This window comes from Lacerta agilis, chromosome 9 (assembly GCF_009819535.1).
Source record: "Lacerta agilis isolate rLacAgi1 chromosome 9, rLacAgi1.pri, whole genome shotgun sequence".
NCBI classification, from domain to species: Eukaryota; Metazoa; Chordata; class Lepidosauria; order Squamata; family Lacertidae; genus Lacerta; species Lacerta agilis.
The window spans coordinates 70,161,124-70,417,745 of record NC_046320.1 but is presented as its reverse complement, the minus strand read 5'-3'; the positions used below and the strand labels follow the sequence as shown (position 1 = coordinate 70,417,745).

At 46.4% G+C, this 256,622-nt stretch overlaps 6 protein-coding genes across 7 annotated transcripts; 4 read left to right on the top strand and 2 right to left on the bottom strand.

Annotated features, from left to right (window-relative positions):
* Nucleotides 1-33,078: 33,078 nt before the first annotated feature.
* On the top strand, nt 33,079-48,005 carry LOC117052617 (PC-esterase domain-containing protein 1A-like). The gene is made up of 6 exons (XM_033159588.1): nt 33,079-33,217; nt 33,744-33,823; nt 38,568-38,800; nt 43,757-43,907; nt 46,691-46,940; nt 47,989-48,005. Exons 1-6 carry the CDS (start codon nt 33,145-33,147, stop codon nt 48,003-48,005), a joined length of 804 nt encoding a protein of 267 aa, XP_033015479.1. The 5' UTR covers nt 33,079-33,144.
* An 11,061-nt stretch (nt 48,006-59,066) lies between these two features.
* Nucleotides 59,067-100,374, top strand: VPS16 (VPS16 core subunit of CORVET and HOPS complexes). The gene is made up of 24 exons (XM_033161032.1): nt 59,067-59,227; nt 61,527-61,615; nt 63,535-63,626; nt 65,237-65,365; nt 66,308-66,452; nt 67,101-67,216; nt 68,695-68,817; nt 69,912-69,967; nt 72,536-72,625; nt 74,341-74,435; nt 75,995-76,071; nt 80,169-80,300; nt 81,446-81,573; nt 81,921-81,956; nt 82,698-82,806; nt 84,790-84,924; nt 86,371-86,479; nt 87,685-87,782; nt 89,715-89,822; nt 90,446-90,523; nt 92,055-92,224; nt 94,670-94,766; nt 96,577-96,680; nt 100,197-100,374. Exons 1-24 carry the CDS (start codon nt 59,175-59,177, stop codon nt 100,339-100,341), a joined length of 2,514 nt encoding a protein of 837 aa, XP_033016923.1. The 5' UTR covers nt 59,067-59,174; the 3' UTR covers nt 100,342-100,374.
* A 3,089-nt stretch (nt 100,375-103,463) lies between these two features.
* Nucleotides 103,464-125,323, top strand: SMYD5 (SMYD family member 5). The gene is made up of 13 exons (XM_033161031.1): nt 103,464-103,686; nt 106,092-106,200; nt 108,161-108,297; nt 109,182-109,303; nt 111,184-111,253; nt 112,673-112,777; nt 113,475-113,537; nt 115,548-115,618; nt 116,985-117,091; nt 117,990-118,046; nt 118,467-118,561; nt 121,475-121,545; nt 125,065-125,323. The coding sequence occupies exons 1-13, from the start codon at nt 103,591-103,593 to the stop codon at nt 125,213-125,215; spliced, it is 1,254 nt and encodes a 417-aa protein (XP_033016922.1). The 5' UTR covers nt 103,464-103,590; the 3' UTR covers nt 125,216-125,323.
* A 1,575-nt stretch (nt 125,324-126,898) lies between these two features.
* PRADC1 (protease associated domain containing 1) lies at nt 126,899-139,337 on the bottom strand. Its single transcript, XM_033160251.1, has 5 exons — nt 139,268-139,337; nt 135,580-135,680; nt 133,404-133,513; nt 130,990-131,157; nt 126,899-127,455 (listed from the first exon to the last, which is right to left on the bottom strand). The coding sequence occupies exons 1-5, from the start codon at nt 139,326-139,328 to the stop codon at nt 127,335-127,337; spliced, it is 561 nt and encodes a 186-aa protein (XP_033016142.1). The 5' UTR covers nt 139,329-139,337; the 3' UTR covers nt 126,899-127,334.
* A 2,534-nt stretch (nt 139,338-141,871) lies between these two features.
* Nucleotides 141,872-161,268, top strand: CCT7 (chaperonin containing TCP1 subunit 7). 2 transcript variants are annotated; one of them, XM_033161029.1, is made up of 12 exons: nt 141,872-141,995; nt 144,779-144,932; nt 146,272-146,378; nt 146,770-146,895; nt 147,707-147,759; nt 149,691-149,862; nt 151,067-151,231; nt 152,195-152,383; nt 155,517-155,614; nt 156,640-156,772; nt 159,048-159,254; nt 160,588-161,268. In XM_033161029.1, the coding sequence occupies exons 1-12, from the start codon at nt 141,990-141,992 to the stop codon at nt 160,810-160,812; spliced, it is 1,635 nt and encodes a 544-aa protein (XP_033016920.1). In that variant the 5' UTR covers nt 141,872-141,989; the 3' UTR covers nt 160,813-161,268. The 2 variants fall into 2 exon arrangements, with proteins under 2 accessions (XP_033016920.1, XP_033016921.1); XM_033161030.1 differs by lacking the exons at nt 141,872-141,995; nt 144,779-144,932; nt 146,272-146,378; nt 147,707-147,759 and having other exon boundaries at nt 146,834-146,895.
* A 25,076-nt stretch (nt 161,269-186,344) lies between these two features.
* FBXO41 (F-box protein 41) lies at nt 186,345-254,497 on the bottom strand. The gene is made up of 12 exons (XM_033161028.1): nt 253,494-254,497; nt 218,957-219,167; nt 215,670-215,749; nt 214,716-215,074; nt 212,467-212,702; nt 211,338-211,453; nt 208,274-208,426; nt 197,217-197,312; nt 194,383-194,501; nt 192,765-192,923; nt 189,091-189,206; nt 186,345-186,660 (listed from the first exon to the last, which is right to left on the bottom strand). The coding sequence occupies exons 1-12, from the start codon at nt 254,237-254,239 to the stop codon at nt 186,598-186,600; spliced, it is 2,454 nt and encodes an 817-aa protein (XP_033016919.1). The 5' UTR covers nt 254,240-254,497; the 3' UTR covers nt 186,345-186,597.
* Between the last annotated feature and the right edge of the window lie 2,125 nt (nt 254,498-256,622).

Here is a 256,622-nt window from a genome sequence, read left to right as displayed (position 1 = left end):
CAACAAGTGCAGCCAATATCACCAAGGAAACAATCTTGAGTAATTTGATAAAAAAAGGGGAAACAAACAGACGCCCAAGGATTTCTCAAAACCAGGGGTAGGCAACCTAAGGCCCGTGGTCCGGATGCGGCCCCAATAGCCTTCTCAATCTGGCCCGTGGATGGTCCAGGAATCAGCATGTTTTTACATGAGTAGAATGTGTCCTTTTATTTAAAATGCATCTCTGAGTTATTTGTGGGACCTGCCTGGTGTTTTTGCATGAGCAGAATGTGTGATTTTATTTAAAATGCATCTCTGAGTTATTTGTGGGGCCTGCCTGGTGTTTTTGCATGAGCGGAATGTGTGATTTTATTTAAAATGCATCTCTGGGTTATTTGTGGGGCCTGCCTGGTGTTTTTGCATGAGCAGAATGTGTGATTTTATTTAAAATGCATCTCTGGGTTATTTGTGGGGCCTGCCTGGTGTTTTTGCATGAGCGGAATGTGTCCTTTTATTTAAAATGCATCTCTGGGTTATTTGTGGGGCCTGCCTGGTGTTTTTACATGAGTAGAATGTGTCCTTTTATTTAAAATGCATCTCTGGGTTATTTGTGGGGCCTGCCTGGTGTTTTTGCATGAGCGGAATGTGTCCTTTTATTTAAAATGCATCTCTGGGTTATTTGTGGGGCCTGCCTGGTGTTTTTGCATGAGCGGAATGTGTCCTTTTATTTAAAATGCATCTCTGGGTTATTTGTGGGGCCTGCCTGATGTTTTTACATGAGCAGAATGTGTCCTTTTATTTAAAATGCATCTCTGGGTTATTTGTGGGGCCTGCCTGGTGTTTTTACATGAGTAGAATGTGTCCTTTTATTTAAAATGCATCTCTGGGTTATTTGTGGGGCCTGCCTGGTGTTTTTGCATGAGCAGAATGTGTGATTTTATTTAAAATGCATCTCTGGGTTATTTGTGGGGCCTGCCTGGTGTTTTTGCATGAGCGGAATGTGTCCTTTTATTTAAAATGCATCTCTGAGTTATTTGTGGGGCCTGCCTGATGTTTTTACATGAGCAGAATGTGTCCTTTTATTTAAAATGCATCTCTGGGTTATTTGTGGGGCCTGCCTGGTGTTTTTACATGAGTAGAATGTGTCCTTTTATTTAAAATGCATCTCTGGGTTATTTGTGGGGCCTGCCTGGTGTTTTTGCATGAGCAGAATGTGTGATTTTATTTAAAATGCATCTCTGGGTTATTTGTGGGGCCTGCCTGGTGTTTTTGCATGAGCAGAATGTGTGATTTTATTTAAAATGCATCTCTGGGTTATTTGTGGGGCCTGCCTGGTGTTTTTGCATGAGCGGAATGTGTGATTTTATTTAAAATGCATCTCTGGGTTATTTGTGGGGCCTGCCTGGTGTTTTTGCATGAGCGGAATGTGTGATTTTATTTAAAATGCATCTCTGGGTTATTTGTGGGGCCTGCCTGGTGTTTTTGCATGAGCGGAATGTGTGATTTTATTTAAAATGCATCTCTGGGTTATTTGTGGGGCCTGCCTGGTGTTTTTGCATGAGCGGAATGTGTGATTTTATTTAAAATGCATCTCTGGGTTATTTGTGGGGCCTGCCTGGTGTTTTTGCATGAGCGGAATGTGTGATTTTATTTAAAATGCATCTCTGGGTTATTTGTGGGGCCTGCCTGGTGTTTTTGCATGAGCAGAATGTGTGATTTTATTTAAAATGCATCTCTGGGTTATTTGTGGGGCATAGGAATTCATTCATTTTTTTCTTCAAAATATAGTCCGGCTCCCCACATGGTCTGAGGGACGGTCGGCTGGCCCACGGCTGAAAAAGGTTGCTGACCCCTGCTCTAAACCATGCAGTGGGGGGATTGGCTTTAAACCTGCCAAACATGGCTCACTGTTTAGCAAGCCTAAAGAAAAGAGGTGCAGATTTCTGAAATAAATGGATGACTGAATAAATAGATCCTGACTTCACATGTATACTGATGGCTCCCAGTTGTCAGCAAATCACCAGCAAAAGGAAGTTGGGGATATATTATGGTGGGCAGATGAATGAGACTGTTAGCCCAGTTTATTGCAGCTCTGATGATCATTAGTAAAAGGAACCGAAGAAGAAGAAGAGTTTGGATTTGATATCCCGCTTTATCACTACCCGAAGGAGTCTCAAAGCGGCTAACATTCTCCTTTCCCTTCCTCCCCCACAAGAAACACTCTGTGAGGTGAGTGGGGCTGAGAGACTTCAGAGAAGTGTGACTAGCCCAAGGTCACCCAGCAGCTGCATGTGGAGGAGTGGAGACGCGAACCCGGTTCACCAGATTACAAGTCTACCGCTCTTAACCACTACACCAGTGTTTTTCAACCACTGTTCCGCGGCACACTAGTGTGCCGTGAGATGTTGCCTGGTGTGCCGTGGGAAAAATTGTGTTTATTTGATTCCTATTCAAGAGAATTACTTTATATATAGTCAATATAGGCACAGAGTTAAATTTTTTAACATTTTCTAATGGTGGTGTGCCTCGTGATTTTTTTCATGAAACAAGTGTGCCTTTGCCCAAAAAAGGTTGAAAAACACTGCACTACACCACACTGGCTCTCTCCAGAGCGGTACCTATTTATCTACTTGCACTTTGATGTGCTTTCAAACTGCTAGGTGGGCAGGAGCTATAGTCTGCCATAGTCAAAACAAAATAAAAAATAAAAAAAATTCCTTGCAGTAGCACCTTAGAGACCAACTAAGTTTGTTCTTGGTATGAGCTTTCGTGTGCATGCACACTTCTTCAGATACACTCTGTGAGGTGAGTGGGGCTGAGAGACTTCAGAGAGGTGTGACTAGCCCAAGGTCACCCAGCAGCTGCATGTGGAGGAGAGGAGACGCGAACCCGGTTCCCCAGATTACGAGTCCACCGCGCTTAGCCACTACACCACACTGGCTCTCACCGAAAACAAACGTGCCGATATTGCAATGCAGCATGTATGGAATACTGTTCCATGCTCTTTGACCTTCAAAAGGGGTGTACCAAAGTTGGAAATGGGCAGAAACTTCTGCAAGGAAAAATGGGGGCTTTCTAGTTTACAGAAAAGGCAGGTAAAGATGTACAAGACAGAGGCATATATAATTATGCAGATAGACCCACCTGTGACTTCGGTCTGAAACACATTCCCAGAAAAATTATTTTATTTATTCCATTAAAAAAATTATGCAATGCTTGACTGTAAAAACAAAAACCTCAAAGCAGTTCACAAGAAAAGATTAAAACAAATTTAATTATCCCTAAGAAACAGTAAAATCATCCGAAAAGCTAAAATAACATTAGCCTAAAAACAGACCAACTTTCCAAATATATGTGAACCTCTGGCTTATTCCCCTCAATCCTTTTGTGAAGATGCTGTATCTGCCTAGCTTTCCTCCTCCAACCCTCTCTTTCTTTTAAAACGGGTTATTTATTGTTTTATTATTTTCAGGGTGGATTTGATTTAAATCAACCAATTTAAATCACTAGTCAGCAAGGCTCAGGATGGATTTAAATTTTAAAAAATCAGATTTTTTAAAATTAAAATTGATTTTTTTTTAATTTAAATCGGATTTTTTTAAAAATTAAATCCACCCTGAGCCTTACTGACTAGTGATTTAAATTGTGATTTAAAGTGGTTGATTTAAATCAAATCCACCCTGATTCTTTTCATGAGCTGCTTTGAGGCTTTGTTCCAATCGAGCCTCATATAAATCCTGAGAAATAAATAATATAAACATGTTTTCGATTGCAGGCGCCTTGAGGGCAGGGACTTAGCAGCTTTGCTTCTGTGTCTCTATCTCTCTCTGCAAGGCGCTGCATACCCCTCACCCCAGCGCTGAAATATACCGTAAATACTTCTCTAGCATGCTTAGCAGAGAAGTTGGTTGGCCCTCAACACGCTCCTAACGTCTGCCACTAACTTTTGCTTAAAATCGGAACTACAGAAATAAGGAATTCGGAAGCCTTTTGTTGAACAGTCACGACGAGGTTAAAAGGAAAATGCAGAAAGGTAGAGGCACTCGAGGAAATTGCAACCGAAAGGAGGAAATAAGGAGCCACAAAAAGCTCAAAAACCACAGACCCCCAACAACCAGTACACAACTAAACCAGAAGCTCTCTTGGACAACCTCCACAGCAAGGGGTGTGAGCAGAGAAAGGAGGTTTCAAGCCCTTTTTGCAAAAGCTGTCTTCTAGACCAGGGGTAGGCAACCTAAGGCCCGTGGGCCAGATGCGGCCCAGACGCCTTCTCAATCCAGCCCGCGGACGGTCCAGGAATCAGCGTGTTTTTATATGAGTAGAATGTGTCCTTTTGTTTAAAATGCATCTCTGGGTTATTTGTGGGGCATAGGAATTCGTTGGTTTTTATTTTTTCCAAAATATACAGGTGAAACAGGAAAAATTAGTCAAAACAATATAAAATTAAAAAATTCCTTCCAGTAGCACCTTAGTATCTGAAGAAGTGTGCATGCACACGAAAGCTCATACCAAGAACAAACTTAGTTGGTCTCTAAGGAGCTACTGGAAGGAATTTTTAATTTTGTTTTGTTTTGACTATGGCAGACCAACACGGCTACCTGCCTGTAACTCGAAAAATTAGAATATCGTGGAAAAGTCCATTTATGTAAGCAATTGTTTTCAGTAGCAACTGGAGTTTAATATATGCGATAGACTCATGACATGCAAAGCGAGATATGTCAAACCTTTGCTGGTTATAATTGTGATGATTATGGCGTACAGCTGATGAGAACCCCAAATTAACAATCTCAACTTTGGGGTTCTCATCAGCTGTACGCCATAATCACCACAATTATAACAAATAAAGGCTTGACGTATCTCGCTTTGCATGTCATGAGTCTATCTCATATATTAGTTTCACCTTTTAAAATGAATTGCTGAAAGAAATGAACCTTTCCACGATATTCTAATTTTTCGAGTTTCACCTGTAATCCAGCTACCGACAAGGTCTGAGGGACAGTGGACCGGCCCCCCGCTGAAAAGGTTTGCTGACTCCTGATTTAGTCTGACACTAACTAGCCCCACTGACTACGTGCAGGTTATTCCTTGGCCAGCCCCTCCCAATGCCTCACTTTCTCAAAACAATGTCCAACATCAAAGAAGGTACCCAGAACTATCCCTTCCTCCCAGCTGATTAGGAGACACTAAAAGCTGTTCTTCGTGCCATCAAAGAAATTAACAAGAGGCAGGGAGGGTAACCATGTCAGATGACTAACAATTTTATCTTCCGGATAAATTGCCCATACAGAAGGGGAGTGCCACCACCTCCCGAGGGAGACCATTTCACTCTCAAACAGCTCTTAGCAGGGGCGTTTTTAGCCCCTCGGCTGCCCGGGGTGGGAAGCCAAGAGGCACCCCTGGGGGCGCCGGGCAGCGGCAGCTCCCCTTCGTGCCACTGCACGAAGGGGTGCCAGGAGGTGGATTCGGGAGTCTCTGTGCGGGCTCCCTTGGCGGAGCGCAAGTCGGGGCAGGGAGAGGGACAGGTTTATTGTAGCTGTGAGAGACAGAATAACAACAGGAAAACTCCCAGAAACCCAGAAGACAAAAAGTCAGAGACTGATGTGCATTATAATGAGTGAAACAAGTATGTGATCCCCTATCAACCAGCCAGATGTCAGGCTACCTGGTATCTTCACTGTATGTAGCAAGCTGAGATTAGAAGCACCTGCTGTAAGGGAGCGGTCTTACCTGTAATCCCAGCTCATTACAGTACCTGTACAAAAGACACCTGTCGACAGAAGCAATCAGTCCAGCAGATTCCAAAGTAGCCACCATGACCAAGACCAAAGAGCTGTCCAAGGATGTCAGGGACAAGATTGTAGACCTGCACAAGGCCGGACTGGGCTGCAGGACTATTGCCAAGCAGATTGGTGAGAAGGTGACAACGTTTGGTGCAATAATTCGCAAATGGAAGAAACACAAAATAACGTGTCAACCTCCCTTGGTCTGGGGCTCCATACAAGATCTCATCTTGTGGATTGCAATGATCAGGAGAACGGCGATGAAGCAGCCCAGAACTACACGGGGTGGAACTTGTCAATGATCTCAGGGCAGCTGGGACCATAAAAAGGTAAAGAGACCCCTGACCATCATGTCCCAGTCGTGTCTGACTCTGGGGTTGCGGCGCTCATCTCGCTTTACTGGCCGAGGGAGCCGGCGTTTGTCCGCAGACAGCTTCCGGGTCATGTGGCCAGCATGACTAAGCCGCTTCTGGCAAACCAGAGCAGTGCACGGAAATGGCGTTTACCTTCCTGCTGGAGTGGTACCTATTTATCTACTTCCACTTTGACGTGCTTTCGAACTGCTAGGTGGGCAGGAGCAGGGACCGAGCAACGGGAGCTCACCCCGTCGTGGGGATTCGAACCGCCGACCTTCTGATCAGCAAGCCCTAGGCTCTGTGGTTTAACCCACAGCGCCACCCGGGACCATAGTCACCATGAAAACAGTTGGTAACACACTACGCCGTGAGGGACTGAGATCTTGCAGAGCCCGCAAGGTCCCCCTGCTCAAGACAGTGCATGTACAGGCCCGTCTGCAGTTTGCCAGTGCACAGCTGAATGACCCAGAGGAGAAGTGGGTGAAAGTGTTGTGGTCAGATGAGACCAAAATCGAGCTCTTTGGCATCAACTCAACTCACCGTGGAGGAGGAGGAATGCTACCTACGACCCCAAGAACTCCATCCCCACCGTCAAACATGGAAGGAGACATATTATGCTCTGGGAATGTTTTTCTGCTAAGGGGACAGGACACCTTCACCGCATCGAAGGGACGATGGACGGGACCATGTATTGTCAAATCTTGGGTGAGCACCTCCTTCCCTCAGCCAGGGCATTGAAAATGGGTTGAGGGTGGGTATTCCAGCATGACAATGACCCAAAACACACGGCCAAGGCAACAAAGGAGTGGCGCAGGAAAAAGCACATTAAGGTTATGGAGTGACCTAGCTAGTAGGGTGGGTCATAAAACAAAAATAATTCGAAAATGTTTCCTCCCTTGATCTTATCTCAGGCATATGGTATAAACATAGTTAAATTTCAAATTTGGGACAAATCGGTTCATATTTAGACCCTGCTCCTACAAATTGAAATTTTGCCTCATCACGAGTGATAAAAACATAGGAATTTGACTCATTTAATTCTCAGTATGTTAAATTGTGAACTAATAAACATAAATTTTAGGTTTTATGTAGAGCAATAATAGTTGCATACTATTATTTTCTGCAATATTTATTTAAGATAAAACATGTTGATAATTTACATGAAAAACCAATGGTTTTGAAAAAAATATATGGAACAATTAAGCAAACGGAGTACTAAACATAAACAATAAAACGCCTCTCATATTATGTGTTGCGTCAAAACATCACATTATACTTAATTACTTAGGTATAAATTGTACTAAATGCTTACATTTTGTGTAATTAATAAAATTATGCCTTATGCACAATATACATTGTACAGTGCACCATATAATATCATGCTAAAAATATGCTTTTATGCATTACACTAAACGTCTATTTTGGTGCAAAGTCCTTCTTTGTCTCTTGTTTTGGGAATTTAGAGCGATTGTTCATTGTTGTTTTGATGGTAGTATCGCCATCTGCAAAGAGGAGTGGGGCAAAATACCTCCTGAGATGTGTGCAAACCTGGTGGCCCCCTACAAGAAACGTCGGACCTCTGTAATTGCCAACAAGGGTTTTGCCACCAAGTACTAAGTCATCTTTTGAAAAGGGATCAAATATTTATTTCACTCATTATAATGCACATCAATCTCTGACTTTTGTCTTCTGGGTTTCTGGGGGTTTTCCAGTTGTTATTCTGTCTCTCACAGCTACAATAAACCAGTGTTTTTCAACCACTGTTCCGCGGCACACTAGTGTGCCGCGAGATGTTGCCTGGTGTGCCGTGGGAAAAATTGTGTTTATTTGATTCCTATTCAAGAGAATTACTTTATATATAGTCAATATAGGCACAGAGTTAAATTTTTTAACATTTTCTAATGGTGGTGTGCCTCCTGATTTTTTTCATGAAACAAGTGTGCCTTTGCCCAAAAAAGGTTGAAAAACACTGCAATAAACCATTAAAATTATGGACTGGTCATTTCTTCGTCAGAGGGCAAACGGGCAAATTTAGCAGGAAATCGAATACTTCCCCCCTCCCCCTGTATGTGAAATGAAGGTTTTTGGGTCCTGACAGGCATCAGTTTACACCGAATTGCATTTGCTCTTTTACCACCCATTCACTCCAGTTTGGAGATGTCCTTTCGGAGTTCTTCACAATCTCTTTTTGCTATAAGGACGCAGAACAGTTTAGTATCATCAGCGAACTTGGCCAACTCACGGCTCACTCCTAACTCTGCATCGTTTAAGAGCAAGCTTAAAAGCGCAGCTCCCCAAACCGTGGGAAAACGCTGGCTCCCTCGACCTGAAAAGTGAGAGGGGCCCCATAGTCGCCTTTGACCGTCCGGGGCTCCTTTACCTTTCCATGCACCTCTCCATTTGGAGAGCCGTTCGCTTGTTCCTGCCATTTGCTTCCTGCGACCAACTCCTGGTCCCCAAAAGGACCTCTCCTCTCGCCTTCACAGCGTTTGCCCCCACGCCGTTCCGCCGCTCTTCAATTTCGCAAACCAAGCCCCGCAAAACCACAGCTTTTCCAACCCACAACCTCCTTTTCCCCCATCTCCAAATAAGAGAACTCGCTTGCCGGAATGCTTCGGGGGGTCGCCTGGGCATGTTTCGGACACTGCCTGCCCACGACCTCCTCGAAAGCCAAAACGCGAACCAGGCAAAGCCCCTGCCATGCCCCCTTGGATGCGCAGAAAAGACCCAGGCAGCCATCCCGAGTGGGGGCCGCTCCAGTCTCGGGGAGTTCCAGGGTCGCCATCGGAAAGTGGCCTCAGGGGTTGGACTAGAGGACCCTCGGGGATCCCTTCCAACGCTACCATTCTCTCGTTCTACAAGTCCCGAGGGGGCTTCTGCACACCCGAGGCTGCTCTCCCCCCGGGACGGCAACACCCCCCCCCCTTTCCCTTTGGCCACCCTGCGCATCCACGGCCCGGAGCGCGACATTCGAACCCAGAGCTCTGCAACGCCCAGCACGCCCCGGCCAAGACGACGCCTCCCCGCCAAGCCCTTCTCACCGCTCACAGGCTGCCTGCCCGAGCTGGCAGGAGGCGCTCCAGCAGGGAGAAGAGCGCGCGTACGCAGGCAGGCAGCAGCTCGCACCCCGCCCGGTGCGCCCAAGCCCCGCAGGCGGACGCAGAGAGATGCGCCCGGGAGCCGCAGGAGGAGACCTTTTCCCCGAGGAAGACGAGCGAAGCTGCAAGCCGCCCCTCCATTCGCTCCCCGAGACGCCACTCCCGGCCAGCCCCGGCTGGATTGGACGGCCTGAGGGCCAGGGAGGCGGGGATTTAGGGGGGGGTCGGCCCTCTTTCCATGCAGCTCTGCAAACTTTGCGGAGTTTTCTTGCAAAGAGCGCAGAACGAAAAAGCAACGCGCGGGAAGCAGGGGAGAGCGCGCGCACTTTCCTTTTGGAGATGCTCCTGGAGGAGAGCTCTGGGCCCTTTGGTTTCCAGCAACTGGTGCCAGTTTTCAGCAAAGCCTTTCCCAGCCACTGTTTGTTCCCGCCTTAAAAAAAAAAAAAAGTCAGAAATCCGGGAGGTTTTTGCCTCAGCAAAGGGAAAGGAAACCGAAAGCGGAGAGAGCCCTCTGCTCCGTTTCCATAGTTTTGCCCAATCCGGACTCTGCCAGATCTGAGTCGTCCTATGAAAGCAGAGACGCCACTGGATGCAGCTCTCCCCGGCAGAGAGAAAGAAGCGACCCTCTTAGGATCCTCCCGTGGACCTGTCTCTCCAGAGTGATCTCTTTGCAGGGGTTTCTAAAGGGGACAGGGCTGAAACTAAGTAAAGTAGTAGAATAAATGCGCGTGCACAAAGCTTGTTGAAGTTTTAAGATTAATGCACTGTGCATAAAAGGCTGCGTTTAGCAGCATTGCATTTAGAAACGCTGCATAGCAAGTTCTTTAAACAGAAACCCAGTGCTTTTCCATTGTGAATGAGCAAAACTAATCCCATGAGCCATCACGGGACGTAACCTGAGAACTTGTGTAAGTGAATTTACCCCTAGAAGCGGCTTGCAAACCGCAGAAGCGGTGTATTGCGGTCACACGTGCGAATCCCTGCCCGAGGTGCCCACCCCTTCACCAAGAACGTGAGAGGAGACCAGAGTATGGGTTCAAATCGGCCACAACTTTATTCAAACTTCGGAAGTGGGAGAACTTGGCATAGGCCTTGGCAGGCGACCCTCTCAGCCCGTGAGCTGAGGATATGCGGGATGTAGAGGCGCAGTGGGAGGGGACTGCAAAGCACACACTTACACAGCATGCCCACCCACTGGCATCATCTGGGAGTTTGACCTATGTGCCGCCGCCCTAGGGTCAGGGACTCCCGGATTATTGCCCTCTAACGGGCCCTGCGCGCGCCGCCGCTTGGGAAGGGAGCATGGCCTCTCCCCTTCCCCTGATGTTAGACTAAAGGCAGCCTTGCCAAGGCCTAACTCCGCCAAAGTTGTGATGAAATGCTGCGGGGGAGGCAAAACCTGCCAATGCAAAGGGGAAATTCCTTCCCGGTTCCGAATACGGCAACCATCTAAGACCACAGCAGCGCCCGCTGACCTGTAACGCAAAATGTTAACCTGCAAACAAAAGAATTATTGACTTGATGAACGCAGCCTTCAGCCGAAAATATAAAGAGAAAGTTGAGTTAATTAGAGGGAGGGAGGGCGGGTGAACCTGTGGGAGAGAAAACCAAAAGGGGGCATGGCTGGGCGGCTCCTGGCCCTTGACCCCGCCCCCGGCCACTGTCCTTTGTCCATCCTGGTCAGGGGCAGGCCCAATGGCCCACCTGAGTTTGGGGGGGGGGGAACCCAACCAGGCGATCCTGCCGGGTGCCACGAACCCCGCCCACCTGGGGAAGGGAGGGAGGAAATTATTGGAGATACACAGAGAATCTCCCTTTTAATAAAGAGGCTTAATATCTTACTCTGGTAGTAAAGAGAGGAACTTTATGGAACTGAAGCTTGCTTGTTTTTTGCAATGTGTTACTTCGTTATTTTGGAACTTCGTATTTAAGTCTGTTCTGTATTAAAGCTTGAAACTCATTCTGGTGGTGGAGAGAATGAATTTCTACACAAGGTTCAGAGACAACAGATGCTAGCCGTACAACTTGTAACACAAGTGCCACAAGAGAACACTGGGTTAGAATTAAGAGACACAGAATCATAGAACTGTAGAGTTGGAAGGAACCCAATACAAGTGCAGGAATCTCAACTACCATCGAGCCTCTGCTTAAAAACCAAGGATGGAGAGTCCACCACCTCCCAAGGAGTTCAATCCACTGTCAAAACAACTCTTTATCACCAGAAAGTTGTTGGAATCTCCTTTCTTGTACCTTGAATCCATTGGTTTGGGTCCTACCCCCCCCCCCAGAGCAGCAGAAAACAAGCTTGCTCCTTCTTTCATGTGACAGCCGTCCCCTGAGATGTTTGAAGATGGCTCTCATATCTCCTCTCAGTCTCCTCTTTTCCAGGCTGAACATACCAACTCCCTCAACTGTTCCTCATAAGACTTGGTTTCCAGACCCTTGTGGTCTCCCTTCTCTGCACACCTTCCAGCTTCTTAACGCCCTTCTTAAATCGTGGTGCCCACAGTATTCCAGGTGTGGTCTGGCCAAGGCAGAATAGAGTGGTACTATCACTTCCCTTGATCTGGTTACAGGTATGCCGGGGTTCTGTGCTGGAGCTCCCCGTGCGTGAGCCTAAGCTGCCCACGCACGAGGTACCAGTTGCAGGGGAAAAGCGGCCAGCGTTCCGCGTGCGTATGGGCACGGGCGCCGGCCAAGTCTCACAATCTGAAGGTAGCTGAGTAAGACGGAAAATGACTCCGAAGGTGCGTGAGTGAATGAATGCCTCAAAATAAAATAGACGCCTCGAAAACTAATGGATGCCTCGAATCTGAATTGGAACTACTTGTAACCTCCTGCACTATCATTTAGTAATAAAGAAAACCAAACCAAGGATGTTATCTAAGCATGGGATTTCTCCGACAGAAATTAAAAAATCCCGAAACCTTTACCCTTTTCCCCAATTAACGACAGACACCGAATCTATCTTTAGTGGCAGTTACAGGTGGGTAGCCGTGTTGGTCTGCCATAGTCAAAACAAAATCGAAAATTCTTTCTAGTAGCACCTTAGAGACCAACTGAGTTTGTTCCTGGTATGAGCTTTCGTGTGCATGCACACTTCTTCAGATACACTGAAACAGAAGTCACCAGATCCTTAAATATAGTGAGGGAGTGGGGAGGGGTATTGCTCAGAAGGGTGGTGGGAATGGGTGATCAGCTGATAGGTGTGGAAAACCTGTTGACGACTCTTAACGGCTGTAATTAGTCTTGCAGGGAAAGGTATCTATCTTTAGTGGCTTTGGCAAAACCCGCATAGGCTCGTCTTCTGGCCCTAAGCTAAGTTTCCCTGAGCTCTCAGTCCCTGCGCACCAATTCTTCCGCGATGCTAACTAAATAAAACTAAACCGAAATATCTTCCGCAAATCTAGCCCTAGGCTAAACCTAAAAGCCTAACTAAAACCTCACCGAAAGATCTTCCGCAAACTAAACCTAACTAAAAGAAACCCGTACAGCCCGCTCCCAAAAACCCTTAAACTAAACTTGACTGAACTAAGCTTCAACTAAACAAAACGTAAAAGAACGTTAACTGACTCGCCTAAGCGGGGAGCCTCAGCCTTTTATTTAGGAACAGGTATGACATCACGATAAATAATTCAACCAATAAAACCACTGTTGCTGCCCTCCAAAAAGGCGGGAAGCAGGATAAACGTCCATTGATACTTTTGAAACATTACTGGAACTACAAGTTAAGGGCGGAATAATCCTAATGGCAAAGTGCCTCTTCATTCTTACTTCCACTTTCACTTTTAAGTGGAAGGATACGAAAAGTAGTTCTTAATAACCATTAAAATAAACAAATAACCGCGGATCTTTAACGGATCCACGAAGTGTATTCCGACACAGGTAGGTAGCCGTGTTGGTCTGCCGTAGTCAAAACAAAATAAAAAAATTAAAAAATTCCTTCCAGTAGCACCTTAGAGACCAACTAAGTTTGTTCTTGGTATGAGCTTTCGTGTGCATGCACACTTCTTCAGATACTTCAGATTTCGTGCATGCACACGAAAGCTCATACCAAGAACAAACTTAGTTGGTCTCTAAGGTGCTACTGGAAGGAATTTTTTTTAATTTTTATTTCCCTTGATCTGTACACTATACTTCTGTAGATGCAGCCAGGAATAGCATTAACTTTTTTTGCTGCTGCATCACACTGTGGACTCGTGTTAAGCTTGTGGTCCACCAAGACCCCTAGATCCTTTTCACATGTACAGCTCATAAGCCAGGTCTCCCCCATCCTGTATTTGTGCATCTGGTTCTTCCCACCTAAATGCAGAAACTGACATCTGTCCCTATTGCAATTCATTTTATTAGTTTGGGCCCAGATCTCCAATCTGTTAAGGTCAACTTGAATCCTGATTCTGTCTTCTCTAGCATTAGCTATCCCTCCCAGTTTGGTGTCATCTGCAAATTTGTTGAGCTGCTTCTCAGTTACTTCATTCATTTTAACTCATAAATAAAGAGATTCCTTTGTCATGACTTCTTTTTGAGAAACCCATGCTAGGTCTTTGTGATCACAGCAATCTTTTTTATGTGCTCACAAACTGACATTTAATTATCTGTTCTAGGACCTTTCCTGGTGTTATAGGAATTCTAAGGTCTTTAAATATGTATACTTTAAGGTAAAACTAAAGGGACTCCTGACCATTAGGTCCAGTCGTGTCCAACTCTGGGGTTGCGGCGCTCATCTTGCTTTACTGGCCAAGGGAGCCGGAGTACAGCTTCTGGGTCATGTGGCCGGCATGACTAAGCTGCTTCTGGCAAACCAGAGCAGTGCACGGAACCGCCGTTTACCTTCCCGCTGGAGCGGTACCTATTTATCTATTTATTTAGCTTTGACGTGCTTTCGAACTGCTAGTTTGGCAGGAGCTGGGACCGAGCAACGGGAGCTCACCCCGTCGCGAGGAACCGCCAACCTTCTGATCAGCAAGCCCTAGGCTCTGTGGTTTAACCCACAGCGCCACCCTCGTATATTTTATATAAAATAAATGTTCATAAATGTACAAGGCAAACACATGCATAAGTATTTAAACCACGTGTCTGAAATAGTACAGGGGAACAATCCTGAAGCCATTTTGACTCTTCCAAAGTGACCTCAAATATTTCTCTGCAAGGAGGAAGGAAATGGGAAAAGCTTTCCAATTGTCTGGATTGTAGGGGCTTAGACCTCCCTTTTCTGAATACAGTCTGGCAAGTATCTGTTAAGCTGAGCACACTATCAATATGCGTAAGAGATTCAGGAACTAAGTATTTACCATCTCAAAGGAATGGCCGGGCTACCCAGAAAAGGCAATCCTCAGGCCCTTGCAGAGCCAGGCAGAGGCCGGGGCCAGGTAGATAATGTGGCCCTGTTTTTTGTTTACCCTGGTGATTTCAAGGCTTGAACCGTATCTGCATATAAAGACAAAATGGAAAATATAGATCAGGCACATCCAACAGGTAGATCGTGATCTACTGGTAGATCACTGGACATCTGTGGTAGATCTCTGGTAGATCACTGGCTCACCCAAAGAAGCTCAACAACTTTGGCTCCCCTAAAAAAAAAAGTTCATTTTTTTGTCCTGCACCCCCCAAAAACAGGGCTTTCCTCCTCCCCAAAAAAGCTCAACAAACTTTGACCTGAACCCCCCAAAAGGGGGTAGATCACTGCCAGTTTTCAACTCTGTAAGTAGATCACAGTCTCTTGGGAGTTGGCTACCCCTGATATAGATATACAATAGTGTTTTTTAAAAATACATAGGGGAAAGGATTATTTTAAGTATTTACATTTAAATAATGTTCCAGTTACAGGTAGGTAGCCGTGTTGGTCTGCCACAGTCAAAACAATGGTATCTGAAGAAGTGTGCATGCACACGAAAGCTCATACCAAGAACAAACTTAGTTGGTGTCTAAGGTGCTACTGGAAGGAATTTTTTATTTTATTTTATTTTATTTAAATAATGGTGAGCGATTGGGAATATGCTGACCGAGGCCCCCTTTGGAATCGGAGGCCCAGGCCAACACCCCCCACCCCCTGTTTGGGCCTGGGTATCCTGGCAGATAGGAGAGAAGCAACACACTCAAATTTCTGCTGGGGACCACCTCTTTCTGTGATGTATGTATGGGGGGGGAGGTCTGGAGGCAATTTCAAAAGTCTATGTAAGAGCTTGCACACCTATGTTGTCGGTTCCTCTCCCCCCTCCCTGCGTGGGGTGAGGGGAGGACCCTGTTGCAACAGTTTAATAAAGATCAGGGTTACTAGCGGCTTTGCTTCTCAATATTCTCTGGTTGGCCTCTGTTATTTTCTCCTACCGATAGAAAACCTACATAAGGACTCTATACAGGCTCTATACAGGAGAAAAGGAGTAGTTTTTTCTTATAACACCGGTATAAACATCAAGCTGACCGGTTAATTGTTACCTGGGTCTCCTCTTTCCCCCCTTTTTCAAGATGTGGTCTCTCTGAGCAGACATGTTTTTACACCTTGCACACCAAAGCCAAGCAGATGAGGAAGGGCATGACAGAAATTGCAAGCTTCTTTAGGATGCGCAAGCAGGGGTGTAGCAAGGCAAATTGGTACCCGGGGGCAAAACATTTTTTGTCAACCCCCCCCCCCCAAGCATGGGAAGGTCAGGTGGTCCTGGTGCGGAAAATTTCTTGTCAACCCCCCCCCATTGATTTCCCCCCCCCCCAAAAATGGTTTTACGTTATTCCATATTTTCTTACAAAGGAATAATAACAAGTAATAATAATAAAACTTTTATTCATATCCCGCCCTCCCCGGCCGAAGTCGGGCTCAGGGTGGCTAACATCAGATACATAACATTGGTATAAAATCAAACAATAATTAAATTACCTCCTAAAAACATCTCAAAATCAAATTAAAGTCTAATTAGATGGCTTTCCACAGGGTTAGGGTTGGGAACAGTAAGTCTTCTCTGAACTGAAATTTCAGCCTTCACGACACAGGAAAACAGCAAAGTGAACAGCTATTTTGGTGGTGGAGGGTCAAGATATTAACCGATATGCATGAAATTTCATATATAGCTATATAATCCCTAGCATACTAAGATAAGACCTTCGGAGCAGGCATTAAAAAATAAAATTAAAAAATAATTCAAAAATAATTTCCCCCCCCCCCAAAAAAAATTGTTCCTTGATAATTTGGCACCCCCTCCATTATGGAACCCGGGGCGGCTCGCCCCCCTCACCCCCCCTTGCTATGCCCCTGTGCGCAAGATCTTGTATTAAAAGGATGCATGGTTTCATCTTCAGATTTAAAGTCATTTGCAGAGTGTTCTGAGCAGCTGAAATGTCCCTGGTCCTCGATAGTGGCTTTTCTGGAGTCCTGCAACATCAAAAGGAGACCGTGAATAGAAACCTCTGAATTGCAATGTATCAAGCAGTTCAGTGCTAATACTTGTGGATTAAACTATTTTCAGCACATTATTGTGTTTTAATTGGCTTACCTATGCCAGGAACTATTTAATTATGCCAGCTGAACTATTTACAGTTTAAAAAGATTATGCTGTTAAGGTGCTACACTCAATATGCCAGAGGATTGGAGAACAGATCTGTCTACATCCCAATCCCAAAGAAGGGCAGTGCCAAAGAATGCTCCAACTACCGCACAATTGCACTCATTTCACACGCTAGCAAGGTTATGCTTAAAATTCTAGAAGGCAGACTTAAGCAGTATGTGGACCGAGAACTCCCAGAAGCGCAAGCTGGATTTCGAAGGGGCAGAGGAACCAGAGACCAAATTGCAAACATGCGCTGGATTATGGAGAAAGCTAGAGAGTTCCAGAAAAACATCTACTTCTGCTTCATTGACTACGCAAAAGCATTTGACTGTGTCGACCACAGCAAACTATGGCAAGTTCTTAAAGAAATGGGAGTGCCGGATCACCTCATTTGTCTCCTGAGAAATCTCTATGTGGGACAAGAAGCTACAGTTAGAACTGGATATGGAACAGCTGATTGGTTCAAAATTGGGAAAGGAGTACGACAAGGCTGTATATTGTCTCCCTGCTTATTTAACTTATACGCAGAATTCATCATGCGAAAGGCTGGACTGGATGAATCCCAGGCCGGAATTAAGATTGCCGGAATAAATATCAACAACCTCAGATATGCTGATGACACAACCTTGATGGCAGAAAGTGAGGAGGAATTAAAGAACCTTTTAATGAGGGTGAAAGAGGAGAGTGCAAAATATGGTCTGAAGCTCAACATCAAAAAAACTAAGATCATGGCCACTGGTCCCATCACCTCCTGGCAAATAGAAGGGGAAGAAATGGAGGCAGTGAGAGATTTCACTTTCTTGGGTTCCACGATCACTGCAGATGGTGACAGCAGTCACGAAATTAGAAGACGCCTGCTTCTTGGGAGGAAAGCAATGACAAACCTAGACAGCATGTTAAAAAGCAGAGACATCACCTTGCCGACAAAGGTCCGTATAGTTAAAGCTATGGTTTTCCCAGTAGCGATGTATGGAAGTGAGAGCTGGACCATAAAGAAGACTGATCGCCAAATAATTGATGCTTTTGAATTATGGTGCTGGAAGAGACTCTTGAGAGTCCCATGGACTGCAAGAAGATCAAAATAATCCATTCTTAAGGAAATCAGGCCTGAGTGCTCACTGGAAAGACAGATCCTGAAGCTGAGGCTCTTATACTTTGGCCACCTCATGAGAAGAGAAGACTCCCTAGAAAAGACCCTGATGTTGGGAAAGATGGAGGGCACAAGGAGAAGGGGACGACAGAAAATGAGATGGTTGGACAGTGTTCTCGAAGCTACTAACATGAGTTTGGCCAAACTGCGGGAGGCAGTGGAGGATAGGCGTGCCTGGCGTGCTCTGGTCCATGGGGTCACGAAGAGTCGGACATGACTGAATGACTGAACAACAACAACAACCAATACTATGAGACTTTTAGCAAATCTCTGACCACCAGGGGCAGGGAGAATCTAGCCAAGGTCAAGTGTCGGACTAAACGACTAAACAACATGCCAGGATATCTATGCTTCCAATAACTGTGTTACGAATTGCAGCTGTCAGCTGTGTTTTTTTCAGCGCTTCATTTCCAGCGACCTCACACTTTGCAAAAAAAAAAAGAGGAAAACCATGCGCATATATTCCTCTAACCCAGAAAAACAATTAAAGCAGTCCATAAGAGCTTGCGCCATTATGCATTCCTCAGTCTTCAACGTGCCGCATGGCTATTTATTGGCTAGCTGGGTTTTTTAAAGCATGCTGGTGTTTGTTTGTTTTTTCTTTCTATTTTTAACAAAAATTTATTGGTTTTCCACATCAAAACAAATACAATTGAAAAAAACAACAACAACAACAAGAAAAACAGAAATAAAAGAAAATACATACCTACAACGGAATACCAACACTCCATACATTTAATTAAATCTTATTTCAAATCTTATTAGGGGGGACTTCCCCTGTTCTCTCCTCTGTTTCTAATTCTAATTTACTTTAATAACTTTCCATCTATTTCAACAATTCATTCACCTAAATTCATAATCTTCATCTCTAAAATTTAAGTCAATTAACATCAAAATATCAAAATATAACTTCTTAATACACATCTTAACTTCTTATAACATTATCTATCTCTTATTAAGCATGCTGGTGTTTGAACATACGGTAGTCAAGGAGCTAAGGAAAGAAACCACCCCAGCATTGTCCAGAAGTGAACAATCTCTTTGTAGATCAGAATCCATTGCTTGCATTTAAATTCCGTTGTGAGATTCCTTTGTTTCACTCCAGGGAAACAATTAACTACAAACCCCAAAGACTGAATTATTCCTTTCTGTCATCTGGAACCAGAAAATGTGGTTGGCTCAATTGCTCAATTAAAAATACAAATAAATTAGGGTTGCCATATTTTGAAGAGAGCAAAAAAAAAAGAATACACATTTGTCGACTTCTACTTTTAACTACGGAACGCGGGTGGCGCTGTGGTCTAAACCACTGAGCCTCTTGGGCTTGCCGATCAGAATGTCGGCGGTTCGAATCCCCGCGACGGGGTGAGCTCCCGTTGCTCGGTCCCAGCTCCTGCCAACCTAGCGGTTCGAAAGCACGTCAAAGTGCAAGTAGATAAATAGGTACCGCTACGGCGGGAAGGTAAACGGTGATTCCGTGCGCTGCTCTGGTTTTGCCAGAAGCGGCTTAGTCATGCTGACCACAAGACCCGGAAAAACTGTCTGCAGACAAACGCCGGCTCCCTCGACCAGTAAAGCGAGATGAGCACCACAACCCCAGAGTCGTTTGCGACTGGACTTAACTGTCGGGGTCGTTTACCTTTACCTTTACTTTTAACTATGGATCGCAATGCCAACTCTCATTTTTTCACGTTGGAAGCGGCCTTGATGTATGTATTTATGTAATAATCCAAACTCCAGTGGGTTTGCTGAGTTGGTCACCTGCATCAGAAAGAAGCAGATGGACCCAAGAAAAACTAATAAAATCAATTTGAAAAAAGAAAGAAAAGATTCAGATGGCCGTACAACAGAGATTTCCCTGAGCTGTGACTCCTGTGATGAATTTTAAGGGGTCTGTTGGCAGGGGATCCCCAAAGGCACAAGCACACGCAGGGACAAGTCTCTGAAGGAGCCAGAGGAGCACAGTGGTGTGCTTTTTACCTTTATAAGTGAAGAACATTCTTATGCATGGGTAGGCAAACTAAGGCCTGGGGGCCGGATCTGGCCCAATCACCTTCTAAATGCAGCCCACGGACGGTCCAGGAATAAGCATGTTTTTACATGAGGAGGAGGAGGAGGAGGAGGAGGAGGAGGAGGAGGAGATGAAGATGAAGAAGAAGAAGAAGAAGAAGAAGAAGAAGAAGAAGAAGAAGAAGAGTTTGGATTTGATATCCCGCTTTATCACTACCCGAAGGAGTCTCCAAGCGGCTCATATTCTCCTTTCCCTTCCTCCCCCACAACAAACACTCTGTGAGGTGAGTGGGGCTGAGAGACTTCAGAGAAGTGTGACTAGCCCAAGGTCACCCAGCAGCTGCATGTGGAGGAGCGGGGACGCGAACCCGGTTCACCAGATTATGAGTCTACCGCTCTTAACCACTACACCACAGTGGCTCTCAGAGCTTTCAGAGAACAGTCCTCTGTTCGAAGGTCTCCTCTGGCTCTTTACATGAGTAGAATGTGTCCTTTTATTTAAAATGTATCTGTGGGTTATTTGTGGGGCATAGGAATTCATTCACCCCCCCAAAAAAAATAGTCCGGCCCCCCCACAAGGTCTGAGGGACAGAGGACCAGTCTCCTGCTGAAAAAGTTTGCTGACACCTGTTCTTATGCATTTTTATGGTACACATGTTTCTCCTATCAGCCCATCATATGGTTAGAACAGGGGTCAGCAAACTTTTTCAGCAGGGGGCCGGACCACATCCCTCAGGCCTTGTGGGGGGCTGGATTATATTTTGGGGGGAAAATATGAACGAATTCCTATGCCCCACAAATAACCTAGAGGTGCATTTTAAATAAAAACACACATTCTACTCATGTAAAAACACCAGGCAGGCCCCACAAATAACCCAGAGATGCATTTTAAATAAAAGCACACATTCTGCTCATGTAAAAACACCAGGCAGGCCCCACAAATAACCCAGAGATGCATTTTAAATAAAAGGACACATTCTACTCATGTAAAAACACGCTGATTCCCAGACCGTCCGCAGGCTGGATTGAGAAGGCGATTGGGCCGCATCCGGCCCCCGAGCCTTAGTTTAGGGACCCCTGGGTTAGAACAAGACATTTTATAAGCATTACAACACACAGTGGCAAGGCAAAGCCAATGAAAATTTTTCACAAACCCAAACCCGTCACATCCTTTATTCGTTAACTTTTGATTAAATGCCACTATTCCTCAACATCCTCATTAATTAACTAATGATTAAGTGCAGTGGTTCTCCGTGGCTGACTCCATTCTTCTATATTGACTTATGATTGATTCAGTCCTTCTAACCTGCTGGATTCCTTGCGTTCCACCGGAGCATGGGGAATTTGGTTGCTATAGTCGCTATCTATAAACATCAGTCTACTGAAAAGGGCTAGCTGCAAAACGAATCCAGATAAAACAAGAAAACGGAGCTTTCCAATTTGCCTGCATCGCAGGGGGTTGGACTAGATGACCCACGGGGTCCCTCTTCCGACTCTACAGTTTTATGATCACAGAATATTTTATACAGTCAATTAATACTGGAGAGACCAAGGACCTGACTCGGCATAGGGCAATTTCCTATGTTCCTATTCTTAGGAGGAATACATAAAAAATGCAGCCAGCCAGCTTCAATCCAGAGGAAGCTTAGATGGGATACTTCTGAACCTCATTAACATCTCTCCCCACCACCCACCCACCCACCCATCACCTAAACAGCACCCTTATGGCTGGCACCCTAATTTACATATCCTTGGGGAATTGATTCTCTTCAACTTGGCTTGGGGCTGATTCATAACATTCTACGGCTCTTAAAATGTGTTTGTGGAAGGGTGTGTTTGCTATTGGTTTTTTTTTTAAAAAAATATTATTATGTATTTTATATACTCAGTTTTGTGTTGTTGTTTTTTTGTGAACTGCCCTGGGATCTTCAGATGAAGGGTGGAATAGAAATTTCAGTAATAATAACTTTGTGCTGCAGGTCCCACTTAACAAATGTGGCCCACCGCACGCCTCTGTCAGGCCCCTTGGGGTTTCCCTCAGGCCAGTCCTGCGCTGCTGGAACAGGATCATGCCTTTTGCTTGCATGGATGGAGAGACGTTGTGTGGGAATACACTCCGTGGGTGTCTTTGCACCCGCGATTATTTGTATCTGGTTAATGTCAAAACATGCACTATTTAACGTATTCTTCCGTCTAAAAGGGAAAGTGAAAGCAGGGCTCAGTAGGCGTCTTGCCACTGAGATCCCTCCGCTTAGACTTTTTGGCTCCAAAGGTTTAAACTTGTTAATGGTCAGTTAATCTGCTTCCCGCCCTTTTCAAGGGCAGCAACAGTGTTCTGATTGGTAAAAGTATTGATCATGACGTTGCTTGTTCGTTGTCAATAAAAGGCTGCGGCTCCACGTTTTGGGCAGATAGTCAGGATTGATCAGTCGTTCAGGTAGACGGGGTTTTGGGGAACAGGTTGGTTGGGTTGGTTGGGTTGGAAGCGCGTGCAGGAGGTAGAGAGGTTAGCTTGCGGAAGAATTGGCGGTAAAGGTTTAGCTAGCTTTAGCTTTAGCATAGGTTAGCTTGCGGAAGAATTGGCGGTAAAGATTTAGTTAGCCTAGAGATTGCGGAAGAATTGGCGGTACAGGGTCGGCTAGTTTAGGTAAGCTTAGAACAGTCGAGGCACAGAGAAAAGTAGAAGCCCATGCGGGTTAGCCAAAGCCATCAAAAGAAACAATGGTTGTCTGTCTTTATTTCGTCTTAATTTAATTTTTTCGTAGCTTACTAGCTCTTTTGCTTGGTCGTAGTTTTGGCCACCTTTTATTTGGGTACGTTACTTAAGGGAACAATTTAGGAGGTCGCAAGTGCTTGCAGGTTCATTCTACGAGGCACCTTTTCATCCGAACTACTCACGCACCCTTCAGATTCAGCCTGGCGGACAACGGCGCGGTGTGAGTCAAACTCCGGAATTACCGGCCGTCCCGTTCGCAGGCTTGGCCGGCGCCCGTGCAAGGACGCCCGTGAGGCGCTGGCCGCAGATCCCCAGCAACTGGTATCCCGTGTGCAGTTGACCTTGTCCTGCACACGGGAGGCTCCAGCAAAGAATCCCCGCAACGTTGCAGGACCCCTCTCCGGCTTGTATGTGGCTGGATCGGGGCCTCCCATGCAAAGGCGAGAGCCTTGCCCTTTGCTCCGCCCACTTTCCTACCTGGCCACGCCCACAACCAGCCTGCAGGCGCCATCAGAAGGGTTCCCCACAAACAACTCCAGCATTTTGAGGGGGGCTGTGTGTTATGTTCTCATTCCTCATGGAATGAAGTTGCTCCCAAGAATGTGGCTTTTAATGAACATCTTCCTTTGGCAAGCCTCAGATGTGGTGGGTGGACAGAATGGGAACCCCCCTCCCTGTGTCTCTCTGGGCAAAGGGTACCTCCTTTTTTCCAATCTGCAACCTACCTGCCCAGGTGAGCTACACCTGTGGCCCTTCCACGAGGAAGGACAGTCTCTGGAAACAGGTAGGTAGCCGTGTTGGTCTGCCATAGTCAAAACAAAATAAAATAAAAAATTCCTTCCAGTAGCACCTCAGAGACCAACTAAGTTTGTTCTTGGTATGAGCACATGCACACGAAAGCTCATACCAAGAACAAACTTAGTTGGACTCTAAGGTGCTACTGGAAGGAATTTTTTATTTTATTTTGTTTAGTCTCTAGAAACACCTTGATTCACTGATTCTTACTCTCCATGGGGGAATTAGTGGTCTTCAGACTTCAGAGCATCCTTGTTCAAAGATTTAAATCTCCCAGCGGAGAGATCTTTTGGGTACCGGATTAACTTTTTTTAAAACTAGGTCTCCCCTAAGCCTCTGAAAAAGTTGTCGATTTTTGCCTTCAGAGTAGCAGTTTTAAGGAGAAAATTCTGTGCGGATGATAAGCTAAATTCTCCAGGGGAGCAAACGTATCTGAAAGAACGCCCGGTTTTAATTATTTTAACTGCGTAATGTCTTATATTCTGTTTCGTGAGTTTTCTGTGTATATTGTTTTTATGCATTTTTGTATTTTTGTAGTGGCTTTGGCTACACAAATAAAATGATATCCTTATTTGTACTTTACATGGAAACTGTCTTTTGCACTAGGGCTGGGCTCCCTAACAGGGTGCCTGGGCTCACCGCAGAGCCATCACACAGCCCCTTTCCATTTTTTTTTTAAAATGTGGGGTGTTTTATGGCTGAGGGTTTAAGTGTTTAAAATCTCTGATAGTGGGCTGGTTTCTGTACTTAAGTTGCCAGCTTCCGTTGTGAAATGGGTATTTTGTAGAGCCCAAATCAATTCCTCAGATTTCCAATGGTGTCCCCATTGCCCCCCAAAAGGTTGGAGACCCCTGATGTAAGGTCTCATTAGCCAGGGAAGGCAGGCAAAGGGAGGCAACTGGGCATGATCCCCTGCAAATCCCTCCCACTGAGATAGGAGGCAGTATGGTGTAGTGGTTAGAGGGTTGAACCCGGGTTCGAATCCCCACTCGACCCCGAAGTTCACCAGGTGTGGCCTTGGGCCAGTTGCCACCTCTCAGCTTGACCCACCTCACAGGGTTGTTGTGGGGGTTAAATGAGGAGAGGGAGAATGATTTGAGTTCCCAGGAGAAAAAAAGGTGGAATATAAATGCAATCAATAAATGGAAACACAGCAGAATTCGCACCAGAGACCCTTGAACTGGGTAATGCCTGCTGCCTGAAATGACTGCTAGGCATTGAGAGAAAGTGTTTCGGTCTGAAATAAAGCAGAAACAAATTTATAAAAGCCTTCCGGTGGAGGGGAAAAATGTCCTTATCACATAAGCCAGCTGAGTTCTGTGGAAGGGAGGAAGTTTTGACTTGTTATCCTTGGAGAAATTACTGAGCTCGGGGAGGAGGACGTTTCTCTGTCTGAATGTTAAAGGATAAAGGTGAGAAAGTTTGTTTCTAATCTTTGAGGCCTTTTGTCTGTTTCGTTTTGTGGTGGCTTGCAGAAAAAACAAAACCCCTCTTCCCACTTTACAGGTACAGAAACTGAGGAAGCGGAAATAAGTCTGTGCCAGAGGTGGAGAATCAACGCCAGGCTCCCAAATATCTAAACCCCTTTGGGGGGGGGGTGTTGAGAGCCTTATTTGCAAAAGTGAAAAGTGGGGGGGGGCGCTTCAAGGGCTGCAGACCCCATTTATTCATCTTCCTATCAAGTCTTTCGCTGCATTGTAGAATTGCAGGGTTGGAATCGGGGAACCCCAAAGGTCATCCAGCCCAGCCCTCGCAAGTAAAGAATCCCTGACAGATGACCATCTAACCCAGGCTTCCTCAGACTCGGCCCTCCAGATGTTTTTGGCCTACAACTCCCATGATCCCTAGCTAGCAGGACCATTGGCCAGGGGTGATGGGAGTTGTAGTCTCAAAACATCTGGAGGGCCGAGGTTGAGGAAGCCTGATCTAACGTCTGTTGAAAAACCTCCAGTGAAGGAGAGTCCATCACCTTCTGAGGTCGTTTGTTCCCTTCTCGAACGGCTCTTGCCCTCAGAAGGTTCTTCCTGACGTCAGTTGGAATCTCCTTTCTTGCAATCCGAATCCATTGCTTTGGCAGAAAACTAGCTTGCTCCATCTTGCATTATATATATTTGAAGATGACTCTCCTTATTTCCCCTCAGTCTCCTCTTTCCCAGGCAAAACATACCCAGCTCCTTCAACCGTTCCTCATGAGGCTTGGCTTCCAGACCCTTGATGGGAGTTGTAGTCCAGAAAAAAAATCTGTTGGTTTAAATGGAGCCCCCAGCTTCAGAGGCAGTCTACCTCTCTTCATGTTCCAGAAGCTGGGGCCAGCAGAGCTGGCGAAGGTGGGGTTCTCATGCCTTCTTGCCCTTTTGCAGGATCCTTGGAAGCCCTTTGCCGGGAGGAGCAGGACTCTGGGCTCCATGGACCCATTTCCTTGACCCAGAGCTCCGCTCCTTTAAGACCACGAGCAGCGGGAGATGCCCAAAGCGCGTTCCTTAAGTGCCATAATAAACGCGGCCAGCAGGGGGCGCTGAAGTCCCGGTGGGGAGCGGTTTGGGGGAACGGTTTGCCCTTTGCACGTGCTCAGGCGCTGCAGGCTGCAATTGCAAGGGCTGCTAACGTCGGTAAGTGGCCTCTAACAGCCGGAGGGGATTCTTTGCAAAGCGGGGGGGGGGGGAGAGGACGTTTGGTCGGTGGGGTGATTGATTGATGGAATGAATGAATGAATGAATGAATGAATCCCAAAGCGATTTACAAACAGTAAATAACAACAGCGCAATACGAAATAATTTAACAAATCAGCAATAAAACCACTGCGACCCATAAAACTCTGTTAACAAAGCAGAAACTAAGACAAATCAGCTAAACGTTTACAGCAAAATGAACCTCTGAGCCATTACTCTGGCTGGAAGGAAAACCTTATGAAGATCAGGGCTGTGGTTGAAGGACTGCCGTTACTTCCAGAGTAGCACATATAGGGTTGCTGTGCTCCTCCTGCAGAGTAGAGATGGGGGGAGTCCCTTGGGTTTCTGTGTTGTTTTCAGACATGTGGCCTTATTTGTTTGGTAAATGAATAACATATATATGTTATTACATATATATGTTATATACATATATATATATATATACATATAATAACATATATATGTTATATAATATATAATAACATATATAATAACATATAAGACCTTAAATTCTTACAACAATTAACAGGTTGCAATCCTTGTATGTGTTGGAGGAAATAATCATTTCATAAAACACTTTTTTGGGGGGGGGTGATTCCGTTTTCTTTCGAGTCTGTGGCCTTGCCCAAGCTCCAAGGCCCCGCAACTGCCTTTTACACTACAGAAGAACTAGCTGCTTTTAGTTACTGCTGTAAATAATAAAATTGTTAAGAATCCAGAGAAGCGTCCGGGCGGAAATTGGCTTAAATGCCCCGGGAAATCTGGATGTATGGCAACCGACGTTGGCTGTGTTGTTTTTGCTGATTTCTAGCTCTAAAAGGGCGAACAACTTTGGGCAAAGCTAAAAAAAGAGAAAATTCTTTCTAGTAGCACCTTAGAGACCAACTGAGTTTGTTCCTGGTATGAGCTTTCGTGTGCATGCACACTTCTTCAGATACACAGGTGAAGAAGTGTGCATGCACACGAAAGCTCATACCAGGAACAAACTCAGTTGGTCTCTAAGGTGCTACTAGAAAGAATTTTCGATTTTGTTTTGACTATGGCAGACCAACACGGCTACCCACCTGTAACTAAAAAAAGAGAAAAAAACAACTTGTGGTCCTCTGGTTGGTGGAATGAAAAGACGCATATAATCTGGAAGCGTACAAGAAACATTGCTTTCGATGTGGTTCTTTGCAGCATCCTCGTTTTTTTTGAGGCTGCCCTTTTGCCCATTTGCGTTTCAGCAAAGCCCCATCTGTCCCCATCCTTTCGATACCTCCTGCAGTCTAGGAACCTCTTTTTAAAGTTCTCCAACACACACATTTTTTTTAAAACGATTTAACAAAAAAATATACACCGCTTGATTGTAATAAAACCACTGGGCGGATTCCGAGGACTATTAAAATTAACTGTTAAAAGCAGTTTTAAGGATACTGTAATTAACGGCAAAAGAGATGAAATTGTAGCTCTGTGAGGTCAAAGGAGACCTTAAGCAAACTATAGTTCCCGTATTCTCTAGGGCAGGGATATCCAACAGGTCAATCGTGAAGTGATCTACTGTTAGATCCCCGGGAGGTTTTGGTGGATCGAGGTCGATCGCTGGATCCCTTTCCATTGTTAAATTAGAATCCTGCCCCGCCCCCTTGGCCCACCCTCCACGATGGAAGACAGAGTAGACTGATCTGTTGGTGAGTGGCTGTTCCCCTTCCTCCCTAAAAAAAATAGCTCAACAATTTGGCATTTAACTCACAAAAAACAGGGCTTTCCTCCTGCCTAAAATTTTGACCTGAACCCCCAATAGGCAGTAGATCACTGTCAGTTTTTAATTCTGTAAGCAGTCTCTTGGGAGTTGCAGTTACAGGTAGGTAGCCATGTTGGTCTGCCCTAGTCAAAACAAAATAAAATAAAAAAAATTCCTTCCAGTAGCACCTTAGAGACCAACTAAGTTAGTTCTTGGTATGAGCTTTCATGTGCATGCACACTTCTTCAGAGTGTGAATGCACACTTCTTGGGTGTTGGCACACTTCTTGATCACGGCTAAGATTATTTTAAATGTTTGGTGTGGGTCTGACCTACTCAGAAGTAAGACCCGCTGAGTTTGGTAAGGGGCTTACTCTCCAGTAAACAAACAGAAGATGATTCAGTGATTTTTGGCTTTGGGTAGCCTCAGTCCTCAGTTTGCTCTCCCTGGGAGAAGCCCAACAAGACGAATTGGGTTACTCGTGAACAAGTGCCTTGTGTATTGCAGCCATTTTCTGGGTCTTGGATCCGCCCCTTTTCACTGCAAATGAAGGGCTGGGCACTTAACATCTCACCTGGGATAAAGCTGGGGAGTCATTTCTGCTTGCCCCTCCTTGCTTTTAAATGCTAGCAAGAGCTCCCCAAAGTTTTCCTGCTGTTGGACTCTTAGGATTCCAGTGGATCGGGGCCTCCATTTCATGCACCGGAAGTAAGTACAGAACTTGCAGCAGTCTCCTGAGTGCTTGCTAGGCTCTGGCCGCAGTTGAGAAGGAGTGGACTAGAGAGAGGCCAGAGGCACTTCAAATTGTCGGGTGCATTTCCTAGCTCTGAAATTTGAGCGTGGAATCCCAACAAATGAGCATAAAGGCCTCCCATGGCTGTTAGGGTGGAGTAGACCTTGCACTTATAAAGAAAAGTTACAGGTAGGTAGCCGTGTTGGTCTGCCATAGTCAAAACAAAATAAAAAATTTAAAAAAATTCCTTCCAGTAGCATCTTAGAGACCAACTAAGTTTGTTCTTGGTATGGGCTTTCGTGTGCATGCACACTTCTTCAGACATGAAAGCTCATAACAAGAACAAACTTACGGTAGTTGGTCTCTAAGGTGCTGCTGAAAGGAATTTATTTTATTTTATTTTGTTTTAAAAAGAAAAGACCTTGATGAGTCTCTGTTTCGCAGGTGCTACTGGAAGGGATTTTTATTTCCTTTTTTATTTTGCTTTGACTACTTTACAGGGTTGTTGTGCGTGCAAAATTAGGAAATCCTTACATTTCCCACCCTGAGCTTTCTTGGAGGAGCTGGTGGCAGACGGGGGGGGGGGTTTGACCTCCCCAGGCTTTGTTTGCATTTCTGTAGCTGCATTTCTGTCTGCAAGTGTCGGAATACGCTGCGTGGATCCGTCAAAAGATCCGCGGTTGTTTCATTTGCTTTAATGGGTTTTTGAGAACTACTTTTAGTATCTTTACGCGTGAAAGCAAAAGTGAAAGTAAGAATGAATAGTTGGTTTACCAATAAGATTAATCCGCCTTTTATTTGTAGTTCCGGCAACATTTGAAGTTATCAATGAACGTTAAATCTGCTTCCCGCCTTTTTGGAGGGCAGCAACAGTGGTTTTATTGGTTGAAGTGTCAATCGTGATGTCACATCTGTTCCCTAATAAAAGGCTGAGGCTCCCCGCTTAGGCACGTTCGTTCAGTTTGGGTTAGTCAATCGTTCTTTACGTTTTTATTCTTTTGGGAACTTTTACTTTCAGTTCAGGGTTAGTTTAAGGGATTTTGGGAGCGGGCTGGTTGGGCTGGATGGGTTTTGCTTTTAGTTAGATTTAGTTCGCGGAAGATATTCGGTTTAGCCTTAGTTAGGTTTCTTAGGTTTAGCCTAGGGCTAGAATTGCGGAAGATATTCGGTTTAGATTTAGATTAATTTAGTATCGCGGAAGAATTGGCGCGCAGGGACTTAGAGCTCAGGGAAACTTAGCTTAGGGCCAGAAGACGAGCCTACGCGGGTTTTGCCAAAGCCAAAAAAGAAAGATCCAGTGTCTGTCGTCATTTGGGGAAAAGGGGGTAAAGGTTTTAAGAATTTTAATTTCAACGCAATGTCCTTGGTCTGGTTTACATGGTTCAGATTCAGGGCGTCCTTTGGTTTTCGAGGCATCCATTAGTTTTCGAGGCATTATTTTAGTTAGAAGGCATTCAAGAACTCATATACCTTCGGAGTCATTTTCCGTCTTACTCAGCTTCCTTCAGATTGTGAGACTTGGCCGGCGCCCCTGCTCATAAGCACGTGGAACGCTGGCCGCTTTTCCCCGCTACTGGTACCTCGTGCGTGGGCAGCTTAAGTTTGTGCACGAGGAGCTCCAGCACCCGAACCCCGACATGCAAGTTTTGTGGGTTTCCGTAAAAGTCATTTAGACTGCGGGGCTCCCGCTGTTATCTCTGGTTCGTTCCGTTTCTGCAGCTTTAGCAAATCGGCGCCTGGACTTCCAAACCCTCTTCCCCATGAAACCAGACACTGGCCCCCCGCAATGGTGTATTTTTGCCGCCAGCTGAAAACACTTCCTTTTCTCCAAACATTTTTATCCTGTGTTGGTTCATTCGCTCTGTGTATTGCGATTTATAAACTTGCCTCTTTCCCAGACATGGACTCAAGGATGCGTCCCACAGGCAGACAAAACGCAGATAAACGAAATAAATAAAACAGAAAAACATGTAGAAGTTAATTTAAAAAAAAACACCCACCCCCAGTCTACTAGAATTAAAACAATATAAAATGATTTTGTAGTTTTGTGGTGCGTTCAAATGTACAGCATTTACTTTACCTGCCACGGTGATGCTGTTTTTGTGAGTCGCTGGTTTATTTTTAAAATAAAATAATCAGTCTTCATAGGGAGTAGCTCCTCCCAAGTATACGTAATAAAAACGGGAAAAATGAACCAACCAATAATCCCTCCTCCCGCAACATATTTAAAAAGGCGTCAGATGTCAATCAGCCAAAGGCCTGGTTGAAGAGGAACGTTTTCACCTTGTGCTTGAAGGTGCCAGCAGGCTGGATTTAATTTAAATCAGTTTTCTACATAAAGACTAATTCTTGCTGGTATAACTTTAATATGCAAGTAGAAGAAGATTTTTAGAATAACAACTTTTCATATTAGTTTTTTTTTATCCCCGGTTTAATAGGTTAATCATTCATATTTGGACAACTTTTCTGTTGCACTTAGGAAGGAGAAAAATAATCATTACCTTAATAATAACTATTTAAATAGATATATTAGATCCATTCCACTCCAGACAATCAGAAAAATATTGTTTCTGTTCTGTTCACCGAACTTCTAGAAACTTAGCGCTGAAGGGGTTGATTCTGTATTCATAGGTTTGTAGAACAATAGGATTAAGGTCTTTTTCTCAACTCTGTTCATGTTATAGCATTTTTGCTGTGAAGAAGAGGCATGTGATCTCTGCTGAGTCAAATTCAGTTTTGGGAACTGCAGAAGTAAACCAAGCACCTGTGATAATATCTTGTAGGCAGAGAAACTGCCCAATAATCTTACAAAAACCTCTGGAAGAGCATATAAATGACATTGTGAATGGATTAATGGAATTTATTTACCAAAAAAATTAAACATATACAGCCTTATTCTACATAATTAAAAAACTAATCTTTATTTCCTGACTGAATAACCTTTGGATGGTAATATATTTTCCTCAAAAAGCATTTTATTTAAAAAAGTAACCGATTTTTGTTTTTTTTAAAAAAAAAAATCATTGATTTTTATCCACCCTGGGTGCCAGGTGAGACAGCATTCCCCCAAATGGGGAGCCACTGCAGAGAAGGCCCCGTTCTCGTGTTGCCACCCTCCGAACCTCTCCTGGAGGAGCCACATGAAGAAGGGACTCAGAGGATGATTGCAGAGTCTGGGTCGGTTCATAGGGGGAGAGGCAGTCTTTGAATTATTGCAGTCCTCAACCGACTGAATCTCTTTAATCTGGTCCTCAAATGATGACGGCAATAATTCCACTTGGGGCATGAATTGGACGGATTCCTTTACAGTGCTGCCTTGGTTCTCAAACTTAATCCGTTCCGGAAGTCCGTTCCAAAACCAAAGCGTTCCAAAACCGAGGCGCGCTTTCCCATAGGAGGTCATTCAAAACGGATTAATGGGTTCCAGACTTTTAAAAACAACCCCTAAAACAGCAATTTAAGATGAATTTCACTAGGCGACCATTGATCCATAAAATGAAAGCAAGAATCAATGTACTGTGCTATAAATTAAATAAGAAAGTGTTGTAGATGATAAAAATTAAAATTATTATTTTTTCTTACCTGCACTGATCATCTCCATTGTTTGGATGGGGGGGGGCGCTTTTATCCATTTCCGCAGTCACACTATCAGCCAATCAGTAGCTGAACTGGTTTCCACACCGTCACAAAAACAAATGAACCGAAAAAGCCTCGAAAAGCAAAAGCGCAAAATTGATAGCAAAAACAAAAGTGCCAAACTTAATCCGTTCCGGAAGTCCGTTTGACTTCCGAAATGTTCGAAAACCAAGGCGCAGCTTCTGATTGGCGCAGGCGCCCTGGAAACAAGAGCCGACAGACGCATCGGATGTTCGGCTTCCGAAAAAGGTTCGAAAACCGGAACACTTCCAGGTTTTTGGCGTTTGGGAACCAAGTTACCACTGTATAACATTGCCCTTTGGATACCAGAGACCAGAATGTTGGACATGTGTGAATGTTTGGACACAACCCTTCCTGTGAGCCGGAGAGGAGCTGGAGGCGGCTAGGGAAAACGGCACGGGGTGCAAATGCGATCGGCGATTAAGCTGTGTTAGAAATTCAGATATATAAGCTAGGTGCTTTTCGCCAGGGGGTTGGACTAGATGGGGGGGCCCTCCCAACGCTACGATTCTATGATCTCAACTACATTGCTTGACTGTAACTTGCTCTCACAACAGTTCGCTCGTCCCAGTATGCAAGAAGCAGAAATGTACACGATGGACTGAACGATGGAGTAAGTTAGAGGTTTTTAAACGGTGGTCGCCAACCCGGCGCCCAGAAACCTCCACGTACTCCCTGTTGGACCCACGCCTGAAGGTAAGTTCCCTACTTCTTTCTCGTGATTTTCAGGGTTCGAAACAGCGTGGGCCAAATCGGTGTGCCGGCTGGCCTCAGATCCATGGCCTGGGTTGGGCAGCTTCCGTTCCCCTGATGGTTTTGTTTCTGCGGCCTTCCAGGGACTTTGGGGCGGGGGACTGTACTGGCGCAATCTGGGCGGGAGAGTCTTTCTCCTCTCTTCTCCGGCAGGCGCAAGGCTACTCTCGGCCGGAAGACTCGAACCATGCTGACGTTCAGTTCGAAGGAGGCTCACCAGCTCCTGCACAACAAGTTTGTGGTCATTCTGGGCGACTCAAGTGAGTGGGTCAGTTCTTCTGGAGGAGGTGAGGCAGGAGGGTTGGGCTAGATGACTCTGGGGATCCCGTTCAACTTCTGCGAGGAAGGGTGGAATGGCGAAAGGGGAGAGAGAGAGGAAAGCTTCTCTCCCTCTCTCGTAACACTTGTGGACACCCAGCGAAGCAGATTCGGGACAGATGAAAAAGGCAGTCCATTGCGCAGCGCGTGGTTAAACTCTGGAACTCCCTGCCACAGGGGGGAGGAAGAGGACTGGACAAATTCATGGAGGAGGAGAGAACTATCCGTGGCTATTAGCCGCAGGAGGGGGGAGAGGGATCTTGGGCTCGGATCCTGCTCAGGGCTTTCCCACTGGGGCATCTGCTCGGCCGCTGTGAGAACAGGAAGCTGGACTAGATGGGCCATGGGCCTGATCCGGGAGGTGCAGCTTACGTTTGCATGTCCATCACCTCTCCTGCACTTGGATCGGAGGCGAAGGCGGAGGCTAATTCTCCCTCCTTGTTGCGTTTCTTCCTCCTCCTCTTGCAGTCCAGCGATGTGTGTACAAGGATCTGGTCCGGCTGCTGCAGAGCGACTCCTTGCTCACGGCTTCCCAGCTGAAGTCCAAGGTAGACGACGGAGGCCATTCCACATCAGGGGGTGGGGTTGAAGAAGTGACGCCTGCCATATCCCCCAGGGCTGGTCTGAAATACCTGGCTTGGGTTCAAGCTTCTCTGATAGACCGTATCCCCTCGTACAAATCTGCCCGGGTCTGGAGATCTTCGAAGGAGGCCCTTCTCTCGGTCCTGCCACCTTCACAGGCAGGCTTGGTGGGGGCGCAGGGCAGGGCCTTCTTGATGTTGGCTCCTCCCAGTCTTCCCAAGAGAAGCCAGACTGGCTCCTCCCTCCTCCTCGTCCTTCCGCCATCAGGCAAAGACCTTGTTCCAACAGGGAACTGACAGCTTCTACTCAATGGTGCTGTTCTTACTGTAATTATCTGCATAGCATATCTATATTTGTAATATATAGAGATATATTTTTAGAGTTATATAGCAGGGTTTCCCAAACTTGAGTTTTCAGCTGTTTTTGGACTGCTGTTCCCATCATCCCTGACCACTGGTCCTGCTAGCTAGGGATGATGGGAGTTGTAGTCCAACAGCAGCGGAGAATCGCTGCTATATAGTTTTAATTCTAGTCATTTTTTAAAAAATTGTTTTTTCTATGTTTTAATGGTTCATAGAATCATAGAATCCTAGAGTTGGAAGAGACCACAAGGGCCATCCAGTCCAACCCCCTGCCAAGCAGGAAACACCATCAAAGTATTCCTGACAGATGGCTGTCAAGCCTCTGCTTAAAGACCTCCAAAGAAGGAGACTCCACCACACTCCTTGGCAGCAAATTCCACTGTCCAACAGCTCTTACTGTCAGGAAGTTCTTCCTAATGTTTAGGTGGAATCTTCTTTCTTGTAGTTTGAATCCATTGCTCTGTGTCCGCTTCTCTGGAGCAGCAGAAAACAACCTTTCTCCCTCCTCTATATGACATCCTTTTCTATATTTGAACATGGCTATCATATCACCCCTTAACCTTCTCTTCTCCAGGCTAAACATACCCAGCTCCCTAAGCCGTTCCTCATAAGGCATCGTTTCCAGGCCTTTGACTATTTTGGTTGCCATCCTCTGGACACGTTCCAGCTTGTCAGTATCCTTCTTGAACTGTGATGCCCAGAACTGGACACAGTATTCCAGATGAGGTCTGACCAGAGCAGAATATAGTGGTACTATTACTTCCCTTGATCTAGACGCTATACTCCTATTGATGCAGCCCAGAATTGCATTGGCTTTTTTAGCTGCTGCATCACACTGTTGACTCATGTCAAGTTTGTGGTCTACCAAGACTCCTAGATCCTTTTCACATGTACTGCTCTCAAGCCAGGTGTCACCCATCCTGTATTTGTGCCTTTCCTTTATTTATTTTTGCCCAAGTGTAGTACTTTACATTTATCCCTGTTAAAATTCATCTTGTTTGCTTTGGCCCAGTTCTCTAATCTGTTAAGGTCATTTTGAAGTGTTCTTACTCCTTTCTTTAATCTACCTTGTGCCCCTGTCAGGGAAATAAATAGAAGTAATAGAAGTAATAATGATTGTTATAGCAGAGTTGGGGCTTCTAAGATTGCATCCACGCTATATTTAAAGCACCAAAATATCAATTTTATACAGTCTCTTCTCCTCCTCCCAGAGAAGCCTGGGAAGTGTAGTTTAAGGGTGCCTCTTTCAAGTGCTACAATTCCCCGAGTCATTTCACAACCAGCCCCTCTCCCCATGAAGCTCTGGGAGTTATAGCTCTGAGAGGGGATTAGTGCTGGTCTACCAACGGGACGCGGGTGGCGCTGTGGTCTAAACCACAGAGCCTAGGGCTTGCCGATCAGAAGGTCAGCGGTTCGAATCCCTGCGACGGGGTGAGCTCCCGTTGCTCGGTCCCAGCTCCTGCCAACCTAGCCGTTCGAAAGCACGTCAAAGTGCAAGTAGATAAATAGGTACCACTCCGGCGGGAAGGTAAAGGGCGTTTCCGTGCACTGCTCTGGTTCGCCAGAAGCGGCTTAGTCATGCTGGCCACATGACCCAGAAGCTGTACGCCGGCTCCCTCGGCCAGTAACACGAGATGAGCGCCGCAACCCCAGAGTCGTCCGCGACTGGACCTAACGGTCAGGGGTCCCTTTACCTTTACCTTACCAACTCTCAGCAGCTGTAACAAACTACACTTGTACCCTGAAATTGCAGCTCCATACCTGACATCATCTGCAGCCGCATTGTTGTTGTTGAGTTCGTGAGGTTTGTTGGACAACAAGAAACCAAGCCTTTAGTGTCATTGGCACAGCCCTGTGGAACTCTCTGCCACTAGAGATTCAGCGAGTGCCTTCTGTGCCAACTTTTAAACGACAGCTGAAAACTATTTCACCAGGCCTGTGAATGAATGAATAAATAAATAAAATAAAATAAAATAAAATAAAATAAAATAAATTAAGAGACACCCCTCCTTTTTTTGGACTCGATGGCCCTTGTGGTCTCTTCCAACTCTATGATTCTATGATTATTGCTGTAAAAAAGCATGGCATAGCAGCATACAGGTTGTTGTTTTTTAAACCAAATTAATAAATGCACTTCCGCAGATTCTTTGGGGGACACCATTGCAGTTTAAAATGGGATGACACTTCTAATTTCTAATCTCTGAACCAGTCCGGCTAGTGTTCCCCGAAACCTCAGGGACGGGTTGTTTGCACAGCCCTGTTCCCGGCTTCCCCAACCCGGCTGGTTCTGTGCTCCAGCCCCACGCTAGCCTTTGCTACTTCATGCTCAGTTCAACCGTGGAACTCCCTCCCACAGGATGCAGTGATGGCCTCCAACCTGGGTGGCTTTAGAAAAGGATTAGACAGGTTCCTGGAGGAGGAGGAGAGGGATGTCGATGGCCAGTAACCAAGATGGCTCTGCCCTGCCCGCCTCTGCATTTGGAGGCAGCAGCGCTTCTGAATCCCGCTGGCTGGAAACCGCAGGAAGGGAGAGTGTTGCTCCTGTGTTCGAATCCTGCTTGTGGGTTTCCCATTGGGGCAGGCATAGGCATACCCAGCCCTCCAGATGTTTTGGGACTTGCAACTCCCATCACCCCTGACCACTGCTCCTGTTAGCTAGGGATGATGGGAGTTGTAGTCCCAAAACATCTGGAGGGCCGAGTTTGCCTATGCCTGCATTGGGGCATCTGGTCAGCCACTTCGGGAACACGATGCTGGACTAGGTGGGCCATTGGCCTGATTATTATTATTATTATTATTATTATTATTATTATTTAAATTTCTATATTTTAATGTATTTTTTAATCTTTTGTTAGAAGCTGCCCAGAGTGGCTGGGGAAACCCAACTAGACAATATTAATAATAAATTAATAAATTATTATTTATTATATATAGAGCCCTATAACCGCAGGTCTCAGGGTGGTTCACAGGATAAATTCACAACACAAAAAATGTATTGGCACCAACTTGGTGGAACAGTCTGGCACAAGAGACCAGGGCCCTGCGGGATTTGGCATCTTTCCGCAGGGCCTGCAAGACGGAGCTGTTCCACCTGGCCTTTGGGTTGGTTTCTGTTTGATAGTTATGCTTCATTCTTTTATTGGTGGGCTATTTGAAAATGAGACAGCAGTTTTAATTTCGAATTTTTAAATTTGTATTTTAATCTGTATTTTAAATTGATTGTTTTTATGTTTTGCTGTGATTTTAATTAGTGTTAGCCGCCCTGAGCCCGGTTTTTGGCTGGGAAGGGCGGGGTATAAATAAAAATTTATTCTTATTTTTATTATAAAACACACGGTCAAAATGGAAACAACCCAATGACAGCCTCCCTCCAACACCCTTGGGACGTTGGGTTGATCCTGCACGACTGTCCTTGCATCTTTAGCATCACAGGAGGGATATATTCACATCCCTTGAAAATGCCCTTTGGAAACATATACTCTGCCACTGGGTATCGCTCTGGCATAACCTCTCAAATCTGTATTTGATACAGTGTATGTGGAGGGATGATTTCCAAAGCCCATGGGTTAAGTCACTGCAACTGAGAATTATGGCTATGGGACTCTCCCCGTCAAATCTACTGGAGCAGGATCTAGCTTCAGCCAAAAGAACAGTAATTTATAAACTAGATGAGATAGATTTGCTCCAGAAGATGGCACTGGGTAATGGCACTTGCTCCCCCTTGAATCTTGGCTTACTGCCCTTGCGAAAACTCCCCCAGTACTTGGATTCTCTTTCTGTAGCAGCCCACAGATTTGCCTTTATAAAGGCAAGATTCAACGCCTTCCCTTCCAAGGTAATGGAAAATAGAATCTCTAACGGACAGATATCTCTTTTGTGTGATTGTAACTGTGGATCACCTGAATAGCTGCATTACATTCTCCTTAGCTGTCCTCGTTATTCCTCGCTCAGGAGTAAGTTTCTTGCTCCATTTCTAGTGGGATGCACGGGTGATGCCAAAGAAACCAAACTGAGGTTTCTATTGAACGACGAAGATCCATCTAGATCACAAACTGTTGCCAAATACCTGAACACAGAGTCTTAGCTCTAAAGAAGGAAAACGGCTCTGGTATGGTCAGGAGAACCTCGCTAATCCAGGAGCCAAAATGCGAAAATACTCGGACAGTCTGTGCTTTTATTTAGCAACAACGAGCAGAGGGTTTCAGCCTCTGTCGAAGGTTTTAAATATTATATGTGTTTTGGAATTGTGTTTTTATGTGTTGGGCCAATGGCCGTAAATAAAACTTACTTACTAGGAGGGATATATTTCTGGCTGCTTTCAGTCTCCCCTTCACCCAAATCTCGGCAGGGGGAGCTGCGCTTCGAAGACGACCACTTGGTGGAAGGAGGGGTGCTGGGCTCCCTCCACAACGGCACCCGTTACCGCGAGGTGCGCCAGTATCGGACCAGCCACCACCTTGTCCGCTTCTACTTCCTCACGCGGGTCTACTCGGAGTATCTGGAGAGCGTTCTGGAAGATTTCCAAGCCGGACCGCAACCGGATGTCTTGGTCCTCAACTCTTGCGTCTGGGACGTTTCTAGGTAGGCCTGTGGACTTGCCGGCAGAGTTGCGTTTTTTGTGTGTGTGATGTTTTCATAGGTGGTGCGTGCTGGGATAGCTCAGTCGGTAGAGCGTGAGGACCTTAATCTCCGGGTTGTGGGTTCGAGCCCTACGTTGGGCAGAAGATTCCTGCGTTGCAGGGGGTTGGACTGGATGACCCTCGGGGTGCTTTCCAACTCTGTTGTTGTTGTTCAGTCGTTCAGTCGTGTCCGACTCTTCGTGACCCCATGGACCAGAGCACGCCAGGCACGCCTATCCTTCACTGCCTCCCGCAGTTTGGCCAAATTCATGTTAGTAGCTTCGAGAACACTGTCCAACCATCTCATCCTCTGTCGTCCCCTTCTCCTTGTGCCCCCCATCTTTCCCAACATCAGGGTCTTTTCCAGGGAGTCTTCTCTTCTCATGAGGTGGCCAAAGTACTGGAGCCTCAACTTGAGGATCTGTCCTTCTAGTGAGCACTCAGGGCCGATTTCCTTGAGAATGGATAGGTTTGATCTTCTTGCAGTCCATGGGACTCTAAAGAGTCTCCTCCAGCACCATAATTCAAAAGCATCAATTCTTCAGCGATCAGCCTTCTTGATGGTCCAGCTCTCACTTCCATACTGGGTAAACCATAGCTTTAACTATACGGACCTTTGTCGGCAAGGTGATATCTCTGCTTTTTAAGATGCTGTCTAGGTTTGTCATTGCTTTTCTCCCAAGAAGCAGGCGTCTTCTAATTTCGTGACTGCTGTCACCATCTGCAGTGATCATGGAACCCAAGAAAGTGAAATCTCTCACTGCCTCCATTTCTTCCCCTTCTATTTGCCAGGAGGTGATGGGACCAGTGGCCATGATCTTAGTTTTTTTGATGTTGAGCTTCAGACCATATTTTGTGCTTCCTTCTTTCACCCTCTTTAAAAGGTTCTTTAATTCCTCCTCACTTTCTGCCATCAAGGTAGTATCATCAGCATATCTGAGGTTGTTGATACTTTTTCCGGCAATCTTAATTCTGGTTTGGGATTCATCCAGCCCAGCCTTTCGCATGATGAATTCTGCATATAAGTTAAATAAGCAGGGAGACAATATGCAGCCTTGTCGTACTCCTTTCCCAATTTTGAACCAATCAGTTATTCCATATCCAGTTCTAACTGTAGCTTCTTGTCCCATATAGAGATTTCTCAGGAGACGGATGAGGTGATCAGGCACTCCCATTTCTTTAAGAACTTGCCATAGTTTGCTGTGGTCGACACAGTCAAATGCTTTTGCATAGTCAATGAAGCAGAAGTAGACGTTTTTCTGGAACTCTCTGGCTTTCTCCATAATCCAGCGCATGTTTGCAATTTGGTCTCTGGTTCCTCTGCCCCTTCGAAATCCAGCTTGCACTTCTGGGAGTTCTCGGTCCACATACTGCTTAAGCCTGCCTTGTAGAATTTTAAGCATAACCTTGCTAGCGTGTGAAATGAGTGCAATTGTGCGGTAGTTAGAGCATTCTTTGGCACTGCCCTTCTTTGGGATTGGGATGTAGACTGATCTTCTCCAATCCTCTGGCCACTGCTGAGTTTTCCAAACTTGTTGGCATATTGAGTGTAGCACCTTAACAGCATCCTCTTTTAGGATTCCAGCATCATCTTCCAACTCTAGGATTCCACAATTCTATTCCACCCTTTCCGTGTAAACCACAGGGCATTTTGCAAGAAGGAAGATGGGCGAAGATCCATAAAATAGCGCAGTTCTTTAGAAACGTGGAGAAAATCGCTGAATAGCAATTGCCAGCAGTAGCAGCAGGGACAAACAGATTTCTTCCTCCTCAAAATTCATTCATTCATTTTAATACATTTATATCCTGCCTTTCCTCCAAGGAGCTCAAAGAGGCAATCAAAGAACCATTTAAGCATTTCAATATAGTATAGCATAGTATCAAAATATTCGTATTTGCAGAACAAGGTTTTTTTTTTTTTAAAAAAAAAAAAAGAGACGACGAGCATCAAGTGATATTGAGGACAATCCTATTTGCCGTTTATAATTATATTTTGAGAATGATTTGTGTGCTCATGTGGCTACTTTCTGGATGTCCTGCGATCATAATTATAAAGTGGTTGCGTTCTGTGTTATAAACCAAGAATGGCTAGGAGTTTATTCTTTTTTGTTTCCCAATGTATTTCTTACCCACAAGAAATTCAGTGTGGTACGGGCAAATTTTTATTCTGGAAGTGTGGCCCAGATTAAAAAAATATATTGGAGAACCGCTTCTGCAACCACTGCGCCATACTGGCTCCCACAAATGAAGGGTCTTAGCCCACTGCCCAAAACTTTGAAGCGATGGCGCCTGGCTCACCTTAGTGAACAGGGAGTTCTGCGTACAAGGAGCCACCACTGAGAAGGCCCTTTCTGGTGGGGGGCACACCAAGTACTTCACACTGCAGAGGGAGCCCCGGGGTGTCCTTACTCTGCTGCCTTGCTGGTGGCCCCCAGCATGATCCCTTGTAGCCTCCGAAAATCCTACTTTGACTGTGGATAAGCAATGCAAAATAAAGCAGTCTCTTACCCGCAACAGAAATGTTTGATGAACGCAGCAAAAGAAGAGACGACCGTTCTCGCAGTGCGGGTGCTCCCAGTTAAGTTCCCGCCACTTCCCTCTAGTCACTTCTGTCTTCCTTTCTCCTGTTTACCCGATCTCTCAACCGATAAACCTTCTGCAAAGTTACCTTATCCAATCTCCTAAGACCTGGGACTAAGATACCTTGCAGTGAGGGAGATTCGGTGAACTCTCTCTCCTCCTGTTCTGCCACCTCTTGTTGTTCACCTTCCAGTTTGGCCAAACTCCTATCCTCCAAACTGTGCCCCTCAGCAAACCACCATTCCAAGTCAATACTACTCTCCTGTTCCTGTGGAGCCCCAGGATCCTGGTTCTGAGCAGTATTTATTTATTTGTTGACTATTGCATTTTAATATTCTGTTGGAAGCCGCCCAGAGTGGCTGGGGAAACCCAGCCAGATGGGTGGAGTATAAATAAATAAATAAATAATAATAATAATAATAATAATAATAATAATAATAATAATAATTATTATTAGATTATTTATACCCTGCCCATCTGGCTGGGTTTCCCCAGCCACTCTGGGCGGCTTCCAACAGAATATTGAAATGCAATAATCTATTAAACATTAAAAGCTTCCCAAAACAGGGCTGCTTTCAGATGTCTTCTAAAAGTCTGGTAGTTGTTTTTCTCTTTGACATCTGGTGGGAGGGCGCTCCACAGGTCGGGTGCCACTACCGAGAAGGCCCTCCGCCTGGTTCCCTGTAGCTTTGCTTCTCGCAGTGAGGGAACTGCCAGAAGGCCCTCAGAGCTGGACCTCAGTGTCTGGGCTGAGCGATGGGGGTGGAGATGCTTCCTTAAACAGTTGTACTCCCCAGCCTGTGTTGGAAATGTAACTCTAAAGATGGTGAAAACAACATAAAAAAAATAAAAATAAAAATCCTTCCAGTAGCACCTTAGAGACCAACTACGTTAGTTCTTGGTATGAGCTTTCGTGTGCATGAACACTTCCGTTTCAGTGTATCTGAAGAAGTGTGCATGCACACGAAAGCTCATACCAAGAACAAACTTAGTTGGTCTCTAAGGTGCTACTGGAAGGAATTTTTTTTTTTTTGACTATGGCAGACCAACACGGCTACCTACCTGTAACTGGATCTAAAGATGGTGGATATGCGAGAAAGTCAAAGTATTCTGGGATAGTATTTATAATGAATTTCTAAAAAATGGTGGAGTCTCCTTCTTTGGAGGTCTTTAAGCGGAGGCTTGACAGCCATCTGTCAGGAATGCTTTGATGGTGTTTCCTGCTTGGCAGGGGGTTGGACTGGATGGCCCTTGGGGTCTCTTCCAACTCTAGGATTCTAGGATTCTAAGAATAGACCAAAATTTGTTCATGTATGCTATTACAGCAGCTAGAATTTTGTTGGCATAAAAATGGAAATGGCGGGAGTTAGCAGCTATAGAAGAATGGCAGGAAAAGATGATGGAATATGCAGAACTGGCAAAGCTGACTGGAGAAATCTGGAACCAGGGCGACCAAGCGTTCCGGAGAGAATTGACTAAATTTGTATCATATATAGAAAACCATTGTAAACACATAAAAACACTAGCAGGATGGAGATTTCTGTGAGAAGGGTCGCCTGCTCTTTTGCTGCGTTCATTAAACATTTCTGTTGTGGGTAAGAGATTGCTTTATTCACAACATTTAAATAAAGAACGTTTAAATTTTATCCGTTTGAGATAAAATGGGTTGATATGTTAAAAGTCATAAAGAAGGCTGGTCGCCGAAAAATTGATGCTTTTGAATTCTGGTGCTGGAGGAGACTCTTGAGAGTCCCATGGACTGCAAGAAGATCAAACCTATCCATTCTTAAAGAAATCAGCCCTGAGTGCTCACTGGAAGGACAGATCCTGAAGCTGGGGCTCCAGTACTTTGGCCACCTCATGAGAAGAGAAGACTCCCTAGAAAAGACCCTGATGTTGTGAAAGATGGAGGGCACAAGGAGAAGGGGACGACAGAGGATGAGATGGTTGAACAGTGTTCTCGAAGCTACCAACATGAGTTTGGCCAAACTGCGAGAGGCAGTGAAGGATAGGCGTGCCTGGCGTGCTCTGGTCCATGGGGTCACGAAGAGTCGGACACGACTGAACAACAACATGCTAAAAGTTTGATATAGGATGTTGAAGTAAAAAAGGCATGGAATATAAGTATGATGTAAGAAAACCAGAATTCGGAAGCTCGGCAGAGCAAATGATAGAACGCTGTCATATCAAGATGTTATATAATTGTAAAAATTTGAAAAATTATATATATATATATGAGTAGTAGTACTCCCCAGCCTGATCCCTGAAATCTCCCGGCTCGGCCAAGGGTTCTCTGCTGTGGCCTCACGCTGGCAATGTCCTCTCCTTTTCTGGGCAGGTACGGCCCGTCTTCCATGAAGGAATATCGCAAGAACCTGGAGACGGCCTTCAACCGGCTAGATGCCGTCCTGCCCGCCTCCTGCTTGGTCATCTGGAACATGACCATGCCTCTAGGGCGCAGGGTGACGGGGGGCTTCCTTATTCCAGAGGTAAGGGGAGGTGGGGGTGTCCTTCCAGGTTCTGGGATGGGGTCCACTTTAGTGTGAAAGCAGACTATGATGGCTATGTTCTGCTCAGTGTCAGAAACTCGCATACGGTGGCAGGGGCGTAGCAAGGGACGGAGGGGGCCGCCCTGGGGGTGACACTCAGGGCGGGGCCCCGCCCCTGCAATCAGCACTTCCAGCCAGTGGCGGGGGGAAGCTGCTGAAAGGGAGCGGAGCCAGGGAATGGAGAGGGGCGGGCCAGCGAGGAGGGGTGCCAGCACCCTCCTCGCTGGCCCGCCCCTCTCCTCTCCATGCCCCGGCAGCCAGCGGCCCCTCCTCGCTGGCCCGGGCGGAGGCGTCGCTCCGTGCGCATGCGTCATGATGTCATGCGCACGGAGCGACGCCCCGCCCCCCGGGGGTGCCGCTTGGCTTGCCGCCCCCAGCAGCCAAGCAGCTTGCTACGCCCCTGTACAGTGGCACCTTGGTTCTCAGACTTAATCCGTTCCGGATGTCCGTTCCAAAACCAAAGCGTTCCAAAACCGAGGCGCACTTTCCCATAGAAGGTAACGCGAAACGGATTAATCCGTTCCAGATTTTTAAATGCACCCCCTGAAACAGAAATTTAACACATGGATTTTACTATCTAGCGAGACGGTTGATCCATACGATGAAAGCAATAAGCGATGTACTGCAGCCACACAATCCATCAGTAGCTGAACTGGGTTCCACACAGTCACACACACACACACACACACACACACACACACACACACAAAAAGAGCCGCAGAAGCAAAATTGCAAAATAAAGCAAAAACAGACAGACCTCAGCGTAACACTCAAATCGGAAGTGTAACTTTCAAAACGGAGCACGTTCGGCTTCCGAAAAAGGTTCGCTAACCGGAACACTTGCTTATGGTTTTGCAGTGTTTGGGTTCCAAGTTCTCTAAGTCCCAAGGCACCGCTGTACAGTATATAAGCTGGAGATTTGAATTCATTTAAAGTATCCAGGGCTGGGTGCCAAATGGCTCCTTAAACTAGGGTTGCCGTCACCAAAACAGAATGCCCAGTTGCCATTTTGGCGTAAAGTCTTATTTTTCATTCGGCGGCCCAACTGTGATTGATTTTCAGTTAGACATCCGGCTAGTTCGGATGACGACCTTGAGCTCGGATAATAACTTTGAGAACGTAAAGAAGAAAAGTCACTTTATCCAGGGACAGCTCACACAGATGTCGGCATGTTCCGACCTCTTTTTCTTAATGGTGACACGGACCATTCATAACGTAGGAATATTCTTCACAACTGTGAACAGGGCAGTGGGGTGGGGGGTGGGGGCAATTGAAGGCAAACGACAACAATTAACTATAACGTTGTTCCCTGCTCCTGCTCAGGCTGCGCAGAAAAAGCATTTTGGTTCCTGAAATCCATTCCGACTGTGCAGATAAAAATATAACGGATAGAATTCTACAGGATGGGGTATTGGTGTGCAGAAAGAGCCCAGATCCAAGGATCCCCAGGCATTCACCTCCAGGTGGTGGAGATATCAGGTGCTATCCTGGCATCTTCACTTGGTTGCAAGTAGTGTAAAATGCGCCTGGCTAATTTCGAACGCTGCTCTGCCTCAACAGTCGGAGGCAGCAATGCTTCTAAATCCCAGTTGCTGGGAACCACAGGAGGAGAGAGCATTTCTCTTGTGCTCGGATCCCGCATGCGAGTTTCCTGCAAGCATATGGTTGGCCACTGTGAGAACAGGATGCTGGACTTGATGGGCCAAACATCCAGCAGTCGGGCCGTTGCTTCTGAGCTCAGTTTTGCTCTTTCCTTTCCCTTCTGGGTGGCGCTGTGGTCTAAACCACTGAGCCTCTTGGGCTTGCCGATCGGACGGTCGGCGGTTCGAATCCCCGCGATGGGGGTGAGCTCCCGTTGCTCAGTCCCAGCTCCTGCCAACCTAGCAGTTCGAAAGCACGCCCAAAGTGCAAGTAGATAAATAGGTACTGCTCCGGCGGGAAGGTGAAACGGCGTTTCCATGCGCTGCTCTGGTTTTGCTAGTAGCGGCTTAGTCATGCTGGCCACATGACCCGGAAAAACTGTCTGCGGACCAATGCCAGCTCCTTCGGCCTCTAAAGCGAATAGGGTTTCCGGGTCTACTCACAAAAAATAGCGGACAAGCGGGGGGGGGGGTGTTTAAATTAAATTAAATTACCGTTTATATTTTCTTACAACACATTTTAACACGTATTAAAATACCATTTCATCATAAAGCTTTTGAATAAAAAAATGTCAGCTCTTTTGTGGAAAAAAAGTGAACATAATGTGAAAAAAGTGGACTGTCCACTCAAATAGTGGACACCTGGCAACCCTAAAAGCGAGATTCTTGGGGGGGGGGGGGCTTGGCAGTTGGGGTGAAAAAATGGGTACAAACTGATTCTGTTTTTTGAGCACATGCGTTGTGCTTTACAGAGCCTAGGGCTTGCCGATCAGAAGGTCGGCGGTTTGAATCCCCGTAGCGGTGAGCTCCCGTTGTTCGGTCCCTGCTCCTGCCCACCTAGCAGTTTGAAAGCACGTCAAAGTGCAAGTAGATAAATAGTTACCGCTCCGGCGGGAAGGTAAACGGCGTTTCCATGCGCTGCTCTGGTTCGCCAGAAGCGGCTTTGTCATGCTGGCCACATGACCCAGAAGCTGTACGCCGGCTCCCTCGGCCAGTAAAGCGAGATGAGTGCCGCAACCCCAGAGTCGTCCGTGACTGGACTTAACTGCCAGGGGTCCTTTACCTGTTCCCTTCTGTGCCCAGCTGCAGCACTTAAGCAAGACCCTCCGCAACGACGTGATCGAGGGCAACTTCTACGGCGCCACTCTGGCCGGCTTCCACCTCTTCGACGTCCTGGACCTCCACTTCCACTTCCGCTTCGACCTGCGGAACCGGGTCAAGGATGGCGTCCACTGGAACAACGTGGTGCATCGCAGGATCACCAACCTGCTTCTGATGCACGTGGCGGATGCGTGGTGCGTGGTGGTGCCGAGCAGGAGCCGGAGCCCGGATGGTGAGCGGCCAGGATCCCAGCGCGCTTCTGGCTCTTTCCACTGTAGGGAAGGGAGGTTGGCAAGGTCTCCGGGAGGATGCAATTTGCAGCTTGCATTTCTTAGTGCAGAAAGCATTGATGTGTAGAGATCTTTCCTATTCTACTTAATTCAAGAGGGTTCTGGAAGCTTCTCTGTGTGAAAGCAGCAAGCAGAAGGTTCATGGTGTTTGGGTTATTCCTTCAGAGAAGCCGACTACAGCTGGCTTCAACAGGTTCTGTTGTCTCTTCAAGGTCATGCTGACTATAATAATAAGGCTAGAAGGAGCCTGGGTTTCACTCTCTCTTTCTGTCTCTCTTTCCTTCTGGTGTGGTGTTTTGCATAGAGCCAGTGTGGTGTAGTGGTTAAGAGCCGTAGACTCGTAATCTGGGGAACCGGGTTCGTGTCTCCGCTCCTCCACATGCAGCTGCTGGGTGACCTTGGGCTAGTCACACTTCTCTGAAGTCTCTCAGGCCCACTCACCTCACAGAGTGTTTGTTGTGGGGGAGGAAGGGAAAGGAGACTGTTAGCCGCTTTGAGACTCCTTCGGGTAGTGATAAAGCGGGATATCAAATCCAAACTCTTCTTTTTCTCTTCTTGCATATAGTGGTACCTTGGTTGTCGAACGGCTTGGTTGTTGGAAGCTGTGCCTTGGTTTCCGAATGGTTCCGGGAGTCGAACGGATTAAGTTTGACAAACAAGGTGCCACTGTATAGTCTTTAGGTTTTAGTCTTATTATACGTTGTTGTAAGTTTAAGTTAAGTCTGCTGCAACTGGACTTCTTATGGACAGTGCCAATCCTGAATGTACAGTGGTACCTCGGGTTACAGATGCTTCAGGTTACAGACTCCGCTAACCCAGAAATAGTACCTTGGGTTAAGAACTTTGCTTCAGGATGAGAACAGAAATTGCTCGGCAGCGGCATGGCGGCAGCGGGAGGCCCCTTTAGCTAAAGTGGTACCTCAGCTTAAGAACAGTTTCAGGCTAAGAACGGACCTCCAGAACAAATTACCGTATTTTTTGGTCCATAAGGCACTCCAGACCACTAGACACACCTGTTTTTTAAAGGGGGAAAACCAGGGAAAAATATTTTCCTGGTTTTCCTCCTCTAAAAGGCAGGGAGGGGGGCGCTGGAGGGGGAGCCCTTCACAGCGGCTCATCCCCGCTCTGTTTCTCCCCTCCTCCCCATGTCCCTTTAAAGCATGCATCCCCGCTGTTTTCTCCACCACCCCGCACCTTTGGGGTCGGAGGGCAGCGCGTGGGGTGGTGGAGGAAATCCTCCACCAACCTCCCTGCCGTCCACCGATCCGAAAAGCAGGCATCGCAGCTGCCTCCCCCCACCGAACGTGGCGGGGGATGGGGAGAGGCAGCAGGAAGCGAAGGGGATGTTGCTGGACCGTGCCCAGAAGCTTCTTTTCGGCAAACGGAGGTGCTGACACGATCCAGCAACATCCCCTTCGCTTCCTGCTGCCTTCCCCTATCCCCCGCCGAATGCGAAGCCTTCGCTCCATAAGGCGCACAGGGATTTCCCCTTCCTTTTTAGGAGGGAAAAAGTGCGTCTTGTGGAGCGTAAAATGCGGTAACCCGCTGTATTGGATTTGTGACCATTGAGCTCATTTGCCTTCTGTAGCAGTAAAGCTCTGTTGGATGAAATATTAATTGCCTCTGGTCTATTTTTTGGGAATCCTCCAACGTGTTTTATGTTTTTTACTCCGGTAAACTATGCATTGGAATCTACTCTGGATCAATATCGAGTAGAGTTTCAGTGACAGTTTTGAACGGCTCTCTCCTTTCATTCCGCAGAGCCCGCGTGGAATACGCCAGGGACACCGTTGCCGCCATTGCCGCCCCGCCTTGGCGCTTCCCAGCTGATCCCCGGCCCTCGTGGCGCCCACCTGCCGCCTTACCCCCGCATCCCCCGGTTTTACGACGACTCAGTCCTCGTTCCCAGCGACTGGGGGCCCTCCGTGACCTTCCCTGGATTTAGCAGCTTTGTGAACTCCCACTTCCTGGTGCCCCACCTGGATGGTATGTCCTCAGTCCAGCTCTTTCTCCCACCCTTCCCAGAATCCTTTGGGGTTCTGGCACCCAGGGGCATAGCAAGGTGAATTGGTACCCGGGGCAAAAAAAAAAATTGTCAACCCCCCCCCCCACCACCACCAGAAGCGTAGGAAGGTCAGGTGGTACCCGGTGCGGAAAATTTCTTGTCACTACCCCCCCCATTGATTCCCCCCCCCTTGGAAAAATGGTTTTACGTTATTTCATATTTTCTTACAAAGGAATAACAACAAGTAATGATAATAATAAACTTTTATTTATATCCCGCCCTCCCCGGCCGAAGTCGGGCTCAGGATGGCTAACATCAGATACATAACATTGGTATAAAATCAAACAGTAATTAAATTAGCTCCTAAAAACATCTCAGAATCAAATCAAAGTCTAATTAGATGGCTTTCCACAGGGTTAGGGTTGGGAACAGTAAGTGCTCCACTGAACTGAAATTTCAGCCTTCACGACATAGGAAAACAGCCAAGTGAACAGCTATTTTGGTAGAGGAGGGTCAAGATATTAACTGATATGCATGAAATTTCATATATACCTATATAATCCCTAGTATAGTAGGATAAGACCTTTGGAGCAGGCATTTTAAAAAAGAAGTTTTTTATGAACCGCCCTAGTAGGGCAGTAATTGTTCCTTGATAATTTGTCACCCCCTCCATTATGGAACATGGGGCAGACCGCCCCCTAGGCCCCCCTTGCTACACCCCTGCTGGCACCCTCCCCACCCGGGACGGACATGACTGAATTTGGGCAGGGATGCAGAGCAGCTGGTGCAAATTTTGCCGCAGGCCAGGAAGGCCGGGTTCGGAAAAGGGCTGCCGAAACGGGTCAGGGCGATGGAGGGACTGAGGAAAAGTTGCAGCGCCCGGGACTTTTTTATTTCAGCGAAAAGGCAAGTGAGAGGCATGGACGTTCTTAAAGTTACCCATGGACCGAGGGAAGGTTTTTCCTCTCACTTTCCTGACACTGGAACTGGTGGGCTTGCAACGGAGGAGAGTATTGGAAGATGCAGGGGAGGTTAAATAGAAAGGCCTTCCCTGCAGGATACTGTTAATCTGTGGAACCTCCTCCAGCAGGAGGCAGCGACGGCCACCGGCTTTCGAAGACGGGGCAATTGGGCATTGAAAAGGGTGGAGTATGGGGAATTGGCAAGATTAACAGCAATGGTTAGAGACCAAAAGGACAAAAAAAAATATCCTTGAGGACAGGAAACCTTTCATCGAGCATTTAAAGAACTGCTGTAGCGAGATGAAAATGCGAGCAGGACTTGAAATACGAGCAACAAGGTTCATTATTAAGATGACTAGGTTAAAATGGATGTATTGAGCAGTATATGTGAAATATGCAAGGGTATATACAGACCCAGGTGGTGCTGTGGTCTAAACCACTGAGCCTAGGGCTTGCCGATCAGAAGGTCGGCGGTTCAAATCCCCGCAACGGGGTGAGCTCCCGTTGCTCGGTCCCAGCTCCTGCCCACCTAGCAGTTCGAAAGCACATCAAAGTGCAAGTAGACAAATAGGGACCGCTCCGGCGGGAAGGTAAACGGCCTTTCTGTGCGCTGCTCTGGTTCGCCAGAAGCGGCTTAGTCATGCTGGCCACAGGACCCGGAAGCTGTCTGCGGACAAACGCCGGCTCCCTCGGCCTATAGAGCGAGATGAGCGCCGCAACCCCAGAGTCGGACACGACTGGACCTAACGGTCAGGGGCCCCTTTACCTTTACCTTTATATACGGAAACCATGGAAGGGGAGGCGGGAAGTCGATGGATAAAGTAGTTTTCGGTCCATGTTAAATGCTTCTGAATGCCAGTGAGTGGCTGGAAACAACAGGAAGGGAAAGTGCTCTTGTGCTCGGATCCTGCTTGCCGGCTTCCCATTTAGGCATCTGGTCGTGCCTCCCCCCAAGGATGCTGGGCTCGACAGCCCTGATTCAGCCAGCCTCTTGTGATGTCCTTTGTAGTGAAATTAGGAAACCTTTTTTTTTTTCCATTTCATTTATTAAACTTTGGTTCAGTCGAACACTGTGGCATTGTGGGAAAACAAACCCCTGGGAAAGTGAATGTCTGTTCCTGTGTCATGTCTCCAGAGGTGTAAAGGGAGTCACACCGTGGCTCCAGCCGGGAGGAAGGATTTTTGATTTACAAAGGTGGATTCCAACCCAGCTGCAAAAGGTTATCAGTTAATTTACAGCTTTAGACTGGGGAGGTGTAAAAGGCTCTGGGAAAGGAGCTGTGCGAGTCCGGTATCCGGCCGGGGGTCTGCCTCCTTGGACCTCTGCTCGGGGATCGCTCAGGATAAGGGGTGGGGTGGGGTGGCAGCTCTACCTGTTGAATTACGTCCTGACTCTCCTAGGAGAGTCTAGTGGACCTCCGCTGTACCCCCTGCAATATCACTACATCCTTATTATTACTTCATTCTCCCGCTTTCTTTCGTTCTCAGATGCGGCGCTTCACGACTTCCGCCGCCTGGGCGGTGACTCCGCGCCCGCCCTGGGCCCCTTCTCCGCTTACCCCTCCCACGATGAGAACAACGCCCCGCACTCCTGGCGCAGGAGCCGCGCCGGCGGGCGCCACGGCAGCTACGTCATGCGCCGCCCGTGCTTCTACCCGAGAGTCGAGGCCCCCTACCAGAGGTTCGTCCCTTCCCAGCGCTATTGAAAGACTTCTGGGGTCTGGCAAAGGACTTGCACCGTGTGGATTCTCCCGTCTCGCCAAGACAGAGCTGGTCTTTTGTGTCTGTGGGCTTAGATTCCATCATGTCTGTCTGTATAGCCAAGAGGTTTGGTCCTGGCAGCCGTCGGTCCTTTTCTGTGTTTTGTGGTGCCTTAATTTTTTTATATGTTGACGCAAAGTCTTTCTTTGAGACATGGAGGTTCAGAGGGTATGTGGCCAGCACCTCGGCTGGTTTGTGCGTTTATAGCACCTACAGACTTCTCTCTTTTTGCCCAGGGGAAGGTGAGTTCACATCGCTCAGAGAGCCAGCCAGGTGCCTGGATCTGGGGGCTTCTCCTCTGTTTTCCCCCTCCTCCCCCCTGTATTTAAATTTCCTCCTGGAAGCACAGAAGGAATCCTGCCATGAGAAGCCTCCCCTTCCCCAGTAATCCTGCTTGCAGGAGTCGGCCATGGTGGGAAGGTTGTTGTTGTGTGTGTGCTGTAACAGTTTGAAACCGGGATGGGGTATTTTTGTGTGTGTTTGTTTGTTTTATACAACTCCTAATTAAAAGAACCTACAGAAACCCCTGTTGCATCTGTGGTTTGTGTCGTCGGAGGTTTCTGTAAGGGGTGTGTTCGGTAAACACTCCTGGGGGAGGGGGGACGGCAGACCCCCCAGTGCCTCTGAGCGTCTCCCATTAGACACGCCTCAGGCTGGCATGTCCCTTCAGTCCAGAGTGCCTCTCCGCGACACTTCTCGTATGAAAAATGCACACACGTCTTCTGGCATCACGCAGCAAGAAGAGGGAAACATCCGTAGGTCTAAACTACGTTTTATTCACAATATACACAGAGAATCTATCATCACATCTGTGTTCACCAAGCTCTGGCAGAACAAGCAATGCATACAGCAAAAGTGAAAGTTGTTTAGTTGTGTCCGACTTTTCGTGTCCCCATGGACCAGAGCACGCCAGGCACTCCTGTCTTCCACTGCCTCCCGCAGTTTGGCCAAACTCATGCCAGTCGCTTCGAGAACACTGTCCAACCATCTCATCCTGTGTCGTCCCCTTCTCCTTGTGCCCTCCATCTTTCCCAACATCAGGGTCTTTTCCAGGGAGTCTTCTCTTCTCATGAGGTGGCCAAAGTACTGGAGCCTCAGCTTCAGGATCTGTCCTTCCGGTGAGCACTCAGGGCTGATTTCCTTCAGAATGGATAAGTTTCACTTCCTTAAGAATGGATAGGAATGAAAGTACAGTACAATAACAGTCTCAGACGGAAGAGATAAGACAGTCTTCCGTTCCCACACTTCTCAAGACACTCATGTGATTTATGCTAATCAGACTAACCAAGGCATCGGCTACACAAAAACCCAACAGGGTGGGCGTTGAATATTTGCGGCAAAGTGTCCTTGGATATCACAGTCACTTTCTCTCTCTCTCTTGCTTTTCACTGCCTGTGACACGCAGGTGGCAGTGAGGAGGGAGTCACTGCGGAGCATCACACACTGTTTCAGTACAACTTGTGAGACTCGGCTGGAGAGAGCTGGGGGTTGCTCTCCACGGAAGGAAGATCGCTGCTGGGGTCGTGCGCAACCCCGCCCTGGGTCTGCATCTGTTAAAAAGTTTTTTTGGGTTGCCGCAAAGACCTAGCTGAGCAAAGATAAAATCGGCAACAAAGAGACGTAGAGGTTGGAAAAGACATGTACATTAGAACTGGAGAGGCCCCTCATTTATAGCAGAGGTGTAGTGGTCTGGGGGTGCCCAGTTGGTGATCAAATACTGTTACTGTTTCTGCTGCACGGTCCCTCTGTCCAGTGGCCCAGAATCACCCAACCAGCATGAAAGCGCAGCATTTTAGCCTTCTCACCAGGTCTGGATTAAGACCTTTAGAGGTCCTAAGCACTTAAAAGATTTTGGCACCCCCATATATATCAAATTCGAAATATAAACAATAATAAATGGAACAATAAAATTTTACTTTTTGAAACCAAACCTACAGTAAGAGAAAATAATGTTTATTTTTGTATTGTTGTTGTTGTTCAGTCGTTCAGTCGTGTCCGACTCTTCGTGACCCCATGGACCAGAGCACGCCAGGCACGCCTATCCTTCACTGCCTCTCGCAGTTTGGCCAAACTCATGTTAGTAGCTTCGAGAACACTGTCCAACCATCTCGTCCTCTGTCGTCCCCTTCTCCTTGTGCCCGCCATCTTTCCCACTTTAATTATATATATTTTGGGGGGGGGGGAATCTACTTTTTCTAATTGCGAAGTCTTTGATCCTCAAAAATAATCTTATGTAACATATCTGTTTCTATGCTTAGTAGAGAAAAGGCATCCAGCCTCCCTTGTTGCATAGTTCTTCTGTTGGGATTTTTAATATACTGTACTTCAGAGAATGGGACGCGGGTGGCGCTGTGAGTTAAACCACAGAGCCTAGGGCTTGCTGATCAGAAGGTCAGTGGTTTGAATCCCCGCGATGGGGTGAGCTCCCGTTGCTCGGTCCCAGCTCCTGCCCACCTAGCAGTTTGAAAGCATGTCAAAGTGTAAGAAGATAAATAGGTACCGCTCCGGCGGGAAGGTAAATGACGTTTCCGTGCGCTGCTCTGGTTCACCAGAAGCGGCTCTGTCATGCTGGCCACATGACCCAGAAGCTGTACGACAGCTCCCTCAGCCAGTAAAGTGAGATGAGCGCCGCAACCCCAGAGTCGTCCGCGACTGGACCTAATGGTCGGGGGTCCCTTTACCTTTACCTTTTACTTCAGAGAATATGACTGCTCAGCTGAGCAGTTGGTGACCATTGCTGTTAAAAATCCGCCAATGGGAAATTTCTGTGGCGCTTCCCTCGATGCCCTAAGTAGGTGCCTATTCTGAGAGCCAGTGTGGTATAGTGGTTAGGGACTAACGGCGGCGACGCCATCGCGGGCGGTCGTGGGTTGCCTCGGCAGCAAGGCGACCCAGGCCGTCCCGGGGGTTGGAGCCCTGCTACCGCAAAGCGGGGCTCCGGTAAGGCGCGGGAAGAGTGTCCCACGCCTTGGGCTCCCCGGCGGGCCCACTATAGCTCCGAACCCTTCCCTCGTTCCCCCTGTAAAGGGGGAGTGGGGGTGAAGGGACTACGGAGCTGGGCTATAGGGGAAATGCCCCAACTGGGACGGCGAAGCAGCGGCCGCCGCTCGCGGTGAGCGACATCGTTCTCCCTGCAGAAAGAAAGAAAAAAGGAAGCCTGGGGGTCGTGAGTACTGAACTGGATTTATTTTTGATATTTAACGACCCGGGAGGTATCATGAAAAGGAAGCCTGTTTCCCTCCCTCCGGTGCAAAGAAAATAACCGTATTGATAGACTGCTGTTACAGTGATGGTTACAATGTTATAACTTTTGACAAGTGAGACTGTTTGAATTTCCCTTTGGGGGCTAAGACAGTGGAAAATATCTCTTTTTGGATTTGTAATCCTTGCGCCCTGGCTCCAGGAAAAATGGCTGCGAAGGCTTGAGACTGAGCGGAAAAGTACTGGCATTAAGATGGAAAAATATTGAAATTTGACACCTATGCCCATTTCAGCCATGCTGGGTTTCGTTTTTGAGCTGGCTTTGGACTCTGGACTAACTGACGAACAAAGGATTATTTTTTTGAGGCTTGAACTGGCTAACCAGAAATAGGTGTTGTTGAACCGGGATATGGCAGAGAAGGTATTTCCCACAGAGGAGACTTTTCAGGACATTGCTGCAATGGAAGAGAACCTTGGCAAAGAGCTGAAGGGGATTATGGAAGAACAGAACAAAACGGCTTGGCATCTCCGAGAAGAATTAAGTTTATCAACAAAAGAAGAATGGAATGTCGAAATGGAGAAGCTGGAAGGCGAAGAATTGTGTACCCTGATGCTCTATGCAAGGATTCCTGTGAACTGTGTCTGGATCTGTGGATGTACAAGTAAAGAGGACAATTTGAGAAGTGGCTCTGAAGTAAGAAGGAAAAGGAAAATGGTTAGAAGTGGGATAGGATGAACTGCATTGTTATCTGGAAGCCGGTGTGTCAAGTTATTTCTTTCTAAGCTTTTGAACTAGATAAGGGATATTCTGTTTTATTTTTTATTAGCAGCAGTTTTAGGGAAAGAAGTTGTTTGTTATGATTTGATCCAAGAATAATTTGATAAGATATGAAGAATAAGTTGTTAAGATATGTTAATAATATGTTAAGATATAAAGAATAATATGTTTTGTTATTAACTATATGAAGTTACAATATGATTTGATTTTATACAAGATAAGGAGTGGAATATTATTGTAAACTAAGAAATAAGATCTTTTGAAGAATGTTTAGTTTTGAATTGTTAAGTGAATTTAATTTTAGAGATATGAAGTTATTAAAGTAAATTTGGAATAGGAGCTGAAGGAGAGAAAACAGGGGAAGTCAATAATGTAGATTCGACCAAGAATTTTTTTTTTTAAAACAAGAAGAAGAATTGTTGGTGTGTTTGTAGTTGTTTAGTTATAGTGGTGGGTAAGTGTTGGGGTTTATGTTGGTGAAGGTGATGGAGTGTTTTGTGTTATGGAAAAACCAATAAATTCTTCATAAAAAATAAAAATAAATAAATAAAAAGTGTGGTGTAGTGGTTAAGAGTGGTAGACTCGTAATCTGGGGAACCGGGTTCGCTTCCCCGCTCCTCCACATGCAGCTGCTGGGTGACCTTGGGCTAGTCACACTTCTCTGAAGTCTCTCAGCCCCACTCACCTCACAGAGTGTTTGTTGGGGGGGAGGAAGGGAAAGGAGAAGGTTAGCCGCTTTGAGACTCCTTCGGGTAGCGATAAAGCGGGATATCAAATCCAAACTCCTCCTCTTCTTCTTCTCACCATTTGTGCTGATGGGAGGCGCTGAGGATTGGCTCCTAGGGTCACTGGAGAAGGTGAGCTGCAAGGAGACCAAGGAGCAGTTGTTCAGTTTGCTGCAGAGCGAACTATTTTTTTAAAAAAATGCTTTGAAAACCTTGCAAGGAGGGGGAGCGGTAACATTCAATAGATAATAACACTGAAAACACAAGGTGCTGCAGTTTCAAGAGAACGGTGTGCAAGGTCTGTAACATGCAGTGGAACGGCATGGAAAACACAAGTTAACACCACTCCAAAAGAAGATATCTGAGTCCTCTTCCTCCTGCTCCTCTTTTTATTTGCACGCCACTTTTCGACGGACGTAACCCTCCTTGAACATGGTTCTAACAAGCAAAGATTTTAAAAACAATTTGCAAAAGTAACCAAAAAAAAAAGTCATAACAAATAAAACCAGTGCTTTTTTTCCTAGGAAAAAGGGGAGTGCCAGTACTGCATTCCCTTGAGTACCCTCAGAAAAAAAGCACTGAATAGAATGCATTAAAAAGGGAACAAGCAAATTGTGCAATTACCATATAAATCATAAGGAAAACAATTATTATCTGCAACAAGAACCCCCCCCCCCATGCCATCCTGCTAAACAGCGCCCAGGACAAGAGTCTGTTCAGCAGCCTCGGCTTTTGCAGCTGGAGTCAGTCCAGGCCCTGCCCTCCCAGACCAGGTAGACAAAGGCCAGCAAGACAGGGAGCCGGTCTTCCAGGACCCACAGCATTTGCCCACATAAAAAGGTAAAGGTAAAGGGACCCCTGACCATCAGGTCCAGTCGTGTCCGACTCTGGGGTTGCGGCGCTCATCTCGCTCTATAGGCCGAGGGAGCCGGCGTTTGTCCGCAGACAGCTTCTGGGTCATGTGGCCAGCATGACAAAGCCGCTTCTGGCGAACCAGAGCAGCGCACGGAAACGCCGTTTACCTTCCCGCTGGAGCGGTCCCTATTTATCTGCTTGCACTTTGACGTGCTTTCGAACCAAGCAACGGGAGCTCACTCCGTGTCAGGGATTTGAACCGCCGACCTTCTGATCAGCAAGCCCTAGGCTCTGTGGTTTAACCCACAGCGCCACCTGGGTCCCTTTGCCCACATACATACACCAAAAACAGTAGATATAGTTGAAAAGCAAGACATGGATGGAAACCGAGGGTCTAAAAAAATTGGAGGGCATAAAGGGAGGATGGGGAGCCTCCAGCTCTCTGGATGTTGTCGGACTCCAGCTCCTATCAGCCTTGGACAGTGAGGTGTAGTGGTCAGAGGGCTTGGGCTAAAATGTGGGAGGCTGGCGTTCTAGTCCTATGTCAACCATGAATCTTGGGTCAGCCACTTGGGCCTCTTAGCCTAACCCGCCTTGCAGTGTTGTTGTGACAAGAGAGTGGTCCTGTGGGCCACCTTGAACTCGGAGGAAAAAGTGGGATAGCAATGCAATAAATAAAAAAATAACGGTTGGAGATGATGGGTACCATAATCTAAATTATAACTGTACAACCTGCCCTGGCTGTTGCACTGCAAATGAGGGGTGGAGGCGGCAGGGAGTTATTTATTTGCAGCTCAGTCCTGTTTTGCACGCCTGCTCAGAAGTGATCTCATACGCACAATTTGACATCTCGACAAGGACTAGAACCTCCAGACACTTCTGGCAGCAAATAGGATTTGGCACTCGTTTATTACGCATGCGACAGAGCCATTGTTTTCAAGGCAACAAACCCGGAACTGTACTTGGGCAATCGGATAATGCGGATATTCTTTACCCGGAATGTTGTTATTTGACAACCCCTCTGGCAGCTGCAACTCGTTCAATGTGCCTGCTTTTACAGTTTTTGCACCTTTCTAAAATCTTCACCTAGGGGACGTGAGTGGCGCTGTGGTCTAAACCACTGAGCCTAGGGCTTGCCGATCAGAAGGTCGGCGGTTCAAATCCCCACGACAGGGTGAGCTCCTGTTGTTCGGTCCCAGCTCCTGCCCACCTAGCAGTTCAAAAGCACGTCAAAGCGCAAGTAGATAAATAGGTACTACTCCGGCGGGAAGGTAAACGGCATTTCCATGCACTGTTCTGGTTCGCCAGAAGCGGCTTTGTCATGCTGGCCACATGACCCGGAAGCTGTACGCCGGCTCCCTCGGCCAGTAAAGCGAGATGAGCGCCGCAACCCCAGAGTCATCCGCGACTGGACCTAATGGTCAGGGGTCCCTTTACCTTTACGTTTAAAATCTTCACCTGCTGTTTGCAACCGACCCGTTCTGTTTTTAAAATGAAATAGCAGCAGCAACAACAACAACCTATATTGCCCCCCCAAAAGAAGTAAAAATACAAATAACAAATACTTACTACTGCCACCCAAGTAAATAAAAAAATAGAAACATAAAAATTAGATTAAAATGAATGACTGATCTCAACACGGGCCCTTTAATAAAGGCGTGTCTTGCAGAGTGATTGACAGAAGGGCGGTGCGTGCGGCGGCGGCGGCGGCGGCGGCGACGGCGACGACGACTCTAGGGGGCAGCGGAGAGCCAGGCCCGGAAGCAGCGCCGTGCCCTCGCTCAAGATGGCGGCCTCGGCTTCCCTGCGTCCGCTTGCCTGGGGTGGGCGCTGAGGGCGGAAGCGTCCTGGGGAGAAGAGCATCTCTGCTGCGTCCAGGGGCGCAAGGCATGGACTGCTACACGGCAAACTGGGACCCCCTCGGGGAAGCGGCCTATTACCGGTCAGTGGGCGCCCCCCCGCAGTGCAGGCAACCTGAGACCCTCCCCCCTATTTTGCCACTCCCTGGAATAACCCCCCTCCCCCTCACCCCCCTCAATGCTTTATATTGATGGGGAGGGTCTCAGCCCCTCCGCAGGGGCAGGGGCGCAGCTCCTGCAAAGCATTTTGCACTGGGAGGGCCCCAGCCGGATCGGGGGGGGGGGTGAGGGGGCATACACTATGATTATTATTATTATTATTATTATTATTAATAGCCTCCGTCGGGAGAGCATGAGGCTCTTCATTTCAGAGTCGTGGGTTCGACACCCACCTGGGGCAAAAGATTCCTGCATTGAGAGTGGTTGGACTAGAGCAGTGTTTTTCAGCCTTTTTTGGGCAAAGGCACACTTGTTTCATGAAAAAAATCACGAGGCACACCACCATTAGAAAATGTTAAAAAAATTAACTCTGTGCCTATATTGACTATATATAAAGTAATTTTCCCACGGCACACCAGGCAACATCTCGCGGCACACTAGTTGAAAAACACTGGACTAGAGGACCCGGGGGGGGGGGGGCTTCCTTTTAAATTTTGATACAATTTATTAATTTTATGATAACAACCCCCACCCCACCCTCTAAAAAAAACCACTCACCACAATCAAAAATTTAAACCATAAATCTTGCTTGACTTCCCTCCGTTTCCCCTCCTGGTTCCATTATTTTATACTTATTCATGCACGTCCGTAAAATCTTACATTCTTAACAATCCAATTTTGAAACCTTACTCGTCTTATTACAAGTGACTTTTAGAAGTTCAGCTAATGTCGAAACCCATGCACAAAGCTTGCATGAAACTTTACCCCTTTTTAAAAAGCCAATTTCCTTTCTTTCTTGGGTTTCAAATTATCTAATATGTCCTGCGTTGTTCATTAATTTATTTTGCCAATCTTCTTTGGTGGTGGCTTCTTCCTTCATGAAGGGCCCCCCCCTTCCAAGTTGACTATGCTATGCGATTTCTCTTCTCCCTGTGGTCACACCCACACCATCCTTTTTTTTTTAATAGGAATTTATTAAGTTTTGATAATACAACAAAAACAAAACACTACAAAAATTTTCAAAAAAACAAAACAAAAATAAAATACAATTAATACAAATACAAAAATACAAAAAGGACATGACAATGTATTTGGATGGCATGCTTATCTTTGGTATGATAAAGTGAAGGCCCACAAAGGCTTTAAATCTCACATTATTAGGAATGCATTGTATCAGGTTTGGAATCGGAACAAAGATTTGTTAGAAAGAAAGACCCCCAGATGGTTATCTCCATTAGAGGCAAAAGCGTATAAAAGACCTAATATGCTTGGTAATTGACCGAAATATGTTGATATATTAGAACAAGAAGGTCAGAATTACAAATTGAAAAGTTATGAGCAATTGAAAGGGAAAGTATCTGACTGGTTGCAGTATTATCAGATAAATTGATAGATCCAAATACTAAAAATCTTTCCAGAATGTACAATTTATTGCTAGATTGGCATACGAAAGATGAAATGGTTAAATTGGTAATGATTGATTGGGCGAAAGATGTTGGACATAATATAATGTTGGAAGATTGGGAGAAACTGTGGAAAGATGGTACTAAATTTACAGCATGCAATATGTTAAGGGAAAATATTATGAAAATGATTTACAGATGATTGTAAATGATTAATGATTTATTTTATTTTAGGGACAGCATTTGTCACTTAATATAGCAGATGTCATTGGTGAACTTCAGGGATTTTCCTGGACTCCCATCTCCCAATGGCCTCAGGGTCGATGGGATTTGGAGCCCAGGAACTTAGTACTTTTCTGTGTTCAGAGCACCGCACAAACCCCTGCCTCAGTAACCTTTACGACAGACCTGCGAGGCAGGCAGCTGTTGCTAACCCCACATTGAAAACAGGGAGGGGAGCTGGGGCTGAACTAAGGTCGCCAGGCGGGTTTGTGGCGGAGGCAAAATTCAAACAGAGGACTCCCTGGTTCCCAGCTCTTAGCTGCTCTGCTGACTCCAGAATCTCCTCCTCCATCCCCATCTTCCTTCCCCACATCCCTCCAGGACTCCCCATCTCTTGAGTGTCTATTGCCTGGTGGGGGCAAAGGAACTAGGAAGGCCGGCTGCCTCGATGCCCTGCTTGGAGGCTTCCCAAAACGCAGAGCTGACCACCCTTGGGAACAGAACGCTGGGTTTTGCCAACGCTTCGGGGCTCTGCTTTTATCTAACCTGGCATTCCCCCCCCCCCCCGAGACTTTACGCTCGCGTTTTCTTCCTGCAGGAAACTGGATTTGTACACCATGGGCTGGGACCTGAGAGAAGACCTGCGGGATTGCTTGGTTGCTGCCGCGCCCTACGGAGGCCCCATCGGTATGGCCAGAGCCAGCTCCTCTTCCTGGGCAGAGAGGGAAACCTTTATCGTGCCAGCTGTTCCTTTGCAGCTGGGCGGTTTCCTCTCTCGGCCCAGTCCCATTCACTGGTGCAAGTTAGGGAATTTCCATGGGGTAGGGCCTGCATGATGCAGTCAGTTGTTCTCTCTGCCTCCGCCTAGCCTACCCTACAGGGCTGTTGTGAGAACACCTTGAGGTTCCTGGATAGAGATGTGAAGGCCCAGAAAAAAACCGGAAAAATTCAGGAAAAAAAACCCGTTTCCCCCTGTTTTTTCCCCTGAAGCCGTTTTTGTTTTTTTTTCCGAAAAATTGAAAAATAGATTACGGAATGTTTTATTTTAACATGATGAATAAAATATTTTAAGATAAGGGGTTCAAATATTTTATAAATCATTTCTAAAAAATATGTCTGGTATCAGATTACTCGTAATTTCTGTGAGGGCAAGCAAGTCCTAGGTTAGAAACTGAACTCTCCAATGAATAATTGTTACTTCTGGATTTTTTAAAAAAATGTTTTGTGGGTTTTTTTTTTTTGTTCCGCATAAACTAGTAAACAGTTCAGGAGACTGTTGCTCCATTTGTTACAAATACAAATAAATATTATTTTAAAAGTAATTTATGTTTGTAATAATTGTTTGGGATACACTATATTTTTAATATGCTAGTTGTGATGATTTTATGCCCATTAAAATTGTCCATAGTTATACTTTATGTTTCTAAAAGTAAGAGAATGACTTTCAAACTGGGAAAGAAAAAAGAAGTGCTAATGTAGCATTTAAAAAAAAAACCTGAAAATTTCTGTTTTTTCAAAAAAAAAAACCTGGAAAAAAACCGGGTGTTTTTTTCCAACCTTCAAAATTTCCGGAAATTTTACATCTCTATTCTTGGAGGAAGGGTGGGACCTGAACGGAATAAACCAGGCCCAGGAAAGAGGGCTGACACTGGCGCTAGCTGCCGTTTCTCAGAATAATAATAATAATAATAATAATAATAATAATAATAATAATAAAATTTTATTTATACCCCGCCAAACCGGGCTCAGGGTGGCTAACACCAATAAAATCACAACAAAAACATAAAACAGTTCATTAAAATACAGATTAAAATATAATTTAAAATTAAATCTAAACTGCAGCCTCATTTTTAAGTAGCCCACCAATCACACCTAAAGAACGAAACATCAGGGTTAAACTGAAACCAACCCAAAGGCCAGGTGGAACTGCTCCGTCTTGCAGGCCCTGCGGAAAGATGCCAAATCCCGCAGGGCCCTGGTCTCTTGTGATAGACCGTTCCACCAAGTCGGGGCCAGTACTGAGAAGGCCCTGGCCCTAGTTGAAGCCAACCTAGCATCCTTGTGGCTCAGGACCTCCAACAAATTATTATTTGAGGACCTTAAGGTCCTACCCGGGACATACCAGGAGAGGCGGTCCCTTAGGTATGAGGGAATAGCCACTAGTAAATCCCACAGATCTAAGCGGCTGAGTTGGCACATATGGGCAATAATATTAATAGCTCTATAATTTGCCTGTCTTCTTGCTGGGCATTTCGACCGTAACCATTTTTTTTTTGCCTTCCGGTACCTGAGATCAAGGAGCAGCTTCTCAGCCACGTTTCGAGACAGTTGGATGCCATTTTGAATCAAGATGGCAGACTGAACTTTTTCCGGTTTTGACTACTGGCTCAAAACGACGCTGGGTTTTTGTTGCTGTCGTTTATTTTGTAGAATTTCTAAGCAGCGGCAGCAGCAGTTACAAGGTTGCTAGCAATAACGTAATTAAAGAAATGCTCACAAAGAATTAAAATGGGTGGTGAGAACGGTGATTGTCAGGGGCTTGACTTCTCAGCATTTTTGTGTATTGTGATTTTTTTTATTTTTAAGAAAGCCCTCTATTGTTTTAGCTTTGCTGAAAAACAAGAAGGAGAAATCTCCCAGTTCCCGGCCACCTCTGGAAATCTACACTGCCTCGGGGGTCCTCTTGGCTAGCATTCCGGTAAGCGAATTGTGGTATCAATGGTCACTGTGCATTGCATAGTAACATTAGCAAGAACCAAAAAAAGGAGGGAGGAGGGGAAACAGTTCTCTGCCCCAAAGAGTGGTGTCTCGCCAGAGTGGTGCATGCTCTGGTTATCTCCCGCTTGGACTACTGCAATGCACTCTACGTGGGGCTACCTTTGAAGGTGAACCGGAAACTACAACTAATAGAATGCGGCAGCTAGACTGGTGACTGGGGGCGGCTGCCGAGACCACGTAACACCGGTCCTGAAAGATCTGCATTGGCTCCCAGTACATTCATGAGCACAATTCCAAGTGTTGGTGCTGACCTTGAAAGCCCTAAATGGCCTTAGTCCAGTAATAATAATTTATTACTTGTACCCCGCCCATCTGGCTGGGTCCCCCCAGTCACTCTGGGCGGCCTCCAACAGATATTAAAATACATTTAAAATATCACAGGTTAAAAACTTCCCTAAACAGGGCTGCCTTCAAGTATTTTCTGAATGTCAGATAGTTATTTATCTCTTTGACCTCTGCTGGGAGGGTGTTCCACAGGGCGGGTGCCACTACCGAGAAGGCCCTCTGCCTGGTTCCCTTCAGTATACCTGAAGGAGCGTATCCACCCCCATCATGCTATCCGGACACTGAGGTCCAGCTCCGAGGGCCTTCTGGCGGTTCCCTCACTACGAGAAGCCAAGTTACAGGGAACCAGGCAAAGGGCCTTCTCAGTAGTGGCACCCGCCCTGTGGAATCAGATGTCAAGGAAATAAACAACTACCTGACTTTTAGAAGACATCTGAAGGCAGCCCTGTTTAGGGAAGCTTTTAATGTTTAACAGACTATTGTATTTTAATATTTTGCTGGAAGCCGCCCAGATGGGCGGGGTATAAATATTATTATTATTATTATTATTATTATTATTATTATTATTATTATTATTATATTACTGCTACTACTTGCAGTGGCAAAGGCAGCAGAGGGAAATGAACAGGATGGGGGAAAGCAAGGGCAAACTCTGAAAGAACACTGTCGAATCGCGCTGCATGCCCTGAGCTCTTTTCCCAGCTGCGAACGAGGGCTTTGGGGTTCGGCAACAGGGTGGCTGGGTTCGAGTGGCGACGTGGCCGCCAATCTGGATGACTTTGAAATAGGATTATTCACTTCCGTGGAGGACAGGGCTATCGATTGCTCCTAGCCAGGTTGGCTCGGCTCTGCCTCCACAATTAGAGGCAGCGATGCTTCTGAATACCAGTTGCTGGAAACCCCAGGAGAGGAAGGGGGCTCTTGTGTTCGAATCCTGCTTGCTGCTTTCCCACAGGGCATCTGGTTGGCCCCTGTGAGAACAGGATGCTGGACAAGATGGGCCGCTGGCCGTATCTCTTACTGGAGAGTGGACAGGGTCACTTCCTGAGTACAGTAGGCCTTGGAGCAGCTGAAGGTCTAAGCTTAGCCACAAAGGGGGGGTGGGGAGAATACCCCTGATATTTTAATAGGTCATAGGCGGGGCTACCTTTGGGGACTACCAAGAAATACCAGCTGTCAGGTTGCTAAATAGGAGCACCTGGCGCCTGGCTAATTTCTAACCCTGGGCTTTTGTCTCCCCTCCAGTGGAAGAACAGTCCGGCTGTGCACCTTGGCTGGACGACCAGTGAGGACCTCCTCTGCATCCAGGAAGACGGCTCAGTCCTTGTCTACAGCCTCTTCTGTGAGTTCAAGCGGCGCTTCAGCATGGGCAACGTAAGTGACCTTGGAGAGGAGGGTTTACTGGAACCGGGGACTTTTGGGAGCTGGGGGCACTGTTCTAAACGGCCTCGGTCCTGTATACCTGAAGGAGCGTCTCCACCCCCATCGTTCAGCCCGGACACTGAGGTCCAGCTCCGAGGGCCTTCTGGCGGTTCCCTCCCTGCGAGAAGTGAGGTTACAGGGAACCAGGCAGAGGGCCTTCTTGGTGGTGGCACCCGCCCTGTGGAATGCCCTCCTGTCAAGGAAATAAACAACTATCTGACTGTTAGAAGACATCTGAAGGCAGTCCAGTATTGGGAATTTTTTTTAATGTCTGATGGTTTACAATTTTTTACATGTGCTGTAAGACGCCCAGTTTTTATTGTATAATGAAAACACTTAGAAATGTTTTGTGGCGAGTGATTCATAAATGCAAGCTCACTTCTTGCTTGAAGAAACATTCAAACATTTCAGTGTAGTACAGAATAATATACTATAATATCACTTTATTTTTTTTAATTTATCTTTTCAAAATGAGAGCAAGAGCATTGGTTATTCTGCCACAGTTCTCCATGACATATTGTTGGGAACAGGGATTTTCAATGAAATCTCAGAAAAGAGAAATGCTTCTTTGTGTTGATTGAGGAGTTGAGAATTTGTTTGTCTCAAATTACACTGAATATCAATGGGATTACCTGGGAAATGCCAGCTTACACCTCTCATTGAGTTTGTAGACATACCTATCATTATCATTCATAATGATATTTTGGAAATGATTCATGACCTTCTGTAGCTGCCGTGTTTTATATTTTCTGGGTGCCGCACGATCATGTTATAAAGTATTTGTGTTCTGTGTTACAAATCAAACACTGCTAAGACTTTTTTTTTTTGAGAACCACTGCTCTAACCACTACTCCACCTGACCCGGTGCTTCCTTGCTTTCTCTCTAACCCCCAGGAGGTGCTTCAGAACCACGTGCTGGAGGCCAAGGTGTTCCACACGGAATATGGCACAGGGGTGGCCATCCTCACCGGGGCCCACCGCTTCACCATAGCCACCAACGTCGAGGACTTGAAACTCCGCAGGCTGCCTCAGGTACCAGGTAAATCTGCCTCCTGCCCACCTTCGCCCCTCGACTCGCACTGCCCCAGACGCAGGTCCGCGCTCTTCTGTTTCTGCCTGTGTGCTTGTAAGGGTCCAGTAGTGCTCCTCACGAGTAAAAGGCAATGACGCAGGATCTGTATATTTACATCGGGGTGGCTCTATGAGTTAAACCACAGAGCCTAGGGCTTGCTGATCAGAAGGTCGGCGGTTCGAATCCCCGCGACGGGGTGAGCTCCCGTTGCTCGGTCCCTGCTCCTGCCAACCTAGCAGTTCGAAAGCACGTCAAAGTGCAAGTAGATAAATAGGTACCGCTCCGGCGGGAAGGTAAATGGCGTTTCCGTGTGCTGCTCTGGTTCGCCAGAAGCGGCTTAGTCATGCTGGGCACATGACCCGGAAGCTGTACGCCGGCTCCCTCGGCCAGTAAAGTGAGATGAGCGCCGCAACCCCAGAGTCGGACACAACTGGACCTAATGATCAGGGGTCCCTTTAACTTTACCTATAGGGGCTCCAGCAGGCTTCCTGTTTGTAACACAGTCCCTACCCCAAGCAGACAGATCCGCTGCTGCCTATGAACCTCAGCTTTGTGCAAAGTGTCCTCTGCCCAAAGTTGTTTTTTTTGCCTGCATCCCTCCTGTCTCTCTTGCAGGTGTCCAGAAGCCCCCCTCCTGCTGGGCCGTCCTGTGTCAAGAGAGAGTGACCGTCCTCCTCGTTGCCGTTGGCCAAGAGCTGTACCTACTGGACAACACGACCTGCTCCCCGGTGGTGAGTGAGGGGCATGCAGGGCTGGATGGGACACCCCTTGTGGGAGCCCCCTGGAGATTCGCTCCTGCTGGACCAATTCCTAGGTAAAGGTAAACGACCCCTGACAGTTAAGTCCAGTCGCAAACAACTCTGGGGTTGCGGCGCTCATCTCGCTTTACTGGCCGAAGGAGCCGGTGTTTGTCTGCAGACAGCTTCTGGGTCATGTGGCCAGCATGACTACGTCACTTCTGGAGAAACTAGAGCAGCGCACGGAAACACCATTTACATTCCCACCAGAGTGGTACCTACTTATCTACTTGCAATTTGACATGCTTTTCAACTGCTAGGTTGGCAGGAGCTGGGACCGAGCAACAGGAGTTCACCCCGTCGCGGGGATTCGAACCGCCGACCTTCCAGTCAGCAAGCCCTAGGCTCAGTGGTTTAGACCACAGCACCACCCGTGTCCCGGACCAATTCCTAGCCTGCTGCATTACATAGAGCTATCTGTGGCTACTAGCCACAATGGCTCTGCTCTGCTTCCTTAGTCAATCAATCAATCAAATTATTGTGCATAGCCTTTACATATGCCTGTACAATATGTAAACAGCAGAGGGAAAGAGCAAGACTTTCCTCTGAAATCACACAACAGAACCTCTAAAAGTTTACAGGATAAGTAATTTGCAGCATAAAACGTCTCGTGTTTTGTTAGCCCAAAAATGGAAATCGAGCGAGATCCCAACTAAAGAAGAAAGACAACTTAAACTGATGGAATATGTGGAGCTTGAGGACCTAACATATAGAATAATAGAACAAGGAGAGCATGCATTTAAAGATGATTGGAAAGTGTTTATTGAATATATGGGGGGGGAATTGTGTTTATCTGAAAATGTGGGCAGCGTTAAGATAAATTCAACAATGTAAGCAAGTTTTGATGGACATAATAATGGAATACTGAATGGTTTGGTTTATATAAAATATGCAGGGATTTATGCTTTGCCAAATGAACCATGGAAAGAGAAGAAGGGAGGTCACTGGTACTTTAAGGTTGTTTGAATGAACACAGTCATAACTCTAGTTACGATGGCTGCGGGTTGCGTCTGTCACGGGATACGAAGGCGCCAAACCCGGAAGTACTGCTCATGTTGTGAACGGGGCTCCGGAACGGATCCCGTTCGCAACCAGAGGTACCGCTGTATTCTAAAATGTAAAACAGAAAATTTAAAAAGAATTATAGAAGAAATTTGCAGCATAAAGTTTCAAAACTAGAAAGCGTTAACGGAAAGCTGGAACGGAATTTCTTAGCTCAGCCAGAGCAAATTTGGCTACCAAATGGTAGGTCTTTATCAGCTAAGAGTTTGACTGTCACCTCCTGAGTGGAATTGGCCTGAGAACCACTTATGAACAGGCGATGACATTTTTTCCTTCGGGCATCGCATGTCAGGAGTAAATCAGCAGCTCCTCGTGACCCTGCTGACTGTGTCTCTCTTCCTTCACTGCAGACCCTGCCTGGGCTGAGTCCTCACGCTGGCTCCTTCCTGCGGATGGCGGTGTCCTTCAACTATCGCTACCTGGCTCTCTTCACCGACACAGGATACATCTGGATGGGGAAGTCCAACCTGAAGGTGAGCGCCATGTCCAGATTCGCCTTGGAAGCGGAGAGATCCGTCAGATTGAAAGGCAGTTCTCTGTGGGCCTCACTGCAGGAGTCCACCTTGGTCTACTCCAGAGGGACTAAGCTAGCCTCCCCCACAACCAGGCGTCTTACGGGTGTGTGGAGCATAGCGCCTGTCGCTGATGGGAGTTGTAGTTTGAACACCTGCAGGGGCACCAGGTTGGGGTAGGGCTGGATTCAGATATAGGGCGGTCCAGGACGACATCAGTTCCGTGATTCCTTCTCCCTTTTCTGAAAGAGAGTCTACCTAAAAAGAAAGGGAACGGATTTCCTAAGGGCTAGAAAGTCGCTCTTTCGGTTTTAAACAGGAGCTGAGATTCGGCACCCGAAAGCTGAGATTCTGCGGCACACACAGAGCCCCGCGGGTCTATTGGCGGGTCTGCGTCTACTCCTTGTTTTCCAAAAGGGGCTTCTGCACCACAAGCAGCCCAAATTCTGCATCCTGCATAAAAAATTCCGCAAATCCTTCTAATTTTCATACGGTTCCCATTTGAATTGGCTTGCCACTCCTCCTAACTTTGTCTGGTTTTGCAAGGCGCTGGCCAGCTGCCGCCACTTTCTGGAAAGCTTGATCGCCGTAGGATCGAGGAGGATGAACTTTGCTCTGCTCCGCCATGAAAGCGCGCCTGTAACAAAGGAGGGGCGGCGTTCGCTCTTGGCTCATGTTCTGCTCTGGCCGCGGGAACAAAGTTCTGCAAAAAATGTTCCAAGGCGTGCAACTGCCCGTACAGCAAAATAATTGATTGACAAGTGGATTTTAACTTGCTTTAGTGTCTTGTCGGAATCCTCTTTTGTAATTTTCTGGCGTGTTTGAGGAAGTGACTCGCGTGCAACGCACAGGGCAAAGATGCGTAAAAGGGGGTTCTCCTGAAATCCGAGAAATACAGTGATTCCGCTGGCCTATCTTTCCAGTGGTTATGGTGTGGTTCCATTTCCACAGCAAGCCTCAGCCCTTTCTTGCAACACCGCCCCACAGAGAGGGGCAGCTGACCCCTTTCCTTCCTCCTGTCCCTCATCACCCCTCTGCCTCTCTTCCCTCTGCAGGAAAAACTGGGCGAGTCCATCTGTGAATTTCGAGCTCCGCCAAAGCAGATGGTCTGGTGAGTTCAGTGGGTCTTCCCCTTTTGTGTGAGGCTGGGGGACTCCCCGGGGTCCGTCTTATGGCCTCTGTGCATGATTGCCGTCCAAGAATGCACTGTGGTGGAAATGGGGGGCACTAAGTTAGCACAGTCCTTCCATTCCACTTCCACAAAGGGACGCGGGTGGGGCTGTGGGTTAAACCACAGAGCCTCGGGCTTGCTGATCAGAAGGTCAGCAGTTCGAATCCCCGCGACGGGGTGAGCTCCCGTTGCGTGCTCCTGCCAACCTAGCAGTTTGAAAGCACCTCAAAGTGCAAGTAGATAAATAGGTACCACTCCGGTGGGAAAGTAAATGGCGTTTCCGTGCACTGCTCTGGTTCGCCAGAAGCGGCTTAGTCATGTTGGCCACATGACCCAACATGTGTCTGCGGACAAACAGCAGCTCCCTCAGCCAGTAAAGTGAGATGAGTGCCGCAACCCCAGAGTCGTCCGCGACTGGACCTAATGGTCAGGGGTCCCTTTACCTTTAAGTTAGCACAATCCTTCCATTGCACATCCATAAAGCTATAGCCAGCCAGACCATGGGACTGGATGCAGCCACATGTTGCATTTAAAGAACTATCATGCCATTATTATTATTAATAATAATAATTTTTATGAAGTTTTACTTAACAAATTTAAATTCAAACACGACATTCGCCTCTTCATTTAGGATTCCCTGAATCCTTTGACTTCCCTCCAGCCTTCCATGGTTACCATTATCAATCCTTTCCCCCCAACTGCTTATCTTATTTTCTCTTAATTTGTTAAAATACTAACAATCCATTTTTCCATGGTTTTTTATACATTACAATCATTACTCGAATCCCACCAAAGTTTTCAGTTGTTTACAGTGTTCTCTTAAATACATTATAAATTTTCCCCCATTCTTTCTTGAAATTCTTCTCTTCCTTGTTTCTGATTTTCCAAGTCAATTTTGCCTTTTCGATCTAGTCCAGGGGTCAGCAAACTTTTTTCAGCAGGGGGCCGGTCCACTGTCCCTCAGACCTTGTGGGGGGCCGGACTATATTTTGAAAAAAGAATATGAATGAATTCCTGTGCCCCACAAATAACCCAGAGATGCATTTTAAATAAAAGGACACATTCTACTCATGTAAAAACACGCTGATTCCCGGACCGTCCACGGGCCGCATTTAGAAGGTGATTGGGCCGCATCCGGCCCCCAGGCATTTGTTTGGGGACCCCTGGTCTAGTCCATCACCATCATCAGCCATTTGTCTCTGGTTGGAACTTTGTCTTCTTTCCATTCATGATTCCCCCCAGAGAAACCTGGGAATTGTAGTTAAAAAACTACAATGAGGGCAATGAGGATTCATAGGAGACCCCTATTCTCCTTCCAGAGGTACAGTTCCGAGTCTCCCATGAAGAGGTACTGATTGTTAAATCACTCTGGGAATTTTAGGTCTGGGAGGGGAATAGGGGGTCTCCTAACAGCGTCCTTGAACTGCAGATCCCATAATTTTTCAGGAAGCCGTGCCTGTTTAAAGTAGTGTAATAGTGCTTATTCTGTATTTTGCCTTTAATATTGTTTGAATTCCATTGCGTGTCGAGACCCCGCGGCCACCCCCTCGAGGATGAAATAAAACACAGGGACACAGGATATAAGGTTAATGTTAGTGGGCAAAATTTGGCCACAACTCTATTGGTTACAGAATGTGAGCGGTAATTGGCTTAGGCATTGGATAGACCTGACTATATCTGACTCCTGCCCGCAGAGCAGGGAGTCCAGTAAGGGTAAACCACTGGTAGGGGGAGCTCCGTCAATTCAGACCAACTGGAGCTCCTCCTGGGTTCCCAAGGGGCCGCGGCATGGCCCTAGCCCCGCCCCGGGCTTCGTACAAGATCCGCACCCCCGGATTCCTTTAACGGAATACCCTTAAGCTTGGAGGGGCAGGCGATGGCCAGGCCTCCCCTCCCCCAACATAAGGTCACCCAATGCCTAACCGCAACACCTGACAAAGCTGTGACAGTTGCTAAGCGGTAGGCGAAAACCACATGGCCAAGCCAATCTGGCAAGTGGAAAAATTCCTACCAGGCCCCTGAGAAGGGCAGGCGACCAACCAAAGTCCAGAGCAAGGCCATTGAAGGGAGGGAGGGAGGGAGGGAGATTGAGGAAAGCACGCCGACAGGAAACCCTCCGACCGCGCCTCTCTTTTAAAGGTGGGTCCTGGCCACGCCCCCCAGCCGGCTGATTGGCCGGCTGTTTGCTGACGCGGCCGGGACTCCTCTGGGCGGCAAGGGACAAAGTCCCCCGCCCACCCGGAAGTGAGAGGGCGGCCACGCGATCCACCGCAACTCCTCCCCACGGGTAAGTGGAGTGGATTTAGCGTTTAATGACTTTTCACAACCAGCCAAGGTATTAGGTGAGCAGTGAAGTGTTTAAAGAGGAGAAAAATAAACGTGCCAAGACTCAGGAAGACCTTTTGCTTCTCCTTTTTATATTTTTATATCTTATATTATTGTCATGCCATTTATGTACCACTTGATGGTAAAGGGGGGGGGAACCCTCCTTTGTCTTTTATGTGGTAGGTGCACCCGCTCTCGAAGCAAGCAGCGTGCCGTGGTGATGGCGTGGGAACGGCGCCTCCTTGTGGCTGGGGACGCAGAGCAGTGCATTCAGCATCTTTTGGGGAGAGGCGGGGCTGGGGCTGGTGGGTGGTGGGCTTATTATTCAAGGGAAATATTTCAGATCCTTCTCTAAGGTAACATTTGACTCTCCCCCCCCCATATTTATTTGCCTACTTAATTTATAGGGCTGCCCCGTGGCAGAAGGGCTCTAGGGGAGCCACTGCGGTTTAGCGGTTAGAGTGCCGGGCTAGGACTTGGGAGATCAGGGTTCAAATCCTCTCTCAGCCAGGAAGCTCACTGTGCGACCTTGGATTCAGCCTCAGCCTCTTCACCTACCTTGCAGGGTCGTCGTAGCAGCTAACTGAACCATGTACTACTCCTTGGGGAAACGGGAGGAATATAAATGCGACAAATAAAGAAAGCTGGAGGGGCCAGCCAGATGGAGATTTCCGTCGCTTGCCAGGCGTCCAGAGATCACTCCATGGTCGCAGTTGGACTGCGTGGTGCTGCCTTGCCAAATGCAAGGTGGTTCTTTTAAAATGAGAGCCAGAAGTAATACGAAACACAAGTGAGTGAAAATATGTACATATCAAGCAAGCACCTCAATCTGCCACTTGGAAGCCCTCAAGAAGCGAGGAAGTGACTCCCCCAGGTAGCCGCAGTTTGCACCGCCCTGTGGCCATCAGTCCTAGCATGAACTTCTCCCAATTCTGCCCAAAACCATCTGTCAGTGGTTGCTCATGAATAATCAGCCAGAAGCTGAACTTCTAACAACTAAGTTCTTTATTGTGCAAATATTTACAGTGGAGCTCAAATAAAAACGTCCATCTCATCCCTCAGCAGAGTCCGGGAATGACCGTTTCCGGTTCTTGGTCCAGCACAGAAGGCGCGGGATTCTAAACCCCCGCCTCCCCCTTCCACGTCCTTCCTCCCTTTGCGATCGGAGCGCGGGAAAAGGTCCCTGTTCCCCACTTCCTGCTTGGTGTTGAGGCTCTGTGATCCTGACACAGCCCCTGTCCCGACTCCCTGCTTCCATCTCTCCCTCCCCACTGGAGGAGTGGTCTCCTCCTCCAGAGGAGGAGGATGACAAACTTCAGAGAGGGGGAGGTGGGTCCCTGTACCGGAACGGATCTGGGAAAGCTACCTGTCGGGGTGAGGGGGTGTTTCCTGACACCATCCAATTTATAGATAGCTAGCCTGCGTGGCCAGCCCCACTGACTACGTGCAGATTATTCCCTAGCCACTCCCTCCCAATGCCTCACTTTTTCAAAACAATGTCCAACATCAAAGAAGGTGCTCATCACTGTCACTTCCTCCTAATTGACTCGGACATTATAGGCTGTTTTCATGCCATCAAAGAACTTAAGAGACAAAGCAAAGGGGACGTAACAGAGGCAGGAAGAAGGCAACCATGTCAGATCAGTAACTCCTCAAAATACAGTTTATCTCCCGGATAGAATCCACATACATGTGCTAGTCGCAAAACGCGCCTGGCACCTGGCTAATTTCTAACACAGGTACTGGGCGAGACTTGATCCAACCCAGGTCTTTTTCACACCGTTTGGTTCTGCTGGTTGTTTAGATGAGGGATGGGGCGGGGGGGGGGGAACATGCTGCGGCTCCACTCCCAGCATTCCTGGCCATCCTGGCTGCTGGGGGTTGGAGTCCAGGAACATCTGGGGTCCCCCACGGAGCTCCCCATACCTGATACAGCTCGCCTCAACACCCGCCTGCATCGTCCTTGGATTCCTTAATGCTAACCGCAGGTACCCTCTGGACGAGGATTCGTACCTCGTGCCGGAGCTCGATGGCGTGAGGATCTTCTCCCGTTCCACCCACGAATTCCTCCACGAGATCCCAGGTGAGTCCCCCCTGCAATACTGGGCAAGCAGAGAGGACTAGAAACCTGCCGCCTCCTGTTTGAAAAGGGGAGCCTTGGTTGTTATTTTCAGGGCCAATTCGCCAGGCGTGAGCATCCTGGCCAGGATTCCCACTTCTTGCTTCTGTTACAAGAAAAACTGCTCCCTTTCTCTTATGGGGTATTCCGGAGCCTGTATAGAGTCCTTAAGCGGGTTCCATATTGGTAGGAGAAAACAGAGGCCAACCAGGGTATATTGAGAAGCGATTAGTAAGCCTGATCTTTATTAAGTGTTGCAACAGGGTCCCCACTCCCCACACGCAGGAGGGAGGAGAACCCTGAACAATGGTGCGCAAGCCCTTATACTGTATAGACTTTTGAAACTGCCCACCCTGCAGCCCAAGACCACTCCCCAAAACATCATACACACATCACAGAAGAAACAAAATAGAAAATTATTTCCAGTAGCACCTTAGAGACCAACTGAGTTTGTTCTTGGTATAAGCTTTCGTGTGCATGCACATTTCTTCAGATACACTGAGACGGAAGTCACCAGACCCTTATATATAGTGAGGGAGTGGGGAGGGGTATTACTCAGAAGGGTGGTGGGAATGGGTAACCCTACGCCAAAGGATAAATCTGACATCAGGAATCACAAGACAGAGAAACCAGTAGGAGAACACTTCAATCTCCCAGGACATTCTATAGAAGATCTCAAAGTAGCTGTCTTAATACAAAGGAATTTCAGAAATAGACTGGAAAGAGAAGTGGCTGAATTGCAACTAATCACCAAACTTAAAACCATGGAGAAACCTGGTCTGAACAAAGACATTGGATTCTTATCTCATTATACATGTCAAAGCTATCTTTAGCCATCTCACCCCTTGCCTTTCCCTGCAAGACTAATTGCAGCCGTTAAAAGTCGTCAACAAGTTTTCCACACCTATCAGCCTATCACCCATTCCCACCACCCTTTGGAGTAATACCCCTCCCCACTTCCTCATATATTTAAGGATCTGGTGACTTCTGTTTCAGTGTGTCTGAAGAAGTGTGCATGCACACGAAAGCTCAAACCAAGAACAAACTCAGTTGGTCTCTAAGGTGCTACTGGAAAGAATTTTCTATTTTGTTTTGACTATGGCAGACCAACACAGCTACCCACCTGCAACTGAAACATCACAGAAGGAGGCGGTCTACAGCAGAAATCCTGTCTGCCAGGATACCTGATAATGGTCACTGATTGCATTACCTGAGCAGCCTGGCCATTATTTTTGTGATGGTTAATACTTTAGCTCCTGAGTCCAGGTCACAGGCTCACCCTAGTCATTCACAAATATTCCCTCAAGGCAGGATTTGCAAGCAAACAGACAATGGGGAAGCTTTGCCAATTTGCCTCCCTGACTGCAGAGGAATATTTGAGGTCATTGGGAGATTCGAAACGGCTCCAGGATGCCTCCCCTATACTGTTTCAGACACATGGCTCATGTATTTAGATATGTGTGCCTTTATGAACATTTATTTATATTTGAGACCTGAAAATTCTTATAACACTTCCGTTTCAGAGGCCAGCCAGGAAGTCTTCAAGATTGCATCCATGGCGCCAGGAGCATTGCTGTTGGAAGCTCAGAAAGAGTATGAGGTGAGGCCCACTTGGTAGGCGGGGAGGAAGAAGAGACAGCCCTGCTCCCCCACTTTGGTGTAGGACAGACTGGCTGGAAGAGCAGCCAGGCCAGGTGGCAGCCTCAGGTGTAACTCTGTGCATAACCTGGGGAATTTAATTTTATTTGTTAAATTTTTATTTCACCCGTATCTTCCAAGCGTGTGACTCTAAATCTCAGGGTTGTGGGTTCAAGCCCAAGCAAAAGATTCCTGCATTTCACGGGGTTGGACTAGATGACCGCCAGGGTCCCTTCCAACTCTCCAATTCTGTGATTCTATATAATGGCCATTTGAGCTCTGCCCTTTAGAAAGCCTTTAGTTTATGAGCTACCTTCTCAAGTAGGGCAGTTTGCAAGACTCTTGAAGACCAGCGATCTAAATTATTAAATATTCCAGGATTTGGCAATAGAGGTCCTGGGCTGCTGTTAAAAGATGAGAAGCAGGAACTTTGCAAATTCCGTTCCGTGACTGTTTTTAGATGTGTCTCATTTTAGTCTTCATGTGCCTCTTCCTCGAGAGGTCCGAAGGGTGGCAACACGAGAACGGGGCCTTCTCTGTAGTGGCTCCCTGTCTATGGAATGCTCTCCCTAGGAAAGTTCACCTGGCGCCTTCATTATACATCTTCAGGCGCCAGGCAAAAATATTCCTCTTTAACCAGGTCTTTGGCTGATTGACACCCAATACCCTTTTAAAATGTGTTTGGGAGGGGGGGTAATTGGATTATTTTTATTCCTATTATGTATTTTGTGTTTTTATATTGTGATTTTATGTTGCCACCGTCCAGAGACCTCCAGGTGTAGAGTGGTATACAAATTTAATTATTAATAATAGTAATAATTATGGAAATAATGTGTGTGTGTGTGTGTGTGTGTGTGTGTATAGTTTTCCAAGTTACAGTTTTACACTCACATATCCAACATATGACATAAAAACAAGATTCCAAACAATCTCCTGGATTTCCCTCTTCCAATTTGTGGGTCCTATTGTTAATCATTTCCTCCTAAATCTTAACAATCCAAATCTTTTACATCTCCATTTTATCCAAAATTCACCATTAAACTACAAGTGTTATTCCAATCCTGTTGTTGTTCAGTCGTGTCCGACTCTTTGTGACCCCATGGACCAGAGCACGCCAGGCACGCATATCCTTCACTGCCTCTCGCAGTTTGGCCAAACTCATGCCAGTCACTTCGAGAACACCGTCCAACCCTCTCATCCTCTGTCGTCCCCTTCTCCTTGTGCCCTCCATCTTTCCCAACATCAGGGTCTTTTCCAGGGATTCTTCCCTTCTCACGAGGTGGCCAAAGTACTGGAGCCTCAGCTTCAGCATCTGTCCTTCCAGTGAGCACTCGGGGCTGATTTCTTTAAGGATGGATAAGTTTGATCTTCTTGCAGTCCATGGGACTCTCAAGAGTCTCCTCCAGCACCATACTAACAATTTTAACTGTTTACAATGGTTTTTAAGATAAATTATAATTTCCCCCCATTCTTTATTAAAATTTCGGTCTTCCTGATTTCTGATTCTTCCTTTTTTAAAATATTATTTTTATTGGTTTTCAGATTTTAAGAAACCGATCCAAATTATTTAAATTTAATATATTTTTTCAAAAACAATTAGGTGTCCGACTGCCGTTGCAAGCATACGTCCATTGAATTCCTGATGTTACCGCTTCTTTCTTCTTCTTTGATCTCCTTCTCAGCCGTCTACTAGATTTAATCCATTAGCCAGCTGGTTTTGTTACCTTGCAAACGGCACCATCGCTATTTCCAAAACACACGAACATCAGTTCTTGCGTGCGTAGCCTTTCCAACATTCTGATCTCGGACTTGACGATTCTTTGCTGTTTCCCCTTTGTCTTTCCCCTTTTCTGATTCTTCCGGTCATTTTTGCCATATAATCCGCATAATCTGTCAACTTCATCTGCCATTCTTCTCTGCTCGGGACTTTGTCCTCTTCCCATCTCTGGACCAGTAACATCCGTGCATCTGTGGTCGTATACATACATAGCCTTTTTTTGCTCCATTGGGATTTCGGCACCTAGAATTCCTAAAAGAAAGGCTTTTTTTTTAAAAGAAAAAGTTACTTTAAACTTTTTTTTTTCAATTCATCATATATCATTTCCCAAAATGGTAATAGTTTCTTTAAAAAAAAACTGTTTCTTTATTGTTTAAAATCATACACGTCATACAAAAAAAACACACACACATCACATATATTCACATTTTCACACATAACTACTTACCGTATATACTTGAGTATAAGCCTAGTTTTTCAGCACACTTTTTGTGCTTTAAAAGCTGCCCTCGGCTTATACTCAAGTCAACCATTCCTTAAGAAGTGTACAAGAACGGTGGCTCTTTACTCTCCCCAGGCAGCTTGTTCCATTCCTGAACTGCTCACATAAATGCAAACTTTATACCCCAGAAGGCAGAAAGCCTATCAGTTAAGGAAGTATTAAAACCCCACAGGTGCTCACTTTCCCTGGCTCCTGCTTAAACAGGACAGGATCCCAGCCTTCTCTGTATAACACAAGGGAACATTGCGCTGTGGGTTAAACCACAGAGCCCTATGGCTTGCCGATCAGAAGAATGGCGGTTCGAAACCCTGCGACGGGGTGAGCTCCACAGCAGCAAAGGAGGAAGAGGAAGGAGCAGCCCAAAGGGCTGCTTTGGGCTGCTCGTTCCTCCTCTACCACAGTGGCAAAGGTGAACCGGCTTATACTCGAGTCAATAAGCTTTCCCACATTTTTGTAGGGAAATTAGGTGCCTCGGCTTATATTTGGGTCGACTTATACTCGAGTATATACGGTACATACTTTTACATCAGACATAAATGCTTACATACACAACATCTATCCACACTTATACTAACACCTTCTCAAACCTCCAATTATCCTTTCTGCATTTCATGATATTATATTGACTTAATGTGCAGTTGTAATTTCCTTTTATTATTCATATTTTTCTTCTTTCACTTTCTATTTGCTTGTTCAAAGGTTCAATCTGGGTCTGCTGTTAGGATTCCATTTATACCACTACCTAATAAGTATTCCTTAAATATCCTCCATTCTTTCCATACTTCCCGCATCATCTGTCTTCTTATTTTGCCCATTGTTTTGGCTAATTGCAAACATTAAGTTTTGCCAGTCTGCTATTGTTGGCACAGCCTTATTTTTCCAGTTTCTAGCCACAAGCATTCTTGCTGCTGTTGTGCCGTACAAACATACCGGTAATACTCTTCGTTTTTTTAATTTCTTCTGGCAAGATACTTAATAGGAACATTTCTGGTCTTTTTTTAAATGTACATTTTATCAATTTTTTGAGCTCTTCATATATATCATTCCAATAAGTGCTTATAACGGGACATGTCCACCACATAGGCTTATATGACCCAATTTCACAATTGCACCTCCAGTTTCAATCCTGTTGCTTTATTACTGCTAAGCTGACTGTTCCGGTCCCCATCAACAGGATGAGTAGCATATAAGTTTAATAAACAGTGATCATGTAAATGGGTATATTTGATGGTCATTGCTGCCAGACAGGTTATAGCGAGCAATTGGGAAAATGCAGAAGAGCTAGGGGTGAACCAGTGGAGGGAAAAATGGAATAATATTATAATTTTAGAACACCTAGCTGTGAAGATACGCAGAATGAAAGGGTTTAAGGTCAGTGAGAAAGAGGAGGATTGGTATGAGAAGATACTGAATTATTTGGGTAGGTTTGATGAACAATTAGGGGTAATTAAAATGTTAAAAGTTAAATAATCCTTGTGGAGTGTGAATATATATATATATAGAATTGTGCATATGGGTGATTTGAATATGTTTTCATGGTTCATGTATACCCAATGTATTGGCTGCCTGGGGGGTTTCACTGTTTGTATTTGGGTTGTTGGTGAACTAAATAAAACTTTATAAAATAATAATAATAATAATAATAATAATAATAATAATAATATAATAACAATTGTCATGGGCGAAGGAGGCACTCTTGACGAGATCTGGCACCCCCATACCGCGAGGGCTATAAGGCTTCCTGTTTTCCGCCCCTTCCTCCTCCTCCCCCCCCCCTCAGAAAGAGAGCCAGAAGGCCGACGAGTACCTGCGGGAGATCAAGGACCAGAATCTGCTCCCGGAGGCCGTGGAGCAATGCATCAGGGCGGCCAGCTACGAACACGAGCCCGAGATCCAGAAATCTCTCCTTCGGGTGAGTATTGAAGGGGCAGAACCCTCTGGGGGGTGGGCACGGCCTCCTTGCAAAGAGAGCTCAGGTGTGGCAGATTGGGAGTGACTTGATTCCTGAGCCGTGTACTGTAAGAGGTTAAACACACCCGAGCTACTAAAAAAACACCCCTTGCATTTCTGCCCACAGAGGACTCTGTGTGTGTCTCTGTATGAGTCCATGCTCAGGGTTCGCCTCCTTCCAATCCCCTGGAAGCGTTATTCGGACAGCTTCAAATATTATATCAGCCATTCATCAGCCATATGCTTTTCAGATGACCCCTTGCATTTCTGCCCACAGAGGACTCTCTCTGTGTGTCTCTGCATGAGTCCATGCTCAGGGTTTGTCTCCTTCCAATCCCCTGGAAGCGTTATTCAGACAGCTTCAAATATTATATCAGCCATTCATCGACCATATGCTTTTCAGACGACCCCTTGCATTTCTGCCCACAGACTCTCTCTGTGTGTCTCTGCATGAGTCCACGCTCAGGGTTTGTCTCCTTCCAATCCCCTGGAAGCGTTATTCAGACAGCTTCAAATATTATATCAGCCATTCATCGACCATATGCTTTTCAGACGACCCCTTGCATTTCTGCCCACAGAGGACTCTCTCTGTGTGTCTCTGCATGAGTCCATGCTCAAGATTTGCCTCCTTCAAATCCCCTGCAAGTGTTATTCAGACAGCTTCAAATACTATATCAGCCATTCATTGACCGTATGCTTTTCAGACGACCCCATGCATTTCTGCCCACAGAGGACTCTCTCTGTGTGTCTCTGCATGAGTCCATGCTCAAGATTTGCCTCCTTCAAATCCCCTGCAAGTTTTATTTGGACAGCTTCAAATATTATATCAGCCATTCATTGACCGTATGCTTTTCAGACGATCTTATTTTTATTTGTTTCATTCACTAAATTTCTATGCTGCGCTTCATCCAAAGGCGGCAGGGTGGTTCGCCACATTAAAATGCAAAAGGAGAGCAGGAAAATGCGTAACAGAAAGCAAGAACAAAGGAAGCCAGCCAGTAATCCCCCTCCCACAAACATGCGTATGATTGAACCTTGTCACATTAAGGACTAGAAACTTACATTTATATATATATTTAACCCTTTCTCGCTCTCTCATGCCTCCAGGCGGCCTCCTTTGGGAAATGCTTCATCGACAAGTTCCCTCCCGAGCGTTTTGTGGAGACGTGCAGGGGTCTGCGGGTGCTGAATGCCATCCGGGATTACCAGATCGGGATCCCCCTCAGCTTTGACCAGTATCCTAGAAAGCATTAGTAGCTCAATTTTATTGTTTGTAGCCAATGGCCATTTCAATGCAATGTGGCAGCAAATCGCACAACTGCAAAACTGTGGGGGTGGGGGGTGGGGGGAGCATTGCATACACCGGAACAAGGCAAATCTACAGCGTCAGCTCAATTGGGGGAGCATGAAACAGGGTGGTGGGTTCGAGTCCCACGTTGGGCAAAAGGTTCCCGCATCGCTGGGGGTTGGACTAGATGGCCCCTGGTGGTCCCTTACAATCCTACAATTCTGTTATTCCAAGCTGCAAATTTTGTCGCGGTTGGCACATGCACAAGGGCCTTTTCCTTGACGGCTGCTGCAGATACACACAGGTCACCACGGAAGTTTTGCTGGACAGGTAAAGACCCGACCCCCCCCCCCCCACCGCTTCCTTGTTCGGCTGAGCTGCATCTCTTGGGCTGTTTGGGAGGGGAAGCTAGATGGCAGAAGAGGAAGATTCTAGGATGCTTCTCTTTGACGCAAATAAAACAACACAAGTGTGAAATTGATTTACGATCTCGGTGTCTGGCACACTTCCGATTTACCTGGTCTTCGTCTCAAAGCAGAGATTTAGCAGCGAAGAAACAGCAGCCGTCTGTTTCACAACAAGTTAGGCCAACAGACCAAACACGGAGTTGTGGACACGATTCCGGGTGTGTGGGTCTGAGATGGAGCTGAAGAGCTTTGAGAGCAAGGGAGGCTTCTGCAATCCAGTGGATGGAAAAATCTAGCCGTGGATCTGGGTTCAAGTCCTGCTCTTTACCAAGCTGGTTGTTGCTTATTCAAAAGTGGGTTGTTGTTGTTGTTGTTGTTTTTCTTTCTCTGCTCCTTCAACCAGAAAGTCTCCCAGGGCAGCTTGGGAATAATGGGAAAAGATGGCAAGGTGTTCCCTGCCCAAAATCAGGGCATGGAAGGCAGGAGTTGCCTCCCTTAGCGGTCAAAGATGGAGAATATCTTGTGGCCAGAGGTATACTACTCCTGACGGTGCAGGTTTCATTCTGGCTCATGGACAGAACTCTCCTCCGTAAGGAATACAAGGCTGCCCTTAGTGCCGGCAGCACAGAGGCGCGACTGATTCTCCTGTCTTTCCCACCCTAAGGCTGGTTCTGCGGAGACTTTACCCCATCGCTATCAAGATCTGTGAGTACCTGCGTCTCTCAGAGTTCCAGGGGATCAGCCGCATCTTGGCGCACTGGGCCTGCTACAAGGTAAGTACGTTTCGCCCGTAAATCCAGATCGCTGTGTTCCCTCCGCCGCCACCATCTGCCGAAGCCTGAAATCTTGCAGCAGCGTCTCACATACATACAAAACAAAATTAAAAATTAAAAAATTCCTTCCAGTAGCACCTTAGAGACCAACTAAGTTTATCATCTTCTAACATTGTGTGCATGCCATCAAATGCCAACAGTGCCCTTCAGCTCTCTATATTGGACAAACAGGCCAATCCCTACGCCAAAGGATAAATGGACATAAATCTGATATCAGGAATCACAAGACAGAGAAACCAGTAGGAGAACACTTCAGTCTCCCAGGACATTCTATAAGAAGATCTCAAAGTAGCTGTCTTATTACAAATAATAATAATTCAGAAATAGCCTGGAAAGATAAGTTGCTGAATTGCAACTCATTACCAAACTTAAAACCATGGAGAGACCTGGTCTGAACAGAGACATTGGATTCTTATCTCATTATATGTGACAAAGCTGTCTTTAGCCATCTCACCCCTTGCTTTTTCCTGTAAGACCAATTGCAGTCGTTAACAGTTGTCCACAGGTTTTCCACACCTATCAGCTGATCACCCATTCCCACCACCCTTCTGAATAATACCCCTCCCCATCCTCTCACTATATATAAGGGTCTGGTGACTTCTGTTTCAGTGTATCTGAAGAAGTGTGCATGCACACGAAAGCTCATACCAAGAACAAACTTAGTTGGTCTCTAAGGTGCTACTGGAAGGAATTTTTAAATTTTGTTTTGACTATGGCAGACCAACACGGCTACCTACCTGTAATCAGTTACACTTGCAAAAGACAGCATCCCACCAGCCAGGAGGGGCCCCTAGTGAGAAACCAAGAACAAATTTCGTTGGTCTCTAAGGTGCTACTGGAAGGAATTTTTTTATAACAAAATTAGCCACCAATAGCAAATACAAAACCAAACTGAACAATTTCCACATACCGTCGTATCTTGGTTCTCGAACTGAACGTTTTGGCTCCCGAACGCTGCAAACCTGGAAGTGAGTGTTCCGGTTTGAGAACGTTTTGCATGGAGAGACACAGAAGCCGCAGAAGACTGTACAGTGGCACCTTGGATCTCAAACCTAATCCGTTCCAGAAGTCTGTTCCAAAACCAAAGCGTTCCAAAACCTAGGCGCGCTTTCCCATAGAAAGTAATGCAATATGGATTAATCCATTCCAGACTTTTAAAAACAACTCCTAAAACAGAAATTTAACATGAATTTTACTATCTAACGAGACCATTGATCCATAAAATGAAAGTAATAATCAATGTACTGTACTATAAAATAAATAAGACAGTATTGTAGATGATAAAAAAACATTTTTTAAAAACATTCTTACTTGCAGTGATGCACGGAACGGATTAAGTTTGGTGCTTTTGCATGTAAATGGGAACGGTCACAGGAAAGGATTCTTCACATAGCCACGTGTAGAGGCAGGGGTCATGCGTGAGTAGCGGACACAGACGGACACCTCCTCACCGTCCCTCGGCGAAAGCAGAACAGTAGATCAGAAGACCTGTACTTCGGTGATAAGCAGGTTTCGCAACGGCTTCTTCAGTTCACAATACTAGATACTTAACACGATATATGAAGAATATAAGATCTTCACAGGCACAGCAGGAAAATTTGCGTGTTTGCACTGCGCTATGACATTATTATATAAATTATTGGCAGAGTTGTGCCACTAGTTGACTGTTTGTCTATAAGTATCTCCAAGCACTTTAGTGTGTTTAATCAAGTAAAATTGTTCTTTATATTTGCAAGCTGTGTTGGTGTTTTGGTCTTGGCGTATCATAATCGGTTTAAGACCTGATACTTTCTTTGTATACCTTAAAACTGTTCCTAGCGTTGTTCTAGCCCACCCCGAGGCCTTGGGGTGAAGGGCGGGTGATTATCAATTCACAATGATAATGTTAATGCACCGTGTGTTTTCCGAATCGTTCCTCCCCAGGTACAGCAGAAAGACAAATCTGATGAGGAAGTAGCTCAGGCCATCAACCAGAAACTGGGCGATACCCCCGGCATCTCGTACTCTGAGATCGCTGCCCGGGCATACGAATGCGGCCGGACAGAGCTGGCCATTAAGGTACGAGGGGAGGTGGGCTGGATGAGGTAGGGTGGGTTCCGAGGCTCAGCTACACCTTGGTAAAATGTGGTGCATTGTGGGATAGGAACCGAGTGAGAGTCCAGTGTTGGATTTGTAAGATTTGCTCTGGGTGCTTAGCATTCACAGAATCATACAGTTGGAAGCGACCCCCGGAGGGTAATCTAGTCCCGTCCCACCCCCCGCAATACAGGAATCTCAGCATCATGTATTTCCCCCAACAGGCACACCACTGTGATGTTCAAGGCAGTTTTCCCTGGTCAGAACGACAGAGGCCCCCAAGGAACCCACAAAGGAGGAGTCCATGGGCCTGTTAGGCACCTTGGCTGTGATCTGCCTAATACCAGTTTCTGAAAATGGCAAGAAGCGATATAGAATATTAATAATAATTTATTATTTATACCCCGCCCATCTGGCTGGGTTTTCCCAGCCACTCTGGGTGGGTCCCAACAGAATATTAAAAACACGATAAAAGATCAAACATTAGAAACCTCCCTAAACAGGGCTGCCTGCCTTCAGGTGTCTTCTAAAAGTCAGATAGTTGTTTATTTCCTTGACATCTGGTTGGAGGGCGTTTCACAGGGCGGGCGCCACCACCGAGAAGGCCCTCTGCCTGGTTCTCTGTAATCTTGCTTCTCACATGGAGGTAACTGCCAGAAGGCCCTTAGAGCTGGACCTCACTGTCCGGGCTGGACAATGGGGGTGGAGATGCTCCTTCAGGTATACTGGGCCGAAGCCATTTAGGGCTTTCAAGGTCAGCACCAACACTTTGAATTGTGCTCAGAAATGTACTGGGAGCCAATGTAGGTCTTTCAGGAGCAGTGTTAAATGTTCTTGGTCGCCGTTCCCAGTCACCAGTCTAGTTGCCGCATTTCTTTTGTCAGAGTTGCTTTTGTGCTCGGATCCTGCTTGCTAGTTCCCCCCAGAAAACTGTTCAGCCCCTGTGAGAATAGGATGCTGGACTAGGTGGGCCATTGGCCTGATCCAGCAGTCTCTCCTCATACAGGCTTATTATACAGATACATTCCTTCACCTTAGGTTTACACGTGCGTAGAAAATCGAGTCCTGCTCCCTGCAAGGTCGGTTAGGCTGAGAGGCTCAAGGCCACCCAGTCAACTTCATGGCTGAGTGAGGATTCGAACCCGGCTCTCTCCCGGGTCCCAGTCCGATACCCTAACCTCCACGGCACACTGGCAGGTGGGGCCGGTTGCCTCCGCAGCATTCCTGCATTTTGCAACTGCTAGCAGCCATTCTGGTCCCCCAAATGTTACTTGCCTTTAGTTGAGATTCCTGCATTTCCCGGGGCTGGACTAGATGACCATGGGGGGTCCCTTCCTACGATTCTGTGATTCTACGAAGTCTATGAAATAATAATGCAATGCAGTGCAATGCCCGGTGACCCCGCGATGCCGTTGCGTTTGCTTGCAGCTGCTGGAGTACGAGCCCCGGTCTGGGAAGCAGGTTCCTTTGCTGCTGAAGATGAAGAGGAGCCAGCTGGCACTTAGCAAGGCCATCGAGAGCGGAGACACCGACTTGGGTAAAGCGGAGACGCACATTCCCTGTCTTGCCTGCCTCTCTGCCTCGCCGCGAAGGGCTGTACCTGTGGCAGGGGACACTTCGTGCTCCTTCCAGGCCACATAATAATAATAATAATAATAATAATAATAATAATAATAATAATAATAATAATATATTTCTTATACCCCACCCATCTGGCCGGGCCTCCCCAGCCACTCTGAGCAGCTCCCAACATAATATTAAAGGTAAAGGTAAAGGGACCCCTCACCATTAAGTCCAGTCACGGACGACTCTGGGGTTGCGGCGCTCATCTCGCTTTATTGGCCGAGGGAGCCAGCGTACAGCTTCCGGGTCATGTGCCCAGCATGACTAAGCTGCTTCTGGCAAACCAGAACAGCACACGGAAATCCCGTTTAACTTCCCGCCGGAGCAATACCTATTTATCTACTTGCACGTCAAGCTTTCGAACTGCTAGGTTGGCAGGAGCAGGGACCGAGCAACGGGAGCTCACTCCGTCGCGTGGATTCGAACCGCCGACCTTCTGATCGGCAAGCCCTAGGCTCTGTGGTTTAGACCACAGTGCCACCCGCGTCCCTAACAGAATAATAAAAACACAATAAAACATCAAACATTTAAAACTTCCCCAAACAGGGCTGCCTTCGGTTGTCTTCTAAAAGACAGGTAGTTGTTTATTTCCTTGACATCTGACGGGAGGGCGTTCCACAGGGCGGGTGCCACCACCAAGAAGGCCCTCTGCCTGGTTATCTATAGCTTCACTTCTCGTAGTGAGGGAACCGCCAGAAGGGCCTCGGAGCTGGACCTCAGTGTCCGGGCTGAACGATGAGGGTGGAGACGCTCCTCCAGGTATACTGGGCTTTAATGGGCTTTAAAGGTCAGCACCAACACTTTGAATTGTGCTCAGAAACATACTGAGAGCCATTGTAGGTCTTTAAAGACCAGTGTTATATGGTCTCAGTGGCCACTCACAGTCAACAGTCTGGCTGCCACATTCTGGGTTAATTGTAGTTTCCAGGTTACCTTCTAAGGTTTGTCCATCTTTGGTCCTCATCCTGCATCTGTGGCTCCTAGAAGCTGTTGGCGTGCGCAGAGAGTCCCTTGGTTAGGTTCTGTGAATTGGGTATAATATCGCTCAAGGGTGTGTGTGTGTCTTTCCTTCAGGGCTCATAGCTAGCCATCTAACCAGCCTCTCTCCCTCCTGCCCAGTTTACACGGTCGTCTTGCACCTGAAGAATGAGCTGAACCGCGGCGCCTTCTTCATGACCCTGCAGAACCAGCCAGTGGCTTTGAGCCTCTATCGCCAGGTGAGGTTTGGAGGCACACCTGTTGCAGGGGGCGGTGGCATGGGGATGCATTTTCAGGTGTGCCTGGAGGGCTGAATTCGGCTGCGAAACACACCCCAGGCCCTGCTGCGAGACTAAGGAAAGAGAGAGGTCTGGAAGCAGAGAAGGAGCGGGGCCGCAGGTCAGGGGCAGAGCGCAGAATTTGCAGGAATTGACAGTGCAGGATTCAACCCCCAGGCTCTGCATTTAAAGGTGAGGGCCGGAAGAAGCCTGTGAGGGGCCGGATACGCTGGCCATCCCTGATGGGATATTTAATGGCTCATCTTCCAACATTGTGTATGCAATCAAATGCCAACAGTGCCCTTCAGCTCTCTATATTAGACAAACAGGCCAAACCCTACGCCAAAGGATAAATGGACATAAATCTGAAATCAGGAATCACAAGACAGAGAAACCAGTAGGAGAACACTTCAGTCTCCCAGGACATTCTATACAAGATCTCAAAGTAGTTGTCTTATTACAAAATAATTTCAGAAATAGACTGGAAAGAGAAGTTGCTGAATTGCAACTTATTACCAAACTTAAAACCATGGAGAGACCTGGCCTGAACAAAAACATTGGATTCTTATCTCATTATTTATGATAAAGCTATTTTTAGCCATCTCACCCTTTGCTCTTTCCTGTAAGACCAATTGCAGCCGTTAACAGTTGTCAACAGGTTTACCACACCTATCAGCCAATCACCCATCTCGACCCACCTATACATTTTCATAATGAAAATTGGGGTATAAATTGTTGATGACGATGATAATTTATGAGTGAAAATTGTAACAGTAAGTCATGACGACAATAAGAGATACAGTGTTGGAACAGCTGGGAAGGGAGAAGAGGAGTTCAGGGGTTTAAAAAATAATAATTTTAGAAATTGTGTGTCTTGGTTTCTCAATTTGATCCTTTTACATGGTTTTGTATGTGTTGTGGTACCGTAGTGGCCTGAATATAAGCCACACCAGAATATATGCCACACCTTTAAATTTTTGGGTGTGGGGGGAGGGAAGAAAAAAAAGACAATACCCCAATATAAGCCGCTCCCTTAAAATTCCACAGGCACTCACACCCATCCCATTTTACCGTATGTCTGTTTCAGCAGCGATATCGCAAAAGCCAATTTTTGTACGGTCGTGAACTTCAGCCGCACTTTAACTTTTCACGGTCGGAATTTGGAACAAAAAGTGAGGCTTATATTCAGGCCAATACGGTATTTTGTGCATTGCAACTTGCAGTTCTTTTCATTGATCATACTTTAGTAATTATTTATTGTAATGGTTAAGAGTGAATTTCTGTTTAATTATTTTTTTTGCAGATGTTTTGAGAGTTAATTTTATTGTGTACTATTCTGTTCTAATAGATTATTGAATATTACTATATTTCATACAAGTCGTTCCATTTTAAACTTGTGTTTTATTACGACCTGTTGTATTGGATCAGGTGGTTATAAGGTGCGACTTCTTCGTTGTATATTTTGTTGCTGTAAACCACCTTGTGTAAAGTAGCATAGAATGGCGGGGTGCTAATTAAAAGCCAAATGAATTGGGGTTTTGTTTTTGTTTTTTAAAAGTGAAATCCCTATGGTTGCTTGAAGTGAAGAGGAGCCTAGGAATTGAATTTGGCACGCTTGCACCTGAAAGGACAGTCTCTTCCCCTCAATTGCCGGCTTGCTCTGTGTTACTCAGATTCTTTCTCATTGCATCCTCCCAACAACCCTGCGAGGCGGGTCCTACTTTGAGTTCACATATTCATTGCCTTTTAAACTGTGCGTGTTTTTGCTTTTTCTGTTGTGCGTTCGTGCGTTTTTTATTTTGTAAACCGCCCTGTGACCCTCGGATGAAGGCCGGTATAGGACTTTAATAAATAAATGAATAGAAATTTAACCCTTGGCTTGCTCGTCCCCAGTTCTGCAAATACCAAGAGCTGGATACGCTCAAAGACCTCTACAACCAAGACGACGACCACCAGGAGCTGGGCAACTTCCACGTGCGTGCCAGCTATGCCAGTGATAAGGTAAGGAGCTCCCTGGAGACTGGCGGGGAGAAAAGGGTGTCTAGGGAGGATGGCAAATCTAGATTTAGGAGGTTGCGGCAGGATATATAGTCGGGGCAGCGTCTGTTCCCCGTTTGTGTGGCGCAAGCCTGGTGGACTCAGTAAACTGTGCAGAAATGTGCAACCCGAGAACCTTTCGGCTTTCGTTTTGGAAACCGAAATCGCTGCCCCATGCATTGCAACTTTCTGGTCCGTAATAAGGCTGCTGTGAGCAACGGGCGGCAGCAAAGGGGCGGAGTGGGATTCGGGGAGGGAAGTCGGTGTTGAATTTAAGCCAGCGGTTTCCCATGTGAAAAAAGAATAAAATAGGGAAATGTTTGCAAATTAAGGAAGCTTGCACGCAGTTAACTGGGGTCGCAGGACTCGTTTCTCTGTGCAGAACTGCCCTACACAAATCTTCCAGTCTCCAGAGCTCTGAGATTGCAGGGGGATGGCAGATGATTCATACAGGTCCAATCCCCATCAAGGAAGCAACAGGCTCCATTATTGTTCCTAGCCCAACTGCTGTATATCCCGGAGCAGACATGGGCCATTATTCTTTGCCTGTATTAAAACGCGCAAGGGGTTCCTTCTTCCTTCCGCAGCAGATCGACGGGCGGGTGGCCAGTTTGCAGAACGCAGTGGATGAGTACTACAAAGCCAAGAACGAGTTTGCGGCCAAGGTTAGTGCGCGAAGAGGCATCTCTGGTGTGTCGTGACCACCAGAAGAACCTGCTGGGTCAAGCCAGTGTCCCAGGTCCAGTCCGGCATCCTGTTTCCATAGGGGCTGACCAGATTGCCTGTGGGAAACCAGCAAGCCGGATCTGAGCACAAGAGATCTCTCCCCTCCTGAGGTTTCCAGCAACTGTGAAGTTCGAGCACAACCATCCTGGCTAGTAGCCATCAATAGTCCTCTTCTTTTCCCTGAATTTGTCCAGTCCTTTTTTAAAGCTGCCTGACTCAGTGGCCACCCTGCCTCCTGTGGGAGGGAGTTCCATAGTTTAACTCTGCACTGCACGAATAAATACTTCCTTTTACCCATCCTGAATCTTCCAGCGCTCAGCTTCTTGAGTTCTGGTGTCAAGGCAGAGGCAGAAAAGCTTTTCTCTTTGCGCTCCCTCCGTGCCATGCACGATTCATAAATGCCCTCTTACTCTCTTTTTCTCTAAACCAGGGTTTCCCACACTTGGGTCTCCAACTCTTTTTGGACTACAGTTCCCAGCATCCCTGACCACGGGCTACCAATTAGTTTCCAGGCCCAATCCAAAGTGCTGGTTTTGACCTATAAAGCCTTAAATACCTCAACGACCGCCTCTCCGCATATGAACCTACCCGGACCCTGAGATCACCTCCTGAGGCCCTTCTTTGTGTGCCTCTTCCTTGAGAGGTCCGAAGGGTGGCAACACGAGAATGGGGCTTTCTCTGCAGTGGCTCCCCATTTGCGGGATGCTCTCCCCAGGGAAGTTCGCCTGGCACCTTCATTATACACTTTTAGGCGCCAGGCAAAAACGTTCCTTTTTAATCAGGCCTTTGGTTGACCTGATCGTCATCCTATACCAGTGGTGGCAAACCTTGGCACTCCAGATGTTTTGGGACTACAACTCCCATCATCCCTGACCACTGGTCCTGTTAGCTAGGGATGATGGGAGTTGTAGTTCCAAAACATCTGGAGTACCAAGGTTCGCCACCACTGTGACCTATACCCTTTTAAAATGTGGCTCTTTTGGGGGGGGTGTTATTGAGTTACTGTTTTTATTTTGATTTTATATATTGTGATCTTTTCTGTGAACTGCCCTGAGACCTCCGGGTATAGGGCGGTATATAAATTCAATGGATGAATGAATGAATGAAAAGGGCGGAGGAGAGGTTGACTGCATGCAGGCACAGTCTCATATTGCTTGGAGAAAACCCTGGGGAGGAGGGGACTTAGGCAGCTGTGGGGAACTGGGGACCATCAGTCTCAGCCACTGCTGCATGTGTACAAGACCTACCAGAGATGAGTTGCTGTGCTCCTTAGGCTTGGCACTCCAGTGCAGATCCTGTTTTTCCTAATAGAGTTAATTCCACTTGCTTCGTGTGATTGACTGCTGGCTCGCTCCTGTCACCCCTGAAGGGAATACAGCCCCCAAACTGAAAAAGGCCTGGATGTCTCTTTGTCTATCCGCCTGCAGCTTCCTCTCTGTCTCCCTCTCTCTTCTCGCCTTCCCTTTCCAGGCCACCGAAGACCAGATCAAGCTCCTCCGCAGCCAGCGGCGCCTCCAGGCCGACTTTGACAAGCCCTACCTGGACGAGTCCCTCCACGACACGGTCTACAACCTGATCCTAGAGGGGAACCACAAGCGAGCGGAGCAGTTCTACCGCGACTTCAAGATCCCCGACAAACGGTCAGGGCAGTGTGGGGAGGGAGCGGGGATTCCCTGCCCCAAAGATCAAGAGTCACACGGGGTGGTTGAGTGGGGAAAGCGCCCCAAATACCCCGACTCCTCCACTGTAGAGCCAAGCCCCATGCATAATCTGGGCCAGGGATTTGGGGGACTGCCCATCCCCCAGGGCACTCTCTCCAGGCCATGTCCCTTGCTGGCCCCCCTGGAGTGTTTTAACCTGGCTGGGATGTGCCCTTGAATGCTGGCCACGCCCCCTCCTTGCCTGGGGGGTGGATAGTGCATTAGAGCAGGGGTCAGGGGTAGGCAAGGTTTACCGGCAATGGGCCGGATCAGTCCCACGGAGATCATCCGTGGGCCAGACTGGCGCAACGCGATGCCGGAAATCACGTCTGCACATGTCCGCAGTGCCGAAAATCGCTTCTGCGCAGGCCCAGACGCCGAAAATCACACCTGTGCAGAAGCGATTTTTGGCATCTGGACACACGCAGATGCCATTTCCGGCACCACTCGGCGAGTCCCCGCGCTGTGCATGGGTGGATCGGTTTGCGGGCAGCTTGGTTTGCGGGTGGCTCTTGGGCCGGTAAAATGGTCTTCATGGGCCGCATCCAGCCCATGGGCCGGAGGTTGCCGACCTCTGGATTAGAGGGTGTGCAGGAGAAACCAGCCTGCCTGGCAAAGGCTGAAACTTACCTTCGTTGCTCCACCCACTTTTGCATCAGGCCCCGCCCACCAGCAGCATGTGGCATCCTGGAATTTTTAAGCTATTTATAGATTTTTTGATTTTTTTTTAATGATCATTTTTATTAGTTTTCAATTACAATCCAATAATAGCCTCATTATAACACTACCAATTTACAATACAATTATTAATATCGTATAAATACCGAATTATATAATTTAGATAAAGTGCTCCCCCATGCTAGATTTGATGGTTTGCTTTATTTCTGCATTCCAAAATCTTACTAATTTCTATTACATTCCGGTCATCATCATAATCCCTTATACAACAACAGTATATTATTATTATTATTATTATTATTAATAATAATGATGATGATGATGATGATGTGAGCAATGAATTTTAAAGCAACTCTTTCAAGGCATTCAGTAAATGAAACCAGGGATGAACTAGAAACAGATCAAAGCCGATATGAACACTGTATGTGTCAGGGAACTGCCCTTGGCCCTGCGAGGGGTCTTGCCGATGTATAGAGAGCCCCAACACCTCCTCAGCAGCGATACCTCTCCCAGCGGGCAGAGCGACTCTCCCTCTGGTGAGGAAGGGCAGGAAACCAGCAGTCCGGAGAGGCAGCAGCTTGAGGATGTTGCTGAGAGCCCCAGCGCCTCCCGCAACATTCGATCAGAGGGGAGCACGCCACTTCCGTCACCCCAGTTGTGCGGGGGGGGGGAGGTCAAAAGGAGACAGGGGAAGAGGCGCCTGGGGATGCCGAAATTCCTTTGTTGGGGTCACAGCCGGAAACCGGCACTCCCGGATTCTGCTAGCGACTGATCCAGTCATGTTTTTCAGCTCTCTGCTTTGTAAATAGCTTAGCACAATAAAACTGTTTAAAAGACAGTTCGGACTCATGCCTGCTTACTCGTGAGCAACCCAAGCCACACCTGACAGCATGTGTCTGCGTGAGGATGTCAAAATGAAAATATTTTCAGCAGGTGCCGAAAAGAGGTACAGTAAACCTACCATAAAAATTATGGACTGGTCATTTCTTCATCAGAGGGCAAACGGGCAAATTTAGCAGGGGATCAAATACTTTCCCCCCTCACTGTAACTTGCGCTAGCAAGTTCTATAACTTAGCAGAGTTTTAACATTCCCCTTTTAAACTCACAGCAGATAGCTGGTTGCAGGCTTGTTTAAGCCTCTCAGTATTAGATTCCTCTTAAAGAATAAACACGCCACAATCTTGTGTAAAGTATATAAAAGAAGTTTACTCACATCATCAGTTCACAGTTGGATCCCTGAAGGCAGACTTAGTTACAAAGTATATACATGTGGACCTATCCCATATGGGGATAATCCCAGGGTCCTCTGTTGGCTGAGAGCCAAGAGAGCAATTCTAGCTAAAAGCTGCTCCAACAACGGAGGAAGTCAAAGAGAGAGAGAGTGTGTGTGCTGTGTGATTTGTCCTTTTGTTACCTGGACAGGTAAGGTCACGGCCACCTATAGTCACATGCAAAGGAAGTATGTCCCAGCCAGGAGGAAGCAGGAAGTTTTCGACTTGCTGGACCAAACATTCCCCTGCATGTCCACTCTAGGAAAACAAGGAATGTTGTACTTGACTGCTACTTAGGTATCACATCCCACAGACTGGAGGTCCAACTTTTCTCAGATTCTTGAGGACCGCCCCCCCCTCTCCCAAATACAGACACACTTTCCTTGGTCTGGCCAGCATGGCAGTTGTGACGCTGTCCCCTTCTTGCACTGTTAGGTTCTGGTGGCTGAAGATCAACGCCTTGGCTGAGCAAGGAGACTGGGAAGAGCTGGAGAAGTTCTCCAAGTCCAAGAAGTCCCCCATTGGATACCTGGTAAGAAAGGAAGTTGGAGGGGGGTTGGAACTGTCCAGACACAAGAGCCCGGCCTTGCTCAGAGATTTCCTGAGCATCAGCCTTGGGGGTGCTTTAGATGAGATTCCTGGGTTGCCGGGGGTCCCTTCCAACTGTATGATTCTGTGAACCTGGAATGCATACAGAAAGGACAAAAGGATGTAGCTACACTCATAACCCACCTACTTTCAGCAGCCAGAAACATCATAACCAGACACTGGAGAGACCTGTCAGGAGTAAGCATGGACCAATGGTACCAAGTAGTATGGGAAACAGCCCTACTAGAAAAACTAACCAGTAAGCTGAAACTGACACGGGGACAAACGGAAGAAGACGCCTTCACCCTGGTATGGCTCCCCTTCATCACACACACAGCCCAGCAATCGAAACAAAATAGAAAATTCTTTCCAGTAGCACCTTAGAGACCAACTGAGTTTGTTCTTGGTATGAGCTTTCGTGTGCATGCACACTTCTTCAGCAAGACAAATGACAAAAATCTACCGACAGCATACAAATCAATATGGCTAACCTGACCCAAAACACCCACCCACCCCACTCACGCAGGAAACCAAAGACCACCACAGCCAACCACAACTGAACAACCACACCGACAACCATTTTTGGCGGCAAGATGGCGAACGGCACCTAGTCAGCGTGAGCTCTCTGATTTTATCTTTTAAAGATTGTTTTAATGAGTACAGAAGTTTGATAAAATTTAGGCACTCCATAGCACTTTTTAGCCTTTTTAGTTTACTAATTAGGGGGATTCCTTTCGTTATTTTGATAGAATAGAATCATAGAATCCTAAAGTTGGAAGAGACCACCAGGGCCATCCAGTCCAACCCCCTGCCAAGCAGGAAACACCATCGAAGCATTCCTGACAGATGGCTGTCGAGCCTCCGCTTAAAGACCTCCAAAGAAGGTCTTTTGATTTTGGGAGATATCTACTGACCTTGAAGCTTTGAGGCGATTGTGCGAAGAGAGAGATGACTCAGCAACCGCGCAGCCCTGCTGATAACACCCTACGCCAACCCCAGGCTCTCACCGCCAAAGGAACACAAGTTTGGATTTGATATCCCGCTTTTCACTACCCGAAGGAGTCTCAAAGCGGCTCACATTCTCCTTTCCCTTCCTCCTCCACAACAAACACTCTGTGAGGTGAGTGGGGCTGAGAGACTTCAGAGAAGTGTGACTAGCCCAAGGTCACCCAGCAGCTGCATGTGGAGGAGAGGAGACACGAACCTGGTTCCCCAGATTACAAGTCTACTGCTCTTAACCGCTACACCACACAAGTGAACAACAGAGAACCTGCACAAACAACACTGACACCAAACCCTACATATATTAAGCAAAATAGAAACATCGCCACCCCACCCCACCCATCTCCCCATCCCGCCCACCTCTTTCCCCCTTTTTTCTTCCTAATGTCTCAACAAACGAAATTGATCTGTAAAAACGTTACATGGGGAAAAATATGAGAGAGACATTGAACTACCTTTATAAATCAAGAAAATCTTTAATAAAAAATACCCAAAAAAGAAGAAGGATGCAGCTACATGAGAACAGGTTAAAGGTAAAGGACCCTGACAGTTAAGTCCCGTCGCGGAGTCACTCCCAAAATATGATGATGAACGAGCCTCTTGCATCTGTACCTTAAGTATGGATACAGAGGGCATGCGGCCCTCCAAAGGCTGCCTAGAAAAGGAGTGTGGCCCTCGGGTCCCCCAGGTTTATAGTGCTCGCTTTGGGACACTTGCATTGTGTTGACAGTGTGGGGTTTCTTTTTTGGCAGCCTTTTGTCGAGATGAGCATGAAGCACCACAACCGCCACGAAGCAAAGAAGTACGCCCCCCGCGTTGCCCCAGAACAGAGGGTGAAAGCCTTCCTTCTGGTAGGGTACGTATCCGGTCTGGTGTGGGAACGTCTCTGCCCCATGGCAGTGGGCTTGGCTCACTTGTTCCGGGCACCTTTTGGGCTGGAGGCAGAGAGGAGGGCAACCAAAGACGTTCAAGGGCCTGGAAACCAGGCCTTATGAGGAATGATCGAAGGAGCTGGAGATGTTTCGCCTGGGAAAGAAGAGACTGAGAGGGGACATCTTCAAATATCTGAAGGGCTGTCCCATGGAAGAGGGAACAGGCTTGTTTTCTCCTGCTCTGGAGGGTAGGACTCGAACCCATGGCTTCAAGTGACAAGGAAGGAGATTCCGACTAAACATCAGGAATAACTTTCTGTCAGTAAGAGCTGTTCAGCGGTAGAGGTGGTGGCCTCTCCTTCCTTGGACGCTTTTCAGCAGAGGTTGGGTGGCCATCTGTCATGGATGCTTTAGCTGAGATTCCTGTATTGCAGGGGGTTGGACTGGATGACCCTTGGGACCCTTTCCAACTCTGATTCTATTAAGATTCTGCCTACCGCAATACAGGTGAAACTCGAAAAATTAGAATATCGTGGGAAGCTTCGTTTCTTTCAGTAATTCAACTTAAAAGGTGAAACTAATATATGAGATAGACTCATGACATGCAAAGCGAGATATGCCAAGCCTTTATTTGTTACAATTGTGATGATTATGGCGTACAGCTGATGAGAACCCCAAATTAACAATTTCAACTTTGGGGTTTTCATCAGCTGTACGCCAAAATTATCTCGCTTTGCATGTCATGAGTCTATCTCATATATTAAACTCCAGTAGCTGATGAAAACAATTGCTTATATAAATGGACTTTCCCACGATATTATAATTTTTCAAGTTTCACCTGTACATGCATCCAACAAACGAGGAAAGCATCACTTTTAACAGCATGCAGACTTATTCATATCCATTTGTTTTATCACATTTATATACCACTGTTATCTTCCAAGGATCTCAAGGTGGTGTGCTTGGTCCTCCCCGCCCCCATCTCATCCTCACAACAACTCTGTGAGGTAGGTTAGGCTGAGAGACTGACAGGCCCAAGGTCACCCAGCGAGCTCCTGGGCTGAGTGGGGATTCGAACCCTGCTCTCCCAGGTCTGAGTCCAGCGCTCTTACCATTACGCCACACTGGCTCACTTTGGACTTAACAGGTAGTCTAAAATCCCTGTAGTTGGGGAACTGCCCTCGGAATGAAACCCACCGTGAGATGAGGCCAAGACATCGGAAGGCAGCCCTGTGTAGGGAAGTCTTTAATGTCTGGTGTTTGAGTTTGCTTTTATATTTGTGGGAGGCCGCCCAGAGTGGCTGGGGCAACCGAGTCAGATAGGTAGGGCACAAATTATAAAATTATTATTTTCTAAAGGGGCCTTGAAGAGCCATCTCCTTTAATGGCTGTGCCCCAGTGGCAGACTGTGGGGTTGCGGTTTGGGTCCGGTTTGGTTAGACCAGTTGCTGCTTTAGTAAGACACTGAACCGGAAGCTTTGTTCAATTGTTCAGTCGTGTCCGACTCTTCGTGACCCCATGGACCAGAGCATGCCAGGCACGCCTATCCTTCACTGCCTCCTGCAGTTTGGCCAAACTCATGTTAGTAGCTTCGAGAACACTGTCCAATCATCTCATCCTCTGTCGTCCCCTTCTCCTTGTGCCCTCCATCTTTCCCAACATCAGGGTCTTTTCCAGGGAGTCTTCTCTTCTCATGAGGTGGCCAAAGTACTGGAGCCTCAGCTTCAGGATCTGCCCTTCCAGTGAGCACTCAGGGCTGATTTCTTTGAGAATGGATAGGTTTGATCTCCTTGCAGTCCATGGGACTCTCAAGAGTCACCGGAAGCTTTAAAGGGGTTTAAATCAGTGGGTTCCCGAACATTCTCAGGCCACTCCCCAGCTTTGTAATAATAATAATAATAATAATAATAATAATAATAATAATAATAATAATAATAATAATAATAATATTTATACCCTGCCCATCTGCCACAGCCACCATTAAGCATAAACCATTAAAAGCTTCCCTAAACAGGGCTGCCTTCAGATGTCAGATACAGTAGTTTATTTCCTTGGCACCTGGCGGGAGGGCGTTCCACAGGGAGGGTGCCACCACCGAGAAGGCCCTCTGCCTGGTTCCCTGCAACCTCACTTCTTGCAATGAGGGAACTGCCAGAAGGCCCTCGGAGCTGGACCTCAGTCTCTGGGCTGAACGATGGGGATGCAGACGCTCCTTCAGGTCTACAGGGCCAGAGCCGTTTAGGGTTTTAAAGGTCAGCACCAACACTCAGAATTGTGCTTGGAAACGTACTGGGAGCCAGTGTAGATCCTTTAGGACTGGTGTTATATGATCTCACCCCCGGGGCCCACTACCCTATAAAAATCGTTATTCAGAAGAATCATAGAATCCTAGAGTTGGAAGAGACCCCAAGGACCATCCAGTCCAAACCCCTGCCAAGCAGGAAACACCATCAAAGCATTCCTGACAGATGGCTGTCAAGCCTCTGCTTAAAGACCTCCAAAGAAGGAAACTCCACCACACTCATTGGCAGCAAATTCCACTGTCAAACAGCTCTCACTGTCAGGAAGTTCTTCCTAATGTTTAGGTGGAATCTTCTTTCTTGTAGTTTGAATTCATTGCCCCATGTCCGCTTCTCTGGAGCAGCAGAAAACAACCTTTCACCCTCCTCTATATGACATCCTTTGATATATTTGAATATGGCTATCATATCACCCCTTAACCTTCTTTTCTCCAGGCTAAACATACCCAGCTCCCTAAGCCGTTCCTCATAAGGCATCGTTTCCACGGCCCCCTAAGGAAGATAATAAAATTCTACACAGTAACAATTTGACTACACGTTCATCCGGATCCAATTAAAACTGTTTAGTCAGGTCAACAAAATGGATGGACTTGAGCCAGTGATGACAGCTTTTCAAAGTCTGATAGTCATTTACACCCACAGTGCCCCTTTGCCACCGCACCCTTGCTTCTGAGCGAGCAGCCCAGGCCATCCCCTCCCTGGGTACAGAGTCACCCACTTTGGGAACCTCTGGTTTAAATTAGGATTTTAGTGCCTGCCTTTTTAATTGAAACAAAATAGAAAATCCTTTCCAGTAGCACCTTAGAGACCAGCTGAGTTTGTTCTTGGTATGAGCTTTCGTGTGCATGCACAATTCTTCAGATACACTGAAACAGAAGAAGTGTGCATGCACACGAAAGCTCATACCAAGAACAAACTCAGCTGGTCTCTAAGGTGCTACTGGAGAGAATTTTCTATTTTGTTTCGACTATGGCAGACCAGCACGGCTACCCACCTGTAACTGCCTTTTTAATGTGGGTTTTCTAAGCTGCTTGATGGAGCGTTTTTCTTGGAAAGAGCGGGCTATGAACCCTGCTAAAATAAATAAATAAGCAAATGAGTTTTAAAACGTGCGATTCCGTTCGTTTTAGCAGGCATTTCCGCCCTGCCCCCCTTGTTTGTTTGTTTGTTTACTTATTCTCCACCCATTTTTAATGGCAGGGACTTGAGCCAGGCTTCTGAAGCCGCCATCGAACGGAAGAACGAAGCAGAGATGAATCTCGTCCTCTCGAAGTGCACGGCGGCCGCAGACGCTTCTGTCGTTGCAAAGATCAACCTCGCCAAAGCTCAGCTTGGAAAGAAGTAGGGGGGTCCCCACCTCCCCCCCCCCCCACCTTGCAGCTCCCTCCTGGCTGAAGGAGTGGGGTGGGGTCAGTTTTGGACACCCCCTGTGTGGGGGGCATCAGCCCAGCTCTGGTGCAGAAGCACTATCCAGTGTTAGCCTTTTGCGAAGAGAGCCAGGCTCCTTGCGTTGGCCGTGGGCAAGTTTTCAGACGCACAAGGCAATTTCCTCCTTCCTTCCTTCCTTCCTTCCTTCCTTCCTTCCTTTCTTCCTCTGGATTTGATGCTCCTGGATTCCAGTTGGTTTGGAAGAGAGAAGGAGTTGCATGTGGGAACGAGGAATCCCAAACCCTCTCTTCCCGACCTTCCTTATCGAATGCTCTACAAAACAGTAGGCTGTTGGGCTTGTCTCTTGGGCTGTTGGTTTAAGAGGAGGAATGAATCTGCTTTTGGAGAGGCAGTTAGCTTGCCGAGATCCTGAACTGCCTCTCTCTCTGTGTGTGTGTGTGTGTGGACGTGGTCTTGGGGGTCGCAGTCCACGAGCTCGTCGCTGGTCCTGCCTGCATAACCATAATGCCGTCTTCGTTTTATTAAATTCCCTTGTGAATTTGTAAAGTCGGAAGAATCTCTAGGGAACGAAACAATCGTATAAATAAACAACAGCTGCTCACATCATGATGTCATTTGCGTCTTCCATTCTCGAGCAGTGCTCTGATCCTCCCACGCCGCCCCCCCCCCAGCCTTTATTGTATTTTAGGGAAACTGGGATCATTCTGTGGACTGTTTTATTATTAATATTGATTATCCTCCACAATGGCTCTGCTCTGTCTCCAGGGTCAGAGGCAGCGATGGAAACCACAGGAGGGGAGAGATACAGGTGAAACTCGAAAAATTAGAATATCGTGGAAAGGTTAATTTCTTTCAGTAATTCAACTTAAAAGGTGAAACTAATATATGAGACAGACTCATGACATGCAAAGCGAGATACGTCAAGCCTTTACTGGTTATAATTGTGATGATTATGAAGAGATACTTGGATTGTTTTTTTGTATAAGAATAGTGTAATACTATATAAGGTTAGAATAAAAATATTAGCAGCAGTTTTAGTAAAATAAGGAGTTAAGATTTGTTTTAAGATGTAATAATTTGTATTATGAAGTTACATTTTGTATTAAGAAGCTATATTCAGACATTTTGATGGTAATTGATTTAATTTTCAGAGATGAGAAAGTTATTAAAGTAAATTGGAAATGGAAGCACAGGAGAGAAAAGGGGGAAGTCCCCTAATTAGATTTGAAATAAGATTTTAATTTGTGAAAGGAGAGTTGGTGTTCCAGTGTGGGTTTGTATTTTTTGTTTGTTTGTTCTGTTTGTTGTATTTGTTGTTGCTGTATTTGTCTTATTGTAATTGTATTTGTTATGTTGTGGAAAACCAATAAAATCTTTGTAAATATATATATATAATTGTGATGATTATGGCATACAGCTGATGAGAACCCCAAATTAACAATCTCAACTTTGGGGTTCTCATCATCTGTACGCCATAATCGTCACAATTATAACAAGCAAAGGCTTGGCATATCTCGCTTTGCATGTCATGAGTCTAAACTCCAGTAGCTAATGAAAACAATTGCTTACATAAATGGACTTTTTCACGATGTTCTATTTTTTTGAGTTTTACTTGTATATGGCTTGTGGTTGGATTCTACCTGAGGGCTTCACACAAATATCTGGCTGGCCACTGTGAGAACAGGATGCTGGACTAGAGGGGCCACTGGCCTGGTCCAGCAGGCTCTCCTTATGTTAAGCTAGCAGTCCACCAGCGCCCCCCCCCCCGCCTCTCCCCACAAGGATACTGGATGCACTGCTGAATGTCCTCAGCCACAAGGAGGCGCCAATCCCACACCATCACCCCGGGGCATAATTTGCTTCGGAAATGGGTACACCTGCCGTGTTAAGAGACAAAGGAGGTTTCTCTCTCCCCCCACTCCCCTCGCCATCAAGTGTTGTTCTTGTTTAGTCGTATCCGACTCTTTGTGACCCCATGGACCAGAGCACGCCAGGCACTCCTGTCTTCCACTGCCTCCCGCAGTTTGAACAAAATAAAAAATTCTTTCCAGTAGCACCTTAGAGACCAACTAAGTTTGTTCTTGGTATGAGCTTTCGTGTGCATGCACACGAAAGCTCATACCAAGAACAAACTTAGTTGGTCTCTAAGGTGCTACTGGAAAGAATTTTTTATTTTGTTTTGACTATGGCAGACCAACACGGCTACCCACTTGTTCCCGCAGTTTGGTCAGACTCATTTTAATAGCTTTGAGAACACTGTCCAACCATCTCATCCTCTGTCATCCCCTTCTCCTTGTGCCCTCCATCTTTCCCAACATCAGGGTCCTTTTCTAGGGAGTCTTCTCTTCTCATGAGATGGCCAAAGTACTGGAGCCTCAACGTCAGGATCTGTCCTTCCAGTGAGCACTCAGGGCTGATTTATTTAAGGATGGATAAGTTTGATCTTTTTGCAGTCCGTGGGACACTCAAGAGTCTCCTCCAGCACCAGAATTCAAAAGCATCAATTCTTCAGTGATCAGCCCTCTTCATCGAGTGTTACGAAAATAATAAAAGAAAAGAAAATTGGGGGGCCGGTCCCGCAGGTGGCACACCTGCTTCCAACTCTGGTTGGCATCTGTCTCGGCAGCAGGGGTGTCAACTTGAATAAAATATTGAAGGGGGCAGGAAAGCGCCACCCATTGTAATCAATCACAAGACATGGCACATGCAAACTATTTGAATGGCAATGCCCATCAACTTGGGGAGGGGGACACAAATATTTTTATTTGGGGGGGGGGGGTGGCTGAAGGGACTCCGGCCACTAGGAGTTGGCGGCTATGATCGGGAGGCAATGGAGGACTGCGCATTTGAGGATGAAGCACTGCGGTTGTCTGCAAGGGCTTCCCACGCGGCGAGGTGGATGCTTCCAGCTTTCATGTCACTTTTGCAGGCAGCTTTCTCTGGGCGGAGCCTCGGGCCCGGCAGCAGCAGCCTCTTGGCCTCCCCTACCTCGCAGGGTTGTTGTCGCTGCGGCAGGAGCCAAACCCGGGAGGAGCGCCGCGCGCGCCGCCTGGCGCTCCTTGCGGGGAAAGGCACGGCGAGCAACGCAACGGCAACGCAAATCTGAAATCCCGACGGGCAAACTGAGCTGCGATCCCTCCCTCCCGCGATTGCAATTGCATTTCTTGCTCCTCCTCCTGGCGGGCAGGGTCAGAGTTGGGCCAAGATGGCGGCTCCCATGAGTGACACGTTCTCCTTTTGTATGGACCCCGCCGGCCAAGCCCGCCGAGCCCTGGAGGTGCGATTCATCAGCAACGTCAAGGTGAGCAAGAGGGGAGCCGCTCCCTGCACACCCCCCACCTCCTGCTGCTGCGGATCCAGTGGATCCTCCTCTGCTGCAGGGAAGGCGATCTCCTCCCTCCCTCTCCCCGCTGCCAGATCCTGCAGGGAAACGCAAGGCTGCAGCTGCAGCGGCTGGCTGCTGTGCGCGCTTGCAAAGGAAGCAAATCCTCCAATGCGCCCAGGGCGCAAAGCGACCTCCGTTGCAGCGGGGGGGCGCGGACCGGGGGTGCCAGGATGCCAGCAAAGATGCGCAGGGCTGGGTGCCTGCCTGCAGAGATGCGGGCTCCTGGGGCCGGATCCAGCCGGGTTTCCCCAAGCGCAACCACGCCCGGGCCAGCGCCGCTACATCAGCTGAGACTGCCATCCTGGAGTGGGGCGTCGGATTGCGGTCCGACCTGGCGATGGTGCCAGCTTGCCAAAAGGTGGGAGGGAGCCTCCAGCGAAATCGGCGGGACTTGCTCCCGAGTAACCCCGCCTGAGCGCTGGCAAGCGGGGAGAGCTGATGCTGCGCTGGATCCTGCTTGTGGGGAACATCGTGGGCACCTGGTTGGGGGCAGGATGCTGGGCTGGGGCGGGAAGAGGTTTGGCAAGGCTTTTTTCTTGGGTTCTTCCTGGGCAGGTTGTGGATTTCAGTTCGGACGCGGAAAATTGATCTATGCAGGGCTGCTAGCCAGGATGGAGCGCTTCGGAATCCCGGTTTCTGGAAGCGGCAGGAGGGCAGAGGGCTCTTGCGCCCGAATCCTGCTTGCTGGCTCTCTGCAATGGGCAACTGGTTGGCCACTGTGAGCTCAGGGTGCTGGCCTAGGTGGGCCCCTCCTGGCCAGATCAAGTTGCAGGACTCTGTTGCAGAGACCCCTCGCGGATTACCTCCTAATGCGTTTTTGATTTTGCCAACCGACAATTTTAATAAACCGATTTTATTGCACGAAACAAATCCACATAATTTTGATCCATTCCCGCAGGGCCCCTAAAAGGCATGGGGGCCCATAGGCAGATGCCTGCTCTGCCAACTTGCTGTGAGCAGGGAGAAGAGACCTGCCTCCTTTATGGTGGCGACTGACCTGGATGTCTTTAAAAGGGGACTAGACCAATTCATGGGACCCAGGTGGCGCTGTGGGTTAAACCACAGAGTCTAGGGCTTGCTGATCAGAAGGTCGGCGGTTCGAATCCCTGCCACGGGGTGAGCTCCCGTTGCTCGGTCCCAGCTCCTGCCCACCTAGCAGTTCGAAAGCACGTCAAAGTGCAAGTAGATAAATAGGTACCGCTCCAGCGGGAAGGTAAACGGCGTTTCCGTGCGCTGCTCTGGTTCGCCAGAAGCGGCTTTGTCATGCTGGCCACATGACCCGGAAGCTGTCTGGACAAACGCCGGCTCCCTCGGCCTATAGAGCGAGATGAGCGCCGCAACCCCAGAGTCGGACACGACTGGACCTGATGGTCAGGGGTCCCTTTACCTTTACCTAGACCAATTCATGGAAGATAAGAGGCTAACTGTGGCTAGTAGCCGCCATGGCAATGCTGGGGGCTGTGCGCCTCTGAATGCTGTTTGCAGGGAATCACAAGTGGGCACCCAGCCCATTAGAATAATTGAAAGTTGAGTTGGAAGGGATCCCGAGGGTCATCTAGTCCAACCCCCTCCAATGCGGGAATCTTTGCCCAACCTGGGATTCGAACCCATGACCTTGCGATTCAGAGTCTCATGCTCTACAGACTGAGCTATCCCAGAGGGGAAAATGTGTACAGGTGAAACTCGAAAAATTAACAATATCAACTTTGGGGTTTTCGTCAGCTGTGCGCCATAATCATCACATTTATAACAAGCAAAGGTTTGACATATCTCGCTTTGCATGTCATGAGTCTATCTCACGTATTAAACTCCAGTAGCTAATGAAAACAATTGCTTACATAAATGGACTTTTCCACGATATTCTAATTTTCCGAGTTTCACCTGTATTGTGTTGATTAGCATTAGCTTCTGCTGTTGAGGCACAACTGGCGTTCACTGGGTAAAGACCGCTAATAGCAAGCCCAGATAATCTGGATCAGACCAAATTGGGGCAGGTACCCATTTAGCCTGGTGTGCCCTTTCACCCCCCAGTGTGTGTTACGGATTATTTTTACGACTCGTTGGGGTACGGTAGTGCGGTCATTCGCCTCCACCCAGATGATGCCATAACTGAGGATGCGCTTGAACCTCTTTGAAGAGGAGCTGCCCTCAGCAAGAAATCCAAGCTCCTTGTCTGTGCCTGGTCGCCTGGAGCTGTTTCTTAGCTCGCCCCAGGTGACCAGGCAACCTCTGGTTCCATGTGGTGCTTCTCTCTCCTTTCCGCTGCCCTCCTGTCTCCAAACCAAGCTTCTTATTATCTTTTGTTATGTCAATGTTAAAAGGGCAAAGGACTCTTCGCCACCAGAAACATCAAGAAGGGGGAAACGATTTTCATTGAGAAGCCGGTGGTGTCCGCGCAGTTCCTCTGGAATGCCCTGTATAAATATAGAGGTGAGCACACTGGCACTCTCAATCCATTTGGGCAGAAGACATTGCATTGTTGAATACAACATGTGCATAGGGGTGTGTGCATACCTGTATATCTTGTTGTGTATTATCTAGAAATTGGACTATATCCCACGCTGTGCCAGAAGGGGGTTCCACGGGATTTGCATTTCATCTCCTACCCCTGTGAACCCCCCAAAATCTGCTCCAGAGGCTCCCCCGACCCCACGCTGCTGATTCTGAGGGCGTGCAGCTGAGGGGCTGAAGAGGGCAGGGAACCAAGAGGAAATTCCAGTGTGCACAGAGAAGTCCTTTGGAGTTGCAGCTCTGGATACTCACCTAGTCCAACCCCTGCAATGCAGGGGTAATTTAGGATAACCTAGGATACTGTAGGGATGCGGGTGGTGCTGTGGTCTAAACCACAGAGCCTAGGGCTTGCTGACCCAGAAGCTGTATGCCGGCTCCTTCGGCCAATAAAGCGAGATGAGCACTGCAACCCCACAGTCCTCTGCGACTGGACCTAACGGTCAGGGGTCCCTTTACCTTTACCTTTACCCTTTACTGTAAGGACTTCTGTATCCTGTGTTGTATACCTTGTGTACCTTTGGTATTCTGGTGCCCTGAGCGAGGACAAAATTTGGCACACACACACACACACCATTTTTTCTCTCTTATTGGCCGCGCTTTGGTTTCAAACGTTTTGGAAGTTGAATGGAATTCCAGAACGGATTCTGTTCGACTTCCGAGGTATGACTGTACGTGGAGATCCTGTGTTTCCTTAATGGCTCATTTCTTTTCTTTCTTTTTTGATAACATTTTATTAATTTTCCAAAAATAAAAAAAACATCAACATTACAGTCGTACCCTCCGCTTACGTATCCCTCCTGTTACGTAAACTTCGGGACACGTAAGTGGCAAACCTGGAAGTATATTTCCGGGTTTTTGCTGCATGCGCAGAAGCGCTCTACCGCCGTGCGTGTGTGCACAGAAGCGGTCTCTCCGGTTCCGGTTGCAAAAACCTTGGGATCCGGCCGGAACGGATCCCGTCCGCAGCCGGAGGTACCACTGTACAACATCAAAACAAAAGAAAACAAATGGACTTTGTCCCTTCCTTGGTTCCATAATTAATCAACATACCGCATGTCCATTGTAAAATTTAAAAACCATTTAAATTACTGATCTGTTCATAACAAAATTACAAGTACTTGTAAAACCCTGCTAATGTATTAACCCGTGTACATTGCTTCTGTATATATGCAATAAACACCTTCCATTCTTCCTTAAATTAGTTTTCGTCTTAGTTTCATTGTCAGTTTTGCCATTTCAACATATTCCATTATTCTAACCTTCTGGGACACCTTCTTTCCAGTGTTGTGCTAATAGTATCCGTGCGGCCGTAGTTGCATGCATAAATAAATTCTTTTGTGATCTTGATATGTCCATTCCTGTAATCTATATATATATATAAATGTAAAAGGTGGATGTTTGTGACCGATCACCTTTCTCCGTAACCGCTTGACCGATTCCGTTGAAATTTGGACGCAACGTTCCATGGCCACATGGGAGCGTTTGTGCGTACTTACATTGTACAGATAGCACACCTTTCACCGGTGAAAACGTGATTTTATGCAAAACAATATAGCGCCCTCCAGTGGACGTCTCCAAAACTATGCACCACCCCGCCTTGCCACAATACCCTCTATACCTAACAAACCACTACTTTTATTCTGCAACAGCCACAGCAACGCGTGGCCGGGTACATCTAGTACCTAATAAGAAAGCTTCTTGGTCTTTTTTTTTTTAAACAAAGGTTATTTTAAACATCTTTTTTCATTTCGTTGTAGATCCTTTCCCAATATCTCTTTATAATTTTTTCAATCCCACCACATGTGAAAAAGTGCCCCTTTTACATTTCCAACACTTACTTTCCTTCCTGGCTCTTTCCTTACCCCCATCACCCCTCCAGCCTGCGACCATTGCTTGCGAGCGCTGGAGACGGCGGAAGAAAATGCGCAGAGGCTCCTGGGGAAATTCCAAGCCCTTCCTCACCCGGAGCAGTGTAGCATTCGGAAGGAGCTCCACCAACATTGCCCCGGTTGCCAAGTAAGTGGGAGGCAGGCGGATCGCGTCCCCTCGCATGGCCTGGAAATCTCGGTAGCCTTTCCCCGGCTGCCGAAGGGCTGTGCCAAAGGGGGGGGGGGTGGAGCTGCAGGCATGGGGCTTTTACATGTGTCACATGTCTGCCCCACACCAGCACAGATTGCTGGGGATTTCCGTTTTGTGTATACAGGTGAAACACGAAAAATTAGAATATCGTGGAAAGTTTCGTTTCTTTCAGTAATTCAACTTAAAAGGTGAAACTAATATATGAGATAGACTCGTGGCATGCAAAGCGAGGTACGTCAAGCCTTTGTTTGTTATAACTGTGATGATTATGGCGTACAGCTGATGAGAACCCCAAAGTTGAGATTGTTAATTTGGGGTTCTCATCAGCTGTACGCCATAATCATCACAATTATAACAAGCAAGGGCTTGACGTATCTCGCTTTGCATGTCATGAGTCTATCTCATATATTAAACTCCAGTAGCTAATGAAAACAATTGCTTACCTAAATGGACTTTTCCACCATATTCTGATTTTTTGTGTTTCACCTGTAGCTTTTGCTTTTGAGAGTCTCTCTGGGAAGACGAAAGAGAGAGACGCCGTGTCTTTATCTCTCCTGATTTACGCTTAATAAATCTTGCTTGTAAATATGCTCCTGCACACTTCTCAGTGTCAATTCTGTTGCGCAGTGCGATCTGCTGATAGAGTGTGCTCTGCTCTCAGAGGAGTGTGAGTCACTGTTTTCGTTGCACCAGACTTCAGAGTTCGCCCGGCAGTTCAGCTGATACAGCTGGGGGCTAGCCAGCTGCCCTCCCGTCGCTCCCTGGATGTTGACAGAGTCCCCTTAGGTGACAGCTGTGCTTCATTTCCTATTTCTCCTTAGGTGGCTTATTGCAGCGCAGAGTGCCGCCAGCTTGCCTGGGAACAGTATCACCAGGTTTTGTGCCTGGGGCCTTCCAGCCAGGACCCCCACCACCCGCTCAGCAAACTGCAGGAGGCCTGGAGGTATTTATTTCTCATTTTTTGAGGGTTTTTTTTAAAACATCGCGTTCCGGTGTCGCGAACCACCCTGAGACGTGAGGACGAAGGGCGGTGTCAGGGAACTGTCCCCGGTTCAGCGCAAGGTGGTGGAAGGGCTCTTGGGATGTTACAGAGAGCCCCGACCCCACCTGACCAGCAGCACCTCCTCCAGCGGGAGTAAACAGTGACATCTCCAGTGGGGAAGGTGAGGCAACCAGGAACCCTGAGTGTTGAGGCTCTGGGGATGCTGTGGAGACCCTGCCACTCCCCTCGCTCAGCGGGCGAGGAGGGAGGCACGCCATTTCCGTCGCCCGAACCGCGCAGAGGGGTGAAACGCAAAGAGTGGAGGCGGAGACTGGGGGTGCTGAAAATCTTAAGTTGGGGTCGCAACCGGAAGGGGCCACTCCCGGATTCTGCGAGCGATCGATACAGACATGGAACTTGTAGCTCTGCACTGTAGAGTACGCACAATAAATCTGTTAAAAGACAGGCTGGACTTTTGCCTCGTTACTCGCGAGCAACCACTGCATGGTCCTTACAGGCGGCTATGCAGATTTAATAAATACACGCCTGCTTCTTGGGAGGAAAGCAATGACAAACCTAGACAGCATCTTAAAAAGCAGAGACATCACCTTGCCGACAAAGGTCCGTATAGTTAAAGCTATGGTTTTCCCAGTAGTAATGTACGGAAGTGAGAGCTGGACCATCAAGAAGGCTGATCGCCGAAGAATTGATGCTTTTGAATTGTGGTGCTGGAGGAGACTCTTGAGAGTCCCATGGACTGCAAGAAGATCAAACCTATCCATTCTGAAGGAAATCAGCCCTGAGTGCTCACTAGAAGGACAGATCATGAAGTTGAGGCTCCAGTACTTTGGCCACCTCATGAGAAGAGAAGACTCCCTGGAAAAGACCCTGATGTTGGGAAAGATAGAGGGCACAAGGAGAAGGGGACAAGATGGTTGGACAGTGTTCTCAAAGCTATCAACATGAGTTTGGCCAAACTGCGAGAGGCAGTGAAGGATAGGCGTGCCTGGCGTGCTCTGGTCCATGGGGTCACGAAGAGTCGGACACGACTGAAAGACTGAACAACAACAACAAATAAAGTGATTTTTTGTGTCTGCAGCAGAGAGGGCTTGGGAGTATAAAAGAGGGTTTTGGGGTTTTGTTTCTTTGAAATCAGGCTGCAGGGCTTAGTTGCTCAGATGAGCCACTTTAGAAGCCTTTTGGCTGACTGAAAAGGTGTGCCCCCATTGCCTAGATGAATGGGGCACCAAGGTTTTAAAGAACAATTATTATTCCTGAAAAACCGACAACTGTACATGCAGCCCCTGAAAACAAAATATAGCCTTCGCCTTTTAGAACCCTCCAAAATACCTTGGGGAGGTCATCTGCTTAAATAACTCTTATTATTATTATTATTAAACCCAATTGTTTGTTTTCGGTCGCTTTTTGCCATTGCAACTGAAAGCCGCTTTGGGGTGCGGAGAATGGGGGTTTATTGGTTTATTATGGATTTAGCATTCTTAGCTTGTATTTTTACGGCGTGAACCGCCCTGAGATCTACAGGTGAAGGACAGTATGCAATTTTCTTTAAAAAAACAACACAACTCAACAAAAAATGCACAGATAAAAACCAGAGAAGAGGAAATTCTAAGGTCAGGGACTTCCTTTGCAGATATTTGCAAGATGCTGTGGGAGCCGGTTTTGGCTGAAGAGCGGGAGAAAAAAAAAAGCTAACAACAACAACAACACCAGTTAATTATTATTTGGGGTAGATTCTGCTAGGGCTGGAGCACTCTGCTTTCCCCTCTGTTTTGTCTGTGATTATGTGAAGAAGAAATCCCTTTCCTTCCCTTCTTCTCCAGGAACATCCATTACCCCCCCGAGACTTCGAGCATCATGCTCATGGCCAGAATGGTTGCAACTGTCAAGCAGGTTTGTGTTGCGGTTTGTGGTAACCCAATATCAGTGGCCTTCTGTCAGTGTCTGGAGGATGGATGGTGGCTATCAGATTGAGGTTGAATCCTGACAAGACAGAAGGACTGTTTTGGGGGCGGGGCGGGGGGCGAGCAGGTGTGGAGGACTCCCTGGTCCTGAATGGGGTAACTGTGCCCCTGAAGGACCAGGTGCGCAGCCTGGGGGTCATTTTGGACTCACAGCTGTCCGTGGAGGCGCAGGTCAATTCTGTGTCCAGGGCGGTTGTCTACCAGCTCCATCTGGTACGCAGGCTGAGACCCTCCCTGCCCGCAGACTGGCTCGCCAGAGTGGTGCATGCTCTGATTATCTCCTGCTTGGACTACTGCAATGCGCTCTATGTGGGGCTCCCTTTGAAGGTGACCCGGAAACTACAACTAATCCAGAATGCGGCAGCTAGACTGGTGACTGGGAGCGGCCGCCGAGACCACATAACACCAGTCTTGAAAGACTTACATTGGCTCCCAGTATGTTCCGAGCACAATTCAAAGGGTTGGTGCTGACCTTGAAAGCCCTAAACGGCCTTGGTCCAGTATACCTGAAGGAGCGTCTCCACCTCCATCATTCAGTCCGGACACTGAGGTCCAGCTCCAAGGGCCTTCTGGAGGTTCCCTCCCTGTGGAACGCCCTCCCATCAGAAGTCAAAGAAATAAACCAGTCTCTGACTTTTAGAAGACACCTGAAGGCAGCCCTGTGCCAGGAATTTTTTAAGGTCTGTTGTTTTATTGTGTTTTTAAAATCTTTTGTTGGAAGCTGCCCAGAGTGGTTGGGGCAACCCAGTCATCTGGGCGGCATATAAACAAGAAAATTATTTTGGCTTTAAAGAAAGGCTAGGTTTGGGCTGGAAAAGTTCTTTTGGGGGCTCCCAAGGGCCACATTCCTTCTTGGGCGAGCTTCTGAGGGCTGCCTGGCAATAGTGGGCAGAGCAGGATTTGTGACTTCCGCCTAAGTACAGCCGGCCGCATTCCAGCAAACGCCAGAGAGATGCGCACACACATTGGCCCGCACTCTTCCGCCCAGGCAAGCAGGAGACACGAGCTGTCATTCCTGCGTTGCAGGGGGTTGGACTAGATGACCTTTGGCGGTCTCTTCCAAGTCTACAGTGCTGAGATTCTGTGATTCTTGCAGTTCAGGCATGGCCAAAGCATGCAAGGAGAGCAGAGTGCAGGGTCTGGGAGAGGGGGGAGCAGGGGGGGAGCATGCCGGGGGCCAGGTGAAGAGCCCTGAAGGGCTGCATTTGGCCCACGGGACGGTGGTTCCCCACTCCTTGTCTAGACGGAGGGGGGGTGTCTTTCAACATCTGCTTTCCTCGGTCGTTCCCCAGAAGCTCCCTCCATCGAGAGAAGTAAAAGCCGCTTTTTTTCTTTTGTTTCCTTGCAGGCGAAGGACAAAGATTGGTGGATCAAACTCTTTGCTCAGTTCTGCAGCAAAACAGCCAACGAGGAAGAGGAGATCGTCCACAAACTCCTGGGGGATAAATTTAAGGTTGGGGACCCTGTGATAATGGAAGGGTTGATCTTCTGGGGCTGGTGATCCGTTCATTTAGGGGGGGTAGGACTAGATGACCCTTGGGAGTACCAGCTCTTTGGTTCTGTGACTCTGGGGTTCTTTCTTTCTTCCTGCCTGTCTCTTTTGACCCAAAGGAAGCGTCCTCATCTTACCCTGGACCTGCCTACCCTGTGCATGCGCAGTGGTCGATACGACACCAACCTGCAATTTCCATTATCTTGATTTCCTCCAGCGTGGTTAACCTATGGAACTCCCTGCCACAGGAGGCAATGAAAGAGGATTGGACAAATCCACGGAGGAAGAGAGGGCTATTCATGGCCACTAGCCACAATGACTATATTATGCCCCCCACCGTCGGAGGCAGCGATGCTTCTGAATACCAGTTGCTGGAAACCACAGGAGGGGAGAGGGCTCTTGCGTTCGAATCCCGCCTGCGGGTTTCCTGCAGGCATCTGGTTGGTCCCAGGATGCAGAGCTCTGTGCGCTGCTGGTCTGATCCTGTTGTTATCTCAGATTTTAGTAAAATGTTAGGACTCCAGAGAGAAGTGTGGGCAGGATCTCATGGGCTGGGAGTTGTAGTCCAAAACGTCCTGGTTCGAGAAGGCTGCGGGGACAGAATCAAGCATGGATTCCCTTGGCGTTGAATGACTTGTGATTTCCTCCACCCCTCCAGGGCCAGCTGGAAGTCCTGCGTGTGCTTTTCACCGAAGCCCTTTACGACGACCATCTCAGCAGGGTAAATCCAGCATCCTTGTAGCTGGGAGCAGTTCCAGGCTCCAGGTTTCTCCTTTAGCAGGGGCTGGAATAGATGCCCTTTGGGGCGTTTTCTGGACCCCGTCAAATACTTTGGACTCCCGAATTTCCAGAGAGAAAGATTCAGGGGCCTGTCTTCTCCTGAAAAATTGTACAGTGGTGCCCCGCTAGACGAATGCCTCACTAGACGAAAAACTCACTAGACGAAGGCATTCGTCTAGCGGAAGGCTGCCCCGCAAGACGAAACTGTCTATGGGGCTGCCTCGCAAGACGATTTTTTTTTCTTCTAGCAAAAACTGCGGTTTGCATTGCCGCTTCGCTAGACGAAAAAACCGCTAGACGAAAATTTTCACAGAACAAATTATTTTTGTCTAGCAGGACACCACTGTATATTGATTTACATCCTGCCTTTCCCCCCAGATTGAGACTCTATTATTATTATTATTATTATTATTATTATTATTATTATTATTATTATTATTATTTTTACAGTGGAACCTCGGTTTTCGAGCGTCTCGGAACCCAAACTCTGAAAACCCGGAAGTAATTGCTTCTGTTTTTTAACGAGCCTCGGAATTCGAACGGCTTTCCACTGAGTCCCCCGTCCCCCAATTTTCTCCATTGACTTTGCAAACCGCCCTTTGCGCTTCGGTTGCCAAACGTTTCGGAAATTGGAACGGTCTTCCGGAACGGATTGCGTTTGACAACTGAGGTCCCGCTGTATTATTCTCCCTTTTACAGGGATGCAAATCAGCTTACAGATAAAATAAGAACAGCTTAAAACATAGCGGGGTGTCATTCAAAACAACCAAACATTAATGGAACTAAAACTATATAGCTATATCTAGTTACAAATATATACCTATTTGTAGCAAATAGCTGAAGCAAAATTCCAAGTATGTTGGAAAATGTACTTGGCCAATAAAATATTCCTATTCCTTCCTAACCCATCTATAAATACCGTATTTTTCGCTCCATAGGGCGCGCCTCGTTTTTAGAGGAGGAAATAAGAAAAAAAATATTTTTCTGGTTTTCCTCCTCTAAAAGCCCTGTTTTTCTGAGGATCAGCTAAACGTTTTGCAGGTTTTTTTGCAAAGGGAAAAGCCCTGGTTTTTTTTGAGAATGAGCTAAAAGTTTTGCAGTTTTTCTGCAAAGGGAAAAGCCCTGTTTTTCTGAGGATCAGCTAAAAGTTTTGCAGCTTTTTTGTAAAGGGAGAAAAGCAAAGCTCCTTTTGCAAAGGGGGAAAAGCGAAGAGGAAAAGCCCCATTTTTTATGGGGTTCAACTCACATTTCTGCAGCTTCTGAAGGAAAGGGAGCCATTTCTAAAGTTTCCAGACAGATAATCTAATCAGCCAGTCACATGTCGCTGGGGAAACAAACAACCTCCCTCTGCAGCACATTCAACAATGGAGGGCAGGGCTGAAAGGGAGCCGGGACTCATATCTCTCTCCCGATCTCTTGCTGATCAGCTGCTGAGCGGGGTCCTTTCAACACCCCCTTTTCTCTTTGTAAAATAAAAAGCACTATCTGCTTTTGGCCCCTGGGCAATTCGGCTCCAGGGACCACCATTCGCTCCATAAGACGCACAGATATTTCCCCTTACTTTTTTGGAGGAAAAAAGTGCGTCTTATGGAGCGAAAAATACGGTATATGAAACATAATCACAATGAAAACATCACGGCACCAGCTCTTTTGTTAAAAGCGCTCGGTTCGCAAAGGCCTTTCGGAATGAAACCGTTGTCACCTGCCAGCAGAACGACAGCAAGAAGTTTAGCTTCTTTAGGCAGGGAGTTCCAAAGTTTTCTGAGGGCAGCCACTGAGAAGGCCCTGTCCCTCGTCCCCACCAAGTGTCCCTGTGAGGGTGGTGGGACCGAGAGAAGGTGGGCCCCCCATCCCACTGCTCTAGTGTCCCAGGAGGCACTCAGCATGTGGGGCAGGGATGCCGTTTACCAAAACCATTTATCTCTCTCTCTTTGCTATCTCCTCCTGCCAGTGGTTTTCCCCCGAAGGCTTCCGGTCGCTGTTCGCCCTCGTCGGCACCAACGGACAAGGGATAGGAACCAGGTAAGTTCAGGTGGATTTTAGCCTCTCCCAGGAACTCCCCTGGTCGCTCTGGGGGTTAATTAGGACTTAGCGGAATACACTGTATTCCAGAACTAACTTTGCGGTCTGAGGAACTAGCCGGAAGGGCTGTAGATCAAGGGCAGAGCTTTTCATTCAGAAAGTCCCCGGTTCCTTCCCCTTGCCTGAACCCCGGAGAGTCCTTGCCAGTCCTGGTAGACGGTACTGAGGTAGTCATGAGAATCTCAGGTGAGATCCTTGTGCAGCAGAAGTTTTTCCCGGTACCAGTCGCCACCTGGAAGCAGAGAAAGTTTCAGATAGCTTGCTGCTGCAGAAGATAAAGGTTAAGGGACCCCTGACCATTAGGTCCAGTCGTGTCCGACTCTGGGGTTGCGGCGCTCATCTCGCTTTACTGGCCGACAGAGCCAGCGTACAGCTTCTGGGTCATGTGGCCAGCATGACTAAGCCACTTCTGGCGAACCAGAGCAGCGCAAGGAAACGCCGTTTACCTTCCCGCCGGAGCGGTACCTATTTATCTACTTGCACTTTGACATGCTTTCGAACTGCTAGATTGGCAGGAGCTGGGACCGGGCAACGGGAGCTCACCCTGTCGCGGGGATTCGAACCGCCGACCTTCTGATCAGCAAGCCCTAGGCTCAGTGGTTTAACCCACAGCGCCACCCGCAGAAGATAAGGCTCAGTAAGACAGTTCTGGACATAGATAGATGTAGGCTTCTCCAGATACAGATACATAGAAAGTGTCTCCGTTGCTCTAAATAAGTTCAGCCATTCGAGATGTAACGTTGGGGCAACCCAGTCAGCCGAGTTTCATTGGTATATGAAAAATACTAATTGGCACTACAGTCCTTGGTTGTGGTGAGTGGAATTCAGTGGCTCGGATATTCCCCGGTTGAAATCACGTTTTAGCCTCTGTGAAGTCACCACGAAGACGCCATTGGCCCTCCACCTCAGTCGCTCTTCCCCGCTGCCTGCAAAATGGGTATAACGGTTTTTGGCCTTCCTTTTAAGGCACTGCCAATGCGGTGCTCTCTTAGGACCACAGCTCCCAAAATCCCTGGTCGTTGGCCATGCTGACCCGGACCAATGGGAGTTGTAGAACGTCTGGATAGGGGCACCGTGTTGGCTAGCCCCGTTTTCAGTGGCGGCGGCCTATGGATTGCCTCAAATCCTTTAGACGTCCCAGAGTTGGAGGTGTGATTTGTGGCGTGCCGCTGCCCAGCGAAATGAGGGCGCTTTTCGTGGTGGCACCCCGACGGCAATTCCTTGCCAGCTTCCGCAGAGAGGCAGACTCTATAAATGGAAGGAATTGAAGCCATCTGTCTCTCTCTCTCTCTCTGGCACCACCCAGCTCTTTGAGTCAGTGGGTCCACGCCTGCGATGCCTTGGAGTTACCCCCTCGGGAGCGAGAGCAGTTGGACGCCTTCATAAACCAGCTATACAAGGACATGGAGAGAGGTCAGTGAACGGGAAATGAGGGGGGCCTTTGAACGACGGGGGGCCAGGCGTGCCTTCATGGGTGGGAGGTGCCCAGCGCTCGGCACCCCCTGGTTGTGGCGGTGTTGTCATGTGCCTGGCATCAGTGGCATAGCATGGGTTGTCCCGGCTGCAAAATTTGGGAAGCGTGTGCATAATTTCAGAAGAAGAAAAAAGAAAGAAAATGCTCTGAGGGTTTTCTTTAAAAACAATCAAGCGGTGTAAACATTTCACGAAATAAATAAAAATAATAAAATAAAATAACCCCACCACCATCACTGCCGCTGCCCGGCTCTGATAGTGGTCTTGCCCCGGGACACTGGCATCCCACGCTATGCCACTGCCTGCCATCGCCAAGGAACTGGTAAGGATGCTGAACTGCGTTGAGTTCATGCATGGCTCACCTCCAGGCGCATTCTGCTTTGGAGAGCAGAAGACCAGGCGTTGCAGGATCAGGCCAAAGATCCATCTTGTTCTTTTGCCTGATGGGCTGGGTGCTTGATCTCCTCCGATGCTCTGGTGAAGCAGGATTGAACCTTGACGTCGCCCAGGGACGGGTGGGAGGAAGAGGACCACCTTGAGGCCCTTGGAGGAAAGGTGGGGCATAAATGTAATGATGGAATCGTCGAGTTGCAAGGGACACCCAGGGTCAACTAGTCCAACCCCCTTCAGTGTAGGAATCGCAACTCAAGCATCCCTGACAGGTGTGCATCCATCCTCTGCTTAGAAACCTCCGAGGATGGAGAGTCTGTATACCACCACCCACGTGAGAGTAATACTGTGTCCTGATTCCTGCATTTAGGATTCTCTTTGGGAAAGGGGGGATTATCAAGAGACCGGCACTGCCTCTCATATCTTCTTTCCTCCCTCTTCGATTTAGAGACAGGGGAGTTTCTGAATTGCGAAGGGTCTGGCCTCTACATGCTGCAGAGTTGCTGTAAGTAGCAGAGCAGGAATAGTCTGCCCAAACACTTTTCACAGAATCATCGTGTGGGAACCCGAGGGTCATCTAGTCCAACCCCCTGCTATGCAGGAATCTCAGCTAAAGCATCCATGACAGATGGCCATCCAACCTCTCCAAGGAAGGAGAGCCCGCCACCTCTCAAAGGGAGTCCATTCCCCCTGTTAAAGCAGCGGAAAGTTCATCCTGATGTTGAGCCGGGATCTCATTTCTCGTAACATGAAGCCACAGGTTCGAGTCCAACCCTCCGGAGCAGGAGAAAAGTGCAGTAGCTTGCTCCCTTCTCCACGTGGCAGACCTATAGCTATTTGAAGATGGCTCTCATATTTCAAAACAATATCACACAGGATATGGTTCCTTGAAGCTCATGGCCGCTCTGCTTGCTTCCTTCCTCAGGTAACCACAGCTGCATCCCCAATGCCGAGACCTCGTTCCCGGATAACAATTTCCTCCTGCACCTGACGGCCTTGGAGGATATCGGGCCGGGAGAGGTGAGAGCCCTGGGGGCTGTGGGGTGGCCCTTCGGAAACCGGTAGGGCAGGGGTCCAGGAGACCAACACTAGGTGGCGCTAGAGGTCGTGCATCTTCCTCTTCTTCCCGGATGAGTTCTGCAACGGCAAGCTGAAACCTAAGGAGAAGGAGGAAGCTGATGGGCCTTGGGCTGGTTGTTTAGTAAGAGAGAGAGAAAGAGAGAAAGAGTTCCATAAGGGACCCCGAGGGTCATCTTGTCCAACCCCCTAAAATCGGCCATGGGTTCGAGGCCCGTGTTGGGCAAAGGATTCCTGCGTGGCAGGGGGTTGGACTGGATGACCCTTGGGGGTCCCTTCCAACTCCACAATTCTGTGATTCTAAGCCAGAATGAGGTGGGCGGGTCGGTGTCTCATTCTCCTGAATGGACCAGCCTCCAGGGGGTGAGAGGGGCCTGAGTTTTTTTCAGCCCTGTTGCAAAACATTGGGCATCTCCAGAGCTGGGACGTGTCCCAAAGTTAGGAATGGGTAACTAAAATCTAGGGACGCGGGTGGCGCTGTGGTCTAAACCACAGAGCTTAGGGCTTGCCGATCGGAAGGTCGGCGGTTCGAATCCCCGCGACGGGGTGAGCTCCCGTTGCTCGGTCCCAGCTCCTGCCCACCTAAGCAGTTCGAAAGCATGTGAAAGTGCAAGTAGATAAATAGGTACCGCTCCGGCGGGAAGGTAAATGGCGTTTCCGTGCGCTGCTCGGGTTCGCCAGAAGCGGCTTAGTCATGCTGGCCACATGACCCGGAAGCTGTACGCCGGCTCCCTCGGCCAGTAATGCGAGATGAGCGCCACAACCCCAGAGTCATCCGCAACTGGACCTAATGGTCAGGGGTCCCTTTACCTTCACCAAACTAAAATCTGGGACACTGTATGCATGTTTACGCTTACAGTTAAGTATGTTGAGAACCAGAGAGCAAGAGAATGCCTTTAATCATTTTTTTATTTTTTTAAAAAACTTCTTTATTGAAAATTCAAAACGTACATAATTATATGTGCACTAAACATGGTGAGACGCAAATAAACGAGAGAGAAATAAAAGGAGAGACAGAACCCATGTAGAAGTGAAAATAAAGGGGGGGGGAACCCCAAACTGTATATTTTACAAAGTTGTTATTGTACTTCACCAGATCTTAACCTGTTGCAGTATTTGTAAGAATCCAATCCTTGAGAATGCCTTTATCATGTTTATTATTATTATTATTATTAGTTTTACATACCGCTCTTCATCAAAAGACCTCAGGAAGGTTCACAATATAAAAGCACAGATAAATAGAGAAACCACCAAGCTATAACAATAACAAAACAGAATATTATTATTTATGAAATGTACTTTTATTATTATGTACAGGAGCAATAAGGCACTGGATAACACAAATCCGTTTGTGCTACTTGGAACCGTCCGATACTAAATTATCTTGGTATGGGAATTTGTTCCTATGCGCTCAGTTCTAGATATTCCCTCCTGCTTTTATTTAATTTGGCAGCTGTAACTATGTTTCGTTATGTTTCATTATAAATAAATACCGCATTTTTCCGTGTAGAAGACAACCCCTCTTTTTTGAGCCCCAAATTAAGAAATAAATAATTGCAACGTTCCCTGTATAAGATAACCACCAATTTTAAACTTTAAAAAATTGTGGCGAAATATAGTCTTATACACAGAAAAACACAGCATATGTTTTTTTGTTTTTAATTTAAAGCTGGATAGAACAAAGATGAAATAACCTACAGAGATAAACATCAAGTAGCAAGCTCTTTTTTAACATAGAAATTAAAAAGAAAATAGGTAGATAAATATACACAGAGGTCTAAAATGAAATGTTGGGCATGCCACTCTGTTTGGGTCAATGCCTTCAATGTGTGCAATTCCTTATTCCCGGAAATAAAGTACCATATTTCTTGCTCCATAGGGAGCACCGGACCATAGGGCGCACCTCGTTTTTAGAGGAGGAAACAAGAAAAAAAAATATTTTTCTGGTTTTCCTCTTCTAAAAGCCCTGTTTTTTTGAGGATCAGCTAAATGTTTTGCAGCTTTTTTTGCAAAAGGAAAAGCCCTGGTTTTTTCAGGATCAGCTAAAAGTTGTGCAGCTTTTTTGCAAAGGGAAAAGGCCTGTTTTTTTGAGCATCAGCTAAAAGATTTGCAGCTTTTTTGCAAAGGGGAAAAAGCAAAGAGGAAAAGCTCCATTTTTATGGGGTTCAACTCACATTTCTGCAGCTTCTAAAGGAAAGGGAGCCTTTTCTACAGTTTCCAGACAGATAATCTAATCAGCCAGTCACATGTCGCTGGGGAAACAAACAACCTCCCTCTGCAGCACATTCAACAATGGAGGGCGGGGCTGAAAGGGAGCCGGGGACTCTTATCTCTCCCGATCTCTTGCTGATCAGCTGCTGAGCGGGGTCCTTTCAACACCCCCTTTTCTCTTTTGTAAAATAAAAAAAGCATGATCCTCTTTTGGCCCCTGGGCAATTCAGCTCCAGGGACCACCATTCGCTCCATAAGACGCACAGATATTTCCTCTTACTTTTTAGGAGGAAAAAAGTGTGTCTTATGGAGCGAAAAATGCAGTAGAAAGGTTGCAAGGACTCAGGCCAGGACGGCAATAAACAATGGTTTTCTCTATTTCTGTTGTTGAAAGTATAAAACAAATTCCAGTGACACTTTGACCATAAAACTAAGAAGCGATAGCTGATGAAAAATAAACGAAACAGGGCCTTGTCATGGCGTTAACAATCGTAACTGGAATTTTTTTTATACTTTCAACAACAAAAATAGAGAAAACCATTGTTTATTGCCGTCCTGGCCGGAGTCCTCGCAACCTTTCTACTTTATTTCCTGTATTCTCCAAGGACTCCCCAATTTTCTAATTAATTCCTTATTCCCGAACAGGAGATCTGCATCAGCTACTTAGACTGCTGCCAACGGGAGCGAAGCCGCCACAGCCGGAACAAGACCCTCCGGTAAGCCTGGGCAGCAAAGTTTGATGCCAACGGTTGCCAACGTAATATTAGGAGAGGCGTAGCTCCCCATTGAGGAATCCTTTCGAAGCTGAACGTTGGAAGATTCAGGGCAGATGCAAGGAAAATCCGTCTTTGCACAGCGTGGGGTTAGACAGCGGAACTCCCTGCCACAGGAGGCAGCGATTTTTGCGTGGCTTCCAAAGAGGACGAGGCAGATTGATGGAGGACAGAGGGAGGTTCTGTTCTGCCTTCACAGCTGGTGGCAGCAATGGTTCTGAATACAGTGGCACCTTGGTTCTCAAACTTAACCCGTTCCAGAAGTCCGTTCCGAAACCAAAGCGTTCCAAAACCAAGGCTCGCTTTCCCATGGAAAGTAATGCAAAATGGATTAACGCGTTCCAGACTTTTAAAAACAACCCCTAGAACAGCAATTTAACATGAATTTTACTATCTAGCGAGGCCACTGATCCATAAAATGAAAGCAATAAACTGCAGTCACACAATCAATCAATCAATCAATCAGTAGCTGAACTGGGTTCCACACAGTCACAAAAAAAGAGAGCCACAAAAACAGAAACGCAAAATAAATAGCAAAAAGAGACAGAGCTCAGCGTAACACTCAAAACAGAAGTGTGGCACTCAAATCGGAAGCGTAACACTCAAAACGGAGCGCGTTTGGCTTCTGAAACCAGTTTGCAAACCGGAACGCTTGCTTCCAGGTTTGCATTGTTTGGGTTCCAGGTTTTTTGAGCACCAAGGTACCGCTGTGCCAGTTGCTGGAAACCACAGGAGAGAGACAGTTGCTCTCGTGCTCGGATCCTGCTCGTGGGTTTCCCACAATGGGCATCTGGTTGGCCACTGTGCAGCCACTTAAGCCTTCCTAGGGGGCAGATAAGAGAGACCCCAGCTAGACTAAAGGGTCCGTTTGGTGTTGAAGCTGTCAGTTGTTTCAATTCTGCTGCAGTTTAATTGCGTTTTAGCTATTATCTTTTACAATCGTACCTTGGATCCCAAACGCCTTGGTGCTCAGGCGTTTTGGCTCCTGAACCACACATAACACCGGTCCTGAAATACCTACATTGGCTCCCGGTACGTTTCTGAGCACAATTCAAAGTGTTGGTGCGGACCTTGAAAGCCCTAAACGGCCTCAGTCCTGTATACCTGAAGGAGCGTCTCCACCCCCATCGTTCAGCCCGGACACTGAGATCCAGTGCCGAGGGCCTTCTGGCGGTTCCCTCACTGCAAGCTGCCAAGTTACAGGGAACCAGGCAGAGGGCCTTCTCGGTGGTGGCACCTGCCTTGTGAAATGCCCTCCCACCAGATGTCAAAGAGAACAACAACTACCAGACTTTTAGAAGACATCTGAAGGCAGCCCTGTTTAGGGAAGCTTTTAATGTTTGATGTTTTATTGTATTTTAATATTTTATTGGAAGCCGCCCAGAGTGGCTGGGGAAGCCCAGCCAGATGAGCAGGGTATAAATATTAAATAATAATAATTATAATTATTATTATTATTATTATTTGAACGCCGCAAACCCGGGAGTGTTCCGGTTTGCCAACGTTCTTTGGGACCCGAACGTCCGACAGCCAATCAGAAGCCACGCTTAGGTTTCCGAACGTTTTGGAAGTCAAGAGGACTTCCGGAACGGATCCAAGGTACGACTGTATATGTTTTTGGCTTTTTGCCTGTTTGAATTGTGGAAGGGAACCCTCCAATGGTCATGTATTCCAACCCCCTGCAAGTACACGAATCCTGCGCACAGCTGTCCTTGTGTGGACTCAAAGCACCAAAAAAATTGGGTTCTTTTGATTTGTGTAAGCCTCCTTCGGTCCTGGTCCGAGGCAAAAACAGGATATAAATAAAAATGAATACTTACTGTAATTGTAATAATGGCAGCTGCCTAGCTCTAGGTTGCTGCCTGATCTTCAATATAGAACCAGGCTAAGTTTTGAAAGGTTCAGTCTGCCATTGGGATTCAAAATGACGCCCAACAGCTCCCCAATATAGGCGAGAAACCTGCTCCTCGTTCTCGGGAGCCACCCTGCAAAATTGGGTCATGATTTAGGCAAACAGATAGCAGAGAGGCAGAGAAACCGTTTTCCAAAATTCGTAGTAGATCCTACGGAGTTTATTATTTATTTCACAAAATTCATTGCAAAAGGAAAACCCTCAAAGCAGAAGGTAACGCAATGAAATGATCAGCAGGAACGATTAACTGTAATTTCAGACTTTCGGAAGTGTAAAACAACCACCCACGGAAAAAAAAGCAGCTTAAATCCCGCATTGGCTTTCCGAATGTCTGGGGAGGCTTGGCTAAAACGAACTGTAGCGTTGGAAGGGGTCCCCCAAGCGTCATCTAGTCTGACCCCCCCCCCCCGCAATGCAGGAATCTCAGCTAAAGCATCCATGATGGATGGCCACCTAATCTCTGCTTAAAAACCTCCCGAGGGAGACCGTTCCACTGTCAAACAGCTCTCGCTGCCAGAAAGTCGTCCCCCCCGATGTTGAGTCGGAATCTCCTACCTTCCAGAGCAAAATGGTTTGCTCTGCTAAAAATGGTTTTTAGCAGGCACAGAAAAGTGTCTCAACAGGCAAGGGACCAAGAACAAACTTACCCGTATTTTTCGCTCCATAGGGTGCACCGGGCCATATTTTTCTGGTTTTCCTCCTCTAAAAGCCCTGGTTTTTTGAGGATCAGCTAAAGGTTTTGCAGCTTTTTTTTGCAAAGGGAAAAGCCCTGGTTTTTTTTAGGATCAGCTAAAAGTTTTGCAGCTTTTTTGCAAAGGGAAAAGGCCTGGTTTTTTTTAGGATCAGCTAAAAGTTTTGCAGCTTTTTTTGCAAAGGGGGAAAAGCAGAGAGGAAAAGCCGCGTTTTTATGGAGTTCAACTCACATTTCTGAAAAATCTTAAGGAAAGGGAGCCGTTTCTACTGTTTCCTGACAGATAATCTAGTCAGCCAGTCACATGTTGCTGGGGAAACAAACAACCTCTCTCTGCAGCACATTCAACAAAGGAGGGCGGGGCTGAAAGGGAGCCGGGACTCTTATCTTTCTCCCGATCTCTTGCTGATCAGCTGCTGAGCAGGGTCCTTTCAACACCCCCTTTTCTCTTTGTAAAATAAAAAGCATGATCTTTTGGCCTCTGGGAAATTCAGCTCCAGGGACCACCATTTGCTCCATAAGACGCACAGATATTTCCCCTTTTTAAGGAGGAAAAAAGTGCGTCTTATGGAGCGAAAAATGCGTTAGTTGGTCTCTAAGGTGCTACTGGAAGGAATTTTTTTATTTTGTTTTGACTACGGCAGACCAACACGGCTACCTACCTGTAACAGGCAGGGAGTTCCAAAAGTACAGTACAAATGTTTGGTATAATACATGGTTTCGTTGTTTTTAATTTCCGCCGCGCTTTATGCTTTTGACATTCTGGAGATTCCTTACGTGTCGGGAGGATAATAAACTGAAATCATCGCCATCGTAATCGGCAGCCACCCCCTTCTCCCCCTCCTCTGCCCCCTTGCAGGGAAAACTACCTGTTCGTTTGCTCCTGCCCCAAGTGCCTGTCTCAAGCCAACGACCCGGACGTGACGTCGGAAGAGGAAGACGAGGAGGAGGAGGAAGCCGAAGGGGAGCCGGACGACGCAGAACTGGAGGACGAGATGACGGATGTTTGACCCCGGGGGGCTTCTCTCTGGAGGCGGCGACGGCATTGGCTTGGGAAGCAGATTCCTGGACTCGTGAGCGGCCTGTGCCGGCAGCCGAGCGAAGGGCGGAGATTTCACCAGGACGCAAAGGGGGGGGAATTCTGTCCCTTTGGGGAAAGTGTGGCTGGCACCTCCCCTCTCTGCATTGTATTGGAGCTGTTAACTCCCCCCCCCCCCCAAAGAGGGCCGGATCTTCCCTGCCAATTGCCATGGGACAATTCCCCAACATGCAACACACACACACACCCCTAAGCCCGTGGGGTGGAGGGGGACAGGCAGAAGGAACCCCTTGACCACCTTTTCTCCACTTGCCTGGGTACAGTAAAACGATTTGCAACGCAAAGAGTGGCTTTTGTGTTTAAGCGTTGGGAAAGGGGAATAAGGGAGGGGCTCTTGCAAACTTTTCCAGCAGGGGGCCGGTCCACTCTCCCTCAGACCTTGTCGGGGCCGGACTATATTTTGGAGGGGGGGGGAATGAACAAATTCCTGTGCCCCACAAATAACCCAGAGATGCATTTTAAATAAAAGGACACATTCTACTCATGTAAAAACATGCTGATTCCCGGACCGACTGCGGGCCGGATTTAGAAGGCGATTGGGCCACATCCGGCCCCCGGGCCTTATCGTTTATTTACACATGTTCTTGCCTTTTGTTCTGGGCCAAAACTGAGGAAATGTATTTCCGCAGGGGCAAATGTCACGTTGTGCACTTAGCTGGGAAGAACCAGATGCACAAATGTAAGATGGGGGGCACCTGGCTTGACAGTGGTAAAATATGAAAAGGATCTAGGGGTCTTAGTGGAACACAAGCTGAACATGAGTCAACAGTGTGATGCAGCAGCAGGAAAAGCAAATGCTATTCCAGGCTGCATCAACAGAAGTCTCTGCCTTGGTCAGACCACACCTGGAATACTGTGTCCAGTTATTAATAATAATAATAATTTATTATTTCTACCCTAGCCACTCTGGGAGGCTTCCAACAAAAGATTAAAAATACATTAAAACATCAGTCATTAAAAACTTCCCTAAACGGGGCTGCACAATTTAAGTTCTGGGCACCACAATTTATAAAGGATGTTGACAAGCTGGAAAATGTGCTGAGGAGGGTGACCAAGATGATGAAGGGTCTGGGAGCTGAGCCGTATGAGGAATGGTTGAAGGAGCTGGCTATGTTCAGTCTGGAAAAAGAATCTACCCAGCACTTACCAGCAGGGGGTGCCAAACTTGCTGGCCCTTTGGGCACAGTTTGCAAAGTGGAAAAACTATGCATAAAGTGCACACAAACCCCACAACCTATCTTACTGGGGAAGGGGGGCTGGTGTGGGGCAGCTGTGTGCCCGGGGGCACCGTGCTGGCGGCTCCCGGTCCTCAGGAGCCACACACGATCTGGGTCCCGGAGGTCTCCGCCTCAGCCGCTCCCTTCCCCGGTTAAAACAGAGTTTGCCAAGGGGCACATTCAAAATTCCGAGTGGGTGCCGTGGGAAGCCGTGGCACGGCCAAAAACAGAACGGAACGGGAGTCGGGACCACAAGAAAGCTGTGGGGATGCTCCCCCATCGATGGGGAAAGGTAACCTAAATCACCCACAGCCCCAGTCCTCCAAGAGAGAAGGATTTTGCCTCTCTTTCAAAAACAGAAAGCAGCACAGGTGCCCGATCCTGGCAGCCAATGAAATGGGGGCACGTTCCTGATCCGGTGGGGAGGAGGAACAGCCCAAGAAAGAGCAAACTGCCTCTGTTGAATCACAGGTTTTCGAAGGGATATTGTGCTGGAGCAGTTCATGGGTGGTACCTGGTGCCCACGGGTCCAAGAATGACTTCTGGCCGCGACCCTGGGCAGTTGTGCCGGGCAGGGAAGCCAGTGCCACACTTATTACGTAGCCCATAGGGCTGAATCGCCGTGGGCAGCTCCTTCGACCTACGAAAGAAAGCTACCCGAAAACGGCGGCTCCGATTCTTGGAGGAGGCGAGCTGATGGGGCGTCGAGGAGGTTGCTGGTTCGTAAGGCCCCAGCCCGGCTCCTTTCGGAAGGGCCGGCCGGCCAGTCTGTGGTCCGTCCTCGCCGGCATCCTTTGCCCCGCTCGTTCTCTGCTACCAAAAGGTCCACGGAGGCTGCATCAGTTCGTAGGTCGAGATGCTGGTGACGTTTACGGGGATGGAGATGACTGCCCAGGGGAGGCCGTGCTGCTCCAGGGATCGGCGGATCATGTACCTGGAAAGGGGGTGGCAAAGCCATAGTGACTGGCCGGTGGACACACCTCACCGCATAGTTAAACTGTGGAACTCCCTCCCACAGGAGGCAGCGGTGGCCGGTGGCCGGCTTTAAAAGAGGATGGCACAAACTCACGGAGGAAAGGGCTATCGGTGGGCCCAATGGCTGTGCTCTGTCTCCATCGACGGAGGCAGCGATTCTTCTGAATCCCAGTTGCTGGAAACCACAGGAGGCGAGAGGGCTCTTGTGTTCGAATCCCGCTTGCGGGATTCTCAATCTGGTTGGGCATTGTGAGGACAAGATGCTGGGCCGGATGGGCCATTGCCCTGATCCGGAAGCCTTTCCTTAGGTTCTTATGGACTAGCAGGTTGAACAAAGGTAAGTTTTCACTGAAACTATATCCTGTTCAAAATACAGAATGGGGTAGGAGGAGTGTAATCCTCCAGGCCTCTCTACCTGGACCTTGGGACTCTGCCCAAAATACACTCTTTGCCCCAGCCCTGCTCTTCGGCCTGGCTGGGATGCATTCTGGAACTGCAATCTTGCTTCTTCCTTGCCTGGGGGGGGGAAGATACAGAGATGTGGGAGTAGCATAGAAACCTCACACTTCTGGGTGTCTGGAAAGTTGCCGACAAAGGTGAGTGTCGCACCTGTTCCACCTGCCACTGGGCATTTGGTGGAAACAGAAAAGGGAGCACTTTCCTATTTTTATTACAGTTAAAGGAAAAGGTAAAGGACCCCTGGGCGGTTAAGCCCAGTCGAAACCGACCAAGGAGTTTTATTATGTGATTGTATTATAGCACAATCACATCTTACGTGCCTTTTAACGTGCACAACTTCAGCCAAGGCAGGATGCTGGAAATTATGCAAGTTAAATCCAAGCAAGGCAGAGAGTCTTTTTGTACCCGATTCGCTTGCGGTTTGCCCAGCGCGTAAAGAGCTTTGGAGGCCAGGAGGTCTGCTCTGCGCGACAGCCCTGAGATGCTCTCGCAAAGAAGAGAGCTCAATCGAAGGCAGTACAGAGCTTGGACAATGTTGAAAAAGTCTCAAGGACATATGAGATAAGAAAGGAGCAGAAGCCAGTTTCCCAGGACTGTGGGGTTTTGGAATTTGAAAGGGTGGGCGTGGGTTGAAAAATGAATGTTTTAATGGAAATTCTCTTTATGTTATGGTATTGACATATGGTTTGGTAATGGATAATGGTTAATGAATAAGAAATATAATTGTAGGGAGTATAGGAGGAAAGGGGGGAGAGCTAAAATGAAAATAATTACAAAATGGATTGATGTAAAGAAATTTGGAATTAGGCAATGGAGGTTCAGGAATATAGTGAATGCAGAGGATAGGTTATAAAGATAAATAAGATGTGTAAGATGAATAACTATTTAGTAAAAGATTTAAATAAGAAAAATGTGAGAAGGAGGAAAGGTAATATGGGGATTAATTGGCAATAACTGTGAATTAGGGTTAATCTGGAAATCAACGGGGGGGGGGGAATCGGGGAAGTCGGAAAAGGTAAAGATGATGTGTGCAAAGTAAGTGGTTAAATTGGGAAAGAATTGTTGATTACCCCAGTGAGAGGGGGGTTTGTTTTGTATGCTCCCCTTGGTGAGAGAAAGGGGAGTTTGGGAAAATTTAATCATGTATTGTAATTTGAATTTAATTGGAAAAACTCTTAATAAATATTATTTTTTTTAAAAGAGATGCTCTCTCAATATCTTGCTGGGCTGTCTGGGTTCCTGCAAGGACAACCCTAGTCTCCCAGAGCCCACCTTGCCCAGCAACCGATGAAAGAAGTTGAACGGCTGCCTGCCACAGATGCTTTAGCTTGAGATTCCTGCGCTGCAGGGTGTTGCACCCTTCCGACTGCAATTATACCTGGATTGCAGATCTGGGGCTGAAAATGCCCTTCTTTGCTCCTGATACAGATGGATTAAAGCTAACAATGATCCACATTCTCTCCACATGTTGCCCTGATGTTCCATAGTGCAGTACAACTGATCAATTTCTATTCTGGGTGCCCTTCTCCCTTTGCCCCATCTACATTTTCCCAAACCAACCAACCAACCAGGATCTCTGAGGCCTGTCAAGGTCTGACCAATGTTTGCAGGAGTCCGGCAGAAACTCGAGGGGCCACACTAAACTGGCCAGCCGTCTCCAGGTGGCCTGCAATTTCCCTTTTGTCCCACCCTGTTCCAGGTATCCCCAGTAAACGTTCTTGTTCCAAGTCAGACTCACGAAATAAACAAATGTGTTCTATCTCCACATCACTCAAGAGTTTGGGGCTGATGTTTTCCAGAGCTTTGATCCTGTTCCGGAACCTGCCAACCACTCACTCAGTTTTCCATTTTTATTTTTTTTTAAAAAAGGAACTGGTTTTGCTGCTTCTGTGTGCCAATGCACTTTTAAAACGGGTGAATTTCTGCATTCCTAAAATCTGGCAAGCTCTCCTCCATTCTCCCATTGTTAGATGGTTGTTGTTGCAAGGGTTGTTACTGCTGCCAGCAGATTTGCACACCAGCTCTCTGCTCTCAAATTTATTTATTTATTATAATATAGTTTATTAAAATTTCCACGAATTTCACATAAAATCCCCACGTTTCTTCTGTTTTATTGACTTCTCGTCCCCTTTTCTGTGGCTTTCTTTTTTAAATACTATCTCATTGCTGCACCCAATCTTCACTCTTTTTAGATCATAATAGTTACTGCACTCAAATATAATACTATGCACTTAAGGGGAGCCAAATATCTGGGTCTGGCTATATTTGTCCAGCTTCCTGTTTCTCACAGTAACTGACCAGGTGTCTACAGGAAACCAGTAACAGGACCTGAGCTCAAAAGCGCTCTCTCTCCACTTCTGATTTCCAGCAAACAGGTACTCAAGGGGCTATTCCCTCCAACAGTGGAGGGAGAACTCTGTTATTAGGGCCAGCACTGATAAAAAAAAAACATTTCTTTACCATTTCCAAGATTCTAGTCACAGGTAGGTAGCCGTGTTCGTCTGCCATAGTTGAAACAATTTTTTTTAAAAAATTCCTTCCATTAGCACCTTAGAGACCAACTAAGTTTGTTCTTGGTATGAGCTTTCGTGTGCTTTCGTATCTGAAGAAGTGTGCATGCACACGAAAGGTCATACCAAGAACAAACTTAGTTGGTCTCTAAGGTGCTACTGGAAGGAATTTTTTTTTATTCTGTTTCATTTCCAAGATTGCCTTCTGTTTTTACAAGGGCAGATCTACACTCATGGTTTTAAACGTTAAGAAAAAGTCAAGGGAAGATTCTGTTAACCGTACAGCCGTGTGACGTTATGTTTTAATGTCCATGGTGCGTAATTAAAATGTGACACGAGAGCAACCAGAAACCAGGGAGACGGCGGGGAAAGAAAGCAAAAGGGACTTTTATTGTCTCGACGTTTTAGAACGATATTTCTGATATCGTTCTAATAACGTTTAAAAGGTGAGTGTAGATCCAGCCACGGAGGGGATTTTGCCTGATCTCGGAAGCCTCTGCTTACACCAGCTCCAAGCCACTTACCCGTCTCTCCCGAGCAGGAAGAGAGCAGGGATGTCCGCCGTCCGCCTGGTGCTGTCCTGGATCATCTCCACGTAGGAGCTGTCGTTGTCATAGGCGTTGTCCGCGATGATCACCGCACGGCCGCCGAGTTCCTGGACGATGCGAGTCTTGGACAGGAATGAGCAGCCCCTGCCGGAAGGGCAGCAAGAGAGTTTCAAGTCCGGCGCCCCCGGGGACACTCGGATCCAAACAAGACAGGTATTGTTCCCTGCAGTGCTGTCAAGTATCCCGTTTCCCCCGGGATTCTCCCTTATTTCAAGCAGTTTCCCGCTGCTCTCCCTTATTTTTTTATTTCCCTTAATTTTCCCGTTTTTAATGGAAGCAGCTCCTCCCCTGCTGGCCAGGGACTGGGTGGGAAGACCTCGCCTACTTGGAGAGAAAAGCCTCAGCCCTCAAAGCAAGTGGGAGACGTTTCCCGTGCTTACAGGGGGGTGTATTCCTCCCCCTGCATCAGACCCTATCCGTTGCCGCCGAGCCCCTCAGCCGGCCAATAGGGTTAGCTGGTGGGCGGAGCCTGGCTGCCTTTGAGCAGCTGCTGTTTCCTGTCCTGTTTTGATGGGATCAGACAAGAAGACGATGGGGCTCCATTGCGCGGAGCACATGGCTGCCCTCCTCTTTGCTCCGCTCCGAGCCCGAGCCCGCTTGGAGTTTACATTGCTGCTCCGCCCACTTTTGCTTCTGGCTCCGCCCACCACTGACATGTGACTGTCCCCAGGATAGGTGAGACTGCTGATCCCTTATTTTCAAATCCGAAACTTGACAGCTATGGTTCCCTGTATAGGTAAGTTTGTAACGTATGGTGTTTTATTATTTGTTTTTTAATTGTTGGAAGCCACCCTGAGTGGGGTACATCATCAACACACTACCTGCAAGGGCACCTCCAGGCCCTCAATTTTTTTTTTTTTTTTGCAGGGGCGATTCAACCACATGCCATTAGGACCACACATTTAAAGCTGATTAAAGCGCTCTGTCCCCTGACTACAACATTTTTTTTTCATTTCATAGACTCTATACGCTCACCCATTGTAAAACGGTTTTCTAAAAACAGCAAAGACTATTAGTAAAAAAAGAAGAAGTTTAAAAGGTTTTTAAAAACAGACTAAAAACGCAACGGCATTCTAGGTATCTGCGTAGGCTTGTCTAAACAAAAAGCACCGCCTGCTGTCAACAGGCAAGGAGTTCCAAAGTTTAGATGCCACCTCGTTAGAAGATGGATTTCTTACAGTGCGGAGCGGATATTTCATGGCACCTGGAACAGTGCCAGTTGGGGAGATTAAAGCGGTTGAGTGGGTGAATATGGGGTAAACCAGGAAGCTCAGATGCCAATTCCTAGGGGCCCAGGTCCCTTTGGTGGCTGTCCCCCCAAAGTTTTTTTTTGCAAGTTGTTGCCTTCCTTCCTCCCTTCCTTGGGCAGCCACCTCCCCCCAGCCAGGTGCCCCCCTCTTTTCCCGGCTTGGGGAATAATAGAATCCTAGAGTTGGAAGAGACCCCAAGGGCCATCCAGTCCAACCCCCTGCCAAGCAGGAAACACCATCAAAGCATTCCTGACAGATGGCTGTCAAGCCTCTGCTTAAAGGCCTCCAAAGAAGGAGACTCCACCACACTCCTTGACAGCAAATTCCACTGTCGAACAGCTCTTACTGTCAGGAAGTTCTTCCTAATGTTTAGGTGGAATCTTCTTTCTTGTAGTTTGAATCCATTGCTCCGTGTCCGCTTCTCTGGAGCAGCAGAAAACAACCTTTCACCCTCCTCTATATGACCTCCTTTTCTATATTTGAACATGGCTATCATATCACCCCTTAACTTTCTCTTCTCCAGGCTAAACATACCCAGCTCCCTAAGCCGTTCCTCATAAGGCATCGTTTCCAGGCCTTTGACCATTTTGGTTGCCCTCCTCTGGACACCTTCCAGCTTGTCAGTATCCTTCTTGAACTGTGGTGCCCAGAACTGGACACAGTATTCCAGGTGAGGTCTGACCAGAGCGGAATACAGTGGTACTATTACTTCCCTTGATCTAGATGCTATACTCCCATTGATGCAGCTGCTGCATCACACTGTTGACTCAGGGAAGGGGATGGTTGCGCCAGTTGTGTGCAGCAGAGGAAAGTGAGTTTTGCAAAAGTGTGTGTGGGGGGGTGAAGTCTGGGTGAGGGGGCGCCACCCCAATATTTTGTTCAAGTTGGCGCCTGCGACAGGCAAACTGGGTCCTGACTTATTAAGGGCTCTGTGCGCAGACTTTTGGAAAATGCGTCAAAAAGTGTGCAGGTGAACAGGCGACTCGTGGAAAGATTAAAATGCACATGAAAGCAATCCTGTTAATTAAAAATGTAGTCCTCGAAAACAGCCCGGCCCTCTTCCGATGCAAGGAGACTCACCCCCGCTCCACCAAGGCGATCTGGCCTTCGATGAAGACCCCGTTGTTCAGAGCCCCACAAGCCTCCGGAGGGTCTGCCGGGACCAGGTAGATCTGCTGGTATCTCGTGTTCTTGGGCAGGCGAAAGAGAGGCAGAAAGAAAGCAGAGGAAAATTACAACTTGCTGAATATCTCAGACAGAAGCTCCGGGGCTTCTTCCTGTCTCCTTCTGACACCATGAGAATGTTAGGGTTTTATCTAGCCTCAGCTGCTACAGCTTGCTATTATGATTAGTATAAATCTCATGAGTGTCTGAGGGACTGAGTGTGGGAATGGTAGACTGTCTTATCTCTTCCATGTTATTAAGTGTTGTTATTCTAAGTTTGAGTTTCACTTCTGCTGCGTCGAAGTTTGTTCTTGTTCTGCCAGAGCTTGGAGAACAGAAACGTGGAAAATGGAGTCTCTGCATATACTGTAGACTGTAAACAAATGTAGTTTAGTTCTACGGATGTTTCCTCCTTCTTGCTGCGTGATGCTAGAAGACTTGTGTGCTCTTCTCATAAGAGAAGGGTCACTCTGGGCTGAAGGAACATGCCAGCCAGAGAGGGCCTCCTGGGAGATGCTCAGGGGTCTTGGAGTTTGCTGTCTCCGAGAGAGCGCCATTCCCAACAGAGAACCCAGTGTAGCACGGTGGTGAACTAGCGTACCAATGCCAGGACGCCTGCGCTACTAGCTACTGGTGTGTTGTTTCTGTTTTTGCAAATTATCTCACTTGTTGTTGTTCAGTCGTTCAGTCATGTCCGACTCTTCATGACCACATGGACCAGAGCACGCCAGGCATGCCTATCTTCCACTGCCTCCTGCAGTTTGGCCAAACTCATTCTAGTCGCTTCGAGAACACTGTCCAACCATCTCATCCTGTGTCGTCCCCTTCTCCTTATGCCCTCCATCTTTCCCAACATCAGGGTCTTTTCTAGGGAGTCTTCTCCTCTCATGAGTTGGCCAAAGTACTGGAGTCTCAACTTCAGGATCTGCCCTTCCAGTGAGCACTCAGGGCTGATTTCTTTAAGGATGGATAAGTTTGATCTTTTTCAAACTCACTTATTTAAAGCAATTTTTGCCATCATTAGGTTATGACTCCTCTCACACACATCCAACCATGTGAAAATGTCCCAGTGTCTCAGGATTTAACACTTCAAGTATTGGATGAAGTGAGCTACAGTGGTGCCCCGCTAGACGAAAATAATTCGTTCTACGAATTTTTTCGTCTAGCGGTTTTTTCGTCTTGCGGAGCGGCAATGACAGCCGCGCTCCGCTAAACGAAAAAAAAAAGACGAAAATTTTTCGTCTTGCGAAGCAGCCCCATAGACTTTTTCGTCTTGCAGGACAGCTTCCGCTAGATGAATGCCGTTCGTCTAGCGAGTTTTTCGTCTAGCGAGGCATTCGTCTAGCGGGGCACCACTGTATTGTTAATGGAAGCTTACGTTCTAATAAATTTGTTATCCTCTCTGTTACATTTTAACCCCCCCCTCCAAAAAATGAAGACTGTTTTGCAGTCAGCGTGTCGTAACGGTTAGAGCGCTGGACTCAGACCTGGGAGAGCAGGGTTCGAATCCCCAACCCGGCCATGAAGCTCACTGGGTGACCTTGGAGTCAGTCAACATCTCTCAGCCTAGCCCTACCTCACAAGGTTGTTGTGAGGATGAAATGGGGAGAAAGAGAAGATATACACCACCTTGAGATCCCTAGAACATAAAGGCAGTATAAAGGTAAAGGTAAAGGGTCCCCTGACCATTAGGTCCAGTCGCGGACGACTCTAGGGTTGCGGCGCTCATCTCACTCTATTGGCCGAGGGAGCTGGCGTACAGCTTCTGGGTCATGTGCCCAGCATGACTAAGCCGCTTCTGGCGAACCAGAGCAGCGCACGGAAACGCCGTTTACCTTCCCGCCGGAGAAGTACCTATTTATCTATTTGCACTTTGACATGCTTTCGAACTGCTAGGTTGGCAGGAGCAGGGGCCGAGCAACGGGAGCTCACCCCGTCGCGGGGATTCGAACCGCCAACCTTCTGATCGGCAAGCCCTAGGCTCTGTGGTTTAACCCACAGCGTCACCCGCTGTGATAAGTAATAAAAATAAATAAATAAAATGGCGTTGGGCACCGCTGGGAGGGGACAGGTGCCTGGTTCTCATACTTACAAACACCCCTCCAAAATCCTTGGCCGGGGTGGCAGTGAAGATGTAGCGGATATCGCCAGGGCTCAGCACTTGGAAGTAGAGATATTCCTGGATGTGTAAGCCTGCAGTGCCAAGAGAGAAAGAGAGTGTGGACTCTTGGGGCAGATTGTGCCCAAGGAGGCTCCCAGAAAACAGAGAAGAAGGGAGCACTGGGGCACACCGGCTATTTTCATTACAGCACAGTCGCATCTTGCGTGCATTTAACATGCACAATTTCAACCTCACACGGTTGGAGGCAGGCTGGTTGAAATTGCACAAGTTAGGTCCAAGCAAGGTGGAGAGCTCCACTTTTGTGTGTGTTTGTGTGCCGGGTTCATTTGCAGCTACCCAGCAAGTAAAGAGCTTTGGAGCTTTCTGCCTTGCTTGTGAGGCAAGGCCTGCTTAGCACGCTGGCTCTGAGATGCTCTCGTGAAATCGCACAGGGGCCGTTGTGAGTTCCTGCGAGAGCACAAGCAAGGAACAGCTCTTAAGCTCTCTGCAGAGGCTGGATGTCCACCTGTCTGGGATGCTTTAGTTGAGATTGCTGTATTGCAGAGAGTTCAACTGCATGACCCTCAGGGTCCCTTCCAACTCTGCAATTCTATCGTTCTATGATTCGTTCTTCCTCATCCACTAGGTTTGGCTCCACATGATTTTTGTGGGTACAGTGGAACCTCTGTTTCCGAACGTAATCCGTTCTGGAAGACCGTTCGACTTCCGAAACCTGAAACCAGAAGCCTCAATTCAATAGGGAAACTCAAAATGGAAGCTGTGTCGGACGTTTGGGTTCCAAAAACTGGAGCATTTACTTCCAGGTTTTCGGCGTTCAGGAGCCGAAACGTTTGAAAACGGAACCGTTCAGGAACCAAGGTTTGGCTGTATGTGGAAGCCTTGGAACGGAACCCCCGCGTAAGATGCGGTTGTACTGCATTTACCTATTTAGGAACCTGCTTTTGCATTTATGTCCCACAGTGATTTGCAAACTTACCATCTAAACGGCTAGAAAATAGTTGTTGTTTTTTTGAAATGCAAAAGCAAGAACCGAAGATAGGTTCAAATGAACATCTGAGGCAAAGAGACCTTTCCATCCAGAAAAAACTGCCTCCAGTTGTTGCTGGGCTAAGGGTGTGGCTATACCACAAACTTATATCGTTTTTATACCTGTGGTTTGGTGAGGTGCTGAGAATCCTCAGTCCTCTTCCCCTACCCAAGGTCACCTCGGCAACAGGGAACGCCTTTCAAACCAGTTTAGGTCTGTCGTGCAATAACACCTTTCCTCCTTTGACGTGATGATCAGGGAGGAAACATGGAGTAACACAGCCTCTGCCAGCCTGGTGCCCTTCAGTTGTTTTGGACTACAAATCCCATCAGCTGGCTGTGGCTGATGGGATTTGTAGTCCAACACACCTGCAGGGCACCAGGCTGCCAAAGGCTGAACTAATTAAACTTGGGAGGGTTTTTAAACACACACACACACACACACACACACACATACAGGTGAAACTTGAAAAATTAGAATATCGTGGAAAAGTCCATTTATGTAAGCAATTGTTTTCATTAGCTACTGGAGTTTAATATATGAGATGGACTCGTGACATGCAAAGCGAGATATGTCAAGCCTTTGTTTGTTATAATTGTGATGATTATGGCGCACAGCTGATAAAAACCTCAAAGTTGAAATGGTTAATTTGGGGTTCTCATCAGCTGTACGCCATAATCATCACAATTATAACAAACAAAGGCTTGACGTATCTCGCTCTGCATGTCATGAGTCTATCTCATATATTAGTTTCACCTTTTAAGTTGAATTAGTGAAAGAAATGAACCTTTCCACGATATTCTAATTTTTTGAGTTTCACCTGTAAATGTTATCAGGTGGCAGGCTTATCCACTTTCCTCCAGCCCAATTGCCCTATCCACAATTGCATTCCAGGGTCCAAACTCGACAGAAAATTAGCTGAATGCCACCTCCGGCAGAAACGCCAACGCGAAGCTGCCAACCAAGACCATTCATGACAGCGGCTGGGATTTTGCGGGTCTGTGGGATTGCCCAGAGAATCTCAGAGCAGCTCTGGAAGTCAAGGAAAGGTCCGGGGACAAGAAACAACAGTTCCCTGGCGCTTCCTTTTCTTCACGCTTCTTCAGGAGAAACACTGAATAGGATGATAACTGGAGGGGAAAAGAGAGGAGTCGATATCTGAATATATGACCTCCTCCATTGTCCGCCCCCTGGAATGTTCTATATCAACCCTGGGAGACCCATGTTTTTCAAGCCGGCCCATAACTGCGATAGAAAGAGGAAGAATGGAAATAATTTGCCTGGCCACATTCCATGCAACCGGCTGTTGCCACGCTGCAAATAGGAGACTTGGGGGGGGGAGGGGAAGCAAGGGATTATAAATAGGCTTGAGACTGCAAAGCCCACACACCATATACTCCGGAGCAGTTGCAAGAAGCTCGTGGGCCACTCTGGAAACCTGTGTCTTGCAAACGACAACCTTCCACGCCAAGTAGTTGAATAATCCCTGACTGATAGCCCGCCACCTTTTGAGGAAGTCTGTCCCACTGTCGAACAGCTCTTAGCTGCCAGAAAGTTCTTCCTAATGTTGGAATTTCCCTTTTCCTTTTGCAGTTTGAATCCATTGTTCGGGTCCTCCCAAACCCCACTGTCAAAACCTTGGGAACTATAGTTTGACCCACAGAACTACAGTTCCCGGCACCCTTAATAAAATTACCGTTCCGAGGATCCTTTGGGTGGGTGGGTGGGGAGAGAATGTGCTTTAAATGGACGGGGTCACAGTTGGAGGCAGCAACGCTTCTCAATATCCGTTGCTGAATCCTGCTTGCGGATTCCCCATAATAGGCATCTGTTAGGCACCTGTGAGAACAGTGTGCTGGACTGCATGGGCCAGTGGCCTGATCCAGCATGCTTTTGCTAGGTTTTAGACTGTGTGTATGCAGCTCCCCCCCTCCTCTCGAGAATGCCACTTGCAAAATTCACTTTTGTGAGTGCATTAAAAAGCATTGTCCTACACTGGCTCCCAGTACGTTTCCGAGCACAATTCAAAGTGTTGGTGCTGACCTTTAAAGCCCTAAATGGCTTCGGTCCAGTATACCTGAAGGAGCGTCTCCACCCCCATCGTTCTGCCCGGACACTGAGGTCCAGCGCCGAGGGCCTTCTGGAGGTTCCCTCGCTGCGAGAAGTGAGGTTACAGAGAACCAGGCAGAGGGCCTTCTCGGTAGTGGCGCCCTCCCTGTGGAACGCCCTCCCATCAGATGTCAAGGAAATAAACAACTATCTGACTTTTAGAAGACATCTGAAGGCAGCCCTGTTTAGGGAAGCTTTTAATGTTTGATGGATTATTGCATTTTAATGTTCTGTTGGAAGCCGCCCAGAGTGGATGGGGAAACCCAGCCAGATGGATGTGGTATAAATAAATTATTATTATTATTATTATTACAAGATTACTAAGGCTGGAGAAAGCAAACGCATGAAATTGAAAAGAGGAAGGAAGATAAGGATGATTCGAGCATCTGCAGGGGTAAGTTTAAGTTCTCACCTTCACTCTCTGCATTGGGGGGGGGGGTTCTGCCATGCCAGCTGCCAGCCAGAAGCTTACGGCCCAAATTAATGCACCAGCCCCAGGTTAGGAAGCCGAGGGATACTCACTGTGAGCGAAGGGGCCAAAGCAGAGCAAGATGCACAACCATCTGGGCCAAATGGGGAGCATTGCTGGGGGGGGGGGCTGCGGAGCCACAACAGCTTCCTGCCCAGGGCCACCTCTTGCAAGTGCTCTCTGGGCGCGCATCAGCTGTGGAACACTCTTCACACTGACATTGGGAGGGAAAAGCCCGCCCTCCAGCTTCCTCTCATTGGAGGAGCCCAAGCTCTTGACGATGCCATTGGTGGAGGGTTCGAATCCATCAGCTGCCACCCATAATGGTTTTTGTGTGTGTGGGAGATTCTACCAACAAGCTCCTAATAGAGAGGAAAGGAGAAATGGGGTTGGGGGGGGGAGAGAGAGAGAACAGCGAGAGGTTGGTTTGCTTCCCTTTTATGCAGATTGAGGGTTTGGAGTCATCGGAGCCTGATAAATAGATCGGAAGATTAAAGTGTCGTTCACTTTCCAGGAATACAAGGAATCGCATTATATAATCCTGGCCTTGGAAGGGACCCAAAGGGTCATCTGGCTCAAACTCCAGCAATGCAGGAATCACAGCTGGAGGATCCCTGACAGAAGTCAGTCCCACTGTTTGCATGGCTTTACTCCCAAGTAGTGAGAATATATTAGAGCTGCAGACTAAACCTGTGGGGGGGAGGGGGTTAATCCTGAGTGGTGGGGGAAACATCCTGCTTTACTATCCCTGCAACTGAGACAGCGATTCAGCAGGTGATGCTTACCCAGGTGAAGCGTCTCAGCAAAAGCTTCACCTCTTGAATTTCTGCACATCCCTGGGATGGGGCAGTTTTGACCTCCAGAAATGGCTTTCACTCAAAGTGCACAACCTTCTTACTAAGAAAATGGTTCCTAGCAAGGAGGGAAAAACTACTCCAGTTGTTGTTGTTGTTCAGTCGTTCAGTCGTGTCCGACTCTTCGTGACTCCATGGACCAGAGCACGCCAGGCACGCCTATCCTTCACTGCCTCCCGCAGTTTGGCCAAACTCATGTTAGTAGCTTCGAGAATACTGTCCAACCATCTCATCCTTTGGCGTCCCCTTCTCCTTGTGCCCTCCATCTTTCCCAACATCAGGGTCTTTTCCAGGGAGTCTTCCCTTCTCATGAGGTGGCCAAAGTACTGGAGCCTCAACTTCAGGATCTGTCCTTCTAGTGAGCACTCAGGGCCGATTTCCTTGAGAATGGATAGGTTTGATCTTCTTGCAGTCCATGGGACTCTCAAGAGTCTCCTTCAGCACCATAATTCAAAAGCATCAATTCTTCGGCGATCAGCCTTCTTGATGGTCCAGCTCTCACTTCCGTACATTACTACTGGGAAAACCATAGCTTTAACTATACGGACCTTTGTTGGCAAGGTGATGTCTTTGCTTTTTTTTGCTTTTTTGCTTTGCTTTTTTTTTTTTAGAACTGTAAATTAGAACTGTAAATTGGAAGGGTCGGAAGGGGGTCCCCCAAGGTTCATCTAGACCAACCCGCTGTGATACACCGTCGTCCTACATGGTTCAGAAGGAAGCCCTGGGTTAAACGGGATATGTTCCTATGTAAAGCATGTTTAGCAGGGATGGAGAGAAGCTGTGGTTCCTCCAGGTGTTCCTGAAAGACTACAACTCCCATCATCCTTGACAACGTTGCTGGTTGCAGGGGCTGATGGGAAATGGAGTCCCATCTGCAGGGCACCTGGCCCTCCCATTCCTGCTCATAGGATTGCACACAGGATTGCCTGCAGTCTGGCTAGGGAATGCCTCCCTCTCTCTATGGTAACGCCCCGAGGAAGGGCTCCGGCTCACGGGAGCCGCTCTTTCCATAGAGCTCACACAGGACATGAACCATAAATCTAATAAAAGAGATAATCGATAATAGAACTTCCGGGACGCCCTATATCACTTCCTGGGAGAGGGATGATGACTGTCCATAGAAATCTATAGAGAAATGCAAAAATTTTAGCATAGCTGCGATTGGGTTTCCCTGCCGAAAAGAAAAGCGAGACGCAAAGAGAGGATTTCCCTGCACGCCTTCTTTCTTGCAAACATTTGATTTTAAAACTTTATTTAAACATCGTTAATTAAGCAAACTAGAACATTTAATCACGGGAAGGAGTCTGCACGCCTGTCAACGGTGCACAAGCTTTTTGAATGAGCTCAGGGCTGAAATTTTGACGGGGCAGCAGATTTGATTGTCCTTTGCTGCAAATGAAGGATGCTTTGCAAAGGGGAATTTTTCTTATTTTTGCCTTCCTGCAAACTCAAACTAGCTCCAGACCCACCTCCAACCTGCAATGTTAATAATAGTGGACTACACTGCAGGGCTCTCGTTCCTTCTCTCCCACACCCAGCCTGCAACAGAGGCTTGCACCCACATCTACAAGGCAATTTTAAAAAGCGCTTATTTTTTTAATGATAAAGGCCTGCGTTCCAAAGAGCGGGAATCCCTGCCTTTTATTTCCCACGCACCTAAAAACCCCGTGTTTTCCCATCGGTTCCCACGAGCGGTTTCCACCGAATAAACAAATCCCTCCATATAAACCCGGAAGTCTTCTAACCTGCACGCAAGAGAGCATCTTCATTTTTCTTACCTCTACGAAGCCTTCAACCAACAGCCTTTCCCACCCCATTAAAACCCCGCCCGTTGGCTCCACCGCGCAGGCGCGGGGGGAAGCTTCTGGACGGGCGCGGTGCATTGTGGGGAGGGACCGTTAGCAACAGGGCTGCCGCCAAGATGATGGTGAGTGAATGAATCGACGCTTGTCGGGTGGGGGAGCCGCGCTTATCCGCCGCCATCCGCTGCCAGGACGGGCCTGCTCCCCTCACCGGCGGTCCCCCGGCCCTCAGGAAAGCCTCGCCTGGGAGGACGGGGCGATATTGGCGGGGCCTGGGGCAGCTGAGCGGCCGGAGCTGCCCGGTGGCGAGCCTGCGAGGCCGCGGCCTCCTCTTCGCTTGTGAGGCCAGGCCGGGCTTTCTCCCGCGGCAAGGGTCCGCGGGAAGCCTCTGGGACTACCAGTCCCGTCTGGCCGTTCGGGAGCCGGCTCCTCTGAATCGGAGGCTGTAGTCCGCGCGGGGTGTTCTGGGAGTTGTAGTCCCGCGTATCGCATGGCGCTGTCCCGCTTTGCCTGCCCTTAGGAGTTGCTTTGTATGAGCCAGAGCCGGATTTAGGTTTGAAACAACAAATTGTCGCTGTTTTTTGTGTTGAATATATGCTATATGATAATTTATGGACCTAATGGGTATCTGAAGCCATTTGCACATAACAAAATATGTACAAGTGAAACTCGAAAAATCAGAATATCATGGAAAGGTTCATTTCTTTCAGTAATTCAGCTTAAAAGGTGAAACTAATATATCTGAAGAAGTGTGCATGCACACGAAAGCTCATACCAAGAACAAACTTAGTTGGTCTCTAAGGTGCTACTGGAAGGAATTTTTTATTTTATTTTGTTTTAACTGTGGCAGACCAACACGGCTACCTACCTGTAACTAATATATGAGATAGACTCATGACATGCAAAGAGAGATATGTCAAGCCTTTATTTGTTATAATTGTGATGATTATGGCATACAGCTGATGAGAACTCCAAATTCACAATCTCAACTTTGGGGTTTTCATCAGCTGCATGCCACAATCATCACAATTATAACAAATAAAGGCTGGACGTATCTCGCTTTGCATGTCACGAGTCTATCTCATATATTATATGGTATCTGAAGAAGTGTGCATGCACACGAAAGCTCATACCAAGAACAAACTCAGTTGGTCTCTAAGGTGCTACTGGAAAGAATTTTCTATTTTGTTTCATATATTAAACTCCAGTAGCTAATGAAAACAATTGCTTACATAAATGAACTTTTCCACAATATTCTAATTTTTCGAGTTTCACCTGTATATTATCAAAGTAATGGTTAGAGTGAAATACAATTTTTGTATTTGGAAATGTACATCCAGTCTTTTTCCCCTTTAATTTTTTTGGGGCCCCCCAAGAGAGTGGGGCCCTAAGCTATAGCTTGTTTAGCTTATACGTGAATCCGGCACTGGTATGAGTGGGCGGGTGCCGGCTTGGTGGCCCTCGCTGCCTCCTGTGGGAGGGAGTTCCGTAGCTGAACTCAGCGCTGCATGAATAATAACATTTCAGGGGGTTGGGCTAGATGACCAACGTGGTCCCTTCCAGTGTTAGAAACTGAGATATGAAAGCTAGGAGCTAAATGGCACCTTAGACCTAGGTTACAGGCGCAACAACTGAATGTCTAGGCGCGCTTTTTGAATAACAAGAATGCAAAGCTGAAAATGAATGAACTGCTGCTAAAATATTACGCTCTATTCCCTCCCCTGCCCACCCCTTTGATATTCTTCTGAGGGTCTCTTCTCCAGTCTCAGAGAGTAGCTGCAAGTGAGGGGGCAGAAAAAGGTCCTCTTTTCCTTCCACTCTGCAGTTTTAATCTGAAATCATAGGCTCAGTACTGCATCCAGAGCTCAGAAACTGCTTCCGCTAATGAAATTACCTGTCGCAAAATGCACTGAGAACAATGGGAGTTTTGAACACTGGTCCCTTCCAACTCTGCGATTCTGTGAGTCCACGAATCCTGCCAGTGGGGTTCTCACAGGTATCTGGTCAGCCGCTGTGAGAAGAGAATGCTGGACTAAATGGGCCATTGTCCTGATCCAACACAGCTCTTCTTACATTAGGGGACTGGAGGATCCCCAACACTGTCTTGGTTAGCTTAAGCTGTATGGCAGAGACAATGTCCTCTTCTGTTTCTGTAATGGGCAGAAAGGGCCCTGCTTTCCTTCGTCGCAACTGCTGCCCTATAAATCTTGCATGCGGGGCGGTGCCTTCTCTGCAGTCCTTGTAGTTGCATGTTGCCTTGAGCGTGGCTTGCTCCCAGGTTCATGCATATAGGATTGCAGGTCCAGGTCATCAAAAGAGAATGGTGGTGATTATATTTGTATATTGCCTTTTTCCAAGACCAGAGCTCAAGAACTTAAATCTGTAAGCTGCCTTGTAGGACTTAATCTGTAATATAGAAAACATAATCATTAAAAAGTAATTAAATACTAATAGAATTTTAAAAGTCTATAAAAAGAATCGATTAAAATATAAATAACAGCAACAACAAAGCATTTCATGACGATGTGTCCAACCCAAACTGATCATTTGCTTCTGTCTCTGAGGTGGTCCAGAGTGCACCTGAGCCGTTAAGAGTGCCTATGAATGTTCTGTCGCATCATGCCAGCTTGGCCAGCAACTTGCGGTGGGCTTGTAGGTGATAGTTCTTGGCGCCTTGGGGATCCCAACAAATGCATTTATGAAGCATTTAAGGATGGAATCTGCTCTCCAATTCAGCTGTTTCCTGCTTTAGCGTTTCTGCATCTGTATATAGGAAGTATGGCTAACAATGCTGATTTTTCTAGTGAATATATTGTGTTGTGCTGTTCAGAGCTGCCTTTTGAATGACAAAAAACTTTTGTCACTGTCCTGGAGGGTCTTTTGTCTGACAGCTTTGTTTTACTTGCAGCCCACGCCTGTTATCTTACTGAAGGAAGGCACAGACACTTCCCAGGGGGTCCCTCAGCTTGTGAGTAACATCAATGCCTGCCAAGTCATCGCAGAGGCCGTCAGGACCACTCTCGGCCCTCGGGGCATGGACAAGCTCATTGTTGATGACAGAGGTGAGCCCGCTGGCATCTGTGAACCTGAGTTGCTCTGCCTCTGATGTCTCTGTATGGCAACCTTTCTCTAGTTACTCTCTAACAATCTTAATCAGTCAGTGGCACTTGTCCTACAAAGAAATGGCAGGCGACATTGGGGGGAGAGGGATGAGCAACTGTCCATACATACTGTCCATTTTGAAGACAGAAGACCCCCCCCCCCCAATGCCATTGTTCACCTGAGACTGGAATACTGGACAAGGATAGCTATGTGAAAGAGTAACCCTTCATATCAAGGTGTTTTGGAAATTTCCTATACATCTTTGCTACCTAACTTTTTTGTTAACGTGAAGACCCTAAAGATACTAACTTTCTTGAATCCAGGGTGTGGCATGGTCTTCTTCACGGGTGCAGTGGCACCCTTGAGGTTTTACCTGGCTCCCACAAAGCCTCTGACCCTGTCCTCCTGGTCATGAAAGGGCAAGGCTGCTTTATTTCTGGATCCTCTCAAGTTGCCAGTTACTGCAGAATTTTTAGTAAGTCCAAATGCACTAGAGTGTGTAGTCCCAGGGCATCCTCCATCTATGGGAGGCAAAGACCTGTAACACCCAACCTATGTTAACTACCTGAGTGCCCAGTTAGAACGGAAGGATTTGTGGTGGTTCTCCTTCAGCAGCTGGATCCCGCCCTCCTTCATGGTTTGCTAGGGAATGAGTTGCCACATCGTCCTGGGCAGCTTGTCGTCTGATTTGGTACGGCTCCCTGTCAAGGCATAAGCTGGTAAAGTCTGTTTGAAGCTCAGTGTAAAGTCATGGAGATTTGCCACTTTCTGAGCTACAGAGAAGGGCAAGGGCTTGCACTTACACATTTAGGGGCATCAGTTTGCTAGCAGGCCCAGTGTGGGAATGGAAGCTATGTGGTGTCTTCTCCCCTTCCTCCCACCTTGTCTTGGAATTGCTTGGAGTGCCTCTGAAGCTCACTGTGCTGTCACAGAAAGCCTCTCTGCCCTCTTCGGGGGACTGGATGGGTTGGAGGTTAGCACAAATATTTTGATGGTTTCCATGCCAAAATGTGTGAGTTTGTTGGAGGAGGCTACCGAAGAGGGCAGGCTGTGAAATCTAGGAAACCCACAGGAAGGTTCTGAAGGTATTTGGCAGAGCACGGCTCAAAACAAAGTGCTGGACTAGGTGGGACTCTCCTTGGTCTGATCCTGTAGGGCCCATCTTTCTCCTACTAACTTCAGAGTCCTGATTGATCTGCTCGATTGTTGCAGGTGCATGTAGTTGGGATGCTTAGAACAACCCCCTGCAGTGCAGGAATCAACTTTGTTCATGAACTTTGTCCCTGTTAATCTTTGCAGGCAAAGCAACCATTTCCAATGATGGCGCCACCATCCTGAAGCTTCTTGATGTGATACACCCTGCTGCAAAGACACTTGTGGACATCGCCAAGTCACAGGATGCGGAGGTGGGTGTGGGAGGTTTGAAAGTTTTCAGTGGTAGGTAGGTGTTGGTACTCCTGCTCGTACCTGTGTCATCTGAGCTTTACAATGTCTGTAGCTGGGATCCAACATCTTTTTCTCTTGTCACAGTGGCAAGCTGCCATTGATTTTTCCAGCGTCCCATCTTGTGGTAATCCACAGATCCGCTCCTTTGAAGGGTGATGGGAGAGTTTTGTGCCAGATGTTGGATCTGTAGCACTTGTGATTTTGGACGAGAGATGGCAGGACGAGGTGGATAGAATGAGGTGCAGATTACTCAGTGGGAAGTTGGGGCACTTGCTGCTACTTTGTGAACTTCCCTCCTAAGAGATTTCTGGTTTCCAGGCACACATCATTTCCCCATCTATTTTCCTGCAGGTTGGTGACGGCACCACTTCTGTTACACTTCTAGCTGCTGAATTCCTAAAGCAAATCAAGCCCTATGTGGAAGAAGGGCTGCACCCCCAGATCATCATCCGTGCCTTCCGCACTGCAACCCAGCTGGTAAGGGCAGTGTTTTTCAACCTTTTTTGGGCAAAGGCACACTTGTTTCATGAAAAAAATCACGAGGCACACCACCATTAGAAAATGATAAAAAAAATTAACTCTGTGCCTATATTGACTATATATAAAGTAATTTTTCAATTTTTCCCACGGCACACCAGGCAACATCTTGCGGCACACTAGTGTGCCGCGGAACAGTGGTTGAAAAACACGTGGTAAGGGAATCTGCTGCACCCTGCCTTCCTTTGTGGAAGCGCTTTTATACCTGGGGAATGAAGGATCAAGAAATAATATTTACAAATGGGTTCTAGTCAGGCCTGGCTAGTGCCATTCAGGTGTTGTTTTTTTTACCATTTTAAAAAGTTTAGCCAGTTGCCCCAACCCAAGAGTTGTTCCAGCAATGTCCCTCCATCCTCCCAGTAACCCCCATGCATCTCCAGAGGTGTTGTAAGATGGTCATCTGCTGTGGTGCCTATCAGGCCAACCACTGCTTGGGGCAGAGACTTGCACTAATCCTGTTTACATGGAGCCTGGAATCAAATAACATGCCTTTAAGGCTTCTGGGCTTCCACCTTCTTCTTGCTTTGACAGCAAGTAGTAAACAAGTCAAAATACATAACTCAAGATGGTAATGGGACACTATGCTTGTGTCCATGTTGGTGAGGCTGACACAGAAAGGGGTTGCCGTAAATGGTGAAGACTTCAGGCTTGGTAATTGCACATGGCGGCTGAATCATGGCCTCACTGGTGCAGGAGTTTGGCAGGGGTTGAGAGCAAAGCCTTAATTCTGGTTCTTGCCTTGTTTTGGCAGGCAGTGAATAAGATCAGGAAGATTGCCGTTACGATCAAGAAGACCGACCAAGAGTAAGTTTCCTCCATGCCTCAATTGGAAAGGTTAAATCCACAATCTCCCTTCATTGCTGGCTCAGTTGGGAGCATATTTTTATTGACGTTCTGCACAAATGTGTGCACCTGCATGTGTGCAAGTGGTTCTTAAATGGATTGGTTGCATATAGTCCCTCTCTGTGTTTGGGGTATTGGCAGCATGTTTACTGTTCGCTAAATTTAAGTACCATGGATTCAGCAGTAAGCTCTGGATGAATACCGGTATATTGCAAAAAAAGAGCAGGAATGCAACAAAATGGAAAACAACATCGCAATCCCAACATTGCATTTCTATCGTGTAGCAATAGGTGACTGGAAGCCTGAGTGCAAAATCTGCCCTCCCCCAAGTCTTCCAGTGAAGCTTCTTATCCCAGGGAATCACTCCCCCCATACAGTTTCAGTTTGAGAAAGGGCAGTTTACCCTTCACCCATCTCAGTGCAAACACCAACAGAGGCCCTACCAGAATCCTCCCTTGTCTCAGTGTGAGATGTTCAGTCCAAGGCTCATGCCAAGTCACAGACATGACAGGAGGCAATTGCCATCAGAAAAGGAAACATTGGTGCTTACCTGCGGGATGGAGGCTTAAGCAACCCATTTCCTGTGTTTTGGCTTATATGGGGCTTACCTGATGGGTAGAGCCAGTGTAGACCGATCACCCCCTTGCTTAGTTCAAGATACGATTGGTAGCCAGGCTCTCTGTTGATAATGTTGCCCTTTTCAAAAGTTTTGCTGCCTAATCTTTGGAAATGAATGTTTGGATAGTCCTATTCAGGATCTCTTTTTTTACCCACATTCTTAATCCCAACATGATTGATGTATGCAACTCCTGGGCAGGTGGAGGGCTATGCAGGTTTTTTCTTTTATGTATACAGGGGGAATATGCTACCTTTCCTAGAAAAAAGCAGGCTATGAAAAAATATTTGTGTAAGAAACAGCTGTTTGACAACTTCCCACCTTTTCAAATTGCAACAGCAAAAATGTAATGCCCAGAACTTGAATGCTGCTCTACATCAGCCCTTTTTGACTGTTATCCTCCATGCAATTAGAATCATGCGGAGGGAGAGAGGCGGGCCCTGTCCCTCCTGCGACCCATGTGCAGGTGGGTGTGGGGAAGGTGTGACAAGGGGGACCTCTGTGCATGGAGGGGGCTGTTAGAGATTATGTTTCTATACCGTGCTTCATCTGAGGACCGCAAGGCAGTTTGCAATATAAAAGCGCAAGAATACGTACCGTAGTAGCAAATGAAAATCATACCACCCCCACCACAGTTTAAAAGGTCATAGGTGTTTTAATTAGCCAAAGGCCTGGGACAGAGTTTTAAATCAAAGGGAGGCCTCTGCATAGGGCAAGCCTCCCCTCTTCACTCCTCCCCTCCAGTGCCCAGTCAGCCGGAATTGCGTGGAGGACATTGCCTGAGCTGATAGATACCAGCTAAGAAGATACATGGTGATGCAATTAAATCTTCAGGCAAATGCCAGTTAATCTTTAAATGAAGGAACTGTAATTAACAACACTTCCATATAATTGACTTCTTTTTTAAAAAAGAAGTGTTCTTCTGTTACGGGCATGCTGTCTTTCCCAGGCATTCAGAAACCATGCCTGATGGAAATGTTACTTTCCTTAGGCGTTATATGATGTTCATAGTAGTTCATGAGAAGTAGCAATAAGCAGGAAAGTTGTTTGTGCCCACCGCACTACAGCCAGTGGCTGACCTAATGTGTAAAAACAGAAAGCGATCTATTTTCAATGCAGTCGAGAGAATCACTTAACTAAGTGCAGCGTTTCTTTTCTGTAGCCTAATGAGCTCGTTTTAGGCTTGTGCTGTGTGTGTGTGTTGCTTCTTTAGCCTCGGGGCTGGCTGTTGCTCCAGAGCAGACAAGAAACGGCTCCATCCTTTCCTTCTCTGCAGGGAGCTGCGGAGCCTGCTGGAGAAGTGTGCAAGCACAGCCTTGAGCTCGAAGCTGATTTCCCACCAGAAAGAGTTCTTTGCCAAGATGGTGGTGGATGCCGTCATGATGCTGGACGAGTTGCTGCAGATCAAAATGATTGGGATCAAGAAGGTGCAGGGAGGAGCCCTGGAGGTAAAGTTCCCTTCGGCTCAGAGGAGTCTAGGCTGGAATTCCTTTCCAAGTCTAAAAAGGGTGGAGAACGTAAGATGAGGATGCTGGATCAGGCCAGTGGCCTGTCTTGTTCTTGCCCTGGCCAATCAGGTGTCTGTGGGAAACTGCAATCTGACCCTTCAAGACTGCTGTTCAGGTAGCGAGCTAACTGGGAGCTGTTGGCAAAGTCAGAGCAATTGTCTAGGTTACCCAACTGTAGGGTCGGAGAAAGGGAATGATAGCAGCTCATGGGACTGCGAGGAGGAAAATGAAAGAGGATAAAATCACTTTGGGTGATGTCCAGTGTTAGTCATAGATGATGATGGTGATGATTATACCACCCTTCATCTGTAGATCTCAGGGTGGTTCACAACATAAAAATACAAGATTAAAAACACAAAATACATAATGAAAACAAGAACAACAACCCCACCCCAGATTTCTTCACTGCACATCATGTGACTTTCAAAAATACCATCTTTTCCTCCTTTCAAGGAGCCAGGCTGCTGTACCTAAAAAAGAATAATAATCACAGAATTTATACAGTGGTGCCCCGCTAGACGAAGGCATTCATCTGGCGGAAGGCTGCCACGCAAGACGAAAATTTTTCCGGTTTTTTTTTTCGTCTAGTGAAAACGGCGGTTTACATTGCCGCTTTGCTAGACGAAAAACCCGCTAGACGAAAAAACTTGCAGAACGAATTATTTTCGTCTAGCAGGGCACCACTATACACTGCTTGATTGTAAAAAACCTAAAGGTCATTTTCAAAAGTTAACAACTAAAACCAAGAACAATTCACAGTCATACTTTAAAACATATGAAAGTTAAAATACAGAAATAGATTAAAATGACACCAGCTTTCTAAGCATCTAGGTAGTCTTGTCTAAACAAGAATGTTTTTTTTGCAGGCACCTGAAAGAGGACAGTGAAGGCCTTGCCTGCTTCATAGAGCACACCCTTTGCAATTAATGGAGAAGTCCATTGACTTTGCAGGCTCTATGGTACAATTTAGTTGGATGCACTAAGGCTGCATTCCTGTACGCATGTAATTGAAAGTAAGCCCCATTGAACTCAGCAGGGCTTCCTCTTGTGTAAATAAGAGTAAGACCTAAGTAGGAACCAACGGAAGGTTGCCTGCCATCTGAGAGCGGGCGTGAGGAGTGAAATTACCTTGCCTTTCCTGCAGGATTCCCAACTGGTGGCAGGAGTTGCCTTCAAGAAGACCTTCTCTTATGCCGGCTTTGAGATGCAGCCCAAGAAGTATGAGTCCCCCAGGATCGCTCTGCTCAACATTGAGCTGGAGCTCAAGGCAGAGAAGGACAATGCTGAAGTCAGAGTCCACACTGTGCAGGTAAAGGCTCAGAACCGCTTGGGGAGAGAAGCTGTGTAACATCTTGCCAAAAGAGCCGTGTGCCTTGCGGGGTCCTGGGGCATTTGTAGAGTAATCTTTGACTTCCATGCAGCATTTGGCCAAGTTGACAGTTGGAACCTCATTACCTAACCCAGAGCTTTCCAAACTCTGTGCCACGATGTGTTAATGTTTTGGCTGCAGTTTGTAGGTTTGCTGCACGAATGCTCCCTGCGCTCTTCCGGGGCTGGGAAAGGGGCTGGTTTAATCTACGGTTTGCTAGTAAAACTGTCACGAATGATGCGCGTATAAAAAGTGTGTCACCAAGATGAAAAGTTTGGAAAGCTCTTCTATAAGGAGCACCTCAGTTCAAGGGACTGTGGGCACAGCAGAGGACTGCAGAATGGTTGCAGCCGTCTTGGACAAAGGAATCTGCCTTATGCTGAATCAGACCATTGGCCCAGCTAGTTCAATACTGTCTACACTGACCGGCAGCTGCGCTCCAGGGTTTCAGGCAGGCTTCTCTCCCGGCCCTACCTGCAGATGCCAGGGATTGAACCTGGGGCGTTCTGCATGCAAGGCAGATGCTCTGCCACTGAGTTTTGGCCCTTCCCATCCTTTCTCTTCTGAGGGGCGGGCAAGAGCAATGGAGAAGGGTGCTGATGTGGGCACCTTCCAGCAGGTAACTGGTGCCACCTCTGTGACAAGGAAGATCTGAAACCAGTGGTTGGGGAACGCTTCTAAACATGTGCACCTTGGATTAACATTGGTGCCCCTGGTCCTGTTTCCATGTCTAGATTTACTGTATTGGCAGAGTTGTCATTCTCCTAACGCCCTTTGCAGTAGACAACTATGTTGGCACTGTACCCTACCCTTGTTTTTATTTTATTTTAAGCCAAACATATCCCCCCCCCTTTGGCTAAAGAAACAGCACCGATAGCTTCTTGCCTAAATCTCCCTCTGCAGGATTACCAGGCCATCGTGGACGCCGAGTGGAACATCTTGTACGACAAGCTTGATAAGCTCCACCAGTCAGGGGCCAAAGTCATCCTCTCCAAGCTTCCGATTGGCGACGTGGCTACCCAGTACTTTGCTGACCGGGACATGTTCTGTGCCGGCCGAGTCCCCGAAGAAGATCTCAAGAGGACCATGATGGTGAGGTTTTCCCTGTTCACTTTCCCAGGTTGTTGGCCAGGTGCTTGGGGCTGCCCTGCCTATGCAACCAGCCTGAGCAGTTGCCTTGGGTGGCAGCCCTGTTAGAAGAACTGGTGAATCAGCACAGGAGAGAGAGAGGTGTGCCCGGACCCCTTGCAGGTCACTAGTTGCTGAGCTCAGTTCTTGGACATTTTTTTTTTTAAATAAAGAATTTATTGGCATTTTCATAACACAACACAAACTCACACCCACACCTACAAATACAAAACAAATACAAACATAGCCATGATTCTTCTTCTTGTTTACGTACAAAAAAAAAATTTCTAGTTCCGAATCTTGACGGTTGACTTCCCCTGCCTTTTCACCTTCAGTTTTAAATCCAAAATATACTTTAATAACATCCTCTCTCTAAAAATTAAATTCATTTAAAGAAAATTCAGATCTGAACAATCATCTTAATCCATAATAGTTAATAACAAATCTTTAAATCTTAACAAGTTATTCTTATATCAAATCAATACGAACTTCTTCTATCCCTTATACTGCTGCTAATAACATAAAATTCAAAATATCCCTTTTCTTATTAACAATAAAATAAAACTTAGAGTCTTAACCCTCCGATTTCAGAATACCATAACAGACCATATAAATTTTACACTTAATACTTCACCCTATTCCCCCTCTGTCCATTGTCCTTTTCCATCTATCACCGGAACCAATCTTCCAATTTTCATCTTTTCCCATATGTCCACAGATCCAGGCACAGTTCACAACAAACCTTGCATCGAGCATCAGGGTACACCACTCATCTTCTTTCTGCTCCTCCGCTTCCTTGTAACGTTCTTCCTCTATTTGTAGATATCTTAATTCTTTGACCCTTACTCCCGAGCTCACACCTCGGGGGCTGGATATAACAATTCTTGCCGTCCCGGGGCTGCCACCCCCAAAGAACGGATCTTTTTCCCGGAGTCGCCCTGTCATTTCTCTCCATCCTTCAAACATCCCTTTCAGCTCTTTGCCAAGGTTTTCTCCCATAGTGTCAAAAGCTTGGAAAGCCTCCTCTGTGGGAAGTAGATTTTTTTTCATATCCCCACTCAAGACCTTCACTTTCCGATAAAGCAGTTCCAGTTTCAAGACAATAAGCCTTTGTTCATCCGTTAGTCCAGAGTTCAAAACAAGTTCAAACACAAAGCCCAACATATTGAGAGAGGGGGTGGGTATCAAATTTCAGTTTCTATTTCTATGTTCTTCCTTTTATAACAGTTGTTCTCCACATCATCTCAAACTTTTCGTAGCCATTTTCCCTGAAGTCAGAGCGCGCAGACCAAAACTTTAAACAGAGATATTTTCCACCAATTTACTCCCCAAAGGGAGATTTTGAAAGTCTCACTTATCAAAGTTCGAGTACTTTGTAACCATTTCTGTAACAGCAGTCACTTAAGCTGGTTATTTTCTTTCCCCCGAAGGGAGGGAGGCAGGCTTCCTTTCCACATCCCCCCGGATCGTCCAAAAAGCACAAAATCTAGTCCAATCAAATACTCACGACCACCGGGTTTCTTTAGTTCCAAGAATGACAGGTAGAACTTTGACGCTCGTCGCGGGGGTGACCGCCGCATTTACATCCCGGTTGGGGCATTTCCCCTATAGCCCGGCTCCGTTGTCCCTTCACCCCCACTCCCCCTTTACAGGGGGAGCGAGGGAAGGGTTCGGAGCCAAAGTGGGCACAGCCGGGGAGCCCAGGGTGCGGGACGCTCTTCCCGCACCCCACCGGAGCCCCGCTTTGCGGTAGCGGGGCTCCAACCCCCGGGACGGACTGGGTCGCCTCGCAGCCGAGGCAACCCACGACCGCTCCGCGATGGCGTCGCCGCCGGAAGTCCAGTTCTTGGACATTTAGCACAGCTGCAGAGAGCAGCAAAACGTCTGTATGCAATTCTCTGTTACCGCGGAACGGAATGTCTTTCCGCTGCCCATTTTTTTGTGATGGGTGTGTGTGTGTGTGCCTCCCAACATTTCTACTTTACTTATTGCAGTTTGCAATGGCTGCTCTCTCCATCCCCTACCATTTGTCTAGAGTCTATTGCCTTGATTGCCCCTAGGACATTGAGGGATGCCGTTTTTATATAAATCTTGGGACCAGTTTAATTGCAGGATCACCTTACTGGCTGTATGCTCACTTGACCGCTTCGATCTGCAGAGCTGGCGCTCTCACAGGTGCCTCACAATACTTGCTCTATATTTATAAGAAATAGATCTTTTAGTGTGGCATCACCAACACTTTGGAACTCCCTGTTTAATTCTGATAAAGAATTTTGCAACACTGCCCTGTTAAAGGGGTAAAGATTGCTTCATTATTACCGTATTGGCCCGAATATAAACCACACTCCCCCACCCCCCAAATTCCAACCGTGAAAAGTTAAAAGTGCAGAATTTTAAGGGAGCGGCTTATACAATGGTACCTTGGGTTACAAGCGCTTCGGGTTACAAACACTTTGGCTTATGAACTCCGCTAACCCGGAAGTAGTAACTCGGGTTGAGAACTCTGCCCCAGGATGAGAACAGAAATTGTGTGGTGGCGGCAGGAGGCTCCATTAGCGAAAGCGTGCCTCAGGTTAAGAACGGACCTCTGGAACGAATTAAGTTCGTAACCCGAGGTACCACTGTATTCAGGTATTGTCTTTTTCTTTCTCTCTATCCCCCACCCCTGAACTTTAAAGGTGTAGCTTATTTGTGGGTGTGGCTTATATTCGGGCTGATACGGTATTTATTGAATTTATATCCTGCCCTTACTCCCAAATGTGGAATGAATGAATGAATGAATAAGTACAATAACAATAACAATAATAATAATAATTTTATTACGGTCAAAGACCAGCTCGCATAGCACAATAGTGGCAGCATTCATAAAGATAAAATACACAATTAGAATAGATTGCAGCAATAGCTCATGAGTTAAAATTGAAATGTCAGGGCAATAGGCAGACTATTGTTTTGTAGTGACACGTAAATATGAAAATGACATTTTCGTAATTGGGGGGTGGGGAGCAGCAAACCTAGTCAACAGAGCTCGGTTTTCGCTTGTTTGGTGCTAAATCAGTAGTTCTCTAAAATGGTGCTCTTTCCCCACGCACTGTAGGCCTGCGGTGGATCCATTCAGACCAGTGTAAATTCCCTGACGGATGAGGTCCTTGGGCGTTGCGACCTCTTTGAGGAGACTCAGATTGGAGGCGACAGGTAAAGGCAGCCTGGCCAGGATGGCAGAGGCACGGGACAAACTTTGGAGCTGCCTTGCCTTGGTGCTTCAGAGCGTGCTAATGCGGAGGGCAGAGTTGGCACATCACATTTTCGCCTTGCTCTGCCGCCCCATGGCCTCTGGCAGAGCAGTTGCCCCCTGCATCAGCTGCATTTTCTTGTGAGATTTCACTGGCGTGATTTTGACGAAATCACACGAGAAATGGGTACCGATGCTGGTGCCGCTTCTCAGGCAGTGGGGTGGGAGGCCCTTGGGGGCTTCCGCTGCCTGAGGCAGCTGCTTCACCTTGCCTCCTGGGTAGGCCTAGCCTGGCCGAAGGCTAGTCCTGGGGTGTGTGATAATAGTTCATCTGACCACGCTCAGAGAAGACTTTAGCTCCAGCTCACATCAGAGGAATCTGCAAGAATTTGATGTGCTCATTGCTATCCCTGGATGCATTGTCCAAATCGGTACCGCAACATCAGTTTTGCTGAATTAATCAAACAAAATAGTTTTAACCGGGTTTTGAATAAATGCGCAATTAATGGTTCCTGTTTTGAATTTCATTGTGGTGTTATCTTCCTTAGTGGGGTCGTGTGAACCGCTGTTCTAAGTTACACTTTTTAATAGAGTGGGATATGGATCGCTGGGGGTGAGTTTATAGAACCAAGGGGGAGGTGGCCCCAAAAGTTTTAGGAACCGCTGGTCCAAGCCTTGTAACTTGTGATTCCACTGCGGTGACGCTCATCACTGAAGCCCGAGTCATTTTGCAGCACTGAATCACCCTGTCTCAGTGCTCTTCCATGCTTCCCAGTGCTTTCGTAGCTAGCAGGGAAATAAGACACTGGCTAAGTTCAGAGATGCAATTGTGTGCTTTTAATTCACACACATTTGGGGGGTTTCTTGAGGTGGTTGGACGTAAATATGGGTCTGAATGTGCCCTTTCCTCAGAGGGCATCTCTGCTAAGGCGTGGCACTGCTGTGATCCCCATTGACACTAAGACACGCTTCCCCCTTTCTCTGGCAGGTACAACTTCTTCACAGGCTGCCCAAAGGCCAAGACCTGCACAATAATCCTGCGTGGAGGGGCGGAGCAGTTCATGGAGGAGACGGAGCGTTCTCTTCACGATGCCATCATGATTGTTAGGAGAGCAATCAAGGTGCGGGTTGAACAGCTAGGCTGACTTGGGGGTCCGTAGCTCTCCTGGATTTCTTGATCAACCATAGATCATGGCCCAGCCAGAGGGGCTCCAGTAAATTGGGAGTGTGTCTTCTCTGCCTTCCCAGCTTACACCTGTCGATCATCTGACATAGTGATGCGGGTGGGGGAGGTGGGAGACAGCCAAATCCAGCAGAGAGCAGGATTGAACTTCCCGCATGTCAGCTGATGCACTGGGAGTTGAGTTCTGCTTGGTCACTGTGTGAGCGGCTGATCAAGCCACAGTGCTACCTTTTGGACCTCACCTGGAACACCGTCCAGTTCTTGATGCCACAGTTGTAAGAAGCGTATTGACAAGCTGGAGTGTATGCAGAGGAGAAGATGATAAAGGAGCTGGGTATGTTTAGCCTGGAATAGAAGAGACCAAGGGGAGATATAATAGCCATCTTCAAATCTCTAAAAGGCTGTCCCATGGAAGATGGAGCAAACTTGTTTTCCACTGTTCCAGAGGGTTGGACCTGAGCCAGTGGATTCAAGATGCAAGAAAGGAGATTCTGACTAAACATAAGGAAGACCTTTCTGACTGTAAGAGCTGTCGGTCTCCCTTAGAAGGTGATGGACTCTCCTTCCTTAGAGGGTTTTCAGCAGAGGATCAATGGCCACCCGTCAGGGGCGCTTTAGCTGAGATTCCCGCATTGCAGGGGGTTGGACTAGATGACCCTTGGTTCCCTTCCAGCTCTACAATTCTGTGATTCCTTGGCTGTTCCAGAAAGCCTCTTCCAAAATTTGGCCGCTTGCACTTAACCCATATGTGACATGTGGAATGTTTGAATAGCTTGTCTTCGTGGTAGAAGGTTTTTTTTGGGGGGGGGAACTGGGGGTGGGTAGATTTCTGGGCTTTGTATTGACATGAGGATTGGGGTTGTAAATGGGGCAGGAGAAGGCAGGCAGGCGAGCTGCAGGGAAGCTGTAGTGTGACATGTATAGAAATCCATACACACACATAGCCCCTCTCATCTCTGAGCTTTGGCAAACAGCTCTTCTCACGCATCCCTATCTCAGGGGCTGGAAACACGTATCCTTGGAAACAGGACTCCAAAGGATCCCATGTGGGGGGAGCACAGAGCCTTGTGCTGGGACCCAAAGGACCAGCTGTGGCATCAAAACGAGGCTCTCTGCAGATGAAAGTCGGGAGGCCACCTGGACCTTCTTGAGAGCCATCTGCTCTTCCCAGCAGCACTTGGGTCTGTTGTCTGCGGAAGCAAGCTGAGAATGGTGGAGACGTGCCCAAGCGATCAAAGAGCCCTTCAACGAGAGTGGCTGCCTTCTGGCTACTGGCGTCCCCCAAAGCAGCCTCTCTGTTTGTGCCTGCCACATGCTAGAGGATGCTGGAACTGCAGCCTGTTGCCCCACGTCTCATCTTGAGAGCAGCAAAGCTGTCTGTTGCTGTGTCTTGGGCATGCTTTATGCGTGACTTCAGCACTCACCCAAAAGGTGAAATCCTGCAGGCACAGCGTGGGAGGGAACCCCGATTTCAGCTTTCTCCTGAAGACGCTGAATGCCACGTAATGTGTGAATGGACTCTCCAGTGGTATTGTAAAGGGACTTCCCTTAACTCTGGGTCAGGTGTGCTCTTCCCATGTTCGTTTCGATGCAGCCTAACGCCTGCAGTCCAGGGAGCTCCCAGAGCTCAAGAAGTTCAGCTGGGATCCTGCGTTCTTTGCTGAAATAATATAAAGGGAGTCTTGGCTATACCACATATTTTTAGAACACGCTAGCAATAATCCATCTTTGTGGATTGCTAACCATAAATCTATCTCACTCTTCCTAGTCTCTGCTTAGAGGCCTTCCCATGCTGAATTAGCCTTCTTATTAAGGTTATTTTGTTGTTGTGTTTTATTTGATGTACGTGGCTTAGGGATTTTTATTAAATGTACTAAGCAGTACAGTAAATAGTCGGTGTCCGCTTTTAAAGTATGCAAAACGTGAGCTAGTTTTGCATATCATTCTCTGCATGGATTTCAGATTTCTTTAGCTTTGGATTACATGCCAGCTGTGCCTCCCTCTCACTGCCAGCAGGCTGGTGGATAGCATTGGCTTGTGTGAACTCTACAGACGTGCCGTCGCTCCTTCCAAACGGTGTCAGCCAGATCCATGCCAGGCAAATTGCCAGTGGCGTCTATGAGAACAGCATAAATTAGACCTGTTGCGATAACTGACTTTTTTTTGAGAGAGAAAGAGAGGTGACCTTTCCCCACTCAATTGTGTGCTTCCAGAATGACTCTGTCGTCGCTGGTGGTGGAGCTATAGAGATGGAGATCTCCAAGTACCTTCGAGACTATTCCAGGACCATTCCAGGCAAGCAGCAGCTGCTGATCGGAGCCTACGCCAAAGCCCTGGAGATCATTCCGCGGCAGCTCTGCGACAATGCTGGTTTCGATGCCACCAACATCCTCAACAAACTCCGAGCCAAGCACGCCCAGGTGAGCTACCTTAGCCATGCTCGGAGGGGCCGTTCTCTGGCCTTTGCAGAGCGGCAGATTCCGCTTCTATCTCTTCCCAGCAGTGGGCAGGTTGGATACTGCTGCATCTTCATGGCAGGATTCCTGGTGGTTCTTCTCAGGATAGATAGGAACTACATGCTCCTTTTCTCGTTGCATGCAAACACAAAAGTCAAGGTTCACAACGGTTTCCTTTTATTTACTTAATGAAATTTGCGCGCTGCTTCAACTCATCAGTGGGTTACAAAGAATATGGAATATATATATATATGTATGTCTACACCAGTTTCCCAAACAGAGGTCTCAGTTTGTATTTGTACAGTGGTATCTCCGGTACCACTGTACTAAATGGCGTTTCCATGTGCTGCTCTGGTTCGCCAGAAGCGGCTTAGTCATGCTGGCCACATGACCCTGAAGCTGTACGCTGGTTCTGTCGGTCAGTAAAGCGAGATGAGTGCCGCAACCCCAGAGTCGGACCTGACTGGACCTAATGGTCAGGAGTCCCTTTACCTTTACCCCCGGAGGTCCATTCTTAAGCCGAAACCCCTCGTAACATGAGGCGTGCTTTTGCTAATGGCGCCTGCCGTGCTGCCGGTGCGCGACTTCCGCTCGCATCCTGGGGCAAAGTTCGCAACCGGGAGCATCTACTTCCAGGGTAGCGGAGGTCGTAACCCGAAGCGTTCGCAAGGAGGACAGTACGCAGCACGAGGTTCCACTGTACTACAATTCCCATCATCCCTGCTAGGGATGATGGGAGTTGTAGTCCAAGAGCCAAACTTGGAGAGCCAATTTTGGGAAACCCTGGTGTAGAGCAATTTGAAATAAAGCTTGATATGGACAAAGTAATAGCACAATATATGATGTATAATATACAGGCAACTCCCCATTTAGGCTAGGGTTACTTTCCGAGGCACCACGTGTTTAAGTGAAACTACGTATATTGGGAACACCCTTAAAAAAGCCTGCAAACACCACATTCTCCCTCGAAACCTCCTTGCTCAAATTCCCAGCTCTCCACCAGCCACAAAGGTTGGTGCAAGGGCTCCCGGGGTTGCCCTTACAAGGGCTCGTAGGATTACAAGGTGCTGTTTTTGCACCACTTTTGGCGTTTCCGTGCTCTTAGGGCTGGTTTGTCCCCTTTCCGTGCCTCTCCTATGTACGCGGCGACGCACGAATGCCTTGGGAAGGTGCGTAAATGCCTGTACAGACATGACAATGGTGCCATTGGGCTGGAGGGGGGAGCCAGGTTAGTGGGGGCAGAGTTAAGGGACTGCCGCTTGACCTCCTCACTAGATGTGTTCTGTCTGCCCCTCAGGGCGGCAAGTGGTATGGCGTGGATGTGAACAACGAAGACATCGCTGACAACTTTGTGGCCTGCGTGTGGGAGCCGGCGGTCGTGCGCATCAACGCCCTGACAGCAGCGTCCGAGGCTGCCTGCCTTATTGTGTCTGTGGACGAGACCATCAAGAACCCCCGCTCCACGGTAGATGCCCCTCCTCCGGGCCGCGGCAGAGGGCGAGGCCGACCCCATAACCACTGAGGGGCAGGCGTCACCAGCAGCGCGAGACACGGGGAGCCCCTCCCTTAACAAAACCCGGCCCCAGGACCTCTTAAAAAAATGCTGTCCCCACTGGCAGTCCTCAAACAACCTTCACACTGGGGAGAAGGGGGAGCAAGGAGCTCGCAGCATTGCTGCTCTGCTCCCAGTGGGCCTCCTCCTTCCGTAGTGTGTGAAACGGGAGAAAGCCCTGGGAAATCCCAAACGGTGCGTCCTCCAACATTCAGGTCCAGCCATCCTTCGTGGTTCCAGACCTTTCTCCCCTCCTGGGTTTCTCCATATCCTTCAACTTTTACTCTCAAGGGCCCCCCCGGATCTCTGCATTGCTGGCACGGCGCTTGTCTGCTAAAGGAGCTAGGAATGTGTTGTATTTATTGGTGGTTTTTTTCTACTGGGGGTTCAAACCCAGCCATGAACACAATAAACAATTAAAAAAACCCACAGTCATTGCTCGTCTTCTCTACCGCCCTCCTTTGCCATTACTCGAACCTTACTTGGGGAAAACTCTCGAAACGTGGAGGTTTTGAAATGTAATTTGTGGCCCATGAGAGAAAGACTACACACCTGGGCAGGAGGCTACAAACCTGTGGCCATTTGCCTGGTGTGACAGCTTGTTTAAAATCCTGTAGATGGAACCAGGAATGCTTTTCTGTGGCCCATGAGCACTCCAGGTTCCTGAATCATTATTCACCTAAAAGCAGTTAGAGTTAAAGCTACAACGATTTCCTCCACCCGGTGATCTCACAGTTGCCAGGATGGTATTCTTCAACCACCTGGGTGAACATGAAGGCTTTTAAACACCTCCTGAAAGTTACTAGTGATGGGGGAAGGTGCACCTCTCTAGGCTGGGGCAATTTGGACTGCCAGATATACAGCAGGCTCCTTTGAACTTGGGCAGGTTTAATCTCATGACGATTGACAAGTGGGTGGTTACACATATGGCCTTGCTGGTGGGGGCGGGGTGGGTTCAGAAGAGGAACAGTGTTCCACCTCTTAGGCCAGCCCTGCTTATTCTCCTGTGTGGGGTTCCTTGCTAGTCCTTAAAAATTGTTTGCATCCTCCTGTCTCAAGAGACAATGGAGTGCGCCTCCAGTCAAACAGCTGCATTAATAAATCTGGGAAGGTAGCCCATCTAGGAGAAGGCTTATGGATGAATATCTCAAATATAAGTTGTGTAATTCCTGGTTACGTGTAAGGAGGGGATGTGTGATTAATAATGGTATCAATTGAGCCAGCTCAAAACACTTGAGTATATTCACCTGTACATCTGCTGAAACAAGTATAAATTCCTGCAGCGGTACTCTAAATTCTGCAGCCTGCAAAACACAAATTTAGTAGATTTCCATACTTAGCATCACCTCTGCCATTTTTACTGCTTTGTGCAGTTCTGGGTTTCTGTGAGAAAGAGGGGGTGGGTAGGCACTGACCCCCCCCCCCGCAGAAATCTTCAGACTGCTCTCCCAAACTCCCATTAGCTGCCACGATCTTAGCGTTTCCCAAGCGCATCTTTCCAACTGGAAGCATTTGCATTCAAATAAGTAAAGCAAGCGGAGTTTCTCGGGGAGCCCAGCCCCAAATTCTCGGCACGTTGTGCAGAATCACGACATAACACAGCTGTGTGTACATACGAGCGGTTTGAGTTTGTATGCGCGTTGATTTGGGTTGCATAAAAGGGGGTCATTTTCCAAACTTGCAATTGCTCCTCCGGATGTTTATTTTTGTCTGGCTGTGTAGGTGGAGCTGTCGAAAGAACAACTGGGATGTGAGCGTGTTTGTGAGCGCAGCAGGAATGTGCCCCTAAGGAGCGGGGGGGGGGGGGGAGGGACGAGAGAAGCTATCCATGGCTACTTGCCATCATGGCTATGCTCCTGTCTCCACAGTTGAAGACAGCAATGCTTCTGAATGCAGGTCACTGGAGGGGAGAGTTGCTCTTGTGCTCATATCCTGCTTGCCAGTGTCCCACAGGCATCTGTTTGGCCACTGTGAGGGCAGGCTGCTGGACTAGATGGGACATGGGCCGGATCCTGCAGGTCTCCTCTTACCTTGTGGGTCAAAGAGTACCAACAAATTGTCATTGGAGACACGGCTCTGGGTGTCCTAAAGAGTTGTTTTTACCAATAATTTTATTGTTCCAGTCTCTGAAAGCCTCTACGTTGAGGTTGAGTTTGTTTGGGTTTTTAACAACGAAGCAGTGTATACATTTTATGAAATAAAGTTGTTATTATTTATTCAACTTATACACCGCCCTATACCCGGAGGTCTCAGGGCGGTTCACAACAAGACCACAACATATAAAATCAAACCAAAAGCAGTAACCCAATACCCCCCCCCAAAAGAGCCACATTTTAAAAGAGTGTTGGGTGTCAGTAAGATCAACCACAGACTGGTTAAATTGGAACGTTTTTGCCTGGCGCCTAAAGGTGTATAATGAAGGCACCAGATGAATTTCCCTGGGGAGAGCAGTCCACAGATGGGGAGCCACTGCATAGAAGGCCCTATTCTCATGTTGCCACCCTCTGGACCTCTCGAGGAGGAGGGACATGAAGGAGGGCCTCAGAAGATGATCTCAGAGTCCGGGTAGGTTCATATGGCAGTCCTTGAGGTATTGCGGTCCTGAGCCGTTTTAAGGCTTTATAAGTCAAAACCAGCACTTTGAATTGGGCCCGGAAACTAATTGGTAGCCAGTGCAATCGGACCAGGATCAGTGTAAGATCAGGGGTCGGTGACCTGCAGCCCATAGCTACCGGTAGATAGATAGATAGATAGATAGATAGATAGATAGATAGATACTTTATTGTCATTGTACATAGTACAACAAAATTGAATGGCATCCCACATTTACAACCACACATACACATACATAGCATCCATCACGACTCCCCAAGATCCTATCATTTGGTTACAGCATTTAAAATAGTTACAGCTCTTGGAAAAAAACTTTTTTTAGTCTATTCGTTCTTGATTTAATTGTTCTGTATCTCTTGCCCAAAGGCAACCGTGCAAACAGACTATATCCAGGATGAGATAAATCCTGTAAAATGTTGTTTGCCTTTTTGAGACAACGGGAGCTATATATATATATTTTAAACGGCCCATGAGCCACCCTGAACCGAGCCTCCCGTTCAGCGAGTCCCTGTGCGTTGCGCTAAACCAGCGCAGAGCGGGGACTTGCTTCCACGGTGCCAAAAACCGTGGCTGCGCAGATGCTGAAAATCGCATCTGTGCAGACGCAATCCGGCCCACGGAGCAAACTCTCTGGGAGTGAAGCAGCCCAGGTGAGGCAAACCTTTTCAACCCCTGGATACTCGACCTGTCTTGCCCTGGTGACGCTGAATTCTGCACCAGCTGAAGTTTCCGAACAGTCTTCAGAGGCAGCCCTATGTATAACGCGAAGCACCCCTTTCTGTATTCTGCAGGAATTCACTGTTTCGACAGCCGGACCGAATGCCTCTCCCCTGAAAACCCGCCTTAGGGTCTTGAGCTGGTACGAGGTGTTCTTTTCCCTCTGTTCCTCGTTTTGTTTTGTTTTTTTATTATTATTCAGGAAGCAAATTGCCTGTGCTAATTGTCAATTTGTACCGAATCACTTCCAGCTTCTTTCCCGAGTTCCTTTGAAGGCCTGGCTTATTTAGCAGGTCATTAAAATTGTGCATTCCGGCTAATGAAGCTCCATTTATATTCTGCTCTTGCGGCTTGTCACCCTCGGCTCCTGGGAGTGGGCGTGATTGCTCGTGAAACTCCTGCAGGGGCGCAGGAGATGAACGATTGCGCCGCCGCAAGAAGAGATCCCTCCTGCTAGGAGGCAAAGCGGCAGGTGCTCAGTGCCCCCCTTACCTGTCCTCGATAACAACCCTGCCCAGATTTTGCTCCCTGAAGTGATTACACTTAAAAACAACAACAACACGAAGTTGCTAGTACACAGAATAACTTGAGTTTTGCCTGGGCCCAGTAGACCTGGGCGTCTCCACCGCCATCGTTCAGCCCGGACACTGAGGTCCAGCTCCGAGGGCCTTCTGGCGGTTCCCTCGCTGCGAGAAGCCAAGTTACAGGGAACCAGGCAGAGGGCCTTCTCGGTGGTGGCACCCGCCCTGTGGAACGCCCTCCCATCAGATATCAAGGAAATAAACAACTACCTGACTTTTAGAAGACACCTGAAGGCAGCCCTGTTTAGGGAAGTTTTTAATGTTTGAAGTTTTATTCTGTTTTTAGTCCTCTGTTGGGAGCCGCCCAGAGTGGCTAGGGTGACCCAGCCAGATGGGTGGGATATAAATTGTTGTTGTTGTTGTTCAGTCGTTCAGTCGTGTCCGACTCTTCGTGACCCCATGGACCAGAGCATGCCAGGCACCCCTATCCTCCACTGCCTCCCGCAGTTTGGCCAAACGCATGCTAGTCGCTTTGAGAACACTGTCCAACTGTCTCATCCTCTGTCGTCCCCTTCTCCTTGTGCCCTCCATCTTTCCCAACATCAGGGTCTTTTCCAGGGAGTCTTCTCTTCTCATGAGGTGGCCAAAGTACTGGAGCCTCAACTTCAGGATCTGTCCTTCCAGTGAGCACTCAGGGCTGATTTCCTTCAGAATGGAGAGGTTTGATCTTCTTGCAGTCCATGGGACTCTCAAGAGTCTCCTCCAGCACCATAATGTATAAATAATGATAAATAAATCATCATCTGCATCACCCCCCCCCCCAATCTCAAATCCTGTTCCTGAATTTCTGGAGATTAAATTGTGTGTGTCTTTGTGAGTGTGAAAGCTCTCAGAGACAGAGATTCAGAAGCATTGGTGACTCCCAACTGTAGCAGCAGAGCATAGCTAGAAGCCATGGATAGACTTCTCCACATCCTTCTCTGCTCGCAGGCTTCCCATTGGGGCATCTGCCTGGCCGTGCGGCAAAGAGGATGGTAGACTAAATGGGCCCCTTTTGGCCTGATCCAGCACTGCTCTCCTTGCTTCCCTTTGAAATGTTGCCTGCCACCTGCAGGCTTCTAAAGTATTTTATAGATATTAGCATACCTGTTAGGAATAATCAGAACTGATTTTGTTAAAAGAGTGTTTTTGCCAGATTAATTAGGGATGCCTTTCTGGGAGGCTGGAAATTGCTTCAGGCAATTGCTTCAGGCAAATTTCCTGTACCAAGATCCCTGGGAGGGAGTCCCGCTAAAGTCAATGGCGAAGACTCCCGTGTGGCAAAGGATAGGGCTGTGTTGTAAAGGCTGCAGTCCTTACTGAGAAGCTTTGTGCTTGCGGCAATGGAAGAAGGCACGAAAAGTTCTACCTGTAGCATCAGAGGGCAGGTAAGGGCTCGCATGATGGAGTACTCTTCCATACAAACACAGTTCCCTGCACATAGAAAACTAGCAGGCTGGAAATACTTTAGCCTGGCTTTCTACATGCAGGAATTTGGATGGGGACAGAGGAGACTATTCCATTATAGAATCATAGAATCCTAGAGTTGGAAGAGACCCCAAGGGCCATCCAGTCCAACCCCCTGCCAAGCAGGAAACACCATCAAAGCATTCCTGACAGATGGCTGTCAAGCCTCTGCTTAAAGACCTCCAAAGAAGGAGACTCCACCACACTCCTTGGCAGCAAATTCCACTATCGAACAGCTCTCACTGTCAGGAAGTTCTTCCTAATGTTTAGGTGGAATCTTCTTTCTTGTAGTTTGAATCCATTGCTCCGTGTCCGCTTCTTTGGAGCAGCAGAAAACAACCTTTCTCCCTCCTCTATATGACATCCTTTTATATATTTGAACATGGCTATCATGTCACCCCTTCTTTTCTCTTCTCCAGGCTAAACATACCCAGCACCCTAAGCCATTCCTCATAAGGCATCGTTTCCAGGCCTTTGACCATTTTGGTTGCCCTCCTCTGGACACGTTCCAGCTTGTAATCCCCAACCTGCCAGTCCAGGAACAAGCTTAGTGTCCCACTGAGAACTCAGCCAAAGCATTCTGTGTGAGTGTGAAAGCTTGCATACCTTATCATGAACACCTATAGGTCCTCATAATATTATTTATTTTTTTGCTGATTTTGTGGCTGTTGTTCTAACGGGCCAGTTCAGCTACCTGGTTTTACTCTTCTAGGCAGCAGTTATTTCCTGGTCCTAAACAGGAAGTGATTGTTACCGCTGTGCTACTTTTTAGGATATAAGATGTAGAGTTGTTTTCTGAAGGAACAGTGCAGGTGGTCGCATGCATTTGCAATTTTAACAGCTCCCAAAAGCAGCACACTTAGATCGATTGCCGTTCAGCTCTGGCGCGTCTGGTGCAATGCTCAGCCGAGGGAGAACGTAACCAAGGGAACGGCCCATCAGCTAAGAAAATCCATACTTCTCTTGACATTTCTTTTAAAAAGTAAGCTTAGTTTTTCCTAAGAGGTGCTTGGTTTTGTGACACCCTCTCCATGCCAACAGAGAAGCAGCCTGCGCTTTCTTGATTTAAATCAGCGTTTCCCAAACTTGGATCTCTAGCTTCTTTTTGGACTACAACTCCCATCTTCCCCAGCTAGCCGGACCAGTGGTCAGGGATGATGGGAACTCTAGTCCAAAACAGCTGGAGACCCAAGTTTGTGAATCCTTGTTTTAAATCCTTAGATTCTAGTCGATGGTCCATCAATTTTGCTTTGAATTTAGCTTTCGGAAAAAATTGGGAACGGTTAAAGGCAGCTTGATTTTGTGTGAATACAGACACCTTTCCCTATGGAAAGCAGCCTGGACCCTGATATCCTAATCTGAGGCCAATCTCTACATACCACCTTCGAGAGAGGGCTGGAGGGTGGTGTCAAGAGAAAGGGCCTTTTTAGTGGTGGCTCCCTATCTATGTCAAATGTTCTCCCCCCCCCCCAGGGAGGCCTGCCTGACATCAACCTTGTCACCATTTTGACGCCAGGCAAAGCCATTTCCGTGGACGTTTAGGTTTCCAGAGTTGCTCTTGTGCCCTGCCTGGAGATATGAAGAATCAAACATGGCACCTTCCGCATTCAAAGCAGATGCTCTTTCTCTCCCCCCCCCCCCCGAGCCCAAGCCCTTCTCCGTGTCCACAGGCCTGTCACGAGGCCTCCACTGCCCTATACCAAACCACAAGACGCCTCCCCTGCAGAGTTGTCACTAAGAACATCCGTCACGCTGGACATATTCAGGGAAGCCTCTAAGCCACGAGTGAACTTTGTTTAGGAGATTTAGGGCGCTTATTGGGGAACCCCTCAGGCTTCCTGCCCACCACCCCCCAAAAAAGAAAACCGCCTTCAAAACTGCAATCGGAGTTTCTGAAGGGAAAAGAATGGTAGGAGCAAATCCGGGGGGGGGGGATTTTTCCTTCTGCCTGGGTTCTCTTCCTTGGTTCCAGTTGCTCTTGGAAACAGCTGACCTACATCTGCATGTCAAAATGAGAGGGAGATTTCGCTTGACATGGTGTGGCAAGGCTTGGCGGAGCTTGACTTCTGCCTGCAGGGAGCAACCTGGTGCTTACTCAGGACTTTCTGTGCATTGGGAGATTTTGCATGCTTGCCGTCCCCCGAAGCCCCGAAGCCCCTTTCGATAGTGGGCTGTTTTTTTTTACTGCGAGCTCCATTCCCCCGTTGAATATTTAAACAAGCTTAAAAGCAAACATGCAGCTGGAGTTGTGATCAGAGCTGCCTTGATGGATGCGACTGGGTCAACCCCATCCATTTCTCCGGTGAAAATAGGGACACCCTATTCCATTATAATAATGTTCATGATAACAATTTTATTCATCTGACATGGTTGCCCCAGCCACTCTGGGCAGCTTCCAACAAAAGATTAAAAATACATTAAAATATAGAAATTTAAATAATAATAATAATAATAATAATAATAATAATAATAATAATAATAATCATCATCAGGCCAATGGCCCACCTAGTCCAGCATCCTGTTCCCGAAGTGGCTGACCAGATGCTCCAATGCAGGCATAGGCAAGCTCGTCCTTCCAGATGTTTTGGGACTACAACTCCCATCATCCCTAGCAAACAGGACCAGTGGTCAGGGATGATGGGAGTTGTAGTCCCAAAACATCTGGAGGGACGAGTTTGCCTATGCCTGCTATACAGGGCTGCCTTCAGATGCCTTCTAAATGTTGTATGGTTACTTAGCTCCTTGGCTCGAGGGTTGTAAACTCTCCAACATTTCTCTGATGAAAATAGGGGCGTCCTAAGGAAAAGCGGGGCGGCTTCTGTAAATCTGGGACTGTCCCTGGAAAACAGGGGCGCTCGGAGGGTCTGCAATCCTATGGCTTCGCCCGACAAGCCCAGTGAGGATGGGATTCTCCCATAGAATCACAGAGCCGAAGAGCTGGAAGGGAACCCCCTGCAATGTGGGAATCACAGCTAAAGCACCCCTGGCAGGAGTGGGGACTTGCTCTTGGGTTTGCATCCTGCTCGAGGCTTTCCCGTGCCGGCATGTGGAAGGCTACTGTTGAGAACAGGTTGGTTGAAAGCTCCTTTTACATTCCTGTTGAGAGACCCACTTTGGAACAAGCTGTAACCCAGCAGCTGAGGACAAGTGCCCTTGCCAATCGCCATGAATGAGCCCCTGCCCAAATATTCAGTGCAAAAAAAATTAAAAATTGGGAGGGTCAAGGGGTGGTGGCCCCCATGGGGGCTGCATTCGGGGACCCCAAGCTTAATCCTATGCACGGCACATGGGATGTCGGGGAAATCTCTCAAGTTACTTGATGCTGGTAGAGAGATATTCCACAGTGCCTCTAGAGAATCAGAACTATTATTAGAAATAAAACAGTCTGGTGAATTGCAGGGATTTGGCCCAGATTTTGACATGCGTTGTTTTTCATCCTGTTTGTGGGTCTGTTAATTAAAAATGGAGGCTGCCCCCAAGGCGTTCTCTGGAGTTCCCTAGAAATATTATTTGCATCCTCGAATTCGGAGGGAGGCATACCAGCGCCTTCAACCTCCCGTGACCTACATTTTGTTCCAGCTGCAACAACATCACCCGCAAAACCCTGTTGCATCATTGCTGCATCCATTTATCAGTTATTGGTTCATTTATTTAGCGGCTGGCCTTCGTTCCAAGGGGTGCCACAGGGTTCTGTCTTGGGCCCAGTCTTATTCAACATCTTCATCAATGACTTGGATGATGGGCTTGAGGGCATCCTGATCAAGTTTGCAGATGACACCAAATTGGGAGGGGTGGCTAATACCCCAGAGGACAGGATCACACTTCAAAATGACCTTAACAGATTAGAGAACTGGGCCAGAGCAAACAAGATGAATTTTAACAGGGAGAAATGCAAAGTACTACACTTGGGCAAAAAAAATGAAAGGCACAACTACAGGATAGGCCCCAATTTCCCGAGCAGAAGGGGGCATTCATCGTGTCCGGCGAGACCGGTCATCTTCTGGCGATTCCCCCCACGAGGATGTCCACCGAACCCTAGGCCAACCCAACTGGATCGTTTAGTGGCACAAGGGGTTTTAGAGCCAGTTAATCGGGCTCATGGGAAACCCCAATTGTCACCCCGGTTAAACCTGATGGCTCAGTCCGCATTTGTGGTGATTACAAATGCACCCTGAACCGGGCCCTGCAGGACCATGCATACCCGGTTCCAGTAGTGAGCCATGTATTGGCAAACCTGGCTGGGGCCAAGGTCTTCGGAAAGCTGGACTTGGCACAAGCGTACCAGCAGCTCCCCGTGGATGAGGCCACAGCTGACGCCCAAACAATAGTTACCCATAAGGGCGCCTTCAGGGTTAAACGTCTGCAGTTTGGGATTAGTGTGGCTCCTCGACCAGATCAGACCCCGGTCATCTCCCAACCCAGTACATCCAGCGGAACCACAGGGTAGTGCAACAGACACAGCTGGCGACTTGGCAACTGGAACAAGTGGGGAAACGGAGGTTGCGCCGCCAACCGAGATACCTCAACAGAGCGATCTTTGGCCGGTGTCCACAGCAGCCCCGCAACCGGCAACACCTGCAGAGCCGCCTCCGTTGATCGCACCAATTAGCAAACAGGGACTTGGAAATGTTCCCCAGTCGCAGGTGCAGACCCAGGAACCGCGACGGTCCCAACGAGAACGTAAATCACCAACACACCTTAAAGATTTTATTTGTTCATAATGTCTGGAATTTGGGGGGAGGGGTGTTATATATGGGAACCAATAGGAGCTGTTCAACCACCTTACAGGGTCCGCCTCCTTGTGCGACCTAGCCAATTACAGAAGAGCTAGGAGGGCGAACACTCCTATCAGAAACGGACTCTTCTCTCTGAACACAGTTTTAGGCGGGAGCGAGTCAGTCTGGCTCGGGCAGGCTCACACGCAGCATGGGTTGTTCTTGAGTTCTAGTTCTGTTGTTAAAAATAAAGGACATTTGGAACCAACGCTGACTCTGCCTCTTATCCTAGCTCAGTACATAACACAGACCAACATGGCTACCTACCTGTTTCTAACATATCTCTGAGACATAACTGTAAACAGTTGAAACCATTGGCAGGAATACAATAACACTTGTACTGTAACATGGATTTTGGATACTATGATTACTGGTATATAACAGACAGATTACAGTGAAAGTTGCAGGAATAAAATTTAGAATTGGAACCCATGGAGGGAAGGAAGGAGGTCTCAAGTTTCGAAAGGACCCTTTCCCTTCTTTTTTTAAAAAAATCTGTGAAAATGTTATTTAAGCCATGAATCCTGTTGGGAAAAAGTGAGGGTGTCTCCCCCCCCCCTTTCAGCTGAAATGGCTCTCTCTCGAATGGGGGGGGGGGAGGGTGGAAAAGCACGCCCTGTTCATTTCAAGAACCTTTATTCACCACTGAATCATAAAATAGCTCTTAGAACACAGAGTTGGTTTTTGTTGGTTTTTTAATTTTAAATACGCATTGTTTACATTCGGCAAAGTCTCAAAGCAACAACATCAAAGTGCGTTTTACAGATGACAGTTCTGCCCCCCCCCCAAAATGTCAAAAGAAAGTATGAAGGTCTCTTGATGGGAGGGGGGGGCCTCAAGAGAGTCACCAGGATTAACGTAAAGGCGGCAGGTTTTCAAGTCTCTTCCTCGGCCGGTCTCAGCTCCCGTCTTCTTGCTGCACCTTAAAGCTTCACCGTTCTTGCTTTGCCCTTTGCCAATTCACCCTCTAGTGCAGGCTTGGCCCAGCTAAGGCCCTCCAGACGTTTCAAACTACAAAACCCATCAGCCATAGCACGAGCTCGCGCCGGCCGTGGCTGATGGGATTTGTAGTCCTAGGCGTCCAACGGGCCCCAACCGAGCCAAGGCTGATAAACGAAAGGAAACATACTTCCCGTCTGCAGTGCAAAGGTTTTTCCTCCCAGTCCCACACAGGCAAATCTCCAGGCTCCTGAATTGTGGTGTTTCTTAAACAAGGATCTTTCTTTTTGACAATAACTCTCCATGTGTCCTCTTCACCTCTCGGAGAAGATACAAAAGAAAGTGTGGACTTTCTACTCCCCCCCCTTTTTTTAGGGGGAGGATTTGCTTTCCCCGGACTGCTACGATTTCTACGTGGAATGTGATTGCATCCCTGGATAATGTCCATTATGTATTTTGAGATGAGCATCGGCTCGTGCCCTTGACATCTTGTGAACCTTTTGCTTTATTTTGATTGTGCGACACACACACACACTTCCGAATTGCCAGTGCAGGATTCTTTAGCTGAGATCCCGGCATTGCAGGGGGTTGAACTAGATGAACTCTGGAGCCTCTTCCAAGTCTACCGGTCTGTGATTCTATGGCTGCACACCTAGCCAAATGCGGAAAACAAAATCAGGTTGAGCTGTAGCAAAGCTCTCTCCCCTTTCCTCTGGTACATGCAAATGCCACATCCCATGGCCTGAGCATGTTCTGCATTAGTTAAGCAAAGGGATCAAATGCAGTAGCTTGGCTGTGGTCTAGTGTATCCCAAAATTGGGTCTCCAGCTGTTTTCGGACTACAACTCCCATCATCCCTAGCTAGCAAGGCCAGTGGTCAGGGATGATGGGAGTTGTAGGCCAAAAACAGCTGGAGACCCACGTTTGGGAAATATGGCCCAGAGATGGCTATGAGTACAGGTGTCAAGGCCATGATTGCAGTGGAGCGAAATTTCAGATTCCTGAAATCAAACATAATTGTTCAAATCTGGATTTTTGGAGACGGAATCCGGCATTTTGCGGGATGCCCGAAATTTGAGGTCCACATTTTGTGCTGAAATCTCCCACCACTCAGTCTGGTGGTGGTGGTGATTTTTGGGGCGGGCGGGAAGAGGACCGAATCTGCATGTTTCAAATTTGCTGTGAGGAATGAAATCTCTTTGGGCTCCGAGAAACAAACTACACCCTGCTTCCTCAAATGACACACACTCCTCAGCATCCTATCGCAATCCTGACAGCATCTAGCTGAGCGAGGCTCAAAATGTGATTGCAAGGGAAAGACTCCAGCGTTTGAGAACCACCAGCCATTCAGGGAACTGGCTGAGATTTAGCCTGTTGATTGCCATGTCGTCTCTCCCCCCCCCCAACGCCCTCCTCTCCCCCACCCCTTCACAGCTTTCCCCCTCCCATAAAGCCATTTTCGCGCTTGGTATTTGGGATCTGTCTCGAGACACAGGGGGAACAAACATTTTGGTTCTCAGAACACTGGCACATTTCCTCTAAGGACTAAAATATACATATATTTATATAATTAAAAAAATAGTTTAATTGCTGGACTCTTTCTTTCTTTCTTTCTTTCTTTCTTTCTGGCACACTAACACATTTTCAGTTACATATAATGATTGATGCAGAAAGTCGTAAGTGCTTTGAGAAATGAATCGTCCCCCCCCAACGGTACCCTCGGTTATCTTCGGGTCCCTCACGCCTTGCCCTCGACCCCCATGATGGGTTTGCAGTTAATTCTGGTTGTGAAACCTGTCCCGGAAGGAGAACTGGGATGGAACGAGATGCTAGGCTAGCTTTCGAATCCCCCTTTTTCTTCTTTTGCTGCGCTCTGCACCAAACAACGTAAAAGGGATGCCCAGACAGCATAACCATGACCATCGTGAGTTTAGTTCTGTGGCCCAAAATAATGCAGTAAAGAAAACCCTGCTTCATGCAAAACATCATTGAACTATGGAACTCTCTCCCACAGGAGGCAAGGATGGTCACCAGCTTGGGTGGCTTTTGAAAAGGATTGTATAAATTCACGGAGGAGAGGGCTATCCATGGTTGCTACCACAGCTGGAGGCAGCAATGCTTCTCAAGACCAGTTCCTGAAAACCACAGGATGAAGACTGCTCTTGTGCTCGGATCCTGCTTGCTGGTTTCCAACAAGCATCTGGTGGGCCACTGTGAGAACAGGATGCTGGTCTGATCCAGCAGTCTTTTCTTGATTTTTTGCATGCGGAGGGGAAGACCTCCTTATCTCCTAGCTATTTTGTGAACAAAGATTGCCCAAAAGCTCACGAGGCACAGGGGGTGAGTCAAGCCCGCTTCTCTGCCATTCTGACAACACTTTTGCATCTATATCAGAGATGGGGATATCTGTGGCCCTGAAGAGGTTGTTGGACCCCAGCTCCCAGTGGCACCAGCCAGCATGTCCAATGGTCAAGGATGAGGATGGGGAGTTGGCATTCAACGATGACTGGAGCACCAGGGTCTCCACCCATTATGGACCCCCTGTCTTGGGAATCTGCCAAAGAGATCTCATCTAAGTTAGGTCTCAAGATCCTGTTTCAGCAACAAACTGGATTATTTATCCTTAGCGCTCCAATATTCAACCATTATCAGTCTCCCGCTCCCCAAAAACCCCTTTCCACTTCATCTGAGGCATCCCCTGGTCATATTTTAAAGATAATGTTATCCTTTGGATTTTTGTCACTTCATCTGTCTTGGTTTTCCTCAAGGCATCCTGGGAATTGTACTTCCTTGAAGGGCTGATGGGAGTTTTCTGACCAATATCTCAAGTAAGTCATCTCACTACTGCTTTAGAGGGAAGCCATGACTGTTAAAGTGGTCTAAATCCCTAGGAGGGAGGTGCCCTTTGCCATAATGGATTTATTCCGGATTAAAGAGAGCACAGGTGCCCCCAGAGTGTCATGGATTCATGCCACCAGGAATTTAGCTATGTGCCGCTAAAATGGCTTCAGGCACCCCGTTGCCCCAGCGCACCAAATCCACGTTTTAAAAGAAGCGGACTTTTTGCGGTTGGGAAAGTGATGAAGAAATGCGGTTCAGAAAAGGACGAACAAATGGGGAAGAAATATAAACACCCAGCAAGCAAATCAGGATCAATGCACATTATATAACTGTGTTATAACGGTGTAACATCTCTGCAAACAAATCAGAATGAATGTGCAATAAAGACTGGATGCAAATTAGCTCTGCGTAGGCGTTGTGCAAAGTGGATCAGGATGAATGCTCAATAAATGGGATGTTTGGAGGATCTGGTGTGACTTCAGGTGTGAAGAGATGGGAAGTGGGTTTTCTGGACCTCCTCTAGCTGCCCCTCTTTGTGAGGAAGATGATCGGGGCAGATCAATGGCCCATCTCGTCTTGCAGGCTGTCTACCAACTGTGTCCATTCAGAGTAGCCTTTCTCAACCTTGGGTCCTCAGATGTTGGACTACAAATCCCAACATCCCTAACTACTGGTCCTGCTAGTTAGGGATGGTGGGACTTGTAGTCCAACAACATCTGAGGACCCAAGGTTGAGAAAGGCCGATCCTGAGGCGATTCCTGCAAGTAGGCTCTTTTAACCCATTGTCATGACAACACAAGGCTAAAGGTGGCATCAAGCCAAGCCAAAAAACAGATAAGCTTTAACAAATGTGGCCTTGTAGAAACCCTAATTCATAACTTGACCCCCAAATGCAGAGAAGATGAACAGACTTGGAGCAGGAGCCGCTGGAGAGGCTGGGAAGGTGTGCCAGACAAAGCAAATAGATGTCTATTCAGGGACAGAGTTTATGTGCATACGCTGTGATTTTTTAATTTTTATTTTTTTGCAGGAGCAAAGGAAAGCACGGAAGTGAGCGCAGAATTCAACTTCCTGAAACTTCCAGTTTTTTCAAAAATTTTGAAAGCAAGTTTCTAGCCCCCTGGAAGCATTTGGCGTGAATTCTCAGAAGCTAGAAAATGTCCACGCCTGGGCCCAAACCCCTTACAATACCTCTTTCTGTTCTTTGCACAAGATATTGGAACCAGAATAAATGATGCACGATAGTAAACACTGCAGAATTAAGTCCATGGGATGGGACCGGCTCACAGAACCCGGTTGGCAGGGTTATAGATTGCCTAAGTGCAGAATTTTAACTTTCTAAGCGTCAGTTTCTCACGGCCTGTCACTGCTTTATCTGAGACGTCGGCAAGACCGGTCGCAAAATGCTCATCTGAAGCGGAGGTTCTGAAAAGGGATCTTCTTTACATATCTGGGTTTCTCTTTCTGCACCTTTGCTGCAGATTATCTGATGGTGCTGACAGGCAAATCCATCTCCCACTCCGCCCCTTTTTGTTAAGGAAGAAAGGCCTCTGGAAGCCTGCAGAAGATTTGACAACCCGAACCAATTGATCTTGCTGCTGACGAGATTTCGTATCTTTTAATAAATGTCTCCATGGCAGCAATGGAAGAGATGATGCCACTCTCCAGAGAGTCCTGCATGCGGTTGTGCGGGGAAAACTCTCCTTCCCCTAAAGAGATGCTGCTATGATGTGTCTCTCTGTGTGTGCGGAGAACAGAAACAGCCCCCCACAACTTGTTGGATCAGCACAGTTAAATCACCAGCTCCAGAATCCAACAGCATCACACATGTGCTGCCTGGGTGCCTAACTCAAATCACAGCATCTTTTCAGAACATCCCTTTTGGGTCCCCTGCGGTCCTGTGGTATTAGATCTCTAAGGTGGAATTTCGTAGAGATGGCTGAGGTGGTGAAGATATCTTTGTGAGAGATAATGGGCCAAGTTCAAGGCATTCCTTCTAATATTCAAAGCTCTAAGCCACCTGGGGCCAGTTTGCCCAAGAGACCACCTTTCTCCTGCAATGAAGCCACTCAGCCACTTTGATAATCAGAATTGGAAATATCACAGAGGTCACAAAAGACCCATTTCCACATTCCCAATCTTTTAGCGTAAGGTTACCAGATCTTTTTCAATGAATCCTGGGACACTTTTCAACATTTTGTATGGGGACTGATTTGTAAATCCGGGGACTGTCCCCGGGAAACGGAGACGTCTGGTAACCTTATTTTAGCGTGGCAGCACCTACCCTTTGGAACTCCCTGCTGCTTGATATCAGGCAGGTGCCTCCACTGTACTCTTTTTAAAATTACGTTTATTATGTTGGAAGCTGCCCAGAGTGGATGGGGGAACCCAGTCAGATGGGCGAGGTATAAGTAATAAATTATTACAGTGGAACCTCGGTTGTCGAACATAATCTGTTCTGGAAGGCCGTTTGACTTCTGAAACGTTCGACAACTGAGGCACAATTGCCGGTCAGGAAATTCCTTTAAAAAATGGAGAAGCGTGCGTCAGAAGCTGTTTGACTTTCGAGGCACATCCGAAAATGGAAGCATTCGCTTCCGGGTTGTCGGCGTTTGGATTCCGAATTGTTCGGCTTCCAAAGCATTCGACAGCCGAGGTTCCACTGTGTTATTATTATTAATCTTTTTGGTGCCTGGTCATTCTTGTGTGTGTGTGTTTAGACAAGCCAATCCAGAGGTTTAGAAAGTTGGTGTTTTTAGTCTGCAATTTTGTAACTTTTCTCATGCCTTAAATTTACTTCACATTTTTCTTAGCCTTACCATTTTGGTAAACCACTTTGAGGGTGACAGGTAGGTAGCCGTGTTGGTCTGCCATAGTCAAAACAAAATAAAAAATAAAAAAATCCTTCCAGTAGCACCTTAGAGACCAACTAAGTTTATTCTTGGTATGAGCTTTCGTGTGCATGCACATGAAAGCTCATACCAAGAACAAACTTAGTTGGTTTCTAAGGTGCTACTGGAAGGATTTTTTTATTTTTTATTTCACTTTGAGGCTTTTTGTTTTCGTTTTACAATCAGGCGCTGTATAAAATTTTATAAAATAAATAAATAAAAGAAGGCGGCGGCCCTGTCCAGATCTGTTCAGCTTCTCTTGGTACGACTGCAGAATTGGCCAAGTGTGAGTGTGTTGCCATAAAATGTTTTCCCTAACCCATGTTGGTGGTGATGACTGTCGGTTGTAGAAGAGCAATAGGCCAGGGGTCTGTCATGTTTTGTCCCCTGGCAACTGGGAGACACAGAGACTTGACTTGCTCTTTGTGCAGAAACCAACACTATCGCTCGGGGTTTTTCCCTTAGGAACCCAGTGAAGTAGCAAGATCTCTTGTTAGTTAATGCTTCGAGCCCTTCTAATCTGATGCTCGGTCTGTACAGATATGCGCAAATAAAACTATCTATATCACAAATTATGAAATATGGTGCTGGAGGAAACTCTTGAGAGTCCCATGGACTGCAAGAAGATCAAACCGATCCATTCTGAAGGAAATCACCCCTGATCCTGAAGCTGAGGCTCCAAGACTTTGGCCACCTCATGAGAAGAGAAGACTCCCTGGAAAAGACCCTGATGTTGGGAAAGATGGAGGGCACAAAGAGAAGGGGACGACAGAGGATGAGATGGTTGGACAGTGTTGTCGAAGCTACCAACATGAGTCTGACCAAACTGCGGGAAGCAGTGGAAGACAGGAGTGCCTGGCGTGCTCTGGTCCATGGGGTCACAAATAGTCGGACACGACTAAACAACAACATATCACAAAAACACCACCAAGGTGCGTGCTTACACTCCTAAAATTTCTCACAGCTTGCAATTTGGGGGCCCCTCGCAATCTGCAGGCTGTATAGAAAGGTAACATGGGAATATTGATGGTCATTTATCCTCACTGGATTGGGATGCAGACAAGCACACACCCTCAACTCCAGAAAGAGCAAGGAAACAGAGAAAGCTCTGGAGAATTTTCCAGCCCTGCTCAACAGAACTGCGAAATTCTCTACACTTTGGGAATCTGCAGAAAGACAACTCTGCCCACGGCAGTCAGGGCCCACCTTGGAGGTATAAACTGCGTTGAGCAAAGAAACTGCAGAAAGATGGAAGGAGAGCAGATGGAAGCTTTACAGATGCCTTGAAATTGGCCCAAGGGTGAAGGAAATTTGCAGGTGAAGGAAGAAAAGGAAGCCTGGCCTACTGGCTTTAAAAGAAGCATGGGCAAATACATCGAGGAATAGGTCTAACAACAGAATGGAGCATCTGTGAGCAGAAGCAGTCTACCTCTGAATACCAGTTAATGGGAGAAGCAACAGCAAGAAAAGGCTTCTACCTCATGCCCTGCTTGTGGGCTCCTCTATGACCATGATCCTGATCAGTAGACAGTTTTCTTTTTTCTGGGATAGCAGCTGAAACCCTTAGGCTTATGCCATGGACCCGAGATGTGCACTGACCACATCCCTCTGACCGCATTTCCCATCTCCTGCCCTGGCTGCGTAATCTTCCATCACGGATCTGGTCTGATCCTCTGGCTGTGGCATTCAGGGCACTTTCTTCTACCCACACTCAAAATCCAAGCTAGATGCGTAGGACTCGCCCAACGTTCAATGCAGCTCAATACTGTCTACTCTGACTGGCAGTGACTTTGCAGAGTCTCAGGCAGGGGTCTCTTCCAGATCTACCCAGAGACGTTGTGACTTTCCGCATGCAAGCAAGATGCTCTACCGCCAACCTATGACCCTTGCCCATAAACTGCTCCCTCCTCTTTCTCCTCGTCGTCTGGTGTTGGTGCTTGAGCTAGCCATGGATCTTAGAAGCAGATCCCATGCCACAAATGGCAGAGGCGGACGTTTTACTTCGTTCGGATAGCGCCACGTGCTAAATGAGACGACGCAGAAGGCTTCACGCTCAAAGTTTCCCTCTCCCTGCGCAGGTTGACACCACAAAGCTTCAACATTTGACAGTTTTACAAAAGTGCATCGGAGCAGCAACAGCACCAACAAACTGGGTAGTTGCAGCCGCCCGAAACGGGCTTCGATCTTTGCAAAACGCAAAGAGGCGTTTCCACTTTGCAAACCACGTTAAAACAAAGTCACTCAGCGGCAGAGGCACTTCCTGCACCAGCTGTGCCAGATTCCCCCCCCCCCCCCGGGTTCATTTTTCTCAGCAGAAGGTGACAATGCAAAGGGAGGTGTGAAGTTTGCTCGGAAAGAGCAAAAGATAAATCGCTGCCTTTTGCGGCGACTCCGCCATCTGTCCCCATCTCCCTCCAAAGCACGGTCAGTGCTGGGCAGTCTCCTTCAAAGTCTCCTTCAAAGGGGCAGCAGTTACTTTTAGGGGTGGGGGAATCTGTCAATTTTGATTTCTTCCAGTTTCTCAGTGTTCCAATCTTAATCAGTTCTCCACATCTTGCAGCAACTTGCAATTTTTCTTTTTTTTAAAAAAGTGCTCATGAAAATCCATCACATTTTCATGCAAATTTCTCCTAATAAACACATATTTGTATGCAATTTTGCCAACCGAAGATATTTTTGCACAGCATTTCCCCCGACTGTGTTATTTCCACTGATATATGCATTTATATGCACATTTAACACAATTCTCTTTTTTTGGGGGGGGGCGCACATTACTCGTCTGGAGAAGTGCATTGCAAAATTCGGGGATATGTGGATTTCGAAGCTCCTGTGTTGCCTTGGAAAAGCGTGAATCCGAGAAATTCAAATTTGAATGCAATCTGAACCGAATTTCTCCCCCACTCCTTGCTACTATACAGGTAGCAACTGCCTCTCTGCGCAAAAATAGCCACCCCAGTTTTGCAGAAGGTGAACTGTTGTTGGGAAATGCCACCCCACCCTCCAAAACAGACTGTGGCTCAACTTCCACTAGCATGCAGATTTCTCAGTGAGTGCACCAGGAAGTCATAGCCTGTGTGTATGAACTTGCCATCATAGTGCAATCCCCATAGAAAAGGATATTTGCATGCCCCCTTGCTTTTTTAGGGAAAACTGCTTGCACATTCAAGCCCTTTTCATAAATCTGGGTCCTTCTCCATGTATTTAGCAGATGTGGGTGGGGGAGAGCAGAGCCCTTTGCCCCACCCTCTGTACCCATTCAAGGCATGGAGGGCAACCCAATCCTCTGAGCAGGGCTTCAGCTGTGAGCCGTTGAGGGTGGAGCGACCGATTGATGCACGCTGATGTGTGAAGCAGCTCTTCAGCTGAGCATTCCATTTCCTGCGCTATCCGTTCAAAAGCAATTAATGCTTATATCCCCCAAAGGCCTTTAGAACATCCTCACGGAACCCAGTAATACAAATGATCACATTAAGAAAAATTCATTTGCCTTCGAAGCATTGCAGAGACATCTTCTGCCTCCCACCCAGTTTTTTTTTTTTTTAAGAACACAAAACAAGTTTTTTTGGCTCAAATTTACGTTATGACACCCAGAAGGTTAGGGGGGGCTTGATCTAGCTCCTGTTAGCCTGCAGTTCTCTGCATGCTTCCCACTGAACTCAGTTAGACTTACTTCTGAGTAGATAAGTGCAGAACAAAGCAAAACACTTTTAAGTCTTATTGATGCCCATAGGAGAAAGTTAAGCCTAGGCTCTGTGGTTTCCCATTGGCATCTGTGGGGTTTGCAGCTGCTAACTGGATCGTGGCCCCCAACTATCTGATTTCTGGGTTGTTAATAATAAGAATAAATATATGTTTTAAACAGGGAAGAAAACATATATCAAAAGTGCTCAGGTCCTGTTCAAAGGGTGCAAGGGTTAACACTGCAGAGATTGGGGGTGGGGTGGGAATAATTTCCAGCGAACATCACATCACCACCCACTTACAAACCTCTTTTTTTCCCTGCCCTCGCAGCACAGTGAGCTGAGAGACTGATGGGGTGGGGGACAGGGAAGAAGGGAAGGCCATGAACCAGTCAGGGATTTGTGATAATAATAATAATAATAATAATAATAATAATAATAATAATAATGGAGGGAGACCACACACCCATAGCTCAATTTTGACCAAAGTTCACAGGCAGGAATTCCCACAGAGAATCTCACAGTTATCATCATCATCATCATCATCATTCTTATTTTCTTAAAAAAGGAGAAAACAGTGACGTCATTCCACCCAATAAATAAATAAACAAACACGCAAATAAATAAACAAACAAACAAACAAACAAACAAACAAACATCTTGCTCTCCTCGCCTTCCCCCAACAACCCTCCAAACCTAGAGATGAAATATCTCTTAAAAGACACTTTGGTCTCTGTTCCTCTGAATCACACCTTTTAATCCTGCTCTTCCTCCCTCCCTCCCAGTTATATGTCCTGGTGACATGAAATCGTGGCTTCCCAGGCGAATCGCTGCGCACCATGCACAGTGCTTGACCGCTGTCCTCTGTCCCCACTTCCCTTGGAATGCCAACTTCTTGGGGGCAACAAGAGGAAAAGGGGGGGGGGGAGGAACTCCCCTTCCGGTAGCCACTCCATCCAGTCGAATGCCATTGCTTGAAGGACTTGTCGTAGGTGGATGCTGTCACAGCTGCCCCCCGCTTCCAAGAATGAAAGAATGTCCCAGCTAAATCCACAGCCCTGAGGGCGCATCCCTGGATTAATCAGGGGGACCCGAACCTTAGATTCTTCCACTACCAGAGACTCTGCAGAAGGACGCATGAGAACGAGGGCAAGAAAGATAATATCAGGCCAGAATTGGCTCTCGAGTCCTCCTCACATCCGATGGGCTGGTTTCCTCTCTGGCACTCTCTTTCAAAAAGGAAAAGAAGGCAAGAGGGGCAGAAAGTAATGGAAATTGTAGTCATAGCAGCAGCAAACATCCTCGTGAGCTGACCTCTGCCCTTGATGAACGAGGAGGAAACAAAATAAATAAATCAGTCCCCGAAACGACTCTCAGTTAAAGCAATCCCTCACTAAGAACAGAGCATAGCGACACATGCTGAGTAAATAACTTTGCTTTAAAATCTCTCTTCGTCTTTTATTTTAATTCTTTATAGAAATAAATACTGACTTTTCTTGCATTTAAGGTAACGTTTGTTCAAGTTTCTGCACTGCGTCAAAGGCGACTGTTCAAGCTCATGGTTTATCGCCACTGCCAGAAAACTCTTGTGTTTAAAAAGTATCAAAATGTGGAATTTAGGAGGCTCGTTTTCACTTTCTCCTCCATCCTTGTTGCTTTTTGTTTCATTCCTTCTTATCGGATGATTATTTTTAATTTTTTGCTGGTTTTTTAGGCATCCCTTTAGACTCTTCGGACCGTTAAGCCAGCCACACCAAACACTTTGTTCCCTTCCTCCTCCTGTTCCTTTCATTGTCACCTCCAGGGTCATGATGAAAAAGAAACCTTGGCAAAATGGCTGCCTTCCTTGTAAACACGAGGGTGCCCTTCTCCTTGAAAACCGCATTTCTCAGAATGCAGTGCATCTCAAGCTGCAGGTGGAGCAATGCATCCTGGGGCCTCCTACCTGCAGAAGCTCTCCATTTACTCCAGGATTTGTGACCTTTGTGCCCCCACGACAGGAAAACAACAAAAAAATCCCCAAAGGTTGTGCAAGTCTTTCGGAATCAGGATTAAAAGAATAATAATAATAAAAATCACTACCTGTGCGAGTTGGCTGCTGGAAAAGGCAATAATTCTGCGAAGCAGAACTGGATTTTTGCAGATCCAAAATCTCAGTGAGGGTTCCGTTGACCCTCCTTTTCTCTGAATTCTCACTCTCCTCAGTGTTGCTAAACAAATTCTTAGAGACTATTTATGGCCTGCCCAAAGTGAGAGATCTTCTTAGGGCAATTTAACACTTCACATCGCACCAAACTTGGGATTTCCACCCAATGTGTCACTTGGCCGGGAGCTGCAAGTAGACATGGGAAGATCTGTCAATTTTTTAAAGTCCTCATGAAAATCCACCAGCTTTCGAGTGTGAATTTCTCCTAACACTAGAATCAGCAGCATCCCATACCTAAGATTTCAGGGCCTAAATGCCTAGAGTTGGCCTTTGTAATGTTTTGGAGACGGAGGTTAATTGGGAGGGGTGAGTAGAGGAGGGCAGGCCCTGCAGACTGTCTGTTCTCTAATTTGCAGCCAGCTCCTGCTGGGTTGAAGCTTGCAACCTGCATGCACACTCTTCTTAATTATTTTAAATATCTATATTAAAGGCACACTTACCACTTGGCCCTAAAAAGTCCTCTGCATCTTGTTCAGGCAACTGCTCTCTCCCCTGTGTGGGTCCAGGGAGCACTTTCTATGGGGCTCTGTCCAGGGTCCTGAAACATTCTGATTCAGGGCCCATTCAGACTTCCACTTTGTGCCTAGAAAGCACGGGTGCGAGTGGATTTGCTTCTGCTCCACCTCTTTCCCCTGTGGAACACCTGTTCCTTAGCGATAAATCTGAGCAACTGTCCATTGGAGAAAACCCGACTGACGCTTGCTCCGATTCAGTGGCAAATGATAACACGGCCCTAAGAAGGATTAACCTTCTTAGAAGCAGCCCAGATGCAGCCTAAAAACTATTTTGCAGTATCTGCAGCCTGCCTGCTCACTAAGGGTTCTGTGTTCAAGAACCCCCACAATCAACATGGTGTCATCATCAAGTGTACTTTGCACAACTTATCCTTGCCACAGAATTCTTGGGGCTTTCTGTGCAACATAAGGAATAAGGATCCTTCCTCCTTTTGGGTGTGGGGGTGTGTAATTATCAGTAATAGAAGCTTTATCAAGTAATAGAAGCTTTAAAACCCACCACATATAGTCCTATCTGTCTTTTTAAAATACCTTATCTTTGTAACTACAGTTAAGCCCACAACTTACATTCATTCTGGGCACTGTGCATAAATCCAAAATTGTGCATAGTCAAAACACATGGGGTGCAATGGCAGATAGGATTGCCAAAGACTTTTTTCCCTTTTAAATTTAATTAATTTTTTTTTGAAAAGTGCATAAAGCTGAATATAAGTTAAATGTGTGTAAGTTGCGGGGTTACTGTACTGAACCGGGAGTCCAACAACTACTTGATAAGGGTTGGCTCTGAGATGGGGGTTGCCTTGCTTTCTTCTGGAATGCAAGGCAAGAATGGAGATGCTCTGATGGAATAAAAACAGCTGCGGATAATTCCAGCTGATGAAGGCACAGCGTAGCGACCCTTGGCTTACACTAGAAAATGCTTCCCGCGAGTCGTCTCTCAAGGCCAGCCCTCAACTGCCCCTGGGGATTCAGCATAAATGCTATGCAAGAAAGGATTTCCTCAGGTTGATCAAATGTTTTGGCCGTGAGCTTATAAGCCAGGCTCCTCCTTGCAGGATCTGGAACCTGCACTTGCTAGCTGCGTCATTTTTGCTGCGGATCCATCCCCAACGCAGGATGCTGACTGCAAACTCCATCCTTCTGGTTCCCCAAGAAATCCAACTGAAGCAAAGCCATCTGCCTGAGAAATTCGGGCAGAGCAGGTTCCTCTCATTTTTGGTAGCTGTGTGCTCCCTAAATCTTGGCATAAACAGCAGGGATTGGGAACTGGTTAATGTCGGGGGGGGGCAGTTAATACCTGGAGGGCACTTGCAGATCTGTAAATCGTGGGGGGAAGCTGGATCTCCCTGCCTCCCAGAAAGCAGGCAAGCTAGGGATGATGGATGGAGGAGGCTTACATTCAAAGTAGAAACGTCTCCTTTCCACTGTGCCAACTGCCAAACGATTTATCACTCGTTGAAGCCAGCCGCCAGAAGAGGAAGGCAGCTTCTTTCCATGAATCAGGGGAAAAGTTGGTGGCAAGAGATGAAAAGAGGATGTTGCAGGCAAAGATGCTTTATGGCCTGTGCAGGAGAGAGAACAAGGGCCCTGGCTCAGTGTCCCCAGGTCCTGGGTTCAATCCTCAGCATCTCCTGGGAGGAATGGAAGAGACTCCCTGCCTGAAATCATGGAGAGCAGCTACCAGTCTGTATTGACAATACTGAGCTAGATGGACCAAGGGCCTGACTCAGTATAAGGCAACTTCCTACGTTCCTGGCTCCAAGAAAGAAATTGGTCAGAGGGGAGCACATTCCAGGGTTCCTCTGCAAGGTAGGAGATTTGTTTCCTTAGGATCGTGGCGGTCTCTGGCTGCAGGGAACTTCGGTTTTGCCTTTTCTTTCATAAGAGAGAGAGAGGGGGAAATCAAAATGAACAGGAATCCTTGCTTCTCCCCACAATAGGAACTGCCCCCTCCCTCATCAAAAAACCAAGAGTGAGAGTGAGCAAGAGAAAGAGCCTGAAAGGAAAGAGATGAAATGAGGCTCCGGGACGATGGAGTTTCAGACGGAAGGAATGACCAGTCATTTCCACAAAGGAGGAGGGCGAATCGAAGGAGTCGAGTGAGCCCCGTTGATTTGTCACCCTTGGCCGAGAAGTTGTTGAAGGGCGAAAAGAGAGTCTTCACGACAAAGGAAAGATCTGCAAAGAAGGACCGAGCTGCCCTTGCACAGCTGCCTCCGCGAGATGAAAGGAGGAGGAGGAGAAGGAAAAGGGATGTTCCCGCTGGCAGTCTGGAGAAATTCCTTTGCCGGGCGTTTTTGTGTGTGTTTTCATAGCACCATCATCTCAGCGATACGGCTGACCCTTCACCGCGCGGAAAAGGAGCTCGTCGCGCCCAGTCCGGAAGGCCTGCTCAAAGATGCTTGCGCTGGGCGGCTGGGTGCTTCTGAAAGCGCCAGTCCAGAGAACTGAGGCTGGCAAGCTGCTGGTGTTGGTGCCAGGATGTCTTTACTAACAGACGGGCAGGAGATGTTAATCTGGGGGTGCGCGTTGGTCTCTCCCCTTGCAAAGGTTAACAGCCAGCTTCCACCTTAATGTGTAAAATCTTTGAAAAGCCCGGCCTCTTCTTCAGGGCCTGGAAGAGATAGAGAAGAGAGAGACAGCAATAAATTTCAGGGGAAGTGGTGTGCGGGAGGAAAGAGGCTGCTCCAGTTGGGCCGGAGCTGCTTCTTCTTCTTCTTCTTCTTCTTCTTCTTCTTCTTCTTCTTCTTCTTCTTAATGCTTTTTAACAACACTTAAAATAAACAACAAAGAATAAAAAAATAAAAAGGGAGAACGTGAAAGGATAAACTATAACCCTATAAGAAGTAACAATTGCAATTCCATACATACTTACCTAATATATAGACAGTGGCATTATCCAAATACATACTGTATTTTTCAGTGTACAAGACGAGGTTTTTTAAACAAAAAAATTAGGTTTAAAATTGGGGCTTGTCTTATACACGGGTAGTGCTGAGGGGTGTTTTCTTAATTCGGAGTCCCCCAAAATAGGGGGCGTCTTATACATGGGGGCGTCTTATACACGGAAATATACAGCGTGTATTTATTTTTTGACCTAAATGGGTTCCAAATTTCATTATATTTCCCCCTGCAAACTCTACATCTATAAGCAATCTACTCATAAGTGCCAAGTGCAATCGTGTTTTCAATCCATTGATTAAATGGAGGCGTCAATTCATCTTTCCAATGCTGCAATATCAGTCTTTTGGCCATAGTAAGGGTAGAAAGAATCCATTTACGTTCCTCAGCTGTCAAATTCCATGTCGTAGGTATGTGGCTCAAAAGAATATTATCCTCTGGAAATTTTAAACTTTTCCCACACAGTCCTATTTATACGATCCACTACTTTCTCCCAAAATGTAATTAAGTATAGGTCATTGTAAAAACAGCTGTTGTAAAGAAATATTATCCTTATTACATCTCCAACAAGACAGTTCTTTTCTGTACAAACGCCGTGGAGTTCTAATAAATTCTAAATGTTTGGCCAAAGAGAGGGAACGTTTTCTGGTTGAGTGGGTCAGATCCTTATGTCCACAACCGGGGGGCGGGGATTTGAGAGGTGAGCGGGGTTGCCCATCTGTCAATCACCCTGTGCCATAGCAGTGGCAGGTGACGTGGTGCTTTGACGCCCCGACTACTGGGACTTCAAAGCGCAGAATGGGGGCTGTTTGAAAGCCCTTTTGCAAACAGGGGGGCTGGCACTTGCAGCTTAGGTAGAATCAAATTCTGCCCTCCTGTACATCAGCTGACATAACCTGCTATTATTATGATTTATTAAATTTGTATACCACCCTTTAGCTGCAGATCTCAGGTAAGTTCACATTATACTGGAGGGATTTAAGATATGCATAATGAACCATGGAAAGAGAAGAAGGGAAGTCATTGGTGGACCCTCGAGTTATGTACCACTCTGGATACGTAACTTTCGGGTTGCGAATGCAGCAAATCCGGAAATGTATACTTCTGGGTTTTGCTGTGCGTGAGCACAGAAGCGGGGCACCTCCAGTTACGGACTTTTCAGGTTAAGTACGGACCCCCGGAATGAATTTATTTTGTATCTGGAGGGTCCACTGTATTTTAAACTGTAAAACAGAAAATTTAATAAAAATTATACATTATAATATAATATAATATAATATAATATAATATAATATAACTTATTACGGTCAAAGACCAGCTTGCATACATACATTTGTACGACTGAGATTTGGGCTACATAAAAATTGATCCTAAGGCGCCCCAAGGAGGGACTTCAGCTTTTCCCTTGTGAACTATTTTATTCTAGAGGATGATCTGTCCCTACAAATCTGGGCACAGAATCTGGCTACCAGCCACTTCTTGCATTTCTGGATGTGAGAAAATGGAGATATGTTGCTGGAGCGGCTACATATCTCCCGTTTTCTTTGGTTTTATAACCGGGAACCCTTGTACAGTCCTGTTGTCTCAATAGAATAGAATAGAATAGAATAGAATAGAATATAGTCTTAAAAAAAATGTTTAGGGGTACTCTCATTTTGACTCAAGAAAACCACCATTTTATAGTTCAAATTGGGAAAAATAAATACAGTAAATGGGCAAAAGTACAAAGATTAATAAGATGTTTAGGGCAGTGTTTTTCAACCTTTTTTGGGCAAAGGCACACTTGTTTCATGAAAAAAATCACGAGGCACACCACCATTAGAAAATGTTAAAAAATTTAACTCTGTTCCTATATTGACTATATATAAAGTAATTCTCTTGAATTTTTCAATTTTTCCCACGGCACACCAGGCAACATCTCGCGGCACACTAGTGTGCCACGGAACAGTGGTTGAAAAACACTGGTTTAGGGGTATGCTTCCCCCTGTGTCCCCCCAGAAAAAAAGCACTGTATAAAAAGACTGAGCCTGGGATCTTTGAGGATGAGCTCATGCCACTTCTTTCTCCAAGCAAGTCCATTGCTAAAAAGGAAGAGAAGCAGAACAAGGCTAATAAGGATTAAACCACTTGGGACTCTCGTTACCTGGAGTTTCGTCACCATTTCCTCAAACATCTTCCTGGCCTCAGAACTGTTTGGTTCCTTAAAGTAGTCCGAGATCCCAACCTGCACCACGATGGACTTCAGGTTCCGGCAAACACCTTTAAGGAAAGAGAAATGTCTTCAGCATGAAATCTGCATTGGGAGATTTCCTCTTCTCTTGGGAAAAACAAAAACAAAAACATAAGAGGTGAAGAATAAGGCAAACTCCCTTTCTGCTCCATGACCAAGGGGGGTAGTGGGGGGACTTCATGACTACCAGGGGGAGACCTTAAGGGTGTTATTGTGCCACACTGGCGACCCCTTCAGGAGAGAAGCTGCTATTTCACCTTGAACCCTGATGATCTCCACTTTGATCATGAAAGGCCAGGGTTCTAGTCCTCATGGCTGTACAAAAAACAACAACCCAAAGAAGACCGAGGCATTTCTACCAACGATTGAAGAATGGCAGATGAAAACGATGGACTATATGGAACTTGCTGAGATGACCGGGAAACTCCGTGACCAGAGGGACGACGCAGCGGGAGAAGAATGGAAGAAATTTAAAATGGAAGAAATTTACCATATTTGGAAAAAATATAGTAAGATTGAAATTTAGAAAGAACTGGGAAGAAATGTTAGACTGTAGATTTAGAATTATGTTAAGTGTTAATGAAATGTGAAATAATGAATTAAGAAAAATGGATAAGATTTTTGGAAAATATGGTTGGTCCAATGTAAAGAAATTACTAAAGATGAAGGACAATGAACGCAGGAAGGGTAGACATGAGGAAGTCAAGCAACAATGTTAAGAAAAGAAGCAGTTTTTAACAAATAATTTTTTGTTTTTCATTTTTGTATTTTTGTATAGTTTTTGTTTTAGTATTTGTGGTGTGTTTGTAGTTGTTGTATTGGTTCATTTTATGTGCTTTTTTGATGTTTTGAAAAGTTAATAAATATATTAAAAAAGAAAAAGAAGAAGACCGAGGCATTTGCTACAACTGCAGCACCCTTAGTATTTGAAGGAACGTCGTTGGTTGTTCTTCCCCCACCTAGCCAAAACTAGAGGAAAAGCCCTCTACATAAATCCATTTAAGGCATCGCTTATGTCATTAATTGTGGGTGCCAGCTGCCAGAATTCTGCTAAATTAAACGCTAATAATCATCTGTGATATGAGCTAGTAATCACTATTTTGGAAAATTGCTAGCAGCAGCTGATGCGGCTGTGCGAGAGGCGAAGTTTGCTTGAACCACTCATATCTCTAACCATGCTTCCTCTCCTTTTAATTTAATAAATCGGGCTGCGAGCTTTCAATTAGCAGATAAACCCACAAAGCAGATCAATTAATAGATCCCCTAATTAGTAGATTTAATCAGTGGGGCTCAGAGTTAAGGGGATGCTTGCTAAATTTTGCGTGTGCTTTGGCTCTTTCCTAGGGAAAAGAGAAATAAAGTCATGTTATAGGTGGACATTCCTTCTGATAATGCTTATAAATTCCCACATGAAATAAAACAAAAGGAATAGGCTTACTGAGGTTTGGTAGCATTCACATTGCATTTTAATTTACCTAATTAACACGAACAGGTTAATCAACTAAAAATCAGTAATTGTTGGGCAGCGATGCTAGTTGATTATTTGTGTAAAAAACAGTAGGGTGTGTCGCCTAGCAAACTTCCTGGATGTCTGTAACGAAGCAGCTCTGGCAGAAAGCCGACCTCTGCTATTTTTAACAGTGAAATTCTCTATAAATACTCTACTTGGCACTTGTTCCTTCACAGCCAAGTTCTTTAAACCTGAGCTTCTCTGAAGCTTTGTACCTCTTGATGGGAGAAAAGGTGTGTGAGTGAACTTCTTTCTCATATATCCAGACAAGTCAGCAGCCAAAACAGACATAGGATCTGGGGTCGCAAGGCCTTTATTGGGGGGGTGGGGGTGTCAATAGGACCATTTTTTATTTTGACTTAGTGCTATGGGTACCAATCAAAAAATGGCTGCCGTGAGGTTTGCGGCATAATACAAAATGGCTGCCGCGGGGTGCGTGGCATAACACAAAATGGCCACCATGGGGTGTGTGGCATAATACAAAATGGCTTCCAAGGTGTGTGTGTGTGTGTGTGTGTGTGTGTGTGTGTGTGTGGCATAATACAAAATGGCTGCCGCGGGGTGCGTGGCATAACACAAAATGGCCACCATGGGGTGTGTGGCATAATACAAAATGGCTTCCAAGGGGTTTGTGTGTGTGTGTGTGTGGCATAATACAAATGGCCACCATGGGGTGTGTGGCATAATACAAAATGGCTGCCATGGGGTGTGTATGTGAGTGAAAAAATTGGAAGTCCTTGAGGAATACAGGTAATCAAATAGAAAGGTTGCAAGGACTCAGGCCAGGATGAAAATAAACAATGATTTCCTCTATTTTTTTTGTTTAAAGTATTGAAGGGGACAGTTCAAATAGCTAAATATCCCATATTGATTATAAATGCTCTTTAATCTTAAATGCCTTAATTGCTTTCTAAGCTTGTTTATTTGTGTATCATTCACAGCATTTGTGCAATAATAATAATTTTCTGTGTTGCCTAATATTAAGAGAGACACAAGTCTTCCTTGCAGTAGTAGAGGAATTTCTGGGAAACCAGCCAACATCGGCCTGCAGTCTTCAAGGTTTAGATAACGGTACACTGTCTGGAAATATAACAATGCACCTTAGAGAAGTCTTTATTTCTCTTTTTAATTTTTTTTTTTAATTTTTTTGACAAAGTAATAATCATAAATAAATAAGAATAAAAATGTGCACCCCACCACCGAAACCATTCCATTGTAATTATCCAACCTCCCAAAATTTCAACACCTCTTGCGATGGTTTGACCCCTTTCCGTTTTAACAGCACAGATTTAACAAACACCCTCCATATCTCCTCAACATCAATTCTCCTGCATATTCACCCTCTTACCTTAATGGCACGTGTTAATTTATAATTAATGGCTATATCCCACACCTCTTTATACCATTCTTCCATTTTATATTCTGCTTGCCCCTTCCACTTCCTAACTACAATAATCCGTGCAGCTGTCAATAAATTTGAGAGCAAGACCTTCATAGCCTGTGAACTTTCCACCCCATCGTAAATTGATAATAATGCTACCTCTGGACTTTCCGTCAGCTTTAACCCAGTGATTTCTGTTATCTCCTTAAACACCCTTTGCCAAAAAAATGTAAATATTTACACCCCCACCACATCTGAACATAATTCCCTGTTTCCTGGCATCCCCCCCCCAAAAAAAAGTTGGGAGGAAGCCATGACAGTTAAGCCCCTATAAAACTGATATGTCCTCATGGTAGAGACGGTTCTTCTGAATCTCTTCCAGCCACCCGAAGAAACACAGAAGAACCTTTGCTGCCCCAACGATTACCGGCCAGTTGGGTTTCCAAGGATCTAATCACTGAGCCCCAACATATGAAGGTCTTGCAGGATCAGGCCCCTCTGGTCCAGCATCCTCTTCTCACCATGGCCAACTGGGTCAGAACCTTCCAGACGTCCCATCCCATCTTTCGTTGGCTGTCTCCCCCGCTTCCTAGGTTCCATCCTAGGTCCAGGAACGTGGCAGGAACCCTCCTGCAGCCCACCTGGCCCATGACTTCATGTTGTTTTTATTTGGGGGGTGAGGGGGTTCCCACTCACTGTTGAAATGCAGCAAGGCTTTGGGCGTGACCGGGGTGGATGTCAAGACCAGCATCTCCAGCCCCTTCAGGCCTTCCCGACACACCTCGGCCGCCACTTCCTGGTTCACCTCTGTCACGTGGTCCAGCTCCAACACTTGCAGGCGCATGCAGTTCCGGGCTGAGGAGAAAGACAGGCGTTTGGGGATCAGACAGGATTTGAATGACCGCCATATTCTATATATTAAATAGATAGATAGATAGATAGATAGATAGATAGTTACAGGTGATTGATGATAGAGATGGATAGATAGATAGACGGATAGATAGATAGATGGATAGATAGATATACAATGGGCGCTCAGGTTGCGAACGTGATCTGTGTGGGAGGCACGTTCGAAACCCGCAGCACATCTGCGTACGCGCGGGACGTGATTGGTGCTTTTGTGCATGCGCAAAGCGCAATTTAGCAGTTATGCGCATGCACGAGCGCCGAAACCCGGAAGCAACCTGAAAAAACATAACCCTCAGCGTTCGGAACCCGAGGTATGACTATAGATGATATAGATAGATGATAGATAGATAGATAGATAGATAGAGATTAGATAGATAGATAGATAGATAGATAGATAGATGATAGATAGATAGATAGGTGATAGATAGATAGATATAGACAGATGATAGATGGACAGACAGACGGACAGATGGACGGACAGACAGACAGACAGACATAAAGGTAAAGGACCCCTGGATGTTTAAGTCCAGTCAAAGGTGACTATGGGGTAGCGGCGCTCATCTTGCTTTCAGGCCTAGGGTGTCGGGGTTTGTCCACAGACAGCTTTCCGGGTCACATGGCCAGCATGACTAAACCGCTTCTGGCGCAACGGGACACCGTGACGGGAACCAGAGCGCATGGAAACGCCGTTTACCTTCCCGCCACAGCAGTACCTATTTATCTACTTGCACTGGCATGCTTTCGAACTGCTAGGTTGGCAGGAGCTGGGACAGAGCAACGGGAGCTCACCCTGTTGCAGGGATTTCAACAGCCAATCTTCTGATCAGCAAGCCCAAGAGGCTCAGTGGTTTAGACCACAGCGCCACCCGTGTCTCAAAGTGGCTGAAACCATAAACTCGCCCATCAAAGCATCTATTTAAAGCATGCAAAATTTAATGTCCTCATGCAAACACATCATTTAATGGGTTTTTTTTTAAAAAAAAAATCTGATACATTTCAACACAAGAAAAAGAAAACAGTTATTGACAAACTCCCCTTCCTCTCAATCCATGGTTCCTTTTACCTTCCACTTCCTCTCACGTTTTCTTAGTTTCCCCAATCTTTCCCTGTTCCTCCCGTTAACTCTCATTCTAACTTACACAGCTGAAAATACAGTATGAGCATCCAGTTAGGCTAATTGTCCGCTTATAGTAATTTTTCATATAATCAATAAATAATATCCAGTCCTCCTTATATCATTTTGGCTTCTTATTCTGGTGGTCATGCCTGAAAGAAAGCAAACACACCCTCTTGGCATCACCACCGCCATGACATTCCCAGAATGCACAGCGTTTGCTGTTCTGCCCCCGGCTTTCTGCCCCCTTGCAGCCCATTTCACAGATGGAGAGCCTGAGGCTAGATTTACCTAAGGAAGCCAATCCTTGCACTCCGCAACCTGCTCCGCCGACGCCCAGCGCCCTCAAATGTGGCCAACACCGTCCAATCATCTGCAAGCAGCGGTTGCTGAAGCGGGTTGGTTGCTGGCTGGAAGGGAATTTTTTTATTTTTGGGGAGGGGAGAAGAAGAAGAAGAAGAAGAAGAAGAAGAAGAAGAAGAAGAAGAAGAAGAAGAAGAAAATGCAGACGAGAAGCTGATCAAAGCATTCCAATTTGCATAATGTCGTTAACAGGCACAAATTAGGAGAAGAATGTGTCATCTGCCTTGTCTTATGGGAGTTCTGTGCAGTGAAAATAGATGTAATTTAGCTTCAGTTGTTTCCCACACACCCCTGAGTAACAAGCAAAGAGAGGAGGCATTTTTAGAAACCTGTTTTATCGCACGTCGGGGGGAGAGAACGAAAGGCAGTGGATGCAAATTCATATCTCAGCTTGTGCTGGATTTTTCCTTTGCATAACAATAAAAATAAATCCCAATCTTGGGACTCTCTTCTCTCTTTTTGTCACATATCATTCCGTTGCTGCCTCTCCGTTCTTTACCCTCGTGGAACCGCGGAGCTGTAAGGGATCCCAGGGGCCATCTAGTCCAGCCCCCTGCAAAGCAGGAATCGCAACTAAAACACAACAGTGACAACCAGGAGCAGCTTTGTTTGTCCTAAATCCCATTCAAGATCTCTAAGCAATTTCGCAGTGGAAACATCAGCAATAAAAACAACAACAACTCCATGCGTCAAAACCATTCCATCCGCACTAGCAATTAAGGACAACTGCACATTAAAAATACCGCATTTTCCGTCTATAAGACGCCCCCTATTTTGGGGGACTCAGATTTAAGAAAATGGGGGGAGATGTATGCTTGTATAAGACACCCCCTAATTTTTGACATTATTTTTCAAGGGAAAAAACCTAGTCTTAAACACAGAAAAATGCAGTACATTTGGATACAGATCTCCACTTTAAAGGCTTGTTGGCAAAGGAGGGTCTTCAACGGGTGTTAAAAAGGTGATGTAGAGCTTGTCAACCCCCCCCCCAGAAAAACCAATTCTTTGGGGCTAAATTGGAACAAACAGCAGTCCACAGAACACCTGATTGCCTTCTGCTCTGATAAAGCACCAAACTTTGGGTTTCCCAGGGGGGAAGTGGCACAGACCCTCCTACACCGGAGGGGGGGAAACTGGGACACGCCCTGGAAAGAGACCACGCCCCCTCTCACTCATGCCTTGCCCCCTCTGGGCTCCCTCGCACTTTCGCCCACTGCCACAGCAGTGGCTGCAGCTGCCATGGCCTCTGTCTCCAACTCCGACCCTGCCACATCCCCATAAGTACTTCCGGAAGCCAGCGCAGCTTCTAGTGGCGATGTGCAGGGACAAATTTGACTTCCATTTTTTTTGCTCCTGCACTGTGGTTCCCAGCTCCTGGTAAGGAGGGGCATTTCTTGCCTCTGGCAGTGGAGGTACCAAATTAATTCTCACCCTTGCGGCAAAATATATCTATTTTACTTATTTATAGAAGGCCTGTGGTCTCTATTGTTGCCCTACATCATGGGTCGGCAAACTAAGACCCACGGGCCGGATCAGGCCCAATTGCCTTCTGGATCCAGCCCGCGGACGGTCCGGGAATCGCTGCGTGGATCGCCAGCACGCACATTCTTTCCCTCTCCCTCCCTCTCCCTCCCATGGCGGTGACGGACGCCTCCTCCCTCCCTCCTCCTGGCTTCTCCCTGCCCTGCCTAGAGGGGGAAGAGAGGCAACTCGAACGAGAATAATAAAACAGAGCAACACAAGACCAAACAATGTAATATGAACTCTAAAGAGCCATATATAGAGACTATTTACACGCATTATATTTTGTCATATTATCAGGATGTATTTCCCTTTGAATCCTTATATTGAACATTGGCATCACTAGAGGAGGAAGGGGGCTGGGCCTTGTTGGTGCCAGCAGCAGCAGCAGCGCTTGAGCAGCCGCCATTTTAAGCAGCCCCTCTCTGGAGCCCTTTCGCACGCTGCTCATCGTCTCTCCACCGCCGCTGCCAGCCCCTACCTCTTGCAAGACACAGGTAAGCTGCCACCGGAGCTCTTGCATCATTTTTTCCTTCCAAAATATAGTCCGCTGCGCCGCGCCCCCCCCAGGTCTGAGGGACAGTGGGCCGGCCCCCTGCTGAAAAAGTTTGCTGACCCCTGCCCTACATGGTCCCGTCTGTGAATGGAAAAGATCTTAGGGGCGGGCGATTCTGAGCTGCAAACCGGTGGGAGGAGAAGTGGCCGCAGCCTACTCAGCCTGACTTTTGCTTAAAATAAATAAACCACAGAGCCCTGCAACTAAGCACGCCATTGCGAGACCTGAAAACAAATTTCTCTGCTGCATCTAGGGACTCAGCTACATTGGTGAAGAAACAGCGATTTGAATGCGCTATAAACACGCAACACCAGATGGCGCCAGAGAGCAGGAAATTTTAAAACACAATTTTCCATAGAGATTTCCCCCCCTTTTGTTATAATCTAATTTCTGGCTTATTTATAGTGGTTTCCCCCCCTGTGTCTATATCCATCCCAGTTGCACCCTGAGAGGTGTTCTTGAAAAGCTTCACATCAGCCACGGTGGGGTGTGTGTGTGAGAGTGTGACTGCTGCCGCAGTGCTGGGAAGAGCAGGGCTTAACCCTCTCTGCACACACGATTTCTCCAATGAAAATTGCCCTGCTGGTGTTGCTATTTCCCATGTGTGTGTGTGTGTGTGCATGGAGGAAAGAGAGGAAAATACTGGCAAAGGTGCCAGTGTAAATGCAAGATCCGGCATTCTTACCAAGGGTGCAGCGGCGCCACCTGTAGGGAGATGATGTCTCGGCAGCCTGCTCCCAGCGCCCAGATAACCTCATGGCCCACGGGATCAGTGGAACTCCTGCAACGAAGAAATGGGAAGGGGGAAAGAGGTGAACAACTCCATAGGAGCAGATGAGCGTCAAATTGCAGCTGATCCACCCTTTCCCACAACTCAGGTGTGCTTTAGATTTCTCCGAAATGTCATCCTTTGGCAGGTGAATTCTGCAACAGGGCGCTGATGAAAATAGAAGCATAGCCAAACGAAGAAGTACTGGAGAGCGTGGGTTGTGTTTCATGCGAATTAGCAGGAGGATGTTTTAGATTTAGGATTTAGCAGGGCGAGTGAAGATTATTGACTGATTGATTGATTGATTGATTGGGGTGGAGCGTCTCCACCCCCATCGTTCAGCCCGGAGACTGTGGTCCAGCTCCGAGGGCCTTCTGGCGGTTCCCTCCCTGCGAGAAGTGAGGTCGCAGGGAACCAGGCAGAGGGCCTTCTTGGTGGTGGCTGGGGAACCCTGGGGAACACTTTCCCATCAGATGTCAAGGAAATAAACAACTATCTGACTTTTAGAAGACATCAGAAGGGAGCCCTGTTTAGGGAAGTTTTTAATGTTTGATGTTTTCTCTTGTTTTTAATATTCTGTTGGGAGCCGCCCAGAGTGGCTGGGGAAATCCAGCCAGATGGGCGGGGTATAAATAATAAATTGTTGTTGTTGTTAAATAATAAATTGTTGTTGTTGTTAACTAGCCTGGAAGGAGTACGAAGTGTCCCCTGCCACAGGTACTGCCCTTAGCAGGTAATGCCATTATTATTATTATTATTATTATTATTATTATTATTATTATTATTATTATTATTATTATACAGCACCAATAATGACCATTGCCAGGACATGGAAATCATTGCAATTATTGAGCATGGTGCAATCCCACAGGTAGCATTATTGGGGAAAAACTGACATGGAAATTGAAGGTAGCAAGAAATATCATAACTTTACATAGTCTGGGGCGACTTTATGGATTATACACACAATGAAGCATATGCTAGAACAGTGCCTACAGCCTACAGCTCAGTTTGGCAAACAGGAAGCAGATTTCCCGTCCGCCCTCCATTCCTCCTGCTTTTGTATAAAACCCTGCAGACCAGAACTGCCGCCGATATGATACGCCTTTTCCTTTGTGGCCAACAGTCCAAGCAACACATGTTGCCATGTATTATTCCACGTTCGTTAAGATTGCGGTGGTTTTAGCATACAAACTTTAACAAAGTTCTGTTGGTGTATTCGGAGGCGACTCTCTGATTGGTTGGTTGTTGTTTTATTTTCCACTTAAGTTTTCGGTAGCTGTTATGTGTGGTTCAAAATTTAATTAAAAAACAAACCCAATTTCATGAGATTCATACACCACTTGATTGTTAAAAAAAAAACCCAAAACCGAAGCAGTAAAAAAAAAAAAAAGGATCTGGGCCCATACACCCTCTTTTCCAGGACGTGCCCACTTTTTCAGGGGTAAAATTTCAGTGGTGGAGGATTTTTTGAATTTACCAAAATGTCAACCAAGTGACTCCCTAGAAAAGACCCTGATGTTGGGAAAGATGGAGGGCAGAAGGAGAAGGGGACGACAGAGGATGAGATGGTTGGACAGCGTTCTCGAAGCTACTAACATGAGTTTGGCCAAACTGCGAGAGGCAGTGAAGGATAGGCGTGCCTGGCGTGCTCTGGTCCATGGGGTCACGAAGAGTCGGACACGACTGAACGACTGAACAACAACAACAAAAATGCAGGACTAGACAACCAAGTGACAAACATATACATAGTTTTGCACGATGCAGGAGACGACCAGGTCCTTGTTTTTGTTCATTTTGAAGGGACGTTGTAGCGTGCGCCTGGTCCCGCACCCCTTCCCTCCCACCCAAGGCGCTGGGAAATGTGGTCCTCTTTTTTGCTCTTCAAAATATGGCAACCCTGACCTGGGGTGAAGGTGCCATTTGGATTTCCGATCTGAATCATAGAATCCTAGAGTTGGAAGAGACCCCAAGGGCCATCCAGTCCAACCCCCTGCCAAGCAGGAAACACCACCAAAGCATTCCTGACAGATGGCTGCCAAGCCTCTGCTTAAAGACCTCCAAAGAAGGAGACTCCACCACACTCCTTGGTAGCAAATTCCACTGTCAAACAGCTCTCACTGTCAGGAAGTTCTTCCTAATGTTTAGGTGGAATCTTCTTTCTTGTAGTTTGAATCCATTGCTCCGTGTCCGCTTCTCTGGAGCAGCAGAAAACAACCTTTCTCCCTCCTCCATATGACAAAACGTCTCAGGCTTTCCCCCCTCTTTTGGGTGGAAGCCAAGCCGCCGGGGTGACAATTACCTGGTCCCACCGCTCTTGCCTTAAAGGTAAGCTTTGCTGTTTTCTAATTTGTGAATGACCTACTTCTACGCTTCGGATGAGCCTAAAAATAAGCAGAATCATATTATCTGGAACGCTCATGCATCTCCCAGGAAGCCGCCTGCCAAGGCGCCCGGACCGGCTTGGCATGCCGTTAATTAAAACACATGAGTCATAGGGGCAGGATGCTGAGCTGCCAAGCAAGAGGAGGAGGAGGAGGAGGAGGAGGAGCTGCCCAGGTGAGCCTGATCATGCCGGGTGGATGGGGATGAACGAGGGAAGAAGGGAAGGAAGGATGCGACAGGGATGAGAGAGAGAACCTGCAGACAGAGAAATAGCAAGAGCTGCCTTATGCCAATGGCCCCTCCAGTCCAGCGTCCTGCTCTTATAACGGCCAACCAGATGCCTCAATGGGAAGCCCCAAAGCAGAATTCGAACACAGGAGCAACTTCCCCTCTTGTGGTTTCCAGCAACTGGGATTCAGAAACCTCTGACTGTGAAGGGCAGAGGCATAGCTGTCAACTCCCCCCCCCTTTAAAGGGAAATTCCCTTATTCCCAATAGGATTCCTCGCAAGAAAAGGGAAAAATGGACAGCTATGGCCAGAGCATAGCCATAATACTAACAGCCACCAACAGCCCTGTCCTCCATGCATTTGTCAGATCCCCTTTTAAATGCATCCAAGCTACGTTTAAAAAGAAACCAGAAGCCTTTTTGCTGGGCATCCTAGGACAGGAAATCTCAAAATGTGATAGAACTGTGTTTATGTATGCCACAACAGCAGCTAGAATTCTGATAGCTAAAAACTGGAAGACAGAGGAATTACCAAAGATTGAAGAATGGCAGATGAAAATGATGGACTATATGGAACTTGCTGAGATGACCGGGAAGCTCCGTGACCAGAGGGACGACGCGGTGGGAGAAGAATGGAAGAAATTTAAATTGTATTTAAAAAAATTATAGTAAGATTGTAATGTAGATGTAACCTGGAAGATAAGTTAGACTGAAGATTTAGAATTATGTTAAGTGTTAAGGAATTTGGAGATAATGAATTAAGATAATAGTTTAAAAAATGAATAGGATTTTTTTTTTTTGTAAAATAAGGTTTATACAATGTAAAGAAATTACTAAAGATGTGAGACAATGAATGCAGGAAGGGCAGATGTGAGGTAGTCAATCCACAATGTTAAGGAAAGCAGCAGTTTAAATGAATAAGTTTTTGTTTTTTATTGTAGCTTGTCTGTAATAGTTGTATTGTAGTGTATTTGTTTGTTGTTTGTATTTTGTTGATGTTTTGAAAAAGTTAATAAATATATTTTTAAAAAATGCATCCAAGCTGGTTGCCATCACAGCTTAACTGTGGAAGTTGTTGTTCAGTCATTCAGTCGTGTCCGACTCTTCGTGACCCCATGGACCAGAGCACGCCAGTTTGGTCAGACTCATATTGGTAGCTTCGAGAACACTGTCCAACCATCTCCTCCTCTGTCGTCCCCTTCTCCTTGTGCCCTCCATCTTTCCCAACATCAGGGTCTTTTCCAGGGAGTCTTCTCTTCTCATGAGGTGGCCAAAGTACTGGAGCCTCAACTTCAGGATCTGTCCTTCCTGTGGAAGTTAGTACTTTCCTTTTCCTGACCTGAATCTTCCAGCATTCGCCTCCGCTGGGTGTCCATTGGCATTCTAGCGTTACGAGAGGGAGGAAAACGTTTTTTTTCCTATCCGCTTTATTTTTATCCTGCCAGCTCGTACGTGTGCCTTTTCTCTAAACTACACTGAGTAGCCTCGTACAGGCTGAGTAGCAGCAGTCTTGGCTCCTAGGGTGGTGGACTGGGGCTGCCTAGAAGGAAAAGTCGCAGCAAAAGCTGCTGTTCCTGGAGCAATAAAGTGGATGGCAAGAACCGACCGCTGATGGTTTTGCAGGAGTCGTTGCCAGCCGCTAAAGCCAGATCGGGTTCAACAGCGCTGTCTCAGCTGGGACGGATATGCATGGAGAAGCAGGCAGGGCAAATTGTCAGGCGAGTGCTTTTTCTGTGCCCATGCAATCTGCCGCAGAAAATCATCCAAATGAAGGAGAGGAGAAAGACCCCACGATTGTCTGCACGCCTGTCACTGTATGAGTCCACTTGCCTTGAATTTATTTCATGATTAAAATTTATTTCATGATTAAAGTCTGTTGTTGTTGTTCAGTCGCTCAGTCGTGTCCAACTCTTCATGACCCCATGGACCAGAGCACGCCAGGCACGCCTATCCTTCACTGCCTCCCGCAGTTTGGTCAGACTCATGTTGGTAGCTTTGAGAACACTGTCCAACCATCTCATCCTCTGTCGTCCCCTTCTCCTTGTGCCCTCCATCTTTCCCAACATCAGGGTCTTTTCCAGGGAGTCTTCTCTTCTCATGAGGTGGCCAAAGTACTGGAGCCTCAACTTCAGGATCTGTCCTTCTAGTGAGCATTCAGGGCTGATTTCTTTGAGAATGGATAGGTTTGATCTTCTTGCAGTCCATGGGACTCTCAAGAGTCTCCTCCAGCACCATAATTCAAAAGCATCAATTCTTCGGCGATCAGCCTTCTTCATGGTCCAGCTCTCACTTCCATACATTACTACTGGGAAAACCATAGCTTTAACTATACGGACCTTTGTCGGCAAGGTGATGTCTTTGCTTTTTAAGATGCTGTCTAGGTTTGTCATTGCTTTTCTCCCAAGAAGCAGGCGTCTTCTAATTTCGTGACTGCTGTCACCATCTGCAGTGATCATGGAACCCAAGAAAGTGAAATCTCTCACTGCCTCCATCTCCTCTCACTGTCTAGCCTCTTTTTAAAGCAAATTTGTTTCCCGGCATCCCCTGCCCCATTCACAAGAGACCTGTTGCAGCAGTTTTATTAGGCATGAAACTCAGCCAAGTCTGTGAAGAGCCAATAAAGGGTTAACTCCAGCTTTGAACGGTGCGATCTGCTGACAGGCATACTCCGTGACAGCTGCCATTCTGCATTTGTGAGCGCTCGGTCTTTCAGTGTGGCGGCACCTAAACTTTGGAACTCCCCGCCTATTGAGACCAGGCAGGCCCCTTCACTGTACTCTTTTTCTATGCAACCCTGCCAGACTGAGCAGGATTTAACCCTGTTCATTAGCTGCTGGAAACAGGGATGCACGGCCGACACAGGATTTAACCCCACCCTAGCAGCCTTCAGATGACGCCAGCTGGTGGGTGGCTGGGTGGGTGAAATGGGCACACACAGCAGATAGTCAACTCTATTTACCTCCCGCTAAGGGGCTGTGCTCATGCAGCCAGAGACTATGCCTGCATGGGAGCTCCCTTCGCTCATCCCTTTTCAGTCCGCCGCTGGTTCTGGGACACAGTGTTATACAGGAAATGCTGGGGAAGCACCCAGTCCTTCACTTGCCTGGCCTGCCTCTTCCTCCTCTTCTTCCAACACATCCTGTGCTCCTCTCTCCAGCTCTGAACTTGCCCCTGCCTCCGACTCTTGTCTCCCGGCCGCTTCATAGAATAACAGAATCACAGAATCTTAGAGTTGGAAGGGATCCCCAAGGGTCCTCTAGTCCAACCCCTTGCAAGGCAGGAATCTCACCTCAAGCATCCAGGACAGAGGGCCATCCAACCTCTGCTTAAAAACCTCCAAGGAAGGAGAGTCCACCACTTCTACTGTCAAACAGCTCTTACAGACAGAAAGTTTTTCCATACGTCTAGTCGGAATCTCCTTTCTTGCAACTTGAAGCCACTGGTTTCGAATCCTGCTCTCCACGGCAGGAGAAAACAAGCTTGTTCCCTCTTCCATGTGACAGCCCGGGAGATATTTGAAGATGGCGATCCTATCTCCTCTCAGTCTCCTCTTCTCCAGGCTAAACATGCCCAGGTCCCTCATAAGGCGTGGTTTCCAGCCCCCCACAAATAATTGGCCCCTTCTCCTGAGTCAGACTCCAGTCCCCCCCCTTCCCTCAGGACACACTCGCCACTGTCTTGCCACCCACTGATAGTGTGGTTTGGGGGAAATGGTCTCGTGAGCCAACTGGGGCCCCCTGGCAGGTCACGATTGGCCTGCTGGCCAGATATTCCCCACCCCTGTCTTAGTGGAACGAAGAAGAAGAAGAAGAAGAAGAAGAAGAAGAAGAAGAAGAGTTTGGATTTGATACCCCGCTTTATCACAACCTGAAGGAGTCTCAAAGCGGCTAACATTCTCCTTTCCCTTCCTCCCCCACAACAAACACTCTGTGAGGTGAGTGGGGCTGAGAGTCTTCAGAGAAGTGTGACTAGCCCAAGGTCACCCACCAGCTGCACGTGGAGGAGCGGAGACGCAAACCCGGTTCACCGGATTACAAGTCTACCACTCTTAACCACTACACCACACTGGCTCTCAGAGCTTTCAGAGAACAGTCCTCTGTTTGAAGGTGTCCTCTGTGTGAGGGCACAGATCTGGCTCAAGAACATAAGGAGACCCTGCTGGATCAGGCCAATGGCCCATCTAGTCCAGCCTCCTGTTCTCACAGTGGCTGACCAGTTGCCCCAAGGGGAAGCCAACAAGCAGGACCCAAGGACAGAAGCCCTCTCCCATCCTGAGGTTTCCAGTAGCCAGTATTCAACAGGCATGGCCATGTGTGCCCCTTAGGCTAGGCTCCTGACCTCAGTGGCAGCAGCATCCCCTGCTCCATTACCAGTGGCAAAGTAAGAGAAGAAGAAGAAGAAGAAGAAGAAGAAGAAGAAGAGGAGGAGGAGGAGGAGGAGGAGGACTTTGGATTTGATATCCTGCTTTTCACTACCCAAAGGAGTCTCAAAGCGGCTAACATTCTCCTTTCCCTTCCTCCCCCACAACAAACACTGTGAGGTGAGTGGGGCTGAGAGACTTCAGAGAAGTGTGACTAAGCCAAGGTCACCCAGCAGCTCCATGTGGAGGAGAGGAGATACGAACCCAGCTCACCAGATTACGAGTCCACCGCTCTTAACCACTACACCACACTGGCTCTCAAACCCACTTGTTCAAAGGAACAGACATTTTTGCAGCTTAGAAAGAGACCGGGAAATGCACTGACAAATCAGGATGAAAGGAGGGTGGGCACTCCTTGTTCTACAACCCACTCTCCAAACCAATGACTTCTCAACAGCAACCTTTGCACAAGCTTTGTGCAAGGAAGCCAGGAGGAATGCTCAGTAAACAGAACATCCCTCTGGACTCGGCAGAACACGCACACCACACCTGCTTGATCTCTGTGGTGTTGTAATAATTTTAAGGTCTCAAATACAGAATAAAAATTCATAAATGCACACACATCTAAATACATGAGCCATGTGTCTGAAACAGTATGGGAGAGCAATCCTGGAGCCATTCTGACTCTCCCAGTGACCTCAAATATTCCTCTGCAGTCGGGGAGGCAAATGGGGAAAGCCTTCCCATTGTCTGTTTGCTTGCAAATCCTGTCTTGAGGGCATATTTGTGAATGACTAGGGTGAGCCTGTGACCTGGACTCAGGAACTAAAATATTAACCACCACAAAAAGAAGGGCCAGGCTGCCCAGGTAATGCAATCAGTGACCATTATCAGGTATCCTGGCAGACAGGATTTCTGCTGTACACTGCCTCCTTCTGTGATGTGTGTATGATGTTTTGGGGGGTGGTCTTGGGTTGCAGGGTGGGCAGTTTCAAAAGTCTACACATTATAAGGGCTTGCGCACCATTGTTCAGGATTCTCCTCCCTCCTGCGTGTGGGGAGGGCAGAGGCGTAGGAAGGTCAGGTGGTACCCGGTGTGGAAAATTTCTTGTCACCCCCCCCCCATTGATTCCCCCCCTGCAAAAATGGTTTTACGCCATTTCATATTTTCTTACAAAGGAATAATAATAATAATAATAATAATAATAATAATAATAAACTTTAATTTATATCCCGCCCTCCCCGGCTGAAGTCTGGCTCAGGGTGGCTAACATCAGATACATAACATAGTAGCAAGGTAAATTGGTACCTGGGGGCAAAAAAAAATGTCAACCCCCCCCCCCGAGGCGTAGGAAGATCAGGTTGTAGCCGGTAACATTGGTATAAAATCAAACAATATACCAATTTTATACCATTGGTATAACATTGGTATAAAATCAAACAATAATTAAATTACTTCCTAAAAACATCTCAAAATCAAATTAAAGTCTAATTAGGTGGCTTTCCACAGGGTTGGGGTTGGGAACAGTAAGTGCTCCACTGAACTGAAATTTCAGCCTTCCCGACATAGGAAAACAGCGAAGTGAACAGCTATTTTGGTGGAGGAGGGTCAAGATATTAACCGATATGCATGAAATTTCATATATAGCTATATAACCCCTAGTATAGTAAGATAAGACCTTTGGAGCAGGCATTTGTTTTTTTTGTTTTTAAGTTTTTTTTTTAAAATGAACCACCCTAGTAGGGCAGTAATTGTTCCTTGATAATTTGTCACCCTCTCCATTATGGAACATGGGGCGGTCCGCCCCTAGGCCCCCCCTTGCTACGCCCCTGGGTGAGGGGGGGACCCTGTTGCCACAGTTCCTTTAATAAAGATCCGGCTTACTAGCTGCTTTGCTTCTCAATATACCCTGCTTGGCCTCTGTTTTCTCCTCCCGATAGGGAACCCACTTAAGGACTCTGTACGGGCTCCGGAATACCCCATAAGGGAGCAGTTTTTCTTATGCCAGTGGGGACGCTGTGACCTTTTGCTCGCCGGGAGATGCTCAGAGATGCTCGCGCTCACAGAAGCGAGCCCACCCCAACCGCTTGTTTCGCAGAGAGCCACCCACAGTTCCTCTGCAGATCCCAGATGTGTTTTCCCTGCCAGCGCAGCCTCCTAATCTAAGACAATCTCACCAGCCCATTCAAGCCGGGCTAATTGCACGGTTTCTCCCAGACGTCCTGACACGGGGACAGTTGCACACTCCCCCGCCGGCACGCTAAGCCGCTTCGCCGTGGCAATCTCGCCGAGGATAAAGCCCAGCCGCGGTTCTTCTCGCCAAGCCTCCCTCCTTCCTGTTTGCCTGTCACACCCCCAGACTTGAAGCGAAGAAAAGGTTCCTTATTATTTCACACCTCCGCTGTCTTTCCGCTGCTCCTGGGCGGTCAGCGGTGTTCTCAGTGGGTCTTAGCTGTCGGCCTGGGATGGAGGGCAAAGGCCTCCATCTCCCCAATCGGCTAAGGGTGGCCCTTGCCTGTCTCCTGGCACAGGGGGGATATGGATACATTTTCGAATGAATGAACTATTGGAGCAAAGGGAGTCCTTTCGTTTCAGTTTCCGTTCATAGGGACACAGGAAGGTGCTTTATTCAGAATCAGGATGTGCCGAGTTTTCCTCAGCCCAGTCTGGATATGGGGAGTTCAAACACCAACAGTCTGCTGACTTAACGTCCTCAGAAAAAAGGTCAGTAAAACTGGCCACTGCCTCCTTTCCATTCATTCCATTTCCTATTTTGAAAATTATTTATTCCTTTTTTAAAACTTTGCTCCCTTTCACCCACCAAACCTCACAGCTGCATCTCCCTGAACCAGAGAAGCAATCATCTCTCCCAAAACAACAGCTCAACCAGACACACAGAAGATCTGCTGGCAAAACACACACGTCCTTCTCTTGATGCCAGGAAAACACTCCGTGCCTCTCCAGATGCTACTACAGGGCAGGACTATTTTTAAAAAATTGTATCTAAAAAGGTGCGACCCCCTAGCCCTACTAGGTTTTTCTTTCCAATTGTGTTTTTCTTCCAATTGCAGCACGGAATTCTGTGTCCAGGCGACAGCGTTTGATGCCAAGGCGGGGAAGGAAAAGAATCATTCTACAGCTTGCATAAATTACAGTAATTAAGTAATTTTGCATATGCCGATTGACGGGCTAGCCCGATTGTTGGCTGCAGGCCTCCCACCCAGCTTGCATAAACGGCGGTAATTAAGTGGCTTTGCATATATGCCGTTCCGACAGCGAGAAAAATCTTTGGCTGAAGACCTCCCACTCAGGAAGGTCTATGAGAATCTGCCTAGGGTCCAGTTTTGCTAACAGAAAACAAGGTTAGGTTCTGCTTCTTATTTATTTCATCAGATTTGTTGCGTTTTCTTTCTGTTTCTCTCCCTCCTCATTTCATCCCCACAACAGGCCTTTGAGGTAGGCTAGGGCTAGGCTGAGAGGGACATGGGTGGCGCTGTGGTCTAAACCACAGAGACTAGGGCTTGCCGATCAGAAGGTCGGAGGTTCGAATCCCCGCGACGGGGTGAGCTCCCGTTGCTCGGTCCCAGCTCCTCCCAACCTAGCAGTTCAAAAGCATGTCAAAGTGCAAGTAGACAAATAGGTACCGCTCCGGCGGGAAGGTAAACGGCGTTTCCGTGCGCTGCTCTGGTTCGCCAGAAGCGGCTTAGTCGTGGTGGCCATATTGCCCGGAAGCTGTACGCCGGCTCCCTCGGCCAATAAAGTGAGATGAGCGCCGCAACCCCAGAGTCATTCGTGACTGGACCTAATGGTCAGGGGTCCTGTTACCTTTACCTAGGCTGACAGGCAGCGATTGACCCAAGCTCACACCCGGAGAGCTTCATTCCTGGACAAGTTGGGACTTGAACACTGCTCTCTCCCAGGTCCTAGTCTGGTACTCTAACCACTGCACCACACTGCAACATTTATAAATTGGTTGAGAACCGCATCTGGTCCGCCTACCGGTAGGTGACGGCTTGGAGTGCTCGACAGTAGCAGCTGGCCAGCCAGAGGGAGCGGTCTGTCAAGATGTTGGGGCAGTGCGAAATCCGGAGAATCAAGAGGTTGCTTCCAGTGGCCTTCAACAGTGACTCCAGGCCGGCTTCGAGGCATCCCCTGCAAAAGAAAGGTCCAGATCATCAGAGCTGTAGAGTTGGAAGGGACCATGAGGGCCATCTAGCCCAACCCCCTGCAGTGTTGCCCAATGTGGGACTCGAACCCACGACCCTGAGATCAAGAGTCTCGTGCTCTACCATTGAGTTGTCCAAAAGGCGGAGGGGATTAAGGCAGCCGAGGCAGATCTTTGCACCACGAAACACAGGGCAGTTTTACCCGTCTTTAAATGCCGTGGCTTCCTTCAGAGAATCACTGAGTGAAACCAGACCTTGCCAGATCCTGGCCTGAACTACAGTTCCCAGGTTTCCCTGGAGCAGGGGAAGGATGGCTCTCCTCACCAGTTACTTACCAGTACTTAATAATGCATTAAATTTATTTATTCGGAGATCCCTTTATCCAAAGATCCCAGGGCGGCGTACAACATTTAGAATGTAATTTATTTGTTGAAGTCCCTACTAGAGAAGGTTGGCAAATTAAGTTGATGGAATATGTGGAAATTTACTGGGAAACTTAGAAACGATGGTTACAGGTCGGTAGCCGTGTTGGTCTGCCATAGTCGAAACAAAATAGAAAATTCTTTCCAGTAGCACCTTAGAGACCAACTGAGTTTGTTCTTGGTATGAGCTTTCGTGTGCATGCACACTTCTTCAGAAACGATGGGAAATGTTTATTGCATATATACAAGAGCAATGTAAGGAAGTCAATACATTAGCAGGATTTTTTTTAAATAAAAAAACCACGCTTGTAATGTTATGGATTATGCTTAAATAAGAGATAAAGATTCTTTGTTGGCATGCAAAAATGAAAATAATTCAAAGGAGCCAGGGGAGGGAAGGAATCTCAAAATGTGGACTCAATATTAAGAGTGTATATAGATGTTCTAATTGTTTTATTTTATTTTTTATTTTTCTTTAATGTAATGATCGTTTATTGTGAAAATTAATTTAAAAATTACAAAAAAAGAACATAATTTATTTACGGCACGTTGTACATTGAAATAAAACTATACGAAAATGATGTACCAGTGGCATTTGACTCCTACTAAGATGGCAAAAATGTATAGGGCAAGTTCAAATACCTGCTGGAAATGTAAAGAAATCAAGGTACCTTTTATCATATGCGGTGGACATGTAAAGAAATAGAAGCTTTCTGGGAGATGATATATAACGAAATGATTTTTTTTTTTGCTTAAAATAACTTTTGTTAAGAAACCAGAAGCTTTTTCATTAGGATTTACAGGTAGCGACATATCAAAGGAGCAGAAAAGACTTTTTAATGTAAGGAACAACAGGTGTTAGTAGCCCAGAGATGGAAAGAAGACAAGGTCCCTACCAGAGAAGAATGGCAAACTAAGCTGATGGACTATGCCGAAATGGCAAAACCGACTGGAAAACTCCGAAACCAAGTGGGTAAAAACTTTATAAAAGAATGGGAAAAGATTATAAGTTACTTAGGAGACCACTGTAAGCTGATGGAAACAAGACCAGGATTTTGACACACTTGTAGTGTAAAAATCACTATGGACAATATGGTTTGATATAAAAAATTGGAATATGGATGAATATGCAGTTGAAATGAGAGTCTCAAGATCCGGAGAATCTCTTTGTACACATATCGTTTTTTTACTAGTTTGTGTTTATTTCTGCCTTGTATTTGGAAAAAGCAATAAAAATGATTTCATAAAAAACAACACAATTTACTGGGCATAATAACAAAAACACAGAGCAGGATATCACACAGCATAATTCTAAACTAATCATAGTAACAGCCCCCCCCCCAAAAAATTAACAGGTTGTTTATGGCTGAAGGCCTGGGTAAATGGGAATGTTTTCTCCTGGCGCCTAAAGACGTGTAAGGATGGTGCCAGGCGAGTCTCTCCGGGGAGAGCATTCTGCAAATGGGGAGCCACCACAGAAAAGGCCCTTTCTCATGTTACCACCCTACGAACCTCTCTGGGAGAGGGGGCATAGAGAAGGGCCTTAAGGAGAGGCGGTCCTTAAGGTCCTGAGAAATGTAAGGCTTTAGAGGTCAAGTTCTGAATTGAGCCCAGTCTCCTCTTTTCCAGGCTAAACTTACCCAGCTCCTTCAACCATTCCTCATAAGGCCTGGTTTCCAGACCCCTGATCATCTCGGTCACCCTCCTCTGCACACCTTCCAGATAGTCAACATCCTTCTGAAACTGTGGTGCCCAGAATGGGATATGGCATTCCAGGTGTGGTCTGGCCAAGGCACAATAGAGTGGGACTATTCCTTCTCTTTTGATGCTTTTGAATTATGGTGCTGGAGGAGACTCTTGAGAGTCCCACGGACTGCAAGAAGATCAAACCTATCCATTCTGAAGGAAATCAGCCTTGAGTGCTCACTGGAAGGACAGATCCTGAAGCTGAGGCTCCAAGTCTTTGGCCACCTCATGAGAAGGGAAGACTGCCTGGAAAAGACCATGATGTTGGGAAAGATGGAGGGCACAAGGAGAAGGGGACGACAGAGGAGGAGATGGTTGGACAGTGTTCTCGAAGCTACCAACATGAGTCTGACCAAACTGCGGGAGGCAGTGGAAGACAGGAGTGCCTGGCGTGCTCTGGTCCATGGGGTCACGAAGAGTCGGACACAACTAAACGACTAAACAATTCCTTCTCTTGACCAGGGCACTACACTTCTGTTGATGCAGACTAGAATAGCCTTTTTTTGTTGCTGCCTCACACTGTGGACACATGCTAAGCCTGATATTTGAAGATGGCTCTCATATCTCCTCTCAGTCTCCTCCTCTTTTCCAGGCTAAACATACCCAGCCCCCTCGACCGTTCCTCATCAGGCTTGGTTTCCAGACCCTTGAACATATTGCTTGCCCACCTCTGCACACCTTCCGGCTTGTCAGTCTCTTTGACCGGCTTGCCAAGAGGGTCTGACTCACCGTGTGCTTTTCATGTAGTCCTCCTTGGTCTCCTTCTTCCCCCTCTGCCGGGGCTTGAGATTCTGGAGGGTGAGGGAGTGTGTTTGGGTGCACCACTGGGACAGCATGACCAGGAACTGTGGAAAGACAAGGGACATTAAATGCCAAGCAAGCGCCACTCATCCGCATCCTGCCAGGCACTGACATTCTGCTTATCTCCCATTTGGATACAGGCGTAACTTCAAGATCCTATAACCTCTGGTTAAAATTGGATCAGAACCAGGATACACATATGAGGAAATGGCCGCAATATTTGGATCATAGAGTCCAATTAAAAAAAACAAAAACAAAAAAGGCATGCTACTAGCCTAAAGATGGAAAGAAGATAAAATCCCACCCAGAGAGGAATGGCAAATTAAGTCATAGAATCATAGAATCATAGAATCCTAGAGTTGGAAGAGACCCCAAGGGCCATTCAGTCCAACCCCCTGCCAAGCAGGAAACACCATCAAAGCATTCCTGACAGATGGCTGTCAAGCCTCCGCTTCAAGACCTCCAAAGAAGGAGACTCCACCACACTCCTTGGCAGCAAATTCCACTGTCCAACAGCTCTTACTGTCAGGAAGTTCTTCCTAATGTTTAGGTGGAATCTTCTTTCTTGTAGTTTGAATCCATTGCTCCGTGTCCGCTTCTCTGGAGCAGCAGAAAACAACCTTTAGAATATTAGAATATGCCGAAAGTCATTAGAATATGCCGAAATGGCAAAACTGACCAGAAAGCTCGGGAACCAAGAAGACAATAACTTCCAAGAAAGAATGGGGAAAGTTTATAATCTACCTTAGGAGACCACCTAAGCAGATGAAAACATTAGCAGGATTTTAACAACATTTGTAATGTAACTAATATGATGGACAATATGGAAAGATACAAAATATGGATTGTGCAATAATAAGCAGTTGAAAATGTTGACAATAGGACCCATAGAGGGGAAGGAGGGAAGTCGAGGGATTCAGAGAAATCTGTAAATATGGGTATGTATTTGGTATTGTTACAACTTTTTGCATGTAAAATAAAATAAAAATTATTTTTTTTAAAAAAAACAACAACACACAAAAAACAAAAGCCAGTAAGTCTCGAGACTTTGGCTTACCTTAGACGACACCCTGGCGTTCTCCAGGAGCACCCGGGTCCACACGGCAGGGTGCCGTGCCACAAATTTCCAGTCCTTGCAGACCTCGGCTGCCCTCAGCAGCGTCTTGGTGTCAAGGTACGTGAAGATGCAGAAGAGAGCAGCTCTCATCTTGAGGATTTCGGGGCTGATGACCTCGTTTGAGCGAGCCGGGCTTCCTCTCTCTGGCCGGACTGCCTTCCCTCCTTCAGACCTGGCTGTGACATAAGAGATCCATAAAGTTGTCTTGGCACATTAAAAAGGTAAAGGGACCCCTGACCATTAGGTCCAGTCGTGTCCGACTCTGGGGTTGCGGCGCTCATCTCGCTTTACTGGCCGAGGGAGCCGGCGTACAGCTTCCGGGTCATGTGGCCAGCATGACTAAGCCGCTTCTGGCGAACCAGAGCAGCGCACAGAAATGCCGTTTACCTTCCCGCCGGAGCGGTACCTATTTATCTACTTGCACTTTGACGTGCTTTCGAACTGCTAGGTTGGCAGGAGCTGGGACCAAGCAACGGGAGCTCACCCCGTCACGGGGATTTGAACCGCCGACCTTATGATCGGCAAGCCCTAGACTCAGTGGTTTAACCCGCAGCACCACCCACGTGTCATTTTGTTTTCATTTTCCATTTCCTTTCACTTTTTAATTTGTAGGTACAGTGGTACCTCGGTTTCCAAACGTAATCCGTTCCGGAAGACCATTCGACTTCTGAAATGTTAAAAAGCCAAGCGGCCTTCCAATTCAATAGAGAAAATTGTGAAAAACAACAGATACACACAGCAGAAGCCGTTTGACTTTTGAGGCGCATTCGAAAATGGAAGCATTTACTTCTGGGTTTTCGGCGTTCAAAAGCCGAAAGGTTCGGCAACGGAGACGTCCGAAAACCGAAGTACCTTTGTATACTGCTTTTGTATATTGCGATACACAAGGCACTTTGCGGCAACAACATATACAACAAAGGACACACTTCTTACAACAATCTGATCCAATACAGGAAGTCATTATCAAACATCACTTTAAAATGAATGACTTATATCAAATAAAGCAATATTCAACAATCTATTGGAATATAATAGTACAGAATAAAATTAACGCTCTAAACATCAGTGAGTCTTAAGGAGTGAGACTTAATTTTTGCAAGTTTCTTCAGCGAGGGGTTTTAAAAATATGTTTCTGGGCATCAGGAATTCAACTCTGCTCTATCGAGGCAGATGGATGCCAACAGCAGCAGAATTTCTAGGCCCGCGGACTTCACTTTTGGGGGTTCCCAATGGCCACTGTTGCTCTGACCCAATAGAACAGTGGTGGTGAACCTTTTGGAGATCGAGTGCCCAAACTGCAACCCAAAACCAACTAATTTATCACAAAGTGCGAACACGGCAATTTAATATGGGATAATAGTTAATATACTGTAATAAAATGAGCTTTTGGGGCAGGGCTGCCCTGAGTTGTTGAGCTTTCCTTGGGGGATTGCCAAGACTAGCAGAGCTTTTTGAGGGGCTTGGATCACAGGTGGGTTTTTTTTGGGGGGGGGGAAGAGAAAAATACTCACATGCATTATAAACACTTCCTCTGGTGCGCGGAGCAGAAACAACACATAGTCTCAAGGATCACAGGCAGCAACCAATCAACGAAAACCCTTGACAAACCCACCAATCACACAAACTGCAACCTGCTGGATGCAAAAACCCCCCACCAATCGCTGGGGGTGGGGAGGCAGGAATACAGCCACTTTGCAGTGATAAACTGCCTCTAAGCCAGTGTTTTTCAACCTTTTTTGGGCAAAGGCACACTTGTTTCATGAAAAAAATCACGAGGCACACCACCATTAGAAAATGTTAAAAAAATTTAACTCTGTGCCTATATTGACTATATATAAAGTAATTCTCTTGAATTTTTCAATTTTTCCCACGGCACACCAGGCAACATCTCGCGGCACACTAGTGTGCCGCGGAACAGTGGTTGAAAAACACTGCTCTAAGCTGCTGCTGGTGGGGAGAGAGCTGTTTACTCATGAGGTGGCGTGGGGGGGAAGCGGCTTCCCAATTTGAAAACCCCAAACAAAGGCACTGCTGGTGTGATGGCGTGTGCCAACAGAGAGGGCTCTGCGTGCCCACTCTGGCACTCGTGCCATAGGTTCGCCACCACTGCAATAGAAGCTGCCTTAAACCTCGTGATAAATATGTTTTATGGAAGAAAACCCACCACGCCCCGAGGAGAGGAGACTCACCTTGCAGCCTCGAGCTATTTCTGGACCTGGAGAAATTCTCCTGCTGAGCCTCTGCCGCGGGCTCGGTCTCCCACATCTCAGCCTCCGACTCGGTGGTCCTGGAGCCCACGTCGGAGATGTCTCCTTCCTCGCCCTCGGTGCTGTTTCGGTAAGGACGGCGGTGCCAGTTCTGGATGGCCTGCCTGCGGAGACCCGAAGCCCTCACTCCACCAGGCTTGTCGAAAGCACTGTCCGAACCTCGGTTCTGCCCGCCCTGGTAGGACTCCCCGTCGGCGTTCTCATCCCCCTGGTACAGCTCAGGGCTATCGCTGTCATAGCAGCCGGAGCTCTGGGAGACGGCTTTGGCACGGCTAGAGGCTCTGGAAGCACAGGAGGGAAACGCTAGCAGGAAGGGGCACCCAAAGGCCATCCAGACCAGCCCTTTGCCTGTCCCATTTCTGTTCTGGGCCAGTTGACGGGTATGTAATACCTATTTTGTATTTCAGTTACAGGTAGGTAGCCGTGTTGGTCTGCCATAGTCAAAACAAAATAAAATAAAAAATTCCTTCCAGTAGCACCTTAGAGACCAACTAAGTTTGTTCTTGGTATGAGCTTTCGTGCACACAAACTTAGTTGGTCTCTAAGGTGCTACTGGAAGGAATTATTTTATTTTATTTTGTATTTGTAAGAACTACACTTTGGAACTCCCTGCCTATTGATATCAGGCAGGCAGCACCACGTCACTTTTCCTGGTGCCTGCAAAAAAAACGCTCCCTTTTAGGCAAGGCTACCCAGACAATTTGAAAGTTGATGCGAGTTTTTATCTGTTTTTGGCCTGTTTTTATTTCCACTTAAATTATCGTTCTCATTTTTTCCCTCAGTTAATCTTATTATTTTATCGTTTTTGAGAATGGTTGTTTGTTTTCCCAGTCAAGCCGTGTCTAAATTTTATGAAACAAACCAACAATTCCTCACCCGGTGCTGGAAGATGATCTTTGGTTGGAAACCGCATACGAACTGTGTGCTGTTGCTCCGGGAACCGAGTGCCTATCTCTCTGCGGAGACAAGAAACTGGGGGTCAGAAGGCTCCTTCACCCCCCCCCCGGGATGAGATACAGAGCGGTTGAGCAGAACTCCCCCCCTCCTTTTTCACCCCCACATACATGAGCATCACAGAAGAGACCCTGGCGAGACATGATTCTTGCCTCTAAACCAGGGGTCAGAAAACTTTTTCAGCAGGGGGCCGGTCCACTGTCCCTCAGAACTTGTGGGGGGCCGGACTATATTTTGGAGGGGGGGGGAAATGAACGAATTCCTATGCCTCACAAATAACCCAGAGATGCATTTTAAATAAAAGCACACATTCTACTCATGTAAAAACACCAGGCAGGCTCCACAAATAACCCAGAGATGCATTTTAAATAAAAGGACACATTCTACTCATGTAAAAACACCAGGCAGGCCCCACAAATAACCCAGAGATGCAATTTAAATAAAAGGACACATTCTACTCATGTGAAAACACCAGGCAGGCCCCACAAATAACCCAGAGATGCAATTTAAATAAAAGGACACATTCTACTCATGTGAAAACACCAGGCAGGCCCCACAAATAACCCAGAGATGCAATTTAAATAAAAGGACACATTCTACTCATGTAAAAACACCAGGCAGACCCCACAAATAACCCAGAGATGCAATTTAAATAAAAGGACACATTCTACTCATGTGAAAAAACCAGGCAGGCCCCACAAATAACCCAGAGATGCAATTTAAATAAAAGGACACATTCTACTCATGTGAAAACACCAGGCAGACCCCACAAATAACCCAGAGATGCAATTTAAATAAAAGGACACATTCTACTCATGTGAAAACACCAGGCAGGCCCCACAAATAACCCAGAGATGCAATTTAAATAAAAGGACACATTCTACTCATGTGAAAAAACCAGGCAGGCCCCACAAATAACCCAGAGATGCAATTTAAATAAAAGGACACATTCTACTCATGTGAAAACACCAGGCAGACCCCACAAATAACCCAGAGATGCAATTTAAATAAAAGGACACATTCTACTCATGTAAAAACACCAGGCAGACCCCACAAATAACCCAGAGATGCAATTTAAATAAAAGCACACATTCTACTCATGTAAAAACACCGGGCAGGCTCCACAAATAACCCAGAGATGCATTTTAAATAAAAGCACACATTCTACTCATGTAAAAACACCAGGCAGGCCCCACAAATAACCCAGAGATGCAATTTAAATAAAAGGACACATTCTACTCATGTGAAAACACCAGGCAGGCCCCACAAATAACCCAGAGATGCAATTTAAATAAAAGGACACATTCTACTCATGTAAAAACACCAGGCAGGCCCCACAAATAACCCAGAGATGCATTTTAAACAAAAGCATACATTCTGCTCATGCAAAAACACCAGGCAGGCTCCACAAATAACCCAGAGATGCATTTTAAATAAAAGGACACATTCTACTCATGTAAAAACACCAGGCAGGCTCCACAAGTAACCCAGAGATGCAATTTAAATAAAAGGACACATTCTACTCATGTAAAAACACACTGATTCCAGGACCGTCAGTGGGCCGGATTGAGAAGGCAATTGGGCCGGATCTGGCCCTCGGGGCTTAGTTTGCTTACCCATGCTCAGTCTAAATGCTTGCAAAACAGCAGTTGTGGTGCTTTGGAGAGGTTTGTTTTAATACCATTTTATTACCCCCCCCCAAAAAAAAATTAAAACAATATATATCCAGGATGAGGCTGCCTTCAATATCATGCTGGATCTCTGTGAAATAAATCCCCCAGAACGGCCCATGGCTGATACCAGGGCCCACCCTATTATTGTGGTCGTTTTAAACGCTGCCTTTTATTGTTGTTGTGGCCTGCCCTGGGAACTTAGGGTAGAGGGCAGACAATAAATGGAATTATTCTCAACCACTGGCTAGCGTGTCGGAGCAGGACCTGGGAGACCGGGGTTCAAATCCCCTCCCCCTAGCCATGAAGCTCACTGGGTGACCTTGGGCCATCCACAGTATCCCCCCCTAGCCTACCTCACAGGGTTGTTGTGGGGATTCAACGAGGAAGGGGAGAAGCATGCAGGCCACCTTTTGCTCCTTGGAGAAGAAGGAGCCGCGTATGAGGTAGCTCGGTCGGCAGAGCATGAGACTCCCGATCTCAGGGTCCTGAGTTCGAGTGCCATGTTGGGCAAAAGATTCCTGCATTGCAGGGGGTTGGACTAGATGACCCTCGGGGGTCCCTTCCAACTCTAGGATTCTATGAAATGCAATAAAGTGAGTGAATCACATGCTTGTGGAAAAGATAAAAGCAACACCAGCACCAGCACCTTTTAAACCACAGAAGCGCAGAATTGAAGAGTTGGAAGGGACCCCAAGGGTCATCTAGTCCAACCCCCTGCAATGCAGGGGAAATTATTTATTTATTTATTGAATTCATATACTGCCCTATGCCAGGGGGTCTCAGGGCGGTTCACAGAATAAAATCAAGATATAAAACCACAAAATACATAATAAAAATTAAAACAACAACCCAATAGCCCCACCCCACCCCCCACCCCCAAAAAAACCACATTTTAAAAGGGCATAGGATGTAAATCGGATCAGCCAAAGGCCTGGTTAAAAAGGAACGTTTTTTTTTGCCTGGCGCCTAAAGGTGTATAATGAAGGCGCCAGGCAAAATTCCCTGGGGAGAACATTCCACAGATGGGGAGCCACTGCAGAGAAGGCCCCGTTCTCGTGTTGCCACCCTCCGGACCTCTCGAGGAGGAGGCACACGAAGAAGGGGCTCAGAAGATGATCTCAGGGTCTGGGTAGGTTCACACTGGAAGAGGGGTATTAAATATAATTTAAGGGTGGGGAACCTCAGGTGCAGGGGCCAAACGGGGCTCGCAAGGCTCTCTATCCGCCCCCTGGCATTGTCCTCAGACCACACCCACGCCCAGTCAATTGGCTCTGCTTCCTTCCCCCTCCCAGAGCCATTTGCTAGGCAGAACTGCCCCCTTGCTAAGGGGCAGCTCAGTGGGACAGCATCGGCCTCGTACATCAAGATGTCCCGGGTTCAATCCCCATGATCTCCAAGCAGAGTTGGGAGAGAACCCTGCCTGAGAGCCGCTGCTGCCGGCCAGTGTAGACAACACTGAGCTGGAGGGACAGATGCGCCTGACTCAGTATAGAGCAGTTTCCTATATGCTTAGAACGGGGGGCGTCTCTCGGGTACCGGTCTTCCTGTGCTCTTGGATCCAGCCACGCTGCACCTCCCCAGGCTGCAGTTGGGGGTCGTCCCACAGCTGCTACTGATGATCTGCAGCTGCTTCTCGGCTCGGTCGGCCCGATCCAGGAGCTCCTCGATGAACTGCTGGAGGCGGACTTTAGCGTTGGCTTCGCGGGCAGCCGTCTCCTTCAGGAACTGGTCAATCTGGATCACTTCCCTGTGGGGGGGGGGAGGCGAGAGACAAGCAAACTGTAACACTTGGCTGGAAGAGTTAAAGGACCCCTCGCTGGATAATGGTTTATAATACACAGAAAGACGCAAAGGGATGTGTGGCTTTCAGAAACCGAAACTGAATTGCGGTTATAATCTACCTACCGTATTTTTCGCTCCATAAGACGCACCTAGTTTTTAGAGGAGGAAAGGGGGAAAGCCCTGTTTTTTGAGGATCAACTGAAAGTGGTGCAGCTTTTTTTGCAAAGGGAAAAGCCCTGCTATTTTGAGGATCAACTGAAAGTGGTGCAGCTTTTTTTGCAAAGGGAAAAGCCCCGTTTTTATGGGTTTCAACTCACAGTTCTGCAGCTTCTAGTCCTACAGCCATTTCTACAGTTTCCAGACAGATAATCTAATCAGCCAGTCACATGTCGCTGGGGAAACAAACAGCCTCCCTCTGCATTCAACAATGGAGACCTGGGCAAGGGGGCGGGGCTGGAAAGGGAGCCTTATCTCTCTCCAGATCACTTGCTGAACAGCTGTTCAGCGGCTTCCTTTCAACACCCCCTTCTCTCTTTGTAAAAAAAAAAGAGCACGATCTGCTTTTGGCCCCTAGGCAATTCGGCTCCAGGGACCATGCATTCGCTCCATAAGACGCACAGACATTTCCACTTACTTTTTAGGAGGAAAAAAGTGCGTCTTATGGAGCGAAAAATATGGTATCTATCTATCTAATCTGCTTTATTGGTATACAGTGGTACCTCTAGTTGTGGACACGATCTGTTCCGGGGTGCCATTCACACCCCAAAAAGTCTGCAACTAAAGCAGTGCTTCTCCGCATGTGCGAAGTGCGCAGAATGCTTCTGCGAAACCCGGAAGTATACACTTCCGGGTTTGCCGCGTTCGCAAGCCAAAAGGACACAACATGAACCTAACGCAACACGAGGTATGACTGTACAGGAGAACCCGTAGCAAGAGAAATGGAATGGAGCATCCTGGAAGATGGTTTGCGTGTCTGATGGACTGTGAACAGAAGCATCCGACACTGCAATAATAATAATAATAATAATATTTATTATTTGTACCCCGCCCATCTGGCTGGATTTCCCCAGCCACTCTGGGCGGCTTCCAACAGAAATCAAATACAAAAATATCAAACATTAAAAACTTCCCTAAAAAGGGCTGCCTTCAGGTTTTTTCTGAATGTCAGGTAGTTGTTTATTTCCCTGACCTGTGATGGGAGGGCGTTCCACAGGGCGGGCGCCACTACCGAGAAGGCCCTCTGCCTGGTTCCCTGTAGTTTTGCTTCTCGCAGTGAGGGAACCGACAGAAGGCCCTCTGCGCTGGATCTCAGTGTCCGGGCTGAATGATGGGGGTGGAGACGCTCCTTCAGGTATACAGGACCGAGGCCGTTTAGGGCTTTAAAGGTCAGCACCAACACTTTGAATTGTGCTCGGAAACGTACTGGGAGCCAATGCAGATCTCTCAGGACCGGTGTTATGTGGTCCCGGCGGCCACTCCCAGTCACCAGTCTAGCTGCCGCATTTTGGATTAATTGCAGTTTCCGGGTCACCTTCAAAGGTAGCCCCACATAGAGCGCATTGCAGTAGTCCAAGCGGGAGATAACCAGAGCATGCACCACCTTGGTGAGACAGTCCGCGGGCAGGTAGGGTCTCAGCCTGCGTACCAGGTGGAGCTGGTAGACAGCTGCCCTGGATACAGAATTAACCTGCGCTTCCATGGACAGCTGTGAGTCCAAAATGACTCCCAGGCTGCGCACCTGGTCCTTCAGGGGCACAGTTACCCCATTCAGGACCAGGGAATCCTCCACACCTGCCCTCCTCCTGTCCCCCAAAAACAGTACTTCTGTCTTGTCAGGATTCAACCTCAATCTGTTAGCCGCCATCCATCCTCCAACCGCCTCCAGGCACTCACACAGGACCTTCACGGCCTTCACTGGTTCTGATTTGAAAGAGAGGTAGAGCTGGGTATCATCTGCATACTGATGAACACCCAGCCCAAACCCCCTGATGATATCTCCCAGCGGCTTCATATAGATATTAAAAAGCATGGGGGAGAGGACAGAACCCTGAGGCACCCCACAAGTGAGAGCCCAGGGGTCTGAACACTCATCCCCCACCACCACTTTCTGAACACGGCCCAGGAGGAAGGAGCGGAACCACTGTATAACAGTGCCTCCAGCTCCCAACCCCTCTAGCCGGTCTAGAAGGATGTTATGGTCGATGGTGTCAAAGGCCGCTGAGAGATCCAGCAGAACTAGGAAGCAGCTCTCACCTTTGTCCCTAGCCCGCCGGAGATCATCGACCATGGTGAGGCCTGAATCCCGATTGGAAGGGATCCAAATGGTCCGCTTCTTCCAGGCGTGCCTGGAGTTGTTCAGCAACCACTCGCTCAATCACCTTGCCCAAGAATGGTAGATTTGAGACTGGGCGATAGTTGGCCATATTGGCCGGGTCTAAAGATGTTTTTTTAAGAAGCGGTTTAATAACCGCCTCTTTCAGCGGGGCTGGGAAGGCTTCCTCACAGAGGGAAGCATTCACCACCCCGCGCAGCCCATCGCCCAGCCCCTCCCGGCTAGCTTTTATAAGCCAGGATGGGCAAGGATCAAGGAGACAGGTGATCAAGGATCAAGGAGACAGCAAAAGTTTGTTGCAGTTGTTCAGCATGCAGTTCATTTCTGAGCACAATTCAAAGTGTTGGTCCTGACCTTTCATGTCCTAAACGGCCTCAGCCCAGTAGACCTGAAGGAACATCTCCACCCCCATCGTTTAGCCCGGACACTGAGGTCCAGCTCCAAGGGCCTTCTGGCAGTTCCCTCACTGTGAGGTTACAGGGAACCAGGCAGAGGGCCTTCTCGGTAGTGGTGCCCGCCCTGTGGAACGCCCTCCCAACAGATGTCAAGGAGATAAACAACTATCTCACTTTTAGAAGACATCTGAAAGCACACAGAGAATTGGTACACCTTGACCATGAAAATCTAGCTGACGAAGAATTATCGAAACAGGGCCTTGTCCTGGAATTTATTTCAACTGGAATTTGTTTCAATACCATAATAATAAAACTGTTTGAAGACTTAGAAACTGATCTCCCGCCTGGCCAGAGTTCTTGGACTCTTTAATTTTGACTTCTGGATATCACCAAGAACTCCAATTTCTATAGCTATAAATACAAAGAAAGCAAAGGAGCTTGTGGTGGACTTTAGGAAGCAGAAAAGCGACATCCAGCCGTCTCAAGAACAGTTTCTTTCCTAGAGCCATTTTGGCCTTAAATGGAAACTCTGGACTCTGAAGTCATCTTATTTCATTTGTTATATTGTCCTGTATTGTACTGTGTTTATTAGTATTTTTAAATTATGTGGAGTGTCTTATTTGAGTTGATGCAGCAACCGTGGAGTTTCGTTGTTCCCACAAGGGGACAATGACAATCAAGATCTATTCTATTCTATTCTATTCTATTCTATTCTATTCTATTCTATTCTATTCTATTTTGCGGTTCTCCAGCCGTTTGACTTCACCCTTGGAGGCACCAACAGGTTGTGATGGACGTGAGGATTTGGAGGAATTAAAGAGGGCTGAAGAAGCGATAGGTAGCAAGAGAAGAAAAGGGGCAGCCGAAGCAGCAGAAGAAGGCCGAAAACAAAATAGACTGCAGTCAACTCTTGAAGTGCACTCACTGGTAGCAAGCGAGCTCTCCGTCGCCTCAAACTGAGGCAGGGGCTATTTATTAGCGTTTCATACATCGTCATCAGCATAACACCAACCAATTACAACTCAGCATTAACAAGCCCTTCTGGGCGGGAAACAGCTCAATAACCGTTAATATGGAGGCTTTTTGGCGCGCTTTAGCTGGAGCGGAAGGATCCCGACTCCAGCACCATGTCCTTGACCGGATCTTCTTTTTCCTTCTGCGCGCAGCAGCGCGGAAGGATCAGCGCGGCGGCTGCACACGCGGGAGACGCTAAAGCGTATTCCCACACAAGTATTTATTTATTCTATTCCTATCCCACCCTTCCCTGCAAGGAGAGCAAGGTGCCAAACATGGTCCCCCACCCCACCCCCCGTTCCTCATTGAATCCTTACAACAACCCTGTGAGGTAGGTTAGGCTGAGAGGCAGCGTCTGGCCTGAAGTCACACCCAGTGGACTTCCGGTTAGGTGCCGAGTCAATGGCGGACGGGAGTCCGACGGCTCCGTCCTCCGTTAGGCGATAGGGAGCTCCGTGCCTGCGCCACGGGTCCCTTAAAGCCACGGGAAGAGCGTCCCGTGGACCGACGGCTTCGTGGGTCCCAGACGTGCTGTCTCCGCTCCTGATTTACCCTCGTAAGGGGGAGAATCGGGTGAGCGGAGCTCCAGCACGGGACTGAAGAAGCGGCTGCCTGCGGAGGATCAAAGCAGCGATCCCGCCAGACCTGAGCACCCGGCACTTCCTACATAGAAACTTCCAAAGAAACTCTGTAAGTTAAAAATTTGGATTATTTCACAAGTTTAAAGAGCACTGCTTGCAGAGGAAACTCTAAAAGGAAGCCTGTTCCCTTTGAACTGTTTGCGCGAGCTTGGTAGCGCTAAAAGATCAAAGCCGCGGCTAACGGAAAAGTTTTGCGAACTCTGCCAAACTTTTTAAAAGTGATTTAAAAGTTGTTTAAAGTTTGTTTAAAGATCCAAAAACAGTTGATATGGCAAAAGAAGAAGCCCCTCACCCTCTGGATTAGGATTCCGGGTCAGTAGCGGGCTGGGTTATATTGTTGCCATTTTTTCTTTGTTGGTGTTCCAATGTTACAGTGACTGTTTACCAGTGGAGATACTTTGACTCTTTTACAGCCAGATACAAGTTACTTTAAAGACTTGGTGGTTACACTGCAAGTGAGAAAACAGATACTGGCTTGGGCTATTTAAAATAGACTCTTCTTGGCTTTAAGGAATTTACAATTTTGAAAAACCTGAACTCTTTGCCTAAAAGTTGGATTTATGGACTATTGTGGACTCCTGGCTCAGCAGCCTCTTTGTTCTCAGAAAGCTAGCTGCAGGCCACCTGGTGTTTACTTTTGGGACTGTTGGTCTTCTGCTGTGAATGTCTGAGATTGTTACTATAGCAACTGGAGTGACCTTGAGATTACAGTTACAGAGCCCACAAGGAATGGAACTTAGATCTAAAGGAACTGGCTCTGAAAAAAGGAAAGGCTCTGTTTCCTTAACTCTTCAGGAACAAATGGAGAAACTGGCTGCAAGTGTGGCAGAAATTGCAGAAGGCCTGAAAAGCGTTACCGAAGGGTTGAAGTTAACACAAGAATCGGTCAATGCTATTGGTGCATCAGTGAATACAACAGTTAACTCTGCAATAGAAAAGCTCCAAGTGGACATTAAGGCTGATATTAAAACCTCCACCCAAACGCTAGAAAGATCGATTGGTCAAATTGAGGAAAACGTAAGAAAGAACAGAGACGAAATTAATAAAATTGGGCAGGAGGTGACCACGTTAAAAAAGGATTCGGAGGAAATTAAAGTGGTCAGAGAAAAAATAAAAAAGGTGGAGGAAAAATTGGACAATTTGGACTTGGAGCAGATTGAAAATATTGGAACACGACAGAGGACTGTGGAAGAGTCTCTTGCTTTTCTGCAACTACATCAGAGAGAAGGAAACCTAAGAATAAGGGGTCTTCCAGAATTGGAGGGGGAAGACCTGAAAGCCTATATTGTGGAACTATTTTCGACTTTTTGGGAGTTAGAAGAGGTAAACGTCTCAGCACGCATAGTGAAGGCCTTCAGATTTGGACCAAGAGGTTCCAGAGGAAAGAAAAGCACTAAAACAGTCAGTGACTGTTTGATTGTGCTACACGATAGACACGACAGAGACTACTTTCTGGATTTACACTATAGAAACAACCTGGTGGTACAGCAGAATAAAGTAATTTTTTATAAGGACATCCCCAGATTCTTTTTAGATAAAAGAGCTCCCTATAACGACCTGGTGACGGAGCTAAGAAGAAGAAAAATCTCCTTCAGTTGGGAATTTCCAGAAGGCCTGGCATTCACGTTTGAAGGGAAAAAGATAAGAATAAGGTCCTTGGCGGATAAGCAAAAGTTTTTGGACAAGCATCTGGAACATTTCAAAGGAACTCCATTGGATCCAGCACAGCTTTACAAGTTTCCAGAAGTACTTCCACCACCGCCGGGACCACCAGGACCAAGCCAAGATCCAGAACAAGATAAGAAAGGACAGGCAACTGGAGGAGAGGAATAAACAAAGAAATGGCGCTCAAGTTAATGACTTGGAACGTTCGGGGATTAAATCAGAGACCAAAGAGACGCAGAGTGTTTTATAGCATAGAAAAGAAGAATCTGGATATAATATGTCTACAGGAAACCCACATAGTTCGGCGTCACAGAAGATTGCTACAGAACAAAAAATTAGGCCAAGAGTTCATATCATCGGACAAGGTCAAGAAGAGAGGAGTAGTGATTTATGCAAAGGAGAAATATAGCCCAAGACAGCTATTTAAAGATGAAGAAGGGAGATACATCGCAGTTGAAATTAATGCACAAGGCGAAAAATTTTTAATTCTGGGACTCTATGCACCAAATGATGGAAAGTCGATTTTTTATAAAAAAATCCATGATCTGCTGTTGGATTATCTGGACTATAAGGTAGTTTGCCTTGGAGACTTTAATGGGGCAGTTTCCACATTAATGGACAGATCTCAAAGAACAAAATTAACAAATGATGGGAAACTCCCAAAGACTTTCTTTGAAATGGTGGACAATTTGAACTTGGTAGATTCTTGGAGATTAAAAAATCCCACAGAAACAGAGGCAACGTACTTCAGTGAATCTCAGCAGTCATGGTCGAGGATAGATTATATCTGGATCTCGAATGAATTGGCTCCAAAATTACAAAAAGCAGAAATCGGGCCTAAAACGCTTTCAGACCATAATCCGGTACAGGTAAACCTAAAAATGATTTCCAAGGATTCTTTCAGGTGGAGAATGGATGATGCATTGATGAGAGATACCAAGCTAGTAGAAAGAGCGGCGAAAAAGATGAAAGAATATTTTCAAATTAATTGGAATTCAGATGTGGAGAAAAGGACTGCCTGGGATGCAAGTAAGGCGGTAATGAGAGGATTCCTCATTAGCGAAAAGGCAAAAAAGAAGAAACAACAAAGTGCAGAGATGGAGAGATTGTTGAAATTAATCAAAGAAAAGGAAAAAGAACTAAGAGGACATCCCAGATGTATTAAAATTCAAAAAGAAATTAAATACCTGCAATCCCAATACGCGAATATCATGAATCAAGACATCGAATGGAAAGTGAAAATGATGAAACAAAGAACATTTGAATCTGCAAATAAATGTGGAAAGCTACTAGCTTGGCAATTAAAGAAAAGACAAAAGGCAAATGTCATCAGTAAATTGGTAGTAAATGGAAAAAATGTAGAGAAACCGGAGGAAATCAGATGGTGCTTTCAGAGATTTTATAAACAACTGTACAAGGAGGAGAAGATAGATGAAGCAGAGATAGACCGATTTCTGGAGAAGAACGGATTGCAAAAGGTCCCAGAGGAAAAACTAACAACTCTCAACCACCCAATAACGACACAAGAAATTGAAGATGCAATAAACAACATGCAACTGGGGAAGGCTCCAGGACCGGATGGATTAACAGCAAAATACTACAAGACATTGAAAGATTGGCTATCACAGCCGCTAAGAGAAATTTGCAACAGAATATTAGAAGGAGATAGGGCACCAGAGACGTGGAAAGAAGCCTTTATCACACTGATTTTAAAACCAGATACCGATAAGACTCTAATGAAAAACTATCGTCCAATATCCCTTTTGAATGTGGATTATAAAATCTTTGCAAATGTTTTGGCTACAAGGTTAAAAAGAGTGTTGAAAGATTATATACATAGAGACCAAGCAGGTTTCTTGCCAGGAAGGCAAATAAGTAATAATACGAGGATCATTGTGGACATTTTAGAAAAACTGGAGAGAGACATAAACACGGATGCAGCACTATTGTTTGTTGACGCAGAGAAAGCTTTTGATAAAGTATCCTGGACATTTATGAAAAAGAATCTGGAAAAGATGGGAGTTGGAGAAAAATTTCTAAATGGCATAAAGGCCATTTACACAGAACAAAGAGCCAAAGTTATTGTAAACAGTGTGATATCGGAGGAGATTGAAGTAGAGAAAGGAACAAGACAAGGGTGCCCTATCTCCCCTTTACTCTTCATTACGGTCCTGGAAGTCCTTCTGAATATGATTCGGAAAGATAAACAGACAAAAGGAATTAAAGTGGGAGAGAAGGAATACAAATTACGTGCCTTCGCGGACGATCTGATGCTATCCCTGCAAGAACCAGAAGGCAGTGTCCCCAGAGCTTTGGAATTAATTGAACAATTTGGACTTGTAGCTGGCTTTAAACTAAATAAGCAGAAAACCAAAGTTTTAGGTAAAAATATGAGTGCAGAACAGATCCAAAGAATTCAAGAAGCCACAGGCCTCAATTTTGTTAAATCTGTAAAATATCTGGGTATCAATCTCACAAATAAGAACTTGAACCTGTATAAGGACAATTATGAAAAACTGTGGATGGAGATAAAAAAAGATATGGAGATTTGGACAAGACTTAAATTGTCGTTAATGGGAAGAATAGCAGTGGTTAAAATGAATGTCCTACCAAGGATGCTGTTTTTATTCCAAGCCATACCAATTTTGGATAAACTAGACTGTTTCAAAAAATGGCAAAAGGACCTATCGAAATTTATATGGCAGGGCAAAAAGCCAAGAATAAAATTTAAGATTTTAACAGACTCTAAAGACAGAGGAGGCTTTGCCCTGCCGGACTTAAGGCTCTATTTTGAAGCTGCGGCCTTTTGCTGGTTAAAGGATTGGTTTAAACTAGAGAATGTTGATGTGTTGGACTTGGAGGGACACGATAATATGTTTGGTTGGCATGCATACCTTTGGTATGACAAAGCTAAAATCCACAGAACTTTTAAGTCGCATATTGTGAGAAAATCCTTATATCAGGTCTGGACTAGATACAAAGACCTGTTTGAGAGAAAGACTCCTAGATGGATCTCCCCAGTGGAGGCCAAGGCATATAAGAGACCGAACATGTCTGCAAACTGGTTAAGATATATGGACATATTGCAGCAGGAAGGGGACTCTTTTAAGCTAAAAAGCTACGATCAAGTAAAAAGTCAGGTCCCCGACTGGCTGCACTATTACCAGGTTTATGAAACATTTAAAATGGACAAAAAAGTTGGTTTTCAAGTAGAAAAATCAAAACTGGAAACAGAACTGATAGAATCGAACTATAAAAACCTTTCCAAAATGTATAATCTTTTGCTAGAGTGGCATACAAAAGATGAATTGGTTAAATCTTCAATGATAGATTGGGCAAAAGATGTTGGACATAATATTATGATGGATGACTGGGAGAGATTGTGGCAAAAAGGTATTAAATTCACTGCTTGTCATGGTTTAAGAGAAAATATAATGAAAATGGTTTATAGATGGTATTTGACACCAGTTAAGATTGCTAAGATGAACACTAAAATGTCAGATGTATGCTGGAAATGTAAACATGCGAAAGGTACCTTTTTTCATATGTGGTGGTTGTGCCCGGCGGTAAGTGCCTTCTGGGACAAGATTTATAATGAGCTTAAGAAGGTAATGAAAGTTACCTTTTGCAAGAAACCAGAGGCATTTCTCCTGAGCATAACCAATGAAGAGATACCCAGTCAGGATAGAGTGTTTTTTATGTATGCCACAACAGCAGCTAGAATTTTATTGGCAAGAACATGGAAAGGTGAAGAGATACCAACGGTGGAGGAATGGCAGATGAAGATGATGGAATACATGGAACTCGCAGAACTGACCGTCAGAGTCCGAGACCAGAGGGAGGGGAAGGCGTCGCAGGAGTGGAAAAAATTCAAAGACTACTTGGTTAAATCAGTTAAATTGAATATTTGAGCAGAATTAAATAGAACATCGGCTTTGGTAGATATGAGTTAGATATGAATGGTAAGAGGAATTGTTGTTATGTGAAAGATGTATGTGTCAAAATATGTTAAGAATAGGTTGTTAAGATTAGATACATAGCTATGGAGATATTTGACTAAGTGAAAGTTAAGTATATTAAATTTGGGTAAAAGTGAATTGAATATTATATAAAGCTACCTTGAAGAAGTATATGTTTTTTGAAGACAGTGGAGGGAACGGGGGAAGTCCCCAAACAGAGAAGTTAGAAACAAGAAATATTCAGAGAAAGATATTGATTAAGGTTTGTATATGTTAGTTTTATGTCTTAAAGGTTGTTATTGTTTTGAATGTTGATTATGTTCACTGTTGATTATGTTTAATGTTTATTGTGTTTTTATTGATGCTTATGTTATGTGTTGTTGTTGTATTTTGTTTTCTTTTTTATTGGAAAATAATAAAATCTTATAAAAAAAAAAAAAAAAAAAAATGAAGTCACACCCAGTGAGCTTTGTGGCCGAGCGGGGATTCGAACTCTAGTCTCCCTGGTCCTAGCCTGACACTCTACCTGTAGGTCTCAGGGCGATTCACAGAAAAGGATCACAGTATATAAAATAAAAATAACAGCAATAACCCAATAATACCCCCTCAAAAAAGAGCCACATTTTAAAAGGGTGTGGGATGTTGATTAAGTCAACCAAAGGCCTGGTTAAAAAGGAACGTTTTTGCCGGGCCCTAAAGGTGTATAATGAAGGCGCCAGGCGAACTTCCCTGGGGAGAGCATTCCACAGACAGGGAGCCACTGCAGAGAAGGCCCTGTTCTCGTGTTGCCACCCTCCGGACCTCTCGGGGAGGAGGCACACCAAGGAGGGCCTCAGAAGATGATCTCAGGGTCTGGGTAGGTTCATATGGAAAGAAGTGGTGCTTGAGGTATCGCTGTCCTGAGCTCTTTAAGGTTTTATAGGTCAAAACCAGCACTTTGAATTGGGCCTGGAAACAAATTGGTAGCCAGTCGGACCAGGATCAGTCTAATAGGCTCAGAATATCTTGCCCTGATGAGCAACCTGGCTGCTGAATTCTGCACCAGCTGAAAGTTTCTGAACCACATAGGCTCTCATGTTCCTTCCTTCCTTCCTTCCTTCCTTCCTTCCTTCCTCTCTCCAACACACAGAACAGGCCAGCCTCCCTGGGGCGTCAGAGCAGTTGCCAGGCCTGCAGGGGGTTCTGAAAAGGTCAGGGGATCTTTGGCACCGAATGTGGGTCAAATAGAGCCAGGGGGGAAACCGTGAAACCAGGACGCAGAGAGGAGATGGCAAGGCCGGTGTTATATTGTTCACATTCAGACGGAGCATTTAGGGATCTTCCCAAACTGAGAGGCGTTTTCATTCCTTCCTGCACAATTGGTTTATTAAACCTTTTGAGCAAACCATACATTGCAACCACTGAAATTAACAAACAGGACTAAGCTGGGTCCATTGATTTCAGTAGGTCTAAACTTAGTTGAAGACCAACCCTTGCAAAGTTATTTCTATATAAATTACCCTAAGCAGAGTCACATTTATAAAATGATTCAGTTCTGCGGGGACTTGGAAGCATTTTCCCGCCGTTTACGCCTGAAGGAGTACTTCCAACACACACAAGAACAAGACAAAGAACAAACAACATCTTCACAACACAACATCTCTCAACCTACTGGGGAACAACCACCACCCTCCAAACACATTGGAGAACATTGACCACCAACAACCACCCAAAAAATGTTACACAAAAAGGGACTCCACATGGACCCCTCCTGATGGATGCAATACCAGTAGGAGAACACTTCAGTCTCCCAGGACATTCTATACAAGATCTCAAAGTAGCTGTCTTACTACAAAGGAATTTCAGAAATAGACTGGAAAGAGAAGTTGCTGAATTGCAACTCATTACCAAACTTAAAACCACGGAGAGACCTGGTCTGAAAAAAGACATTGGATTCTTATCTCATTATACATGACAAAGCTATCTTTAGCCATCTCGCCCCTTGCCTTTTCCTGTAAGACCAACTGCAGTCGTTAACAGACGTCAACGGGTTTTCCCCACCTATCAGCCAATCCTCCATTCCCACCACCCTTCTGAGTAATACCCCTCCCCACTCCCTCACTATATTTAAGGGTCTGGTGACTTCTGTTTCAGTGTATCTGAAGAAGTGTGCATGCACACGAAAGCTCAGACCAAGAACAAACTTAGTTGGTCTCTAAGGTGCTACTGGAAGGATTTTTAAAATATTGTTTCGACTATTGATAAGTTATCTTTCTGTGTATTAACATCCAGTTCTTATCTTAGTTACTATTAAAACACAGAGAAATTGATAAATCAGTTACTTAAAAAGAACAAGAAGCTGTCTCTGTGTTGGGTAGGATCGGTTATGGCACAGAACCCTTTTCATAATGCAGAGTCCAAAATTCTAGTCCCTGGTGTGGCATGCATGTCATTGCCTAATGCCAGATTGCAGAACCAGATGTTCTAGGGTGGAATCACAATCCAGATGTGGACTCTGCACAATTGTGGGCTCCACCCCACGTGGGGGTACCTCCATCTGCCCACCCAAACGAGCCAATCAATCAATCAATCAATCACCAAGCCGATTAATTTCGTTTTTGCTACATTTCTGTCCTAGGAGCAGTGCTTTTTTTAATAGAGAAAAAGTTGCCAGTACTCATCATGAACTTGTTACAGTAAGTGCCACACTTTTAACCTTTTGGGGGTTGGTTGGTGCCAATTAAAATTGTTTTATTTTAATCAGATTTTAAGCTGTATTTCAGTCGACTGCTGAACTTTGTGTTTTAATGTATCTATATTTTGACGTTAGCCGCCCTGAACCTGGTTATGGCTGGGGAGGGCGGGATATAAATTATAATTATTATTATGAAATATTTTTATTGGTTTTTATAAAGCAAAAACAAATACAACACAATTAAACATAAACACAACAATACAAACAGACCTACAATAAAAACATACCTACAATAAAAACAAAACTAAAACAATAACCACAATGCAAAACAAAAAATCTCATTAATTATAACTAATAACTATCCTTAACATTGTATGTTGACTTCCTCCTGTCTCCTCTTCCTGCATTCCTTATCTATCATCTTTAGTAATTCCTAAACATCTTATATAACCTTATTTTCTAAAAAATTACCTATTTGTTAATCTTAACTGTTATTTACCCTTGAATGCTCCTGGGGGGGAAGCACTTCCTAGCAGAATCAAGTGGTTTTGGGATAGGGTCACCTAGGTGTGCTTAAAGAGAGAGCCTTCGCTCTGAGAAAGGAGTTCTGGGCTGTGTGTGTGAAGGTATCTTCTTCTGTTTGTCCCCATACTAGTTTTAGGTTGCTGGTTAATTTTTCTAGTAGGGCTGTTTCCCATACTACTTGGTACCATTGGTCCATGCTTGCTCCTGACAGGTCTTTCCAGTGTCTGGTTATGATGTTTCTGGCTGCTGAGAGTAGATGGATTATGAGTTCCTTGTGTTGTAAGTGGGCATTATTGTCTTGGAAGATATTTAGTAAGGCCAGTTCTGGGGTGGTTTCTAGCACTTGTTTGGTTATTTTGCATATTTCTCGTATGGTTGTTGTCCAGAATGTTTGGATTTTGGGGCACTCGCACCACATATGGAAGTATGTGCCCGTAGAGGTGCATCCTCTCCAGCATCTTGGTGAGGTTCCTGGGCATATTTGTGCTAATTTTCTTGGTGTTAGATACCACCTGTAGGTTAGTTTTAGGGTGAGTTGCCTTCCTTTTGTTGATATGGATTTAAAGGGGGGTTTAGACCACATTCTGGTCCATTGGGTGGGGTTGATTTCGTATCTTATGTCGTCCTCCCATTGTCTTTTGATTGTGTCTAGGGGGTTTGTGGGATTCTTTAGTAGTATTTTGTATATTGCGGATACTATTCCTTTGCCGTGTCCCCCCATCCCACCCACCTCCTTCCCCCTTCTCTCCCTAATGTCTCAACAACCAAAATTGATCTGTAAAAATGTTAAATGGAAAAATGCGAGAGACATTGTACACACTTTTGTAAACCAAGAAAATCTTTAATTTAAAAAGAAGAAGAAAAAAAGAATTCTGGGGCTTAGACCGTGTTAGTATTTAAAAAACAACACCTCTGTTAACGATTCCTCTCTCAAATCTACAAGTGTGTGTGAGAGAGAAAAGGAGAGCTGAAATGGCAAATTCAAGTTCAGGGGGAAACCATGGAGACCAAAACCTCAGTATTTATTCCTGGCCATTGTCAATAAGAGACTAAATTGTTATCCTCGGTGTTTTCTAATACCCAGCTGTCCATCAGCGTAATTGGCTGTTGACTAGACGTGGCAGGCGGTCTGGGGGTGAGAGATCCTGTCATCTAAACCTCAAAAGAGAAAGCAAAAAGGTATTATTGTATACCTTCCCATACCTATAGATCTTAGGGCGGTTCAGAACATAAAATTACAATGTAAAAAACACCAAGTAAATAATGTAAAAAAAACACAAAATACATAATAAAAAAAAGAACGGGAACGAGCCAATACTCCCCTCTTCCACAACCCTGTTGTATGTCAATTGGCCAAAAGGCCTAGTTCAGGGGTCAGCAAACTTTTTCAGCAGGGGGCCGGTCCACCGCCCCTCAGACCTTGTGGGGGGCCGGACTATATTTTGAAAAAAAATATGAACGAATTCCTATGCCCCACAAATAACCCAGAGATGCATTTTAAATAAAAGCACACGTTCTACTCATGTAAAAACACACTGATTCCCGGACCGTCCGCGGGCTGGATTGAGAAGGCGATTGGGCCGCATCCGGCCCCCGGACCTTAGTTTGGGGACCCCTGCCCTAGTTAAAAAGGAACGTTTTCGTGTCTAAAGGTGTATAATGAAGGCGCCAGCCAAAACTCCCTGGGAATTTATGGGGTGTAATTTCTCATTCGCAATGAAGTGTGGCTTCAGATCTCCTGCAAAATGCAGCCCCAATGACAGTTAATTTGTGAATTTTGTTTGTTTGTGTGTGTGTGTGTGTGTGTGTTTTGGGGTGGAGGGTGGCAGCACTGTAGCCCACACTCTGACACCTATGCAGAGGGCTTCCTGCCCTCCTTCTGAGATGGCTGCGTGATGACATCACCACCAGCTAGTAGGCATCCTTTTTGATGACATCATAGTGTTACCACATTAAGAAAAAAAAGATGGCGCCGAGGTAAGACGCTCTTATCAGTGTTCAAAGAAATCTTCAACTATAAGCCTTTGTTGTTGGTCCTCCCCTTCTGTTTCTTTTAGCGTTTTTACCCTTCTAAATCAAAGGTGAAGCTGTTGTATTTTTTTTGAATACTTTGACTGCCCTGGTGCCGTGAATTAATCTTTTTTTTTTTTTTTAATAAAAATAAAAATGCTTTATTTTAATGTTTCAAATTATAATACATACACATATTTCCGACAAAACATACACAACCTACATACATTTTTCAACATCTTAAAAACCAAACACTCCATCATACTTTCCTTATCTTCATCACACTCTACCCACCACCTTCCAACACCCCACACCCCACCCTGTGCATGACTTCCAGTCAACTCAGCTATAATTTCTTTCTGTTTCTCCTCTTTCTTTCTTCTAACACACTATTATTCCAATTTCTCGTTTATTTACAGTTCCCCTTTGTTGTCTATCTTATTTAATATCCAATAGTTGTAATGGAACTTGTTCATTATAATAGGAGATTTGACTTTTCAACATAATTTTTCAAGTATCCTCTGAACGCTTTCCAATCTTTGTCTGCCCTTTCTTTTGTGGTCCTTCCAATTTCTTCCATTATTTTAGACATATTGTGATATTCTAGAAGTTTGGCGAGCCATTCTGTTTTTGTTGGGATTGCTCCACTTTTCCAATTTTTTGCTATCAGTAACCTTGCGGCTACTGTTGCATATAAGTATAATGTTTTATCTTCCTTCTTTAAACTGTCTGGTACTATTCCCAGTAGGAAACCTTCTGGTGTTTTTTTAAAAGAGTATTTAAACATTCTTTTCATCTCGTTATATACAGTTTCCCAAAATCGGACTATGTTGGGGCAATTCCACCATATGTGTATCATGGTGCCTTTTCCTGCATTGCATCGCCAGCAGACATCTCCGCAGTTTTTATTTATTTTGGCTATTTTTTCTGGTGTTAAGTACCACCTGTGTTGTATTTTCAAATAATTTTCTTTCAATATGTTACATCTAGTAAAATTCATATCTTCTTTCCATAATTTTTCCCATTGCTCTAACATAATATTCTTTCCAATATCTATTGCCCATTTAATCATTGATTCTTTAACTAATTCATCCTTTGTCTCCCATTCTAACAACAAATTATATAATTTGGATATATTTTTTGAAGTTTCTTGTAATAAATATTTGCTAAATTTAGAAGTTCCTTTTTCAAATCCTATTTTTTTATCTTTTTGTAATCTGTATTTAATTTGGGTGTACTGAAACCAGTCTGTAATATATGCCTTTATTTCTTCATAATCTTTTAACTTTAATACAGCATTTTCTTCTTCTAATACATCTTTATAAGTGACCCAATTTTCTTTCATGTTCCATTTTTTAACTGCGACTATCTCTGCCGGCGATGCCCACCATGGTATTTTGGGCTCCAGGATTCTTTTGTGTTTTTCCCAAATTTTGTAAATAGATTTCCTAATTATATGCCCCAAAAAACCTTTATGCACTTTTGCTTTTTCGTCCACTAGATAGGCATGCCATCCAAATCTCGTTTCCACTCCTTCTAGGTCCAATACGTCTGAATCGTCTAGTTTAATCCATTCTTTTAGCCAGGTCAGGCCCACCGCATCGTGATATAATTCTAAATCGGGGAGGCTAAATCCTCCTCTTTCTTTCTTATCAATCATGATTTTGTACTTTATTCTTGGTTTTTTCCCTGACCAAATGAAATTTGCCAAATCTTTTTTCCAATTTTTAAAGCATTTTTCTCCTCCTAATATTGGGATACATTGAAATAAAAACATCATCTTAGGTAATATATTCATTTTTATTACTGATATTCTCCCTAGTAATGATAAATTTAATTTGTCCCATACTTGTAAATCGTTTTTTACTTCTTTCCATGCTTTCCCATAATTTTCATTAATTAAATCCATAGTATTTGTCGTTATGTTAATTCCCAAATATCTTAATTTTTTTTGAATGCCCAATCCTGTAATTTCTTGTAATTCCGCTTTATCTTTTTCTTTCATGTTCTTCACTAATACTTTTGTTTTCCCATAGTTTAATTTGAAACCTGCTAATCTACCGTATTCATTTATGCACTCTAATATTCTGGGTACACACTGTAAGGGATTTTCTGTTGTAATCATGATATCGTCCGCCTAAGCTCTCAGCTTGTATCTTTTAACACCCACTGCTATACCTCTAATTTGATTGTCTGATCTTATTTTCTCGAGTAATGTCTCTAATACTATTATAAATAACATTGGGGATAGAGGGCATCCTTGTCTTGTACCTTTGAATATATTGATCTCTTCCCCCATCTCTCCATTAATTATGATTTGTGCCTTTTGTTTATTATATATTGCGTTAATACCTTTTTGGAAATTTTCTCCTAAATTCATTTCTTCAATCAATTTCCCCATAAATTCCCATGAAATTTTGTCAAATGCTTTTTCGGCATCAATTGAGATCAGTGCCGCTTGCTTATCGGTTCTGATTTGAAGATATTCTATTATATCTATTATATTTCTTATATTATCTTTTATCTGCCTTCCCTGTACAAAACCAGCCTGATTCTTGTGTACTATTTTCCCTATTATTTTTTTTAACCTATTAGCCAATAATCCTGCATATATTTTATAATCAGCATTTAATAGAGAGATGGGCCTATAATTTGAAATTGATTCTAGATCCGTACCTTGTTTTGGTAAGAGTGTTATGTATGCCTGGGTCCAAGAGTCTGGAATGTTCCCCTTCTCTAGTGCTTCCTCTATCACTTCTTTTAATGGTTTAACTATTTCTTCTATCATTTCTTTATAATATTCTGATGGTATGCCATCCGGGCCTGGGGATTTTCCTATTTTAGTCTTTTGAATTATTTCTTTGATTTCTATGGTTGATATTGGTTCGTTAAGTAATTTATAATCTTCTTCTGCTATTTTTGTTAATTTGTTTTCTTTTATATATTTCTCTATCTCCTCTATTGAGACTTCATCCTCCTGATATAATTTTTTATAATATTCTCCGAATTCTTTTTTAATTTCTACTGCATCCTTTATTGTTCTTTCTCCTATTTTTATTTTGTTTATTAATTTTTCACTTTTTCATTTTTTTAATTGCCAGGCAAGTACCTTGCCTGGTTTATTTGCCCACTCGAAATTCCTATATTTCCAGAATTTAATTTGTTGCTCAACCTCTTGTTCTATGATTGTATTATATTCTGTTCTCAATATTTTTATTTCTTCTTTTAATCTCTCCTTATTTTTACTCATGTATGCTAATTTTTCTTTCCTCCTAATTTCTTTCAATAATTCCTTTTTTATTTTCTTTATTCTTATGTATTATTGAATTTTGTTGTATAAAGTATCCTCTTGCAACTGCTTTCCCAGCATCCCACACTGTTTTCACATTTATCCCTTTCTTCCTTTTTTTTTTTTTTTTTCCAAAGTTTTTATTGCTTTTATTAATTACATCAACGAATTCACATAAAATTAAACATAATTCCGTGACTTATTGCAAACAATTATGTATTCAAATATTTTCTTTATGTATCCCTATACTCTGCCGAGTATTGTGACTTCCCTCCCTTCCATCCCTGGTTTTCAGTCTTCTCCTCATTCTCTCGCTTTAATTATTGTTCATTCCCCATATGTACATTCTTAATTTGTTCTTATCTACATCTGTTATCGAATATTTTCACATTGCAAGTATTTTGTTAAATCCTGTTGGTGTTATCGTTTTATTACCAGACTTTTTTAAATACTCAATAAATTTACTCCACTCTGTTGTGACCTTTTGGTCTCTCTGGTTTCTTATCCTTCCTGTTAGTCTAGCTAATTCCAAATATTCTAATAATTTGTTTCGCCACTCTTCAATTGTAGGTAAGTCCGGCGTTTTCCATTTTTGGGCCAGCAAAATTCTTGCCGCCGTAGTAGCATAAAGGAATATCTTTTGGTCATTCTTTATGATGTCACTTCCCATTAATCCTAATAAAAAGGCTTCGGGTATTTTGTGAAAGGTATATTGCAACATCTTTTTTAGCTCATTATATATTGCTTCCCAGTATTGCTTTACTTTCTCACACCCCCACCACATATGGAAGAAGTCCCCATCTTTCATCTTACACTTCCAACATTTCTTATTTCCTGTTCTATACATTTTGGCTAATTTGGTTGGGGTTATGTACCAGCGGTATAACATTTTCATCAAATTCTCTTTTAATACTGTACATGCCGTAAATTTAATGGTGTGGTTCCATAATTTCTGCCATCTATCATACTGAATGTTATACCCCAAATCCACCGCCCATTTTATCATGGCCTCTTTCACAAGTTCATCCTTTGTGTACCACTCTAATAAGTAGTCATACATTTTGGTCAGCAATTTCCCTTTCCCTTCCACAATCTCCATTTGAAATTTAGATTTGCTTTTTTCAAAGCCGCCTTTTCTTTTGTCCTCCTTAAATATTTCATTCACTTGATGATATTGTATCCATCCAGTCATTTTATCCATTACGGCCTCATAAGGTTTTAACTTCCATCCTTTATCTAAATCTACCAATAGATCTTCATATGTAATCCAGATCCCTGCCATATTTACTTTTTTTACTGTCAGGATCTCTGTTGGGGATAACCATTTTGGCGTCTTCCTTTCTAATAAGTTTTTATATCTTTCCCAGACTTCGTACAAGGATTTTTTAAATACATGTGTTAAAAAATCTTTATGAACTTTAACTTTTTCCCTCCACAGATACGCATGCCACCCAAACCTGTTGTTAAACCCTTCCAAGTCCAATATGTCTGTATTTTCCAGCAAGATCCATTCTCTCACCCATATTAGGCATGAGGCTTCGTAATATATTTTCAGGTCTGGTAATCCAAAGCCTCCTCTTTCTCTCCTGTCTACTAATATTTTTTGTTTTATCCTAGGCCGTTTTCCTTGCCATATAAATGTGGATAGTGTTTTTTGCCATTCTTTGAAAATTTTTGTGCCTTTAATTACTGGTATCATTTGAAAGAAAAACAATAGTCTGGGTAACACACTCATTTTGATAGCTGAGATTCTTCCCCAAAATGACAAGTTCAATCTTCCCCACACCTCTATATCTTTTTTAATTTCTTTCCAGATTGGTAAGTAATTATCATTAAATAAATTTATGTTTTTCGCTGTTAGATTAATACCAAGATATTTTATCTGTTTAACCACTGACAGCCCAAATTTTTTTTCTAGCTCCTCACTTTCAGTTCTATTCATATTTTTAACCAGCATTTTTGTTTTTCTTTTGTTCAATTTAAATCCTGCCAATTCTCCAAATTCCTCTATTTTTTCCAACATTTCTATAATGCTCTCTTGAGGTTCCTCCAATGTGATTACCAGGTCATCAGCAAACGCTTTGATTTTAAATTCTTTCTTTCCCACCTTGATACCTTTAATTGTGTCGGTATCTCTTATTTTGTTTGCTAATACTTCTAGAACCATAATAAACAGAAGTGGTGAGAGTGGGCACCCCTGCCTGGTGCCCTTTGTGATATTGAATGTCTTTGATAGTGCATTGTTAATAATTAGTTTTGCTTTTTGCTCACTATATATTGCACTAATTCCTCTCAGAAAGTTCCCTCTGATTTCCATCTTCTCCAAGGTCTTCTCCATGAATATCCACGACACGCTATCAAATGCCTTTTCGGCGTCTATGAAAATTAAAGCAGCTTTTTTATTTATTTTCATTTCTAGATACTCAATTATGTCTACTATGGTTCTGATATTTTCTTTCATTTGTCGCCCCGGTAGGAAACCTGTTTGGTCTTTATGTATTACTTTGTTTACCACTGTTTTTAACCTATTGGCCAAGATTTTTGTAAAGAGCTTATAATCTAAATTTAACAGAGAAATTGGACGGTAGTTTTTAACATCAAGTGAGTCCGTATCTTGTTTTGCAATCAATGTAATATACGCTTCTTTCCAAGAATTTGGAATTTGTCCTTTCCTTAATATGTTATTCATAACTTCCAGTAATGTTGGGCTTAGCTGGGCTGTCAAATCTTTATAATACCTTGCCGTCAGTCCATCTGGACCCGGGGCTTTCCCTATTTTTAAATCTTGGATTGCCTGCTGTAACTCTAAGGATGAAATTGGTGTATTCAGAAATTCTTGATCTTCCTTTGTAATCTTCTTCACATTCTGGTTGTTTATGTATATACTCATCTTTTCCTCCTCCTCTTGCCCTTTCTGATATAAGCCGGAGTAGTAGTTTAAAAATGCTTCTTCTATATCTTTTCTTTTTTCTGTTATTTTATCATCTTTCCTGATTTTATTTATTGTATTTTGTCTCTGTCTCTTTTTTAACTGCCACGCTAGCAGTTTGCCTGTTTTGTTAGCGTATTCAAAGTTTTTTTGTTTATTCCATTTCATCTTCCATTCGATTTCTTGGGTCACTAACATTGAATATTGTGTTTGTAATATTTTGATGCTTTGTTTTAGCTCTCTATCTTCAGGGTTATTATTTAACTGTTTTTCTTTTTCTAATAACATTTTCTCTATTTCCTCTTTTTTCTTTTCTCTTTCCTTCTTTTTTATGTTATTTTGCAAGATCAAGAAGCCCCTAAGGACTGCTTTACTTGCATCCCACACTATATTTATATCTGTTCCTTTATCCAAATTCAGTTCAAAATATTCTTTTAATGATTTTCTTGTTTTTTCCACTATTTCCTGATCATTGAATAGACTTTCATTCATCCTCCATCTTGTTTGCCCTCTCTCTCCTTTAATTTCCAGATATATCGGGTTGTGGTCAGATAGTGTTCTTGGAAGAATTTCAACTTTGTTCACCCTATCAGCTATCTCTTGAGATGTCCATATATAATCTATTCTCCCTGAGCTTCTATTTGGCTCTGAGTAGTGTGTAAATTGTTTTATGATAGGGTGTTTATGTCTCCAAGTATCTACAAGTTCTAAGTTATCTCTTAATGCGAAGAATGTTTTAGGTAATTTCCCTTGTGCCGAGTTCCCTTTCCTTGCCGACCTGTCTATCGTTGGATTTACCACTCCATTCAGATCTCCCATTATGATTATCCTCTGATCCATATATTCGAATAGTATTTCTTCTAATGTTCTGAAAAACTCTGTCTTTTTACCATTTGGGGCATAAATCCCCACTATTAGCAATTTTTCGCCTTGAAATGTCATCTGTGTGATTATTACTCTTCCCTCTTCATCTTTAAAAATCAGTTTTGGTTCGAATTTACTCTTGATATAAATTATCACACCTCGTTTTTTTGTAAAATCTGCAGCTATAAATTCTTCTCCCAATTTCTTATTTATCAAAAATTTTTTGTGTTTTTTTGCGACATGTGTCTCTTGTAAACAAATGACATCTAACTTTTGTTTCATCAAAACATGTTGTACTTTATTTCTCTTCCTTTTATTGTTTAAGCCATTTATGTTCCATGATTGTATTCTCAAGGTCATGTTCTGGTCAATTTTAAAACAGGTTCGATCAAATTACTGTATCCTTTTCTTCTCCTTTTCTCCCTATCGTTCTGTAATTTCTTTCTGTGTTGCCTCTTCCTCTTCTTCTCCTTCTTCTTCTTCTCCCTCCTCTACGTCCTCTTCTTCTCCTTCTTCTCTTCTATCTATCTCTCCTCCTGATGCTTCTTCTGTTTCTCCCTTTTTCTTCTTTCCTTCCAGTCCCAGTTCTTTTGGGTAACGTCTGGTAAATTTCTCTAATTCTTGAGCATTTCCAATTCTGTATCTTTTGTTTTTGAAATAAAATGATATTCCTTCCGGAAACTCCCAACGAAATTGTATTCCTTTACTGTTTAGAATTCCTGTTAGCTGGCGATAAGGATCTCTCTTTTGAAGAAATCTTGTAGGGATTTCTTTATACACTAAAATTTCCCTTCCTCCGATTATCAATTTTTGTGTATGACTAACTCTCAGTATTTCATTTCTTATATCCATCGAGTTACATATTACTAAACAATCTCCTGGGAGCTTCTTCGCTCTTGCTTTGGCTGATTTGACACTGATTCTGAAGGCATTCGTGATGGAGTGGTCTATATCTTCCTCCTTCCTGTCTAACCATTTTGCCAGTTCTTTTATTAATCTTTCTCTAATGTTTTCATTTGGTTCCACTGGTATTCCTCTGAATTTTATGTTTAATTGTTTTTGTCTTAGTTCTAAAAGTGCTATCTTGTCTAGAATGTCTTCTTGGATCTTGTTTAGATCTGCTACTTCATCTCTCACTTTTTCTGTTTCTTTCTTAGCTTGTTTAATTTCTTTGTTTGCTTTCTTGACAGAATCTTCAATTGTTTTTGACTTCACTGAGAGGTCTTTTATTTGGCCTGATAATTCTCCTACTACTTTCTCTATTTTCTGATCAATTGCCTCCTTTAGATCCCCTATCTTGTTTTCTATATTTTGTTCACTCTGCCTTAATTCTTTTTTTATTTCTGAGAGCAACCCTTCCCACTCTTTGCCTTCCTCCTGTTTAGAGGATCTTCTTTCTGCTGGGGTGACATTCCCCTTTACTCCTTTCATTTTATTTATCCTAAAATAATTTAATACTTTGTCTATTACTTGAAGCCCCAGTTTGTTACTATAACACTTCAAAATTCTAAACTTCAAGTATTACAATTATTTCTATGTCCTCTAGATGTCACTCTCTTACACACTAAATACAGTCTAAGATATACTCAGTCCATTAACTCCACCACTTTCACTTTCGTTTCCTTTGTCTTTGTCTTCGTTCTCCTCTCAGCTTCAGTCCTTCTGGTTATTTTATATCCTTCCCAGTCCAGTCCTTATTTCTCTTTCTCCTCACGTCAGTTGGATTCAGACGATCTCCTCTGTCCTCCACGTTAGCTTCGTACCTGCAAAGGGAAAGAAAAATGCCAAAGGGAAACCCTCCCCCTCCCCTACCCCAAAAATTGAGAGAAAAAAAAAATGAAAAAAAAAAGAAGAGCCCCAAAAAAGGCAAAGGAAAAAAGTTCTCAATTATGGTGAGAGGAAGCTTCAAGTTCCCCCCTGGAGCAGATGTTTCAGATCTGTCAAAAAAAAGTTACAAAGTTTCCTTTGATGTTTCACTGAGAGAAAGTACGTTCAAAAATTCAGCGCAAGCCCAAACTCCACCACGCCGATCGTGACAAGGCAAAATCAGCTCCTTCTCCTCTTTCTCTCCAGACCAGGCAGATCCCGTTTAAAAAAGAAACAGTCAGGAAGAGGAAAAACGAGGGGGGAGAATAAAAGAGTCAGCTCAGGAATCCTCAAAACACAGATCCGTAGTGGACAGCCTTATTATAAGCTGCCCCCAAACGTATATCTCCTTCGGATGTCGCCCGGTTAACTCAGTCTCTTAGGAAATGTAACAGAATGGCGATATTGTGCCTTATTCTGTCCGCCGATCTTTCTTATACAGCTTTTTCCCTCTTTTCAAGTCCAGTCCCAAAGAGAGCACAGGGTCCTCTTTTTTACCCTCCGATGTTTTAATTTATTTTCAAGACTTGCCTCTCCTCCCCCGACTAGATGTGGATGGGGGGGGGGTAAAAATTAGCGTCTTACTCACACTCTACAGGAACGTTTCGTTTCGTTCGTCTTGCAACGACCCGCTGAGCGCCATTTTCACACCAGAGCTGGAGGGGGTTCCTTTGTCCGCCTTGCTTATCTCTTCGATCCCCTTTCCCCTTAGATGTTTTCGGGGTCGCTTTTCTCGGGGAACGTATTTATTTCCCTGGAGGTAGGCTGCTTCCCATCGGATGCCTGAGACTTCGCGTTTCCGCGGGGTGCGATTTCTCCCTTAGCGCCCAAGACACACTCTCCCTTCCGAGAGGCTCCTCTTCTTCTTTTTCCTGGAGCCCCTGCCAGTTGAGGGTCCTATGAGGCGCCGCTGGGTATCTGAGCTTCAAGGTAGCCCCCCTTGAAGCGCTGGGAACCGCATAGCCTTTGCGGATTCCCCCTTCCCCCCCACGGGACGCTCGGAAGCCCAGGAGGGTTTTCCGCGCATCCAGCGATGTCCGCAGCTCTACCGGAAGTCCATTTATCCCTTTCTTCCAGTTGTTTTCAAAATATTCTTTCATCAGTCTTTTAGCTCCCTGGATTACACCTTGATTTTTTAGCAAAAAAACATTCATTCTCCACCTTTTGCTCCTTTTCTCCTCTTTTTCTTTAAGTATTAATGATACTGGGTTATGGTCAGTAAGTGTTTTGGGTAGTATTTCTGCTTTCTCTGTATTTATTGTCATGTCTTTGGTTACCCATATTCCATCGATTCTACTATGAGAATCGTTGGGTTCTGAGAAGTAAGTAAATTCTTTTTCAACAGGGTGTTTGTCTCTCCATATATCAACCAAATCAAGAATTTTCACCATTTCCACAAAGCTTTTTGGTAACTTCCCATCATTTCTCCCCGTCCCTTTCTGCAATCTATCTAATTCCGGTTCCATTACTCCGTTCAAATCCCCCAGCAGAATAATATTCATGTCCATATATTCCATTAGCAGAGATCTTACTTTGGCGTAAAACTCAGATTTCCCGTTGTTTGGCCCGTAAATTCCAACAACTACAATTGATTCTCCTTCTAATATTATTTTAATAATCACTATCCTCCCTTCTTCATCTACATATAATGATTTGGGTTCATACTTGCTTTTAACATATATTACAACCCCCCTCCTTTTCCTTACATCAGATGAGATGAACTCCTCCCCTAGCTTTGGTTTGACCAGTATTCTTTTATGTTTCCTATTAACATGAGTCTCTTGCAGACATATTAAATCCCACTTTTGTTTATCTAAGATGCGTTCTATTTTCTGTCTTTTCCTCCTATTATTTAAACCATTTACATTCCATGATAACAATTTGAATTTCATTCTTTATTAATTAAAAAAAGGAAAAAGAATATTTCCTTTTTTTCTTTTTCTTTAAAGGTCAATTGAAAGGCTTTCAGGTTTCTGTGTAAGTGAAAGAAATGAGTTTATATTTGTTATTGGTCTGGTTGTTACCCCTGTTATAGTTCTTTATCCTTCCACCCTTTGCTGGACTTCTTCTTCCTCCTCCGATAGTTCTCCCTTTTTCCTTTCCTCTATTCTTCCTTCGCCTTTTCCTCCTCCCAGCTCATCACGATATTTCCTCCAGAATATGTCTGCTTCCTCAAATGTCTCAAATCGTCTTCTTTTTCCTTTAAAGTTGAAGGACATCCCCACTGGATATTCCCATCTAAAGGATATTGATTTTGTCCTTAGCGCTTTTGTTAAAAATTGGAATTGCTGTCTCTTTTTTCTCAGCCTCGGTGGGACCTCTTTCATAATTATTATTTCTTTTTCGTCAATCATTAATTTGTTCTTGCTCTTTGTTTGAAGAATTTTATCTCTCATCCAACTCGATGTGAATTCGATAATGCAATCTGCTGGCCATTTGTTCATTTTAGCTTTTCTTGAATTCACCCTGAAGATTTTCTCTGTCTGTTCAATTATATCTTTTTCTTGCAGATGCAACCACTTTGCTAAAATGTCAATCATTTTCTTCCATATATCTTCCTTCTCCTCCTCTGGGATGTTTCTAAATCTCAAGGTCTTCTCTTTAATCTGCATCTGTATCATTGAAAGAGCATCCGCAGTGGCTTCCTGGATTGCTTTTTGTTCTTCCAGCTCCTTTTTCAGTCTATCTATTTCTTTTCTGTATTCTCTTTGTTCTTTACTGGCTTTTTTCACCATCTCTTCCATTTGCTGATTCTTGTTCTTTAATTCTTGCACTTTTTTATCTGTCTCCTTCATTCCTTCCAGGACTTCTGATAATTTCTCCTTTATTTCTTCATTTTCCTTTTCATTTTTTTTCATTGTAGTCTCTAAATTTTCTAATTTCCCATCGATTGTATTAATTTTTTCATCCAGATCTTTTTTCATTTCCCCAATGTCCCCCTTCAGGCTCACAATGAGTTCTCTTAAGTCCATTTCCTGCTCCAAACCTGAGTTTCTTCTTTGTTGTTGTTGACCTGCAATTCCAGTCTGTTTCCTGGTTCCATAAGACATTTCGCGTTCTTTTTCCCAGCCACCAGATGTCCCTCTTTTCGCTTTCAAATTATTTTCCAGTTGTCTTTCCTTCTCTGTCCAGTGGGTGTCGCTGTGTTCTTTATTTCCAGTCCACCAGTGTCCTCCTTTCTCTAGCTTGCTTCCGCTCTTTGTCTCTGTTACTTCCTTCTTCTTGGTGGAAGCTCAGCTTTTTCAGACCCTCGTCGCCATCTTTTTTGCTTTGTCCTCCTTGTCCGCCATGAATTAATCTTAATGAAGTTAAGTAACCTACCTGGCATTCCCGCCCGGGCTTCCTGTTGACTCCTCGCGTCAACTCATTCCAAGAACTTTTAAGGACTTTAACCTTAACTTCTTTTAACTCTAACTTTTAATAACTTAAGGCTTTTAACTCTCAAAGCTGTCAACCCACAAACTCCTTCACCACTTCTAAGTCCTTCGACCCCCGAAACCTCCAAATTATTTTCAACAAACTGAGCGAGAAGGAGAGGAAGAATTACTTCAAAGGAGTGCCCTAATTGGACTCAGCCTTAAATTCCTCCTGACTTTCATGTATCTCTTATTATCTCACAACCTTTGCTGCAGACCACTCAAGACCGAATTAGATTGTGACTTGGAACCCTAGCATTCTACCCAGAAGATTGGCCTCACTGATCTAAAAATAATCCAGTAATGAGAGGAACTAAAAGACCCAGATGTCCTGATACGGAAACTGACATAGGGTCTCCAGGTCTCAAACAGAGTAATTTAGACAATTATCACATTTTTTTCAATGAATCCCGGGACACTTTTTTTTGGGGGGGGAAAGCTGAGTAGCAACAGGGAGTCAGTAGTGGGGATGGAGAGACAAAAACCCTGTGCCCAAGCACACATGCATATCCCGAGCCTTCCCCGATGATCTGCCCCCTTCCCCCTTTGTTTTGACCAGGGGTTGGCAAACTTACCGGGCCTTGGCCATACGCATGCGCACACGCTATTTCCGGCGCACTTCCGGGTCAGAGGAGCACCGGAAATATCTTGTGCGCATGCACACAGGACTCCTCTGACCCGGATGTGCACCGGAAATGACGATTGTGCATGCGCATAAGCTATTTCCGGTGGTCCTCCGACCCGGAAGTTGGCAGCCGCACCGCGCCGGTAAGAGCGGGTGGCGGCAGCGGGCGGCAGCGGTCGCTGTGGGCTGGATAATTAAGTCCCTTGGGCCGTATCCAGCCCGCGGACTGTAGTTTGGAGACCTCTGGTTTTGACAGATTGGGGGAGGCTCGGGAGTCGCGGGCGGGCGTTGCCCAGGAGGGGCACAAGGCGCGCGGTTTCTCTGCCAGGCAAGGTGCAAAGCCCTTCTTTTGCACCCTGTGAAACATAAATGCACGCTCCTGAAGCCAGCCAGAGCCAACTGCGCTACCAGGCTGGCTCTGGCCTGCTGAGGCTGCCGCTATCACGTTTCCCGGGGACAGATTAGCAAATCTGGGGACCTTACGGGGACGGAATTTGTCCAGGGACAGATTTGCAAATCTGGGGACTGTCCCCGGGAACCCTATCATAGTCATCCCGTGGTTGGGATTGGCTAGGAGAAAGACAGTTGTGCCGGAAACATGAGACGGAAGAAAGGTGCAATTTTGCTCATAAAGGCAGCCTGTTCCCCTTTCAAATAAAAACAAGTATTTTTTTTTTACTAAAAATAAATAAATAAAATCAAAACCAACTTTTGCAAACAGTGCGGCGGGTGTCAAAAATCTCACAAGGAAGAAAGTCTCGCTTCCTGCCAAACAGCCCTTTCAACTCTGAACATTTCCGAACGTTTCCTTGACGCTGTGATGGTGGGAACCTGCAGCGTGAATTTAATTGAGAGCAAGGTGCAGAGCCCATCTCCATGCAAATGCCCGTTTTAAGTAAAGATCAGGGAAGTGGGTGTTACCAGAGGGAGCTGTTTCTAAACAGGAAGAGGCTCTCAGGCAGCCGTCCCGTTCTCTTGAATATTCAGACTGCCTCCCTGGGGGCCTGATCCTTCCTGATCTGTTGGAACGGCAGCAGAGAGACGCTCGGCTCCTTTGCAGCAGTTGCACCGCAAGGGCGAGAGGGGAAGGAAGAAACCGTCTCTTGCAGAAAAAGGATGCTGTGTGAATATCTATGATGTTTTGTCTCCCTTGATATCAAAAGCACATATTTGCTGTTTGGGAGAATAGTTCCCTGCACAGGGAGCGGAGCCGTGAATTTTCCTGATGGAGAGCGAGCGAGAGAATTGCCATTGTGCTCTTAGTTCACACACCCTCCAACATTTCTCCGATGAAAATAGGGACGTTCTATTCCATTATTATTATTATTATTATTCCCATCTGACTGGGTTGCCCTGGCATTCAGCATATATAAAAATATACTAAAACATTAAAACATTAAACATTAAAAAAAACCTTCCCTCTACAAGGTTGCCTGCAGATGGCTCTGGAGTCAGATGACTCCATACCCTCCAGCATTTCTCCGATGAAAATAGAGATGCCGCAAGGAAAAACGGGGCATTCCAGGATCAAATCAGAAACTGGGGCATCTTCTGTAAATCTGGGACTGTCCCTGGAAAATGGGGGCACTTGGAGGGTCTGAGTTCAGCATCCTGAAAGCTGGGGAGGCAGAATCATAGAATCCTAGAGTTGGAAGAGACCCCAAGGGCCATCCAGTCCAACCCCCTGCCAAGCAGGAAACACCATCAAAGCATTCCTGACAGATGGCTGTCAAGCCTCTGCTTGAAGACCTCCAAAGAAGGAGACTCCACCACACTCCTTGGCAGCAAATTCCACTGTCCAACAGCTCTCACTGTCAGGAAGTTCTTCCTAATGTTTAGGTGGAATCTTCTTTCTTGTAGTTTGAATCCATTGCCCCGTGTCCGCTTTTCTGGAGCAGCAGAAAACTAACCTTTCACCCTCCTCTCTATGACATCCTTTGATATATTTGAACATGGCTATCATATCACCCAGAAGAATGGCAAACCAAGCTGATGGACTATGCTGAAATGGCAAAGCTGCCTTGGGGGTCACAAGTTCAAGACGACGTTTCCCAGAAGCAACAAATTTCCTGCCATTTTTAAACAGGGCGGCAACTGATATAAGCATGTCGCTTTGGGGTTCAAACCCATGATCTGGAAGAGAAAACCCCTTTCCTCCGGCACTCGCAACGTGTCTTCTCAAAGCACCCTCAACAGGTGAGGAACCTAAGACACCGGGGGGGGGGGGCACTTCCGGCTTGGCAACTCACACACGGGGCCCCCACAATTCGCTCGTGGGCCTCGCGGTCCACTTTGGGGCAGCCCGTGCCCAGTTGGACAACAACAGCTCCTGAGCATCCTTATTCTGGCAACTCATTCTCCCTGCACTGCAGCACGGCGCTCACGTGAGGGCTCCTGTTTGTTTACGTGGTGCCCACAACGAAATCTTGAGGCAATTGGCACAAGAGCCAGAGTGGTGTAGTGGTTAAGAGCGGTAGACTCGTAATCTGGTGAACCGGGTTCGTGTCCCCACTCCTCCACATGCAGCTGCTGGGTGACCTTGGGCTAGTCACACTTCTTTGAAGTCTCTCAGCCCCACTCACCCCACAGAGCGTTTGTTGTGGGGGAGGAAGGGAAAGGAGAATGTGAGCCGCTTTGAGACTCCTTCGGGTAGTGATAAAGCGGGATATCAAATCCAAACTCTTCTTCTACTTCTCAGCTGCTCCCACACCCTCCCAAAGAAAAGCAAATGGTTCCATCCTGGACGCCACTTAGCCGCAGGCAGAAATCCAGACCGTCCTGTCCCAAGCGCAGCAGGAACAGCCAACGAGGGAATGATGCCACAACATGCCGCGCATTGCCCACCTTGACAAAGAACATTGCCTTTCCCTCCTGCCTAAATGTTTTGGGCTACAGTTCTCAGCATCCTCAGGCACAACAGCCACGCTGGCTGGGAGTCCAAAATATCTGCAAGGGGCTTCCTACCAGAGAGGAATGGCAAGCCAAGCTGATGGGCTATGGCTGGTGGCCAAGCTGAGCGGAAAACTCAGGAACCAAGAGGACAAAAAGTTTACAAAAGGATGGGGAAAATTTCTAAGTTATTTAAGAGACCACCGTAAGCAGATGGAAACATTGCCAGGATTTTGATTTCACTTGTAGCCTAACAATTACCATGGAAAATACGGATTGATATAATAGTTAAGAGTTTGGAAGAAGATGCAGTTTCAAATGTTTCAAATGAGACTCCAGGGAGAGGCTGGGGGGAAGTCCTGAGATTCGGAGAAATCTCTGTATATGGATATGCATTTGAATTATTTTTATATAATTTTGTACTGTAAAAAAAAAAAAAGATTTCAAAAAAGAAAAGGAAAAAAACTTTAGATAAATCCCACCGACCCCTCCGCCGTTGGTCAGAATTCTTTTTCTATAGCCAACCATCTGCCGCTCACTAGGCATGGGGTAACTTTGGGTCCGGACCCCCCCCTCCCATTTTCGTTGGCTAAACGGCAAGATGGATTTTGCTATAGACACAATTATTTAACTCTTGCGCTTAAGTGACTGTGGTGGGAGTTAGAATCATAGAATCATAGAGTTGGAAGAGACCACCAGGGCCATCCAGTCCAACCCCCTGCCAAGCAGGAAACACCACCAAACCATTCCTGACAGATGGCTGTCAAGCCTCCGCTTAAAGACCTCCAAAGAAGGAGACTCCACCACACTCCTTGGCAGCAAATTCCACCGCCAAACAGCTCTCACTGTCAGGAAGTTCTTCCTAATGTTTAGGTGGAATCTTCTTTCTTCTAGTTTGAATCCATTGCCCCGTGTCCGCTTCTCTGGAGCAGCAGAAAACAACCTCTCACCCTCCTCTATATGACATCCTTTGATATATTTGAACATGGCTATCATATCACCCCTTAACCTTCTCTTCTCCAGGCTAAACATACCCAGCTCCCTAAGCCGTTCCTCATAAGGCCTTGGACCAGTTCCTGCAAAGGACTTGCTTATCTAAGCATGCCTCGTGCTATCTGGCATCAATCGCATCCATGGGGTTGTGGGGAGGTTGGGAAGAAAGGGGATCTAATCTGTTCTGATCGCAGCAAAAAGGCGCATGAAATCCAACTTGAAAAATTAATTTAAGCCTCTGGGGGTGCGCATGCTGTTGCCTGGGGGAAATGTTGGCCGATAGACCACAAAGGAAGAGATCCGGAATGGGGGAATGGTAAAGTTAGGGAGGGACTAGGAAATGTCTGGTCTTATTTAACGCCTGCTTTCAAAGAAGGCAGAAAAGACACCAATGTCAGGGTGCTTACATCCACAGATGATACCAAACTAAGAGGCGTTGTGAAGACAAAGGAAGATCGCGGAAGGAATTGTTCAGAGGAATTTTTTTTTGTGTGTGTGTGTGTGTGTGTGTGTTTGTCTTTTGCCCACATCTGAGAATGACTTCACTCTTTGCAGATTCAAAGAAAAATGAGTTTTGCAATGCCAATCACACACACACACACAAAGAGAAGAAAGCCTGAAAAAGCAAACGGGGCCAGAATGAATATTTGAGTAATCTCGAGCTGGAAATAACGGCGAAAATTCAGAGCGAGGTGCAATAATCCCATCTAAGAGAACGTGGGGTGGCTGTTTGTTTCGGCTGATTCCCAAGAGAGGAGCGATACTCAGAGCGCATTGGGATCATTACACTTCAGCCCATATTTTCTCAGGCGGGGTTATTGCTTCTGATTCTCCATTTCCTCATATATCTTTCTACTTAAGATCGTGCAAATATTAATTCCAACCCTGTGTGCCTTCCCACATTATCTGCTTTCTTCGTGAAGTAGCCTGTTTCTGAGAGGGAGGCCACCTGAAAGGATTTCCCCAAGAAAAGCTGGTTGCCTTCTGCACTCCGGTGCAGGTGTACTGCAGGCTCTAGCTGAAAAGAAGGAGCAGTCTTTTGCCGCTCAGAGAAAGTGGAAGAGAGTTTCATGCTGGCTTTGTGATGCCAAGGCATTTCTCTCCAAAGACTATGAATCTGGCCCCATCCTGTGATTCTGACACCATGGGGAAATGGCAATATGATCCAATATTCTGCTTTGATTTAAAGTAGGTTTGTAGATTTTCCTACAAACTGTTTCAGATGCTAGAGACCTTTCCCTCCCCCAGCAATCAAGCAGAGGTTAGATGGCCGTCTGTCATGGATGCTTGAGCTGAGATTCCTGCATTGCAGGGGGTTGGACTAGATGACCCTTGGGGTCCCTTCCAGCTCTACAATTCTATGCCAAGGCAGACCTTCCTCCTCTTCCTTATCTTCCACAGTAAGTGTTGCTGGCTAAAACTCCTCTCTCTGGTGCCCAGGAGGAATTGTTTTCTCTGACCGAGGACCACTGGGCCTACTATTCAGCTAAATTTTAAGAAGTAAGTAAAATAAAGAAATCAAAATCAAACCCCCTCATTTAGCCTCCGTGCCAGCCAGTGTCAGGTTTATGTACAGTGGTACCCCGCAAGACGAATGCCTCGCACAACGAAAAACTCACAAAACGAAAGGGTTTTGCGAGTTTTTAGTTGACTCGCGAGACGAATTCGTCTATGGCTGTCTTGCGGAACGAATTAATTTCGTCTTGCGAGGCACCACTGTAGAAGTTAAACAAGCTATAGCTTAGGGCCCTACTCCTTCTCCTCTCCTGTTTCAGCTTCTACCTCTGATACCAAACTTCTCTCTGCCGCAGACTCTCCCTGCTCACTAAGCCCTGTTACCTCTTCAGCTTCTGACACCTCCTCTTCCCAGTCCTCCCCCTCTGACCACTCAATGTCACCCGACCACCTTTCCCCGTGCTCTGAGCCTTCTTCCCTTGGTGGTCCCCCAACTGTTTCTTCCCACCAGTCTTCTGCATCCAACCAGTCCATGACTCCTCCCTCCCTCCCTCCCTCCCTCCCTCCCTCCTTCCCTTCCTGCGTGTAAACCTATCTGCCTTCCTCAACACTACTTCCATTTTTCTCTGCCACTGTTGGAAAAATCAGAAGATGGGGCGAAGGAAGGCGGATCAGGCCCATGGGCCTCAGGTTCACCCCTCCCCCCCGCTTCAGCAGACCCCCTGACACCACACAGAAACCGTCACTCACTGTTGTTTGCGGCTCAGCTCCTGCTCCTTCTGCACCAGGTCCTGCTTGAGGGAGGCCAGCATCTCCACGCTGACGTCCACCTGGCGGGACAGCTCCACGGCCCTCTCCTCCAGTTCCTGCTTCTCCCGGCTGAGCCGGATGCTCTCCTGCTTGGCCTTCTCCAGCTCCGAGCTCTTGCGGTCCAGCTCCACCTGGAGCCGGCCGACTTGGGAGGCGATCTTCTGCTCCACTTCCTCGGTCAGCTTCTCCAGCCGCTTGTCCACCTCCAGCTTCTCAAAGGCCCGTATCTTGAGGCGGGTCAGGCCTTCCTCGTAGGCCGCGTCGACAGCAGCCACTGCAGCGGCCGCGGCGGCGGGAGGCGTGGTGGCCGAGGTCATGGCCTTGCGGGTAAAGATCTCGGTCAGTGGGATCTCGATCTCGTGGACGTAGCGGGATGCGGCGGGCGAGGACGACGGGTCCAGCTCCTCGGCGGTGGCGGTGGCGATGAGGTCGCAGGTGAAGCGCTGCTCCTTGCCCTGGAAGGAGGTGCTCTCAAAGATGTCCCGGCGGGCGGCGGGCGTCAGGAGGGTGGTGTCGGACGCCAGGGGGAAAACAGTGGCATCGCAGATGCTGTTGGTTTTGGAGAGGACATAGAGGGTCTCGTAGGTGTGGTTGTACTCCAGGTGAGCCCGCAGGGAGGACAGGCTCCGGAATCGCTTGTGTTCCCCGCAACGCGGACAGCGGTAGGGCAGGTCCAGCGAGGCCATCCCTCAGCCCGAGCCACGCTCCTGGCCACGCAGCCCTCCTCCGCAGGAATCCAGCTGCCTGGCCCCTGTCATGGTGCAGGCATGCGGGCAGCAGGAGGAGCGGGGCAGGGGTAGCAGCGAGGGAGGGGGCGCGGTGGGGCGGGGGCCCAGTTCCACAAGGTCATTGCTGGTTAGGGGTAGGCTGGCAAAGGCGTGGAGGGCGAGAATCCCAGCGGGTGACCCAGAGAGGCCGCAGGAGGTCTGGTCAACATCGGGCACAGCGGGGAGCACTGGAAGAGAGAAGAAAGTCAGCATTTGCTGGGAATCGGGGTCCTTGTTTCCCGCCCTGAGTCTCCTGAGACTATCCTCTCCCCATTTATGGAACTCGCCGAACTGACTGGGAGACTACGCGGCCAAGGTGAGGAGACAGTGCAGGAAGATTGGAAGAAATTCAACATTTATTTGAAAAAATATAGTAACATCTAGACTTTTTTTATATCCCCTAAGGAAGCTGTTATATGCTTTCGGTAACGATGAAGGGTGTAGGTAATACAATTAGAATGTTATAGGTAAATAATTATGATTTGATTTGTTAAATTATGAAACTGCCAATGAGGATTAAAAATGAAATTCAGAAGGAAGGGATCGGGGAAGTCACCCTAAGATGTCAGAAAAAATAATGTCAAGATTGTATAATAATTATTTGTGTTTTGTTTTTGTTTTTGTTTTGTTTGTTTTTTCTTATAAAATGAATAAAAAGTATTTTTTTAAAATAAAAATAAAGAGAGACTATCCTCTCCTCACCCGCCTTTGCCAACTGTGGATCTATGGTCTGAAGATGAGGATTGGGGAATGAATTCTATGGCAGACCAGCTTCTCTCCCCCCTTGTCCACAGCGTCTTCAGAAGGAGAGAGAGAGAGAGAAGCTGAACAGCTTAAGGAACCTTATAGACCAACTAAGTTTGTACTTGGTATGAGCTTTCATGTGCATGAAGAAGTGTGCATGCACACGAAAGCTCGTACCAAGTGCAGAAGAAGTGTGCATGCACATGAAAGCTCATACCATGTACCAAGTGCAGAAGAAGTGTGCATGCACACGAAAGCTCATACCATGTACCAAGTGCAGAAGAAGTGTGCATGCACACGAAAGCTCATACCATGTACCAAGTGCAGAAGAAGTGTGCATGCACACGAAAGCTCGTACCAAGTGCAGAAGAAGTGTGCATGCACACGAAAGCTCATACCATGTACCAAGGGCAGAAGAAGTGTGCATGCACACGAAAGCTCATACCATGTACCAAGTGCAGAAGAAGTGTGCATGCACACGAAAGCTCATACCATGTACCAAGTGCAGAAGAAGTGTGCATGCACACGAAAGCTCATACCATGTACCAAGTGCAGAAGAAGTGTGCATGCACACGAAAGCTCATACCATGTACCAAGGGCAGAAGAAGTGTGCATGCACACGAAAGCTCATACCATGTACCAAGTGCAGAAGAAGTGTGCATGCACACGAAAGCTCATACCATGTACCAAGGGCAGAAGAAGTGTGCATGCACACGAAAGCTCATACCATGTACCAAGTGCAGAAGAAGTGTGCATGCACACGAAAGCTCATACCATGTACCAAGGGCAGAAGAAGTGTGCATGCACACGAAAGCTCATACCATGTACCAAGTGCAGAAGAAGTGTGCATGCACACGAAAGCTCATACCATGTACCAAGGGCAGAAGAAGTGTGCATGCACACGAAAGCTCATACCATGTACCAAGTGCAGAAGAAGTGTGCATGCACATGAAAGCTCATGCCATGTACCAAGTGCAGAAGAAGTGTGCATGCACACGAAAGCTCATGCCATGTACCAAGGGCAGAAGAAGTGTGCATGCACACGAAAGCTCATGCCATGTACCAAGTGCAGAAGAAGTGTGCATGCACACGAAAGCTCATACCATGTACCAAGGGCAGAAGAAGTGTGCATGCACACGAAAGCTCATACCATGTACCAAGGGCAGAAGTGTGCATGCACACGAAAGCTCATACCATGTACCAAGTGCAGAAGAAGTGTGCATGCACATGAAAGCTCATGCCATGTACCAAGTGCAGAAGAAGTGTGCATGCACATGAAAGCTCATACCAAGAACAAACTTAGTTGGTCTCTAAGGTGCTACTGGAAGGATTTTTTTAAATAATTTTTTAATTTTGTTTTGACTATGGCAGACCAACACGGCTACCTACCTGTAACTGGAGCTTAAGGAGGAGTTACCCAGTTTTGAGATAATGACAACAGAACCAGAAGGGAGGGGGCAGCTAGTTGAGCATGGGGGACCCCCTCTCCCCTCGGACCCGGTGCTCCGAATGTATCAGAGAGCAAAGGATTCATAGGGAGGGAGGAGGATTTAAAGTA

Coding starts and splice junctions, on each gene's coding strand:
- VPS16 (XM_033161032.1), top strand. CDS start 59,175: ATGGACTGCTACACGGCAAACTGGGACCCCCTCGGGGAAGCGGCCTAT. Junction 86,480..87,684: donor GAGCGGAGACACCGACTTGG/GTAAAGCGGAGA, acceptor CCTCCTGCCCAG/TTTACACGGTCGTCTTGCAC. Junction 90,524..92,054: donor AGAACGAGTTTGCGGCCAAG/GTTAGTGCGCGA, acceptor TTCCCTTTCCAG/GCCACCGAAGACCAGATCAA.
- LOC117052617 (XM_033159588.1), top strand. CDS start 33,145: ATGCTGACGTTCAGTTCGAAGGAGGCTCACCAGCTCCTGCACAACAAG. Junction 33,824..38,567: donor CTTCCCAGCTGAAGTCCAAG/GTAGACGACGGA, acceptor AAATCTCGGCAG/GGGGAGCTGCGCTTCGAAGA. Junction 43,908..46,690: donor GGGGCTTCCTTATTCCAGAG/GTAAGGGGAGGT, acceptor TTCTGTGCCCAG/CTGCAGCACTTAAGCAAGAC.
- CCT7 (XM_033161029.1), top strand. Junction 146,896..147,706: donor TCCGCACTGCAACCCAGCTG/GTAAGGGCAGTG, acceptor TTGTTTTGGCAG/GCAGTGAATAAGATCAGGAA. Junction 159,255..160,587: donor TCCGAGCCAAGCACGCCCAG/GTGAGCTACCTT, acceptor TCTGCCCCTCAG/GGCGGCAAGTGGTATGGCGT.
- PRADC1 (XM_033160251.1), bottom strand. CDS start 139,328: ATGCTCCCCATTTGGCCCAGATGGTTGTGCATCTTGCTCTGCTTTGGC. Junction 135,681..139,267: donor CTTTGGCCCCTTCGCTCACA/GTGAGTATCCCT, acceptor TTGGCACTGCAG/GCTTACACATCCAGGAATAT. Junction 133,514..135,579: donor AGGATTTTGGAGGGGTGTTT/GTAAGTATGAGA, acceptor CGCCTGCCCAAG/AACACGAGATACCAGCAGAT.
- SMYD5 (XM_033161031.1), top strand. CDS start 103,591: ATGGCGGCTCCCATGAGTGACACGTTCTCCTTTTGTATGGACCCCGCC. Junction 117,092..117,989: donor ATACAAGGACATGGAGAGAG/GTCAGTGAACGG, acceptor TCTTCGATTTAG/AGACAGGGGAGTTTCTGAAT. Junction 121,546..125,064: donor AGCCGGAACAAGACCCTCCG/GTAAGCCTGGGC, acceptor GCCCCCTTGCAG/GGAAAACTACCTGTTCGTTT.
- FBXO41 (XM_033161028.1), bottom strand. CDS start 254,239: ATGGCCTCGCTGGACCTGCCCTACCGCTGTCCGCGTTGCGGGGAACAC. Junction 197,313..208,273: donor CTCCAAGCCGTCACCTACCG/GTAGGCGGACCA, acceptor TCTTCGTTGCAG/GAGTTCCACTGATCCCGTGG. Junction 186,661..189,090: donor AAATGGTGACGAAACTCCAG/GTAACGAGAGTC, acceptor TATCTCTTCCAG/GCCCTGAAGAAGAGGCCGGG.